The 288,358-nt window shown below is 41.8% G+C and overlaps 1 protein-coding gene across 2 annotated transcripts; it reads left to right on the top strand.

Annotated features, from left to right (window-relative positions):
* The first annotated feature begins 72,193 nt into the window (after window positions 1-72,193).
* Window positions 72,194-159,137, top strand: LOC126470951 (CD2-associated protein-like). 2 transcript variants are annotated; one of them, XM_050099011.1, is made up of 12 exons: window positions 72,194-72,331; window positions 72,470-72,544; window positions 73,102-73,156; window positions 73,232-73,368; window positions 76,154-76,337; window positions 91,509-91,625; window positions 114,135-114,322; window positions 123,788-123,947; window positions 138,974-139,278; window positions 140,310-140,619; window positions 156,656-157,050; window positions 157,138-159,137. In XM_050099011.1, exons 3-12 carry the CDS (start codon window positions 73,129-73,131, stop codon window positions 157,288-157,290), a joined length of 1,977 nt encoding a protein of 658 aa, XP_049954968.1. In that variant the 5' UTR covers window positions 72,194-72,331; window positions 72,470-72,544; window positions 73,102-73,128; the 3' UTR covers window positions 157,291-159,137. The 2 variants fall into 2 exon arrangements, with proteins under 2 accessions (XP_049954968.1, XP_049954961.1); XM_050099004.1 differs by having other exon boundaries at window positions 72,470-72,639.
* The last annotated feature ends 129,221 nt before the right edge of the window (window positions 159,138-288,358 follow it).

Genomic DNA, 288,358 nt, shown 5'->3' with positions numbered 1-288,358 from the left:
AGTATATTGCTCCTTCCTACATATATCTCGCGAAGAGACCATGAGGATAAAATCAGAGAGATTAGAGCCCACACAGAGGCATACCGACAATATTTCTTTCCACGAACAATACGATACTGGAACAGAAGGGAGAACCGATAGAGGTACTCAAAGTACCCTCCTGCAGACACCGTCAGGTGGCTTGGGGAGTAGGGGTGTAGATGTAAATGTAGATTATATCTGTACTTTTTGTATGTTGTATTACCTTTAACACCGTTGCTATTCAATACAAGTAATGTATCCTTGATGCCATATGAAATAAATAAAAAAAATACACACCAAACGAGTGCTGTGCCAGTACTTTTTGCAAGTGCCCGGCGCCAGAGAGATGCAAAGAGGCTCGGGACAGCGCCTGTCACCGCCGGGGCTACGGTATTAGCGCGAAGCGGCCAGCTTTCACCTGAGCGGTGATTAACGGTGACGGGAGCGGGCGATTAGCACTGCGTCGCCAAAGCGTCGCTCGCAGATAACCGCGCAAGGTCGCGTGCCGGACTGGGCCGCTACGGCCGCAGCCATCCCTGTCGAGCGGCGATGGAGTCAGCGGTGCTGCGAGCGGTGAGTAACTCCCACTTACTCACGGCCCGGTCTGACGTGTGTCTTCCTCGTTATCCACGCCCACCGTCACCTGCATCTGTACTGCGTGGAACTTGCCTGGGGGCAACGAGGTTGCTGCATCCGTCGATGCGATGTACCAGTGCGTTACCCAGGAGTAAATGTTTAAGCCGTAGGCACACGGGCCGTGCTTTCGGACTTCAACGTTGAGCTCGCAGAGTTCATTGTGCTGCTGAACGCTCAGAAACTATGCGAGTTGTGCGTATGGTATATGTGCCTCAATGTGGTATACGCGACGCAGCATACGGACATCGGACTGTAAAGGTTCCTTCACAAGTAGTGCGATGAAATTTACGAGTACATTAGTTCTTCATATGAAACGAAAATTATTTCATTGTTCTCACTTCTTAGCACAAGGGGGCTAACGTCATTCTTACTTGATCACTGTTCGTATTCTTTAGAACATGTAAAACACAAAACTTGAAACATGGAAGTGCAAAATATCTTATTGCAACTGGAATAAACTGTCTTGTAGATAAAGCCAGTCGAAAAAACTCACTCCTCAGACAGACCGCAGTTGTTTTTACATAACATTATAAAATGACTTTTTTAAATAATAATAATAATATGAATATGAATATTTATATATGTGTTTGGAGAGAGAGAGAAAGAGAGATATTGAATTTAGATTGAGATTTTTACTTTAAGTCGTAACTGGTACCTGAATTTTGGTTGCTGCCTTCTTGAATGATCAGATTCTGAATCAGTTGTTGAGTATTACAATTTGGAGGAAGTTATTGTTCTTTAAGGTTTGACTCTGTTAGGTACTTGGCCCTATTACAACAAATCGTACAATTAACGACGGCTTTTCGACAGGTCCTTAGTTTGCTGGTGCTTAGAAACTGGCTATATACATATGGGTTGCGACTGAAAGCCAAACTGGCGTCTCGCGGGTCTTTATTGAAAAGAGTGTGTGTCATATGATGCAGGTGGTTCAAACACACATCCAGAATATCTGGCATGCAAGATATTGCTCTGTACTTTCGGAAAGACTCCCCAATGTGCTTTTACCACGCTATGACGTCAGAAGCTCTTTCGCTCAATGCTTAATATTCGAATGCACGGTCCGTGTGTCGACAATTCTAAAGTCATTGAGCATGATGAATCCTGGGCATGCGAGGAACCAAACGGCTGTGGTGTTCTTTGCCAAGTTAATCACTTCTCCTCACGTTTACTAATGTTAATGTGTTTCTTTGTGTCTTCTTAATCTTTCTTTTAGTGTTTGCTTTTCTTTCATGACACGCTGTAGAGTTTGCACTGCTGCTGTTTCACACGGGAAACCAAAGATCCGAAAGCAAAAATGTATTTTAGGTTTGTGCATAAGATCGTAGCTTTTTTGTCTTGCATGTTGATATTCCGGTTGCCACGGGTTTATTTACCGTTGTCATTTATTACCTGTAGGTCACTGTTACTATTTGAATTTACATATTGTCATCTGGAGATAATGAGTGGAACTCTGGATGCTAGAAAATTGAGTGCTAAGTACAGAAATCGGAACATTTTCGACATATTCTTCTGTTTTAATTCATTAGAGAGGTCACACCAACGGAGGCAGCCAGAAACATTTGAGCCGTGCATGGGGATAATGCCATTGGATAGAGCGCGGGAAGAAAATAGTTTTCTCATTTTAAAGAGGTTCGTTTTGACATTAATGGATCTCCACGTTCAGGAAGTACTTCGGTGTTTTATTAAGATCGTTTAAACGCATTAATCGACATCGTTGCACGTCCATAGTACGACATTTGCATGCAATGGGGAACGATCCAAAATCGGGTGTATGAGTATCGATGCTCTAAGCCAAAATCGCAAAAATCAGTGACTGCTCATATGTGCATCTCTGCTTGTTCGTCATCGATCGGCTCGTGAACAACACCGAACATTGTTATCCTTGTATCGTTACTGTTGACGAGAAATAGCGTTCAAAAATGTGTGAAATCTTATGGGACTTAACTGCTAAGGTCATCAGTCCCTAAGCTTACACACTACTTAACCTAAATCGTCCTAAGGACAAAGACACACACCCATGCCCGAGGGAGGACTCGAACCTCCGTCGGGACCAGCCGCACAGTCCATGACTGCAGCGCCCCAGACCGCTCGGCTAATCCCAAGCGGTATGAGAAATAGTGGAAAATTGGAAGTTTGTGATAAGGTCTTATGGGACCAAAGTGCTGAGGTCATCGGTCCCTAAGCTTACACACTACCTAATCTAACTTAAGCTAAGGACGACACACACACCCATGCCCGAGGGAGAATTCGAACCTCCGACGGTGGAAGCCGTGCGGAAAAATAGTGTGTTTATGCTGACATAAGGAAAAGAAAGGGATCGTTGAACCCAAACAAAGCAGCAACTTCCCGTACAAAGACCTGCCCGCAACTACAAAAGGTAGTGTTATACGTCTGACATAGCAGCGACAGTGTAGTGTTCTACGAATTGCTTTCCCGAGGTATAACCATCACTGGTTACATTCACTGTAAACAACTGAGACGTCTTACAGCCGCAACACAAGAATAACGACCAGGAAGACTACGTGAAGTGATGCTACTCCATGATAATGCCCGCAAGTATTCTGCTAGGCTGACTAAAAACAATATACAGTCATTCTTCACCCACCCACCTAATTCACCTGACCTTGCGTAGTCATATTACAACTTTCCTGCTCCCTACCGAGCATCCTTTCCGGATGAAAATGCCCTCCGTAAATGGTTTGACGAGTTTTTCGTCTCAAAACCTCGTGATTTTTACAATCGTCGAATTGGAAAGTCACACCAGCGTTGCCAGACATCGTAAATCTGTTATGTGTACCTGTTGTGCTTATTATTATTTAAAAAACGCTACGAACGTATGCATCAATCCATTGTTTAGGTTTTGCAATACCTGGACAAAGAAAAATCCTACATGGCAATTAACAAGAACGTAAATAGATGAAAAAGGCCATCACCATACATCACTGTATCAAAAACAACCGGTTTTGGCATAACGACACACTATCTTCCGATATTAAAAAAAACAGACGTTAGTTTAGATATGAGAATAAGTTTTAATAAAGTGACGTACAGCTATCGAACCAAATCAAAATTTCCCAAAATTGTTTAGAAGCTGTATATCATCGCCTCTTTAAAATAAGATGAGAAATTGTTTTGATGAAACTTGTTTCAGCAGTGAAAAAGTCAGATCTGTAGAATGAGAAAAATAATTCTCGGAGGTATTTGGCACTTACTTGGAAAGAAAACAACACACAAATGATAATGTAAAAAGACGCTTATTTGCTGCCTTCTAAATATTGTTTGATGTGTTTGAATGTCAATATTTTCTCGAGCAAAAACATGTTGATGTTTTAAAATCTTTGGGCACACTTTTCCTATTCTTTTTGTTCTCAACGATGTGGAGGATTTACAACTCTACTTTTGTCAATTTTTCTTTGGTCATTAATAAACTCTATCATACTTGCTAGAACCTCAATTCTGTTATTGAATTTCCATTTTTAGGGAGAAGATTGGTTCCTAATAACTCCACTTTCACCACTGGCGCTCAGGAGACAGCTCTCGTAACACAAGCAATACTGGCGCCGACCTGTACACGAAAACGCCTTCTCGCGGCAGGCGAGTACTCAGTACAGAAATAATGCTCCAGTGGCGCTGTAATAGACTCACTTGCCAGCATATTCGATTAAGATAAGAAAGCCACTCGTGTAAAAGGGACTTAACGCGTAACAGCAAAATCGCATTTCGTTTATCAAAAACAATGTGCTACATTTAATCTGTTCTTCATGACGCCAGCAGAATGACAAGAGGTGGAAGAAATGTGCTGCAATGAGATATTTTTGCGTCAGTGAATAACCGTGTTGGAGGTCAGAGACAGAGCCATCCTTTGAGTGACTGTGATAAGTGGACAATTAATGAGCTTAAGGCGAGAAAATGTACTGTATCACTACTGTTATAGCTGCTATAAGGACGGCAAAAAGTATGGTATTGTGTGTAACGAAAGCTGCTTGCAGCTAAGGAAAAGCACAGTGCGTGCATCCTGCAGCTCGTGATAATAATACGAATTGTGTTCAAAAAGTAACAGGAATTTTTTTCAAATGAATTTTATTTACCATCTATAACAATTGTGCCTCTTCAAAATAGCCTTCATCACATATTACAGGGCATTTTCCAATCCCCGAGCCTTGGGATAGCTTTCAGTTCTCGCAGCTGTGTTTTTATTCGCATCTATGCTTGTAAAACAATGGCCTCTTAAGATTTTCTTTGTTTTTGGGAACAGGAAAAAGGTCATACGGGACATGTATGGCATATATAGAGGCTAGGGAATCATTACAGTATTGGTTTTGGCCAAAAATTCACGAATAAGCGACAAACAGCTATGAAATTGTTTCGCCACAAATGCGGGTGGCTTTTTCCTTCGGTATACTTCATGTATACGGAGTTGAAGTCTCAAGTAGTATTTATTGATTGTTAGATATTCTGCCAAGACCCTACGCTGTACTGTGATGTTAAAATCGAGGAACACATCTGACCCCATTGTCGAGTTTTTTTCGGTCTTAGCGACACAGAATTAACGGTTGATCCTCAGTTTGAACATCATAGACGGGAACGTATGTTTCATCGCCTCTTATGACACATTTCAGTCATTCTGAACCGCTGTTGACTTCGTCTAGCAAATCCTGAGCAGCTTGCTTCCGCCACTTCTTTTGTCCTAAATTCAAGTATTCTGGGATATACTTTACTGTAACACGTTTCATACCCAACACAACGGAAACGTTTGATGCCATGAGCCAATTGATGAGCAAAATCATCAACGAATTCTCTGTGATTCGGCTAACGTTCACATTTACTTCTTTCACTTTTTCCACGATTTCATCCGTTGATGTGCTAGGCCGTCCAGGACGCTCGTCGCCTTCAGTGTCTTGACAACCACTTTCAAACCGCTTATAAACGCAAGTAAGACGCTCCGTGTTTTACTCAAAGCAGTCTTACCAAAAATTATATTCTAATATTTCTAAAACATTGTTTCAACGTATTCCGTCCTTATAACAATATTTCATACAAATTCTGTGATATATTTTATAGCCGGCCTGTGTGAACGAGCGGTTCTAGGCGTTACAGTCTGGAATCGCGCGACCGCTACGGTCGCAGGTTCGAATCCTTCCTCGGGCATGGATGTGTGTGATGTCCTTAGGTTAGTTGAGTTTAAGTAGTTCTAAGTTCTAGGGGACTGATGACCTCAGAAGTTAAGTCCCATAATGCTCAGAGCCATTTGAACCATTTTATATTTTATACAAAACAAATAGTCACCGATACTACCAAAATACGTCAAGTTTTTGACAGCTGACAACAGACTAAATATTCGATACTGGTAAACTGTACAAATTTCAGAAAAGTTTACCAGCACGACAACCGAAAGATATAGCCAGTATGGCTAATACAACACAAAAGTTATAAAATTTTCGTTTATTTTCGAATACAGTACATACGATAGGCAAAAGCGGTCGCTATACAGCGGAACGCTACAGGTGTGCTATTACTACATAAATTATTTAGACATTAATGGTGCCTCAAAATGCCACGTTCTCACCACAACCATTTTAAAACTAGAACAGTGCCGGATTGTATCCGCAAAAACCTGTCTAACCGTGCTGATGACTACTAAAACCATCAATGACAGAGTTTAGTGTCATATCGAACATCGTGATTAGAAGCAATAAGTGTGTGCTCTCTTGTATGGTTCAGATTAAAAATATCTACCTATCTGCTGCTACCAGTCACTTAACGGCAATAAGTTTCGTGTTGTACTACTAGTTTAAGGTTGCATACATAGCCAGGTCTACACCGTATACGAATTTACTGAAATGGCAGCCATATGAAATCGAGACTGCCTGTGTAACGAACATGACGCAGACGTTGGTAACGCAGACAGGTGCCTGTACAGAAGTGTCCCCTATTGGGAATCAGGAAGGAACAGTTTGAAAGTTTCCCCTGTGCCATTTGTCTGTTAGACATGAGGTCAGAGAGACGAGGCGCTTGTGTGTGTCTGACTACGCTGTGGATGTCGGAAAGAGGAACAAGGAGATGTAATGCCATTCTTGTCTGCGGAAGGGGTGTCAGGAAGTTAAATTCATACCCAAATGTCTACTATGAATGGCGAATACAGTACGTCAAGTGAGTTTTTAAGTTTGCAGGGAATACCACGTGTGAGAAAATTAACGAGACAGATATCTGTCTAACAACATTTTTATTTTTATTTCAAACAATAGGATTGTCCCCTTCAGCGTAATTCCCTTCGGCAGTTACCAGATGTAGAAGTATGAAACCGGAATTTGGTTGCAATAATTACACGTCTGTTTTTGAAACTGATAAATAACATATTATTTAAAATAATGTCCATTATTCTTTATACATTTCTCCCGCCTCTCCGGCAGACTACGAATGCCACGTCAAATAACATTCTTTTTTTTTTTAAGCGAACCATATTCGTTCATTTTCATACGAACTGATGCGCTGTTCCGGAGAGCGTCCCCAGTGATGCAAATAGATGATAATGGAACGAAGACAAGTCTCGAGAATAAGCCGCATGCCCTAGTATTTCCCAACAGAACGCCTCGATCGTTTCCCTGGCAGATTTGCTGGGTGTGATGGGGGTAATGATGGAGAAATATGACTCTGTGTTGCCTTTTGCCACATTCCTGGCCGTTTTCCACGTAATGCTCGATTTAAATCTGTCATTTGCTGTTGGTAGCGATCAGCGTTAGCAGTTTCACCAAGTTTTAGCAGCTCTCAATAGATGTCACCCTTCTGATCCCACCGAACACATAGCATTGTCTTCTGTGCAAAGCAATTTGGTCTTGCAGTGGATGTCGATGGTTTGACTGGATTCACCCACGATTTACGACGCTTGGGATTCCCAGAATATATTCATTTTTAATCACCTGTCACTATTCACGGAGAAACGACTTTCTTTTGTATTTGGCGAGCAGCATTTCACAAGTGGTCTTTTTACTTGCTTGCTGTCTTTCATTCAGTTTATTCGGAAGCCATTTTCTCAATTTCTGCACCTTTTCCATAGATTTCAACCGAAGAGAAACGGCTTTCACATTCAGTTGCTCCACAAGTTCCTGTTGAGTTTGAGTATCATCTTCATCCAATAAGGCCTGCAATTCGTTGTCTTCGAACTTTTTCGTTGTTTTCCCGCGCTCGTCATTTCTCACGTCAAAATCATCACTTTTGAATTTTTTGAACCACTCTAAACACTGTTTTCCCAAGAGCATGTTCGCCGAAAGCTTCGACAAGCATTCGATGCGATTCTGCCGTAGTTTTGAAACGTCCCCTTTGAACAATTTATACATTACTGTGCTTAAAACTGACACACAATATTTTTTAGCGCAACGCAATCTGACTTTCAATAACCTCTACAAAAGAATGGCCCTGTCTAATATTAACTTATACCATTCACAAATCACTTACTTCACAAAAATCTTCGTTACTCGAACTACTGCAATACAGCGAGCGCCACTACTGCCAGCTAAATAAAAGATTCAAACTACGGAAGTCACTAACTACTGATAGGCATAGTTAGCAAATGAAAGATTTTAATAGAGAACAAACAATGTATTTACCTTAATAGTCATAATATATATAGCAGTTCATGACAAATTACAAAACTCCGCCATCTCTCTCCCCACATCCACCACTGCTGGCAGCTCACCTCCAACTGCGCAACGCTACGCGCTGTTCACATCCAGCCGCCGCTGCCCAACACTACAATGGCAGACAACAATGCAAACTAGCCACAGACTGCACACAGCACAGCCAGTGATTCTCACACAGAGCGCTACGTGGCGTTACCAATAAGAAAACCTAAACAGCCCACTTACAGTTTTTTTCAAATGATTACAGAAAAGCAATGCTGTCGGCAAATGGTAGTTCGTAGGCACAAAACACGACATGTTTACTGGTTTGAAACAGATAGCAATGTATGGAACTTGTGTTACTGTGTGTTAACATTAGTCGTCAAGCGTTAGAGGAAGCAGATGACGCTGCAGACGCGGTCTCACGGGCCTTGCACTGATGGCTAGCACCACGTATAGGGAAATTCAGGTTTGATACTTCTACGCCTGGTATACACCGGCGGAGTTGTTCTCAGTCTGTCAGCAGCGCTTAAAGGTTTCAAGTAGTAGGATCTTTAACATGTATTCACATTCTTTTGAATCTTCTCCAGAGTCCCAAAATGACGTCCGTTTAACACATTTTTCAATTTCGGGAAAAGAAAAACGTCACAAGCACTTACATTTGGTGCATGGGACGGCTGTGGAACTGCAGGAATCCCTTTTGAGGTCAAAGATTCCGTGATGGAAGTAGCTGTGTGACACGGGGCGCCGCCATGACGCAGCTTCCACTTGTCTGCAACGTCCGGTCTCACCCGATTCATCCTTTTCCTGAGCCTTTCAAGGACGTCTTCGTTAAACACTTGGTTGACAGTACGTCCTGGAGAAACAAATTCTTATGCACGATAACCCTACTGCCAAAAACGCAAATCAGCATTGTTTTGGTCTCCGATTCGCTCATTCGAGTTTTTTCCATGAAGAAGGTGTAATAGAATACTACTCCTCACATTACCGCTTTTTGTATCAGGATCGTACTCAAAAATACAGGATCCACCACTGCAAGAGGTCGCTTGTTTTAATCATAAATATAACAATCTTCAAATCGTGAGACACAACCCTAATTTTTATGTATGAAATTAGTGAATTTACTCATGGCACTTTTGTTGCCTAGCTGCGGTCACTTTCAGAGCTCAAATTAACCATCAAGTTAACCTATTGAATACGACTGCATTTAGAATTGCTGGTGTATCCATGTATCACCACAATAAAATAAAAACAGTGAATGATTGGAGAAGTATGAATGAGAACAGTGGCGTATTTAAGTTCACAATAATAATGACAAGTTTTATAACTACAACCGAGCTGGAAAATCTAAAGAAAAATGACAAACATAAACCAGAAAAGGGATGGTGCTTGATGACAAAGCATTCATTTGAACGGAACTACACAAATTCTCCCCTGAATTAATCCCTTTTACAGCGCAATCAGACTTTGTTTAAGTGAATCCACTGTGAGGCCGAATACTATTCAAATGGAATCAGCTACGCCAAGTACACCACAAACTATGGTTCACAGAGAACAGGTAGCTACGAATATCATTTAACAACTCTTCGCTGGTGCAGCCACACTTTACCCTTTCAATTTGATTCAGGCGGCAGCAGAAAGCGGAGCGCTGTGGGCGAGGAACTGAGTGCTCTGGCAGCTCTAATGTTCTGACACGTCCAAGAAAATTTGCAAACTACACGGACTGGCGTTCTGATTATTAGAACGCAGGAAACTTCATTGTCGGAGCCCTCAAATTCTGGCAGATTTCATTGTGGGATGCACCCGTTCGCTGGTCTGGCTTACCAATTTGGCCCACTGCCACGATGGAGCATGCTGGAATTGTCAAGTGTCAGACGGCCAACTCAGGACGAATAAGGTAACCCTCATGACACACGATACGTTCGAGATGATATGCAGTTAGAAACTACCACTGGCTTAGTCCACCACAAATTGCAGACCACAAGTCTTACCCACTAAGGAAAGAACTGATGTGCTCAACCAATAGAGGACCAGAAAATGAATTGAAGCAAAGTATCAAAATCACTTTCTACCAAGCCTCGGTACGGGAACCAAATTAAGAGAAAAAATCCGCCTCCACATTTTACAAACCAATCGAACTATTCTCTGCTCGTTGAATCTCCGTTCTTGGTTGTTCTGTGGGCCTGGTAACCAAACCAACCCAGACACATCACCAGGGTTCCTACACTGCGGGGGCAAGCCTATGCTTTGCGTATCTTGGGATACGCCAATCAGCGACTCAGAATCTGCAAAAAGAAGATTTTAGACTAGGGAGGCATCGTTCTCACGGTAAGTATGGCCATGTTTCGGCAAAAAAGTCTGCCTAGACGGGATCACAGTACTTAATTAACAGAGATATCTAGGCCGACCATTTCCGATTTCTGAAAGAAGGCTGTTAAGCTTCTCAGACAGTAGTGCCCATGAAATCCACGTTTTTGCCGCTTGCTAAAGGAACCTGGCGACCTCCTGGCATGAGGGGAGTTACATTCTTGCCTATACTAAATAAGTGCGCTAGCTGCTTTGTTCGTATTGTCCCAACTTCTAACATGAGAATGCTTGTAGTTTTATGTCTGTCCCACCGTATGGACAAAAGCTTAGATTGCAGCACTTAAATGGCTTCCTCCACCCACTATCCGCCAACTGGCCGCCTTCACGACAGACTGTTGACTGGCCTAAGTAAAATATTTTGCGAGCCAGCGACGTCCTGCTCCGACCCTAAGTGGGAAGAGTCGAGTGTCACAGCCCCAGGTCCCTCTGCAGGTACAATTTACAAAGCGCTGCTTCCTCAAATAACTCGCACATCCAGGTCACTGGACACAACATTTATGGCCCTCAATCCATCTTTCTCCCTGTTCTATGTTGCCTCCACTATGACCCTCGAGTACAAGTTTTCTACAGGCTACACATGCAGTTATATGAACATCCTGGCAACAATTTCCTCATGTAAAAAAGTCATAAACCACAAATATCAAATGTAGTACTGGGGAATATGGAGATCATGACCTAAAATATGAATGTTAATCTGACCGACAGTGTAGTTAAAGTGAGAGAGTGACGTGCCACCTGTGATCACAAGACTGAACCAATCGTGGTCATTGGCAATCCTCTGAAGAATATCAACACACACTTCTCTTCGATTGTCTTTCTGCTCAGTTATGAAGTTTTTCGGCACCATTTTGCACAAACCTTTTGCATGAAAAGAAACTTTGGTCAAAATCTGGCGTATGGTGGAAGTGATTAAGTTTATCAGCTCACTATTTATCCTTATTGTTGCACGTCCATCTGATCTCGCAAGAGTAAGCCCAAATTTGACATTTTCGTCGGTTTTTGAAACTGAAGGTCTTCTTGAGTGAGGTTCATCTTCAGCATGATCTTCCAAAAATGGTTTGTGCTGGCTAGAAGTATGTGGTCTTGATAAGAAATGTTTCCCAAAGGCCAGTCTCAACGATTCAGAGGGCACGCTCGTGGATTCCCCAAGTTTAACACAAAAATTCATGGTATAATGTGGCTGTAAATTCAGTTGTTCCATTTTCGTAACATACAGCAAAACACAATTTCACTAACGGCGCACTCAAAAATCACGTGATGGCTGTACGGAGCTGAAACTCGGACTGAGCATCTTTAAGGGACGAGAACATCTGACAAGTAGAACAACACAGCGTTGCCAGATCGCCCGCAGTGTTGTCAACCTCATTACTTCTCTCACACACTTCGTAAACTATTCTAGAAGGCTGAATGTCGTTGAAAGAAAGCAGGACAGGCTCATCGTGCCATTGCCCCTTCTGTGATTGCTGCTGTAGATGCTTCAGTCAGAAGTAACAGTCGGCAGACTGTGGACGGCTTTCAGCTCCTGTTGCGTGTGTAACCTCCCCACAAAATTAATATTAATTAAATGAATTTTAAATATTGTAACCTCTGAACAAAATTGGTTCCCATTTATAATCTCTGTGCAGAAATGCATTCACATTTGATGTACCCACAAAATTCTTTTCTCATTTAATGTTAAGTTCGAAACAGAAAAATTCCAAAAACCCCGAAATAAAAAAGAAAATTCAGTAACATGGTAAATCTTAGGACGACAGCAGCGCTGCGCCTCGGCCCTGTATTCTGAATAAAAAAAGCAAAAATTCTTACCTCAGTAAAAACTGCGAATATATCTGCTCTTACCTAAAAAATTTTCGGAACAGCTCCGTGCAATGCTGGCCTATGCTTTGTGACTCGTGAAAGGAATTATCATGCATTGAAAAAAATCTTTAAATTGAAATGAATGCTTTTTTCTTAAAAAAAAATACTTTATATTATAAAAATTATTATTGAGGCATTTTTTTAAAGAAATTGGATGACAGTTAACATACATTACTAGATATGCGCAAGGCTGCTTCTTTACCTTCTACAATAATACTCATCCTCCAGAATCTTGACCAGAGCAGTCCGCAGACACGCGCAGACTAACGCCGACTACAGCAGACTACTGCAGACTCACACAGACTACTGCCGACTCACGCAGACTACTGTCGACTAGCGACAAGCAACAACTAACTACATACTGCTCTCTGGTCAGAGACTCTCCTACGTCTTGCCTGTTGCAGGCAGCGCATATAGCGCATACCTCTTACAATGTGATTGTACAGTACAAATAATAGGTTTAGACATTGATATTTCCGACCAATAAGCTACTTGTATGGTAACGTAGTCTGCTGTTCGCTAAGGTGATGATTCTGGTGAGACCTCAAACCATCGGAATGCTTGATATCGTTGGCCGTTCTCAAACCCTGCCACCACAGTGACCGATTTCGGTGAGTGTTTCCATCCAGCCGCCGCAACCCTCGCGCTGGTTGCTACGCGGCTACTGTCGAAATACACCAATACAGCCATTGTAAAATGTCCATGAAGTGGCAGGTGCACTTTGCATGGGTACTCGCCGGAATCAAGCTTCCCAATGATGAGGAGCAAGGGGACTCACTGAAATCAAGCACCCCAATGGGAAGACACGCCGTTGTTCCTCGAGCACGCTGAACGTAGTTGCTAACCAGACATTGAAACAGCTAACTATATAGTAGTGTACAATCAAATTTGTAACACTAAAGGAACGTTTGCACATCAGTATCAGCCGTCAGAACACAAAGGTTTACAATTACGTCGTAAATAAAATGTAGAATCTAGTATGTCGATTCTTAATTGTCAAAACAAGTACATATGATATTTGTCGAGTACAGCACCATCTACCACAATGGAAAACAATGGTTGGAGTAAACCGTATGTACCTTTTGGCGTAGAATCAAAATATGCAATAACAGTGGGTGGTTGGCATTTGAAATTATAAAGTTGCCCCCTCCCACGCAGGAAGGCTGGTTAGAAGGTGGCGAGTTGTAGCACAGACAAAAGCACTCCGTCTTCAGGCCACAAGTGGCCCATCGGGACCGTCCGACCGCCGTGTCATCCTCAACTGAGGATGCGGTTAGGAGGAGCGTGTGGTCAGCACACCACTCTCCCGGTCGTTTGATGGTTTTCTTTGACCTGAGACGCTAATATTCGGTCGAGTAGCTCCTCTATTGGGATCACGAGGCTGAGTGCTCCCCGAAAAGTGGCAACAGCGTATGGCGGCCCAGCTGGTCACCCATCCAAGTGCCGGTCACACCCGACAGCACTTTACTTCGGTGACGTGACGCGAACCGGTGTATCCACTGCGGCAAGGCTGTTGCCGCAGCACAGACAGATGTTCCATTTATTAGTACTAACTTTTCACCTAGAACATTTTTTCGTAATTGCGTCTTTTCGATACATTTAGTTGTCTCAAGTTAAAACAAACTTTCAGTCATAGCCGACCACAATATTATTGCACCTGGGAGTGAAGGGGCTTGCGACGGGTTTCAGTGAGTTCTTGTAGTGGTGTTTAACGAGGACATACTGAACCACGTGATGGTCTATACACAGCTGTCTTGAAATCTCTCACAATGCGATGTGTTTTCCTTGGCGGCCACTGTACTTGGTTACCGTAACCTCACCGCGGGTTTCTGGCAATGGCCACAGGAGGCCAAGTGTAATAATATCGTAGTCGGATAATACACTGTTTAAAAGAGTAGGGGAACACATGTAACAACGTCCACTAGGTTAAATCTATTTTGATAAAACCGGTACCTGTTGTCTTATTGAATGGTTTGAAATCTTCGTTTTCAGTGTTGGCAGCTCGCCGTCTATTGGTTGTGTTATGCATTGCAGTGTCACGTGACCTCTCAGAAGGAAGTGAGTACCTGCGTCCCAGTGTTTTCTAGTGATCTACTGAGCTACACAAATGGCAGTTGTAGTTTGTGGGCATTGTACTCAACCATACACACGGATTGCGACATCTTAGTGTAGTGCAAGTTGCAAGGGTGGTCTGTTTGATCCAAGGATGATGGACTTTAGATCGTGTCACTGCAGATGCCAATGCCTCTCCATGGGCCATCCATAGGTTGTGGACACGCTACAGTGAGGCAGGTTCGCACACAAGGAGAGTTGGAAAAAGTCACCGACGCATTACAGTCCCACGTGAAGACCGATATCTGGCCGTCTCTGCGTTGCGGCGTCGTACGGCTAGCCCCAGAGCACTGCAATACGATCTCAGGAGGGCCACTGGAGCCGCTGTGTCCGATCGCAGTGTTGTTGACAGGTTAGAATAAAGAACTGTACGACCCAGACGTCCTGTTCGAGTACCCCGCTTGGCACGACAACATCCTGCAGTCTCCTTCGGTTTTGCCGTTCCCATGTCAACTGGCAACTTCATCACTAGCGAAACGTGTTATTCACAGAACAGTACAGATAACCCATAACGCAAGCTGATGGTCGTGTTCCTGTGCGGATTCCCGTGGTGAGCGGAATTTGATAAATGTTGTCCAGGAAATTGACGGATTCCCAAGGTTCTGTGTTGTAGAGAGGTTTCAGTGCTGACAACCCTATTGATCTTGTCGTTCTCCATGGAAGCTTTGCCGCCAGGCAGTACACCGAATAGACCATGTAGGACCATTTGGTGGCTGCTGCATATGGTGATGGACCTGGATTCCTTCTAATACCAGAGTCCATGGCAGGCATCACCATAGATGTCTTGTGAAGCCTGAACATTGACGTAATGGAATGGCCGAAGGCGAGTCCCGATCCAAAAATGGATCAAATGGCTCTGAGCACCATGGGACTTAACATCTGAGGTCATCAGTCCCCTAGAACTTAGAACTACTTAAACCTAACTAACCTAAGGACATCAAACACATCCATGCCCGAGGCAGGATTCGTACATGCGACCGTAGCAGCACCGTGGTTCCGGACTGAAGCGCCTAGAACCGCTCGACCACAGCGGCTGGCTGTCCCGATCTAAACCCCCTCGTGCGTATCTGAGACACCCTTGACAGATGTGTTTGTATTCGCCTTGTTCAACCATAGACTCTCCATGAATTCCCAGGGGCTCTCATTGTGGAATGGGAACGAATATCACAGTGTGACAACCGCAGACTTACACGGCAATATGTCACGTAAGTATCAGGCAGTGATAATCGCTCACAGAGGGCACAAGCATTATTGCAGCATTCAAAGTCCAATGGAAAGTACCCAGGATGAGGAACGAATGATTGTTTACACTTGGATTTCGACATCTGCCGGATATTTAAGTCCTTTTGCGTAAACGATCGACTATATAATGAAATTTTCTTGTGTACTTAATTTGTGAACAATGAGTGTATAATTTGGTAACATACCCAGTCCTCAATTAATGCTCAACGGAGTATGGTAGATGCTCAAAAGCATGTTCCCTTAATTCTTTTGAGCAGTGAATATACTAGCTGTCAGCCTCTGTTTTTTTCATTTCTTTTCTTTATTGTACTTTCATTCCCCTGACCCATACGGGGCAGGGGAGGGCTGCCAGCGGTGCAGTCTACCGCTCGTCAGCCAATTGGCTTTACAAAAATACAGAGGGGTGATTGCATAAAAAGGGGGGATAAAAAGGGGGACATAAAAGACACAGTAAATGGAGATGATTGGAGTTAAAATATACACTAAGTTGGGGACATGCAAAAAAAAAGAAACACTTGAAACGATAGAGCACTCATGAAGAATAAAAAACGCTGGTAGGGACCTGCCGAGGGACTGGAAGCTGGAGAGAAGGTAAAAATAGAGGAGGAACGTGCAGTGTGGGGGAAGGGGCTGGCAGGTGGGAGGAAGAGGAAAAAAGGAGGAGAGGAGGCGCACCAAGAGGCAGGAGACGGGCAGGGTGGGAGATGAAGAGGGAAGACAAGGCAGGAGAGAGTGTGGAGACCCTGAAGGGAAGCACAGGAGAGGAAGGGTGTGTAGGAGGGAGAAAGCCACTAAGGAGAAGGGAGGGAAGGAGGGAGCCCTGCGGAGGAGGCAGGAGGAAGGTGGAGTTAGTGTTGTTAGGAGGGGTAGATGTCAGGGCGAAGCTCATCATCCAGGAGGGGTAGGTGCTGAAAGTTGAATTGGGAAAGGAGGTTGAGAGTGTGGAGACAGGGTGGGACACAACAATAAAGGCATGGCAACAGGCTTGGGGGTGGAGAGGAAGGGGGACACCAGCAGGTGGGGGGATCGAGTCAGCAGACAATATACTGGGTGCGGATGTGTTCAAGGAAATGGAGAAGGTGCGGGAAGGGGATGAGGTCGTAGAGGATGCGCATGGGGGATGGAAGGCGGATACCGAAGGCGAGGTGGAGTGCATGGCATTCTACGATTTGGAGGGCCTTATGGAACCTGGGATGGGCAGAAAGCCAAGCAATGCTGGCATAACAAAGGATGGGGCGGATCAAGGATTTGTAGGTGTGAAGGATGGTGGAGGATACAGTCCCCATGTCTGGCTGCATGGGAGTTTCATGAGGCGGAGTCTGTTGTGGCCAGCCTCCATTTCGCGCAGGTAGCACTAAGTAGCTATGGTAATACGATCTGTCTGGTGTAGATGTAATTTTATTTATGAGCCACTGTGTAGTATTCTGGAAAACAAAGTTAGCCAACTGAATACCATCACTTTCATACAAGCAATTTGTTTTAAGCAGTGCACGCCATGAAAGATCTCAGGAGGCAATAACGTTATCTGTTCCATCTTAATCTACATTAGGAGTGACATCTCTCGGCGTTAACAGGAGCTGCGAGCAACCCCATATCCGGTATGCAAGCGCATTTGGGATGAGCTGCAGTCGTTTGCCGGCTGCCTGAATCCAGTGCAAGCTATATTTTCTGTGTGACATCCTGCATTTCCCATCACAGCCCTTAAATATTAACCCTATAACAAAAATATGTTGTAATCAGCTTAATATCTAATATGTGCTGCATCGAAGGTCATTTAGGAAGTTGGTGGCAGTTCTCACTGGTCTCCAGGTATCATTATCTGGTGCAAGCCTGGTACTGTAGTCGGGTGGCTTCACATGATTCCAAGGAGTTCTGCTACTCACTGCTAGATGGCACGGGCTTCATTTTCAGAGTGGCGAGGGACTTTGTCATGGTTCAGCTAATTTGTGAGCAATATTTATAAATTATATGCATAAACTTCCCTTGTTATTCAATATGCTTATTACTGAAACCGTATCAAAAATCTCTGTAGTAGATCCTGAGACAGAAACTGCAGCGGGAGACGTTTATTTATACGTGTAGCCATAAAGGAAAATGTATCCATTTTGAGAACAGTAATGGTACAGTAACATTCCAGTTGGATATGCGAGAAGCTACTTTTAAGTCTGAATATTTCTGTCCATTAAGAGTAGAGCAGTTCCCATTATAATGCAGGTCTGATATTCCTAGGCTCATTATGCAACACTTTGGAATTATATCGAACGCCTTTTGTAAGTCAAGGAGCAAAGCGTCAACCTACACATCTTTATCTCCTGGACGAACAAAAAAATGGCTCTGAGCACTATGGGACTCAACTGCTGAGGTCATTAGTCCCCTAGAACTTAGAACTAGTTAAACCTAACTAACCTAAGGACATCACAAACATCCATGCCCGAGGCAGGATTCGAACCTGCGACCGTAGCGGTCTTGCGATTCCAGACTGCAGCGCCTTTAACCGCACGGCCACTTCGGCCGGCCCTGGACGAACAGAACAATGTTAAGTCTAGCAAGAGCTGTGAATACTCCACGGTTCAATCTATTAAAGGAGATTTCATTTCTCCAGAAATGTCACGATACAAGAGCACAAAACATCTTCCACTAGTCTGCCACAAATTGAGGACAGTAATACCGGCGTGTAATTACGTGCAACTGTCCGACGAGTCGTTTTGAATTGCTCTAGAATTAATCACGTTTCAGTGTAACGACAAATTCTCTTCACCAGTATTTATGGAGTGAATTGAAAAATCCCACTATATCCGAAACACACGGTACCATTTCAGTTACACGTGGGGTTACGGTTTCGGCCAATCATTGGTTATCTTAGCAGCAGGGTCGATGACGGAACTAAGGGATTGTACTCTTGTGAGTAACGGTTCAGAATAGCGAGAGAATCTGGATATTAGCTGGCTTGATGAAAACGAAAAACGTGTTACCATGGTTAAAAGGTATTAGAAGTTGACCGTTACAACCGATGTGGAGTTATGATGTCGGCGTCTCAGGATGAGTACTATTATGTAAACGTACAGGTATTTAAGAATCCTCTAATTACAAAAACAACAAAGTTAAACTACACTATTCATTTGTACGACTTGTTACAAATGCGCCAAAAATGCGTACGACGAGAGGTACGGATATAAACAACGAAACCGCATTTGAAAGCAAAATTTTTCGAAAATTTATGCGACTGCCGGAGAGACGGAGGGTTGAAAAATAGGAAACAAACATGAAATACGAACAAAAGGTTGTATAAGTGATCGATATAGAAAAATTTATTAAATCTCAGACGAAGTGCTGCGTAGGACTTGTGGAGAGATTGGTAGATGGAAAACAAATAATGAAAGGCAGGTTATATTCCATCAGAAGTAAGGGCCGATCAAGAACAAGAGCAAGAAGAAGAAGAACGACTGAATGAATACATGGACGCCACTGCATGCACTGAGGGGAAAAAAGTCGCAGTACCAAAAAATGACTAATAAAGGGTAACGAAATTTTGTCTAGGTACCATATTTAAGTGATTAACATTGTAAGATCACAGGTTAATGTAACCGCGAGAAAAGCCATTGCAGATCTGAAATGGTGGTACATTAATAACTTGCATGACCTCTAGAACGTTGAATGCAAGCATGCAAATGTGCATGCATTGTGGTGTACAGGTACCAGATGTCAGTGTTACGCCCCCAGGGTTTTGTGCTGGCGATGCCCTGAACTCTGAGTTTACGGGACCTGCAAATTGTATTAATAGGGCAGTAAAATAGTTTATTCGCTGAAATTATGAGCAGTTCATAAAGTCTGATTGAGAGGAGTAGGAAGGGGAGTATCTGCTGGCAGTGAGTATACTCCTTTGTTGACAAACAAAAGCTGAATCAAACCAAAATGAGAGTAACGAGAGAAATGCGAGCAACATACACGGTATCCGGAAGTGAAATTTTTTCAGCTCGATATTTCGAATTATCGTTAGAAGTTCTGGTTTTGCATGAAGCCAGTAAACGAATCAAAATCATTTCAATCGTTCAGTGATCACACCGCTACCAAAATGGAAAGCCGAGATACTGAATTCGACCTTCCGAAATTACTTTAATTCTCTCAGTCATCGTACGAACGCCGAAAGGCCAGAATTTGTGAGAAGCGGTCGCAAAATCAACTGAAATTGCTCAACCGAGGAAAGACACCTGGACCTAATAAAACACACGTCCGATTCTGAAATTTATTCTCAGTTACAACTTAATCCAAAAGTTTACATTTCAAACCGATTTGTACTACATAGGGCAACAATATTCCATTCTGAAATCAGTGTCGACTCTTAACCATACATTCGCATTCGCAAATGGCTCATTTGAAGACCCGTGTTTACTGGAATGTTTTTTCTTCTGTTATCGTATACCTCCGCCGGAGTCGATTTTAGCATGGTCTAGGATATACACCTTACATCACAATAGCAGTAGAAACAATAATGTTGGAGATATACAGGGTGCTCAAAACAATCTGGAAAACTTGTAAGGGTGTTGCATGGTACATTGTACTGAGAAGTAACTGTTAAGAAAAAAATTTGAGTTAATTAGTATCGAAGTTAACCAAGCAGGGCGATGTGCGCGCAAAGTCAAGCGGCTTGCCAGAGACGGTGTTGCCAAACGTGTTCTTTGTTTGGTTTCCTAAAACAGAACAAGGGGGCGATACAAAAATTTCGTGTGGGACGGTAGTAAGAATCGAACCCCAGCCAAAGGCTGAGCAGTCTCGTGGGCTATTATCTACGCTGTGAGAACAACTGACGGTATCTGCCAGGCCCCTTGAATTCACGCTCGCAACGGCCTAACTAACTTCAATGCTGATTAATTCGGAAACGGCGAAACGCATCGAATTTTTTCTTAACAATTATTTCTCAGCACAACCGACCCTGAAACAGCTCTACAAGCTTTTCAGACTGTTTCTGACCACGCTGTATAGATGTAGTAGTAGTGGTGGTAGTAGTAATAGTGTTAGCAAGAACGGTAGGGACAGTATTATTTATTTTTAAGCGTAACATCGTTGTTAGTGAGAGATAATGTAGGAATACAATTTCAGACAGAAAATATGACCTGATATGGAGTACTAGGTGAAAGACTAATATGACCAGTAAATAAATAACTACATGATGTTCTAATTAAAACTATTCTCTTGTCTGAACGTGAAAATTGTGTGAGGTTCTGTTGCTCTGTTGTTCTTGGATGATGTTGTAGTATACAGAGAAGCCGCAATAATCTCAGTGTTTCCGTGTTTCAACTGTAATTTTTGTCGGCATGTGAAACTTCCAGAATTTAATGCCAATCGGAACTTTTGTCGGTGTGTGAACATTTCAGAATCTAAACCCTCTTTTGTGCGTTGAGCTCACTCAAGTCCGACAGCTGAAACCTTAAAGGACAAAAAAAAAAAAAAAAAAAAGGAAACGGTACGCACCAAAGAGACGTGTCCAGATAAAAACCCCTTCAAGTACAGCCATAAAAGCTAAGTGCACAACGCGTGAGCAAACTCCATCCAGACGGGGCGCTGTCTTATCTAAGGCTGGAATGCAGGACACCAGCGATAAAGAGGGCCGGCGAACGGCACCGGTGAGATGTCGTTAGAAGACCCTAAGAAAAGTTACTGTGAGGTCTATGAAACACGTGTGATATTTTTTTCCGATCTTTGAAATAAGTTTAGAGTGTCCAGTGTCTACAACACTCTTTTCCTTACCTAAGTTTTTCTTTCTACTGCAACTTCATCTCTACAGATTACAAGATGCAATGCCGAAAATGTAAATTGCATGGAACTTGCTAATTATTGTCAGTCACACTGTGTCGATGTATATCGCAACGAAAAATTATACTAAGCTCTGGTTTTTGTTATACAAAGGTTTTCATTCATAAAGGAAAACAGAAGCAGTTTATTGCCGGGGTACGCGTACACAACCGATCTATCAGCTATTTAACTGTCGAAATAAAGTATAAACGTCCGCCCGCATCTCGTGGTCGTGCGGTAGCGTTCTCGCTTCCCACGCCCGGGTTCCCGGGTTCGTGTGTTGTGTGATGTCCTTAGGTTAGTTAGGTTTAAATAGTTCTAAGTTCTAGGGGACTGATGACCATAGATGTTAAGTCCCATAGTGCTCAGAGACATTTGAACCATTTATAAACGTCCAATGGTGCACCATCCAATCCACCAAAAGAACAATACAAAATCTCAATTTTCAATGCATTTCCGGAAACAGATATCATAGTGTCTACAGTTTCTGCTATACATATTTATCGTTCGAACATTCCAGTCACCGCTCCACTTAATTTCTACTCAGTATTTCGTGTTATTCTTTACTTGCACTCTACGGCCAAGGCACTTGAATCAAGATTTATAGAAGACAATGATACGTCTTTCAAGAAAGTTTCCATTCATTCCATCGTTATGAATGTATAAATAAGGCTACTTTCATCACAGCTAAGAGGGAATTATCTATTTTCCATGGCAAAGATTGGAAAGGCAGCGACCTTTTCCAAGGAACTACCCCGGCATTCTTCTAAGTCGGTTTACAGAAAACATGGAAAATCAAACCAAGATGAGCAGACAGGATTTTAATTCCGCTTCTCTTCAGTGAATGCGAATTCAGTGAGCCACCCCCTGGGCCACTCCACTCGTCGGAAATGTTTAACGTAACCCTTCTTTTTTTTTCTTAACATTGTGAAACTAAACTTCTTTTGTCTGTCGCTTCCAGCAGAAGCGCTTTCGTATAATAACACTGTGCAATTTTCATTTAAAATTTGTAAATTACTTGTATTTAGGATTCTACATTTATTTGGACGTAATTTAACGAAAAAATATCATTAAAAGTAATACTTAGCTCAGCCTAAGATGATGCAAATATCTGCATGACAGTATAATCGCCAGATAACTGTGATGCGACACAGAACAATTTAGGCAGTATTTCCGTTCGAAATACTGAAAGCCAGCTTTCGTTTCATGTAAAGGAATGCAAAATACTGCAAGAAAACGGGAAAGAACTCGATGTTACAGCTTACGCTACCAATGGTGAACTTCTCAAACTTATCACATTATTTAAATACCCAGACCCAGCACTACAGGGAGACATGGCATGGAACGAAGACGTGAATTCAGTAACAGCGAAGATGAATCGAATACCAGCATTTTTGAAGAGTTTGAAACGTCCCCTTTGAACAATTCTTACATGACTGTGCTTAACCTGACACACAATATTTTTAGCGCAACGCAATCTGACTTTCAAAACTCCCTACTAAAGAATGGCCCTGACAAACATTAAACTATACCTTTCACAAATCACTTACCTCACAAAAATCTTCGCTGCTCAAGCTACTGCAATACAGCGAGCGCCACTACTGCCAGCTAAATAAAAGATTCAAACTACTGAAGGCACTAACTACTGATAGGGGTAGTTAGCAAATGAAAGATATTAATAGAGAACAAACAATGTATTTACCTTAATATCATCACAAGTCATAATATATATATCAGTTCATGACAAATTAGAAACCTCCGCCATCTCTCTCCCCACATCCACCACTGCTGGCGGCTCACCTCCAACTGCGCAACGCTACGCGCTGTTCACATCCAGCTGCCGCTGCCCAACACTACAATGGCAGACAACAATGCAAACTAGCGACAGACTGCACACAGCACAGCCAGTGATTTTCATATTGAGCGCTACGTAACGTTGCCAATAAGAAAACATAAACAGCCTACTTACATAGAGAAAAACTAGCGACAGACTGCACACAGCACAGCCAGTGATTTTCATATTGAGCGCTACGTAACGTTGCCAATAAGAAAACATAAACAGCCTACTTACATAGAGAAAACATAAACAGCCTACTTACATAGAGAAAACATAAACAGCCTACTTACATAGAGAAAACATAAACAGCCTACTTACATAGCCCCCATGCTCCCGACAAAAATTTTACAAATTTTTTTTTGGGCAGTGGCCAATAATGATTTGATAAAATTTTTCATAATTACAATAACAAAGAAATCAAATGCACACACTTATTGTTACAATGTTGGTCAAAAGCTAAAATTTCTCACAGTCCATAAAGACAGTCCACATTGTTCATTACGGTAATCACAGGTTTTTTTTTTTTTTTTTACAAAGTCTCATTAGTAAAAGAAATTGCACACAGAAGTAGTGGATTTCCATGCAGTCTTGAAGAAGTAGTGTTGTCCTTCCAACGGAAAGACAGTGCTGACTCGACATGCAGACAGGTAATGGGCCACAATGGAGCAAACCCACAGCAGAGTCATTCGAAGTTTTGATGAATATTGGTAGGTCATCACAGAGCAGACCCACTGTAGTCCTGGTAGGGATTACGATATTGGTGGGCCACCAGAGGCGCAGACCCACTGCAGTCCTTGTAGAAATAATGGTATTGATGGATCATCAAAGATGTAGACCCACTGTAGTCCTTGTAGAGATAATGGTATTGGTGGGCCACCAGAGGTGCAGACCCACTGTAGTCCTTGTAGAGATAATGGTATTGGTGGGCCACCAGAGGTGCAGACCCACTGTAGTCCTTGTAGAGATAATGGTATTGGTGGGCCACCAGAGGTGCAGACCCACTGTAGTCCTTGTAGAGATAATGGTATTGGTGGGCCACCAGAGGTGCAGACCCACTGTAGTCCTTGTAGAGATAGCCAGCAGCCATCTGTTGTGACTGTGCAGGTGCACAATCACCATTGAAGAGTCTTGCGGAGAATATAGCAAGTCCATAAACCACCACTTGTGCACTCACAAAGTTTCTGGAATTGTCCTTAGAACCAGCAATGCTGTTATCCAGTCCCTTGCTGAATTATTAACACACATGCAAACACTATCAGTCCCTACTTCTCACATATTGTCCATATACTATGACCAACAGAAACGTGTGCAGTGAAATGTAACTTACAAGTTAATAATAAGATGATCTGGTGTCAATTACAATTTTATAAATTTACAACATGAAAATACAATTACAAAGGTACAAAATACATCATTAAAGAACATAATAATACAGATAACATTTGTAGTACAGGCTTTACAAAAGAATAGAAATAGACATATACATCAGTGTTACAGGAATTATGACATAAGTACATAGATAAAAGATCAGAATAACTTTCGAAACATCAACTTCACACATGAGCATTAAACAGAACAGAATTAACAATATCTAACATCTTTACAAAGTAAATAACATATTATTAATGCCAATTATATTCGAGGATAACAGTATTCCTCATCATAGTGAATGTAGCTTAATATTAAAAGAAGAAAAATTCTATGAAACTACACAGAGACAGGAAGAAAACAAATACACAAGGGTACACAAACACATAGTGGGATAACACCAATAGGAAAGGACAGGGTTCGTTTTCAGTGTAACATTTGGTACTGCAGTCCAACCCAAAACTTCATATATCTTTCCTCTTATTTCATCCTTTGTTTCCACCAAAAAAATTCTATCTAAGCATGCTTTCTGTATTTATATGTTCACACATTTCTTACCTCAACATTTATTTCCAAGAAAATCCTACCTAAACCTGTTTTCTCAATGCATTTCTTTACCTATTCTCCATAGTCAGTTTCTTATATAGTCTACCCCCTCTTAAGCTAACTTAAATCTACTGAGCTCAGATGCTAAACTAAGGAACGAGGCAATGCAGCATCACAAAATAAGTAACACAAACAGCAGTGACCAAAAAATTGGAAAATTGCAAAGCAAGCTACAGTAAATCTAAATTAACAGATAAAATGCAAAATTACAACTAATATGAGCCAATGTGCAGCAACATGAAAAATCAATGAGTAGTAAAATTGGCTTAGCAGAGTAACACAAATTAAAGTTCAGTAGCACTATGCCTGGCAAACAGCAGCTTATATCTAAACATGACATAGCTCAAGCAAGGTATAGTTTAATGTTTGTCAGGGCCATTCTTTAGTAGGGAGTTTTGAAAGTCAGATTGCGTTGCGCTAAAAATATTGTGTTTTTATGTCATTACAGACTTTTTGACATTTCGATTCAATGTTATGTAACTCACTAGTTAAATCTTCACGTGTTTGTTCAAGTGTGGTGTCTAACTTTTGAAGATTTTGTCCCATTGCGTCTAACTGTTGCTGTGTTTGTCTCTGGTGTTGTTCCATTGTGTCTAACTTTTGAAGATTTTGTTCCACTGTGTCTAACTGTTGCTGTGTTTGTCTCTGATGTTGTTCCATTGTGTCTAACTTTTTAAGATTTTGTTCCACTGTGTCTAACTTTCGAAGATTTTGTTCCATTGTGTCTAACTTTTGAAGCTTTTGCTGTGTTTGTCCCATTTGCTGTATTAATTGTAATAACAATGCACTGGTGTCTGGAACATGTTCCTCAGTGCTTTCCGGCAGTGAATTTGCACCGGCAACATTCACATTTTGACAAGCAGAAAATGTGTCTTGACTTATTTGAGAAAACGGTGAGGAACCAAAACCTGAATCTACAGTATTTGCGAGATTGTTTCCTGTCATTTCGGATTCCTGAGGCGAGCTGTTCCCGACCGATCGTTCGATAATGCGTCCCTCTTCACTAATTGTTTCACTGTCCACGCCATTGTTTGCCGCCCGCTCCATTTCCCTATGCACAGTTACCAAATTACTACTTTGAATGTCTGTTAATTCATTACTCTGCGGCGCTAACACACTGCTTTCGTCTTCACTGTCATTTCTCAGTTTACTTTGGAGCCTAGTATTACGTTTTTCACACGCCATTATTGTCACAATATTTCACGATAACACAGAAAAGGACAATTTGAAGAGCAAAAATAAGAGAACACATTAACATAACACTGAAAATAATATCTAGTTAATTGCAGCTGCTAAATACTTGGTGCAAATCTACATGCATGCCACAACTGTTTTACTGTACAACAATGAAAGACTGCAACTACAAAGGAGATTCTCTCTACAGTTACGTGCTAGCAATAAACAAAATCTACACTAATTACACAAACTACAAGAAAAATCAGAAGATTCCAGTGAGGTATCCTAGGCGAAGGGTCGACATATGAAACGTCCCCTTTGAACAATTCTTACATGACTGTGCTTAACCTGACACACAATATTTTTAGCGCAACGCAATCTGACTTTCAAAACTCCCTACTAAAGAATGGCCCTGACAAACATTAAACTATACCTTTCACAAATCACTTACCTCACAAAAATCTTCGCTGCTCAAGCTACTGCAATACAGCGAGCGCCACTACTGCCAGCTAAATAAAAGATTCAAACTACTGAAGGCACTAACTACTGATAGGGGTAGTTAGCAAATGAAAGATATTAATAGAGAACAAACAATGTATTTACCTTAATATCATCACAAGTCATAATATATATATCAGTTCATGACAAATTAGAAACCTCCGCCATCTCTCTCCCCACATCCACCACTGCTGGCGGCTCACCTCCAACTGCGCAACGCTACGCGCTGTTCACATCCAGCTGCCGCTGCCCAACACTACAATGGCAGACAACAATGCAAACTAGCGACAGACTGCACACAGCACAGCCAGTGATTTTCATATTGAGCGCTACGTAACGTTGCCAATAAGAAAACATAAACAGCCTACTTACATAGAGAAAAACTAGCGACAGACTGCACACAGCACAGCCAGTGATTTTCATATTGAGCGCTACGTAACGTTGCCAATAAGAAAACATAAACAGCCTACTTACATAGAGAAAACATAAACAGCCTACTTACATAGAGAAAACATAAACAGCCTACTTACATAGAGAAAACATAAACAGCCTACTTACAAGTTCTAAGAATGTTACTATGCGTCTACTTTGCTCGTACGAAACAGCTTCCCCTTTTCCTCATATGATGTACTGTGAACCATGGATGAAGAGCAACAGGCAGATTCCATATTTCTAGATTTCCGGAAAGCATTTGGCACAGTGTCGCACTGTAGACTGTTAACGAAGGGACGAGCATACAGAAGAAACTCCCAGATATGTGAATGGTTGGAAGACTTCTTAAGTAATAGAACCAAATATGTTACCCTCGGCGGTGAGTGTTCATCAGGGACAAAGGTATCGCCAGGAGTGCCCCAGAGAAGTGCGATAGGACCGCTATTATTGTCCATATATATAAAAAGCTGGCGGCCAGGGTGGGCAACAATCTAGTGTTGCCGCGCGCAGTGGCCGCGTGGTTTGAGGCGCCATGTCACGGGTTGCGCGGCCCCTTCCGCCGAAGGTTCGAGTCCTCCATCGCGCATGGGTGTGCGTGTTCTTCGTAGCGTAAGTTAGTTTAAGTAGTGTGTAAGTCTAGGGACCGATGACCTCAGCAGTTTGGTCCCTTAGGGATTCACACACATTTGAACATTTGAACAATCTACAGTTGTTTACTGATGATGCTGTGTTGTACGCGAAGAGGTCGAAGTTGAGTGTCTGTATGAGGATGCAAGATGACTTAGATAAAACTCCTAGTTGGTATGATGAATGGCTGCTAGCTCTAAAAGTAGAAAAATGACAAAACTCCTAGTTGGTTTGATGAATGGCTGCTAGCTCTAAAAGTAGAAAAATGTGAGTAAATGTAGATGAGTGGGGAGAACAGGTCCCTGGTGTTCTGATTAAGCATTAGCAGTGTCGTGCTTTACACAATCAGGTCGTTTAAATATCTGAACGTAACGTTGGAAAGCGATATAAAATGGAACGAGCATACGAGGATTGTGGGAGTGATGGCGAATGGTCGACTTCGGTATATTGGGAGAATTTTGGGAAAGTGTGGTTCATCTGTAAAGGAGGCAACATACAGGACGCTAGTATGACCCATTCTCGAGTAGTGCTCAAGTGATTGTGATCCGCACCAGGTCGACTTAAAAGAAGACATGGGAGCAATGTAGAGGCGGGCTGCTAGATTCGTTACCGATAGGTACCACGTAAGTTTTAAAAAATGCGTAACACTGTGCTATTTGTAATAATGTTATTTTATTTTGTCACCGGTTTCGTTTCTGAATAATCATCAACGGCAGCTGTACAACATACAAAAGTGGACAATGTGACAATGCTAAACGAGAAAAGAAACACAGAAAAAGTGTAAGATATTGTAAACTGATTATCACATAATTATTTAATGGCAATGTATTTGGATCCGGTCAAGACTGCCATCTTTGTCCTTGAAGTTGTCTGACTTGTTTCGCTGTACATCATATGTTGTCCTTGTGTCAATGTGCCATCATATTTTTTGTCTTGTTACAATTTTCGATTTTACACTATCTTGGCAACTACGGTTTCCTGTGATTGCTTACTTTAAAGCATGTGCCACATTTGATACATCTGTGGTAATGTTCGTGATTATTTTGATCGATTTTACACTTTTTCTGTGTTTCTTATTTCGTTTGGCACAGTCAGATTCTCCACCTTTGTATGTTGTACAGCTGCCGTGGATGATAGTTCACCACCTAAACCGGTAGCAAAAAAAAAAGAATATTATTACAGACAGCACAGTGTTATGCATACTTTAAAATTTGTACATGCTGTTGACCATCGCCTAAGCAAGATAACATGTAAGTGTTATGGAGATGTTCTGAAAGCAACTGCGAATTCCTGGGAGGAAAACGACGTTCTTTTCGAAGAACATTACTGACAAGACAGAGACCCGACGCCTAAAGCTGACTGCAGAATGATTCTACTTCCGCCAACACACATCTCGCGTGAAGAACACAAAGATAAAATACGAGAAATCAGGGCTCATTCGAAGATACATAGATAGTTATTTCTCACTCGCTTTATTTGCGAATGGAACAGGGAAGATGATGTTTGGTTTGTGCGGCGCTCAAATGCGTGGTCATCAGTGCCCGTACAAATTTCCAATCTTTATACAGTCCAATACAGCCACTTTCCCGAATGATGATGAAAGGACGAGGACAAAACAAACACCCAGTCCCCGGACAGAGAAAATCCCCAACCCGGCCGGGAATCGAACCCGGGACCCCGTGATCCAGAGGCAGCAACCTAAGGCACTAGACCACGAACTGCGGACGAACAGGAAAGAAATTGACTGGTAGTGAGACGAGGTACCCTCCGCCAAGCACCATACGGTGACTTGCGGAGTATGTATGTAGATGTAGAAACACCACACAAGACTATACTGTGATCTGTTATTCACTACTACGCCAGCTACGCGTGCCCTTATATCAAGTCGACCTAATGGAAGGTATTAAAGAAATTCAGAGACTCGAAACCGGAATCGTAACAGGTCAGTAACCTCCTCTACATAAATGTAACAGACATTGGCGAACCAAAACATTATGACCACCTTCTTAATAGCGTGTTGCTCCACCTTTGGAACTTAACAGCAGCGATTGCGCGGGTTGTGGAACTGACAAGTCCTTGGTAGGTTTCCGGATGTATGTGGCATCAGATGTCTGTAAATAACGGGCCGGTGGTTTGTGTGCGTGGGTTCAAACGGTTCAAATGGCTCTGAGCTCTATGGGACTTAACATCGGAGGTCATCAGTCCCCTAGCAGAACGACTTAAACCTAACAAACTTACGGACATCACACACATCCATGCCCGAGGTGGGATTCGAACCTGCGACCGTAGCGGTTGCGCGGTTCCAGACTGAAGCGCCTAGAACCGCTCGGCCACTCTGGGCGGCTGTGCGTGGGACTGGCGCCTGATAAAATCCTGTATGTGTTCCATCAAGCTCAGACACGGCGAATTCCGAGCCCAAGACATCAACAACAGTTCCTTATCACGCTCCGCAGTATTGTTGAAGTAGTCCACAGCTGCCATATTGTCTTCAATTACTACCACAGGTCCAGTAGAAGTCCAGTGTTTGTACCCCATAGCACAACACCGCCTCTACCTTCCTGCGTCCGTCGCACAGTGTGTATTTCCCAGCAGCCCTTCGCCTGTCCGACGTCGTATCCGGGCAGGACAATGTCTCTGGAGTAACAAGAAGAGTGATTCGTCTCACCATGTGTCACATGTCCACTGACCTACATTCCAGTCTCGACGATTCCCCAATAATAATTTTAATATTTACATTTTAAGATTTCCAAAGCCTTCAGAAGATTAAATCGCCATTCACAACCGATGACAGCCATCACCGAAAAATACTAAATCCCAGCACAAGCAAAGCGACTAAGTAAGTTGCGAGTCTTGAACATTCAGGGTTCTAGTACCCATCAGAGTCGGCGTTAGTTGGTGGGACTTCATTCTGGCAACGATACTGACCGCAAATGAGGATTCCACTGATACAAGTGACTTTGACAAAGGGCAGATCGTCATGACCGTGATCTCAGAACGAGAGTATCGGAAACGACGAAGCTGGTAGGCTGTTCATGTGCTTGTGTCGTAAGCATCTAAGGAAAGTGGTTGAACTACGACTAGGCGACAGGGTGATGGACTTCCACGCGCCATCACAGAACGTGGCGGTCGGAGGTTTGCCCCATCTGAAAAGCAGCATAGGAGGTGATATGTGAGAGATCGGACGACAGAGTGCAATGCTAGCGAAAGCACAAGTGTTTCAGAGCACACTGTTCAGCATACATTGTTCAACTTGGGCCTCCACTGCTGACGAATCTACGAGTTCTCATGTCGACACAGTGGCTTCGCCAATTACTATTGCAGTGGTCACATGATCATCGATTTTGGACCGTGGATCAAGGAAAACGTGTCACCTGATTGGGTGTATCACGTTACTTGTTACACCAAGTAAATGGTCGTGCCCAGATACGCCGTCATACAGGCGAACGGCTGCTCAAAGAGTGAGCCACGCCACGGACACAGGCTAGTGGGGGCAGTATTATGCCACGGGGAACTTTCAGCTGGGTTTCCATCGGACTTGTGGCAGTAATCGAAGACACGGCGGCGACTGTGGGCAACGTGAATATTATTGAGGATCTCTTGCAGCCTTTCAAGCTTGATGTCTTATCCGAAGACGACGACACCTTCCAGCGAGATTACTGTCCGTGCCACAAGGCCAGAATCGTGCTACACAGATTTGAGGAGCGTGACAGTGAACTCACGTTGATGTCTTCTTCGCCAAATTCGCCTGATCTGAACCCGATGGAAGACATCTGTGACGCTATAGGACGCCATCTCTGCAATCGCAGATCACCGGCTCGTAATGTAGGCTACTGGCGACCGCCCTGTAGATACCTGGTGCCACATGCCTATGGACGCCTAACAAAGACTTGTCAAATCTATACTAAGCTCTTAAGCATTATGTTTTAACTCACCAGTAAATCAAATTTGATGGGTAACTTTAGTACCTTGAAACACGTATGTAACATAGCAGCGATGGCGAGGCATTGTAGCATCTGTGACCAGAGAGTTTGCGCTTGACCGCGCGAGTGTTGCGAGCGGTTCTCTGTTGCGTCTAGCAGTCGTTGCGAGTCTGTAGCTCTGTGTAGTCGTGCAGAGCAGTACGCTAATAGTCGTCATGCAGAGCGGTCGGTCAGTAGTAGCAGCCCAGTGCGGTTGTGTGATGTAGGCGGTCGGCAACACTGGTCAAGATGGTGAATGAGGTATAGTGTTAATTAATATAATCATTAGACAATGTAAAACTTATTTATTGTAATCAATCTCTAACAAGTTCCCCAATAATAATTTTGATTTCAAAAGCATTTTTCAAAAATTTTATTTTTTATTGAACTAAAGATTTCGTTGCACTTCCCATTTCATTCCACTTCTTTTGAAGAAAAATTTCAGTAAAATCACAGAAAAAAGGAATATTATTATATGCAATGCAGTTCCTGCAAGCCGTGCGCAAAGATAAGAGCAGAAATTTGACATCCAGTTATACTGAGGTAAGACTTTAATTCCGATTGTTTTACACAGGGCCAAAGACCGATATTTCGGTTTAATTGAATTTTCTTATCACTGAATGGACTTTAATTTTTGTGAAGAATTTATATTTGAGTCAGATTGCGAATTTCACATTTTTGTTGCCATTGTCAGTACATTTCATTGTGGGCAGGTTACGCATAGAGCAATGTCCATTGGCATTCTTAAATAATATTGTCATTCATGTAAATTTTTGTGGGAAGGTTACACTCGGCTCCCATTTCTATTAAGTATTGTCATTCTTTTTTCTTTTAAAATTTTTGTGGGGAGGTTACACTTGGCGACACCCAGTCCAGGATCGTATTTCGTTGAGAGTCTTTTGAGCAACAGTCAGATATCTGCTCTTATTTGCTTAGATATAATTAGGATTTGGCGCAACGCTTTTACTAATCTTGTGACTTTCCTTCTACAGGTCAACGGCAATTTGTTGCTTTGTTGTATTTGTGTGTTGCTTTTGCATTTGTGCTTATTTATTTTGTGAATAATTTTGACTATTGTTAAAATGCCGCGAAAGACTGTGAATAGTGTATCGCGAGGGATTATGAATGAAATTACCGACCCAAACAACTTTGCCGATAGGACATGCGACACGCAGTGTAATGATGACAATCCTGCGTTCACTGACAATCAATGCATTCCAACCACTAGTGATGACTTTTACCCTGATAATGAACAAACAAACTCAATTGTCTCGTCTGTTAATTTGACGACAATTGATGACGCAGAACGCTCTATTGTAATGAGCGCTGCCGAGCTTAACACACCCGATTCGGAAAACTCAAGTAATGTACAGACAAATTTGTCTAATGAAAATGAACAGGATACTCAAAGTACGATGGATCTATTTAATTCCGAAACAATGACTGATAGTATACATTTGACTGACAAACCTTTTTGTAAATTTCAAAATGACCAAATGGTTACAGAAAGTGAAACAATTCCAGATCCACTATTGAACAGTACAGATAATAGAAATGGTAATTTTGGCTCGGATCCAATTATGGCAATACTGCTACAACTTAGGAAAGATAACAAACAACAGAACAAAAAACTTGACAATAATGCCGAAGATCTCAAACAACTTAGGGAACAGAACAAACAAGATAATGAAAATCTCAAACAACACTTAAATGAAAAATTAGACGACAATTTCAAACAACTTAGCGAAGCAATTGATAAAAGTTTCGAACTCACAAACGAAAAACAAGACGATCTTAAAGAACAGAACAAACAAGTTAGTGAGCAGATTACAGCTGTTACCGTGCAATGTCGGGACAATAAAGTACATTTACGTGAGGATACTAAGACTTGTGCTAATACCAGTAATGAAAAGGTTGGCACTGTTGCACAAGAATTAAATAGTACACGTGTAAGCACAACAGAATTACATAAAGACGAAGTTAATGCAGTCACTGAACAATGTTCAGCAAACGAAACACAGATACACGGAATTAATGCAATCACTGAACAATGCCCTAAAAACGCAGTACAGATTTGCGACGAAGTTAATTTAGAGTCAGTGGAAGTTTCACACACTGCGAATACGGAAGTCAATTATAAGAGTGAACGACAGAACAACCAAAATATCGAAAGTGTTACAGTAACAGAGTTGAAAACTATTTCAGTCACCAATACGTCACAGAATCCGCCACGTTTCGAGCATTTGCCTGACTCACGCAGCGCGTATAATGTGAGCAATTTACAGAGACTACGAGACGTAAAATCCGAAAAGCCACGCGACTTAAAATCTGAAAAGCTATGCAACTGGAAATCCGGAATGACACAGACGAACAGATTCACACACAAACCCGAACGTGTTTTCAAATTCAATGACGAGAACGTAGATTACGAGCAATTTTTATCCGCCAGAAAATGTAAAGAATTTAATAATGACAGAACACAGGTACACGCTTTGAGCTGTATACGACAATTTGTTTTTATGCTTTCACCGCTATTGCCTATAATGCAGAAACTGGAATTAACTTGGATACAACTATTTGTTTTTGAATTTATACCGCAATTGCCTGTAACGCAAAAGCCAAAATTTATTTGCAGTGCGTAATTGACCTCAGGGGATTCATTACGCTTTAATGAATATGTGCCGTAGCGAGCATAGGGCCCCGAGCTGTAGTAGTGCTGTTTCATCTTTAGTTTTCTGCACTGCTGCCTTCTCTTCTACTATCCTTTATATCTATCCAAACAGCTCTTTAACTATTGCTCTTTGTAGAATTAAGAAACGTATGTAATGAAACCGGATATGAGAAATATTTTACCGAATGTGACAATTTTCAGTAGGCACTCCAGAACCAGCGTAATTTTAATAACAGATAAAATCGTAATCATCAGTATGTATAAAATTAACAGCAAGCGCATTTTTGGTAACAATAGACCTTTACACCACAATAGCATGAAAGTCAGCCGCTTGGCGTACCTAACCAACAATGCAGTCTACAAGGTCAACCAGGCTTTAATGTTTCGCCGCGTGCACGTGTAGTACCAGATCCAACAAATAGTAACGCGCAGCAGCAAGGAAACAATTACGTACAGAGAAGACAGTATTTGAATTCCTATCGCAATGCGCCGTATAAAAATTACTATCAGGACAGACGTAAAAAAAAATAACGAGCACAATTTTCAGCGTACACTTAATAACAGTCGATCTTATGAGCAGCAACAACATCAGCAACAACAAATAATCATGAATGAAACAGACAATAGGTGTCATCCATAGCGTAACACGTCAGTACGAAATAACAGAACAGTTCATATAGTGGATATGCCACAACATTCTCCCGTAAATAATAACACGTACGATAAATTTTAACCAGATAGAGCACAGATTGCATATTACAGTAACGCAAACATTACTTTTGACACGCAGAATTTTGTTCACGGGAATGTTATTTGAAACATGCTTTGTTGAATGCTCCACTGTTATCGCATCCAGATCTTACTAGAAATTTTTCCATTGCCACTGACAGTTCCAACACCACTTTAGGCGTACACATTTTCCAGGAAATTGAAGAAGACGGTTCTACAGTAATTAAAAACATCGCATTTGCAAGTCGCATTCTGTCACCTGCTGAACGAAATTATTCCGTTACAGAATTGGAAACATTATGTGTTGTATGGGCTTTTACGAGATTTAGGCACTTTCTTTATGGCAGACATACCACCGTTTACACAGACCACAGAGCGATACAATTTTTACTTTCGGCTAAACTCACTCACGACAGGTTAAGCAGATGGAAACTATATTTACAAGAATTTAATTTTACGATTGTCCACATTCCCGGCACACAAAATGTTATAGCAGACGCACTATCGCGTTCTCTCGGCAACAATCAGCAAGACGTAGCAACCAACTTCTGCAAAACAAATTTCAGTGTCATGTACATTCAGCAAGTTGCATTTGAAAACTTTATTTCATCGTCATTACAGGACATAGCAAAGGAGCAAAATAAAGACAATGTGTGGAAAGAAATTAAACACCTTTGGCAAGATAAAAAAAATGTTACGATTAGAAACCACTACACTGTACGCAATGACATTCTGTTTCGCCGCTCTCATCCTGACAGCAACAATTGGTTATTATGCATTCCTGACGAACTGGTCAACAAATTAATTTGGTACACTCATTTAAGCTATGCACATTACGGAGCACGAAAATGTTTTCTTATACTGAGACAGAACTGTTATTTTACTAACATGGAAAAACGTATACGACGAGTTTTAGCGTCTTGTAAAATTTGCCAGAAAGCTAAATCAGACACCACTTCACATATTCCTCCTTTATATCCCATTATACCTGTTAAATTAAGACATATGGCCGCAGTAGATATTTTTGGTCCGATTCCGAGAACTAACAGAGGTTTTTGCTACATCTTTGTCGCTGTTGAGCTCACTTCAAAATTTGTTACTTTCACTCCGTTACGCAAAGCTACTGCTAAAACTGTTTCAAATACATTTGTAAAACATTTTCTATCTCATGTAGGGCATGTAATGAAAGTAATTTCTGATAATGGATCACAATTTCGTAGTAGCGTATGGACACGCATGTTACGAGCCAGAAACATTTCTCCGATCTATATATCCAAGTACCACGCTTCTTCAAACCCTTGTGAAAGATTAATGAAAGAAATTGGTAAACTGTGTAGAATATACTGCCACAAAAGACATATTGATTGGGACACACACATATTCTCATTCCAAGATGTAATTAATTCCATTCCAAATGAATCCACTATGCTATCTCCGTCTGTTATACTGAAAAATGCTGAACCACCTAACAAAATTAAAGAATTAATAACATTTCCTACATCTCGTCGATTACGACACCACGAAATAATTGACATTGCGCTGAACAACATCAAACGTGCCGCAGAGCGCCGGAGAAGACAGCAAAAACAGGTTTGTACACGCCGCGTCTTTCACGTTGGACAGAAGATACTAGTACGTACACACTATTTATCCAGCAAATTAAAAGGTAAGTGCAGTAAATTTGAACTTCTATACGCAGGTCCGTATCGGATTCGCAGCATCCCTCACCCCAATGTTGTACACGTCGAAACTTTGAGAACTAGAAAATCGAAAGGCAATCACCATATCTCAAACATTAAACCGTTTATTGAGTGAAACCACTGTATGATTCAACACACTATGATGCCATTTACTAATGCAATTATTTCACGTGACTAATTACTGATGATTATCGTATTTTTTCTTGGCAAGTGCCCGGCAAGGTAAGGTTAGCAGGTCGCTTTTCTTGTCGTTACACATCAGACCGTGCACATTTTCCACTTTTTTGTGTATATGATTGTACTCCAGTTTTGTTTGTATGTATTGTGGAATGGTTAAGATATAACACACACCAGTCGACTTTGACATTTTTTTTGCCTTATGACATCTCAACATCGTGACTGTTTCACATTTTTTTTTGCTGCTGCATTGTATTATTCTGTATATTTTGCATTTGAACACTGTCAATGTTTTTGACATATTACGTTTTCTGTCATGTTATGCTGTATGCTTAAGTATGTTACCATAAACCAGTCATTATTTAGTGGGTATATGATTTAAATGCAAGACATTAATCTCTGTTCATCAATTTCAGAAAGAAATGATGTATGTAAGAAATAAATCCAACAGAAATGGGAATTTCACCTACGGGATAAACGAAAGAAGATGCAATAACTTTATGAGGAAGAGTAAATGGATCAGGATTAACAAACATTAACAAGAATATACTATACTCATCGTAGAATAGCAGTCTTAACTAATTTTTTCTTTCAGAATACGAGGTGATTGATGCAGGCTGTCAGACTGAACTACACATCTTAGTTTTAGTGATGAAATATGCTAGAGATAAGGAATAGTTGTATAATGAGTAATGAAGTGATTTTTTGCAGATGATAATGAATACTGATGAATAATGATGAAGGATATGATGTTATGAATAATGAAGTTTTTCTTTATAGGTGATGATAATAATGAAATTATGATAATGTGGATAATGAAGTGATTGATAATGAAGTTTTTTCTTTACAGATGAGGATAATGCTGAAGTTTTATATTTATGCTATGTAGTTATTTAAGTATTTGTTGCAGTTTGTTTTGACAGCAGGTGTTATATTGCATAGTAGGATGACAGAAAGTTTTGGAAAGGACAGCTATGAAACACATTTTATACACATTTCACTACCTGTTAATTCGAAGTTCACTACTTTTCAGCATAGTGTGCGTTTCTTCTTTCATGTCAATAATCCGTTTTTGTATTTTTTCCAGGAGAAGCTTTTCATGATACTTGCTAAACCTGTTACTTATTATACCTGTTCTAGTACTTGCATTTTTTTTGTATTTTTACCCATTTGTGTTTATCATTTATAAATGTGATAACACATACTGCCTTGTTACATAATCTTGCTACAGCTGACTCATGACGAATGACGTTACCTATCCTCATTTGCAGCAATAGGTCAAAAGCAAATAGTGTTATGCCTCACCAATTAATTATCGATCCCAACGCAATGCATTGCTACCAAAAAAAATGTATTACCAGTCCCACATAATGTCACTAGTTTATGATAATTCTGAATAATACTGATTAGCTCTGAATAGTACGTCACTTGAGTAATGACTTCTTAATGAGACAAAAAAAAAGGTATATATTTAAGATAATGCTTTGTCACTAGCTAATAACTGCCACTGTTTATTGTAATGAGACTACCTATAATGCCCATGATTATTAATGCTTTGATTGTAACTAGCTGATTTTTAATAATGACTTTGTAATGATCGGAATATTACTGAATGAGGAACACTGTTTATTGTAATGAGACTACTTATAGTGCCTGTGATTATTAATGCTTTGATTGTAATTAACTGATTTTAATAATGACTTTGTAATGATCTGAATACTACTGAATGAGGAACACTGTTTATTGTAATGAGTACTTGTAATGCCCATGATTATTAATTCTATGACTGTAATTAACTGATTTTTAATAATGACTTCGTAATAATCTGAATAATACTTGCTGGCCACTGAGTGCCAATAATTAATGTCACTCCACGAATTGTTATTAATTATGCCATTGATTAGCTCTTGTTTCCAATGTTGATACTTTGTAACCAGAAAGGAATGTGACTGTTTAATAATGCTTTGTAATTAGGAGAAGACTAATGATTATTATTGGAATGACAAATGATTAATTAACTGTAATTAGGAGAAGGTCAATAATTCTTAATTATACTCTGTAACTGCAAAGAATGCGATTATTTCATAATACTTTGTAACCAGGAAAAGAAGGCTACTGATTCTATGTAAAACCATTAATGAACATTTTTCTGTAATACTGCATACTTGGTACAGAAATGTTCAATAACTGGGCTATGAATGCCACAAACTACTAATTAAGTCTGTAATTGTCAATATTATGTGACATAATGTCCTTCACCTCATGAGCTAACTACCCTGAAGTATTGCAATGTCCATTTGTCCTGTTTATCCTAGTGATCATGGAGCACTATATTTGGTTTTGCACTAATTCTACGTTGGTGTGCCTTGTAAGAGCGTGGTGTTGACACGACACGCTGTCCACCACCATGAGCGATGAAGAGATTATTATGGTCCCACTGTTTGGTGTACGTAAGGTACTGCCAAAATGAAAACATGGAACATTACTACGACAGTTCAGTGTCTTGGCTACACTGATAAATTCTGATGGGAAAAGAACTTCAAGTTGTGTCACTTGGTGTTGTATTTCTGTGGAAAGATATGGACTTTCAGAACAGCTGTGTGCAATCTAAAGTGCTACAACCATGATGCAATCCTTCCCTTTCCTATCCTGATTCTTGTCACATAAAGAAAAAAATTTTTTTGCTAACATCATTTATGTTCATAGGTTATACATTTTTCGATTCGCTGAACTCCAATGCGAGTATACTTATGTCACTTGTCATCATCATATTTTTTCTTACCAGTCTGTTTATTTGTTCTGAATATGCTAAAGAATTTTTTCAGTGCCTGTGCACTTTGTTATCTGTCAAATAATTTGTATATGCATTTTTTCTGATTTGCTACTATGTTTTGTACTCACATTTTGTCTTTGTCTGATATATTTTGTACTTAGTGCGTGTGCACAACATTTAAATATTCAGTAAGTTGTAGAATTTTGTTAATTAAAGAAAAATTTTGCCGCGCTTGGCAAGTCCAAATGACTCACCATCGCTGCCAAATTTTTGCCCCCCCAGTGGAGGGTTATGAAACACGTATGTAACATAGCAGCGATGGCGAGGCATTGTAGCATCTGTGACCAGAGAGTTTGCGCTTGACCGCGCGAGTGTTGCGAGCGGTTCTCTGTTGCGTCTAGCAGTCGTTGCGAGTCTGTAGCTCTGTGTAGTCGTGCAGAGCAGTACGCTAATAGTCGTCATGCAGAGCGGTCGGTCAGTAGTAGCAGCCCAGTGCGGTTGTGTGATGTAGGCGGTCGGCAACACTGGTCAAGATGGTGAATGAGGTATAGTGTTAATTAATATAATCATTAGACAATGTAAAACTTATTTATTGTAATCAATCTCTAACAAGTTCCCCAATAATAATTTTGATTTCAAAAGCATTTTTCAAAAATTTTATTTTTTATTGAACTAAAGATTTCGTTGCACTTCCCATTTCATTCCACTTCTTTTGAAGAAAAATTTCAGTAAAATCACAGAAAAAAGGAATATTATTATATGCAATGCAGTTCCTGCAAGCCGTGCGCAAAGATAAGAGCAGAAATTTGACATCCAGTTATACTGAGGTAAGACTTTAATTCCGATTGTTTTACACAGGGCCAAAGACCGATATTTCGGTTTAATTGAATTTTCTTATCACTGAATGGACTTTAATTTTTGTGAAGAATTTATATTTGAGTCAGATTGCGAATTTCACATTTTTGTTGCCATTGTCAGTACATTTCATTGTGGGCAGGTTACGCATAGAGCAATGTCCATTGGCATTCTTAAATAATATTGTCATTCATGTAAATTTTTGTGGGAAGGTTACACTCGGCTCCCATTTCTATTAAGTATTGTCATTCTTTTTTCTTTTAAAATTTTTGTGGGGAGGTTACAACCTTCACTAACATCTGTTTTCTTAGTCAGACAATGCCACCAAATCACATTGCATAGCATCTGTTAGTGCTTAGATTAGTGAAAATTTCGACATTATCTTTACATAGTGCATAAAGTAAAGTAATACGTTTAAAAAATATGAGTATATTATTTCTGAAAAGCAGATTCGCAGCTTAACAATAAGTTACTGTGGGCTCGCGTGATCTTATTAAATCGGTCATATACCACGCTGTGGGCCTAGTAAAGCACCTCCTCCTTCTTCAAGCCTTCAACTGCAAATTACCGATTTTTGAAATGAGTTACAAGCTCTGAACTGAAATGAATGGTCAATAGGGATGAACTCAATCAAAGTGTAAGGCCTGATTAAAATTTCCATTTAATCAGTTTTCCTGGAACTGTGTTCAGGTAAAGTATTAGTTAAGGTGATTGACCACAATAGTCAGGAAGTCTAAGTTCGAGTCTCAGTCTGTCTCAAATTTTCAGTTGTCGCTTCTCAATCAATGTAACCTAATACTCATTTGTGGATTCGCGCCGACGTGTGTTACAGAACTTGTAGTGGGGAGTCGACATTGCTTTATTTAGCACCAAGACCAACAACTTGTATAATTTCCAGCCTTCTTCTTTTTCGTTAAAGTTTTTTTTTTTTTTGTCATTCGAATTTCTGCGACCTATCTGTATACCCAACCATAGCAACGATTGGAAACTGGTAAAACCATAGTATCTGAGAAATGAATTTTGTGGTTTCCTGGACCCAGTGCCTGATCTACTACTGCTGGTTTATCAGTGTTTCGGAAACAAGGATTGCTCGTATGTCCCCTGTGGGCCTTTGTGCTAAACAAAGCAAACAGCGACAGCTCTTCCCCACTACAAGCCTCATAACGAACGTTAGCGCGAATCCGCGATGTTAGACAGTGGTCTGATGACGTCACGATCTGATCTAATACTCCTATAACCAGAGCTGATCTGTCCGCATTTCCCCAAAGTATAGGATATTCATACTTTTTTTTACGTATGAGTGACAATGTGAGTGGAAATTTTTTATTTTATCCATTGAAGAATTCGTCGTAAATATAGGTGGCTCCTTAGCTGCTTATTATACTACCCGTTGCAAAAATGGTTTTCACGTTTAGATTCCCAAGTGACACAGAAGCAAGAAAAAGATGGACCGTAAATTGCTGTATAGACAACTAGGACCCAGGAGCAGGCGCTCAATTGTGTATTGCAAGAATATGTTCATGAAAGTTGTAACAATAACAGAGAAGGAAAGTTGCTGCTCACCATATAGCGGAGATGCTGAGTCGCGATAGGCACAACAAAAAGATTCACACAATTATAGCTTTCGGCCATTAAGGCCTTTGTCAGCAGTAGTCACACATACACACACGCACACACACACTCACGCAAACGCAACTTGTATGCCTTAATGGCCGAAAGCTGTAATTGTGTGAATCTTTCTGTTGTGCCTATAGCGACTCAGCATCTCCGCTATATGGTGTGAGCAGCAACTTTCCTTCTCTGGTATTGTTACATTCCACCCTGGATCTTCCATTGTTTAATAAAAGTTGTTATAAACATGAAACCAGTTGTATGCAAATGCGCTTCTTTCCCCAGTCCAAAATTATAATGAAGCTGTTCGTCTCAAAATTTTTCGATTCGTAAGATATTTTCCCCGTTGGCAGACTGAAGAGGAATATTTATTGTGATATATTTATACTTCGTTTTCATATACATACACAAACTGAATAATACTTAGCCCCATTTCTCATATCGGTACGGCAGGACAAGTGATAATTAAGATAGGGAACCTTCACAAGTAACACAGTCTTCAAAGAGAAAAGTTTTGACCACAATACAAGCAACAAATTACTGCATAACACCCCCATTTGAAGAAACTTATCGGCGCGTAATATTGCATTTCAATTTTTCTGTTATATGAAAAGAGCATTCCAAATATTTCTCTCTGTACACAATAATTATTGTTCGGTACACTTCATACATGCAATGTCAAACATTTTATAAGAAACATTGTAAAATGTTGCGTGAACAGATTAACCACCCACAAGGTAAACATTGCCGAATCCTCAGAGTTGAGGAAAATATGGTGGACGATTCAGCCTATTACACAGGACCTCTAATCTGACCGTTGCGTGGATGCGTAGAAACGGTTCAGTTTGCTCAACTTGTTTAAGTCTAAAACGTCTACTTCAATCTTTACAGCCTCTGATGGTGCCTCCAGCACTAGGGGACGAAACGTCAGATACAGAAATACGCCTTGGACCATGGCTTAATGCCCATAAAACAAAATTCAGCAAGGCCACAAATTCCGACGTGAAGGCGTGCATTGTATGGTATAATTTACATTTATATTACACTTCTACTTGGCGTCACGAGAAAATGGTGATCTAGCCGTAATTGTAGGAGTATAGCCAGGTAGCTCTTTAGCGCTCCGACGCAATCAGCTGTACCGGCAGTTGAGCGCCCCCTGACGTGAGCAGGCCGAGCTGACGGGGCAGCCTTGATGCGACACTGATTTCATTTCCAGAAGCGCGTTCCCGCCAAGCTCAACAACGCGTGACTTTCATAGCCCTTCTGAAGGTCACTCTATTTCAAAGCAGCTCTCCGCATGCTTGTTGGATTACGTTTTGAAAACATGGTTGCCCTCATTTTTTTACTGTTATTAAAACACAAGGAGTCTTCGTTGCAGCTAGTCACTCGATACGTCAAGACAGAACAAGTCGGTTCTTCAGCTTTATGGAAACGAGGTATGCCATATTTCAGACGGCTGAAGCCCTGACCTTTCCGTTCCCCTCCTTCACTGAGTTCACTTTATCGCAGTAGGCTTGAGCCAAGGTTATCTCCTTGTAGCGAAAAGTATCGCAGCTGGCGAAGAAGGAGGGTTACTGGTATGCTGATCCTGACAAGAGCACGGTGTCCAAATGTTTCGCAGCACGTTCAATACATCTTACTGGCGTGCTTCAGAGTGACGACGTAAAACGCTGTTGGTGGTCAATTGTTAGTCAGATGGGGCACCGTGCTTCTCTTAATTAGTTATGAGAAAATACAATTAATTTAGTTATTTCTGGGGTTCCGTATCTCAGTCGATAGGAACGGAACTCTTATAGCAGTGGTTCCCCACCTTTCCTACCTGGTGCCCCTCTTGCAACCCCAGAATACCTTGTGTCCCCTACGTTTATTTATTTCATTTATTTATGTTTTTGCTTCTTTCGAAAAACTTCATTTGACACTAATCTGCAACCCACACTGTAGCAAAAGATGGTTAGCAAATGTAGAGTAATACAAAACTACAGTGTTTCAAAGGACTTCGTAGCCGAAATAGAAATGTCTTTATGTTTCAGTTAAATATCTACAGATATTGCTCCCACCTGAACAACACTTTTCACAGATAACTTTTCTTGTGCTGAAAATCACAAGAAAAATTCATAACATCAATGAGATGGTTGAAATCAACCACCAATGATGTAGTTTTTCTTTAAGCAGCTCCTGAATGCTTGCATCTAACGTCACTCTCCGCGTTCAGGCGACCGCGGTGTTTTATTTTCATGATGGTTAGTGTCCAGGATCCGGTATCATTTAGGTATATAGGTCGGAATTGTACGAGGACTTCTAAGGCCTGCTTTTCCACTCCTGAATAAATTGGAAGGAAACTGTCCCAAAATTCTTCCAACCCCATTTGTTTAAACTGTTCTTTAGCATATCAATTATATTTCAGTTCAGTTGCGTCCTCCTATATTTCATCGGGTGGTGCATGCACATCAGTTGTGGAGGGTGATCGTGCTAATTTGTATTGTCAGTCTTCTGAAGGCAAATGAGGAAACTAAAGTTTGAACTCTTCTTGAAGGAGTTCCAGGTATTCACGGATGATGACTCTCCCCTCGTTGACATCGCACTATTGCCTGTCTAGAATTTCACTGAGTTGAGAGATTGGCGAACTGGTAATAAAGGTGGCATCCAGGCGACACTTCCATAGTTGTCTTTTCCAAGAATGCTCTTACGGTACATTGGCATCCATTATTGAGATCTTTCCACCTCATATTCTTCTGGGCTTCAGAGAAGTCCGCAAGCTATCCTAGAGATAATACAAAACTGTCATCAGTGAATGAAGTAATGACGCTCTGCTTTCCCTAGACTCAAAAGAAATACTCCTACCTCTCATTTCAATTCATTCAACCTGCTAAACATTAGTCCTTCGAAAGACACCGCTCTTGTGCATAAGAGATTGCTGTTCAGTACTAAGTTATTACATAGGACACGGGGCAAACGAGTACCACAGCACTTGACCTAATTTTATTAACTGCACTGATAGTCACTTGCAGTATAGTGTTCAGTTTCACAGGTAAGGTTTCAGAAGCTAGAGATTCTCTGAGGATCATACTGTAAGAGTCAATAGGAAGACAACTTTTTCTTTGGCAATACTTAGGAAGCCAGAACATGAACCTAACATGGCTTGGTGCTCCGTCATTACAATTCCCATAACTCTGTTCCAAGACAAACCATTTTCACACAAAAACTCATTAACGGTAGAAAATGATTCAGAACCTTTTCGTGTTGTTTCCAAGTTCTTAGAAAACAATAGTTATTTTATTATTTTTTTCTCGACCACAAATCAGCAGTATACTATTAGCGACATTGTTGAGCTACTGTATATCAGAACAATCGTCACGCTACAAGGCCAAATGTGGAGACATTTCCAGTCTTTTAACTAGCTGTTCTGTTCACATTTAGGACCATTTCTTAGGTCCTACGTTGCACACTGTAGTTTGAAAGAGGCATCTCGTTATTTGTCGCTGAATATCTTCTCCTAAAACAATTCTGGTTGCTTTGAAAAAGGAAGGTTTGATTAACTCTTCTGATTAACTCTCACCCGTAGTATTAGGTGTTTTTTCCGTTTTTTCCTATTAAGAGAGAAATTTCGTATGATGTTTATCATTTTCCCGATGAAAGATCCCAGTAGAGTACAGTTTCATGTGATTTAAAGGATTTCTTTCTCCAACACAATAACTTTTTTGGGTTATTTTCCAATGCCAAGTGAGCTGACAGGCCTCATTGAGTCTTTACAGAGAACATTACGTCACACAACACACTGTCACAGTTGGACATTGTCTTTTTCAATAAACGTGAATCCATAGTTAATATATTTTTCATTGTAAAATCTTCTTTTAGCAGACATTTCCCCCAACCTAAAAAATCAATCAAAATACTATTTACTTCTACAGAGCAGGACAGGCGTAATACTGAGTTAAGAACGCAGAGCACAAACTGAAGAAAAATATCAGTACCCCCCCCCTCCGCCCCCCAAAGAGGGGATCACTTTGTTTTCCGACCAACTGTTAGACCCCTTCTTCTCAAGATCGAATAAAGGTATAAAATTGAAATTTATATCACATACATAGGTCTGTGGCCCGTTGGTGCTGTACAAACTGGATACTTGTAACCCAAGGATACTGCCATTTATGTCACATACTCTGATACTCGAAAACACGCGTCAAAAATCATAGGGTACTTCCCATTGATCAAGAATCATGAAATTTAGCAGGAAGGAAGGTTTCACAATACAAGTAAAGAAAAAAATCCTAAAATTATTAATATGTAATTATATTATACAAATAATATTTCTTTTGTCATTTGTTATCTGACTTTAAACTTAAAATTAAAACATTCTCGACTGTCTTGGAGGTCCCGGGCCCAATATCTTGCCAGTATCATTGCCGATAATACGCAAAAATCGTCGAGATTCTCAATTCCTGGTATGGATGAATCGTCTATATACGCAATTAGGTTTCCATCAAAAATACAATAGCACTTGAGTCGAGCTTTTTCATTCCTTCGCTATCGGTAACCTTTCCATAGCAGAAAGATAACTTTTAACTGTGGACAATAATAGGGACTCACCACAATGAAGCCCCTATGGAACAGAGAACTACAGTACCACACAAACAGCTTATTTGACAGAAATGTCAATGACTCGCCATGTATTGTGTACTGTACACTCACATTTACAACACTCAAGTAACATTTGAACATTAACATCAATAGCTGGAAAGCGAATATTTACATTTACACAGTAAATGAAATGCAGAATCAAATGCGTCGGTTCTTAATTGGAAAATCTGGCACACTTGGTATTTGTCGATTATACCGCCATCTACCACGAATAGGGAAGAATGGTTTGGCAAAACCATATGAATATTTTGGAGTAAAATCCGAATATGCACTAAAATGGAGGAAGGAGGGGGGCAGTTTGAAAATAAAAAGTTGGCCCCGCCCACGCAGGAGGGGTGATCGGAAGGTGGCCAGTTGTCACACAGACAGATGTCACCTTTACTGATGTTGACTTTTTACCTAGAACATTTTTTTCGTACGATGCGTCATGTTCGAGATATTTATTTGTCTCAAGTTAAAAGAGGCACCCTGTATAGTGTGCCCTTTTAGCCATTTCGCTGCTTTTCTCTTCATTTTGGGAAAAGGGACTTTGTCTGGAGTGAGGAAGTGTGTTGTGGCATGAGATGCAGTCTTCTTGAAACTCTCCAGCATCATTCTGGTAGTGGTCCATGTTGCTCACGCGATTATATATGTCAGTCTGTGTTCTGCGTTGTAGATAAGAGTGCATGTGGAGCACAAGGATGCGTCAGTGGGATGTACTGTGTATAGTTTGTAATTCTTTAGAATTGTCCAACTGACCGCGGTTCACCACCTGGACTCAAACATGCGCAGATAAATGACGGTTATGAATGTTGTTACATATCACTTGCTATTTTGTGCTCTTGCATTTCTCTTCCGTAATGATCCCAGCTTTGTGTCGACCACCTGGACCCTGATAAAAGTCGGTTACGAATGTTGTTCCATATCGCTTCGTACTCTTGTATTTCTCTACTGTTATGTTCGCAGCTTTGCGTTCCATTAATTTACAATATAATTCCTTTGGGTTTATCAGTTTGTTATCAGGTGTTGTCAGTAACATGTAAGAGTATTCGACGAGAAAGTGCTTTAAGCGGTAGAGTCCGTATGAAATGTTGTTGATGTTGATAGATTCGGTCTATTTCGTTTAATAAATGTACCATGAGGCAGGGCAGACATGTTTCTTCGTAGCTGGATGTACAAGGCCAGGAGACGCTGGTGAGGTTGAAACAACTGGACCACGAACTGTGGAGTGCAGAGGCGCACAGTGAAAACTTATGTACAAGATACTTTCTTGACTTCTAGTCTATCAGGGCTAACAGAACTTCCAATGGACACATATAGAAGGTAGGAAAGCTAAACGTAATGCTCATTCACTACACTTCACTTATAACACAAGTAAATAATAACATTTAAGTGCTGGCATTGAGCACTACCACTACTACTACTACTACTACTACTACAAGCCCTACCTACTACTACTATTACTATTACATATCTAAACTAAAAGATTTAAAATACACTCCTGGAAATGGAAAAAAGAACACATTGACACCGGTGTGTCAGACCCACCATACTTGCTCCGGACACTGCGAGAGGGCTGTACAAGCAATGATCACACGCACGGCACAGCGGACACACCAGGAACCGCGGTGTTGGCCGTCGAATGGCGCTAGCTGCGCAGCATTTGTGCACCGCCGCCGTCAGTGTCAGCCAGTTTGCCGTAGCATACGGAGCTCCATCGCAGTCTTTAACACTGGTAGCATGCCGCGACAGCGTGGACGTGAACCGTATGTGCAGTTGACGGACTTTGAGCGAGGGCGTATAGTGGGCATGCGGGAGGCCGGGTGGACGTACCGCCGAATTGCTCAACACGTGGGGCGTGAGGTCTCCACAGTACATCGATGTTGTCGCCAGTGGTCGGCGGAAGGTGCACGTGCCCGTCGACCTGGGACCGGACCGCAGCGACGCACGGATGCACGCCAAGACCGTAGGATCCTACGCAGTGCCGTAGGGGACCGCACCGCCACTTCCCAGCAAATTAGGGACACTGTTGCTCCTGGGGTATCGGCGAGGACCATTCGCAACCGTCTCCATGAAGCTGGGCTACGGTTCCGCACACCGTTAGGCCGTCTTCCGCTCACGCCCCAACATCGTGCAGCCCGCCTCCAGTGGTGCCGCGACAGGCGTGAATGGAGGGACGAATGGAGACGTGTCGTCTTCAGCGATGAGAGTCGCTTCTGCCTTGGTGCCAATGATGGTCGTATGCGTGTTTGGCGCCGTGCAGGTGAGCGCCACAATCAGGACTGCATACGACCGAGGCACACAGGGCCAACACCCGGCATCATGGTGTGGGGAGCGATCTCTTACACTGGCCGTACACTACTGGTGATCGTCGAGGGGACACTGAATAGTGCACGGTACATCCAAACCGTCATCGAACCCATCGTTCTACCATTCCTAGACCGGCAAGGGAACTTGCTGTTCCAACAGGACAATGCACGTCCGCATGTATCCCGTGCCACCCAACGTGCTCTAGAAGGTGTAAGTCAACTACCCTGGCCAGCAAGATCTCCGGATCTGTCCCCCATTGAGCATGTTTGGGACTGGATGAAGCGTCGTCTCACGCGGTCTGCACGTCCAGCACGAACGCTGGTCCAACTGAGGCGCCAGGTGGAAATGGCATGGCAAGCCGTTCCACAGGACTACATCCAGCATCTCTACGATCGTCTCCATGGGAGAATAGCAGCCTGCATTGCTGCGAAAGATGGATATACACTGTACTAGTGCCGACATTGTGCATGCTCTGTTGCCTGTGTCTATGTGCCTGTGGTTCTGTCAGTGTGATCATGTGATGTATCTGACCCCAGGAATGTGTCAATAAAGTTTCCCCTTCCTGGGACAATGAATTCACGGTGTTCTTATTTCAATTTCCAGGAGTGTATATTACTTGAAATGACAAAATTTTCACTGTTTGACAGAAACTGTGTTTACCACGTCCACCACGGCAATTTGTATTCTCGTTACTTTCAAGTGCATCTGAAAAGCGTCAAAAGTATAAATAGTAAAACGTATGGCATCACGGGATCATATGTACAAAGCACAGGTTGCATACAGCGTTATTTACTCGTTATCAAACATAATCCATGTGATATACGTCTGTCACGTCCTCCAGTAACATTGACACACCGAAGTGCCGTAGTCCGCATGAACATACCCAGACAAGAAACGACAGCCTGACTGGCCTAAAACAGATGAGAGCAAAAATATACATAATTAAAGGCAAGTGGCGAAGAAGTTGACATTTAGAAACTTTTGGATGACTGTTGTCCCCAATACATAAAGATAATCGAGCTGTTTGCCGTAAAGAAATAATTATAATATTAATTTTTGTTGTAAATCGCTGAAGACGTGTAATGTAATCAGACGAAACATGCTGTTGAAAAAACGACGTCAAATTCAGTCGTGAAACATTAATATTGGTGATCCCTTGACCAACTACCTCTCAGCTCAGCAACGCACCTATACATGGAGCAAACAGTAAAGGAAACTAAGGAGAGATTTGGTAGAGAATTCAAGTTCAGAGAGAAGAAATAAAAATCTAAAGCTTGCCGATGAGAGTGTAAATCCGTCAGAAAAGTTATAGGACATGGAAAGCAGCTGAAGGAAATGGACAGTGTCTTGATAGGAGGTTATAAGATGACGATCAACAAAAGTAAAACAAATCTAATAGGATAAAATCGAATTAAATCGGAGTATGTTAATGTAGTTAGAATAGAAAATGAGGCACTAAGATGTCGATACGTTGTGCTGTTTAGCTAGCAAAGTAACGGACGATGGGTGAAGAAGAGATGATATAAAATATAAATTGACAGCATTAAGAAAATCGTTTATGAAAAAAGAAGTGTGTTAACATCAGCTGTAGCCTTAAGTCTTGGCAGCTTCTTCTGAAGGTTGGCAGCTTCTTCTGAAGGTATTTGTACGTCGTGTAGCTTTGTACAAAAGCGAAATGTGAACGATAAACAGTTCAGAAAAGAAGAGTAGAAGCTTTTGTAATGTGGTGCTACTGAAGAATGCAGTAAATAAAATGGGTAGATCGAATAAACTAACGAGGAGGTAATGATCTAAATAGGAAAAAAAGAAGTTTGTGGCACCACCAGACTAAAAGTAGGGATCGGTTTACAGGAGACATCCTGAGGCTCAAGCAGTTGTCAGTATGGTAACAGGAAAAAGTGTGGGGGTAAAAATTATAGAGGGAGAGCAAGGATTCACTACAGTGAGTAGGCTGAAACAGATGGATAAGGTTTACACAGGATAGACTAGCATGGAGAGCTGCATCAAACCAGTCTCTGGATTGGAGGCCACAACATCACCACCAGCAACGACAACCCATTTGCGACGAAAAATTCCGTATAACAAATGTCGCTATTCGTGAGCAATATGCTCACATGTAAAAACAAAAGTAACTCTGGAACGCCTGATACAGTAACAACCAAACTTGGTACTCATATGAGCTACCATCCAGAAAAAATAGTTCACTTATGAAACAGACATGGCACCAATCGGAGTGAAGATTGGGACGAGAATATGCCATATTTAAGAGTAAGCCAAATTCTGGAATCCTTGGAGATGTAGATGTAGATGTAACTCATTGGGCGCCGGCCTCATATGAGTTACCATAAAGAAAAAATAGTTCACTTATGAAACAGCCATGGCATCAATAGGAGTGAAGATGGGGACAGGAATATGCCATATTTAAGAATAAGCCTAATTCTGGAATCCTTGGAGCAACTCATTGGGCGGCGGCCGTTGTGGCCAAGCGGTTCTAGGCGCTTCAGTTCGGAACCTCGCTGCTGCTACGGTCGCAGGTTCGAATCCTGCCTCGGGCATGGATGTGTGTGATGTCCTTAGGTTAGTTATGTTTAAGTAGTTATAAGTCTAGGAGACTGATGACCTCAGATGTTAAGTCCCATAGTGCTCAGAGCCGTCTGAACCATTTGAGCAACTCAGTGCGTGCTGTTCAAGGACTTCGCTCTACCCACTGAATGTTGTCTTGCACATCATCCGTACTCTGTCTAGTTGCAAGTTCAGGAGAGATATCACCGCTGAACCCTGCATCAGGCAGTGTAGTAATAATATGAGTAAATATTTCTGAATTCCGTATTCTGCTGTCAAAAAATCGTCTATCTTATTGTCTTCATACAGTAGCAGCGTTTCCATTTAAAAACCCATACGCTGCGGATGTAAATATATTGGAAGTTCCTAGCGGTTTTTTTAATATATGAGTTTAATAAACACAACACCTACACATAACAGAAACTTTAGTCGTCAATGAAATATTCTCCTTCACTATTTACAACAGTCTGATGCTGCGGTATCTTTTCGATTTCGCAACTGTAGAGACGACGTGATTTTGAAGCGAACTCATCGAGCCATGTTCGGAGGGCATTTTCATCCGGAAAGAAAGGTCCTTGAAGGTTTTTCGATAGAGAGCGGAAAAGATTTAATCTGATTACTCAAGGTCAGGTGAGTAGAGTGGGTGGGTGTTGACTTCCCAACCCAGCTCCTATATACTGTTCTTTGTCAGTCTAGCAGAATGCGGGCGAGCGTTACCGTGGAGTAACATCACTTCACAAAATCTTACTGTTCGTTGTCGTTGGGTTCCGTCTGCAATAAACGTCAGCAGTGATGCTTGTACCTCGAGGAAGCAATTCACAGTACACCACACTGTCGCTGTTCCATCAGATGCATATCATTACCTTTCGTGGATGTGTGTAGGTCTCTGTTCGGGGAAATGCTGTTTTGTTTGGGCTCAACCATTCCTTTACTTTTCTTATGTTAGCATAAAGACACCATCTTCTCGTCACTAGTAACGATGCAGGATAAGAATGTTCGGTGTTTTCAAGAGCCAATTGATGATGAACAAGCAAAGATGCACCTAAGGTCACCCGTGATTTTTGTGATTTTGGCTTAGAACATCCGGTGCATATACACCGGACAGTTCATCACAAATATGGTTCAAATGGCTCTGAGCACTATGGGACTTAACATCTGAGGTCATCAGTCCCCTAGACAGAACTACTCAAACCTAACTAACCTAAGGACATCACACACATCCATGCCCGAGGCAGGATTCGAACCTGCGACCGTAGCAGCAGCGCGGTTACGGACTGAAGCGCCTAGAACCGCTCGGCCACAGCGGCCCGCTGTTCATCACATTTGCCAGTTCTCGAGTACACCGATGTGCGTCATTGTGCATTAATGTGTATAAACCGTCAAACCACGAAGGTTATCCTGAACGTGGGGACTCACTGATGTCAAATCAATCCTCCTAGAAAACCATTTTCTTGCTGCGCTCTGTCCAGTGGCGTTATCCCAATGCACAGCACAAATTTTTCTGCCTGCCTCCGTTGCTGCCACCCTTCTACTGAACTCAAACAGAAGGACATGTCGGGAATGTTCCAATTTCTCCACCTGGCACTCCATTTTGTAGCGTCCCCAGCACCGACCACTATCTCCAAATGGCAAAATGACAATATGCAACTCAAATAGCAGCACTGAACTACAAATAAAAAATAACAATCGATAAATAAACCCATAGCAACCGGAATACCAACATGTATCTCATCTATATAAACGATTTGGGAGACAATCTGAGCAGCCGACTTAGGTTGTTTGCAGATGACGCTGTCGTCGTTTATTGACTAATAAAGTCATCAGAAGATCAAAACAAAATTCAAAACGATTTAGAAAAAATATCTGAATGGTGCGAAAAGTGGCAGTTTGTCCCTAAATGACGAAAAGTGTGAGGATATCCACATGAGTTCTAAAAGGAACTCGTTAAACTTCGCTTACACGATAAATCAGTCTAATCTAAAAGCCGTAAATTCAACTAAATACCTAGGTATTACAATTACGAAAAACTTAAATTGGGAAGAACACATAGAAAATGTTGTGGGGAAGGCTAACCAAAGGCTGCGTTTTATTGGCAGGACACTTAGAAAATGTAACTGACATACTAAGGAGACTGCCTACACTACGCTTGTCCGTCCTCTTTTAGAATATTGCTGCGCGATGTGGGATCGTTATCAGATAGGACTGACGGAGTACATCGAAAAAGTTCAAAGAAGGGCAGCACGTTTTGTATTACCGCGAAATATGGGAGAGAGTGTCACAGAAATGCTACAGGATTTGGGCTGGACATCATTAAAAGAAAGGCGTTTTTCGTTGCAACGCAATCTTCTCACGAAATTCCAATCACCAACTTTCTCCTCCGAATGCGAAAATATTTTGTTGACACCTACCTACATAGGGAGGAACGATCACCAAGATAAAATAAGGGAAATCGGCGCTCGTACGGAAAGATACAATTGTTCATTCTTTCCGCGCGCTGTACGAGATTGGAATAATAGAGAATGGTGAAGGTGGTTCGATGAACCCTCCGCCAGGCACTTAAATGTGATTTGCAGAGTAGCCATGTAGATGTAGATGTAAAACAAAAATGCTACGAACTTACGCGCCAGCCTAATACTATCTGATCAAAAGTATCCGGACATGCCTATGTAATACGGAACTGACGAGTACATGTCGAGAGACGGAACCGCCAGTACAAAAGGAGGCGGGGAGTATTGTATTGTCGCTAGCGAAACACAAACAGCAGAACGTATCGGTCACTAGAACTCAGTGACCTCGAATGTGGACTAGCCGTTGGATGTTAACTGAGTAATAAATTCACCATTATATTTCAATCCTTCTAATGGTACCCAGTTCGACTGTTGGTGACGTGACTCTGAAGTGGAAACGCAAAGGAACAACCGCAGTTAAACCGAGACCACTCTGACCTCATGTACTGACGAACAGAGATCGTCGAGGACCGTGCAGGGTGGTTCTAAAAAATTGGGTGAAGCCAGTGGCAGGAATCACTTGTGAGTTCAAAACTGCTTACCAGTCCAGCTATTACAATTATTGTGGGTGTGAAGTTAAGAAGAGTAGGGTACAATGGCCTAGCAGCTTCTCATAAGCCACTCATTTCTGCAGTCAATGCTAAGCGACGCTTGAGGTGGTGTAAAGAGCAACACCACTGAACAGTGGATGGCTGTAAATAAATGATTTGGAATGGTGAACCTTAGGGCAATCTGTTGGAAGCACTTGGCTTTGGCATAAACCGGAGAACGTTACTTGTCATCATGACCAGCTGCTGAGAATTCTTCCAAATTGTATGGCCGTGGTCCATGGAACTCTTCTATCCCTGACATTTCGTGCAAGGCTGCGTTGGACATCTTCGGAGGTGCTCCTGGTTGTGCTGAGTCTTGCCGACTGACGAGTCGGAGTCAAAGAGCGGCCTAAATACCGTGGAAAGTGGGCGTGGTCTGGATTTCACGTGATAGCAGAGATAAACCTTCTCAAACCTAAAATATAACTATCGATCATAGCATCTCAAAGATGAAAACTATTCATCGATTCTGTAGCCCCACTGTCCATATATCGCTGACTTTCATGGTTTCTTCTTTTCTGTTAAAATTATCCCCATGTTTATGTATTTCGATGGCTTCTCTATTTAGCCGTGTATAATAGTTCGTCATAGTACATAAAACTTCAGTTTCCGAAAATTTCACTACGTGATCACCTGACTGAAGAGCATGTTCCGCCACAACTGACTTGTCTGTTTCCCCTAGTCGGCAAAAACTTTTATATTCCTTCAACCGTGTATTCACACAGCTCTTTGTAGTTGCAATGTAGACCTTACCATACGTACACGGAATCTTGTATACACCACTAGCAGACAGAGGGGGATGTTTATCCTTAACAGAACGAAGGGCTTGGCCTATTTTCTTAGTTAGTCTGAAAATCGGTCGAACGTTATGTTTCCTTAAAATCTTGCCGATTTGATCCGTTACTTTTTTGATGAAGGGTAGAGAAACCGTGTTCTTCCATCGCTGTGTCCTATCGTTGTCCTCAGGCCTCCTGTTATTCGGTCGCAAAACTCTATTTATTTCCCTACTAGAGTACCCATTCTTGTCAAAAGGCTGCTTTAGATGTTTTAACTCGGCGTCCAGGTATCCAGACCACGCCCACTTTCCACAGTATTTAGGTCGTTCTTCGACGTCCGACTCGTCAGTTGACAAGACTCACCACAACCAGGAGCACCTCCGAAGATGTCCAACGCAGCCTAGCACGAAACGTCAGGGATAGAAGAGTTCCATGGACCACGGCCATACAACCCGGAAGAATTCTCAGCAGCTGAAACATCCGGTCGTGAAAGCCTTCATTGTACGATCATAGCTAGTGCCAGCAACAAAGTATAGAATAGGTTGTGTTTTGGTATTGGGGTGTTTTTCATGAGTTGGCTGTGTTCGCCTTATTGCACTTACGAAAATGGTAAATGTGGGAGGATACTAACACATTGTAGAGTATTGTGTGCTGCGTAAAATGGAGGAACAGTTCGGAAACGGTGACTGTGTCAAGATGATAATGCTCTTTGTCATAAAGCAGCACTTGTAAGGTTTGTGGACAGTAACATTCCTCAAATGGATTGGTGCGCCCAGAGTCCCGAAACAAATAGAACCCCTTTGGGACGAGGTATAAACGTCTTCCCTCCAGACCCCAGTGCACAACATAACTACTTTCCCTGGTTTCTGCTATTTAGCATCAATGGTGTGCCATTCCTCCAGAGACATTCCTGACATCTCATTGAAAGTGTTCCCAGTAGAGTTTAAGGCGCCATAAAGGCGAAGGGGTGGACACGCCAAATATTAATGCCTACTACTAGGTGCCGCCTGATCAGCTAACGTATGTGCGCCACACTTGAACGGTGCAGTATAACTGGTTAACAAATCACAAGCACACTCACGATTGAAAACTTCAACAACGTAAATTCAAGTACAGCTTCGGATCATAAACTTAAAAACAAAACTGACAGTCGATAAACAAACTCGTACCAGCTGAAATGCCAATCTACATCTACATGGTTACTCTGCAGTTGACACTTAAGTGCCTGGCAGAGGGTTCATCGAACCATTTTCATACTAGTTCTCTACCATTCCACTCTCGAATGGCACGTGGGAAAAAGGAACATCTAAATCTTTCCGTTCGAGCTCTGATTTCTTTTATTTTATTATGATGATCATTTCTCCCTACGTAGGTGGGTGTCAACAAAATATTTACGCATTCGGAAGAGTAAGTTGGTGTCCGCAGCTCGTGGTCGTGCGGTAGCGTTCTCGCTTCCCACGCCCGGATTCCCGGCGGGGTCAGGGATTTTTTCTGCCTCGTAATGACTGGGTGTTGTGTGATGTCCTTAGGTTAGTTAGGTTTAAGTAGTTCTAAGTTCTAGGGGACTGATGACAATAGATGTTAAGTCCCATAGTGCTCAGAGACATTTGAACCATTTTTAGAGAAAGTTGGTAATCGAAATTTCGTAAATAGATCTCGCCGCAAAGAAAACCGCCTTTGACTCAGTGACTGCCACCCCAACTCGCGTATCATATCAGTGACACTCTCACCCCTATTGCTTGATTACACGAAACGGGCTGCCTTTCTTTGCCCTTTTTCGACGTCTTCCGTCAATCCTACTTAGTAAGGATCCCACACCGCGCAGCAATATTCCGGCAGAGGACGGACAAGTGTAATGTAGGCTGTCTCTTTAGTGGGTTTGACGCATCTTCGAAGTGTTCTGCCAACAAAGCGCAGTCTTTGTTTCGCCTTCCCCACAATATTATCTGTGTGGTCTTTCCAATTTAAATTGCTCATAATTGTAATTCCTAGGTATTTAGTCGAACTGACAGCCCTTAGATTTGTACGATCTATCGTATACCCAAATTTAACGGATTTATTTTAGTACCCATGTGGATGATCTCGCACTTTTCTTTGTTTAATGCCATCATGCAAAATGAAAACTTGCCTCTGAAACCAATAAAAATTGTTTTCAATGATGTATGGTACGTATTATGCGAATTAGTCTGTCCTACAACCTTCTCAAATATTTTGTATTCTTCCTAAAACATTCTGCATACTAGGTACTCCAAGGAATAACAATAAAAGTATATATGTTTTTGTTCAACTTCTTTCAAAATATACTGTGAAAAAACTGCCCATTTAATTAGTCAGCTGGTGAACCATCAGTAAAGATAAATTAATGCAACTAAGTTAACTGTTAAGTTCTATCCTGGTGACGGGCCGTTCCCGACGTCCCTTCTACACTGGTATTCCAGCATGCCCGCTTTTGACTGTCTGTGAGAAGACAGAAGCTATTTCATCCAAGGAGCCTAATTTCACCTCATTACGCACTGCCTCGTAGACGAGAATGTTTGAAACTGCTCTTTGCCCTCTACCATCAAATTGTCTAATTTGAAATAGGACGCTAACTTCGTTGTACGCGGGTGGGGAAGGATTCATTCCAGTATTCGCCAGAGATGACTGAATAAAACCCTCGAAACATAACTTTAGAATTTCTGGTCTGAGATTAGGAGCAGGCTTATCCTGAATACGACTACACTCTCTTATCACTTCGACACATCACTCAGTTAACAAGCGTTACGTTCCCGCTGCTTGTGTAAACTTTGACAGATATAGTTTTGACGGCGAGTGGAATTATCTGGCACGCTTCTCTGACAGTACGGTTGGCTGCGACCACCATGTTTAGTGGAGGGGAGACGCCAGCTGGTGCACGAGTAACGCCCAAGAGGGCTTCTCAGCAGACCGGTTCTCTTTCTACTTTGGACAATGGCGTTTCGGAGCGCCTTTCAGAATGAACGTAGTCACATCCTCTTCTTTGCGGAATGTTCTCACGTTAGCGTAGGTGGTGCGAACACGTGTCCCTGCGTACTCAGCGACCGAGCACTACAATGTCTGCGTTATGCAGGTTCGTTATAATGCTTTAAAATCAGCCATAATCGCTCTCATCTTGCCTACGATGTACGAAACAGACTTTCTTACCAAAGTGTCCGATATTGCGCTGCGTCTGCAAACGGAATTTTGGAACGTTACGTCCGCTTCGGCACTATCGCACTCTTGGTCGCGATCGAAGACAGCAAGATTAGACTTTAATGAACTGTCGACGGCCAGCTCATTAGAGACGGAGGACAAGCACATGTTGCCATCGATAGGGGAGGGAAATGACTATGACTTGCCTTAGAAAGCCACCCCAGCATTCAGATGAAGAGGTGTAGGAAATAATGGAAAGCGTTAATCATGACAGCAGTACAGGGAGGCGTACCTCGCGCCGCAACAACACGATTCCAGTATCCCAACCAGATCCTACCAAAACAACGGGAAAAAAATCGCAACATCAAAAAATAATTAATCCAAAGTAAAGAAATTTCTGGACTATATATTTCTGGCTAACATACGATTATTGGAGCTTAAATAGTGGCAACTATTTATTCACCACCGATACAAATGAGTGACATGTTTGCACCTGTTACTGTACCTCAAAGTAGTCACTAGCGTTGTGTAGAACCCGTTGCCAGCGATGTGGAAGGCGTAGTATACCGTTAGCAGAGCCTTTTCTGTTGATGGTGCGAATGGGGCGGTCTACTGCCTGTCGAATCTCTGGAACAGTTCAGAAGCGAATGCCACGAAGTAGTTTCTTCACCTTCGGAATCAAATCAAAGTCACAAGGACTTAAGTCCTGGGAGTATGGTGGATGGTACAGTAAGTACTTCCCAGACCCATCGACAGCTTGCGCTGTATGTGCCCGCGCATTGTCGTGCAAAACGATGGTTGGGTTGCACAGAAAGTGTCGCCGCTTCTTTCGCAAAGCTGGTCGCAGGTGACTTAAGTCCTTGTGACTTTGATTTGATTCCGAAGATGAAGAAACCACTTCGTGGCATTCGCTTCAGAACTGTTCCAAAGATTCAACAGGCTGTAGATCGCTCCATCGCACCATCAACAGAATAGGTCTGCTAACGGTATACTACGCCTTCCAAATCGCTGGCAACGGGTTCTACACAACGCTGGTGACTACTTTGAGGCACAAAAAAATGGCTCTAAGCACTATGGGACTTAACATCTGAGGTCATCAGTCCCCTAGACTTAGAACTACCTAAACCTAACTAACCTAAGGACATCACACACATCCTTGCCCGAGGCAGGATTCGAACCTGCGATCGTAGCAGCAGCGCGGTTCCGGACTGAAGCGCCTAGAACCGCTCGGCCACACCGGCAGGCTTTGAAGCACAATAAGAGGTGCAAACATGTAACTCTTTTGTATCTGTTGTGAATAAATAGTTGCCACTGTTTAAGTTCCAACCCTCGTATTTAAATGATTAACAGTGCAAGATCACATGTTAATGTAAGCGCGAGATAAGCCATTGCAAATGTGAAACGCTGGTACAATATCAACAGGTGTAACTGCCAGAATGTTGAATACAAGCATGCAAACGTGCCCGCCTTTTGCTGTACAAGTGCAGGATGTTAGTTTGAGGGACGAGGTTTCATGCCCATTGCACTCGGTCAGTCAGTGGAGGGACAGATTATGGTGTTTGTGGATGACGTCAGAGTTGTCGTACAAAGATGTCCCATGTTCGCTTGGAGACAGGTCTGTTAATTGACCAGGCCGAGGGACATGTAGAGCATGATAGGTTACAACAGTGACATATGGGCGAGCGGTATCCTGTTGGAAAACATCCCCTCGAATGCTGTTCATGAATGGCTGTACAACAGGTCGAATCACGAGACTGACGCACAGATTTGCAGTCAGGGTAGGTGGGATCAACAAGAGTGCTCCTAATATCGTACGAAGCCGCATCCCAGTCCATAAAACCGCGCGGGGAAGCCGTGCGGTCTAAGGTGGCCTGTCACGGTTCGCGCGGCTCCCCCCGTCTGAGGTTCGAGTCCTCCCTCGGGCATGGGTGTGTGTGTTGTCCTTAGCGTAAGTTAGATTAAGTAGTGCGTAAGCCTAGGGACCGATGACCTCAACAGTTTGGTCCCACAGTCCTTACCACAAATTTCCAATTTTCCAGTCATAGCTCCACGTGTAGGTCCAGTGTTTCTAGCATGCGGACGGGTTATTTGCGGGCCCTCAACTGGCCCCCTTCTAACCAACACACGGCCATCACGGCACCGAGGCAGAACCAGCTTTCATCAGAAAACACAACTGGCCTTCACCCTGTCTTCCAATGACTACTCGCTTGAAACCAATGAAGTCGCAAATGGCGATGGTTTGGAGACAGTTGAATGCACGCTACAGGGCGTCTAGCTCAGAGCTGACCTTGAAGTAACCGATCTGTAAGAGTTCCCCGTGTCTCTGTGGTGCCAACTACTGCTCAAATTGCCGCTGCAGATGCAGTACGACTCGCCAGAGACGAACACGATGGTCTTCCCTATTGGTAGTGCCACGTAGCCGTCCGGAACCCGATCTTCTTGTGACCGTACACTCTCATAACCACCGCTGCCAGCAATCGCGTACAGTGGCTACAGTCCCGCCAAGTTTATCTGCAATATCGCAGGAGGAACATCCAGCTTCTCGTACACCTATTACATGACCTCGCTTAAACTCAGTGAGGAGTTGACAATGGCGATTTTGTCGTCTTAAAGGCGTTCTTGACTAACATCAATTCTCCTCGTCCAGTCTCAAAGGTAACAAACGCTCACAGCCGTTAAAGCGTATATTTACAGCAAACCTGATTTGCATCGTCATAGTGGCACTAGTAGCACCACTCTTATGCGACTGGTGTGAAATTCGAGTAGTCATCATCTTTCAGAGTAGAAACATGCCTATGAACTTTCGTTATGTTGCACAACTCCTTTTGGTGTTGCAACTTTTTTTCCGTCAGTCTATTATTCAGGTTAGCGTGTAGAATGTATGAGGCGTGCCATAAGATTTTGGGAAGAACGTCATCCACACAATCTTGCACATAACAATGGCAGATGAATACTAAAGTTTCTGATAACAGCGATACACAGAAGAACGGAAAAGAAAACTGAAGTTCTGTTAGACGAAGATCAGTATAGTGGTAGGGAAGGTAAATGCGAGAGAGGGGCAATTCTGATGTTGCACTTGATAATGGATACAAGACTTAAGAAAAATCATGATAACATCACAGGATCTGTGGATCTAGAAAAACCGTTCGACGACATAAAATCGTGAAAGATGTATAACATTGTCAGAAAGGTAGGAATAAGATATGGGGAAGGTCGGGTTAGATACAGTACGCACAAGAGAATGATAAGAACGGAGGATTAAGAATGCCTTCTCTCTCTGTTCTTCTATTACATTTGTACATGGAAGGAACAGTGTCGGGAGATAAAATAAAGATTCGCCGATTACATTACAATCTTCGGTGAAACTGAGGAAGAACAACAGGGCAAGAATATGGATTGATAGTAAACCAAAGGAAGACTAATGTATTGAGGAGTAACAAAACTGAGATCAGTCAAGAACTTGACACGGTCAAACACGTAGTGGACGAGGTGAAGGTTTTCCGCTACCCGCGCTAAAAGAAGTTCGCTGGTATCAAACATAGGACATCTACATCTACATCTACATGGCTACTCTGCAAATCACATTTAAGTGCCTGGCAGAGGGCTCATCGAACCACCTTCACAATTGTCTGTTATTCCAAGCTCGTACAGCGCGTGGAAAGAATGAACACCTATATCTATCCGTACGAGCTCTGATTTTTCTTATTTTATCGTGGTGGTCGTTCCTCCCTATGTAGATCGGTGTCAACAAAATATTTTCGCATTCGGAGGAGAAAGATGGTGATTGGAATTTTGTGAGAAGATTCCGTCGCAACGAAAAACGCATTTCTTTTAATGATTTCCAGCCCAAGTCCTGCATCATTTCTGTGACACTCTCTCCGATATTTCCCGATAATACAAAACATGCTGCCCTTCTTTGAACTTTTTCGATGTACTCCGTCAGTCCTGTCTGGTAAGGATCCCACATCGCGCAGCAATATTCTAAAAGAGGACGGACAAGCGTAGTGTAGGCAGTCTCCTTAGTATGTCAGTTACATTTTCTAAGTGTCCTGCCAATAAAACGCAGCCTTTGGTTAGCCTTCCCCACAACATTTTCTATGTGTTCTTCCCAATTTAAGTTTTTCGTAATTGTAATACCTAGGTATTTAGTTGAATTTACGGCTTTTAGATTAGACTGATTTATCGTGTAACCGAAGTTCAACGAACTCCGTTTACCACTCATGTAGATGACCCGAACCTTTTTGTAATTGATGTTCGACCTCCAATTTTCGTACCATTCAGATATTTTTCCTAAATAGTTTTGCAGTTTGTTTTGATCTTCTGATGACTTTATTAGTCGATAAAAGACAGCGTCATCTTCAAACAACCGAAGACAGCTGCTCAGATTGTCTCCCAAATCGTTTATATACATAAGAAACAGCAAAGGGCCTATAACACTACCTTGGGGAACGCCTGAAATCATTTCTGCTTTACTCGATGACTTTCCGTCAATTACTACGAACTGTGACCTCTCTGACAGGAAATCTCAAATCCACTCACATAACTGAGACGATATTCCATAAGCACGCAATTTCACTACGAGCCGCTTGTGTGGTACAGTGTCAAAAGCCTTCTGGAAATCCAGGAATACGGAATCGATCTGAAATCCCTTGTCAATAGCACTCAGCACTTCTTGTGAATAAAGAGCTGGTTGTGTTTCACAGGAACGATGTTAACTCATGTTGACTGTATGTCAATATACCGTTTCAAATGGCTCTGAGCACTATGCGACTTAACTTCTGAGGTCATCAGTCGCCTAGAACTTAGAACTAATTAAACCTAACTAACCTAAGGACATCACACACATCCATGCCCGAGGCAGGATGCGAACCTGCGACCGTAGCGGCCGCTCGGCTCCAGACTGTAGCGCCTAAAGCCGCACGGCCACTCCGGCCGTCTAGACCGTTTCCTTCGAAATAATTCATAACGTTCGAACACAATATATGTTCTAAAAACCTGCTGTATATCGACGTTAACTTTATGGGCCTGTAATTTAATGGATTACTCCTACTACCTTTTTTTAATATTGGTGTGACCTGCGCAACTTTCCAGTCTTTGGGTACGGATCTTTCGTCGAGCGAACAGTTGTATATGATTGTTAAGTATGGAGCTAATGCATCAGCATACTCCGAAAGGAACCTAATTCGAATACAGTCTGGACCAAAAGACTTGCTTTTATTAAGTGATCTGAGTTGCTTCATTACTCCGAGGATATTTACTTCTACGTTACTCATGATGACAGCTGTTCTCGATTCGAATTCTGGAATATTTACTTCGTCTTCTTTTGTGAAGGCATTTCGGAAGGCTGTGATTAGTAACTCTGCTTTGGCAGCACTGTCTTCGTTAGTATCACCATTGTTATCGCGCAGAGAAGGCACTGACTGTTTCTTGCCGCTAACATATTTCACATACGACGAGAATCTCTTTGGATTTTATGCCAGGTTTCGAGACAATGTTTCGTTGTAGAAACTGTTATAGGCGTCTCGCATTGAAGTCCGCGCTAAATTTCGAGCCTCTGTACAGGATCGTCAATCTTGATTTAAGAAAGAAATTTCTAAGAATGTACGTCTGGAGTATTACAAACTGTGGGAAAATCGGAAAAGAAGAGAATCGAAGCGCTTGAGATGAGACGTTACAGATGGATGATCAAAATTAGGCGGACTGATAAGATAAGAAACAGGACTCTCCGCAAAACCGCCGATGAAAGGAATGGTTGGTTGATTTGGAGGAGGAGACCAAACAATGAGGTCATCGGTGTCATCGGAGGAGGCAAGGACGTGGAGGTAAATCGGCCGTGCCTTTTCAAAGGAACCATCCAGGAGTTTGCCTGAAGCGACTTGGGGAAATCTCGGAATACTTAAATCAGGATGGCCGAACGCGGGTTTGAGCTGTCGTCCCCCCGAACGCGAGTCCACTGCGCCACCTCGCTCGGTGAAAGGAATATCATTACGGAGAACACTGACTAGAACAAGGGACAGGATAATAGAAGTTGTGTTAAGACGTCAGGGACTAATCTACGTGATACTAGAGGGAGCAACAGATAGCCAAAACAGTAGGGGAAGGAACAGATTGGTTTGTATCCAAGAAGTACTCGAGGACGTTGGGTTTCAGTGCTACTCTGTGATGAAGAGGAAAGCGATGGAGGGGAAGTCGTGTTTGGCCGCATCAAACCAGTCGGAAGACGGAAGAACAAATAAAAAATATGAACATCTTATAAATAAGTATACTAATGTCCAGCGGTCAAAAGTAATGGGAAAAAGAGGAAAATGGGTAGATACAAAGTGAATCAGCACTTTAACAGAGCCGGCCGAGGGGCCGAGCGGTTCCAAGCGCTAGTCTGGAACCGCGCGACCGCTACGGTCGCAGGTTCGAATGCTGCCTCGGGCATGGATGTGTGTAATATCCTTAGGTTGGTTAGATTTAAGTAGTTCTAAGTTCTAGGGGACTGATGACCTGAGCAGTTAAGTCCCATAGTGCTTATAGCCATTTGAACCATTTGAACTTTAACAAACCGTCAGAATTTCTCTACAAATCGAAATTATGCTAAATATTGCACGGAATGAATAAGCTGTGGTTCGAACACATTTCCTGATTCAAAGATAACGAGAAGGAGGGTTGGACTGCCGTTGTGAGCAGAGTGTAACCTCTCGCTTTAAGTTTACGATATCGTTTGCACCCTGTTTTTTCTGGAAAGAAACCTTGGACGCCTTGATCCAGATCAGACAGATAACATAGTTTTCAGCAACCATAAATACTAATGTTGTTGTCGCAAGGCTCTGAAGACGATTCCAAGGCACAGTAAATGTGTGTCTAAGGCCAATGCAAGGTCTTACCAAATCTAAGCATTTCAGAATAGGACTGAAATTTAGCTTCGAGTGCGCGACAACGTAATGCCAGAACAAGCTTAACCAGCGCTGTAGTAGAATCACTGGCAATCATTTCTACAAATGAACGAAATCTGTAATTGAGCCTAATGTTATAAAAAAATTGGCCAGGTGCGAGTAGAATTGGCGCACTGGGTGTTCCGCACAAACTTGTGTGTAGGCAGACATGGTCCCCTACAACCTCCCAAAGTTTGTCGGTTTAAATACTTTTCACCCTGTAGAAATGATTAGTATTTGAACCATGACGGCCCGCGAATTCAAGGTCAACATCGATATCGCGGCGTAACACCACCTATCGGCAAAATGTGCCTGCGGCTATCGTTGTCGCTCTAAACCGAAGGTAAAGGATCAGTGTGACTTGAGCAGACGTGCACGATGCCTCGCAGGCGTATGAGCGAACCGTACCGTCAAATCAGTAAGTCTGAAAGAGGGCGCATTATCAACATGAGAGAATGTGATGCATCCATCAGAGATACTGCTGCTCTGTGAGACGAAATGTTTCGGAAGTACAACGGGCGTGTGCAGAATGATTCGTGGAAGGCCCTAAAACACGACGAGATGGGTCAGGTCGCATCATCCACACCACCCTCCGAGAAAATCGACACCTCAGCCGAAAGGCACTGCAGAACAGACCTGCGTCCTCCTCGGCTCTTGCGCAACAGTGTAACACGCTGTAATGGGTTGTGACAGTCCGCCGCCCTTTATTACAGCACGTGCGCGTCGCCCACTTCACCGCCGCTTACCTTTGACGAATGTGCACAAACACACTAGACGGCAATGATGTATGGAACGACATCGGTGGGACAGGAATGGCAACAGATAGTGTTTTCGGACGAATCCAGGTTCTGTTTGTTTGAAAATGGTGGCGGCAATTTGTTTCACCACAGACAGGGGGAGGGGCATCACAGTGACTGCACTCGTACAAGACATACGGCGCAAATTCAAGGTCTTGTGATATGGGTTGCTATTGGGTACAAGTGCTAATCACAGTTTGTGCGTGTCCACGGCACTCTGACCAGGGAGGTCTCCCTGAATGAAACCGAGCGAGGTGGCGCAGTGGTTAGCACACTGGACTCGCATTCGGGAGGACGACGATTCAATCCCGTCTCCAGCCATCCGTGATTTCCCTAAATCGTTTCAGGCAAATGCCGGGATGGTGCCTTTCAAAGGGCACGGCCGATTTCCTTCCCAATCCTTCCCTAACCCGAGCTTGCGCTCCGTCTCTAATCACCTCGTTGTCGACGGGACGTTAAACACTAACCACCACCACCATCCCTGAATGACACCATGCGACCCGTAGCCATAGCCTTTTTGCACAGCACCTCAGACACCATTTTTCAGCAAGACAATGCACAGCCACATGCTGCATGAACACGTGCCTTCTTAGTGACACAGAATGTCAGCCTTTTGCCCTGACCCGTTAGATCGCCAGATTGTTGCCAAAACATGTCGGATATGGGGAAACGATGGGTCCAGCGCTGTGACACAGTACTAATCGCTACAAATGAACTTTGGAACCAGGTGAAAGCAGCATGGACGGCTGCACCACAGGACGCCATTCGCGCCTAATACGCGTCGATGCCATCATGCATGGAACAAGTTATCAGAGTCCATGGCGGACCCTGTGCCTACTAGCCAACAGGGCATATGCTCAAACGAGGTGACTGAAATGCTAATCATTTCTGCAGAACGTAGTAATGAGCTTTCCCCGTGAATATGAACGTCTTATCTCTAGTCGTTCAAGTTGTTCTATTTTTTCTGTACATGAGTGTACTAAAATTGGAGACTTCTATGATTAGAGGCAATGTAACACATGGCGCGCAAATTACCCAGACTATAGTGCTCCAGTGTTTGAGAATAAGCGCACTTAACGACTTCCAATGAGCTTTACATATTATTTCACACCTTTTAGAAAAATTTTCTCGCTAACACAACCCACAAAACAATGAAAGGAAAAAATCATTTACTACATTTCGCTGTTCATGCAATAGGTCTTCTACATCAGACATGACAGTCTAATTTATTGTTTCTTTACTACTGACTCTATTTGCAACAAATTTTGCTGACATTATCTATATACAGCACTTAATCCGACGTCCTACTTGGATCATTCCAGTGACGGGCAAATAAGGTTGAGAAAACCAGCCTTGCCCATAGTGTTTCAACAAAGCTCGAAGTTAGCAGCAGTCTCCCCAGAACTGATCGTGGACCTTCGGTTCTAAATCGAGTGAAAGAAGTGAACCAGAGACTTCGAAGGTTCTGTGACAAATTAGGCTGCGACTTCCTGGACTTGCATCATAGGGCTGAGAATAGTAGAGTCCCCCTAACTGGGTCAGGTGTGCACTACACATGAGAGGCTGCTACTCATGTAACTCATTGTGTGTATGGGTGCACACGAAGTTTTTTTTTAGATTAGGCGACTCTCCGCCCAATCGAGATAACGATAGGTGTAGCAAGTATCAGTGTAAGGTCGAAAGAAACGCTTCCCACAGATGAGAATATTAAAATCCTAATGGTAAACTGCCGAAGCATTCGCAACAAAGTACCAGAGTTTGAGCGCTCATGAAACGCAGTGAAGCCCGCATAATACTAGGTAGAGAAAGCTGTTTGAAACGTGAAATTGTTAGCAGTGAGATTATTGGGGAAATTTTAAGCTATATCGACAGAATAGACAAATGGGAAATTGAGGTGGTGCATTTGTCGCAGTAGACAAGAAACTCAAATCCACCGAGATAGAAATTGAGGCTGCCTGGTCTGGAACCGCGAGACCGCTACGGTCGCAGGTTCGAATCCTGCCTCGGGCGTGGATGTGTGTGATGTACTTAGGTTAGTTAGGTTTAACTAGTTCTAAGTTCTAGGGGACTAATGACCTCAGCAGTTGAGTCCCATAGTGCTCAGAGCCATTTGAACCATTTGAGGCTGCCTGTGCTATTGTTAGGGCAAGATTCAGTATCAGAAGTGGGCCATAAAATGATAACTGGATCCTTCTATCGCCCTTCACAATCATCTCCCGATGTAACTGAAAACTTTAGAGAAAACGTCAGTTCAGTAGTATTTAAGTTCTCCAATCAAACTGTAACATTGGGGGAGACTTTAATCATCCAACAATTAATTGGGAAAATTACAATTTTGTTAGTGGTGAGCGTGATAAGACATCCTGTGAAACCTTACTAAATGCCTTCTCTGAAAACTACCTAGAAAAGATAGTTAGGAAACCCACTCACGATGGAAATGTATTGGATCCAATAACAACAGACTGACCTGACCTCTTTGAGGATGTCCACGTCGAAACTGGTATCAGTGACCATAATGCGGTTGTGGCAACAATGATTACCAAAGTACAAACACCAACTAAAACAAGCATAAATATATATATGTCCAGTAAACTAGATAAAAAGTCAGTTAGTGTCACATCTAAATGAGGAACTTGAAACTTGCAGCACAGGGCAGGAGCATGTAGAGGAACTATAGCTCAAGTTTAAACGAATAGTTGACCATGCACTGGATAGATATGTACTCAGTAGAACAGTTCGTAATGGGAGGGAAACTCAGTGGTATGCAGTCACTGTAAAGCAACTTCTAAAGAAACAGAGATTACTGCATAATAAGTGTAAAACAAAGCCTAGGGCTGTAGACCGAGAGACGCTGAAGGAAACGCGTTTGATTTTCAAGAGAGCAGTGCAAGGTAACTACCGTAGCAGAATATTGTCAAATGATCTTTTCGCAGAACGTAAAAAAATTGTGGTCATATGTAAAAGCTGTTAGTGGCACCAAAGTTAGCGTCCAGTCCTTATCGAATTAGACAGGAACTGTAATTGAAGGTAGCAAAGCAAAAGCTTACATGCTTAACCACGTTCTCAGATGTCTCTTTACAAAGAAAAACCCAGCAAAATTTCGCCTATTTAATCATTGTACCACTTAAAAGATGAATGAAATTATTAGTGTCAGTGGTGTTGAGAAACAGCTGAAATCGTTCTTGGAAAAAAGCATAGGTCCGCCCAGACATCGATATGTCGTAGAATCTTAGAACATTTTCTGAGCTCAGACATATTGAGGTATTTTGAACAGAATGGCCTCCTCAATGCCATCCAGCATGGATTCTGAAAGCGTCGATGATGTAAAACCCAACTCGTACTTTTCTCTCATGACATACTAAAAGCTCTGGATCAAGCAGTCAGGTAGAGATGCATTATTTCTTGATTTCCGAGAAGTATTTGGCTCAGTACCGCACCTACGCTTATTGTCAAAAGCACTATTATATGGAGTACGAAGTGAAATTTATGACAGGGTTGAGAACGTTTTGGTAGGGAGGACACAGCATCTTATCTTGGATGGAGAGCTATCATCAGATGTAGAAATAATTTCCGGTGTTTCCCAGGGAAGAGTGTTGGAACCCTTGCTTTCCATGTTGTATTTTAATGACCTTGCAGGCAATATGAAGAGTAAAATCAGGCTTTTTGCAGATGATGCAGTTATCTATAATGAACTACTGTCTGAGAGAAGGTGCGAAATATTCAGTCAGATCTTGATAAGATTTCAAAGTGGTGCAAAGATTGGCAACTTGCTTTAAATGTTCAGAAATGTAAAACTGTGTACTTCACAAAATGAAAGAAAACGTAGTATCCTATGAGCCACTGTTTATCGATGAGCCACTGTGGGAATCGGTCAAGTCATACATATGCCTGGGTGTAGCGCTTTATAGGGATATGAAATGGAATCATCACATAGGCTCAGTCGTGGGTAAAGCAGGTCTATTGGTAGAATACTGGGAAAATACAATCAGTCTACAAAGGAGATTGGTTACAAATCACTCATGCGACCGGTTCTAGATATTGTTCCAATGTGTGGGACCCACATCAGATAGGACTAACAGGTGATATTGAACGTATACCACGGTAGAAATCTCACGAACTGTTTATCTGTGATAATGGTATCTTCAACGATATTATTCGGCATTGCTGTACAGAGAATGGCAGCACGAATGGTTACAGATTTGTTTACTCCCTGGGAGAGTGTAATATAAATACTGAAGGAACTGAACTGGCAGACTCTTGAAGATAGACATAAATTAACCCAAGAAAGTTTATTAACAAAGCTTCAAGAACCGGCTTTAATGATGGTTCTCGGAATATACTAGAGTCTCCTACGTATTGCTCACATAGGGGTCGTGAGGATAAGATTAGAATAATTACTGCATGCACAGAGGCATTGAAACAATCATTCTTACCGCGCTCCATACGTGAATGGAACGGGAAAAAACCCTAATAACTGGTAGAATAATTACTGCAAGCTCAGAGGCATTGAAACAATCATTCGTACCGTACTCCATACGCGAATGGAATGGCATAAACCCTAATAACTGGTACAATGGGACGACCCTCTGCCATGCACCTCATGGTGGTTTGCAGAGTACAGATGTAGACGTAGATGAATGAACCTGCAAAATTCTATCATTATACGACTCATAGTTCCTGAGAGATGACGACATAAACATCGAGGTTGGTGTTAAACTAGCTGTTCTTAAAACGAAGCCCAAATTACCCAGACGTTACTTATCATGTGTTGATAATGAGAGCACTTAAAAGTTTCGCGACTTGAAGTCAAATATTTAACTAAAACATTTGTAGCCTAAAGTAATCAGACGTCTGAACCAGTTTTGTACATGGGAGTTCGATTCTTTAAAGTATGATTAATGAAGTAAGTAACTTTCATCAAACTGTATCAGTTCTTCTCCAACTGGCAATGAGTTGTGATAAATGACTGACGACAATATGTCTTTCGATAGCGTAGCGCTAAAGAATCTCTGATACATTTTTTTTTTATTTTTGTCTTAATTAAATCGAGGTCGTACCCGGAAAAATAATTGCATTTTCAATCTTTTACTGTGCAATGGATCTGCGGTGCAGTGATCTGCACGAGAGAAGCAGTTCCCATGAACCCAATGAGTACCTCTTCCAGTGTCGCTGCAATGTAATCGTTACCATGACAACGGGATCCGCGACTCAGCGCAGGAAAGTCAAAACACATCATTTCACAGAGCCTCCAGTGAGGGCAACTTCACTCGGTAGTCTTCATGCTATATTCTTTGGTGGACACTGTGTGTTGTGAATATGGCACACTTGTTTACGTATGATATCATTTGGGCAGGGCCGTCGTGTCAGGTGTGATGTAGTCTTGTCGCACCTACATGGAACGTTTAAAGAGGATTTCCCGCCAGTAATTTATATGCGTCAAAATGGGTTAGTACAATCGATAGATAAGTTACACATCACTGATATATATGTTGCTGTTATCTTAAGCGATAAGGATGGCATCAGAGAGTGGATGCTAAACTAAACGCAATGAAGAGTAGAAGATACTGTTTTAACTTTTTTTAGGAACATCAAGAATAGAAGCAGTCGTCGAATTTGACTACGTGGCTCAGGAGCCCGATGAACTGACGCTGAGGAAAGGTGATGTTATTACCAACATCAAAACACAACCAGGAGGATGGTGGGAGGGCACTTTAGGAAACAAGAGAGGAATGTTTCCTGACAATTTCGTCAAGGTTGGGAAGCATGTACAAAATAATTTATTTATGACAATCACTGTTCTGTTTTACTGACTGTGCGCTGTCCAGTGGAACTTAAAGCAGCAAGTGATAGTCTTCAGCAAAAGTGTGACTTTAAAACGAATTAGCTCAGCTTATAACTGTGAAATTATGGGAGATGTATTTCCTGATACTAACATGTAGTGTTTTGTGGACAAAGTATATTTAAATATCTGCTGTGAGAAACAGGTTATGTTGTTGTAAACAAACATACAGTGTACGCATCAACCAACTAACAAGAAGTAGCACACTTCACACTTTTGATAGCATTTGAGACATACTGCACTATGCTTAACATGGGTGCCAATGATACACAGTGACAGTTATTATTAGTCTCTTTCTGTTACTGAAATACTACCATAAACTGCAGAATAAGAACTGTATGTGTTTAACAACATTTACATGAAATATTTATTTCAGGTTGTTTCAGAGCCACCTGACAGCAGAATGTCAAATGACGTCGCTTTGAGGCCAGGTAAGATTTAGTGTAAGACAAAAATTCCACTATTTCCTGGATAGGCAAGGTATAATATTTTTCAATTTGTTCCAGTTAGGGGAAGAAAGTGCAAGGTCCTTTTCAGCTATGCTCCTGTCAACGAAGATGAGTTGGAATTACAGGTTGATGATATTATCCATGTCATTACAGAAGTTGAAGAAGGCTGGTGGAAAGGAAGACTTCGAGATAGGGTGAGTAGATTGTGTATACTGATTACAAAGCATGAATCTGTTTTCTTTGTTGCTTCAGACCTTACCAACTTGTTTATAAGAGGAAGCACTGAACTGTAGGTAAATCTAAAAACAAGATGATGAGCATTATAGCATTATTATTCTGAGCATATTTTTTTAGGTGGGATGAATATTACACTCTGATCATTATCATATAGGTATAATAGTTTTCTCAACAGACTGATCTGCCTATAACCAGTGCCAAATCCACATTGTCCTAGAGTTGTTGAGAGAGTTAAGAGGGTTGCAAGTAGTGGAGTGTTTGGAATTGAAACAACAGTAATATCACTTTTGGAAATCACCACAAAGAATGGGAATTATTGTATGTACCAAGAAAGTGAAGACCGTTGTTCAAATGTTGACCAACTCTTCCTGGGAACAAACAGGAAAGCTCTTAACAAGAAGCAGCTACGCTATGAAACAAGATCCTGGATTTTAGAATTTTTGGTAAAAATCCTCAAAAATACGGATTTTTAAAGATGTACAATGGAGAACTCATATTTTGTGTTTACACTGTCTGTATTTGTAAAATGTATTCTTCAGATGGGAAAAACACACTGAAAACGACTGCAATAATAATCCAAAATTGGAACACACAGTTAATAGAACAAAATAGACCCAACACAAATACTGTAGACTAAATATGAAATAATTACATTAATGCAGAAATTAAATGCATGATTGAATGTGTACCAATCACCCCCCCCCCCCCTGGCAGTGTAGATTAACATGGGGCTAACAGAGAAGAAATGTTCACACGCAGTTAACTGTGATAGAGTGGATTTGGGAAGAGGGAAGATGACAAAAACCTTCATTCTACAGTTTTATTTTTGAAATATAAATACGGAAACCTATTTCATATTTGTCTCTTCTATTGTTTGGCAGTATGCTTAAGCTATTTGTATTTTATTGGGAGCCCTGTTGCACTCAAAAGTGCTTTGCGGCTTGAGTACAAAAAGCAAAATACTGTGACTAATTTCTATGTAAGAAAGCAACAGGGGTCACAGAAAAGAAATGTTCTGTTTGTTGAATAGGCCATAAATGTTACTATTGAGACATGTATTGCTGTTGACCTATTAAACAGTTGAATAAGAGGGGCAGACAAGAAGAATGGTAAGCTAATTCGAAGGTACACTAAAAAGGAATGAGGCAGTTAAAACATACAGTTAAGGCAGTCATAAAAATTTGAATTTCCGTACTGGTGCCGGGAAAAGGAGTATGTCCTACTTTGACACTATATTCAAGTCTGACAGTTATACAGTTGCTTACTTGTTTCCATTATTTTGTTGTTACTGAAACAATGTAGCTGTATTATCAGTGGTTCTGTTCAGCTTGCTTATCAAACAAATGCACTTTTGATTAATATACTTGAATTAAAACGTAGAACTTAAAAGTTCTATACACATTCACTGTTACAGCTCTGAACTTGTTCTGGTGGGGTGTGATTTTAATTTTTAACAACACAAGTAAATTTTTAGTCAGGTATGTTCTTCAGAGACAGTGTAACTTACTTGCTAAAACTCCAGACATTTTACTTGAATTAAATTTTTTGCCAAACTGATTGCAACATGCTTGAAATGTCTTAAACTGTTGTACAGATTCTTGTTCGGGGTCAGAAAGCTTAGTCAGGGTATTTTAAAAACTTCGTATTTATTTGATTCTCAGAAGTAAAAACATAGATACCACATCTGGAAAATGGTGTGACCTTGCAGTGGCCCAACTTTACCTATCCACCAACATGAAAGTGTGTACATGAGCAAATTGTAGATTTTTTTAGGGTAATGTGACAGTGTCCCATTCTTGACCTTCCTTGTCAGTTTGTGTTATAAAAAATATTTTACATCTTAGGATATACTAATCTGCAGAAAGTGGAAAGATCTGTAAACTGAACTGTTGCCTAAGGATTTTTTTCTTTTTTCTCACTGTAGCACATATGGTTTAAAAACAGATGAAGTTATTCATTGCTACAGTCCAGTGGTGGTGAAACATTCAAGTGGAAAGTTGACTCATCATTTAGGATAAAATCCTTGTTTCTACCTAAGGTGTGTTTATAATTTCTTGTGGAATTGTGAATCTGCATGCTGTAAGACGCAAACATTTTCTGAGTAAACACTAAAAAGTTGCCTGGAAAATGCCCAGTTCGAGAGATGCGAATTGCCTCACTTTGTAGGATAGTATACGAAGTTCTCTCTCTCTCTCTCTCTCTCTCTCTCTCTCTCTCTCTCTCTCTCTCTCTCTCTCTCTGTCCCCATCTTCTGGGCATGAACCACCTGACAATTTCCTGTGTCATGTGTACCCGTGGCTCTCAAATATACATTTGTGCCACTCATAAATTGTGTGTTCATGAGAAGGGTTTCTACTATATGTTATATAACATTTCAGTTTTATGATAATCATGGTCCTTGTCTTCCAGTGAAAATAGATAACTACTATGTAATTACCTGGGGCAATAACTAGTTGTGAGCATTGGTTTTTAGTGCATGATAAAGTGTAGAACTCATTTTCAGCTCATTTATGTAACTGTCATTAACTTCTACAAATATTAGTGGATATGCATAAGAAAAAGTCCTGATTTTTATTGGAGTACTTTGTTCTTACTTGTTACATTTTAATTGTGGTCTATTGAGTAGTGCACAATGCAGAGTGGGCTTTGTAGAGGAAAAAAGAGAGAAAACAACGTATGTATCAAATGACTTTCATTTCAGTAGCAGTTAGTTTTTAATTATATATAACTTCAATATTTCAGGTAGGAGTATTCCCATCAAATTTTGTAGCTGAAATAGAGGAAAAGACTGTTAGCAGCAGCCCATATATTAGTGCGAGCACTGCATCACCACCAACAGCTACAACAGCAAGTGGGTCTACGACGACAGCAACAACTACAGCTTCATTGCCGCACGAGATGAAACCTGCTCATAGAGAAGAAGCGAGTATGTATTTGCATATTGTTTCAAAAGGTTAGATAATTGTTGTCAAGTTTGGATAGGAAAAAAGCTTCATCACACAAATGTAAACAGAAAATCAGATACAGATTAGCTTTTGAAATTAGAGTGAGGTTTCTTCATCTGAAAAAGACAGTAAGCTTTTGCAGGATGTGATGCTAATTGGGAATTTAGCAATTTTGTCACTCTCTGCTAAAGGCTAAAGCAGGCACAACAGGATAGCACCTATCCCGCACCTTCTACCTCAAAAAAAACTGCAATGCAATGTTAGCAACACCCAACTTTTGAAAATCTAAAGAATTAAAAAGGATAGAGGGTAATCCAGAAGTACAAAATTCAGAGTGCTACTGAATTAACTCCCACATTTGGTGGATCCCTGATCCAGAGGGCAGGTTTTTTTTATTTTTTTATTTAAAAATACAGCTGTGGTGTTGGGTGTCTGCTAGGTAATTAGCTTCTTTCTACTGATAATGGTTTCAGGTGGACAAGCAGGGTTGAAATGTTGAACAATAACCATCTTTGTTGGGTCACACAGAATATTCCATATATAGACCTACTTGACTTAGTCAGCCTCCTCAGGAAAAGTCATTGCAGAAAACTCAAGAAATCGAAAACATTGAATTACATTCTGCAAATGGAAACCACTGAATTAACATTAAAACAAAAACAGTCTTGCTGACTACAGACCATTTGAACACCAAATAATAGTGAGGAAGTCAAATACACAACATTCAGAATACAGCATTTTCAACTTCTCGCGGCGTAATGAATAGTCCATTAAATTTCGGGAGTGTAGCCACGCAAATAACATTTCCTCCACTGATATTTTGGCTGCTTATCATCTGGCCATCCTCAGAGTGAGTAACAAGACTGATGACAAGATGCCAAGCATGGCCTTATACGCTCCACCGCTACTGCACGTGCCGGTCACCGACGCTGGTCAGCGGCAAAGAAATACGCTTACACATGTGCTGCCTGTGGCGAAGGCTTACAGGCATTAGATTCACTATTGATGTATGATTGGTGGCAGTGACACTATGACTTCTCTGCAGTTTAATTACCCCAAGAGCCGGATTCCATACTTTGTCCAAATTAAAACTGTTATCTCTATTTATTAAATTATTAGCTAATCTAATCTCTATAGCTTCCTTGAAGACAGATTCCCAAAACAGAGGTGGATGTTAAAATATTCACATCACTGTCATTCATGGAATGACCTGTATCCACACATTGTTCGGCCACAGCTGACTTGTCTGGCTGTGTTAAGCGTGTGTATCTTCGATGCTCCACACATCTCATGAACGGTGCATGTTGTTTGGCCTACGTACAACTTCTCAGAATTTCCACAAGGAATCTGATACACAGCCGCTTTATGAAGCAGTAAATCATCCTTCACAGATCAGAGTAAAGCCGCAATCTTTGGGGGGGGGGGGGGATAGGGGGTCGGAAGATCACCTCAACACAGTGTTTCTCAAGAATACGACCTATCTTTGAGGAAAGAGCATCTATATAGGTTCACAAACGTGTTTTTCTTCCAAATATTTAGCTTCCTTATTAAAACCACTGATAGGAAAATGTAGTCACCGCATTCATAATTCTATGGATTTTATTCAGAGACTTAGCAATGACAGGCTAAATAATACGAATGTGCTTGTTAGTTTTGACGTTGTATCATTATACACCAAGCTACCTTTAAAGCAGCTACAATCACTTAGTAGTGGAAAGGCTTCAGGTCTAGATGAGATACCTGCAAGATTCTATAATTATGCGAAAGAACTTGCTCCACTTCAAGTAGGAATTTGTCGTAGATCGTTTGAGCAACAAAAGGTACCTAAAGACTGGAAAAAAAGTGCAGGTCATTCCTGTTTTAAGGAAGGCTGTAAGACAGATACACACAATTATAGACATATAGTGTTGGTGTCAATGTCTTGTAGAATTATGGAACATGTTTTATGCTCAAGAATTATGACGTTCTTGGAAAATGCTGGGTAGATAGAAAAAGTAATGAACAGGTCTTAAGAGAAGCGAATGAGAACAAAACGCTGCTAAATTATATAGGAAGAAGAAAATCAAAAATGATAAGGCACGTAACAAGACACAACCAGTTCCTAAAGAATGTATTTGAAGGAAAAGTTTTAGGGGAAAAAACCAGGAAAAAACCAAGAGGCAGGCCAAGAGCAATTTATTTTAATAACATCAAAGAGGGTATGGGGATAAAATCGTAAGAAGAATTGAAGAGGATGACAATGGAGAGAGGATCGTGGCTAAATCGACAAGGCAAAGCCTTTAGTTTATGATGCTGGTGGAAAATGAACAGCTCCTCCATAAAAATCAACATGGATTCCACAGACAGAGATCTTGCCGAACTCAGCTCCCTCTGTTCCTCCATGAGATCCACAGCGCAGTGCAAAATAGCGCTCAGGCTGGTGCCATGTTCCTTGATTTCAGTAAGGCATTTGATATTGTCCCACATTGCCGTTTAATGAAAAAAATATGAGCTTATGGAGTATTGGAGCAGACCTGTGATTCGATTCAAAACTTTCTTGGTCTTAAAGGAACTAAATCCACAGATGTAAAGGTAATATCTGGAGTACCACAGGGAAGTGTGATAGGACTGTTGCTGTCCACAATATATATAAATGATCTAGTAGAAAGTGTTGGATGCTCTTTAAGGCTATTCACAGATGATGCAGTTGTTTATATCAATGTAGCAACGCCAGAAGATGGGTAGAATTTGAAGAGTGACATGCAGAGAATTGATGAATGGTGCAGACTATGGCAGTTGACCCTGAACGTAAATAAATGTAACATATTGTGCATTCATAGGAAAAGAAATCCACTACTGTACAGCTACACTTTTGATGACAAACAGCTGGAGACAACATCTGCCGTAAAATATCTAGGCGTTCTTAAATGGAATGACCAAATAAAACATAGTTGGAAAAGCAGACAACAGATTCAGATTCATCGGAAGAATCTTAAGGAAATGAACTCATCCACGAAATAAGTGGCTTATTAGGCACTTGTTTTCCCGATTCTTGAGTATTGGTCATCTATCTGGGATCCCTATCAGGTATAACCGATAGAGAAGATCCAATGAAGAGCGGTGCGTTTCATCACAGGATCATTTAGCTGGCGAGAGAGCGTTACAGAGATGCTGAACAAACTCCACTGGCAGACGTTAAAAGATCCTCATTGTGCATCACGGAGAGATTTACTACTGAAATTTTGGGACAGCACTTCTCGGAAGGAGTCAGACAACATATTACTTCCCCCCACATACATCTCGCATATTGACCACTAGGAGAAAATTTGAGAAATTGGAGCCAATACAGAGGCTTACCAACAATAATTCTTCTCATACACTAGTCGCGAGTGGAACAGGGTTGGAGGGATCAGATAGTGGTACTGAAAGTACCCTCCACCACACACCATTAGGTGGCTTGTGGAGTATGATGTAGATGTAGAGATGTAAAGGACTTTTTATCTCTTATCAGCCAACATTTTGATAAGAACATTATGGCCTCATTTGAACACGTGCTTTTATCATCTTATTTTCAGTTTAATTGTGAATTTTATCAGCAGGTTGATGGCTTTGCTATGGGAAGCCCCCGCTCCCCTCTGGTAGCTAATTTATTCATGGAAGACTTGGAGGACAAGGCACTGGACTCGGCAAGATTTAAACCAATGGTCTTCTGAAGGTATGTGAATGACACATTTGTGGTATGGCCAAACAGGATGGATGAATTACATCGATTTCTTGAGCATTTGAATTCTATCCATGCTGGCATCAAATTTACTATGGAAATAGAAAAAGGGTGCCTCCCCATTTTGGATGTTGTTGTTGGCTGTAAAGGTGATGACACATTAGGACATGCCTTATGTCTGAAACCAACACACACAAATCTATATCATCATGCCAGTGCCTGCCATCACCCTTCACAGAACATAGGTGTCCTTGAGACTTTAGTGCATAGTGTGCACTGTATATCCAATAAAGATAATTTGCAAGAAGACCTCACATTTCTCAAGAGCATTTTTAAAGCAAATGGATTTTCTCTGCAACAAATTCATAGAGCATTCCATGCAAAACCTAGAATACAGGTATTTGATGGGGAAGAAGATAGTAACTCCTTCAGATCAAGTGTGTTTTTGCCCTATATGGGTGCTCTTTCCTCGAAGATAGGCTGTATTCTTGAGAAACACTGTTAAGATTATCTTTGGCCCCCCACGAAGATTGCAGCTTTACTCGACTCTGTAAAGGATGACTTACTGCTTCGTAAAGCAGGTGTGTATCAGGTTCCTTGCAGAAATTGTGAGAAGTTGTACATAGGTCAAACAACACGCACCATTCATAAGAGATGTTTGGAGCATCGAAGATACACATGCTTATCACAGCTAGACAAGTCAGCTGTGGCTGAACATTGTGTTGATACAAGGTGTTCCATGAACCATAGTGATGTGAAGATTTTAACATCCACCTCTTCATTTTGGGAATTTGTCTTCAAGGAAGCTACAGAGATTAGATTGGCTAATAATACCTGTGGATGAAATTTTATCTGCGTGGCTGCACACCCAAAAGTTAATGGACTATTCAGAATGCTCTTCATGGAAACATGCAAGTTTTTATTGGAATTTCTTGTCAAAGAATGGGAAAATTGGTGCACCAGAAATTTTAGATTCTCCCATACAAAATAATCTGATCCAAAGGACAAAATGAGCAAATGTAGGAAACCAATAAATTATTTTGTTCAAAAATCTCCATGCGCCTAACATATTGTTCACAGGCAAGGCACATTTTGCTCTCTGTACATGATGATACAGTTCAATAATGATTTTTTGTTGACAATTCTCATGAACTCCACAGTTGTTTGTACCATTGATTACTGAGCAAAATGGTGCAGTGCTTCATATTCTGGGCACATATTTGATTGAAGCATATTCAGATCAACCTTCTGCCATTATGAAATGAAACAACTATAAGTGAGGAAGAAAATGATTAATGTAAAGAGATAGGAAATTGTAGATGGCATTAAAGGGAGCTCTGGTTCGGGAAATGCTCCAGATGACACACAGTAAATGTTGGTGTAAGTGCTGGTTTTGTTTCAGGAATCTTAAACTTTCCTACAGTCAGTAGATTACCAGTTGCTTGTAGTGTTCCAGTACACTGGTATTATTTTCATCAATTTGAACTTAATAGTATATCTGATATACAAGACATGTTAAGAAAGTAAATGTACTAGATTCTCATACTTTTTTAGAAAAAGTGTACTTGAAAAAATTACAAGAATTTGCTGATACGGTTGTTGATTATTTTTCCACATAATTACCATCTAGTTCAGTGGATATGGTGGGCCATGGCACAAGCTTCTCTGTGTCCTCCTTCAAGAACTCTGCTGACAGCTCCCCCCCCCCCTTCCCCCCCCCCTCCACCTACCTTCAGAATTTTTCTGTGCCTGCTTGTTAGTTGAAAATTTAATTCCGCTCATGTGTACCTTCAGGAAGGTGAAAAGATGATAAACTGAACCTACCAAGTCAGGAGAGTACATGGGTGGGGAGAAACTGGGTTCAAACGTCCCAACCAAATGAGTAAACAGAGTGCCTTTGTGGTCATGGCAGTATAAGGAGGCGTTTTTGTGTAAGAAGCATATGCCTGTCATCAGCATTCCCCTTGGTTTGTTTTGCATGCTCCTGTAGAATTTTTTTTAAGGGTCTCACAATATTGTTTTGTATTGAGAACACTTGAGACCATGATTTCTTTGCCAGAATTTGTGGTTTTGAATTTTTCGGCAGATTGGAATTGGTGTGACAACTGTCTTCTAACTTCGGCGTATAACGAGCCACCAATGTCTCATCTCCAGTGACAATAGGGCTCAGAAACTCCTTGCCTTCAAATTCAAGTCGCTTAAGAAACCTGCAGGTACTATTGACCTGATTTTTCATGTGCTGCACTGTCAGCTATTTTGGGACCCATCTTGTGCATAGTTTTCAGTATCTCTGCTTTTCTATGAGCATCTTCTATAATAGAGTTCTGGATAACTGGAAACATCACAGGAATTTCAAGCACTGTCAGTCAACAGTCTTCATGATCCAATTCCTCAATTTCTTGCACCAACTTGTAAGTCAAAGTGAAAGGTCATCCATTCATCTGTTAGTCTTAAAAGTTGTTCTGCTTTCAGAAAATTCCCTACACCACTTATGCACTCTTTCTGGTGATAACACCTTTACCATAAACTACTTCAATTCACAAAAAAATTTGCTAGGTATTATTCCTTCTGCAAATAAAGAGTGAATCACAGCAAATGGCTCTCACTTTCTGGAATTTCTTACCGACAGCTTTCACACAGCTGGACACCACAAAACGAGTTTACATTCTACTGTGTTCTTGCGATGCTCACCCTGGCCTGGGGATCCCCCACTACCTACCAGTTTGTTAAACCTCAAAGAAAACCTCAGCCTCTTATGGTTACAGTACACATGATTTTCTGAACATGTGTTGTATCTAACAGTTTTCTAAATCTCTTCCCAACTTCACAGATATTCACCTACTTTCTAATGCCTTCTGCTGCCCTTCTATTTAAAACAGTGGTTCCTAACCTTTCCAGACAGTTACCCCTGGATGCAGTCGCATATTAGCTAGAGATCAAATATGAGCTCTCTGTGCACGCTTTACTCACCAGTGGGTCCTATGACATCATCTCTGACCTCTGTATCTCCATACGCTGGAGACTCAACTTCAGTCTCCACTGCTGCCTGTTTAACTGAAAACTTGTCACTTGCGTCTGTTGCCAGGTGCAAGTGGGTTGTACCATCATAAAAAGGAGAATGGGGTAAACTAAAGTTTGGGGTACCATCCCCATCAGCATGGCTCCATGACACAGCTATGCAATAAACTTAAAGCATGCTGTAGGTGAAAAATAGGTCCACAATGTGTCTTACAATTGAAATAAATGGTTGTAGCTCTATCATAAGTTGCATTGGGAAGTATCTTTTTTATTTCTTGATGATGACTAGTTTCGGACGCAAGTGCCCATCTTTAAACCATCCTCAAGTGTGACAGATACGGGCAATAGCTGACGTGCAAAAACTGCTGCTGCAGTAATCAAAGCTGCGCTATGGCCAACTCAAGAACAGTAAAACACACCACATGGGATGGACATTGGAGAGCTACAGTTACGTTATGATTATTATATACCATTATAGTGACTGGTCAGTTGGCAGTGAATACTGTTCTGTTTATACAAACATTTATGTAAGTGTGGTGATAGATAAATAAAACACTTACTGCAGTCTTCAAAAAGTTAGATAAATAAGTGAGAAGCCACACAACTCACTATCAGCCCATAAATGCAAGTGGTCATGGCCAAAAGAAAACATACATAGTGCATTTTTTGGTCGCTAAGACATAAGTGACGTTGCTGTGTGTCCAGTTTCATATGACAGAGCACATGTTTTCTCATGGTGGTGGTGATGGTGGAATAAACAATAATACAACCGATTTCTCTCTGTTGGATGATACCTATAGATTTTTTGTCTGAAGCAGGGACTATAGCAGCTGACACTCTCCAGACAATCTCTCATTTTCATGAGATATTGAATATTTGTTAGGTATGTCACACTTCCACTGCCATAGATGCTCAGTACAAAGCATGAAGAACATGTGTAGTGGATGGACTATGTGGGGATCTATAACCTCCAGTACATCGTGTCACACATTTATGATAACTTTTGAAAAAAAATTACAATGATTTAAAAGTATTTTAGTTTTATGATTGAAACTCAGTAGAACCCTTATTGTTCCTACCCTGTCAGAATATTTCATTTTACCTCTCAGAGGGTAGTTACCTGAAGTTGGGAGCCATTGTTTTGAAACAGCCTCCTACCCTTCAACCTGTCACATGTGAGGACCATATCTCTTTAGATACATAGATAGTGAGATGACATAGTAGGAAGACAGTGGAAATGCATTTGGGAGGTCAGTTGTTCAAATCCTCATCCAGCCATCCAGCTTTGCATATTCTTAGATAACTTGCTTAAAAATTTAAATGAGAAACAAGGGGATTTAGATAAGTTAGTAGTATAAAATATATTGTATCCTAAAAACTACAGAAATGACAAATGTTGCAGTTAGCAAATCACAGAAATATATGCACTTATTAATTCACCGACAGCTGTAAATTTAAATGAACTGTTGTTGGAATGGGCATTGTTTAAGATGGCATTGAACATCAGACAGAATGGCATGAATATCAAAGAGCTGGTAGAACCATTAGTGTTCGTGAGATGAGTGAAGAAAGTCCTCTTACGGATTTAATCATAGAATACGCCACTGGTATTCTCCTGTACACATTTGACTGCGAGCGAGGGTTTTGTTGCTTGAACGATATAAGAAAAGAAATCAGATATTGTCTTTCTTTGGAAAGAGCAAACTTCTGATGATTACTATTGAAAGACCATCTCACAATGACTTCGATTTTGAAAAGGCATTCACTGTGTGTAGTTTCCATAAAAACAGATATATTCTGTTGTGATATGATATAATGTAATGCAAAATACACAAATCAGTACTGGCAGTATCATTTATAAAATTTTCTGCTGGCAGTATTTTGCACAAATGTAAATTTATTGTGCCTTTTTGCGATGTTATTTCATGTTCTAGCTTAAACCAGGCTTCCAACCTACATTATCCCCGGCAATCAGTTTCAAGATAGGTAACTCTTGGCACAAAAAAAATTTCCTAACCTTGTTTCCATCGAGCAACTTCTTCTGCATCAGAGGGATCACAATGTTCACTTTTCTTACTACATGACAAGTTACTGTCACCCAACTATCTACACAAATCATTTGTCCCTTTTCAACTTATTTCAGGGCCTTGTTTGTTTGTGTCCTTGTGTATACAGCTACTGATGAACCTCGCACATTCACACGTCTCCCATGACTTACTCCACGTGACATAAAACTAATTTTATAGACATAACAGTTGTTATGCAACAACTGTTCAGCTTTGTGTGTTACTGTTAGAGGGGGTGAGCATGTGCATGTGACTCGCTCATTAATTGTGACCTTGGCAGCTGCTCAGGAGTGGAATGGCGAGTAACTCATGGCGTGAATACAAGAGCTTGTGAGCAAGGCAACTCGGGCATGTTCATAGGGAATGGGAAGTAGGTAAGGTGTGATAAGTACACATTTAATGAATACATTTCACTGTCATACATGTTTAATGAATATGTCCACTGTCGTACATGTTTAATTAATACACTCCACTGTCATAATACTTTGACCTTTGATATGGTAAGTAAAGTTCCAGTAGAAAGTAAATAATTCAGGCGTAAATGAGACCACTTGCCGAATAGTAGAAGTGTTGAGACATCGACAGGAACACAGAAAAGACTGGAAACTATCTAGTTCTCAGAGAAATCCTTTAATGAGAGCATACACACATGTGCATGCGCGCGTGTACACACACACACACACACACACACACACACACACACACACACACTCTCTCTCTCTCTCTCTCTCTCTCTCTCTCTCTCTCTCTCTCTCTTATATGTGCTAGTCGATGACTCAATACTTCTGCTATTTGGTGAATAGTTTCCTGTATGCCTAAGTTCTTTTGATCTTTGCATTTTCTTCCCCTTTTGCTTACAAACAGTACAGTATCAGAAAAAGCCATACTTCTCATGCATGCCTAGAAGCAAAATTTTTGCATGCTAAAATCATAGTCAATGTTACTAAGTTACTTCATGAAGGCTTACCGAACATTTTTTAAGTTGTTGCATACAAATAATGCTTGGCATCACTCTCTTTGCCACAGAATGTAGCCCACTGGTTTTCTTTTGTAGTTCATTCCAGTCATTTCGTAATTTGAATTGCAGACCTTCCGTCAACAGCTTTGGTTTTCCACGGAATCATTTATCCATTGCTTTGGTTTCCTGAGGGTTTATAAATTTGACTTCTGTAACTTTGTAACTTCGGAGCAACACTTCGCAAAATTCTTTGCACTTTCATCTAGGTTGATCCAGAGCACACTGAAGGTGCCATGGATTTTCCTTAGATAGGCTACCTTGCCTTATTCTAGGTCTGCTAACTTTCAGAGAGTTCCACACAACTAAAAGCATCACTTTGTCACGATCTGAATCAGCATTTACAAGTATTAGCTCTGTCAAATACAGTTCACTGTGTTTTTCTCTTACTTACCACTTCAGAATAATGCAACAAATTTTTCAAAACTAGAGCGCAAGGAAAAAGCAGTGATGAAAATGTTACACTGATTATTCCCCAAGTGGTCCCAGGCTGAAACTTGGTGGTCAATTGCTTTGGTAAATAAGAAATAGTATTCATATTTTTGGATGAAATGAAAGAAAACCTTTTTAAAAATCCAATATCAAAATTTACTTTCAGCTCCTCCCCCACCCCCCTCCAAAAAAAAAAATTTGCAACATCTGGTCATATCCCCAAGCCTTCCCAATTTAGTTTTCTCTGTTTGTATTAAACCAGGATATACCTAAAAGACAATAAGTGTAAACTCATCAATTTTCATAATTTTAGCGTGTTTCTTTTCAGAAACTTTATGAAGTAACTAGATACCTTGACATTCTCATTTCAGATGGCTGTTAAAGTGAACAAGGAAATCTTCAGAAATGTCTGACAACATTGACTTCAGCACATAATTCATTTGCCATTTAATGACACAAATTTGTATTACAATTAAACAACTAGTATCTTGAAATCATCCCAATTGGAACTATCCCACCTTATTCTAGACCTGTCCAGTAGAATGTAAGTTTGTTGACTTTAACAGAATATCCTCTTTCATCATTGTAGCACTGTGATAAACGGCACTCAATTGTCAGTGTGTTTCATGGGCTCAGTGGGACCTATAGGTATCAATGTGCCTGGTGTCTATCACCAGCTGCTTTCTTACTGCAACTTGTGGCTTAATGCATAGGACGCTACAGTGACGAGCTTACAGGCTAGCCTCAGGGATGAGATACCCACTTCTAGCTGCTATATGGGTCACTTAGTTGACAGTGAGAATGAATGAACATTTCCATATACTGGTAAAGTATAGTAGCTAGGATGTTTGTGCCTAGTTTACCTCCAAACATAACTAAACAAGAAGAATGCAGATAAGAATTTGTTCTGTAACATTTGCTCATTTTATTCCATCCACATGCTGTATATTTGTGATACTCTCCTGTCATCGTCCATTTCTCTTAGCTTCTCTCACCCTGTCTGCCCATGTTTCGTTGTGCAACACACAACTTTTTATTTTTACCTTTTACTTTTACCTTAAAATGTATAGCTTTCATTGTTATTTTCCTCCAACATTTATGTATTAATGTCTTTTGTTTTCTGTTTTTCTTTCCTCTGTCTCTCTATCCTTACCTTTTCTTTATGGTAGAAAATTCTTTGGTGGAATATAAATAATGGGAAGAATAAAGGCAACATCACACCATATACACTATGTGATCAAAAGTATCTGGACACCTGGCTGAAAATGACTTAAGTTTGTGGCGCCCTCCGTCGGTAATGCTACAATTCAGTATGGTGTTTGCCCACCCTTAGCCTTGATGATAGCTCCCACTCTCACAGGCATATGTTCAATCAGGTGCTGGAAGGTTTCTAGGGCAGTGGCAGCCCATTCTTCACGGAGTGCTGCACTGAGGAGAGGTATCAATGACTGTCTGTGAGGCCAGGCATGAAGTTGGCGTTACAAAACATCCCAAAGGTGCTATATAGGATCCAGGTCAGGACTCGGTGCAGAGCAGTCCATTACAGGGATAATATTGTCGTGTAACCACTGTGCCACAGGCCGTGCATCATGAACAGGTGCTCAATTGTGTTGAAAGATGCCATTTCCATCCCCGAATTGCTCTTAAACAATGGGAAGCAAGAAGGTGCTTAAAATATCAATGTGGGCCTGCGCTGTGATACTGCCATGCAAAACAACGGGTGCAAGCCCCCTCCATGAAAAATACGACCACACCATAACACCACTACCTCAGACTTTTGCTGTTGGCATTACACACTGGCAGATGACGTTCACTGGGCATTCGCCATACCCACACCCTGCCATTGGATCGCCATATTGTGTACCATGATTCATCACTCCACACAATGTTTTTCCACTTTTCAGTCATCGAATGTTCACGCTTCTTACACCAAGCGAGACTTCATTCGGCATTTACCGGCATGTATGTGGCTTATGAGCAGCTGCTAGACCATGAAATCCAAGTTTTCTCACCTCCTGCCTAACTGTCATAGTAATTGCAGTGGATTCTGATGAAGTTTGGAATTCCTGTGTGATGGTTTGGATAGATGTCTGCCTATTACACATTACAACCCTCTTCAACTGCTGGCGGTCTCCATCACTCAACAGATGAGGTCGGCCTGTACACTTTTGTGCTGTACATATCCCTTCATGTTTCCACTTCACTATCACATTGGAAGCAGTGGACCTAAGAATGTTTAGGTGTGTGAAAATCTTGGGTACAGACGTATGACACGAGTGACACCCAGTCACCTGACCACGTTCAAAGTCCGCGAGTTCTGCGGAGCACCCCATTCTGCTCTCTCACAATGTCTAATGACTACTAAGGTCACTGATATGGAGTACCTGGCAGCAGGTGGCCCCACAATGCACCTGATACGAGAAAGGTATGTTTTTGGCAGTGTCCAGATACTTTTGATCACATAGTGTAGTTCAGACGTTGGTTCATCCATAGGCTCATAAGAGACTGAAAACATTGCTAAGATTTCAGATGATACCTTTAACTACTGAAATGCATGCATGCATGCACGCGTGCTTGCTGCTGCAGCTGCAGTTGAACCATAGTGAAGATGTCTGTGTCAGGTGGAGTGGGCAGTGGGGGGGAAAAGAAATGGCAGTGTTGGAGGGATGACTGACTTACATCTGTTAAGAGCGGCAGCAAGACAGGGATGTACACTGGTGTACTCAGTCTGCGGTATTGGAAATGAGAAAGGTTGGAGGTTGGTGTGAGACAGACACTATGGAGAATGAGGCACGGCTTTACAGAAGTTACAGCAGAGCTGTTACATGACATTACTGCTTTCACAGGTGACCCAGCCTGCGATAGGATGGTACAGGATATTCCTATGAAGAGTCTGGAACAGTGTGTAGGTTAGGTCTTGCACTTGGGTTCTCCATTGGTGGATGGTCCTGTGGCAAGGGGTTGGGTGTAGGTGTGGTGTCAGGATGGACCAGGAAATTTCTTAGACTGAGTGTGCGGAAGAATACCGCTTTGCAAGATGTGGGTTACCTGTTCCTTATTTCCAGGCAAAGAAATAAATGGAATTTCTGGTTTAGGACGTATCTAAGTTGTTCCAATTCATCTGATAATGGGTAATGAAGGGGATGCTGCTTTGCCTGTAGTCTACAGACAGCATATGCTCCAAATCCTCTGACCACCCCCATGAACCAGCTGCAGAACAAACCCCTCTTCATTTTCCAATATTCCTCTTAGACTGCAACTACTTCATTGTTGGTATTTGCTGTTTTCTTGTTGATATATTGGCTAAACATTGTTTACTCTTACAGTTTATGGATCTGAAATCTTATTTCTTAGATGCTGAGAATAATTTTGAAAATACAGAATCAATCACAAATGTTCCAGTGTTCAGTACAACATAGAAGTTGATTATATTCTTCAGTATACTAATAGATGTTCGATCAGGTTATGTTTGTCAGTGGCTGTTAATACAAATTTCGTTGAAACAGAGTTGGAAGCCTTCTAAAAATCTACAATGCCAATAAGAATGGTAATTCATAGTCACAGTTCTGAGTACAATCATTTCTTCTTATTTCTGTAAATTAACTGTGTAATAAATCTTACTCACAAGCAAAGTGTACCTAAGTTTTTCCCCACTGTCACTTGTGCATCATGAGTCACTACTGGGAATCGTGTTTGTTCTGACTACATATACATACTCCATGGTAGCATACATTTTATGTTCATAATGGAATTCACTCCAGTAGGTAAACAAGCACCATGTATTTACAAAACGTACAACGGCTTTCAACAGCTTTTCCTCCAACACTGTTAACAGGTGGTGTCTTAAATAAACCATAAGGACACTGTATCTTATAATTATGTACAGTTCTTTTCTTCGTGATTTTTAGATAGTCATTACTTTTTCTATCACCACATGGTAGCTGTAAGTAATCAAATTGTGAAAGATCATTGTATTGAGAAATGAGATGTTACATGAAATCAGTTGAAAATTTTACTATACAGGATGGGGCAATTTACACTGATATCACATATATGTAACATCCCTTTATCTAGAGAATTATTAGGACATACCTTTCTCCTTTTTACTGTGTGAATGACAGTAACAATATGCAATGGAAAACGTAAGGAGCATAATGAGGATTTCTGATGTTCTAAATGAATTTTGAATTCCTCTTTACATTTCATCTTCTGTTGATGACACAGACATGAAGACACTTTAAGAGAGAAGTTGAAATTGGAAATCGGAAATTAACACGATTAATCACAGAACCACCAGATCTGAAAACTTGTTTCAGACTGTGATTTTTGGGAGCTACAATCTACTGTTACGACTGATGCTTTGTATATAAGCGGACTGTGGAGTTTAGGAAGGAGGCAAATCAACATCTCTTTAAGTGTTAGATAAAATATTTTGTGACTGTAATAATGATGGTTCTAAGTTTATAGCAAGAATATTCAGATGAGTCAAAAACTAACAGCATTCTCATAAACAACATATATTCTCAAAATGTAATTCTTCATAATTCTAATGTTTTTAAGTCAAATTTCTTTATTGAAGTGTACATAAGATATACATTTCTGCATACAGTGTTTCTCTTTGTGAACTAATGTAGCACCTGTTTTCTGCCTCTTTATTTCTCCATACAAAGAGCTTTACTCTGCTAAAAAAATTCTTTACTTTCTGTGCTTCTTGTTGTCCTCCACTCCATTCTTCACCACAGTATCATCCTCTTGTACTCAACACCACAGTCTACTATTGTTTAACCTTCCTTGCACTTTTATATGTCCAAATTGTTTGTTTATAATGATTTGAAATCTGATCAATCTTGAAGTAAACATAATACAGGTTTGTGGAATGAGATTGTGACTCTACAAAGGAATTTATTTTTGCTAAACATAGGTGAAAGTGAAGGGGAACTATCAACATCTGTATCTAGTCCGGATTCCAGCCAGCTGCTTGATTCTACTGGGAGATCAGATCAGGACACAGACTCACCTCTTCTGCCACCAAAACCAGGTAATTTCTGATTTATCATTCTTCTTTGTCTTCTTTTAGAGAATAACTTCAGTGATCAAATGAAATACTTCAAAAAGGCAGTTCGCAATACATTTTGCTGTATCTATGAATGAAATTGGTAGAAAAGTGACACGGCAAATAAGTTTTGATTTTATCCACAGTGGATGTGAAATTTCAAAGTGAAAATGTATTCTTAACCATTCATGACAAAAAAGCACAATTTTTAATGTATTATGAAAATACATTCCTTCAGTGCCAGAATAATTTGTGACACAGAAGTCTGTACTTCAAGAAAAGCTTGCCCATGAGTAGTGAACATCAATAGAATAAGTCAGTACATATGCTGACAGCGAGTGTTGTTAGTATTTCAGCAATAGCAGTTCATATGTACTTCCTCCTCTGGAAAATGGCATCCAGACATAACACATCACAACGTAATTAAGCACCTCATGTGTTTAATCAAGGAATCACACACTTCCACCAAGGATCGAAGATGACGTACATACTCCCCCCGGCCGTAGAAATTACCAGGAATTTGAATCAGAGCACATACAGTAGATCCTAAAGGCACCCACATCAAAAATGTGGTTGATATTTAAGGTAGCTGAACAGATGACTTCAAAACTAGAACAATTCCTCAAAATTTTTGAGCATGTTGTTGCAATTCTTGTAACCTGTTCATTAAGTATACATCCATTTTTCACATATGCTATGTAATCTTCAATTGTTCCAACATATAGATCTGATCTAATTTCCTACCCTCATTTTGCATGTGCAAGAGAGATTTTCTTCAGTTTGCAACAAAGGATGCCCAGTTTCATAAATGAGTGTAAAAGTCCTCTTTTAGTAAAACTTTATAAATACACCCAAGGCATTGTTACATCTACAGTGAGTTCTTGTGGTTGCCAGTTTTGGTAACTACAGACCTAAGGTTTTCATTTCAAAAGTTGTTTGCAGCTCGTGGTCTAGTGACTAGCGTTGCTGCTCTGGAGCATGGGGTCCTGCATTAGATTCTCCACTGGGTTGGGGATTTTCTCTGCCCAGGGACTGGATGTGTGTGCTGTCATCATCATCATCATCATCATCATCATCATTCATGACAGTGGCTAGATAGGATTGTGTAAAAATTGGACTGCATAAACATTGGGACTTTGTATGGGTGCTGATGGCCGTGCAGTTGAGCACCCCACAAACCAAACATCTCATTACAAAAGTAATTCTCTTCATGGTGCTTGGTTTTCATTTTCAGTATTGGGACCCTAAATCTGCAGATCTTTTGTCATGATATCTGGCATTGGTCTCACCAGGTCTACTGCTACTGTCACAGCAGTTCCCTTAGGGGTTAATTGGTGCATATATCCTTGGTATTTTATAGCACTCTCTTAGTCGCTTGACACAGTTCACAAGTACTTATTCTCATACTCACATAGGATGCCAGACTGTAGAAAGGGTAGTCCCTCTTAAGACGATAAAGACACTTTTGTACTGCAAAATGGCCATTATTTAGTTGCATGAGCCCTATTAGTCTCTCCACCTTACTGGTCAGGAATGCATGATGTCCAGTCTTCTTCCTCTATATTAATCCACCTTAAGGGGAAAAAAACTGTACACTAGTTAGTAAGTATTCAGCTTCTTTTCACATGCACTTCTGTGCTTACTCTTCATTAACGAGATTTTGGTGTGTGTTTTGTTTATCAGTTTCATACCTTCCATCCATCTTGTTTTTAACATACATACATGGTATCCTAGATAGAGCATCAGGTACTGTGATTTCAGTTACTGCTATGTACTTAATTTCAAAGTCAAATACTATGTTTGTTAGCTCACATCTTGTTAGCCTGCTCTATTACAACTTCATAGTCATTATAAATGATAATGACCATTTGTCTGTTCCTACTTCTGGTTTTCCACCAGCCAGATAAGAGCCAATCTTTCCGAATCCAAATCATATTGCCGAACCTTTCTTTTCAGTCATGAAATATTTTCTTTACCACAACAATAAGATTGCAAAAGCAATTTTTTAGACTTTCTTTGTCGTGTGATTTCTTATAACGGTTATGAAAGCGGTCCAAACTGTCACAGCTTAAGTAGTATTATGGGTACACAACAGTGTGATTCAAATATAACACTGATTTATTTCTTCCGAAAGGAATGTACATCATGGAGTATACAGCACATATCAAGTTATAGATATCAATATCATCAGAGTATCAACCCACAACATGCTCCCCACCCTGGTCAGCTTCTAGATTGATCATCATTTGAAAGATACCTGAGATTATGGACCCTTCGTGGTTTGTAAGGCTACAGTTAATACCTTAATGTCTTCTCATATGCAGGATATTGTGTCCACACCTTCCTCCACATGTGGCATGGACGAACATCATCCTGGAGAAGGTTTTAATGGTAAGACTCACTCAGCTGGTAACAAAGCCTTTGTATGTTGAGGGAAGTGAGCCTTCAGTGTCTTGCAAGCTATGCAGTAGTGTAGACATGTATCGTACCCTGTCAAGCTCTAAGAATCCAGAATTCTGTTCTCAGTTCAGATAATACTGTTTACTAAAAGGTGGTGCAGGCAAATCGGAGTCCGGCGGTAGGCATCCACCAAGACGAATAAGACCCAAAAAAGTGTTGAAGAGAGCTATCTTAAAATTTTGTGGTACAGTGAAGTTGTTGCACAGAGGGTGCAACTTGGTTCGTGCAAGTCTGATGCTGTCAGTTCTTCTAATGTCTCACAGCCTTTCATTAATTGCCGTTCGAAGTGACGTATCCATCCTGTGATTTGCAACAGTTTGTAGCTGTTACAGTACCATGTAAATGTTAAAATCAAGAGGTGAGAGCTCATCCCATTCAGTTCCTCTTCACCAAATTTCCTGAAAAATTATTTTTTCAATGAGGGACAAAGGTAACAAAAGATCCAGTGGGTCTTAGAATCTAGCAGTGCTTTGAAGTACTTTGTACTGAGTGGCAGGTTCAGTGAAATTGTTGATGACATTGCAATGAACAACACTGAACGTGTTAGGCAGTGTGTTCCATTAGACTGCTAGTACCTCTGTGTATGTATTGTTTACAACACTTACTGACTGCTGTCCTTCAGTTTGTGGCCCACTTCAGCGTCCCTGTAAGCTTGTAATTCAAATGTATCACTGCATTGTCATCTTCAGCACCTGCTGCAAAATCATCTCTACACACTTTCTGTTCGACAAGTAAAACATTTCAAGGAAAATTCATTTTGTGAATTGTAGCAAGGTCTTTGTGTCGTTTCAAGAAGACACAGGCTGCAGGTAAGTTCAGATCCACCAGGAGACTTTAAACTCTTCAGTGAGTACTTCCTTGGCACACACAAGGCCCCTGCACTTGCAGTACTCTTTCCTTTTCCGTGCTGCGTGTCTATCCTTGTACTATTCTTTCTCCCCTCCCTTTGGGACCATGTCCTGCGTACAGTTGGGAATCTGAAACTTGAGAAAGTATTGGAAGACTTGGGTGGATTTCATTTTGGCCTTCCTCTCTCTTCTTGTTCTGACTTATCCTGTCCTTCACCTGCTTCAACATTTGAGGGCTCTCCTTTCGTCTTTATTCCAGCCTGTGCATACCTGAAGGCCGGCTCATGTATTTCACATATTACAGGCAACTGGGTAATGTGTAACTCTCAGCACCCTGGTTGACAGGTAGGAGGCACGCATATGCCCCAGTGAAGGCCAGGCCCAGGGAGGGGTGATTGCCTGACCTGTTACCTTCACAACTGCCGATTTACCCCTGTATTGGAGTATGGGAGGTGTGACCAGAGGTGTGAACACTCACCTAAGGTGGGTGTTCCCCCTCCGTGGTGCCCCAGAAGGAAGGAGTGTGCCATTGGAGATGCTGGCAATCTCGGGGAATTAACCCATGATGAGTACATCAACACTGTTAACGCAACCTTTGCCTAATAAATATAAATGGAATAGGCCAAAGACACGATAGATCTTCTAGTTACACCCACTACCTCGTGGCATCGTGCACAGGTGGTCAGAACTTTCCTACAGTGAACCCATTTGTCATTTAGAAAAGAGTGGATACAGTTGCAGACGCACTTAAAGTCTTGCACTTGTTGACGCAATGGTGCTTCTTCAGAAAGACATTGGTTTTCAAGCCCAAAAACTGCTTAAAGCTATGATCCTCCACGGTTACCCAGTTTGTGAAGAGGCTAATCCAACACTGAATTCTTCACATGATGTCATATACTCCCAGCTTCTTGATGGTATGACTGAGGTAGATAATGTCTTTGTGATCAGTGCATTCCACCAGGTTATGAAGAGGGTTTATGCAGAATTAGCACCTATCCGCATCCTTTTCTTAATGTTTGATCAAGTAGAACTCCCATCAAAGATAAAGGCCGGCTCTGTAGCTACTATCAGGTCCTACATGCCAAAGCTAATTCGTTGCTACCAATGCCAGTATTATAACAGTACTCACATGTTCTGTAGAAACAAAGCCAAATGTGGCAAGAAAGTTTATGAGGGCGATTGCCCATCTACTTCTCCCCGCTGATCAACTGCACTGGCAGCCGTGCCACTGTATTCCTTGATTGCCCTGTGTACCTTGGTGAATGAGCCAATCAGGAGATCCAGGTGAAGGAAAAGGTGCCCTTCAATGATGCTCAAAAAAGTTAGTTAGTAGAAAGCCTTGGATATCACTATCCAACAGTTACAGTATCGTTGTTGCTGCCTCTTGACTCACAGACCAACCGTAGGTTACTGGCATTTCTGAAGAAACAGTGGAATAGGATCCTCCAGCCTCACAAACCTGTAATTGAATACAGCTGAAATCTGGCACTGGCAGCCCCTATCCTCTAATATGGCTGTCTTCCAAAGAACATTTGTTGCATCAACCACCCAGGGCAGACATAGAGCCACTATTGCAATCACAGTCACCAGTTGTTTTATGCCTCCAAGAATCAAAATTATGCCCTCAAGACTGCTTTGACTTATTGCACTTCACTCCAGTACATTTCAGCCTTCCATCAGAGGAATGAACTCCAGCTCATGGGTAGTCGTGGCACTCATTCAGGATGAGATCCATAGCCAAACCATTTCATTGACAACTCAGCTACAAGCTGTTGCTGTCCATCTTTATCTCCCCAATTGTACCTTTTCTTTTTGTAATATCTACATACCCCATCATCTGATCTCACCAGGGCAGACATACTGCAGCTTACCTCTCAGCTCCCTCAACCCTTTTTGCTACTTGGCGACTTCAGTGCCCACTATCCCATTTTGAGCTCTCTGAGAACCTGTCTGAGAGGCTCTCTCCAGGCAGATATTCTCAACCAACTTGATGTCATTTGTGTCAACACTAGTGAACCCACATTTCTTTCAGATTCTACACACACTTTCTCTCACCAGGACCTTTTGTTCTGCAGTGCACAGCTTGCCAACTTAGAGTGGTCCGTCCACTTGGGCACATACTCAAGTGACCATTTCCCATGTGTCATTTGTCTGGTAACTCGTGTCCCATCTCTGCAAAAGACCATCTGGCAGCTTTTTAAACATAACTGGAGGCTCTACTCTTCACTGGCAACCTTCAACGAGCAATATTTCCACAGCTGTGATGACCCGGTAGAGCACCTTACAAATGTTACTCTTACCGCCAGGGAAGTTCCATTCCCTGAACCTCTTTCGTACCGCGTCAAGTCCCAGTTTCCTCATGGGCAGAGGAATGCCACAATGTGGTTCACACTTGAAGATGTGTTCCATGTCTTTGAAGCCTATATCATAAAGAAGAACTGTATTCCTTATAAACAGTTTAAAGTAAAGAGTCATCAAATTATCAGAGATAGCAAAAAAGCTAGATGGATCTTTAACTAATTTTTGTAACCCTTTTACTCCCTGTTCTGTTTGGTGTACCCTTCATCAGCTTTCTGGAAACAAGGTACAGCTCCTGATTCATGGCCTGGCTATAGTTAACTATGTCATTGTGGACCCTATTGAGATTCCAGCACCATGGGTCAGTACTTTAGAGATCTCAAACTGTGCCTTCCTACCTCAGAAACAATATCTTTTTTACTATGAGGGAGCACGAACGTGGTCTCAGATCATCATCATCTTCATCTTCCTCCTCTCCGGACAATATTCACATTCAGATGTTGCAGCACCTCTCTCTTGACAGCAATCACTTCCTTCTTTGTACATGTAATCATATCTAGAGGGATGATGAACTTCCCAGACACTGGCACAAAGCCACTGTAATTCCCATACCCAAGCCTGGAAGGACATCTTCTAGCCAGCTACTGCATGATTTCCCTCACAAGCGGTGTCTGAAAGGTGATGGAATGCATGAACAGTGGTTAGTTGGTATGGTGGCTTGAGTCTCAGAATTTTCTAACAAACGTGCAATGTAGATTTTGTAAGCACTGCTCTGCAAGTGATCATCTCACTGCCCTGTCAATCCATATTATGAACAATTTTCTGCGGAAATGCCAGACTGTAGCTGTGTTTTTTGATTTGGGGAAGAATTAAAATAGCTGCCGGAGGATGGGCATTCTCTGTACAGAGTACACGTGGGGCTTCTGAGGCTGCCTGCCCCATTTTATTCAGAAGTTTTTAAAGACCAGATTTTAAGGGTACTTGTGGGTTCAGCTTTGTTGAACACTTTTATTCAGGAGAAAATGAGATGCTTCAGAACTCTGTGTTGAGAGTAGCCCTGTTTGCCATAGCAGCTGATCCTATCGTGGACCGTCTCCTGCCAGGCATCTCAGGCACTCTTTTCACTGAAGACTTAGAGATCTATTGCAGCTCTCAACGGAACTGTTTACTTGAGTAACGACTTCAACAGTGTCTCATGGAGCATCACCAACGGATTCCACTTTTCCACTGAGAAAACTCTTTATTTGAACTTCTGGCGGCATAAGGAGTCCCTTCTACCATCCTTACATCTCAGTCCTGTTGCTTTTTCGGTGTAAAAACCACAAAATTCTTGGGGCTCATGCTTGATAGGAAACACTATTGGTCATCCTGTACCTGATCTCTAAATATCCTTTGCATTTTAAATGGTACTTCATGGGTGATGCCAGTCTCTTGTCAGATCAAAACTGGACTGCATGCCTTGTTTACTCATCTGCATGACCATCTGTTTTACACCATCTCAACAAAATCAACCATAGACCCATACATTGGGCTGTTGGGTCTTTCTACACTAGCCCAGTTATGAGTCTCTATGCTGATGCTGCTGAACTACTGCTGTCAACTGATGTGATGCTCTTCTCAGCAGATACACATGCTGTCTGTCCTCTACACCCAACCATATGTCATATGTATCCTTTTTTGATGACTTCCTTGACTGCCAATAAGGGATAATTGCAGCTTTTTTGTTGCCTCCTAAAGTTTGCCTTCGTATACTGCTTTGGAAGCTTAATCTTACGTTACCAGCCATGTTCCTGATGAGTGAGAGCTCTTCACTGCCTTCGATTCATGCAGAGGTCTATGTTCATCTGGGACTTACTTCAGTTCCTAAGGACAGTACCCTAGATACGACGTATTGCAGTAAGTTTCTCAAACTTTGCTCACAACTTGGCGGCAGCACCTTCATCTACACTCGTGGCTGTAAGACTGACCATGGTGTTGGATGTGCCTTTGTCATTAGCAACAATCATTTTAGATACTGACCTCTAGAACAGTGCTCAGTTTTTCCTGCAAAGCTTTTGGCCCCCTATCAGGCCACCCAGTACATACAATGACACACTTCTCAATTGTGTATTATGTTCAGATCAATTTAGTGCCCTCCAGAGCCTCTGTGGGCTATACTCATACCACCCCTTAATACAAAAAACCCAAGAATGCCTCCACCCACCTGCTGATGATGGAGCCATTATGATGTTCATGTGGGTCCCTGGTCATGTCGAGGCATCAGGGAATGAAGCTGCCAATGCTGCTGCTGCTGCTGCTGCTGCTAAGGCTGTAGTCCAGTTACCTAGACGTGTTAGCCATTCTGTCCCTTCAGATGATCTCTGTGTTGCCACAGAGATGAACACTGATCTCTATATGGGAATGAACTCTGGGAAATTAAATCCTCCCAATGGCTTGGACAACTTCATCTCACCCCTCTAATCGCGAGGAGATACTTTTAGCTAGGTGGCATTATTGGACACTGTAATTTCAGTCACAGTAATTTGTGAAGTGGGGAACCCGCATCACTCTGTACTTACTGCAACCAACTATTGAAAGTGTGCCATTTTCTGACCCCATGTCAATTTTATAGCAGTTTACATTTTCATGTATGTTTACCACCTGAATTATCAGATATTTTAGCAGATACAGCATGAGCCTTAGATCACATTTGACTTTTTATTCGTCATAGTAATGTGGCAAAGGAAATTTAATTTTCAACTGTTTGAGCTACCTCCTGAAAGGGGAAGTGATTGTTCCCAGCTATATCCGTTCTCCAATCGATCAGGCTCTGAGTATTATTTACTTCAAATTCATTCAGTAATTGACCATTTTAAGTTAAGACATGGGCACTTAGGACCACAATAGTTTTGCACCTTAAAGCAGCAACAAACAAATGAACAAATGTAAGTCTGTAAGGTGACCAGGTGATGCGGTATGTAACCCTTTCACCAGTCATAACACAATTTCCTTGTTGATCTATGACTATTTTTTTATTTTTTATTTTTAAGAAAAGAAGCAGCTTATGAGACCTGTCTTTCTTGTGAGGAAGTAACTAGAGAAATTTTTGCTTCATATTGGCAATTAAGGATACCCCAGATATAAACAGAATCTCAGTAATACTGAATGTCGGGAAGTAAATTAGGACCCATATCTAAAGAGCCATTCAGTGAATGTGTATCCTTCTTCTCACGTGAAGAAACCATCAAATACATGCTCCATTTGATAAGCATTAATTTTGTTTTTCTTTTTTTTCCTTTTCTTTCTTTCTTTATTGCATGATGGGGCAGATAAAATGTCACTCAGTGTCTTGGCTAGTAGACATGACCTCCACAAGTCCTTTTTTTATGTCAAAAATTTGCAGATCGTGATTGTGTTTCAGGTTGCTGTCCTTCGTAAATTTTTTCTCCTGTGAAATAAATCTCTTCGCTATTTGCTGAAGAGTATAAGGCACCATAACATTGGGTATTCCTTCTTTTATCTTTGATGCAGTAGGATGTTGAGAAATAGTACAATGAGGCCAGTCACTTTGGATTCGGAGTTCCTGTTCCGTCCTCTGTGATCATCATCGTCATTTCTAAATTCCAGAAACATTATAGAATATCAACTGTTGGCATCACCGTCTCTAAACTGATGAAATTTGCCATCACATGATTTGCTGTGGTGCTTGACTAAGTCAAACTTAGTCGAAGGTACCATTACAATGGATGAGGTTAGTCAAATAGGAGGAGGATAACTCCAGTGATTTTCGAGGATCTATCTTCTCCATTAAGGATCTCCGTGCAAAGATCTTCTGCAGCATCCTGCACGTTTGCTAACTGAAATCTCTGGGTGCACACTCATTTTCTTACATAGAGAGGTTCAGTTGCATGTGCGGCAAATGTGTGTGTGCTTTCAAATATAGTTACAGATGATGTGGAATTTGTCCAGATATCCTTTAGAGTGAAATCTACATTGAAGTTGTAGATGGCATTTCAAAAGCACTGACAGATAGGTTGCTATGTTCTATAGTTTCTAAACCCATGTTACCAATAACGAAGTTGGAAATGAAGCTTTAGTGACTGCTGCTATCCACAAAGTGACACGTAAGTCTGTTTAATCCTCCAGTTACCTGAAAATAAGTAAAATATGGTGAACTTACTTGTGATAACTTCTTGAAGATGAAAGTAAAGATAAGTCTCAGTACAGCTAGCTTTGTGATGATGGTTTTGTACTTGGAATGCAATACCTTGCCCTTCTTACTTGTGTTTGTAGCATTGTGACCTTGGTTTAAATATGTAAGACAACAATTAGATTGCTTTAACTTACATCTTGTTGGGTGTCTGTCACTGTTCCAATGAGTGCAATCTTCACAAAAAAAACCAATACACTTGTAATTTTCAGAAGTTTTTAGCTTGCTTTGAATTAATATGAAGTGTTGCTGCAGTGAGAGTGAAGTTAAGTAGATTACAGATGTGCAGTAAGAGCACTTCGAACTACTTCTTCAAAAAAGTTCAGTAGGTTCAATGCATCTCCTTCTAATATTTCGGTTCCTCTAGCATTTGACACATTTCAGCAGGAAATACTCACTGAATTTTCAGAGTGAGAACTTAAATGTGTGCTATGACATCCTCTCCTAGGGTGTGCAGTGCTTAAATATGGTGGTTTTACTCCAGTAATGTTCACTTCAGCATTTCAGTTGTCACTTATTGTACAGGTCCGGTGTATGGAAATCAGCAAGGCACACCTGTATAATGTGGTTGCTATCTCCGTACCAATTCAATAAAATTTTCTTTCTTTCCTTGTATGTGTTATCTGCCAACAACTTCAGTTTTCCTGACAGATACCCTTGAACAGAAACATATTTGTTTACTGTAGAAAGTGATGGGTCCTCATCAGTGGCCAATTACAATTGTTCTCCAAAGTGGAATCACATTTTAACATATCTATAAATTGACTCGAGCTTATGGCTGGAAGCTTGACACTGGGATAGCATGGGGCGTGTGGACACTGTAGGTGACGCGATATTCATCTGCAGTATTCAGGCTGAAATCCTGTAATCAGTTTCTTCTGTAAATTTTTGTATAGAGCATTTAATTTTGTCTATATATCCTTCACAGTTTGGCACATTTGCACCATATTTGTTGTCACAGAGAAACTTGAGAATAGCATCATCCAACAAAATAAGTTTCTCTGAAGTGTCTTAAAGATGTTCCTGTTAGGTGTTCAAAATCATCAAATGGGCTTTCTATAGTAAATCTACAAAATCGCGTAGCATTAGACCTCTCCTTAGTTTGCTTTCTTTTGAAGTTTGCTAGCTGGTTTTGTAAGTAGCCTGGCACTATGTCTTATTAAAGACTGCTATCACAATATTTTTACAGGTCTGCTTGTGACTGACTAAGACTTCTGACAGAACATAAATGTAAAATGAATTGTACTTTCCTTAACAAAATAAGTGCTAGGGCCAAATGTTTCCAAATTTGCAATACAGAGCAAAGGTCTTGAATCATTCTGTAGACATCATCATCTCTTGTTTCCAGCAACATAAAGTGAGCTGTTAATCACTGAAATCTTGCAGGAAATAATAATATTATCTACGTGAAGTTTTGGCACTTTTCTTCAGTGTGTGTGTGTGTGTGTGTGTGTGTGTGTGTGTGTGTGTGTGTGTTCTTCCATAAGGCATATATATAATGGAGCATACAGTGTAGACCAAGTCATAGGTAATAAGTCTCATCAGTGTGTCTGTAATTAGTACAAATATCAACACGCAACAAATACAGTACTTTTGAGAGATTAGGCCAGTACAATATTTCAGCAGTTACATGCTGCCTTTTAATTTAATGTCTATAAAACCCACTCAACATTTGTCTGACAACTACCATCAACTGCTTCTCTTCAGTAAGCACTTCAAAGAATTGCTCTTAAATTTTTGTTCTCCAACAAATCTTCTGTGTAAGTTGCACAATCCTAAGAATGCACACAATTGTTTTTGACAGCTCAGCCTCAGAAAATCATTAACTGCTTGTTATTTCTCGGGATCTAGCTTTATTTTTTGAGATGTGATTTCATGTTCAAAAGTATTTTGAAGCAAACATTCTAGCAAGTTAAAATCTTTATCCATGCTACATAGCCGTCAATGTATCATCTATGTACCTTCTGTAACAACTGTAACGGCTTCTGGCATCAAATGTAACAGTTGTGTTACTAAATGTGACACTTCTGTCACTCAATGTAACTGGGTTTTCTCTTTTGATGCTGTCAATTGTCAGGATGAGCATTCTAAAGCATTCTGTCAGGGTGAAAATATTAAATAAATTAACTTTTCTCTCTTAACAACATGTGGGCAGGGTGGGTTCTTCCTTGGCTCGGGTATGAGGTCGAATGAAACATCATTTTTACATAAGATAACTTTTATTGAAGATTTGTACAACTGTATCTTACGCGATGTTCTGGTTCGGAGAGCGGCAGCCGTGTCGTTTGCGTAGCCTTCTGCTGCGACAGCGGCGGCGTCTGATTACGCGTAGCGGTGTGTATCTCGTGTCGCCGTCTCGCCCAGCTGACCGGAGACGCGCAGCGCGAGGTGGCCGGTTTTAACTATTGCGAGCGAAGTCGTGCATCGGATGATACCTTGGGTGTGGCGTCCCAGTGTTTCTCTTCTCTAAGCGGCCGCGTGTGTTGTGCGTCGACCAGCGGAGCGGTGCGGCGGGGCAAGGCCAGTGTCCCGAACTCGAACCACGGACTCCCGCTTGCCAGTCTTCGGCTGTCAGGTCTTTATCCCAGCTCACAGGTGACTGCTGATGTGAGGCCGTCTCCTTCCCGTCCTCCCGAGTCACCCGGGTATGTAAAAACCAGACTTCAAATACCTTTTAACTTCTGTCTTCTGGCGCCGCGGCTGCTGCTGGCTATTCCATTACAGCGGCGGACTTGGTGCGTCTGTGCATGATGCAGTCTCTTCTTGCATGACGGTCTTCAGCACCGAAACTGACTGAAAACTACTGCTACTCTTCTTTTCTTCCTTCGTCTCTCGTCTTCGTCTCCGTCTGTCTTCATCTGTCTTCAACTGTCTTCATCTGTCTTCAACTGTCGGGCCCACCGCGTCTCGCGTATTTATACACTTCAGTTTACTGGAGGTGAACGACTTCACGGCCATTGCCTCTTCTGTCACGTTGAAAAGCTTCTCGAAGAATCTTCTTGACCGGGGTCATTGGCTCTTGGAATGTAGGCGGGGCCCTCTGATCGCATGTGACGACTGAGAAACACGTGAGCCGGTCATTGCCTCTTCCGTCACGTTGAAAAGCTTCTCGAAGAATCTTCTTAACGTCGGTCATTGGCTCTTGGAATGTAGGCGAGGGCCTTTGCTCACATGCGACAACTGAGAAACACGTGAGCCGGTCGGGCGATGCCCTGACGGCTGAATCGACAGCGCCCGCTTATGTGGAACTGCTGACTTCACGGTCATTGTTTCTTCTGTTCTGCTTTTCTGCCCACTGAATGCGAGTATGTAACTCTCTAAACTAAAAGTTTTCCATTTATATTCTAATTTCTAGTTCACTTTGATTTCACTAATTTATTTACTTAAGTACCACTCAACACTTCTAATCTCATTCCTTAGTTCATCACCCAGCACTGCATCAAGCATTTTTATAAAAATGGTGACTCAAATGTTTAACCCAAATGGCTACACTTGGTATTGTCAACAGTTCCCCTCATACAAAAATATGTTGTATATTGCCTTGACTCTTCTGCCAACTAAATCTCTAATAATACCCTGTTATTGTGTCCAAGCTACTACAGCTTTTAGCCCCATCGAATTTCTACAATAACTTGTCTAAGGTTTCTGGCTGATCCCTGTGTGGCTCAAAGATTTGATTTGATTTGCTTTACATCATCAGTAACTAGCCTGGTTCTGCTGATTTTTCTTCTCTGTCGGAGAAAAAGTGATCATTGTACTGACTGGATCATCGTTCAGTTATTTCTTCTAATTATATGCACTGTAATCCATTCTCCATGGTGGACTTCTTAGCCTGTAACATTGGATACTACTTTGTGTAGAATGGCTTATTAGGTTTAATCTCAAGTCTTACTGAGAAACCTTTTGTCAAAATGGTTTCATTGAAAGGGCATTTGTATGTTTCATGACTGACTCATGTATCTTACCTGCTGTTCCTGATTCTATTTGTGTTGCTGTTCCAATTTTCTTCGTGCTTTCTTTGCCTTCATCTAATGGTAATTCTCTCTACTAATGTTTGTTTCAATCATCTACAGCTTTATAACATTGTTTTATTTGTGGTGTGCTATTTGAAACACTCCCTATTAATATGACAGCATTTGTTAGTAATCAAAATTGCAGTCTAGCTTTAATTTTGATGTGATGGAGACCTAACAGATAAGTGCTAATTCGGATGTAGCTGCTTTAGGAGTTGTTTCTAATCTGGATGTGGCTGCTCTATAGTGTTCACACGATGGTAAAGGGTTCCACAATAATCAAAGCAAATATATTTTCCACTGTTTGACTTGTGACCAGTATATCTGATGCAAAATGTGAATATATGGCACACTGTAAACCTTTACAAAACACTGATCAGGAATATCATTTGTCATATATTGGTAATGTTTTGCTGAGGTTGGACCCATGGGGGTGGTGACTCATTTAACCGGTATGACACAACACGTAGCTCAAAGCTCCATTGGATTCAATGGACTTCACGCTCACACTCTCTGAGACTTCCACTCTTATGGCTAGCTGCAACTAACAATCCATTTGTCTACCATCAATGTGTGCAAGTTCAAAATGCATTATCATTGAGTAAGGGATTGTGAACTCCTTACATGTTCCCTTCTCATCATGCAATGTCAGCTAATTTCTTCTGGTAATTTGCTTCAGTTGTCAGATTAAATTGTGTGGTACAACATTCCCCATCTACACATATTTGTGTTGAGCTCAACTTGAATTTCCACAAACCATTCCACCAACCATTGGAGGTACACCAAGCCCCAGTATCAGAACAAGTACCTCATATTTCTTCTAGCCTTTTTTCAACATCTAAATGCATGTGACATCTAATAGATTTGCTGATTCCTTCAAAATTGCTACTCACTCTAATAAACACATGGGTAGACTAGGTATTTTTCCATTTTCCTTCAAAAGTAGTTAGTGTTGAAGATTTAAGGCTATACACACAGCTTCTTGAGTCTAGAAATGCGTGTGCAACATGAATGCAAATTTTAAAATCTTATTATTGGTGGGTTAACATTGGTTTCCACCTTCATTTCTTTATCCAACAACTCCTCTTACGCATTCCTACGCGTTTTCTTCTTCTTTAGATATATTTCATTCTCAGCAATACCACTGAGGTTCCAGAACAGGGCTCATCTGGAAGACATCTGGTATTCTGGACCATGCATCATTTTGTTACTCTGATCATGGTTCAGTCTTCCTCATATCGGTTGCTGTCATCAAAACTTCTAATTTTTTTCGTGGTGTCCTTAATCATTTCCAGATATGTTTGGCATATATCTGTTGTTGCTCCTGCATCATTCATGCCAGTGATTTGCAGGCACTATTCCATTGTTATTCAGCCCATAATATTCCCTTCTGTGTACTCTTCTTTGATGGTTTACTCCTTCCTTCTGGAGCATAAAGAATTACTTCAGTCACAATTTGGTCAAGAACCTTTCTTGTTTTGTTAAAAGTTTTGATAATGACTCTTACTACCCTTTATGTTGTGTGTAATACTAATGTATTTATCACCCAGCATATTACAGTATATTCCAAGTGTCAAGATTTTTATTTCATTTGCACTTCCTCTCCAGGAATAACATTTTGCAATTGGTTATAAGGCTGGTTGCTAATGGAATTTAATGTGATTACTACTTTCCTATTCAACCAATGTTTGGCTAGAAATGTGGCTTCAAAATTGGTCTACATGAACTAACCCCCACCCCACCCCTCACCTGCCCCCCACCAAACCACCCAATCTCTCTCTCTCTCTCTCTCTCTCTCTCTCTCTCCTCCCCCCCCCCCCTTTTCATCAAATCAAAGTTATATATTCCAAGAATTAGCCATATACTTAGTTATGTACTATTCTGGCCACCTATCTGGCACCACACCTTCAAAGCTGCATAGAAACTCTGTTGCATGAAATGACACTTCCTTTATTGAGAAACACAACACGAACATTCTTCCATTTGACTGAATGCTTCAATATTCATGGATTTCAAACTATCATGATTTGAGCTTTATAGCCATTGTCAAGGGCAAAGGTAAATGGACCACATAGTTTCAGATATGTCTGGATATTGAGAGTGCATGTCACAGCTCTGTTCTGGCCATCATAAACACAGCACAGTGTGATACAACATTTCTCATGTACACAATGTCAGCTGTACTATCTATTTCTAGTTTGTAGTCACTTCCTGTAATATGAGAACTGGTGTATGTGACCAGATATATGTTACAGTAATTCGGTGATGATATGTCCTTCACACTTTATAATGATTAAAAAGCTGAAATCACAATAGTGTGAAATAAATGAATTAAGACATACAATCAAATGGCAGAAACTTAATTCAAAAAGTGCAACTGTATGTACTTTACATTTTGCATTAAATTTATTCAGAATTATTTTGCTAAGAAAATACTCTTGTCGATCTGGCCATGTTACTTTGGTTACTGTGGTGGCAGTTTTCCAAGCCTTTTGTTCCAGTTTGTGGATGCTAATTACTAGTTACTCTTGTTGTTATTTAAAATACTTTTTAGTGAAACTTTCATTTTTAATCTGCATCTGAACCAGTTTGAACTTCATGCTCGATTTTACTTGCTCCTCATTATAGATTATGACTTCAGATTAGAGTTTTGAGAATTTGACGGCACAACAAACACTGTCTTCTGATTCATATTGCTTCCTATCTTGTTCTTTCTTCGAATTTTTGACAGGATCTTCCTGCTTCCTCTGCAGTTTCAGCATAGCTTTACTTCAGTTACTGGATGTTTTGCTTCTTGTTGCATGTCAATTCCTGAAACCTCTGGAATTTACTTTACGTGTGCCGCTATGAGCACAGCAATGATTTTCCAGTCAAATGTCACCTGTCTTTCTTCTCTGCTGTCATTTTGTATTTTGGTATTTCTTTCCTCCCCCTTCCTGCCATGATATGCTATCTGTTCACATCTGGCATGTTAAATGTCCCACCTCACAAGTATTGTCCATCAGTCTGTTATCAGTTTTACTGCATCAAAAACAACAGTCTGCCTCTTCTGAATTAATTTCTATGTCAAATTTATGCAATGGAATCTAAACTTTATTTGTTACTTTGTCCTTTTATGACATAATTACTTTTGCAGTGATGCGATGCTGTACTAACAATAATCTTATGTCACACAGTTCATACAAAAGTTAAACAATGAAAATCCAGGATGGAATGTAAGTTGCTACTCACCATATAGCGGAGATGCTGAGTTGCAGATAGCCACGATAAAAAGACTCTCACAATTGTAGCTTTTGCCCCCCCCCCCCACACACACACACACGCACACGCACACGTACGTACACACGTCTGCAGTCCCAGGCAACTGAAACCACACTGCATCTGTTCGGAAAGAACATATACCGTTACGGCTAACTGACCATTGACCTCCTCCTTCTGTGCGAATGCACACATATTGCCCGAACTCTTACGGGATTCAGTAAGATTGTCTGCCACGAGTAATGAGTGTAATGGGCAGGGGCACTATGAATGTGGTGTGTGGACATAAAATTTGGAATGTGGGTCTCATGGGGAGCGTGCAAGGGTTAAATCCCTGCAGTCGCACTATCCTCTGCACCCTCGATGGCTCAGATGGATAGAGCATCTGCCGTGTACGCAGGAGATCCCAGGTTAGATTCCCGGTCGGGGCAAATGTTTTCAACTGTCTCCATTGATGTATATCAATGCCTATTGACAGCATAGAGTCTTGATTTAATTATCATTTCATTGAAGCATATGTTTGGCAGCGTGTTCAGCAACAGGGTGGTCCACTTGTTTCTTGGCCACAGTTTGTCGGTGACCATTCATGTGGACAGACAGCTTCTTGGTTGTCATGCCTACATAGAATGCAGCACAATGGTTGCAGGTTAGCTTGTAGACCTCATGAGTGGTTTCACAGGTAGCTGTGCCTCTGATGGGATAGGTGACGTCAGTGACCGGACTGGAGTAGGTGGTGGTGGTGGTGGTGGTGGTGGTGGTGGTGGTGGTGGATGTATGGGATAGGTCTTGGATCTAGGTCTATTACAAGGGTATGAGTCATGAGGTAAGAGATTGGGAGCAGGGGTTGTTTATGAATGGACGTGTATATTGTGTAGGTTGGGTGGACAGTGGAATACCACTGTGAGAGGGGTGGGAGGGATAGTGCGCTGGACATTTCTCATTTCAGGGTACAATGAGAGGTAATTGAAATCCTGGCGGAGAATGTAAATCAGTTGCTCCAGTATGGGTGGTATTGAGTTAAGAGGGGAATGCTTCTCTGTGGCCGGACGGTGAGATGTTGGAAGGTGGTGGGAGACTGGAAAGATAAGGCACCCTCCCCACTGCAGCCTCCTCCTTATCCCCAGCCAGTCGCCACTCCCATCATGCACTGGTGCTGCTGCCACTCCCATCATGCACTGGTGCTGCTGCTCACAGTGTGGTTTCAGTTGGCCAATACTGCAGTCACGTTCCAGCATCTCCTCTATACCGGGTGTTACACAAAGGTACGGCCAAACTTTCAGGAAACGTTCCTCACACACAAATAAAGAAAGATGTTGTGTGGAAATGTGTCCAGAAACACTTAATTTCCACGTTAGAGCTCATTTTAGTTTCGTCAGTATGTACTTCCTCGATTCACCGCCAGTTGGCCCAATTGAAGGAACGTAATGTTGACTTCGGTGTTTGTGTTGCCATGCAACTCGTTGCTCTACAGTAGTAGCATCAAGCACATCAGTATGTAGCATCATCATGCTAGTGTTCATCACGAATGTGGTTTTGCAGTCAGTACAATGTTTACAAATACGGAGTTGGCAGATGCCCATTTGATGTATGGATTAGCATGGGGCAATAGGCGTGGCGCGGTACGTTTGTATCGAGACAGATTTCCAGAACGAAGGTGTCCCGACAGGAAGACGTTCCAAACAATTGATCGGTGTCTTAGGGAGCACGGAACATTCCAGCCTATGACTCGCGACTGGGGAAGACGTAGAACGACGAGGACACCTGCAATGGACGAGGCAGTTCTTCGTGTAGTTGTCGATAACCCTAATGTCAGCACCAGAGAAGTTGCTGCTGTACAAGGTAACGTTGACCACGTCACTGTATGGAGAGTGCTTCGGGAGAACCAGTTGTTTCTGTACCATGTACAGCGTGTGCAGGCACTATCAGCAGCTGATTGGGCTCCGCGGGTACACTTCTGCAAATGGTTCATCTAACAATGTGTCAATCCTCATTTCAGTGCAAATTTTCTCTTTACGGATGAGGCTTCATTCCAACGTGATCAAATTGTAAATTTTCACAATCAACATGTGTGGGCTGACGAGAATCCGCACGCAATTGTGCAATCACGTCATCAACACAGATTTTCTGTGAACGTTTGGGCAGGTATTGTTGGTGATGTCTTGATTGGGCCCCATGTTCTTCCACCTACGCTCAACGGAGCACGTTATCATGATTTCATACGGGATACTCTACCTGTGCTGCTAGAACAAGTGCCTTTACAAGTACGACACAACATGTGGTTCATGCACGATGGAGCTCCTGCACATTTCAATCAAAGTGTTCGTACGCTTCTCAACAACAGATTTGGTGATCGATGGATTGGTAGAGGCGGACCAATTTGAAGAGAAGTAATAAAATGAGCTCTAACATGGAAAGTTAGCGTTCCCGGACACATGTCCACATAACATATTCTCTTTCTTTGTGTGTGAGGAATGTTTCCTGAAAGTTTGGCCGTACCTTTTTGTAACACCCTGTTTACTGAGTAGCAGTTTTCCATCTCATATTCATAAAAGAAGTTATCACACATGTACCACTGATCTAGACAATATCCCAAACACTTTAGAGTTCCCTTCCAAAAACACCTGATGCTGCAAAGGAAAGTAATGCTAACTATTTTGATGTTTTGAAAGCATTTTCGATTCCTCAGCTGCTGTTATTGCAGCTTTGTCAACATAATGTGTTGTAGTGTTTAAATGTTTTGAAAACAGCTTATTCTGGTTGCTGGATTGGTTCAAGTAGACAGAAGAATCAGTGTACTGCCGGTCACTGTTCAGTTCCTGCCACTATTGTTGATAAAGTCAAAGTTTTTTAGCTGTCATTAGCACACACTCCACTGAAAACTTACGTGATGGCAAAGTAAGCTGGATGTAAGCTACCTATTTCTTAAGAATTCATCATAATTTAGAATCGATCTGTTCACTGTTAGAGGATCACACATCAGTTACTGATATTTAAAAGTAAGTGTCCCAAGCCCCATGAACAAATAAGATTGTGGATAAAATTCCAGAATAAAATAATTAGCCTACTACGTCACTAAGAGATTAGAAATTGGAAAAGTACATATGTTAAATTTTACTGTTTTGAGTTTATTCTTTGTACACAAGCTGAATATTTCTAACAGGCCAAAGTAACATACACACTATTAGCGAATCACAGGTGTTACTCACACATAATTAAGTCCAGTACTAGAGACACAGGCCGAGAGTCATGCTTGGATAGCTCAGTCGGTAGAGCACTTGCAAGCGAAAGTCAAAAGTCCTGGGTACGAGTCCCGGTGTGGCACCAGTCGTAATTGGCCAGGAAGTTTAATGAATATAGCTGTTTGTCTGGAACAATAACACACAAAATTTGGTGTCCTAAATTCCAATAATGGCTGTCTCTCCTTAGTAACTGATGATACTTCACCCTTGATGATACAAACCACATTAACAGAAAACTTTGTTGATATTCATCCCATTATAAATCTTTACATAAAATGTGCTGTTCTCATTATGTGCATGAACCATATGCTGAACCTATAATACTAACATACATCACTCTCTTCCACTGAGTGAGGTGGTGCAGTGACTTCTGCCAATTTCTTTGCATTGCTGTAAGTCAAAACTTTTATAAGACATTCTTATTTACTTATGCAGGAACCCATAATACCTCACTGTGCAGTGACCATTGGAGTTTCAGGGAGGAGGAACAGAAATCAGTTGCGAATAATCTGAATTTTATTGTTGATAAATTTTAACTAAAGAAAAGTCATCATTGACAAAAGGCAAAAAAAGCACTAAAGTAACAGTGCTTAACAACCAATGTCATACAGCCATACAAGGTAAATGTAAAACACACTGTGCTATAAAAAACTGTAGAAATTATTGCAAAAGATACAGTCAGCGAAACCAAAGTGGTCAAAGTCTAATACAAAACTGAACCTGCTGTTCAAGAAAGAATGCAGTGGTCTCACTGGGTCATATCTGAAAATTTACACCCTATATATGAGAATGCCATTAATTATATCAGACAAAACAATTTTATTGTAAACATATTGGGCAAATCAGTTGGCATTTATTCCATGAGAGTATGCATGTAATATTGAAAAATTTCCATTGAGTTTTAACTGTAAAATAGGTGAATAATTAAAACTCATGTATTTTCAATTTAACCCATTTTATGGTTAAAATTCAATAAAAATATCACCATATCCTTTGTTGTAGTAAGTGGCCACTAATTTGTGTAATTTATTTCCAATGAAAAGGTCTGATTTTGACGTAATGCCCTTATAGAGAGCATGAATGAATGTTCGGATATGACAAATTAGAGGCTGTTGCAGTCTTTTTTAAGCAACAGCTTCAGTTCTGTACTAGACTTCAACCACTTTGGTCCACTGTCTGCTACTTTTGTGATGACTGCTATAGGTTTTTCCGTATTCAAATTGTGATCTTCAGCACCTGAAATTCATTTCAATGTGACCACATTATGTGTTTCATGGTATGTTGTCTTCTACATACCCCTTGTACAGCTGTGTGACACTGGTTGTAAGCACTGCTGCTTCACTGATTTTTTTGTCTTTTGTACTGTTTTCAGCACTTAAGATGACTGTTCTGTACTTAACAATCAATCTGCAATAACATTCAGATTGTTCACGACTGGTCACTGTTATGCCTGTTTACTTTTGTATCAATATTCTGAGAAGGAAAGATGCTACTCACCATATAGCAGAGGTGGTGAGTCACAGATTGGTACAACAAAACGATTTTCACACTTGAAGCTCTCGGTCAATGGCCTTTGTCAACAAACACACACACAAACACACACACACACACACACACACACACACACACACCACACACACACACACACACACACACACACACACACACTCTCTCTCTCCCTCTCTCTCTCTCTCTCTCTCTCTCTCTCTCTCTCTCTCTCTCTCTCTCTCTCTGTGTGTGTGTGTGTGTGTGTGTGTGTGTGTGTGTGTGTGTGTGTGTCAGTAAGTCTTTTTCATTTATATTTTCATGATTATGGTTTTACTGCCTTCTGTTTGCTAACTCCCTTTGGATTGTCCTTGCGATATAGTAATGTTTCATTATATTGTTTTTAAATGCTTTTCTTCACTTACTGAATGCAAGATCTAGCTTGTAAGAAGTAAAGTATATAAATTTTGGTGAAAAAAGTGAAGATTACTATTCACCACATTGTTAATGGATTTGGCAGTTGGCGTTCACTTAAACAAGTCAGAAATGTGCCATCAACCACTCAACACTTCCCTTCTTATTCCTTTATGTGAATTCTGGAAGAGGACTTTCTACTATCATATAAATACCTTGCTGGCATTAGTGCTTACTGCCACAGATTGGAAATGTTCTGAAACATTGTATACATCTTCCTTATGTTTCAGTTAAAGAAATCTGTCGAGTACTTTTTCCTTATGAAGCAGCAAATGATGATGAACTCACTCTGAAGGAAGGTGATTTAATCACACTCTTGAGCCGTGAAGTGCAAGACAAGGGATGGTGGAAAGGAGAGCTTAGAGGTCAGATCGGTGTGTTCCCAGATAATTTTGTTGAAGTCATTCAGCAGGAGGAGGTAACTATTTTTCTGCTTGTTATATTTGGTATAATTTTAAGATCACACAGAGTTTTTATTAAATTTGGTGAAAATGGTATGTATTAACTTTTACTGGTCACAGATAGGAAGGCAACATTTTAATTTCAAGATCTTAATATCTCATTTTATTTCTCAAAAAATTATTTAGTAGATGTCCTAAGCTCTCCTTTTTAAAACTACTTCATTTTGTCCAAAAAAAGCGGTGTGTGCTTACTGCAAACAAATCAGACCATGCACTTGGATCATTAATGCTTTAATACTAAATTATGATGATAGGTTCTCCAAACTTGTAATTCCCAGGACAGTTGATAGAAGAAACACTCTCAGCTGTTGAAAATGATGAATCCTTTCACAGGTAGGAGAAGGGAAATTGTTAAGTTAAATTTACATGTTTATGTATATATATTTAGTTGAATGTGGAGGGAGGGTGCAGGTCAGTCAAATTTCAGGCTAAGAGAGACTCATATTTTTTCATGATTTATTTTCTATAGCAGTGATTTTTATTTTGTTTAGTAAATGTCCCTTGTTGCTTTGTTTTGTGATGATATTACTTTGTTCCACTATCCCGTTCCTTTGCTTCACAGTTGTGCTGTTTGGCTACTGTTCTTCATTGGATTGGCTTGGTTTTCAGCTGATTCTCCCTGTGCCCCCACCCCTCCCCCTTCCTCCCTCCCCCCTCCCCAGTGGAAATTGTTTCATGATGCTTTGGTTGTCACTCTCATTTACTTTGTTTGAAGATTCCTTTCTTTGAGTATCTTCCTTCTGTTTATAATGACCTATTTTCTTTATTCACTGATATTTCCATTTTCCAGTTGTATTACGAATGTTGCTTATTGGGGCAGAACTTCTTTGTTCACCATTCCTTCTTGCTGACAATGTTACTGTTTAGCAGTTTTCATTCTTTTTTGTCACCACTGTTTTTGTTGAATCTTCAATTTCATCATGCACCATAATTCTCCATCTGTTTCATACTGGGCACCTTCATTTTTTTAATCCTGTACTTCAATACAGGACTCCTGTTACTGAAGATTGATATGGTGTGTGCACCGTAGCCCTTCTGACAACTTGAATTCTGGGAGACTTACTATTGGGGAATCTGAACATTTGTAGAGGAATGGCAGCCCATTCTTCCCCAAAGATCAAAACCAGAAAAGATATTATGTTGATCAATGGGGTCAGGAACGAAGTCGATAGTCTAACTCATCCCTAAGGTGTCCCACTGGGTTTGGGTAGGGACTCTGGGCAGGTCAAATAATTTCAGAAATGTTACTGTCAACAAGCCATTGCCTCACAGATTCTGCTTTATGATAGGGTGTATTCTCAGGCTGATACAGTCGATCACTATGCCCAAACTGTTCCTCTGCGGTATGCCCCAGAAAATGCTGTAAGACCTGTTAATATCCTTCATTTTTCGTTTCCTTAAGTGCAATACGGGGACCAGATCATAATAAAAAAACTCTCCCATATTGCATCACCACCTCCTTCAAACATGGCACTACACATGATGGCAGGTAACATTTGCCAGACTTCATCATATCCAAATCTTTCTGTTGGATTGCGACAGGGTATTGCGTGATCCATCAGTCAGAATCACTTGCACGGTGGCATCACTCTTCACACCGTCTCGCTTACGAAGAGCTGCACAACCGTTGTTCCTCACTGTTGATAACTCTGTCATTGTGCTAGCTGGTTTAGTGGCACTGTTTTGGAGCTCAAGTGTGAGTCCTTCTACTAAGTTAAACATTTTACAACCACCCTTCTCAATTAAACTTCCTGGCAGATTAAAACTGTGTGCCCGACCGAGACTCGAACTCAGGACCTTTGCCTTTCATGGGCAAGTGCTCTACCATCTGAGCTACCGCAGCACGACTCGCGCCCGGTACTCACAGCTTTACTTCTGCCAGTATCTCGTCTCCTACCTTCCAAACTTTACAGAATCTCTCCTGCGAACCTGCAGGTTTTAATCTGCCAGGAAGTTTCATATCAGCGCACACTCCGCTGCAGAGTGAAAATCTCATTCTGGAAACCCTTCTCAATGTTTGACGGTCACTGTCTTTTAGTATGCAAGGTCTACTTCATCTTGGTTTAGCTGTGGTTCTTGCTTTGCATTTTCTCTTCACTATTACATGACCAACAGCCAGCTTGGGCAGCTTTATAGTGGTTGATAGTCCTAATGGAATTGTTACTCAGGTGAAATCGAATGGCCTGTCCAAGTTCAGCCAGTGAGCTCTCCTGAGTGACCCATTCTGTTGTTACTGCTTATCTACTGATAACACAGTATTCCCTGCCTCATTTTGTACTGGCAGGTCCACCTCTCAGGACATCTAGTGGTCACTTGGCATTACACAGGGATGCCCAGATACTTTTGATCAGATAGTGTATTTTGCAAATGTGCTGTCACCATAGAAGAGCTACAGTCTCACATACTTTTATTCCTTTAGTATCAGCTCTCTGTAAAAGTATAATATCCAGCTGGCATAGTCCATATCAACTCAGGCAGGCTAGAATGAAATCTTACCTTCATAGTCTCGGATGTTACTAAATTTGGCATATGTTAAAATGAAGGTCTAAGTAAAGAATATGTTTTTTTTTTTTTGTTTTCTCCAAATAAATTTCTGCTCCAAGATACAGCCCTCCAAAGATGACACTGTGCATACCGTTTTGAAGATGCGAATTTTGGAAAAATTTTTAAAATGCAGGACCTCTGGAACAGTTCTAGATATTTTTGGAGGGTTTTCTTATTTGAAAGATAATTGCTTTATGATTACAAAGAAATGCTCCATTTGGACTTACCTGTCAAAGTTCTTTTATTATAGCATTCTGAACTTTTTAATAATTTATGGAAAAACTTTTTCAAAAGTGCCAATCCATAATTTTGTTCTGTTGGTTAGTGCCATATAGTTCTGCATTCCCTGAAAAGGAGAGCTTCCACTGCTAGATTGAAAACTTATATAAACAATATAAATTTTTTGCCATTATCACATAACAGCCTCATAAAAATCAAAACCTAGCCTTAGTTAACATAGAGTTTTGAAAGATATGTAAGAGAAGCATTTTTTCAAGCATTTTAAATGGTTCCAAACCTGTATGTGCACTCTGTTATGTGCTAAAATTAGTCGGTTAGTGAACTAAAAATGTGTTGCACTGCTTCAGTATCTTCCTTTGATATAGTGTGATGCCTTCCTGTTGAACCAGTAGGACTGGAGCACTTAGTCTTCGAAACATTGTGAACAGGAAGGGAGGACTGATGGTGGTGCTGCTGTTCTTCATCTAGAAACCTATATCCAGCAGCTGGTCCATGTGGTAGCATGAAGTTCACTACAATTTCGTTTAACTCATAACTGGTATCTACAATCTCTGCAGTCCACCAGTTAGTCATACACACACGCCACAAACATCCCCCTTCTCAGGTTGTGAATCTTAATATTATCTTGCTGTTTTTGAGGTGTTGGCTGAATGAACAAAATTTCTTCTTTCTTGCTCTTTAAAGCGTGTGCAATATGAGTTCGCCCATCATTTTGAATCCAAAAAGTCTTCTAAATTCCTTTCACAGGAGTAATTTGTTTGGACCATTCTTTTTTCTGCTCATGGAATTCTTAGATTTCCTCTTTGTGCAAAAGAATGAGGGCTATAAATGTGTACGATTTCACGACTCTCGTAAAATACTCAGAATTCTAAATTGCAGCTGTACTTAGCCTGGAAAGATTGTTTTGTGGCATGGTGCTTCAGCAGGCCTCCTACACAATCACAAGGCCCCTTCCTGTGACCAGTAGCACTCGTATACCCAGTCAGTTGGCACAAGCTACTCGCTTCAAAGAACTGGTAACGATCTTTAAAGTGACTAGGAGCACCATCAGAAATTATGATGATCTTCTCTGCCTTTGTTTGCAGTTGAAGAATTTTGTGCATTGCTAGCAAAGCAGTGCAGAGTCATATCCTGTGTCATCACTTATAATTCCAACACTTGTGGTCATGTGTTGAAAAATGTCACTCCTGCAAAAATTGAAACTTGGTGATTACTCTAATGCTATCCGTGTACTTCTTGTGGGAGAATTACAGACCAGTTCTCAGCAAAATCACAGTGAATCACTAAACATTGATCTTCAGCCTGCACACACTCTTTCACTTCTGCAATGTGTTGTTGTTGCAATTTCTTCAGATGCTGGTGTGTTACTGCTTTCACTGACCATTTACCAAGCTCATCAATAAAACTGTCAAAGGCAACAGTTCTCATAATTAGTTTATTTTCCTCCCATGTTGCATATGTAATTTGTGCAGAGTTATCTGCTATGTCTTCCAGGCCAAGTATCTGTAAAGACAGTCTTCCCTTTCCAGGGCAATCTCCACATTCTTGAAACAAACAAGTATCTCACTTTAGATCACATACTACTAATGACTACACACGCCCAACCAAGGTGTCATATGTTACATGCTCCAGTAAGTTCTTCATAACTGTCACACAAAGTTCAAAATCCATGAAGTACACATATAAACAGAGATCTCTACGTGGGTGTGGAACTACCCTCTTAGGTTGTAGTGCTTACAGTTTCGATCTTCCAGTATGTGAAGCTGTATAGTTGCTCTTATAAATTGCAAAAGTTTCATTAATACTGCAAGTCATGTACCTCTTCACTTTCACAACTTTTTGACCCTCAACTGTTTCAGTTATAGTGTCTTTTTTGTTGGCACTCTGGTGAGAACAGTCCCATTTATCTTCCATATAAAATGACTGCACTATTTGAACTTGAGCTGCTTCTGCAGGATGACCATAATAGGGATCTGGCCTTCCAAAGACTCCTTTTACAGATCTCACATTTCTTGATTTGTCTACCATGTACTTTGATACTGATGGAACATGGTTCAAAACTGTTTTCTTTGAAAATGTCTCTGGAATAATAGTTAAAACTTGCTCCTTTGCACTGTAGGAAGCACAATATTCAACAGCTGAATTGATATTTGTGAAAATTCCTTGCAAAAGTGCTTTGGTTCATTTCCTTCTGAAGATTGAATTTCTACTTCGAAGAGTGTGGTCAGTTTTCCTGGAGTGTATTCATCCATAGCTTCAGAAATTTCTCTGTGGTTTCTTGATGCACAAATCTTATGACTCGACTTCATTGACCACGGTTTCTTAACAGGCCTAAGACCTACCTCTGTAGTTAACTGGCTCAGGGTATTTAATTCTTCCTCTGTTGATGCAAAATCTTCATCTGCACCACGGGAGGCTTCACCTCGTTCAGATACTATCGTTGTTGTTATTCTATCAAAACATTTAGAACACAAAAACTCATCACTGGAAATGTCTTCATTTTGAAACAGTCTGCAAATGAGAACACTTATTCCCAACCTGAACAAAGTCTGCTTTTTGGTTGGTCTTATACATCACTCTTTTATGGACATGCAAAAAGTCAACACACTGTGGCCCCAGTCAGAAAGCATTTCAAACAGTCTTTTTTGCAAAACACTCTGCAACTGTGTCAACTGGCAAATTCCTCACAAAAACACAGAACTCACTGGATGGGCTCAGATTTCTTAAAGCCTCTTCACTAAACAAATTAGCACTGAACAACTACAATACAGAAACCTGCAATGAAAAACAAGAACAAAGAAACTGACAAACTACTACATACTACATACAACAAAGTGTAAGAAATATCTGCAATGATGAAAGTGAAAAGAAATATCTGCAATGATGAAAGTGAAAAGAAATATCTGCAATGATGAAAGTGAAAAGAAATATCTGCAATGATGAAAGTGAAAAGAAATATCTGCAATGATGAAAGTGAAAAGAAATATCTGCAATGATGAAAGTGAAAAGAAATAACTGTAAGAAAGACAATAAAAATAAACATTGTAACAAAGAAATTAGTAAGAAACAACTTCAATGAAGACATACATTACACTTGAAAGATAAAAAAAAAATCATTTTTCAAAATAAAACCTGTCCAATTTAAAAGTAAAAGCTCTCCATTACAGAGAATATAGTACTACATGGTACCAATCAACAGGAAAAAAAACTCTAACTTTACTGGATTGGCATTTTTGAAAAAAAAAATTCTGTAAATTATAAAAAAATTCAAAAGGCAACAGTAAAAGAACTTTGACAGACATGTCCAAATGGAGGACACCTTTGTAATCAAAAGCAGTTATCTTTAAAATAAAGAAAAATCGAACAAAATATCTAAAACTGTTACAGAGATACAACATTTTTAAAAAATTTCTGAAATTCACATCTTCAAAATGGTGTTTGCAGTGTCATCTTTGGAGGCCTGTATCTAGGGGCAGGAATTTTTTGGGTAAAACAAAAAAATGTGTTTCTTACTTACTCCTGAGTTTTAACATATGCTAAGTTCAATAACATCAGTTACTATGAGGGTAACCCCCCTGCCTGATGTGATATTGATTATACCAGCTTCAACCTATCTTTGACTTTATTACTACCTACGTAACAGGTACTCCCTTACCCACCTTATCATTCACCCATAAACTGCCTCCGCAAATCTCCCCTTCTTCCATTAGTTTCAAAGGCTCTTATCTCTGTTTAAAATCTTTCATAGTGCAATGCCTGGATTTGTGTACTTGCTCAGAACCTTCATACTTGAAGCCAGTCGTAAAGTCTAACAAAGTGCCACCCACTGTCAAACGGTGCTATCCAACTCAAATCCTCAAAAGTGGTGTCTCTTCTCCCATGACAATAATCCACAACACTGCCCTCAACACACAACCATACCTTATCATAGCTAACAAATCCACACTGTCCCCTTACTTAACCTATTGTACTGAGCACACCTTCAAACCAGGACCATTGAAAGGTACAATCACATCATGTCACCTTACAATACTAACCACAATTTGTTCCTAATTCTCACATCTATTTCTCCTGTAGTTCTGAAAACATTTGTTTTATTGAAATGCTTAACCTTCAGTCTCACATCTAAATTTAACTTTGATGCCTTTATTAAAAATCTCCTTTCATTCACGTAGATTAGGCTGTTCAGACTTCAGTGCCCATCCACAGGCAGCCAGCTTCCTACAGGCATAGTTTGGCAAAAAGCTGACACGTCTGCAGTTGGAGACCCTGTGCGTAGTGTATGCAGACATGCTGCCCCATCATTGTGTGAATAGACAGTGGTGGCAAAGTGACTCCCACATACACCGAACGCATACAGTAGTGCTGCCTGACAAGTAGGCTGTACTAACTACACTTGCCCATGGATGATCTGAAGAGTGCCTGGAGGCACCCGTGCCACATGGGACAGTGCTGGAACAGGCTGACTTAGAGAACAATCTTAAAATACCATGACACCACAGTCTTGAATGAAAAACAATAATGTGACAATGGAATCTTGTCTGGAAAGTACTGACCACAACACCCAAAAAATCATCCCCCAAAATAATCGTTTGCAGGCATTCAAAGAATTCCACACTTCCAGTGTTGCCTTCTGATCCTTTCCAAAAACATCTCTAGCATTACCCTAGAGCAGTTCAGTGCCATATAGGGTCTGCAGTTTTTCAAATTTAAGGAGGTAGTTCACTCTTAGCCTTGGTTTGTGTGACTGGAGGTGCCCCACCCAGTATTTCCAAACTCACCTAAGGATTTCCTCAGCCCTTCCAGGAGGAGGACCCTATAGTTCTGAAAATTAACTTACTTTTATATTGTGCTGTAAGCTGCACCTCCCGATACTGACCAGTTTATCTGTTTCTTTGTGATTTTAAACATTTTGTACACTGACTTCAATTTTTACACAGTGCAAAGTTGGGGTATTTTTCATATTCGATAATGAAGGCCAATCCATCTCTAACTTTCACCTTTCGAAAGCATGTACATCGCTCCAAATGTTAGTGAAATGAATTTTTTTTTTTTTTAATTCTTATTTGCGTTAGTAGGATTTCATGTTTTCATGGTGTGTAAATTTTTGCAGCTCAGTGCAGACAGGCAGTCTCCAGTTAGCACAACATGTAAACTTGTCATTCTTTTAGCATGATGTGTCTTTAAATAATTTTACTTCAGTTTTTATTTTTGTTTTATATGTGTAGCTCACGGCCAGGTTCATCCTTTTCTAATCAGTTCCATTTTGGCAGCTTGGGTGTCAGGTGTCTCACGTGTAACTGCCTTGGTGAAGGCTGATTAATGTGTGTGTATGTAGTGTGTCATGTCATGCTTCTGTTATTTATGGTGATAAGAGTGTGTAAGAATGAAACCCAGCACTGTTGTATTACAAAACATAAAGAGGTGTGGCTATAAAATGAGGGGGCTGCTGCTATCACAGAGTAAGTACACATGTGCTGAAGATGAAACACCAATAGCTGCAAAGCCTTCTCAGTCGAATGTAGTACATCTGGTGTCTTCAGACAGATCAGTGTGGCCATGGCCTTCATTTGTATAAGAGCTGTTATTTCGTTTTGCCAGAAAAATTGTAAGTGTACTAATAGAGCAACAAATTGTCGTGCAACTGCTACTGAAATAGGTCTTTCACTAAAAACAGTGTATGGTGAAGACTGTTCATCACGTACATGAGTTTGAGTGGTTCAGGCATTTCCAATATGGCTGAGAATACATTGAATATGACTCACAGGACACCTTTAAACATCAAAAACAAATGAAAGTATCAAAAAAGTATGTAATATGATTTGATCTGACTTTATTCGATCAATTGCTAAACTGTAGGAATTGTCAAAGAATACAGACGGCAAAAATAACATGACAAGTCTTAACATCAGAAAAATGAGTGAAAAAGTGCCAAAAATTCTCACCATCTGAAAAAAAGCAGCTAGTACTGATATTTTGAATAACATGCAAAAAAGCTTGAATGGGCAAATCGGGATTCAAAGTGATTCCCCACTTCTACCCCCCCCCCCCCCCCCCTCAAACATTCATGGAATTGTATATCTTCCCTTGGTTCCTAAAAGTTAAACTATTGGTTGACATTTCTAAGTGAAGGCTCTTGCTCACCATTGTGAGAAAATTAATAGAAAAAAATTGCCCAAATTGTGGAAGAACAAGTTATGGGTTATGTAGTAACATATTGCACCAGCTCATATCATCTGTTAAGAGGTCCCTAGACAAGTACAGCATCCCAGTGTTAAACCACCCAGCTTATCTGCCTGACCTAGCACCATGTGACTTTTATCTATTCCCCAACATCAAATCTGCATTAAAAAGGAGAGATTAAGTCCATTGAATCAGTGAAAGAAAAAGTGGCATGGATAATAAAGGAACTCACAGAGAAAAACTTCCGCACTGTTTTCATCAATGGAAAAGTTGCATTAAGTGTTTTAGGGATAGGGGAGGGCAATATATTAAGTGTGACAGTAACTAAATAGGTATGTTTTCGAAGTAACATGTTTTACATCAGTAGTCCCATTATTTTATTGTCACACCTCATATTTACCTAGTAATTTAAAGCAAATTATCTAATTGTAGTTTATGACATTATCTGTATGCAGCAACCAAAGAAAAGTGAACGCCCGCCAGCAAAGACTCAAACAACAACAAACCGAGTTAGAGACAGTATTACAAAACCTGTCATCCCTTCTGGTATAAGCAAGCTGGACTCAACAGAAGCACCACAGAAGAAGCCCCCAGAGGTAGCTGCAGCTCGATCAGGTAAAAAAAAAAAGTATTTATATGGTAATGGCAAAGTCTACACAAATACAAATGACTGAAGGAGAAAAGATGCTCACTTGCTGTAAAGTTTGAGGCATTGAGTTGTCAATAGATACTTAAATGTGACTGGAAACATGGCTGACATTTTTCAGAAAATGTCCTTCAGTGTGAACTAAAACTCAGATTCACACACTCTCTCATGTTCTAACATTCCCCCTCACTTCCCCTCCCCCTCATGTCAATTATTTTGTTTGGTGTGCCCAGAGAGGCCATAAGGCCCATTGTGTAGAGTGTAGACACTGGCACTTGCATCGTGGCATTTGAGGGGGATGCCCTGCCTGTGAAGGTCAAGGTAATGGTGTGACATGAAACCGTATGTTCCACCTCCCACTCGTTGCTTCCATTGTCTCAAGTTTGGCCGCATGTCCTCGCAATGCAATGCCACTCCCATCTATGGTGACAAGTGGCCGCCCTCTTCATGTGGGGAGCCCTTGCACCCCACTGTCTGTGTAAACTGTTCTGGTCTCTCTTCTCCAAGCTCATTGGAGTGTCCAGTGTCCAGTGTACATGTAGGAAAAAAGAATTCAGGAAATAAAGAATTCAGGAAATAAAGATCTTAGACTGTCTCATCTATTTTGAGGCCTGGAAGAAGTTTGACAGTCTTCATCCTGTGCATCTCTTCTCTACCTTTGCCTCCATTACATCTTCCCCTCCTCTTCAACCCAGTCTTGCCCCCCCTTCCCTTTTCTCATCCTTAGTGTCTCAGCTCCCTTCCCCTCAAGGAAACATTCCTACTCCTCCCCCTACTCTTGCTCCCCCTCCCCTTCCTTCTCCTCATCCAGGGAAGAAATCCTTTTCTCTGGCTCCTGCTAAAGATGGGGCTCCCTCTCAAAACTACCCTCCCCAGCGTTCTCGAGGTAGAAGGCCTACAACCTTGGGTCAGATGAGGGACCCATGCTCTGATGGCCCCAAAGCCGCTCCCTCTCTGTCCAATCAAACATTGCTGCCCTTACTGATAACACCATTTCCCTCCCTCAGAGGTGGGGGGGGGGGGGGGGGGGGGGGGGAGGAGCAGCAGCAGCAGCAGCAGCAGCAGCAACAGCAACACCAACACAGGTCACCAGGTCACAGGACAAGGCTTCCTCGGGTTCCCGGGAGGCTTCGCCCCCTCCTCCTCATCCCAAATCAGAACCAGTTTTTATGGATGTCATGCCATCCTCATTGGTGGCAACCACTGACCAGGTGACATGACCGGCCCCCTCAGCTTCTATATGTCTACCCTGGACTGTATCCACAAGGTAATCCAATGAAAATGCAACAGATATTATCATCACCTACTGGAAATTCAATAACTCGTTTCCTCTTTCTCCACACTCTGTCTTGCACCTCAGGAAATTCACTTCCGTGATGACCACTGTCCAACTTTTCGTGGTTATCGAGTGTTCTGTTGGAACTCTGCCAGCCCCGGGATAGCATCTGTAGGGGTCTGCTCAATGGTTCGCACTGATGTCATTAGTGACTGGATCCCCCTTCATACCAGCTTGGAAGCAATAGCAGTAAGACTGCAAACAAGTCCAGCAATCACCATTTGCAATGTCTACCTCCCTCCTGGATGGCCACTTCTTTATGTTGACCTGCCTGCTATAATACTGCTATTCCACCACTGTACCTCCTGCTCAAGCAATTCAGTGCCCACCACCATCTGTGTGAGCATGCCACTTCGATGGGTAGGGGCCTTCTAAATGACCAACTTATTACAGACTTCGGTTTGTGTCTCCTCAATGACAGTTCCCCTACCCGCTTCACTGCTTCTCACAGCACCTTTTCTGCTATTGATCTCATGATCTCCTCACCTGCTCTCGCAACTTCCCTGCACTGGTCATCCCATTATGATCTTCGTGACAGTGACCACTTTCTGGTGATTCTCTCATTCCCCTGCCACTGATAGGCTCCCACGTTGGGCATTCCGCAGAGCCAGTTGGCTTTTATGTACATCTGCTGTATGCTTTGACATCTCTCTCTCAGATTGCATTGATGCATCTTGCAAGACATCTCTGCCATCTTCTTCATGCTGCCGGCACTGCTATCCCACTATCCACCAGTACCCATTGTCATCAACCGGCATTGTGGTGGGCCAAGGATGTAGCAGTTGCTATCTAGGACCAGTGATGTGTGTTGCAATGATTTAAATGATACCCTTCAAAGACCAGCCTTCTTGCTTTTAAGCATCTCTTTGCTAAGGCTCTCTACGTTATTCATCAGAGTAAGAAGGAATGCTGGGAGTGCTATTTTTCTGTCCTGGGGATGTATGCCTCTTTATCACAGATTTAATCCAAGCTTCATAGCCTTCTGGGCTGCCAGCAATAGTCACCTGTCCAGGGTCTTACCCTCCAAGGCTCTCTGTGTACTGATCCATTAATCCTTGCAGAACACATCACGACACTGTGCGACAGCATTGATGTCCTCCTCCATCCCTGTTACCTTTCTCTAGCAGAAATGCCGAGTTGGACAGACCCGTATCTGTATCAACCCCCACCAAGCTGAACTTTATAATGAACTCTTCACAGGATGAGAATTTTTGCAGGCTCTTACCTCTTCACATGATATGACCCCATCTCCAACAGACCATTTTTTCAGATTGGAAACAGCACTCCGACAGACTTTCAGTAACTGTCGGCACCTTGTCGTGGTCTTCCTTCACCTACATTAGGTATATGACATGACTTGGCACCGTCACACATTATTTACCCTCCACAACTGGGGCTTTTGTGGCCCCCTTCCAAATTTTATTCGAGAGTTTTTATCCCAACCGCTCTTCACTCAGCACCACATGGATTCAGGAGAACTGTATCCTATAGGGTTCTGTGTGAAGTGCCACACTCTTCCTCTTAGCCATCAGTGGGCTTATAACCTCTGTTGGGCCTGTGGTTACCTCAGTGTTCTTTGTCTATGATGTTTGCCTCAGGAGCATCTGCTGAGTGCCGGGTCCAAGGTGCTACCTGATGGGCCTGTGTGTGGAGCGTCTTCCATGGCTTCCAGTTTTCTCCCTGCAAAACGCATTTATGCATTTTTGTTGTCGACCCACAGTACTCCATAACCAGAACTTTATTTAGGTGACCAGCTCCTTGATGTTGTAGCACAGTCTCGTTTGTTGGCCCTTATTTTTGGTAAAAAGCTGCCCATATAAGCCACCTGAAGACTACATACGTGCAGAAACTTAATGTTCTCCATCTCCTGGTCCACACATCATGGGGTGCAGACCGTACTACTCTTCACCATCTTTACCATGCTCTGGTCTTGTACAGACTAGATTGTGGTAATCAGGTTTATGACTCAGCGGCTCCTTCAGCTCTGAAAAGACTTGATGCTGTTCACCATTGAGGGATGCATCTGGCTGTTGGTGCTTCTTGCACTAGTACCGTTGACAATCTCCTCGCAGAAGCGTTGATTCCCCCTCTACAAATGCAATGGAGCCAATTCCTGGTTTCTTATGCAATCGCCGTTCGCCAATTCCCTGACCATCCCATGTACCCTGTCCTATTTGGAAATGGGGGATTTCTCCCTCCTGATAATGGCTCACTGGCGGGATTGCCAGTTATCTCTATTGGGATTTCCATCTCCACTTACTGGAATGCACCCCATGTATTCCACCCCCCCCCCCCCCCCTTGGGTTGTGCCTACACCACGGATTAGGACTAACCTATTCCAGGGCCCTAAGATCTTCATCGCCCATATGATTTTCTGGTTTCTTGCACATTCCATTCTTGCGGAGTTCCAGGGTACCACCATCTTCTATATTGATGGTTCTAAGATGATAGACAAGGCAGGATATGCTTTCATGTCTCCTGGGTTAGAAAACCATATATTGTGGGGATCATGTACTATGTCCATAGCAGAGCTCCTAGCCATCAACAGGACCCTCCAATTTGTTTCTTAGTCCTCCCTCCAGAGTGTTTTAATATGTACCGACTCAGTGAGCAGCGTGCAGGCTATTGACCACCCTTTGGCCTCTGCTATCCATGACCTTCTCTCTGCCTTTGGCTGTGCCACCCACCTGGTTGTCTTTCGCTGGGTCACAAGTCATGTGAATATCCCAGGGAATGAACTGACTGGCTGTTCCTTTCATGATTCCAGCTGCCGATATGCAGATCTACATCAAATCTCTCTGCCCAAAAATGGAATGACATTTGATGTGCTGCTTCTCTCAGTAATAAGCTCTACGTAATCAGAGAGTCTACTGTGGTTTGGCACTCTTCCTGCCACTCCTCTCGGAAACAGTCCACAGTCTTATGCCGTCTAAAAGTTGGTCATACCAGGCTAACTCATTGTTTCTTCTTTCATAATAAACCACCCACACAATGTGGTTGTGGAGCCAGACTGATGGTATCCCATATATTGGTGGAATGTCCCCTTCTTATGGCCTTTCATACTCAGTTTCCTACATGAAAGTGGTTTTTATTTTTAGATATAAGGTTTTGCTTTACTCCTGGAACACAAGCAGGGTGGTGTGGTTGGGGCCTCCCTTCATGTTATCTCAGTCTGTCACCCACGACCACTGCCCGTTGCTAAGACCACTCTTTTTATCCATCTGTTTTCCCAGTTTTTAGATTTTGGATATCCTTTCATACCTTCTACAATGTGTGTTTTAAGTTCCTCGGTTCATAGTTTGAGTCCTCGACTGCATCCAGCCACTTTTAGCGGACCCTCTCTCTTCCATGCTAACTTTATAATCACTGGACTGATGACCTCGCCTTTTAGTCCGATAATCTCTCCTGCTTTCAATTAATTAACTAATCAATCAATCAATCAATCAGTTGGAATCCTCAAGTAGTGGATCACTGAACAACAAACAGAAGATAGGCCAATCACTCATAAACAAAACTTCATCATTGGTGTAAAAATGAATGTATAATTTGTTCACTTGTGCTGTTGCAAACCCACACCAATATTCATTTCACTGGCTATTTATTACACAGATAAAATTATATTATTTTGTTAAAAAACCTATAGGTACCTGTATATTGCAGTAGATAAGAAAGTTTTGCATGTTAGCATTTGCCAAAAACTTGTTTCAATATTTTGAATCATATGAGATGCAAAAGATGTTACCAATAGTTCACTGTTGCTGTAATCCTTCCACGTGGACAGAAGTGGAGACAGAGATACTACTCAGGTTTAAAGAAAATTTTAACAATGTTAGCTGCACATCTTCATACATTGCAGTGTATGACCTAAAAATACACCATTCATAAACTCGTACCAACTCTCATTTTTCATTGCAAACTATTCGAATTTCAGGCTATTGGTTTCTTAATTTTGTAATATCTCAATAACTATGACCATTAACGAAAGGACAGGCAGTTCGCCATGTAGGTATGAATGATGCTATATGATGCAAAAGAATCAACTTTCTTCACTAGACGGCATTTTTAAAATTATATAAGAAGGATTGTAGAGCACCTGGTGTGCCTAGACATTCTTCTCCTACTGGTACTGCTGCTCTTTGACTATTCAGCTAACCAGCAATTTCAGTGTGCACCTACAATTGCATGTAACTGGATTCAGCCACTCATGGAATGAGCACAGTAGCTACCATGCCATCAGAATGAGTGTCCACCCCTCTTATTTTTCCTTTGATTGTTAGTCAGCCACTTAAAACTGAGAAACAGTTTAACATGGTATTATAATTCTGTTGGATTATTCTATCTTTTTCCTGTTACTTCCATTTTAACATATTGCTAGAAAAATAAACTTCATAATAGTGTGTCATATTGTTAGAAAAATATACCCTATTTACTCGAATCTAAGCCGCACTCGAATCTAAGCCGCACCTGAAAAATGAGACTCGAAATCAAGGAAAAAAATTTTCCCGATTCTAAGCCGCACCTGAAATTTGAGACTCGAAATTCCAAGGGAGAGAAAAGTTTTAGGTCGCACATCCAAATCGAAACAAAGTTGGTCCACTGTAATATGAAACACAATTTAGGTCGAATGAATGACTATACAGCTACAGTAGTTTGGTTCGAGTCTTAAGCTTAGGAGTTAAGCTTTACCATGTAGCCATTGCTATGCGTCAGGTGCTCCGTACCTATTTGTACGGCTAGCATTTCTTTTTCACGTGCTTCGTCTGGTTTGAATTGATTGCTTATTTTTCTTTGATCTGGTAAGTGTCGTTCTATTTGTTATAGATGTTTACGTCACTCTAAGCTGAAAATGCATAACTGTACTGTGTCATGCATTGTTTGTCGCATTCTGATAGTGAATGTTTACGACCTGTCGCCGCTCGCGGCATGGCTTGCTTTTGTGCGCGCTACCGCCAAATTTTTTTTTTTTTTTTTTTTTTTTTTTTTTTTTTTTTTTTTTTTTTTTTTTTAAAAAAAAAAAATATTGCGTATGATAGAAGATGTTCTGAACGAGAGTTTAGCGAAAATTTTTCTCCGGTTGAAAATCTTTGCAGACGCCTCTATAGTACATTACATTCTGCACGGAAATTAGTCATCTTAGATTTAAAAATCTTGTCAATTGTCGTGCTTCATTTCTGACTGTATCACTATTAGGCATAAGAACAATACGAATATAAACATGGCATGATATGTATATTATTCCGCGTTTGCTGTTGTCTTACCCTAGTTTCGTAGTTTATTAGGCAGACAGGATTTAAATGAGATAGCAGCAAACACGAAAGAATACATGGCAACATGTTTATATTCGTACAGTATTATTCTTATGATGAAAAGAATACTGCATGCGATTCACAATTCATAAAAGTTCTTATTAGCAATGATCTCTTGTCACAGGTACGAAAAAATTCAGAACGTAGATTTGGCCATATTGACAAACATCCCAAACAATCTTGCCAGTCGGATTTTCATAGTATGTTGAAATGCTGCTACATTCGAAGATGAACAATACGGAATTTGTATTTACTTCGTTGGATAATGTATGAAAATGCAGTGGTCGAAACTCGACGCGGTGAAAAAAAGCTCGTCTTACACCTTTTTTTTTTTCTTTTTTTTAATTTACTGATGCAGAGGTTTTGTCGCCAGTATCTTTGTGCCTGCAAAGCATGCCTGTGTGGTGCTACATAATTCGACGGCAGAAGTTAGTTGTGGCGGCACCTACCAACATTTTTCAGAACTTCCGCTTACTTTGCACTCGATTCTAAGCCGCAGGCGGGTTTTTGGATTACAAAAACCGGAAAAAAAGTGCGGCTTGGATTCGAGTAAATACGGTAGTTTGTAAGAATACAGAAAAACCTGTATTTTCTTGCCAAAAAGAAAAGATATAATCTGGAACCTGAAGGACTTGTTTTTCCTGATAAAGGCTGTGGCAGAAATGAAGACATGAATTTCAGTGATCAGATAATAAATAGCCATCTACAGATGTATTTGATTTACCATTGAGACACTGTTCATACCAAAGACAGGTATTACTTTCAAAAATACCTCCAAAAAGTTGATCAGTCATTACACCAGTGTACGATTTTTACAAGTCAGTCATGGAATGTAAAAGTGTAAATTCTCTGGGTTAGTGGTATAAGTGAATAACTAGTGACACTTAAGATGCAAAATTATCAGTAGCGTGACATGTAACCCAGAAATAAACACAGTGATAGCTATTACAAAAGTAAGGTTCTGCATGGGAGAGTGTTATTTTCAATGTCCATTAAATAAACAAAAAGGAAAAGAGTATTGAAGTGTTTTGTGTGGAGTATTTCCTTAAATAGTGCTGAAGCATGGACACAAGAGAGGAGAAATGATTAGGAGCTTCTGAAATGAGGATCTGGAAAAGAATGGAAGATGTGAAATGGACAGATACAGTAAGGAATGAGGTTATGTTACAAAGGATAAACAAGAAAAGGCAAATAGTTAAACAATTACAAGGGCAAAAATAAAGTGTGGGACAGAGAATGGGAAGAAAATGCCGAATGGATCACGCTGTAGGAGGCACAGTGACTGAAGAGAGAACAAGAGCTAGACAAAGAGGAACTTTTGACATCAAGATTAGGGCAGCATACGCAGCCACAAAAAGGATGGCAGAAACCAGGACACCTTGGAGAATGCTGAAGTTGCAGTGATGGACTTGCCAAATGGGCAGAACACATCATCGTATATCCCTCAGATGCAATAATTCCTAAGGGTATTAAAATCCTGTGCTGACTGATAGAACCCCATTCAACTATATTTGTGATGGTTCAATGGTTCAGAGTATTTTTTTATGTCAATGAGTCAGAGTATTTTCTGACAAGTTTAGATATCTAGTATATATTCACCTATGAAAGGATAGCTGCAGATCCACTTTTTTAATTGTCTCTCATTGTCTTCATTGTCTAGCCTGGTGGTAAAGTGTGCACGTGAAAACTAAAAGGTTGCAGGATGAAATCCCAGTTGATCCATGGATGTTTTCAGTCTGCCTTTAACTTAGCTTTCACCTGTCAGTGACGTAAACATCTACCAGGAATGGCAAATGGTAAGATTCCCTGTTAAACTGCAGAGCCCCTTACCGTGATAGAATTGTTGGATTAGGTTAGGAACACTCGAATCACCGAAGTGGTGTCCAATTAAGACTTGGCATCGGGCTGTTGAGACATTTGAAATTAATATATTGTTATTGTCTTGACTTAATCTAGGTTGCTGGCTTGTTTGATATATTTTAATCCCTATTGCCCTACAGAATTATTTGGTTGGGCAGTACCAAATGAGATAGTGCTGTGGTTTAGGTACTGAACACACACTTCCGAGAAGTAGGATTCAAATCCACATCCAGTCATTCAGGTTTATATTTTCTGTTGTTTATGTTAGTCAATAAAAGATGAATAATATGATGGTTCTTTTGCGAAGACGCAGCACAATTCATTTCCTAGCCTTGCCTTATTGGAACTTCCGGTCTGTATCTATTGACCATGCCATAAGTGAGACATTTATCCCTAACTATGCATCCTTCCTTCAAACATTTCACACTGACAGGGGAGTAAACCTTGAAAATGATGTGGGACCAGGAGAAGAGACAACTTTGAAAGGTAGAGTACCTAAAATGCTGTTAAAAGAATGGGCAAGTGAGTAGGACTTGCACTATGGTACTGCTGTGCAAACATAGTTACGTACAAAGGTGGTGGTGGTGGTGGTGGTGGTGGTGGTGATGATGATTTTGTGCGGCTCTATGGCCTGGTTCAAACCTTTGTTGGACCTCACTTCTGCAACTTGTGTGTCTTATCCTACCCCAGTTGTCCAACCACGGAAAGTGGGCCTTCAGTTAAATGTGGAATCTGACCCGCATATTTCTGACAACTCCTCGCATCATTGAGAGGTGAAGGCTAGTTCGAAACAAAGATTGAAAAATTCGTGGTCGACAGAGACTCGATCCTGAGACTTCTTAGTTTCCAGGCACACGCTATACCACTAGTCCACCAGGCCTGACATGTACATAGCTTGTTCATTTATAGCTTTTGATGAGTGAGTGTGCGAGTATCAAAATATGTGACATTTATGGCCATATCTTTTGATTGCATTGACTTTTAAGCTTAACAAAGGGACCATAGACCTCAGTATTTGATATAAATTTCAACTTGATTCTTCTACCTGTTCCTAAGGAAAAGAGGGTAACAATCTGACAAACAGGCAGACATACAGATAACAAAGTGACTATACAGATTCTGTTTTTACTGACAGAGGTACAGAACTCTAAGAAAGTAGTAAAATACATATGGTACAGATCCATTAAGTGAGGTCAATTGGGAGAGTGAAAACTGATCATATAAACAGTGCAAGAGACAAGAACAGTAGTCCACCTTGCCCACAGGTGCAGAATTACACCTTTTGTTTGTGATACATGCTACTAACCCACTTATTTTGCCAGTCATGACATAAGTGGCTTCTGTTGCTATAGAAGTTAATTATGTCCAAGGTAGACCAAACCTCATCTTAACTAATTAAAGGACATCAAACTTACATTTACGTGTTGTGTTCTTCAGTGCAATGGGATCTAACAGCTACTTACAAACTTCCAGTATTTCATTCACTGTTCTCATAAAAATAACAGACTGAGCTGTACCTGTCAAGTTCAAAGACTCATCCAGATACAGAGAAAGGAACTTCTATATAAATTGATACTTTCTCCTACATATCTTTCACTAAGTCTTCAGTTTGCCACAGAGAAAGGGACACTGGCTGTGGTTGTTGTCATAGTTATTGTCCCACTATTAAAATGTAGACTTCAATGAAGACAACTTCAGAAAATGATTCAAATTGCCAGCTATCTTATGAGAAATTTTGAAGTTAACTTTTACAGCAGAATCTCTTCCTGAATGATATGCATACTGGAATAGTGCAACACCTTTTATCAAAACATATCAGTTACAAAAGTTCACCAGACTGAAGTCTGAAGCTAATTTTTGTCGTTTTTGTTGTTTTTGTTGTTGTTGTTGTTGTTGTTGTTGTTGTTGCTGCTGTTGTTGTTCTGTTGCAAAATTTAAATGAAGTGGCCACTCAAACTTCATTTGAATGTCTGGGTTTCAGGTTAGAGATTACTCTCTCGTGCTTGCAGTCAATGTATTCATCTGACTCTCCTTCGTGATTTACTGTGTAATTTTACTGCAAATCTAATTTCTTGGTTTGGTTTACTATCTTACGTCATATCAAACTTTTGCATAAGCATCAATATCAGCGAAAAGGTACATTAAAAGCAGTTGGCATTGAAAGACTACTGTTAGAGCTGTTCTCCTGCCATTTTGCAATTCAGCAATAACTGGGGCCTGCAGCAAGGTGGACTACTGTGAGACCTGAGTTTCTCCCAACATATTCTGTGTTCAAATAACTGACAGGAATACAGCTGTGTGACATTGCAGACAACTGCCAATAATTAGATAGATGCACAACTTGTCATTTTCAAGGCAAAATTGTAGCAAGTAAGCTCTGTGCTGCAAGGGATTTTGAAACCTAGGTTTGCAGGGCAGTTATGGAAAGATCAGTCATGAAAATTAATGATTAAAGTATCATGAACTCTGTCAGTGGTTGTCAATTATGTCACCCAGCTGCATCCATGTAAGTTACTTGAACATAGTGTATGCAGGGAGAAACTCGGGTCTCACATTGTTTACCTCTATGTGGAGCAAATGTATCATTGCTTGTCGACATTGGATAAACGGTGCCAAAGTAGAGCAAGATCGCAGCGTGCTTCCTCATTTTTGATTTTTCCTGATGAAAATATTTTTTAAACATCTGTAAACGTCGTACATCATTTTAATTTCCCTTCCACCAGTCACATCAAGCATTGCGCTGACCCAGCTCTTGAGTGTGAAAAGATCCGTTACACTTGTTAAAAGCTCGATTTAGTTTCCAAGGAATTGTTTGAGTTCATTTAATGATTGAATTAAAAATATCAGCTCTCTTGGAATATGGTGGACAGTCCATCTTGTCTGCAATCTGGCTGGGAATTTCATTCTGTAACTGCCGGGCATTTGGTGAAGCTTGAACAATTATATGATTCAAGAGTCTAATACTATATCTTGACGTACTGCGACAAATATTAGGGAGAAAGATTTTGGCAATGCAGCTATATCTATGCTAGGAAAAGGTTTAAATTTTGCACTGATGACAAGTTTTTGTCAGCGGTTGATTTAATTAGTTTTGTTGAACAGGCTCTTTTTGAACTACCTCATAAAGCTGTAAAGAGGACTACAAGAGAGTCATGTCATGTGTAGGCTGGTGCACATTCACCCAAGCCTAATACAACAGTAGCAAAAAGGGGTGCTTTATGTTTACATCGAGATGATCTGGATATTGTTGTTTTAAGTGAGGGCAAAAGCAATGCTACTATTGTTCTGTTGTTCATGTCAAACAGGATTATCTTGAAAAGGTGCAGTGCTCACTGTCTGATTCAGCATATCGCAGCATTGCTGCTGACCCCCACAAGAAGTGGAAGAGGGGGGGGGGGGGGGGGGGGGAGAGAGAGAGAGAGAGAGAGAGAGAGAGAGAGAGAGAGAGAGAGAGAGAGAGAGAGACACTAACAGCCTTATTAAGACAAGTTCCTTCTCACAGGACACTATTAGGAGTCTTAATTATCATTGTACTGTGCACCCTATGTTATATTGTCTTCCAAAGATCGACCAGGAAGGGGTTTCTCTTAGGCCAATTGTGAGTAACATTGGTACTTTAGCATTTCATGTAGCAAAACATGTCGCTACTCTGGTCTGAATGAATGATATTCTAGTAAGTTGTTACGTGGCGAAAGACAGATGAAATGCACACTGTGCTATCGACCAACCACGGACAATGCGAATGATGATAATCCAAGGTGTTGCCAAAGTCTATCACCTTTTTACCATACACAGGTAGTATTTCCACTATGATGGGAATTCCCCCCACCCTTCGCCCTACCTTTGGGTTCAGTAAAGGATTATTTTCGTCTGCTTAAGGCAGGTGTCCGTCATATTCCTCACAGTTGCAGCATGTCCTATGTTGGTCAGACTATCAGGCTTACAGAGGACTGGTGTACTGAGCATAAATGCCGCATACATTCAACACAGCTGAGCAAATCTGCTATTGCAGATCGTTGTCTTGGCACTAGTCATCCTAAGGAATACATCATAAAGATTCTGACATGCACTTTACATCATAGAGATTCTGACATGCACTTCCAGCTATTAGGATAGAATTGTTCAGGAGTCAGTTCAAACTAAATTAGCAAGTACCTTATAAATAGAGATGGCAGTTTTTGCTTAACCTAAGTATTTAATCCTGCTCTATCCCTTGCTGAAAAATAGTGACAGAGTTAATGTAACATCACCCTTCTATTACGTACCTTTCAGAGTAGTCCTTTCTTCTGAGTGTGTGTCATTTTATGCATTTACTCCCTTGTTGGAGTGAAATATTTGAAGGGAGGAAGGAAGAATAGTTAGGGTTAAATGTCTTTCTTATGACAAGGTCACTAGAGACATAACTGAAAATAGGACAAGCATAGAGAAAGAATCATGTAGTGTCTTTCCAAAGGAACCATTGTAATGTTCATCTTTAATAGAATTAGGTAAACGTAACACTGGATAGGGGTGTGAATTCCATTCCTCTTCAGTGTGACTTTAGTACCTTAACCACAGCACAACCTCATTTGGTGCTGCCAAGAAAAAAATTCTGGAGGGCAACAATGAGTATGCGAAATAAGTCAGCATCCTAGTTTTAAAGTCAAGACAATTATGATACAATAATTTTGTGTGGCTCAATGGCCTGATGCAAGTCAACAATTTAAATTGCAGCAGCTGACTTTCGCTTAAAGACTCAGCTATTGTCGAAAGAATTAGCTCTGACCCATTGTGTGTTACTTGATGTTTCTGATGAGATACGTGTGGCTGTTCATGGGTATTACTGCTCCCAGGGCCTACACTCTTCTCTCTCTCTCTCTCTCTCTCTCTCTCTCTCTCTCTCTCTCTCTCTCTGTCTTTTACATAGTAAAAACATCATGTTCCGTACTTGATAACTGTGTGATTATGACTGCCACCCTACCATTATCTGCCAGTAGTGTCATTAGGATGCAGTGTGGAGGTGATGTGGTGAGCATGCAACTTACCAGTTTTCCATACCTTGGAGCAAGTACTTCTTATTCTAGTAGCTCCTCAGTTAGTATCACATTGCAGAGTGAAATCCAATTCTCCTCCAAGGAAAAATCCCTTGTGATAAAAGAAATTGAACCCAGATGATCCTCTGTGTAGCAGTTGGACACGATTACCACTAATTTAAGAGATCAGATGGTGTTTGCAATAACACCTAAATTTTAACTAGCACTGGTACACAAACAAACAAATGAATACTATAATGGGAAAGGCAGTTCTTGACATTCATGTAATGGTTACTATAATTAATATGTTACTTTACTGCATTTTCTAAGTATAGAATATAAATTAAGTATTATTAATTGTTGGTTAGGGTATGTACTCGGCTTTTGACTGATAGTATACATCTTGAATCATTCTGTGTTTCATCCATGTTAATTAGTTTTCCTAGTTTTATCTAGCCAACAAGGCCATGCACAGCATGTCCATTGAAAACCACCATTGTTTGAAAACCACCATTGTGGAATGGTGCACCAAGTTCCACACTGGTCAAAATTTGACGCAAGATTCCCCGTAAGTGATTATCACATCTTTGGTTCCTTAAAAGAGGCCTCGAAGGTTTGATTATTCCTATCGACCGAGGATGTGCAGCAGGCAGTTAAGATTTTTTCACACAGCAGGACATAATATTTTACCAAATATGTATCTTCGACCTGGTGTGTCGGTGAATTGCTTCATTGCTCACAGTGATTTTGCCTGATTGCCTGGACTGTACAGCTTTGAATGGAAACTTTATAGCCTGGTATATATTGGAATGGGGGGGGGGGGTTGGGGGGGGGGGGGTGCACAGAGAGATTTAAGCCTATTAAGGATTTTGTATTTGATTCATTTAGGAACCCCTGTAAGAACTGTTGTAAACCCTTATGTTACCAACACATATCCTGCTCATTGATTAATCACATTTTAATACTGCAGTTCAGGAGGTTAGGAAGAGACATAAATTACAGACCCATATTTGATATGGATGTGTGTTCTGTGGATGATTGAATACATCATTTGAAAGAGAAAGGCTGAATCTAAAATAAGTTTTTGAGTAAACTACAATTCCTACCTATGTGGAACTAGAAAAAGTCTGGTAAGAAACTAAATCCAGGTGATACGGGGAAATATTAGTGTGCTAATGAAGTGTGCTATATGCTGCTTCAGTATATTGAGACACATTAATTGCATAATGTTGCAGCTAGTCTAGATGGTTTACACATTAAACAAATTGATTATTCACTTTGAAAAGGCTGAGAACTATATGTCGTTCCCTTCAGAAAAATTCGGTAAACTTACATGTTTCACTAAATCATTGAAGACTTCTTACTTGATTAAGTTCACAATTTTTACTTTGGGAATAATTCAGAAGATTGAAATTGCAATTTTATTTTGAGAAGTATATGTCCTTATGTTGCATTGTGCTGTATAAAAACTTTTTCCACAGAAGGCAAGATCAGTCCTGTCCCACCAATTCCTGGAAAGAAGCCACAACTCCCGCCACCCATCAAGAAGCCTCAAAGGTTAGGCTCCTTATTTCAGTCCTCACTAAGACAGGAGTCTATTGAACAAAGAACTGTAGACAGAGTTGATGGAGGAAGCTCAAGCAAACCATCTCGTTCAGCGCACACTGTCAAAGACGGTGTTCCAGAATTTGACAGCATTGAGCGTAGTGCAATGCTGGTTCATCCAACTGCTTCAAGAGCAAAGGCTCCTCGCCGCAGACTACCCACGTCTTTTGGTAAACAGTCGGTAAGTAGTCTATGCTGTATAAGTTGATGGATGACTAGTTTCATTCCTCCAAATTTTAATACTCTTGATTTGCAATATAGTTGAGTATTATCTAGATAATCAGTTTTGGTTCACCAACAACCTTGTTAAGATCATACCTTCACTGTACTGTTTCAACCACAACAAAACTGTTAGAATGAAAAACTTGCCAGTGTATCAAAAATCTGACAGAATATGTTTGTTGACATATAGAACCAGAAGAAGACTATGGCTATATTTGTTTGCTGATCATATTTAGGATATTTTGAAAAGTAATACTCAATGGAACAGTTTTGTTGTGGTTAAAACTGTTAGATGTCACCAATTACAAAGAAAGTAAGATCTCGAGATGGTTGTTTGTCAATAGAAACAGGTTGTCTAGTAATATTAGATCGTACTGCATTCAAGACTATTAAAAATTTAATAAGTAATATGGGTCACTGTGTCTTCTTTGCCTGACAGTATCCAGTTTTGTAAAACTTTGTATTCAATTTACCAAGTTTATTGCAATGCCTGCACTAACAGTTATTATTACTTACATAATCTGCAGGGTTGCCACAGGTCCTGGAAATCGGGGAATATCAAAAACATCAGGGAAATTTGAAAAAACACTGTAAAAATCTCATTTTTGTCTCGGTAAATGAAATGGTTCGTTTACTGAGGTGTCGTGCATTGTTGCTAGCTGGGTGCAGCTGAGTACGTGTGCCATTTCCCTACTCCCTCATCACTACTGCTTCTCCCCTCCCTACCACACCCCTCAGCTTGCAGCCAGTGTTGCCACATCTTGTCGCTAGCCTAGCAGCTGCCGAGAAGAGGCATGAGGAGTGGTTTTTGTGGATCTGATTCTCAGACACTGTAGATGCAGCAGCCTTAGACAGTGGCCATGTGTGCATGAGTTATCTGAGTGACTGTGTGTGTGTGTGTGTTTGTGTGTGTGTGTCGGGGAGAGAGAAAGGAGGGAAGAAGGGTAATGCTACTGGCAAGTTTCTTCATAAATGTCCGTCACATTTCAGGAACAAGCTCCTGTTGGAATGATGAATGGAAATGCTGACATTGGACACAATGAAATTGAGAACAGCTATGAAGACAGTGATGACAAAGAGGACAGTGGGTCAAAGAGTTGGGCAAGTGAGAAGAACAAAGTACCTTGGTTAGAAGAACTTATGCAGAATCAAGCAAGAAAGAATGTCCCAGGGCCCAGAAATTTCCTTAGTCCCCGGAGCCCTACCCCAAGCCAGACGAGTCCCAAGGCACTCTCTCACAGTCCTGATCAGATGGAGAAGAAAGTAACGCCACCATCTACAAAAGCTAAGGCTGAACAAGGTAATCATCTGAAGATAGGAATAAGATTCTTTATTAAAACCAAGTGCACACACCCAATGAAACCGTTCTAGGTACTCAGAAACATCAAAATTGGTATCAGATCTGGAACTGTTTCAGTCTGTGTGTTCCTTACTTCATAGCAAATAGGATACAACCGTAGTAGTTAAATGACAGTTATGTAAGTAACATATTTTGTAAACTAGCGTCTAATAAAGGACCAAGGCTAGGTTGTTAGAAGTACAGTCTCAGTTATACATAAGTACCATTCTTGACTATTTGTATTGTACTAAATTTCTTGGAATGATTTTTTTCACACAACCTCTAAAAACGGGAGTCTTTCACTCTCCAAACATTAAATGTTCATTGTATAATATTGTATGATACTGTTGTATTTGAGATTGCATGTGGCAGTGTTGCAGATCTATCTAAATGCATTTATAGAAATTTTAATTTTTCACTCTTAAGTTTGATTTATTAATTACTTAGAGAGAATCAGTTGCATCATACTCAATTTTTTTACATTATTTGCCTGCATGTTAATTTTCCACATTAAGAAAATACACTGTATGGTAAAGATAAACTTTACTTTTTGGCAAGGCCAGGCTGCCAGGAAGCTGGACAAATGAAGGTTTGAAGCCAAAATGTTTGTGGTAATTCTTATGGAACACAATGATGTCCACGTACGATACAATCACATTTCCAAGTTGTTGATGTCTGAGGTAAACCTGTACAAATTGGCAACCACATTTTTCACCCAATTTACTAACTCCCAGTTTACTCCTACTGATGCACAGGACCAGTAGTTCCACTTTAGTGTGCTGCATGTTTGCCACCTAATAAGAAAGGGCCCACTATCAGTATTTATTTGCTTTCTTCGGGCCATGCACTATCCCCACACCACCAATAATTGTTTGTTTCATTTAAAGGGAGAAGTGTGTACTTTCTGCTCATACACACTATGGCTGCTATACTATTGATGATTGTATATCCAGCTTTTCTTCTTTCTCATTCTTCTTCTTCTTCTTCTTCTGCTTCATCATTTAGTGAGCTGCTTGGAAAGTCTTTCTTTCTACTGGGTCATCCAAAACAAAATCTTAAAACTACCTAAAATGGTGTAACTAAGAACTTAAAAAATTTGTTTATTTTGCCTGTCACACATTTACAGATTAAAAAAATCCCTGCAATTGTTTCTTAAAATTCTCTTCCCTCACAGTTCATGAATAGGACTGAGTGAGATAATGTTGAAATGAAATGGTGTAGGTCATATTCAAGAGGGTAATCTTGAATAAAAGCTCCATGCTCTCTCTTAATCACTCGAGAAAAGTGCACAGCGATTACTCCAATAATGTTCTGAGCAAGGTAAGACAATGGTTAACACAGTGGGCTCTTATGCAGAAGTCACATTTAAAATCCCTGTACAGCCATCCAGATTTAGATTTTTGTTGTTTCATAAAATAATTAGAAGCAGGTGGTACTTGAAGGAGGGCATTACCAGTTTTCATCTCCAATCTGAGCTTGTTCCCTGTTTCTGATGACCTTACTGCTGATCGGACATTAACAATAATCTTCCTTCCTTGTCCAGTACAGCATACACAAGATCTATACCTGAAGTATGTTCCACCCCCTTTGATCAGTTGTGAATGGGTGAATGGATAAATGGGTGGATGGGGAGCAATGCACAAATAAAAGAAAAAAAAATGTTGTGAAGCACAATAAACTTTAAGTAGCAGGATCTCTTTAGAAAGCTTAGCTCAGAATCTGGATATTGTTTTCAGATCCTGGTCACTAAAACTTAATTTCGTATTGTGTTAAAATGCAACCACCATATATTTTTCAGTCTATGCAGCTTGGTAAGAAGAGTGATTGTTCTTACATAGAGATTCTTTTGTAGACACACACAGCTATTACTACTTAGAAATCTGTAATTATTTCATCACCTGTGTCTGTGGTGCAATTCAAAATTATTGTTGAATAGTGCCACTTCAGAGCTGTGTGAAATATAGCAAACAAAGCCAATTTTTTCACACAGCATTGCAATATTCTGGGATTTGTGCAAGTTTATTGAAACTGAAGTTTAAATGACTTCGGAATCAGATTGTCAATGGTTCCATTCTGCAAATCATTTTATACATCATGGGCAGAGGGTGCTCTTCACACCTCACATCAGGACTACTTCCAACTCTGTGCATGCTGTTAGTAGCTTAATTTTATTACCACAACTGCTGTGGAATAACCACATTGGGCCTGAGGAATACTTGCAAGTTCAAAAAATCACTTCTCAGAATTCTCTAATTAGATTTTTGTAACATATCATATACAGCAGCAAGAGAAATTGACAGTCACATTTATTAAATTTTATTGTGTTAAAAGTTTTTCTGCTTCAGCTATAAATGTAGGTGCACTGTTGATTGGGAAACACACAGATGAAATTTTCGACCACCTCATTGGAAAATTTTTCTTTGTCTGTACATTGCCACCTTTCCTTCATTATGTTAGAGTTTGCCTTAATTGTAGTCGTAAAATGTGTCATTTTGTCTGTGGAGAGGAGTGACACTTATTTTGCAAGACTTTATTTTAGACAAAATCGCATACCGTGATAGGACTCACAACAGTTTGACCATACACTGATGAGCCAAAACATTACGACCATCTACTTCAGAGCTTGCTTGTCCATCTTTGGAACAAAATACATCACCGATTCTGTATATTGGGGATCTGATAGTTTGCTGGTAGGTTTGAGGGGGTCTGTGGCATTAGATGTCTATACACAAGTCATGTAATTCGCATAAATAACATGCCGCTGATAGGCGTATGCGGTGATGGTGCCTGATAGCAACCCGAATGGATTCAAAAGGATTTACATCAGGTAAATTTGGCCACTATAATACTCCTTAAACCACTGTCGCCCGGTTCTGGCTCTGAAACATTACATTGCCATTGGGGAAGACATCAAGCATGAAGGGATGCAAGTGGGCCACAGCTGTCAGTGTATCTTAGATTACTACCAGAGGTCCCTTGCAAGTGCAGGAGAACGTCTTCCATAGCATAATACTGCTCCCACCAGCCTGTGTCAATGATATACTGCACTTTTCAAGTTGCCATTAATCTCAGTCATAGCATTCCTAGTGTATCAAAAATGTGATTTACTCAAAGAGCCGACGTTTTTCCATTGATCGACAGTCAAATCCCGATGGTCCTGTGCTCACTGCAATTGTAATTGACTGTATCATTGGGTCAACATGTGAGCAAGTGGGATGTCTGCTGTGTAGTTCCATGTTCAACAGTATAAAACGCACAATGTGGTCCCAAACACTTGTGCTTGCACCACCATTGTGCTCTTTCAGCAGTGATGCCACAGGCTCTGTGAAATCTTGTACAGCAAACCATTTAGCACCTAGTGGTAGTTTCACTGTCCTTTTACCTCTTTCTGTATATACTCACGACAGTAGCATGTGAACATTTGACCAACTTTGCCATTTTTAAGATTCTTGTCACAGATTCTGCGGATTAATAATCTATTCATTATCAAAGTCGCTTATCTCAATGGATTTCCCCTTCTGAAGCCCATACCTTCACTAGCGTCATCCCTCGTCCATATCTGCTCTGCTTAAATCATATGCCTGCAAAGCCACCAGGTGGCATCCAGCCTCATGGTGGGCAGTGGTGGTCATGTTTGGCTTACCACTGTATGTTGGTTAACCTTTGTATGTTGTAGGCAGCATTTTACAATCAATGTGTTCATGACATGCATAGTAATTTGTATACTGCCTGATGTGCTAATAATTAAGATCGCCAATAAATACAGTCAAACGTCTACAAAAAGATAACACAGTTCACTTGTAAAATGTACCATTAATAATTAAGAAAAACTTAACTTTAAAATGCTGTAGATTATTCCATGGCACTTAGTTGTACACAGGGTGGCTCAGAAGTCCTTTAACATTTGAAAATGCACATTATTCATGGAATAATGTAGGTAGAAAGGTAAAAATTGACAAAGCTGGAAATGACATGCAGTTTTATTCCAACAAAAAAGAGTAAAAAAAAACTGGCCAACAGGTCGCGCTAGACAGCAACATGTCAGTGATTACGCATGAGAATTAGGTATAAAATGAGCTGTTTGGAGAGAGGGAGTCAGATCTAGCTTAGCCTGGCTGATACACATGCTGGAAGGTAAAACTTTCATGTAGGATGGTACTCCGCCACCCCATTGCTACACATGCGAAACATACCTTGTGCACATCGTTTGGCAAGGATCACATCATGAGCTGCCACATCTTGGCCTCCCTGGTCCCCAGACTTCAGTCCATGTGATAATTGGTTGTGTGGTTATGTGAAGTCGTAAGTCTACTGCGACCGTCTGCTCTCATTAGGGACGCCAGAAAGCAACATCCAATGGCAATTGCCTACCATCTCTACTGGTAAGCTGTATAGTACTGTTTAAATCATCATCCCTTGACTACAGGTATTGTTGATGGATGATGACTGACATGTTCAGCAATTGTTATAAAGATCATCATCTTTCCTAAAAATCAGTTTTTCACCATTTATTACTTTTGTATCAGATTAAGTGCCATCTGTTGGTCATTTTGTTCACTTTTTTTTGGTTTCAGTGAAACGCACCACCATGTTATTTCAAGCAGGTGCCAGTTTTTACCTCTGTACCTACATTATTCTGTGAAGCAATGAATTTTCAAATGTTAGCGTTAGAAACAAACAGTCTTGAGTGCTGATTCTCAGAAACAAAATCAAAGCATTTTTCCCTCGAGTGCAAAGTGGGCAGTTTGGATATCCGAGTCGTCAAAGTGTGAATGAAATGTTCGGCTTCACTGTTCAATTTTGGATAGAATGGTTCCATTCAGATGTTTTGAATTCTGGCAAAATTGTTGATACTATGACAAAAAAATTGTGGACCGTTGTCCAAAATAGTTGGTGGCAAACCTGCGAAGCGAAAAACAGGATGGAGTGCTTTCATAGCACACTAGTAACCAAGTGCACTGTAAATAGAAAAGGATATTTGCTGTATACAGTGATAATGAGCTGTAGTGTGTTCCAGAAAGGACTAGAAAAATCAGTATGAATAAGGTGACAGTTTCGTATTGATAATTGGAAAAAGTATTGATTACTGTTGGAATTTCTGTGCTGTATAATCAGGTACATCTTTCGCCAGATAAAAAACAGCAGCCAATGGCTATGATCAGTCACGAGAAAAAATTTTCTACCCCACAGAAATTGATAAAATTTTGTGACACTGTAAATTAGGACTATAGCTTCATTTTCAAGCTGACCCTAGCTGACTTCAGACTTCGTTCAACATCTGAGACATGACTTCTGCAGGGCGTTCTGTGTTGCTAACCTTATGAAAAGAAACTATTTCTATTCCATGTGATGTTGCATCAGTTGCAAGCACTACTGGTTTTCGTAGATCAAAATGCCTGAGGCATAGGTGACTAAACAATACTGCTTTCAGTTTCCGAAAGACTGTTCTCATTCTCCAGTCCTTGTAAAAGGAACACTAAAACGCTGGACATAAATTTGGAGGAGAATGTAATCTCTGTATGACTTATGAACGTTTAGTCAAGTGATGAGCTCCATGGGAGTAAATGGCATGTCACGAACATTGGCTTTCAGTATTGAAAAATGAATATTGCTGTAAATTACAGTTGAGTACTGCATCAGTTAAAACTCAAAAAAGATACTCTCTATTTGTGGGATGCTGTTCCATTGTTGATGTAAATTCAGGCAGATTGTAGCACAGTCGTTAGGCATTTGTACAGGTTAGTTCATACATTCTTTGCGTGTTTCCCTTGCGTCATCTAGGCACTGAGTCGTGTTTCAGTAACTGTTGTTCAACATCGATTAGAATGGACAGGGACTGTGATTGCTGTGTTTGGATGAGGGCTGAGTTGGCATCCCTTCGCTCACAGCTGCAATCGGCGCTGACTTCGGTCGCGCAGCTTGAGGCTGTTGCCATTGGGCACCACTGTGGGGAGCCGGACTTGGGTATCACGGGGATGTCAACCTCGTCCCCAGATCGGTCTGCTGCTGTGGTTGCCCCGGTTGCTGCCCGCAGTGGGGCTGAGCCCAAGCCTGTGGTTGATTGGGAGGTCGTTCCAAGGCGTGGCAGGCAGTGAAAGACGTCCCCGGAGGCTGATCAGAGAGCCTCCCCGGTGCGTCTGACAAACAGGTTTCAGGCACTTTCTCTGGCTGAGCCAGATGCGGCTGCCTGCCCTGTTTCAGAGGATGATTCTCAGTCTTCAAGGTCCGGGCAATCACAGAGGGTGGGCTTATTGCTAGTTGGGAGCTCCAATGTTAGGCGCGTAATGGGGCCCCTTAGGGATATGGCGGATAAGGAGGGGAAGAAATCCAGTGTGCACTCCGTGTGCATTCCGGGAGGAGTCATTCCTGATGTGGAAAGGGTCCTTCCGGATGCCATGAAGAGCACAGGGTGCAGCCAGCTGCAGGTAGTGGCACATGTCGGCACTAATGACGTGTGTCGCTTTGGATCTGAGGAAACTCTCTCTGGATTCCAGCGGCTATCTGATTTGGTGAAGGCTGCTGGTCTTGCTTACGAGATGAAGGTAGAGCTCACCATCTGCAGAATCATTGACAGAACCGACTGTGGACCTTTGGTGCAGAGCCGGGTGGAGGGTCTGAATCAGGGGCTCAGACGGTTTTGCGACTGTGTTGGTTGCAGATTCCTTGACTTGCGCCATAGGGTGGTGGGGTTTCGGGTTCCGCTGAATAGGTCAGGAGTTCACTACACTCAGCGGGCGGCTACACGGGTAGCGGAGGCTGTGTGTCGTGGACTGGGCGGTTTTTTAGGTTAGAAGGCCTCGGGAAAGTACAGAGTGGGCTGCAATCTCAAAGGGTGCATGGCAAATACAGGATGTGCTTGGATCAAGGAACAGTCGGAATTGTTGTTGTAAATTGTTGTAGTTGTGCTGAGAAAGTCTCTGAGCTTCAAGCGCTAATAGAAAGCATAGAAGCTGAAATCGTTATAGGTACAGAAAGTTGGCTAAAGCCTGAAATAAGTTCTGCAGAATTTTTTACGAAGCCTCAGACGGTGTTCAGGAAAGATAGATGAGGCAGAATTGGTGGTGGAGTGTTTGTGTGTGTCAGTAGTGGTTTATCTTGTAGTGAAGTCGAAGTAGATACTCCGTGCAAATTGGTATGGGTGGAGGTTATACTTAACAGCTGAACTAAGTTAACAATTGGCTCCTTCTACCGACCCCCGGAGTCCGATGATATAGCTGCCGAACAGTTCAGAGAAAATTTGAGTCTCGTAACAAATAAATACCCCAATCGTACGGTTATAGTTGGTTGGGACTTCAACCTTCCCTCGATATGTTGGCAAAAATACTTGTTCAAAACCGGTGGTGGGCAGAAAACATCTTCCGAGATTGTCCTAAATGCTTTCTCCGAAAATTATTTCGAGCAGTTAGTCCACGGACCCACGCGAATTGTAAATGGTTGTGAAAACACACTTGACCTCTTAGCCACAAACAATCCAGAGCTGATAGAGAGCATCATGACTGATACAGGGATTAGTGATCACAAGGTCGTTGTAGCTAGGCTCAATACCGTTTCTTCCAAATCCACCAGAAACAAACGCAAAATAATTTTATTTAAAAAAGCGGATAAAGTGTCACTAGAAGCCTTCCTAAGAGACAATCTCCATTCCTTCCGAACTGACGATGCAAATGTAGACGAGATGTGGCTCAAATTCAAAGATATAGTAGCAACAGCAATTGAGAGATTCGTACCTCATAAATTGGTAAGAGATGGAACTGATCCCCCGTGGTACACAAAACAGGTCCAAACTCTGTTGCAGAGGCAACGGAAAAAGTATGCGAAGTTCAGAAGAACGCGAAATCCCGAAGATTGGCTAAAATTTACAGACGCGCGAAATTTGGCACTGACTTCAATGCGAGATGCCTTTAATAGGTTCCATAATGAAACATTGTCTCGAAATTTGGTAGAAAATCCGAAGAAATTCTGGTCCTACGTAAAGTACACAAGCGGCAAGACGCAGTCAATACCTTCGCTGTGCAGTGCCGATGGTACTGTTACCGACGACTGTGCCACTAAAGCAGAGTTATTGAACGCAGTTTTCCGAAATTCCTTCACCAGGGAAGATGAATGGAATATTCCAGAATTTGAAACACGAACAGCTGCTAGCATGAGTTTCTTAGAAGTAGATACCTTAGGGGTTGTGAAGCAACTCAAATCGCTTGATACGGGCAAGTCTGCAGGTCCAGATTGTATACCGATTAGGTTCCTTTCAGATTACGCTGATACAGTAGCTCCCTACTTAGCACTCATATACAACCGCTCGCTCACTGATAGATCTGTACCTACAGATTTGAAAATTGCACAGGTCACACCAGTGTTTAAGAAGGGTAGTAGGAGTAATCCATCGAACTACAGACCTATATCATTGACGTCAGTTTGCAGTAGGGTTTTGGAGCATATACTGTATTCAAACATTATGAATCACCTCAAAGGGAACAATCTATTGATACGTAATCAGCATGGTTTCAGAAAACATCATTCTTGTGCAACGCAGCTAGCTCTTTATTCGCACGAAGTAATGGCTGCTATCGACAGGGGATCTCAAGTTGATTCCGTATTTCTAGATTTCCGGAAAGCTTTTGACACCAGTCCTCACAAGTGATTTCTAATCAAGCTGCGGGCCTATGGGGTATCGTCTCAGTTGTGCGACTGGATTCGTGATTTCCTGTCAGGAAGGTCACAGTTTGTAGTAATAGACGGCAAATCGTCGAGTAAAACTGAAGTGATATCAGGTGTTCCCCAGGGAAGCATCCTGGGACCTCTGCTGTTCCTGATCTATATAAATGACCTGGGTGACAATCTGAGCAGTTTTCTTAGGTTGTTCGCAGATGATGCTGTAATTTACCGTCTAGTAAGGTCATGCGAAGACCAGTATCAGTTGCAAAGCGATTTAGAAAAGATTGCTGTATGGTGTGGCAGGTGGCTGTTGACGCTAAATAACGAAAAGTGTGAGGTGATCCACATGAGTTCCAAAAGAAATCCGTTGGAATTCGATTACTCGATAAATAGTAAAATTGTCAAGACTGTCAATTCAACTAAGTACCTGGGTGTTAAAATTACGAACAATTTCAGTTGGAAAGACCACATAGATAATATTGTGGGGAAGGCGAGCCAAAGGTTGCGTTTCATTGGCAGGACACTTAGAAGATGCAACAAGACCACTAAAGAGACAGCTTACAATACACTCGTTCGTCCTCTGTTAGAATATTGCTGCGCGGTGTGGGATCCTTACCAGGTGGGATTGACGGAGGACATCGAAAAGGTGCAAAAAAGGGCAGCTCGTTTTGTATTATCACGTAGTAGGGGAGAGAGTGTGGCAGATATGATACGCGAATTGGGATGGAAGTCATTACAGCAAAGATGTTTTTCGTCACCAACTTTCTCTTCCGAATGCGAAAATATTTTGTTGAGCCCAACCTACATGAATGATCATCAAAATAAAATAAGAGAAATCAGAGCTCGAACAGAAAGTTTTAGGTGTTCGTTTTTCCCGCGCGCTGTGGAATGGTAGAGAGATAGTATGATTGTGGTTCAACGAACCCTCTGCCAAGCACTTAAATGTGAATTGCAGAGTAGTTATGTAGATGTAGATGTTCTGGTGTTTGTCTGGATACAGTATTGTCACCCAAATAATTTGAACAGGGTAGAACTTTTATTGTCACTTGTTCAAGAAAGCTTCAAAACAATGGAGGAACAAAGGCTTTTTAAAGGGAAGATGCTGGTATTGATACAAGCTGATGTGTTCATCACCATAAACTTCCCCATTTCCTCATCCATAGAAGTTGAAAGTAAGCATTGTACGAATCAGTTTTTGAGAAGAATCGCCCACCTGCTAGGCGATCCATAAGCTCACCACTAAGTGGAAGCTGGAAGCAATCGATCACTGTTTGAATAGTAACTGTAGCTTTAAAGTTGGCACAAAATTTAATCTTCCCATTTGCTTTTCTTGTGGTCACAAGGGAAGTGGCCCACTGACTGGCAGAAACGGATTTCAAACCTCCAATTTGTTCTGATCTGTTGGGTTCAGATGCAGCTCCACTGAGAACAGTATGAGATAGTGGATGAGTGCGATAGTACTTAGGTTTTGCATTGTCCATGAGAATAATGTTTACATGAAAATTCTTATGTCCCAGTGTGGTGTTGGACAAATACCCATATTATTCACACATCTGATGAATACTGGCATGGGAAAGTTGCAGATCAATGGGAAGCACATTGTCCTGAATATCTAAATCAGATGCATCTATGCTAAAAATATTGGGATAGAACATGACTGAATTATGGTGAATGGAGCTGATGTAGTCATATTCCTTTATCTTGCTCACAAAATGCGTGTTTCAAAAACAGAGATACGTCTGCCATTGTAGGCCGCATGGTGCAAGCAAGATTTTTATGGCTGGAGGTGTCCCAATTGCTTATGAGTATTTTGATTAACAAGTGTGACTGAAGCACAAGTATCTTAATTGAAATGATACAAGCCAATAGCAAATCTGCAGAAAGATGAACAGTTTGCCGTTTGTCCTGTTACTGTGACTATCTGTTCTGACTTTCGAAAGACTGTCTCTTTCTGAATTGTAATTGACAAAGCGTTCAGCTGTACTCGTATTAGAGGAGTACTGGTTAAAGTAAGGCAAGTTTTATGCTGTGTGATTTCCGTCACTTCAGTCCACAGTTCCTGTGTGGATTTCTAGGAGACGTGGTTACAGATTCAGTATGAGAGATCATACATATTTCCATTTCCTCGAGTTGAGATTTCAGGGGGACAGAATTTACATTTTGCTTCATTTGCATGCAGACTTGCTGTTTGTGTCTTGATTTATGGCAGGGTTGGCATTCCGCATGGTGAAGAAAAAATGGTCATGCATTACATAACATTTCACATTAGACTTCACAAGGTTTATTTGTTTGTTTTGAACCAACCAAGGAAGTGGCTGAGCACCTTGTGCTATGTTTTTGCTGTTGCTTGTGTTGGTGAACCCGAGCCATCCAAAACTTGGGCTGTTGCACGGTATCCACTGTTAGTATTACAACAACGTCCATGTTAAAGTAGAGTTCAGTGATGTCTTTCAATTTTTGGGTTTAGACTACTTCAAGCATGTCTTTGAGACCAGGACTGTCATGCTTTAGAATCTCTGCCCACATTTTATGAGCAGCAAAATTTTGAATACCGGCATCACGAAGCATTTGATCTTGAAATGAGGCTCCACATCAGCAATAAAAGTTATGGTTCTTAGTAATGACCTCCAGTTCATTGATCATTCCTTTTGAGAGTGATGATTATTATGAAGCCACTCATGAAAAAATTTGAAATGAGGAGCGGCTACAAGAGTCTTGAGTTTCTAAGAGCACGACCAGTTTGCTAACAGTGTCTCCATACAGTAGGTTTTGGGACTCCAACTGAGAGAACAACTTCCCACACTACTTAAAAATATATACTCCTACCAACAGCAAAAAAGTGTGTCGTGTTAACCTGATACACAATGTGATCAAAAGTATCAGGACACTTGGCTGAAAATCTTTTAAAAGTTCATGGCATCCTCCATCAGTAATGCTGGAATTCAGTATGGTGTTGGCCCACCCTTAGCCTTGATGACACTTTCCACTCTCGCAGTCATACATTCAATCAGGTGCTGGCAGGTTTCTTGGAGATTGGCAACCCATTCTCCACAAAAAGCTCCACTGGGGAGTGGTATCAATGTCGGTCGGTAATGTCTGGCATGAAGTCATCGTTCCAAAACATCCCAAAGGTGTTCTATAGGATTCAGTTCAGGATTCTGTGTAGGCCAGTCCATGACATGTATGATATTGCCATGTAACCACTCCGCCACAGGCCGTGCATTGTGAACAGGTGCTTGATCATGTTGAAAGATGCAATCACCATCCCCGAATTGCCCTTCAACAGTGGGAAGCAAGAAGGTGCTTAAAACATCTATGTAGGCCTGTGCTGTGATAATGACATGCAAAACAACAAGGGGTGCAAGCCCCCTCCATGAAAAACACCACCACACCATAACACCACCGTCTCCGAATTTTACTGTTGCTACTACATACGCTGGTAGATAATGTTCACCGGGCATTCGCCATACCCGTGCCCTACCATTGGATCGCCGCATTGTGTACAGTGATCCGTCACTCCACATAACATTATTCCATTGTTCAATCGTCCAATGTTTACGCTCCTTACACCAAGTGAGACGTCGTGTGTCGATTACCGGTGTGATGTGTGGATTATGACTAGCCACTCGACCATGAAATCCAAGTTTTCTCACCTCCCGCCTATCTGTCGTAGTACTTGCAGTGGATCCTGATGCAGTTTGGAATTCCTGTGTGATGGTCTGGATAGATATCTGCCTATTACACATTGTGACCCTCTTCAACTGTCGAAGGTCTCTTAAGTCAACAGTCGAGGTCAGCATGTACGCTTTTGTGCTGTATGTGTCGCTTCAAGTTTCCATTTCACTATCACGTTGGAAACAGTAGACCTAGGGATGCTCAGAAGTATGGAAATCTCACGTACAGACATATGACACAAGTGACTACGTTCGAAGTCCTTGAGTTCCTCAGATCACCCCATTCTGCTTTCACGATGTCTAACGACTACTGAGGTCGCTGATATGGAGTACTTAGCAGTATGTGGCAGCATAATGTACCTAATATGAAAAACTTATTTTTTTGGGGGTGTCCGGATACTTTCGATCTCATAGTGTATGTTCTATGGGCCTGTACAGTGAAATGTTGTTGGAGCTGCATGTGGTACTTGATCCATTGAAACTATCACCACAGACTAGTACATTATTGTGTTGGGACTCCAGGGTTGAGTTTAAACTGTTCACCATCAGACACCTTTTCATATCTGTGCACAACCAGAGCATGGGATGAGACTTAAATTTTATAGTCACACAGGATGGGACAGTACTGCTGCTGTTACCCTTATAAGTCTGCCATCTCTCTTCAGCCTTAATCACTTATTGCTGGTGCACAGTTCTATGCATCTTCTAATTTAGGGTTCACTTTGGCTATTCTTCATTTATGTTGCAATTCTCACAGACACTGGTGCAGTAATCCAGATTACCCCTCAATAGTGTTCATTATAGAGGCGAGAGAGTACTGATTGCAATGGAACTAACTAGGAAGTCTTGTATGTGCTGATTGTTGTATTGATTTCATCACTGATTTGGTTTGTTCCCTTTGTCACATTCCCAACAAGAACAGGATGACACAGCCCAACAGCTGTTGATAAGTTATTTCTGAATCCAACTGCCTTCCAGGAAATAGATGGGAGCACGTAATAAATCAAATGACAGTAGTGAAGTATCCATACCAGTCAACTTTAACCATGAAGTGAAAACTGCAGCTTTAAGGAATAATAAATAATATTCAGGCAGAATTTATTGGATGGACAATGGCACAATGTTTGCCAAGACCACACAGTAGACAGTAAAATTCTTAAAACACTGTGATTCCAGTTTTCCCTTCTAATTGTAGAGGCAATTACAGCAGAAGCCGAGAGAAAAGATCACTTACGTCTGGGATCAAAGTATCTTATGTTGGAAACTGAAAGTTTTCTATTAATACAGAGGGCTAGTTCTAATTAAGACATAAATCTGCACTGCCAACAGTACTGCAAAATTCCTCAGCACATAATGGGCTGTGCGCAAATAATACGAAATTCCAAAAACAAAGCAATGACTGTTTGGTGCATGATTAGGTATGAAATGCATAGACTCAGTAAAGCAAGTGATAAATAACTTCATTGCTGATAACAGCTGCACGATGGATCATGTTAAATTAAAATCATTAGGCATCAATGTCAATGAATACTTCCTAACGCTAACAAAAACACAGGGACCATCAAGATTAAATATTGTGTCCCCACGAAGGACTCTCATTTTCTGATGATACAAGTGCACCAATGAATGGCTCGAAAGTCTATGAGAGACACGGAGTGGAGAGTAGGAGAACATAATTACAAGTAGTTCCCAGAGTTAGCACCAGGCTGGGATGAGTTAACCAAAAATCTGTTATGCTTGCTTTGCACAGAAAGTGTCTCCATATGTTGCCATGCAGATATGATTGTTAGGATAATTTCATTCAATACAGCTCTATGGTAGAGTGTTATGGGCAATTTCAGCTGAAATTTAGAAAAATGTGTGTTTCATATGGAAGTGTACAGCAAGAAATTATTCAAAGTTCTTCTGTTACCAACTTGTAGAGGCTTTTTAAAAGACCTTGGAATTTGTACTCATGGACAATACATTTGCTCTCTAATAGTATTTATGACTGTTACCAAGAATGATTTTAGGATAACCTGTGAACTAGACAAAAAATTTCTATAACACTGGCCTAGGGTTCAGATCGCAGTTTTATAGTCTGCCAGCAAACTGTGAAATATATTTGCTTTAGACAGCTTGCAGAAAATTGGAACTACCCAGATATTCAGAAGCAGATAAAAGAATACCATATTAGCTGCTCCTGTTATAATTAACCAACATATTAGGATTCTAGAATGTGAATTACTATTAAGATTTATGTTCAGAGTGAGTGAGAGTAAGTGTATGTGTGAGTGAAAGGAGGAGGGTATTCGGATAGAAAACTAACCATTTCTATTCATTTGTGCGTCTTTATTGGTATATTAGTGATGATGTATAGCAGTGTGTACATTCTCTAATAAGTAAGTAAAAATGATAAAATTTTCAAATATCACTAAAAACAAGAAGCCATAAATGGGCTTCATATAATAATGTGGTGTGAAAGCCGATAATGAACCATTAGAAGGAGCTCGCCTCAGTGGAGTCAGAGGTTGATAAATAGAATTACTGCAAAATATCATAGTTATGAGAAGATGGACCCGTAGGCTCATTAAAGGAGTGTTGTTGAATGAGAGAAACAATAAACAACTGGATTTTCCAGATAATAATGTCTGTCCTCTGATGCTGGGGTATCCCATTTTCAACTAATGCTTAAAATAAGTGACAGAGCCTTCCACCAAAACTATTTTTGTAAATTTTGTTACCCACCCCCTTCCCCACCTTTCTGAACTTCAAAGAAAAAAAACATGGTTTCAAAACTTGGTCTAATACTGTCCACTGCATATATCTACAGCAAATTCCCAAAGCATAGAACTTTTTATTTTCCCATCCAATAGCAGTGAAGTTGCTCCTACTGAAACCAGTTTCATTTTTCAGAAAAAATTGCAAGCTGTTGATCACATTTGTTTTACTACAAAAAATCCTTCTCAGTTAGGCACTGTAAATTTCTTCTGACTTCATGGCTGTAACTATAAAAAATTGTCTTATAGAGAATTAGTTCCGCCATTCTTGGCAATTTTTTAACTTAATCAGATGGGGAAAAAGTGTAATGCTAACTCCGTCATTCGTAAAACGGTGTTTGCGGTAGTAAGTACATTAGCAGTACCTTTCAACAACTAACATTATGGTTTGCTCTGTCCATAAATTAATGCATCAGTTTCACTAGAGGTGAGAGTTTTGCGTGGTCCATGCATATATTGGTACAGCAAACCATACAGGAAGGCACAATACATTGTCATAGTTGGTAACTGTAAGTTCAAAGTTATTTATGGTGATACTAATGGAGAATAGTGAACTGTGGTAAAAATTAAGTACAAGAGAAAATTTATAATTAGAAAAGTGCAAGAGTTCTGGTGTTGATTTTTATGTCAATAATGGAAAATATGAAGAAAGAAACCTCCCAGTTTCAGGGTTACCTATTTTATTTCGTTATGCCTGAAAACAAGCGCTACTGAACTATACAAATGGGTATATACTTCACATGTTCTCAGCTTTTACAATTGTTCTAGATTAAATCATATATATTGATGATTTATTGTGATAGCTGCTATAAAACGTATATACAGCTGCCAATGAATGTTCATTTAAAAGACGACTCAGTTACATGAAAACTTATAACATAATTATTACATTTTGCTTGTTATGACTTGCAGCTGCCATGAAGAATATCACCACTCAAGAAAAACAAGTGTCAAAATCAAAGAAGCCTTCAACAGAGAATGTAGTTCCAGTGATAATGAGGCACTCATCAACTACTCGCACAGGTTCTTCAATAGGTGGTTCCTCTGTACAACAGAGGCCCTTCTCAATGAGTGCAGCAAGTTCTGAACTACATTGGTTCACTTCTGAAAGTGCATCTCTAACAAGTTCAAAGTCAACATCATTAAGTCAGAGTATTTCTGGCAGTACTGCATTGCTCTCTGCACAAACAAAAGCTCCTGAACCTAGTAATGTGTTATCGCATGATGTAGAGCAGAGAATAGAGCCCCCTACTACAAGCTCAGATGGCACAATATCTACAAAACAGCTATTTGAACTCAAGGAGAGGGTAAGCAAAAACATTCTATTGTATACCTATGGTTTCTAAAGAACGATTTTTGAAAACAGAATAATCAAACATTTTCTAAACTTCCAGGTAGGAAAGTTGGAGCAGAGTCTAGCAGAGCAGAAGGAATTGTTCACAAAAACAGTAAAAGAGTTTATGGACAAGCTAAATGAAGAAGTAGCACGGAGAAAACAAATTGAACAGGAACTTGATAAACTAATTAATCTGGTAACACAGGTTTAACTATTAGGAATGGTTCTAGGCACACTACTTCCGGTAACGCAGTATTTCTTGAGTCAGAATGCAGTTGTTAGTTTTGTGTAGAAAGATATGGTGCCAACAATATTTGTCGTTCACAGAAAGACAAGACTTATTCATATAAGTATGCATTCCACACACCTGTGAGACCAATGTGGCATTTCATTCCATTCCAAGAAATAAATTCCTTTTTCCATTTAAATTTTTAGAATGTTTCCTGTGCTATTTTGTAAGAAAAGTTATTACCTGAAGTAAGTCCTCATAAATCACATTGTGCAAGTCTTTGTGCAAGATATACATTTTAGAGGCATAGGTTTTCTTTTAAAAAGACAAAACAACTTTAGAGCACAAACATCCTGCCATAAATTTTTCCCAATATCCCTTTTGAAATGGTGCTAATATATACCTGTATGTGTGTGTATGTGTGATGCAGCATTTAAATGCTGCTGGATGGTGTGAAGACAATTAGTTTTTAATTTATTTTGAAGAAAAGTGATAATTTACTTCTATGGCCATGATCACATACAGAGAATTGTTCCGAAGTAGGCTAGTTTTTCACTGTTGTTGTTACCATGTGGAAAATTCTTTCATGTATTTATCTTGGAAAATTTTTGCTGGTGTTGGGACAGCTTTCCACTATCTTTATTTAAGCTGTTTTCAAACAAAAAGAATGTCTTCTCTAGTCCTTTTACAGACATAACATTCCAACTCTTTCTTTTTTTCCAACTTTCATTTACAGTTGGTCTATAGAAGCTGTTTCATTGCAGAAACAGTTACACTATAGTTTTAAGTCCTAACCATAACCTGGATCACTGGTGATAGATTTAGTTAGACGTTGTTGCATAAGAACTACTGTGTTGTACAATATATTGTTATAACTGTATAAAAAGTGTAAATATTGAAATGCAATGATGTAAATGGCTTAAATTTTCAAGGTGTCTGTTTTTATTGTTGAAATGTGATGCAGATGTACTACTGGTGCTTATAACGAGCAATGACCTGAAGCACAAATTCATTGTCAATAAAACTCATGTATTTCATTTTTTTTAAAGATGACATTGGCACATTCCTTGGCCAATTTCGAGAGCCATTTGTTCATTTCATGTGGAGAACATATTCCACTACAAATATTAGTTTAATATAAGAGCACAGGATGCAGTATGTGAAATTAAGTTTTATTCTCTTTTGCTAGATTAAAAATAATTTGTGTAAAGCCATGTAGTCCATGCTAGTTCAAAGGCCTGGAAAATGGCTATCAATACTGTGTATTGACTGACTGTGTTTATTAGTAGAATGGTTGTCATGAAATTGTGGTGCGAGCACCATTGTCTGTCCGTGGAAAGGTTCCAGAAAACCTAATTTTAATTCTACGAAGGTGAATGCTTCTATGAGGTGCTGAACAGGAAAGCCTGCTTTTGAATTCATGGAAGTTCACGCCGGATTCTGTGACATGTCTTACTGTTATTATTTACTTTTGCATTTTTGGTCTGTATGTGTTTTCAGTATTGTTTCCAATGTTATATCAAAATTATTTTTGAGAATGCTTTCAATGTAATTTTAACAAATCTAACTATAGACTATAAAGGCTGTTATTTTGTATGCCCAGTTATTTATAGCTTACTGCCCATGTAATCTTTTAAAAGACACTCATTGAAGCATGAAGAATATTTAGAATATCATCTAACAAAAGACTACTTCTTCAGAGTAAATAAATGAGAACTATTTACTTAATATCTGTGTAATGCTATGTTACAGCATACTACGTTCCATTATTTTCAGAAATCTTTTGTAAAGGGCTCTTTAGTTCATTAAGTTATTCTTTTTATTGGAAATTTTTGCATTAAATACTCCTGAAAGCAATTTCAGAATTTTGTGTTCATTTGTCCTTTCATTATAGTTCCTATTCCCACTGACCTTTTAACATTTTTTCAGTTATCTGTGTCTGTAGGCAGGAAACAGTATCCGATACGTTCAAGGTTCCCTGTTGCTCAAACCCTACTTTTTTCCCTCTTCCTCCACATTATAGTTGAGTGGTGCATGTCACAATTAGGAAGTTACATAATGGCAAATTGTAAGCTATTATCATTGATCAGTTACAAAAAGTAAATACTATCTACAAAACTGTTGGATTATAGTTCAGTAAAAGTGACAGTTACCATTGGGGTGTCTATTGTACTTCACCACTTGTGCCCAATTGTACAGTTATGTATCATATATTTGTAAAATTGTCTTTCAGGATGATTAAATTCAAAATTTTGCACCACTATAGTTTGTAGTACAAACAAGGTTAAGAACTGATGCATAAAAGTCTTAATTCTGTATTCCTTGAATTTTGTTTGTGTAGCAAGTACATATATGAAATGTTGTTGTTAAACATTACTAGCTACATCTGTACTCTACAAATCACATGATGAACCGTAACAGAGGATACTTCCGGTACCACTATCTAATACCGTCTTCCCTGTTCCATTCACAAGTCAGATGTGGGAAGAATGATGGTTGGTAAATCTTAGAAGTTCTAATTCCTTGAATTTTCTCAATGTGGTCATTTCGTGAGACATGGGAAGAAGTAACACATTATCCAACTCTTCCGAGAATGCACTCTCTCTGAATTTCAATAGTAAACTACTTCTTGATGCACCGAAGCCTCTATTGTAATGGTTGCACTGTAGTTCATTGAAAATCTTAGTGCTCTCTCATCAACTAGATGATACTGTGACAAAATGCACCACTCTTCCTTAAACCTTCTCTATCCCTTCTGTCATTCCTACCTGGTAAGGGTCCCAGATTGATGAATAATACTCAAGAATCAATCAAACAAGTGAATCAGTTACCTCTCAATATTCTTCCTATTGTACCTATGAATTTCTCTGGCAACAGTATTTCCTACCAATTGTTTTGCATGGCCACTCCACTTAAGGTGACTCGGGATTGTTACTTCTAGATATTTTTTGGTAGATACGGTTTCCAGGAATCTGTCCCCAATAGTGTAATTATCAGTATTGAGTTTCTTTCATATTTATGTGCAGTAAGTGACATTTATTTACATTCAGGATGAACTGCCAGTCCAGACCATTTATCAGTTTGTGTGCAGTTCACAACTGTCTTCTTATGTGATCTGCTGGATCATTTATATACTGTATATTGCAAACAGTAATGGTCCTATTACGCTTTCTTGGGGTTCTCCTAAAAATTCTAGAAGCATAGACTGAGCAGAGTTTTGCAATGTCACTGTTCTTAGAATCCATAGTGATTTTTACAGAAGAGATTTTCATCCTCCAAAAATTTCACAATATATGAGCACAAAACGTGTTTGTGATTCTACAACTGATTGACATAAGCAACATTGCCCAATAGTTATATGCATCTGCTACAACCATTCTTAAAAACAGGAATATGTGAATTTTTTTCCATTCAGTGTGTACCTTTTGTTGCTCCAATGATCTAAAATAAATTGGTGCTAGAAGAGGAACAAGTTCCTTTGCATAATCCAGAAAAATCTTGCAGATCTCTCATCTGGTCCAGATGCTTTTCCCCTATTAAACAATAATAGTTGCTTTTTTTATTCGGCAATCTCTTACATCTGCCATTTCGGTGTTCGTGTGATTATTGAAAGGGTGTACTATATTAAGATAAGCGGTGAAACAATTTTAAAGGGCAAAATTCATATTTTGGCCTTCTCTCTCATGTTTTGATGTCAATATGGTCACTGAGTGACTGCATAGATGATTTTGAACTGCTTACTGATTTTACGTAAGACCAAAACTTCTTGGGGTTTGTATTGAGATTGTTTAGCAAATTCTCACTTTCAAAGTCACTGAATGCTTTTCTCATTGCTCTTTGAATGCACAACTTCACTGTGTTAAGCTTTCATTCGCCATCTATTTCACTTTTAAATCTGTGATGAAGCTCTCTTTGCTTATGTAGCAGCTTTGTAACATGGTTCTTAAACCACAATGGGTCTTTCCCATCCCTTAAGACATAGCTCAGAACTAACTTGTCTGAGGCATATTGAACGATGCTTTTTCATGCTCCATATCTTCGTCCTCAGAACAGAATGTTAGATGTTGACCACTGGGATATTCTGCAGTTTGTATTCTGTCCTACTTTCCTCAGCATTAATTACTACCTGTATTGTAAGGACTGCTATCACAGACTTGCGATTATTGATGCCCTTCTTTACATTAACTGATTCTAAAAGTTCAGAACTGTTTATTGGTAGGTCTAAGATGTTACCCTCATGTGTGTTTCTCTAATTATGTGCTAGAAGTAATTTTTGGACAAGATTTTCACAATTACATCACATGAATTTCCATCCCTGGCACCAGTTTTAATGACATGATTCCCATTCTACACCTGGAAGTTGAAGTAATCCACATGTCACCACAGGATGACCGGGAATATATATATATATATATCTCTCTCTCTCTCTCTCTCTCTCTCTCTCTCTCTCTCTCTCTCTCTCTCTCTCTCTCTCTCTCTCTCCACCTCTACACTCACACTCACACACACTCACACTCACACTCACTCACACACACACTCAGACTCACTCTGGCTCCTACCCTTGTAACCACCCCCAGTGTAAAACCTGTCCCATGCACCCTCCCATCACCACCTACTCCAGCCCTGTAACCCGGAAGGTGTACACAATCAAAGGCAGAGCCATGTGTGAAAGCACCCACGTGATTTACCAACTGACCTGCCTACACTGTGAAGACTTCTATGTGGGAATGACCAGCAACAAACTGCCCATTCGCATGAACGGACATAGGCAGACAGTGTTTGTTGGTAATGAGGATCACCCTGTGGCTAAACGTGGCTTTGTGCACGGCCAGCACATCTTGGCACAGTGTTACACCGTCTGGGTTATCTGGATACTTCCCACTGACACCAACCTATCAGAACTCCGGAGTTGGGAACTTGCCCTTCAGTATATTTTCTCTTCCCGTTACCCACCAGGCCTCAACCTCCGCTAATTTCAAGCTGCCGCCCCTCGTACATCTCTTGTCATTCAACATCATCTTTGCCTCTGTACTTCTGCTTCGACTGACATCTCTGCCCAATCTCTTTGCGTTTACATATGTCTGCCTGTGTCTGTATATGTGTGTGTGTGTGTGTGTGTGTGTGTGTGTGTGTGTGTGTGTGCGGGCGGGAGAGTGTATACCTGTCCTTTTTTTCCCCCCCATAAGGTAAGTCTTTCTGCTCCCGGGATTGGAATGACACCTTACCCTCTCCCTTAAAACCCACATCCTTTCGTCTTTCCGTCTTCTTCCCTCTTTCCTGATGAAGCAACCTTGGGTTGCAAAAGCTTGAAATTTGTGTGTGTGTGTTTTTTATTGTGTCTGTCTACCAATGCTTTCTTGTTTCGTAAGTCACAGCATCTTTGTGTGTGTGTGTGTGTGTGTGTGTGTGTGTGTGTGTGTGTGTGTCTATATAATATATATATATATATATATATATATAAATCTGGTTTGGACCAGTAGTTGATATTAATTTTAGGACCTTACTGTGGACGATGCTCCAGAATACAAGTATTCTGACCTTTTCTATCTTCTATTGCAAGGAAAGACTTTCTCTGGCTCATCTAGTTTACAGTTCGGCAGGCAATCCATCACTGATCCCAAGGAGGGACTTCTCTAACCTTACAGATACCCTTGTGCATGCATTGTGTACTTATCTGCCTTAGTAGCTGCTTCCTGCATATAGTGCACGCCTGACCAATGGCTAAGGGGGTCCTACAGTTCTCCGCCCAATAGCGTAAGTTGAGAAATTTGTATCGGGTTTTACAGCAGAATCATTTCAGCCTCTGATTTCAACTTTTTACTCTGCTGAAGACCAAAGGACCCAATTAATTCTGGGTACAGTGATACAAATAGTGAGCTACTGCACCCCACATTAAATGCTATCTGCATTCAGCAAACCAGCCAACCACTGGAAAAAACTAATGATGCCATCAGAACCCGTATATCATTTGCACTGACATGAGTCATGATTTTCAGGAAATTGCACCCAGTCTGTTACACAGCCGCCAGCAGAGCCGTCTCCTTACCTCGAGTGAGACCTCCCGGCAAGCATACAGAGTATACATTGGCATTAATTAATTTCTGACCTGCCTGCTTTTTTGTTATGTCCATTATCTGGCTATGTAGGAGCTCTCAACATCTGTATCGTACTTGACCTCTGCACTTCTCTAGACTGGGCAGAAAAATCAGCTACTGGCCCAGCAGGAGAGGTCATGCTGCCTCAAATGTGTTCTTAACACTTAAGGAGCCAGACAAGCAGCCAGTCCCCCCTTTTGCCCTCTAACCAGCAATATGTGAACCCACCACTGTCAGTCACTCAACTGAAGACAGAATAGTCAGATGTTGCCTATCACAAAACAGTGAGTGTCAGTGGGGTTAAGAGGGGACTCCAAAGATGCCAATTTTGAGCCAAGCCTGAAGCCTGTCAGCTGTGGCCAATGCAGCTTCCAGCTCTTTCCCCGATGGTGGCCAATTCTTCTTGTGCCTGTACACATCAGTCCTTATCCATCTTGTACTTTGTAACAAACTGTATAGAATCTCAAAAAATGTGAAGCCGTCAGGACTACGTGAGGAAGAACAAATAAGCCTAAACAACAGATAAAATTATCTTACGGTGGCACTATTGAAGCCAGGATGCGCACAAAATATAAATGATAAGAAGAAACAAGCATTAAAATCTGCTCTGCAAAGTTGTCACTATACATCAAGGTCCCAAAATCTTCAAGCACTTAAACAAAAACAAAAGTTATACTACTGAAAACAGGTGTATCAGCAATTACCTTTTCCTTGAACATCAGCTTACACACAAAAGCTAATGCCTGAAAAATGTAAGCAAGCTTTTAGAAAATGTTAAACACTGATCATCCCAGATAAAAACACAGATAATATTCAGTTATTGACAGAAGCTTTTGGGAAAAGTGCTCAACCAAATTCTGTGTACAAAACTGCTACTGCTGTAACAATCTCATGACTACATTTTGAAGCTATCTATGTGAACACATGCTGGCTTGCTTTTGGGAAACAGTTGAGAGTACAACAGGAAAGTCTTCAGTGTGTACTTATCTCAGTATTATACAAAATTAGATTATTAGCCTTGAACAATCAACAGATCCTTACAGCATCATAACATCTGAAACCTCGGTCGTTTCACAAACTTTTTTCACACAAGTGACATATCATTCCCCCTCTCCACTTCTTATACATCCACTTGTGTGAGTTTTCACTACCAATTATCATACACCTGTAAACACATTTTGCACTTGGACATCTCTGCAGCCCCTCGTAGTATGGCATCTTATGCAGCCATATGTGTCGCTTGTTCTTTAAATCTTGACATGTTTGTACTTGATACATTACCAACAAGCTGACTGCTGAGAATCAGACTGATTTTTGTGGTTTCCTATAGTATCCATTCGTATAGGTTCAAATCAGCCTCATAATTGTGCATCTGTCAAACATTAATAATATTTTTGTCAACCAAAAGTTTTTTAGTTTTGCTTCCTGGGCTCTGGGAATTGATTGCTTTCATGATAGTTGCCATCACCAGATTGGTTCATCACAATGAAGTGTCAGTATAAGACATCTAAGTGATGGCACATCAGAAAGCCTGTACAAAAAATCCAAAGTTAGATAACATCTTCATTAACTTCCCTGTGTTAATGAATGTCTAGGACTCTGATTTTCTTACTATAGTGTAGCTTTTATTCCCAAATATGGTGGTGCAAGCAAAGATGATGTCACAGGGTACATTATAAGAAAGGAAGGGGCTAGCCAACAAAAAAACTTGTAATTGCATATGAGCAACATGTGAAAAATAAATCTGCCTTCATTAGGTACATAGTACAGCAGTGTATGAACATTGGTGGAAAAACTGTCACTGAGGACCATGGCTCATATTATTTGTTGCATTTTCTTATTCTATCACATAAGTTTGTTTTCTGTTATTTTATTCTGAAATTACTTTCGTGCTTTGCATTTCACTTCAGAGAAGTAGCATTTTCTCTCAAGCCAATGCATTATTCACTGACAACTAACGATCAGTTGAGAGAGAGAGAGAGAGACTCTACTCAGTTTTATTGTACCAAGTGAAAATGCCGCATACTAATAGAAGTTACAGACTTACTTGACATCTGAGAACAGCTGTAAAATGTGTTGCTTATTTCAAACAGTAGCGAATTTATCCAAACAGGAATTCGTGACGATACCTCGATCTATCATTCTGTATTTTAGATGTAGCTACACGCATTTCATACTTAAATAATTATAAATTTGGGCAAAGTAGTTCAGAATTATGTGCATCTGTATGAGAACGTTTTGAACTTCCGCCTTGAGTCATTATACCAACATTGCATCACATACAGGAACATCGCTTGGACATACGTGAACAATCTGTAAACTGTTTACTTTAAAACATTATTTTTATAGCTTTATCTGCTTTTCCTCCTGAAAACGTATTTCCGGAGGCATTTCAGACACCTTAGGAGATTGTATTTGAAAAACCCGTGTCAGTGGAAGAAAATGTAATCATGTATCAGCGGATAACGTTTTATGTTGGTACTACTGCTACGCAGCTTCTCGCCGCTAGCAGACGACTCAATGCTCAGTCGAATGTATGGCGCCAGGGGGTTCGCAAGCAGGCTGATACAAACACGCGAAGTAAACGGTGTGTGCGGGCGCGTCGTGTTATGACAGCATATAACTTGCGTTTATAACCGTGTGGGAATAGTCAGTTTATATTTTTCAAGGTAAGTATATGGCAGTATTCGACATATCGTGCAGTAGTACGGAATACTGAATACCATAAAAATTGTGACCCTTGAAAACTTGCCTGTTGAGTCGTCAGACGTATATTTCGCTTTTGATGCTCTCTCATTTACTGCATAAAGCATGTGATCCATTGCATAAATAAACGTTATTATTTTGATTCAAGTTATGTGCGTCGTTTCCAAATATTTTGGATTTTAATAAAGCAGTAGAAAACTAAATGTCATGACAAATACAAAATGCAGGAAATACATTTGCTCTGAACATCGAAAGAAAAAAATCTTGGTACGTGTTTCTACATACTGTTTGGATTTCCTAGAATTCACTATAAAAAAACCTTAATTTTAATATTGTTTTCGACTGTCGTGTTAATGTTTCAGCTTGCGTAAAATAATAAATTTTTCTCTTATTTTAACGAGAATTGGACGCACATTATATTGACGGGAGAGGCGTGAAACACAGAAAACTTAGAAATATAGCGGAAGATTACGTCCATATAGAAAAGGCTTTTAAACACTCATGAAGACAGGGATGAACTGGATGACAACCTGTATATGCACTGTGACGTAGGCATATTTCTGCATCTAACGCTGTCAGCTGATTGTTAGTGGCCTGGCGTCTCAATGTTCCTCATAGAAGGGACAGATCGGGGATAGGATAGATCGTACGGAATTTCTTGCGATAGACTTCAGTTGAGACCGTCACCAACCCCGCGCAATGATTTAAGAACGTGAGACTTGTACGCTGTTGTCAGAATTTATTTAGTATCTACTAAGAAGTTGATATTTTGAGATTACGCGCTATAATGAAACCTGGAACATTAAATTGCCTTTGACGTGCACTGTTCAACAATGTGACTCCGGGTTTGTTTCCGGGTACAGGAATCTGTCAGGATGCCAAAACGATGTTTATTCACTTTTTTTATGAAAACAGGGGATACTGCGTAGAATTGACGGTGGTTTGTACCAGATTTTAACAAATTTTGCATCTGTGTTAGGTGAGAAACCTATGCCTTCCACAGCTACCTTCAGAATTTAGCAGATAATGATTCAAAGCAATATTTCGCCATATGACTCCATTCCACCAAGAGAGGAAAAGTGCGCTAAGTAAAGTTGTCTAAGGAATCTAAATGATGTCATCAGGCAGATATCAAATAGGTCAGTATCACACGAGCCATGTACACTGAGTAAACATAGTCAGCCAAACGATTATTGTATCGGAATCAACATTCTCTAGAACCAGTGTCCAGTCTCGACTTCGTAAGGTTCTAGGTTTTTGTGATTTGTCTAAAACAAGCAAGCCAATACTGGACCTGTTCTTGTAGTAAGACTGTGGTAACATCTAAAATGTTCTCAGTATAAACAGAAATTGTGCTTAACTGCTAGATCTGGAGCACTAGATCTAAATTCGCATTTGCGACCAGCAGCAGTAGTCAGTTTGTTACTAAATCTGATGACAAAATTCGTAGATCATGTGTGAAAAATTAAAACTGTGTGCCGGATCAAGGTTGGTATCCAGGTCCCTGCCTGGAGAGCGCTAACAATAACGTCATCCAGGCACATGTCACGGGACAGTTCATACATTCTGCTTGTCATGAGCTCCGTCTGTTTTCCTTCAAACTTCCCGCTACATCATTTCTCTCCGAAATGCTAGTCTCACATCATCGAGAGAAAGCCTCTTTGGAGTTTGGGAGCGAAGGGAAGGAGCCCGTAACAAATTGGAGCTTTGAGTAGGTCCATGCGGCGTGCTCGCAACTGATCACGGAAGGCAGGGATTCGTCGTCGAGTAGCTATTCAATCGAATCTCAGTCCAGCACACAATTTTATCTTCTCAAATATAATCTGCATAGAGGAAGGAAATTCATTCCCACAATTCATACACTACTGTGCGGCAAGGCACTACTAAATTTCTTTCTCCAGGTGAAACAGAAACTAATAGTGACGACGTAGCAAAGATAATAGCGGTTTTTGACATCGCGACAATGGTGTTAACTAAATGACTTTCTCAATTACGTTCGCTAAATGTGTCTAGCCGCTATTGAATAAGCGGCGCAGAATTCTCTTCGGCGTAATTATGAGTCGTAGCAATCCAGAACCCATGGTGGCCGTGCAGATAAAGTACATCCGTTCGGCCCGTGATTTACTTTAGTCCCGTGTTGGTGCATTAACCGCTTCCGTTTAATATGAAGCGAGACTGTACAGAGTTTTATTTCTGTTCTTCCTTCATAAAACTAATATTAGTCTAACAGGTCGTGTGTGAATAGAGGAGAGCGGGAAATGCTTTTGAAAAGAATAACTGGATTTCTGCAAGCCCAGTTTCTATCTCACTCCTGATTTTTCATAGCTTTCTTCAAGTAATCACTATCCCAATATTCCTTCAGTAATTTAGGGAAACCACAGAAAAGTACATTAGGATGACCATACCGCTGTATGAACCCTGCGCTCCTTCTGATTGCGCTGTCTCGTTTTACGTACAGTCGCTGCCTACATTACTTTTACTGTCATGCTTATTCTAGAGATCCTCCGGAAGCTAAGAATTTTACTGAAAAACGCGTATACTACGTCTTTTTAGCAGCGTGATTGTGCTTTGACATAAAGTACAAAGAAACAAAAACACACAATGCATTAAATAGAGAAAAAACATTCAAAAAAGTCCTGCAAGTAAAAGGTCATGCACACCTACGGTAAGTTGTCGGTCAATTGGATTATACCTGCTTTCAGGATTGTCTGAGGATAAATTGCTGAACCAGAGTAAACGAAATTCATTTAGGTTGGTATGAACTACATTCTGACAAACAATATTTTGGTGTTTGCAAACAGTCTGAAAAGCTGACACAGAAGCATAGAAGATGATAAATATATCGGATTCTGTAAGTACGAAGTAAAAGAAAGAAATATACTAGGTCAATTGTTATTATTATTATTATTATTATTATTATTATTATATTATCATCATCATGTGGAAACGAAGCTTGTCCAACGTGCCCCTGGCAGTACTACACTCATCACAATTTCCCCAATAATCGCATTGCTTCATATTTCTTATATCTCGTTTCGTTTTCGTACCATTTCAATTGGAATGAAGTGCGATGTACAGGGTGAGTCACTAACTACTGCCACCTAGAATAAGTGATATTAGCTGAAAAGTCTATGGGACAAATGTTGCATGAGACAATGGGGGTCATAATATGGCGTTGGTTTTTGTGTTGCTAGGTGGCATCGCGTCAGAGATGTGAAGGCCAACTTCGTTTTTTTTAAATGTGATGCTACAGTTTGGTTCTCATCTTATGATAGCGGCTATCGAGACGAATCCAATGATGTGTAACAGTAAGGTCTTTGAAGATCAAAAAGGCCAAAAAGGTGGCATGAACGTCCCTTTACAGGTGTTAGAAGTGATGACCATTGATATCAATGCAGTGCTGCAATCTTCTTATCATGGATTGAATGGTATTCCTTATCTCTTCGGCACTTATCGAAGCACATGCTCTGACAATTCGTATATCGTGCAAATAGTAAATATTCGACGAATACGGCGTATCCATCCAACTTGCTACTGACATGTAAACACCATTAGACGGTTTCGCAATACAACACTAATAGCAACGGTAAGACTAGTATCGTCGAATCGATCGAATGTGAATGATGTATTTCTTCGAAGAGCAAGTCGATATGCGTCTCATTTACGGAGAGTGCCAACGTAATTCAGTTAGAGCTAGAGACTTATACGCTGAAAGATACTCTCAATGTACTCACCCTACACGTCGTACAATTAAATATGTGTATGATAAATTGAGAACAACTGGATCTTTAACGAATCGGAAACATACCTGGCAAAGGAAAGTTACTAACGAGGAAACGTAAATTGGTACTCTTGCCACTGTGGCTCGAGATCCTTGTGTTAGTTCGCGTCAAATCGCAAGCGAATTTGGCATGAGCCAGAGTAGTAGTTTTCGTGTTCTGCATCGCCATAAATATCATCCTTATCATATCAGTCTCCACCAAGAACTAACTGGCACGGATTGTATGTGTCGCACTGAATTCTGACAATCGGCTCAACTTCATATTCAGAGGGGTGACACATTTGTTAATTTGATTTTTTTTACTAACGAGGCTACATTCACGAACCACGGAAATGTTAATTTGTATAACATGCATTAATGGGCAACTTAAAATCCGTGTTGGCTGTGGCAAGTTGCACACCAAAAGCCGTGGTCGATAAATGTGTAGTGTGGGATCCTGGAGGAAAGAATTATAGGCCCTCATTTCATCGAAGGAAATCTTAATGGTAGGAAGTACCACATTCCTGCAAGACACATTAGGTCTGTTATTGGAAGAAATACCTTTAGGAACAAGAAACAGAATGTGGTATCAAGACGATGGGTGTCTGGCACATTTTTCGCTGATGGCTAGAAATGATTGCAGAGACAATTCCAAAATCGTTGGATTGGACGCGGAGGAGATGGCTCGTTCGCCAGACTTGACGCCTTTGGATTTTTTCTTGTGGAGATTCGTAAAAGACATTGTTTGTAAAGACGTTCCAACTGCACCTGAATATATGCGAGAGGGAACTGTCAGAGCATGTGCTTCAGTAAGTGCCGAGGTGATAAGGAATACCACTCAATCCATGGTAAGAAGATTGCAGCACTGCATTGATACCAATCGTCATCACTTACAACAACTACTGTAAATGGACGTTCATGCCACCTTTGTGACCTTCAAAGACCTTACTGTTACACATCATTGGATTCGTCTCGATAGCCGCTATCAGAAAATAAGTACCAAACTATAGTATCCCATTTAAAAAACAAAGTTGAACTTCGTGTCTCTGAAGCGACCCCACCTAGCAACAAAAAACCAACGTCATATTGTGGCCCCCGTTGTCCCATGCAACTTTTGTCCCACAAACTTTTCAGCTCCTATCATACTTTCAGAGTTATTCTTGGTGTAAATAGTTAGTGACTCACCCTGTAGGGTTGGTGTCGTTTTTGTAATGTCTGATCTGTAGCAGGGGCGGTGCAACGTGACATTTTGCGTGAAAGTGAGAGAAACATTTACGGAAACGTTTCAAATTTTGAAGAATAACCGATGTGATGCTCTACGCTGAACGCAGAGTTACGGATGGCGCTCTTGAGTCGCATGTTGTCACCAATCAGTTGAAGATATCCCTGGACGATCAAGACTTCAGACTTTATTTGGTAACGTTCTCATTCTTAAAAGCAGTGGTCTAGAGCTTCCCGGTCGTCGTTTAACTGTCACAGAATTTGTCCTCGAGTTCGGTATCTCAAGTGGTTTGTCTCTTGAAATTTAAACTGAGAAACTGAACATAAATCAAGCTGTATCAAAAATTGCTTCTGATTTATTGACCCAAGAGTGAACTGTCTTTGGGTGATTCACCGAAGAAGGTGATAATGATGAAACATCTGTGGAATGACTGTTCCTCCTTTGATGACCCAAGAGTGACTTGTCTCCAAGAAATTCACAAAGCTAGCTGATATTGACGAAACAATCAGTGTAAAATATATTCACAGCAGATTGTTGTGTTTACAGCTATGACATTCAGAAGAAAGTTTAGGCATCCCTGTGGGTTGGCAAAGCAACTCCATGCCCAAAGAAAGCACGAGAGAATCGGTGTAAGGGATGCTTTGGTTGCATATTTTTTCTTTCCTTTTTTTTTTAATGTGCTAATGTAATTCTGCATTTCGAATATTTGTCCCTCGGTCTTAACAACCAGTTGTCACGAATATGCCTTTCGAGAAGGTTGTACGGAAAAATTCGCGAAAGGAGATTACAGTTGTAGCCAGACATTTCTTGGTTTTTCACCAGGACAATGCGCCTGTCTAGCTTTGTTAATTTTGTGCCAACCATCAGATGACTGTCTTTTATTATTTATTGTGGTTTTTGGCCTCTAACAACCCAGCTATATAGTCAGCTAGGTCCTATATCGTTATTTAATATATTCACAGTTCGTATTCATTTGTTACGTTAACAGTGAATTTACCATACATCTCACAGTATCTTAATTGTGTATGATAACTTCAAATAACACACACAAAATTTTTATTGTTATGCCGAGTATATTAATAACTGACAAGATTATTTTACTCGAGTAAGCTTTATTGGAATCGTCACTGAAAATAAATAACTAATCGGGCAAGAGATTAACACTGCGCACAAATAACCAAACGCGAAAATGCGTGCTGATGGTTTCTTCTTCTGTCACCGGTTGCTGGTGTGCACCTGTGGAGTCAGTCAAGTAATGCGGCTGATGTGGCTAGGTATCTTCACATCCTGGAATTCAGAGATGAATGCCCGTCTCTTGAAAGTGTCATGCGATGTAGAAATTGATTTTTCGCTGTCGTACAAGGTTGACGCTTGCGAGTACGCAAATTCCCAGTTAGCTCAATGGCGCAACGGGAACAGCTGAGTAGCAGATATTTACACAGGGTGTCCCAGGAAGAATGTTCAATATTCAGGGAAGTGACTGGAACGGTCATTCGAAGCAAAAAAAAATCTAGTAAACATGGGGCTCTAAAACGCATACCTTAAGAACGATGAGCACTTCATCTTTGAAACACTTACACAAACCTCTTCTATTGTAACCTTTCGCTTTCCATGTTCTGGGAGGACAGAAACAAGAAAAAATTGTCTATTGAACATGGAATTTAAAACACATTAAGAGCTCTGATTCCTTGTTCAGTAGACGAAATATACCACGGTAGCGAAAATAAACAAGTTCCGTTGCTATTAAGTTATGAGTTTCAGAGTCCATGTTGATTAGAGTTTTTTTGCTTCAAATGATCGGTCTTGTCATATCCTCGAATACTGACAATTCCTCCTGCGATACTTGTATATGTCAGTTCTGAGGGCTGATCTTCGCAATAGGGAGAAGTTAAAATTTATTCTGTAGAGATTTGCAATACAATGCTCATCTTACTTTCACTTTCTTGTGATTGCTGTATTTCGTTGAGGAAGTTTTAACTCTAAATATCAGCAGGGGCGTAATTAAGGTCTTGGAGGGCACTCGGAAAAGTACCTAATTAGAGCCCCCTTCATCCTCCCGCATGCTTGCCTCATATCCAACTGAACAAAAAGTCGCCCGCCTATCGTTTATCCCAAATGTAGCACGCTGAGACCAAAGAATTTATATGAGTCCACTTGAGTAGTAAACGGTTGTGAAAACAACTTGACCTCGTAGCTAGAAATAATCCTGTGCTAATAACGAACATCAAAATGGATATAGCTGTTAGTGAGTACAGGGTGGTTGTAACAAGACTGAATACCGTAACCCCCAAATCCTCCAAAAGCAAACGAAAATATTTCTATTCAAAAAAGCAGATAAAAATTCGCTACACGCCTTTCTGAGAGACAATCTTCACTCCTTCCAAGTTAACAGTGTAAGTGTAGACCAGATATGGCTTGAATTCAAGGAAATAGTATCGACAGCAATTGAGAAATCAATACCATATAATTAACAAACTACGGACATGGTCCCCAATGGTACACAGAACAGGCCAGAACATTGTTGTAGCAACAATGAAAACAAGCATGCCAAATTTAAACGAATGCAAAACCTCCAAGATTGGCAATCTTTTACAGAAGCTCGAAATTTAGCGCGGATTTCAATGAGAGATGCTTATAATGGTCTCCACAACGAAACTTTGTCTTGCAGGCTGTCAGAAAATCCAAAGAGATTGTGATCGAATGTAAGAGTATTCCAGCGGCAAGAATCAATGCCTTCTCTGTGCGATAGCAATGGGAATACTATCGATGATAGTGCTGCTAAAGCATAGTTTCTAAACACAGCATTCTATAATTCCTTCACCAAAGAAGACGAAGTAAATATTCCAAAACTCGAATCAAGAACAGCTGCCACTAGAAACTTAGAAGTAGATATCCTCGGAGGAGTAAAGCAACTCAAATCACTTAACAAAAGCATATCTTCCGGTCTAGATTATATACGAATTAGGCTCTTCCCAGAGTATGTTGAAGCAATAGCTCCATACTTAACAATCATATACAACTGCTCGCTCGATGAAAGATTCATTGCCAAAGACTGGAATGTTCCACATGTCACACCAATATTCAGATAGGCAATTGGAGTAACCCGTTAATGCTGATATGCAGCAGGATTTTGTAACATATATTGTGTTCGAGCATTACGAATTACCTCGAAGGGAACGGTCTATTGACACACAGTCAACATGGATTTAGAAATATCATTCTTACGAAGCACAACTAGCTCTTTATTCGCACGAGGTGTTGACTTCCATTGACAAGGGATTTCAAACTGATTGCGTATTTCTAGATTTCCAGAAGGCTTTTGACACCGTACCTCACAAGTGGCTTGTAATCAAACTGGGTGCTTATGGAACATCGTCTCAGTTATTTAACTGGATTCGTGATTTCCTGTCAGAGAGGTTCAAATGGCTCTGAGCACTATGGGACTCAACTGCTGTGGTCATCAGTCCCCTGTCAGAGAGGTCACAGTTCGTAGTAATTGAAGAAACCCATCCAGTAAAACAAGTGATTTCTGGCGCTTCCCAAGGAAGTCTGTTGTTCCTTATCTATGTAAACAATTTAGGAGACGATATGCGCAGCCGTCTTAGGTTGTTTGCAGATGATGCTGTCGTTTATAGTCTAGTAATGTCACCAGAAGTCCAAAACCAATTGTAAAACTAATTATATAAGATATCTATGTGGTGTGAAAATTGGCAATTGACCCTAAATAACGAAAAGTGCGAGGTCACACAGCTGAGTACTAAAAGGACTCCGTTAAACTTCGGTTACACGACAAATCAATCAAATCTAAAGGCTGTAAATTGAAATAGATACCTAGGATTTACATTTACGAACAACTTAAACTGGAAAGAACACACAGAAAATGTGGGGAAAGCGGACCAGAGACTGCGTTTTATTGGCAGAACACATAGAAGATGCAACAGATGTAGAAAAGAGACTCTACACTATGCTTGTTCGTCCTCTTTTTGTAGTATTGCTGCACAGTGTGGGATCCTTACCAGATACAATTAACGGAGTAAATCGAGGAAGTTCACAGAAGGACAGCACGTTTTGTGTTATAGAGAAATAGAGAGAGTGTCACGAACATCATAGAGGATTTGGGGTGGACATCATTAAAACAAAGCCGTTTCTCGTTGCGGCAGGATCTTCTCATGAAACTTCAATCAGCAGCTTTTTCCTCCTAATGTGAAGTACGCTGTTGACGCCAACCTTCAAAAGGAGAATCGATCGTCATAATAAAATAAGGGAAATCTAAGCTCGCACAGAAATGTATAAGTGTTCGTTTTTTCCGCGCACTGTGCGGGAGTGGAATAACAGAGAATTATTGTGAAGGTAATTCGATGAACCCTACGCCAGGCACTTAAGTGTTATTTGCAGAGTAACGGTATAGATGTAAATGTTCTCATATATTTCGAAATATACGGCAGATTTTTGATTATCCTCTTAAGACTAGGCTCCAATTGTGACTCGATTCTATTTTGAACGCCTTTGTGCACTGGGGTGACGATAGTCATGGGCTACCACCTAATATCGTGTCAGGCCTCCTTTTGCCTGGCGAAGTGTAGCAACCCGACATGGCACGAACACAACAAGTAGTTGGAAGTCCCCTGCTGATATAATGAGCCAAGTTGACTCTAAAACCGCCCATTCATTCGCTCGAATTGCCCAAAATGTACTTGAAACCAATCACGAAGAATTGTGGCCCGTGATACGGCTCTCGATTGTATCCCATAAATATTCGATGGGGTTCATGTCGGGCGATCTGGGTGATCAAATTATTCACTCTAATTGTCCAGAATGTACTTCAAACCAATCGCGAAGAACTGTGGCCCGTGATACTGCTCATTGTCATCCATAAAAATTCCTTCGTCGTTTGGGAACATGAAGTCCATCAATGGCTGCAAATGGTCTCCAATTATCCGAACATAACCATTTCCAATCAATGATCGGTTCCACTACATGTAAACACAGCCCACACCATTATGGAGCCACCACTAGCTTGCACAGTGCCTTGTTGACAACCTGCGTCCATGGCTTCGTGGCGTCTGTGCCACACTTGTATCCTGCCATCAGCTCTTACCAACTGAAATCGGGACTCATCTGATCAGGCCACAGTTTTCCAGTTTCTAGGGTCTAATCGATGTGGTCACGAGCCCAGTATGGCCGCTGCAGGCGATGTCGTGCTGTTAGCAAAGGCACTCGCGAGGTCGTCTGTTGCCACAGTCCATTAACGCCAAATTTCGCCACCCTGTCCTAAAGTATACGTTCTTCGTACGTCCCACATTGATTTCTGCAGTCATTTCACACAGTGTTGCTTGTCTGTTATCACTGACAACTCTACGCAAACGTTGCTGCTTTCGGCCGTGAAGTAAAGGCTGTCATTCGAGAGGTAATGCCTGAAATTTGGTATTGTCGCCACACTCTTGACACTGTGATTCACAAAATACTGAATTCCCTAACAGTTTCCGAAACTGAATGTCCCGTACGTCTAGCTATCGCGTTCAGTGACTATTAATTCCCGTCGTGCGGCCATAATCGCGTCGGAAACCGTTTCACACGAATCACATGACAAGCGAAATCTCTCGGCTCGAACAGGAATTCGGTGTTCAAATTGTATTTAGAAGCTGTACATACCACTGTGATTAGGATGGTGAAAGCATTCAGTTGTGTTACTCTTAATCAACCCGGTATCGGACCTTAAAAATGTACATGAAGTTCCACAACAAAACGCATGAAACAATATACGGAATCACAATAGGCACATCTGGAGAAATCAGTATGTGGCCAGTCCTCAGAATCCCATTCTTGGGCTGCAAAATCAAATGCTATTTGAAGCACATGCTTGAATTCAGCTACATCTGCCAGGAATATTGAAGCATAGGTTGATATACTGGAGCAGACATTCGTTATAAATAATACAATGTTTTTCCATACCTAATTTAGTGTTGACTGCAGTGAGTCCTTAGAGAGTATGTTATTCTTCTTGCATATATCTTATATTGGCCGAAGAAATATACGTCCAGACTTTTTTCCTGAAGACAAATTGTGTCGCGCGAGAAATAAGTTCATAATTTAATCGAGTTTGTTCAGTGTTCCAACCGCAGTCTGGCTGTATACGGAAACTAGCAGCTTCCTAGTTTTCTTCTTCGACAAAATAGGCCCTACACTAGCGAATATCTAGGTTTCCTGTAAATCTTTAGCTGTCATGAAGGCAGTGATGTATCTACGGCACATTCTGTATTATTTCTGTGAAAGCTGTAGAACTTAAACTTTGTGAGCCCAGTTTCTTTTTGCAGTGCCCAAAATTTCTGATCGCAGTAAAAGTCACATTTTCCTTCATTCTTTTTTATGTCAAATAGAGATATAATGCGTTGTTTTATCCCCAGTTCTTTGATGCCTTGTTTCCTCGAAATGGATGTTCATGACGTATTGTTTTTTCCCACACAATCAAGTATTATTTTGATGTTAGATGTGCTTTTTATAGATGCAGGTCGCCTCAATAACGAGCTGTAGGTCGCAACTTTACATGGAGATGCATGATGATCATCATTATTACCTTCAATTCATTCTTCCGGAAATTTTGTTAAAATACTAGCTAATGGATTTCTTTCCTGTTGAAGTGTCATGGTCGCCAGAACTCTTCGCTCCTCTTTGAGGAGTACTGTTTCCGTCACTGCCACTAGCACAATCTTGAACACTATTAATCGCGTTATCGTCCACAAAGTCGTTTTTTTATCCACTCTCCTTTCCATTGTAACTTCAGTATGGCAGTCAAATGTATATTTACGTTTCTGAATAATCAGAGCCCCCAAAAACAACTGCGAAAGTGCCATCGTCCCGTCACACACCGTCTTCCGTTGGATAATGCCTTCTTAACTTGGATGCCTCAATATTTAAAACGTTCCAAACATTAACAGTTTCGTTCATTTTTGCTGCATATATATGATAACACTTACACGCGTATGTTAAACACGTCAACTATAGGGTGGCGCACGAAATATGTTACCATTTTGTTTTTGAATTTAAACTTTATTGTCAATACAATCTGAAAGGAACATATACTACAATGAAGAGCCGTCCATGGAGATTTGTTCTAACTCAGCACATGCTCAAAATGTCCACCATTTCGTTTCCTAACTTCCTTCAAACGAACGCTGAAGTTAGTGATTACCCTACGCCACGTCTTCCGTAATTTCACTGCAAGCTTGAAGACTAAGTCTTCTGAGCTCCATTAAATCACGTATACGTTCCGGGAATTTTTTTTAGGTACCCCCTAAGAAAAAAAGTCACATGGAAAAGGTGTGGACTATTGGGGGGCCAATTTTGTCCGTCATTGAAGCGACCTGGAAACCTGAGTGAAATGATCCACAGTATGTGGCCTTGCTCCATCTTGCATGAACCACTGCGTGTTGAAGGGCAAGGCAGTAGCATGAAGCTGTGGAATGAAGCTATTGCCTGTTCGCAGTTTCTTCAAAGAAAAAGGGTCCAATAAGTCCGTGACTGGAAATTGCTGCCCACACTGTAATCCTCAGAGCATTATGTTGTCGTTCATGAAGCACTTGTGGGTTTTCAGTGGCCCAAAAGCGTACATTTTGTTTGTTAACCACACTGTATAAATGAAAATGCGCCTCGTCTGAAAACCAAACATTGTTGAGAGTTTCTTCCCTATCCTCCGCCCACTGAGCAAACAGTAGTTTCTGCTGCTTGTGTTCTTCATTGAGCTTCTGTGCTCAGGTCATCTTGTATGGGTACACATGGAGATCACTTTTAAGAATGCGTTGAACGGAGCGTCTGGATATTCCCAGTTGCACTGCTGCCTTTCTACACGATTTCCCGGGACTTCTCTGTACAGCAACTCGTACCGCTTTAATACTCTCCGGGGAACAAACAGGCTTAGGCCGAGGTCGCTTCGCTTCCAATACTGTTCCTTCCTGTGCAAATTTATCGTACAACCTGTGGATGGTCTTCTCGCAAGGGACCCATCGTGTGTTAAACTGTTGTCGAAAACGTCTCTGAGTCACAACAAGGCTTTTCGTTTCATGAAAAAGTAACACAATTGCCGATCGTTGCTGTGTCGTCAGTCTTCCATTGTCAGCCATTGCTGCTTACTAGTCTCCTAGCGGCAGTAATGTGAATTACACGTCATTTCGTAACTCATTTGTCTTTCCAAGCTCTGCTGGTACTGCTGTAGAGATCCCAGGGGGTTTTCTAATGTGCGTCGTAAATTGTGAAAGAAACAATTGGTAACACATTTCGTGCGCCACCCTGTATTTGCTGAGGTGACTGATTGACTGGCGCGTTAATTCCCCGCTCTTCCAATATTGCAAGGGGTGCTGTGTGCGAATCACGAGCAATACTATGACACGCCTGCGCGGACGTAGTTAGAAATGTGAGATGAGATGAGTCCGCGTACAAATGTTTAAATATTAATTCCTGTTCGAGCCGAGAGGACTCCGTTGTGAGTACCAACGACAGCTCCGCCAATGCATTGTCCTTTTATACCTTGTGCACGCTATGCTACCGCCATCTGTACATGTGCTTATCGCTATCCTATGACTTTCGTCACCTCAGTGTATATACCACTTACGATAATGCACCGTCATAGCCTTAGCTGAAACACGTGCTCACATAATGTGCTTTTCGTTCAGTAGATTCAATTGACCGTCGGAGTCTGATATTAGATCTAGAGGAGGAAAACTCTTCTCGTACCATAACCTCATAATGATTTTTAAACATTTCTGAAAGACTTGTCTTCACTGATCGAACTTACTAATTTTTCCATTTTTCCTCATTTCAGTTTTTCCTTATTCCTTTCCCTTCGGGCGCCATGAGCAACCTTACCCTCTGGGGCATTGTCGCGGAAGCCACAGACCAGCTACGCCCCTGCTGTTAGCCCTGGATAGTTTCTTTAGTTGTACGGTGATTAATTTCTGCGTATCCTCTTAGAACAAAAAAAAAAAAAACCGCGACGTGAAACAGTTCTCAACAATACAGGGCTCTCTGCAACAACTCACGCCGTTGCTTAGCATCAGTTTGAGGCGAGTCGAATGGCGAGGAACATGTATTTTTCTGTCCTCATTCATCGAAATCTCAAGAAAACCAAGAAACGCAGTAATAATAGGCAGCAACAATTGCGGTCAGAAGGTATGTCCTCATTCTCTGCCAATTCTTGGCGCTCAAAGTACAAGCAACAGATCGATTATATCCTTCTGCGGGCGCATAATATAACTTCCCACAAGCATGTATGATTAATGAATAAGGAAATTCTGGACAAAGCAGTTATATTCAAGGTAATCTTATTTTGCAAACCAGCCATCCAGATTATTTATCACGGCTTGTATGTGCAGATTGTGTTAGAGAAACACGCATTTTATAAATTTATCGAAAAATATGCAAATTATAAATGCCCCTAGAAGTTTCCATAACAAGTTCTTCCTGTATTCGCTCATGTATATCACCATGGTGTACTGAAGCACGTTTTCCATGCACATATCGTCAGATGTAATACATTTTTACAAAAATTTCTAACGCTTTAAGAACAAAAAGAAAAGGTTCAAATGGTTCAAAGCACTATGGGACTTAACATCTGAGGTCATCAGTCCCCTAGACTCAGAACTTAACTAACCTACGGACATCACACATATCCATGCCCGAGACAGGTTTCGAACCTGCGACCGTAGCAGCTGCGCGGTTCCGGATTGAAGCGCCTAGAACAGCTCGGCCACAGCGGCCGGCCGTTATGAACAGATTTCGTGCATTGCACTGCATTTTTATCAGAAAACTAATTTGTCTTTTAAATCATAGGTGTTTTATTAATAGAGTGGAATGCGATTTGAAAGTGTACTTTCTGCATAGGAGAGAGCTGAATAATTGTATCACTTTCGAAATTTTCTAATTATAGCCCAAACAGGAAGCTCCAAAATTATTTCAACAACAGCATCCTCAACTCCTGGGTGTTGCTCGGTATCTGATTTAATGACTGGAAATTATGAGAAAAACAAACACACCACCGCTAATTTTCGAAATATCTGCAAGTAGTGCAAATTAGGAATTTGTGGTCCCAATTTGTACTAGTGAATTACCACCCTTATCAACTACGTCCCTGAGATTGGAGATGTGTTATAGACTAAGTTTTCTTTACGGACCGCTCGTCAGCATACAGGCTCCATTGCTAGGCCTTGAAGTTTTGCTTGGAGCTTTGATCCCTTCCCTCTGATTCAGCAATATTTCCTAGATGGACAGCTTCGGTCCACTCTTTGCCTGTCATAGCTTCTACTGCACTGAAATTATAGCGCAATCCGTTTCGTTCTGCGAGGTCGAAATTACATCCCCGAATCGCTTCTTCAAATTTAGGAAAATGTTCTTAAGATTCAATTTCAAGTTCTTTGAAAATCACTTTACTACGACCAGAAGTTTTTGTACTTGAGTTTGCGTTTTCGTTTTTATTTTCAGCATGCATCTTAAACGTTGGCTTAGGTACTATATTCGTGCAGATTTATTTAATTACTGACCCCCATTTAGATATAATGTTATAGTCAAATGCTATTCAGCTGTGCTCCACTTTGCATAGAGCTTTTCCGTTGCCATACAATAATACAAAATAATTACATCATTAATAACTTAGGCATTAGAAAATTCACCATATTATTTCTAAACATCATGTTTTGCATTGATAATACTAAGAGCATTCTTTAAAGGTCACTATACGAGTCAGTTTCTCAGATCGTATCGATGCAATGTCGGAAATACAGTATACAGCGATACATTGTAGGCAACGTCACCATTTTCTGTCAATCAGTTTTCTACACGCACACCTCTGCGAATACAAATTCGTGACTGTGCGAAACTAATGTTATTCCATGCATATTCATCCATTAATAAAATATTTTGTTGCCGCTTGCCGTATAACAGTGATTTTCTTCGCCACGTACGCAAAAAGTTAGATGACAACTGCAGCAAAATCAACGCTGTCTTCAGATGATCTGTCCCTCATCTAACAATATGGCTCGAAGAAGCACTTTCGTTAACGCTTATCTCACTAAACAAATGGCTCAAATGGCTCTGAGAACTATGGGACTTAACATCTGAGGTCATCAGTCCCGTAGAACTTAGAACTACTTAAACGTAACTAACCTAATGAAATCATACACATCCATGCGCGAGGCAGGATTTGAACTTGCGACCGTAGCGGTCGCACGGTTCCAGACTGAAGCGCCTAGAACCGCTCGTCCACAACGGCCGGCTATCTCACTAAACGCCGAATAGTACAAGAGGTACAAATTTTATGGTACCGATACAAATTAGGAGCCGGTACAATACATGTAACTCCCCGCTACGTATCATTAAGTAAGTTCGATCAGCTTTATTGTCTTTGTGAGAGTTCAGTTCGTATCCTCAGTGTAGGTACTGTGCGCCCTCATTTTCTTGGACTTTCTTCTCCGTATAGCTGTCTAGAATTCAAGCTGATAATATGCCGATTCCTCACACTGCCAATTTCGGCGAACAAGTCATACTGTACGCCACTGGCATAACTCTTTAGTCATTGAAACTTCCTGGCAGATTAAAGCTGTGTGCCGGACCGAGACTCGAACTCGGGACCTTTGCCTTCCGTGAGCAAGTGCTCTGCCAGGAAGTTTCTTATCAGCGCACACTACGCTGCAGAGCGAAAATCTAATTCTGGAAACATCTCCCCAGGCTCTCGCTAAGCCATGTCTTCGTAATATCTCTTCTTCCAGGAGTGCTAGTTCTGCAAGGTTCGCAGAAGAGTTTCTGTGAAGTTCGGAAAGTAGGAAACGAGGTACTGGCAGAACTAAGCTGTGAGGACGGGTTGTGAGTAGTGCTGGGGTAGCTCAGATGGTAGAGCACTTGCCCGCGAAAGGCAAAGGTCCCATGTTCGAGTCTCGGTCCGGCACAGATTTTTAATCTGCCAGGAAGTTTCATATCAACGCGCACTCCACTGCAAAGTGAAAATCTCATTCTGGATTGTAGCCATTGCTCATTGCTTACGCTGTGTTTCGTTTCAGTTGTATCTAAGTTACAGCATTATCATTAGTACGTGATCCCCTACGCCATTGTGTATCCCCTGATCCGACGTAAGCAGTTTCATTGACGAGGAGCTCACTAAGCGCTCGACACTCGAACGATGAATCGCTAACGGTACCATATGCTTTCCAACCGCGGACTTTGCGATCCATGACGTCAGCATGGTGTTCCCGGCCACAGAAATTTTAGCCGTGGGTTTTCCAAGGGTCAAATTAAGCCCTAACTGTAGGGATCAAATGAGGTGGCCCAGTGGTTAGCATACTCGACTCGCATTCGGGAGGACGATGGTTCAATCTCGCGTCCGGCCATCCTGATTTAGGTTTCCCGTCATTTCCCTAGAACACTTCAGGCAAATGCCGGGATGGTCCGCCGGCTGGAGTGGCCGAGCGGTTCTAGGCGCTTCAGTCTGGAACCGCGCGACCGCTACGGTCGCAGGTTCGAATCCTGCCTCGGGCATGGATGTGTGTGATGTCCTTAGGTTAGTTAGGTTTAAGTAGTTCTAAGTTCTAGGGGACTAGAATTACGTTATCAGATTTGTGCGGTTGAAGTTTTCGTGTCTGGTTTGTCGTTTATGTATGATCTTCAGCTTTAGTAATATGTACTGGAAATCGGAGAAACCTGTTATTAGCAGTGACGTATTAGGTTCCGGGGTGTATTGCTTCTGCCAAGTAATTCTGCCATATGTAAGACGAGAGTACTGCTCATCTTAATTTTTACACTTTGTTTTAGAAAGGCCTATCGAAGTAATTCATGTATTTCAGTCGCAGCAAGAGGTAAAAATACCTAGATTCTGATAAATAGTTTTATTTAAAAAACGATATTTTCTTTGCTGTTAATGAATCAATACGATCGATAAAGATACATCGGTAATATTCGTAATACTTTGCATAGACAAAATGCAATTTCAATTTCGTAATTCTCTGACCAAACTGAATCGTTTCCTATGTATCACAATACTAGTTTCTTTGATTTCTATTTTGCCGCCGGCTGGAGTGGCCGAGCAGTTCTAGGCGCTACAGTCTGGAACCGCGCGACCGCTACGGTCGCAGGCTCGAGCCCTGCCTCGGGCATGGATGTGTGTGATGTCCTTGGGTTAGTTAGGTTTAAGTAGTTCTAAGTTATAGGGGACTCATGACCTCAGCAGTTAAGTCCCATAGTGCTTAGAGCCATTTGAACCATTTATTTTATGCATTTTCGTTTCTCACTCAATTTTTTGCAACGAAGCCAGAGATTTTAAACATCTTAAATCCCACTTAAAGACATAAGTTTTTAGACTTACCCCGGGAGTAGAACGACATTGCGTCATACCCATGACAAAACTTTTCCATCTGGTATGCAAGAAATATGAGACAGGTGATATGCCCTCAGACTTCAAGAAGACTATAACAATCTCAGTTCCAAAGAAAGCAGGTGCTGACAAGTGTGATTACCGAACTATCCGTTTAGTAAGTCATGGTTGCAAGATAGTAACACGAGAATGGAAAAACTGGTAGAAGCTGATCTCGGGGAAGATAAGTTACGATTCCATATGAATGTAGGAAGACGCGAGGCACTACTGACGTTCGACTTCTCTTAGAAGATAGGTTTAGGAAAGGAAAACCTACGTTTATAGTATTTCTAAACTAAGAGAAAGCTTTTGACAGTGTTGACTGGAGTACTCTCTTTGAAATTTTGAAGAGTAAAATACAGAGAGAGTTGTACAGGGACCAGACGGCAGTTACAAGAGTCGAGGGACATGAAACGGAAGGAGTGGTTGAGAAGTGAGTGAGACAGGGCTGTAACTTATCCCCGATGTTATTCAACATGTTCACACTGAACAAGCAGGCAGAGAAACCGAAGAAAAATTTAGAATAGGAATTAAAGCCCAGGAAGAAGAAATAGAAGCTTAGATGTTTGCCGAAGACATTGTAATTTTGTCAGAGACAGCAAAAGACTTGGAAGAGCAGTTGAAAGGAAAGACAGTGTCTTCAAAGGAACATATAAGATGAACAACAACAAAAGAAAAACAATAATAATAGAATGTAGTCGAATTAATTCAAGTGATGCTGACGGAATTAAGTTAGGAATTCAGAGGCTTAAAGTAGTAGATGAGTTTTGCCATTTGGGCAGCAAAATTGCCGAAGGTGGCAGAAGTAGAGAGGATATTAAATGTAGACTGGCAATGGCAAGAAAAGCGCTTCTGAAGAAGGGAAATTTGTTAGTAATGAATACAGATTAAAGTGTAGGAAGTGTTTTTCTGAAAGTATTTGTGTGGAGTGTAGCCATGTATGGAAGTGAAACATGTCCGACAAACCGTTTAGACAGGAAGAGAACAGAAGCTTTCAAAATGTGGAGTTACAGAAGAATGCTGAACATCAGATGGATAGATCGCATAAATAATAATGAAGAGGAGAAAAAAATGTGGCACAACCTGACTAGAAGAAGGGATCTGTTGACAGGACACATTCTGAGGTATCAAGGGATCACCAATTTAGTATTGGAGGAAAGTACGCGGAATAAAAATCGTAGAGGTAGACGAAGAGATCAAACTAGTAAGCAGATTCAGAAGGATGTAGGTTGCAGCAGTTATTTGGAGATGTAGAGAGACTGGAAGAGCGGCATGGAGAGCTGCAACAAATCAGTCTTCGGACTGAATACCACAACAAGAAAAAATCGGGCTAGTCATACTCGTATATTCTTATAATGTCTTTTAACCTTTTGTGTGGATCTCTGTATCATTTTCCTCTTTTCTGACGCGTCAGGCCAATCGATTATTTTCTTATTTCAAATATGCCAGGTTTCTGGATTGCCATAATAGCGTCCATTCTTGCTTTACACAATGTAACCTTGAGAGTTGTTATAATTTGGCATATTTGCGACGAAATGTAAACTTTTATCTCTCGAATCTTCAAATTCCTCTTTAAAAATTCGGAAAGCAGCCACTGTCTTTTCGTCGTGGACTCTTTTCCTGCGTCTATGCATTCGTTTCTCAATCTACACATCTGTTCAGTCGGGTGGGCAAGAATGTGTGATTGGCATAGGCACGAAGTCCGTTCGGAATTCACGTGTAAGTAGCTCGCATACTCATCATATTTTCGGTGCAGGTTTTCTGTTAAAACCAAGCGCGAGAAAAAAATGCTGTGCTGTCAAAATGTGTGGCTTCGCTTTCTTTCTCGCAGGCGGATTCAACTACGATAGTAGCACATTCAAACAATTATACAAATTACACAATTTTTTCGTAACGTCAGTTGTATGTTGCCCTTTCACAAACTGGTAGTTGAGAAAAACAATTCATACTCTTACCATACAGTATTCATAAAATGAAAGATGATGTTGGCTATATTCTGAACTGTCGTTATTATATCGTGTGCAAAAAAATAAAAACAACTGAAGCAATAAAAACCAAAAACGAAAACAAAAGAATCTCTTGTATTTGTATATTATATGATTTATTACTAGTTCCATATCTTGAAAGTGGGCAACGACCCAATGCGGAGCATCGTGACACAGTTCCCAGGGATTTCTCAGATTAGCACGCATATCCAGTTCCCATACATACTTATCAGTTTCAAAGCATTGCCGTGTTCGCTAGTGTACTGTATTTTTCATTCGCGTGTGGGCCCTTCCAGTCTGAGTTTCTCAAATACAGTGAAATCCTCAGTTCGCTCATATCCTTGCCTGCAATGTCTGCTCACATCTATTCCCTTTTGTTCAATAGATCTAATTCATTTATGTGCGATCGTAAAGCAGGCTGATTTTCGATCTGGGTACAGGAGGTAAATGATTCGTGTATTTCTACCTCTGAAGGGTTTACGGAACCAGCTCTTTTTATTTTAACAAAGATAAATACCTGACGTGACTGATGGACATCACTTATTTTCCATTTATAGTTGTTCACAGTCTTTATGGTTTCTTTCTTTCATGCGCCGGGGACCGTAAATTGTCAGGCGGCCCAGAGCAATGCCCCGGTTGACTCAGTATAGTTACGGCTCTGGATACCATCTTCTGTTAGGCATGAATGGTTGACTCCTCGCAAAGAAAAGTGTGTTACAGAGCCACTACTGTTCTCGGTATGTGAGTTGTTGCCTTCAGTGAATTTTATCCATAATGGATGCAGTTCAAGTCCGAGACTGTTTCTGTGTATGATTCTTAATACACTACTGGCCATTAAAATTGCTACACCAAGAAGAAATGCAGATGATAAACGGGTATTCATTGGACAAATATATTATACTAGAACTGACATATGATTACATTTTCACACAATTTGGGTGCATAGATCCTGAGAAATCAGTACCCAGAACAACCACCTCTGGCCGTAGTAACGGCCTTGATACGCCTGGGCGTTGAGTCAAACAGAACTTGAATGGTGTGTACAGGTACAGCTGCCCATGCAGCTTCAACACGATACCACAGTTCATCAAGAGCAGTGACTGGCGTATTGTGACGAGCCAGTTGCTCGGCCACCATTGACCAGACGTTTTCAATTGGTGAGAGATCTGGAGAATGTGTTGGCCAGGGCAGCAGTCGAACATTTTCTGTATCGAGAAAGGCCCGTACAGGACCTGCAACATGCGGTCGTGCATTATCCTGCTGAAATGTAGGGTTTCGCAGAGATCGAATGAAGGGTAGAGCCACTGCTCGTAACACATCTGAAATGTAACGTCCACTGTTCAAAGTGCCGACAGTGCGAACAAGAGGTGACCAAGACGTGTAACCAATGGCACCCCATACCATCACGCCGGGTGATACGCCAGTATGGCGATGACGAATACACTCTTACAATGTGCGTTCACCGCGATGTCGCCAAACACGGATGCGACAGTCATGATGCTGTAAACAGAACCTGGATTCATCCGAAAAAAATGACGTTTTGCCATTCGTGCACCCAGGTTCGTCGTTGAGTACACCATCGCAGGCGCTCCTGTCTGTGATGCAGCGTCAAGGGTAACCGCAGCCATGGTCTCCGAGCTGATAGTCCATGCTGCTGCAAACGTCGTCGAACTGTTCGTGCAGATGGTTGTTGCCTTGCAGACGTCCCCATCTGTTGACTCAGGGATCGAGACGTGGCTGCACGATCCGTTACAGCCATGCGGATTAGATACCTGTCATCTCGACTGCTAGTGATACGAGGCAGTTGGGATCCAGCACGGCGTTCCGTATTACCCTCCTGAACCCGTCGATTCCATATTCTGCTAACAGTCATTGGATCTCGACAAACGCGAGCAGCAATGTCGCCATACGATATACCGCAATCGCGATATGCTACAATCCGACCTTTATCAAAAGTCGGAAACGTGATGGTACGCATTTCTCCTCCTTACACGAGGCATCACAACAACATTTCACCAGGCAACGCCGGTCAACTGCTGTTTGTGTATGAGAAATCGGTTGGAAACTTTCCTTATATCAGCACGTTGTAGGTGTCGCCACCGGCGTCAAACTAGTGTGAATGCTCCGAAAAGCTAACCATTTGCATATCACAGCATCTTCTTCCTGTCGGTTAAATTTTGCGTCTGTAGCACGTCATCTTCGTGGTGTAGCAATTTTAATGACCAGTAGTGTAATAAACGCTACCAGTCACAATAGAAGTTGACTTTATTTAACGCGCGGCCTGTTTCGGGCTTGTGCCGATCTTCAGGTGGTTTACATTCAATGTTTCAAGGCTGAATGTTGGAGACAACTGTTTCAATAAAAATCAAATAATGTGTGAAGTTAACTAAATAGACCCAACTGAAACAATCGGAATTTCCTGAGCGACATGTGTTGTAAATTCTAACATTCTGCGTGGTGTCTGTTAGTTCTAAGTCGTGTCTCCCTACCACTTTCGCGGAACGACGCTATCAGTGTGTTTTTTAGGGAATTGACTAGTTTGAACCTGGGACCTGTTGCTGGTAAGGAGACGCCAGACCACACGACATGTAGAGTTCAGAAGAGTTCAGTGAGACTAGCGATGATATAATCAAATACTTAATGATTTCAGCGTCAGCTCCACTACATTCCCTGTAAAAGAATCTTAATACTAACTAGATTAAGTGGAAGGGGTTACAGGCTTTCCTATTTTTAGGTAGCTGGTAAAATAACGTCGAAAAAGCAGTTAAGTTTACCATTGGAATTTTTATTCTACTCAAAAAACATTGTTTATAAATTGCACTATTGATAAAAGGAAATATTTTAATACAGGATGATAAAAACCAACTGCGTTCAACAGAAATGTGAACGAATATTCCCTGAATGGGTTTCCAAGTTCTACAATGGATCAAAGGATGACCTATGCCATATCACATCTATAATCTAGGTTTAAATTAAGTTTCATAAAAGAGAAAACTATCAAAAATGGTCTACAGAGACTCTCAATTATCTTTAATTACTTATTTAACTTGTCGTAAATTACAGTGGCTGATGTGGCTTCTCAATAATTATATAACAGAAAAATCATCGCGTTTCAGATTTTAACTTCCACTAGCAAATGTGAATACCATGAGCTTTAATTGACGATCGACATTAGTATTATGCAAAAAGGGGGTGTAACAGATGAGACTTCTGCAGTTCTGAGTGAAGCCTTATGCGGCATCGCGTGCGTTCATTACCTTGTCGTTGGTCGGGCAGCGTCAGGGGGTGGCGGGCGGCGCAGCTCCACACACCTCGCCGTCTCAGAAGCAACTCTTCTCTAACCTCTCCTTACTACAATTCACCGAAGCTGGTTTAAGAAAAAGGTATCTGGCTGTGTTTTCAACTGACCAATCAGGGTCTCAATGTTAACCTTAAGCTCCGCCTACAAAAATTCTGTCTATCCAATGAGAAACGTTATACTTTTCGTGGTGGGGCAATGTTTTTAACGTTTGCAACGTAACAGAGACGCGTATAGTCTCACGCTAAAACTTGCAGCTGGTGTGGCCCTTTTAGTGTTATCGTAAGATCTATAATGTTCTTCTGGAGGGCTCTATCTTTTAAAATGGGCTGGGGGGTGGTCTTGGCGGTCGGCGGGCGATGAGGGCGTCCGTCCCTTATCGTAGGGACCTCTAGCTTAACACGGTTCTGCTCTCGGCTTCTGTTCTCGTTTCTCCCCTCGGAACTGCGTCCGTTTCACGGTGGGAAGATATGACATGCATTTAGGCGTTCTTGGGTTAGTCTGTGGCATTCCATTTGCTCACTCGTTGATCGTATTACTTTGGTTAATTTAATGTCAGGATTTATTCGGAGCTATGTGACATACTGCCATATTTGCTATCATGTCAGGGTTTTCATGGAAGGTGTTGGATTTGCTTGACACCTTATAAAATTATTACAGTACTTACACACAGCTGGAGTATCCATGTCGTTTCCACAATAGATTCATCATATTTTTTACTAAATATCTGATTTTTTGCTGCCTCCAGTCAGGAGATTCATTCGATGCAGCTCTCCATGCTAATTTATCCTGTGTTAGTTTTTTCATCTCTGCATAACTACTGTAACTTACGTCTACTTTCCTTTGCCTTCCCTTTTCATGTTTTTTTTAATGAAAATATTAATAAACTGTGGGAAACCAGAACAGGAGAGGAATCGAAGCATTTTAGATGTGGTGCTACAGACGTACGTCGAAAATTAGGTAGGCTGATAAAGTAAAGAATGAGAAGGTTCTGCGGAGAATCGGAGATGAAAGAAATATGTGAAAAACACTGACAAGGAGAAGGGACAGGATGATAGGACATCTGTTAAGACATCAGAGAATGACTTTCATGGTACTAGAGGGAGCTGTAGGGGGCAAAAACTTCAGAGGAAGACAGAACAAAAATGTTCAAATGTGTGTGAAATCTTATGGGACTTAACTGCTAAGGTCATCAGTCCCTAAGCTTACACACTACTTAACCTAAATTATCCTAAGGACTAACACACATACCCATGCCCGAGGGAGGACTCGAACCTCCGCCGGGACCAGCCGCACAGTCCATGACTGCAGCGCCTTAGATCGCTCGGCTAATCCCGAGCGGCAGAGGAAGACAGAGATTGAAATACATCTAGCTAATAATTAAGGACGTAGGTTTGCAAGTGCGTCTCTGATATGAAGAGTCTGGCACACGAAAGGCAATCGTGGCAGGCCGCATCAAATTAGCCAGCGGATATGCGAAAGGGTGCCACAGTGTTCGTGAAACCAGAAACGCAGACGTGCAGCATTGTGAAGACGGCTGTTGTCACCTTGTGTGGCAAGAGTGCCAACAGTACGATCATCACGGAACTGTAGGAGAAAGGGCATCATATTAGTGTGAAAGACGTGGAGGATAATACACGGTTCAGTCACATTAATGTAAGCATTGTATATTTCCTAAGTCAACGTGGAACAACGACTTACAGATTTGCTGGGACCCGCACGCTGACTAGGCAAGGTCCTAGTGGAGGTGGTTTGCCATTGCCTTCCTCCGACCGTAATGGGGATTAATGATGATGAACACGACGCAACACCCAGTCATCTCGAGGCAGGGATAATCCTGACTCCGCCGGGAATCGACCCTAGACCCCGTGCGCGGGAAATGAGAACCTACTGCAAGACCATAAGCTGCGGACTGCCCAGATGAACCAAGGGGCTACCAATAGTATTTCCCCAACGAGCGTTCAGTGAACGTTGCGGTACGGGCCTCCACAGCAGGCGTCTGGTTCACGCACCAACGCTGATTGCTGTTAACTGGCGACGCAGGTTGGAATTTGCACTCGAATATCGCAAATGGACGTCCACTGGGTGGTGACAGGAGGCCTTTCCAGATGAATCACGTTTACGCTCCATCGGACAGATGGTCGTTGGCGTGCAATCCTCGTAAGGATCAAGGCCAGAGGAGGGAGTGTTACGATTTGGGGATGTTTTCATGGCATTCACTGGGTGATCTAGTCATTCTGGAAGGTACAGTCGATCAACACACGTATGTATCTATCCTTGGGGACCATACACACCCCGAAATGCAATTTGATTTTTTCCTCTGCACGATGGCATCTACCAGCATGACAATGCAACATGTCACATAGCTCACAGTGTCTGTCTAGTTCTAAGAGCACCAGGATTTATTTACTATAATCCCCTGACTACCAAATTCCCCGAATTTAAATCCAGTCGAGAATCTGTGGGACCATCCCAATCAGGCTGTTCGCGCCATTAGTCGTCAATCCAGGAACGTGGCGTAGCTGTCCACGGCCACGGCACTGTTGTCTGGATGGCTCCGCATCGCTGTCGGTACTTTCCAGAACATCACCGACACTCTTCCTGCGTGTCTCACAGCGCCCTACGGTGCAAAAGGTGCCTATTCAGGCTTTTCACAGTGTACAAAGAATGTGGCTAATATGGTAATGAGATGCATCAGCACGTGGCTTTCAGAGAACCGATTAAGCCTAACTGCAGCAAAACGCAATGCATGCAGTTTCTAACATGGAACTCTTGTAGGAGTGGCGGGGTCAGGTATTTTCACCTGCCTCGAGAGGACTGAGTGTTCGTGTTGTCCTCATCATTTCATCATCATTCATGAAACTGGCGAGATTGGACTGAGCAAAGGTTAGGAATTTGTACGGGCGCTGATTACCGCGGAGTTGAGCGCCCCACAAACCAATAATAATAATAATAATAATAATAATAATAATAATAATAAAGCTATAAATACTTATGCTATACCAATACCAATATTGACCTACTCATTTGGAGTAGTGAAATGGAGTAACACAGACCTAGAAGCACTCAATACACTTACACGATCACAATGCCACAAATATAGAATACATCACATACATTCAGCAACTGAAAGATTCACATTAAGCAGAAAGGAAGGAGGAAGGGGATTTATCGACATAAAAAAACCTTCATTATGGACAGGTAGACAATTTAAGAAAATTCTTTATAGAACGAGCAGAAACTAGCAAAATACCCAAAGCAATCACTCATATAAATACATCGGCTACACCACTGCAATTTCATAACCACTTCTACAACCCTTTAGATCACATAACATCAACAGATACAAAGAAAGTAAATTGGAAAAAGAAAACACTAAATGGCAAGCACCCGTATCATCTAACACAGCCACACATCGATCAAGACGCATCCAACACATGGCTAAGAAAAGGCAATATATACAGTGAGACGGAAGGATTCATGATTGCAATACAGGATCAAACAATAAACACCAGATATTACAGCAAGCATATTATTAAAGATCCCAATACCACGACAGATAAACGCAGACTTTGCAAACAACAAATAGAAACAGTAGATCACATCACAAGCGGATGTACAATACTAGCAAATACAGAATACCCCACAAGACATGACAATGTAGCAAAAATAATACATCAACAGCTTGCCTTACAACATAAACTTATAAAACAACATGTTCCCACATACAAGTATGCACCACAAAATGTACTGGAGAACGCTGAATACAAATTACACTGGAACAGAACCATTACAACAGATAAAACAACACCACATAACAAACCTGACATCATACCAATAAAAAGAAGAAATTAACACAACTAATCGAAATATCCATACCCAATACAACAAATATACAAAAGAAAACAGGAGAAAAAATTGAAAAATACATCCAACTGGCTGAGGAAGTCAAGGACATGTGGCATCAGGATAAAGTTGACATTATACCAATTATACTATCAACTACACGAGTCATACCACACAATATCCACCAATACATCAATGCAATACAGCTACATCCAAACTTATATATACAACTACAGAAATCTGTAATTATTGACACTTGTTCAGTTACCCGAAAGTTCCTAAATGCAATGTAACATATACCGTACAGTTAAAAGGAAGTCACGCTTGATCAAGGTCCGCGTCACCTTCCATTTTTAACCAGATATAACGTCTGAGACAAGAAAGAAATAATAATAATAATAATAATAATCTTGTAGGAGCCCAATTTTATTGTCCCAATGTGGGCAAACTGCCAGTGAAGTCCACCATTTTATATTCTGAGAACCGATGAGGAATGGAAGACTTTCTTGCAAGCATCACGTTCAAGGCACCTCGCAGAACCTGACTGCTGCTACCTGTATTATAAGAATGACCTCAATTGTCTGCTTGTTTAGTTTACTTAATTTAGTTTTATTATTTCGTATGGTGTTATATTTTGGGACAGTACTGTGCACTCAACAAGAACATCCTCGGTCTACAAATGGACGGTCAGACTGATCTGTGGTATAAGAGCGCAAATTCTTGTAGTCCGTTGTTCGGGGAGTTTGTGACACTTCCACGGTGAGACACTAGTACGTAGAGGAAATGTGTTAACATTTGCACGGAGCCCAAGACAGTGCAGGTAGTGGACAGTGTTTTCAGAAGTACGGTACAGTGCTACCTGCGATGTTTATCTGGGAAAGGCCGAAACGCATTGCCTGCGCAAAGTTCACTGTCTCCACACTACTTCGTATTGTGCGTAGCTTTCTCCCGGAGTCCAGTACTGCAGCTGATCTCTGGTAAGTGGTGTTCCGTGTTTTAGTGCTGAGATAATGCAGTTCACCGAGACCACCAAAGGGAAGCCTTTACTGAATTGCAACGGGCATCCGTATACAGTGGACTATACAAACAAACAAGAAGTGACTTACTGGCGTTGTGTGAAATTTAAAAAGAATAAATGCAAAGGAAGACTATCCACAAAAGTAACACAGTTGTAGGAGAAAGCACCCATGTTCGTATTCCAGACGAAGCAGCAAATGAAATTCGAAAACATTTTGCCAACTCAGATAAGGGGGGCAAAAGAAACACACTACAGTTTCATCGCTTTACGTTGAAAAAGTAGGGCAGGTCTTCAATCGAGGCTACGACTTAATAACATCGTTACTGTCACAAAATGGTTCAAATGGCTCTGAGCACTATGGGACTTAACATCTGAGGTCATCAGTCCCCTAGAACTTAGAACTACTTAAACCTAACTAACCTAAGGACATCACACACATCCATGCCCGAGGCAGGATTCGAACCTGCGACCGTAGCGGTCGAGCGGTTCCAGACTGAAGCGCCTAGAACCGCTGGACCACCGCGGGCAGCTACTATCACACAGAAGTACGAAACAATCGTTACGTCCTATCAGGCGAAAATATATGGGCACTACGTAAGATCCCATCGATTCTGGAGGAATATTCTTCCAAGAAAATAATTTGCTGATGAATGACGGTGGCAATTTTGTACTTGCAGATAACAGGGCACCGAATGACGGAATACTGGTGTATGGCAGCGAAAAGGGAAAAGCATGTTTATCAAACTACGAATAATTCTTTGTGGATGGAACGTACAGGAGATCGAGGAAGCAGTTTGGATAGTTGTTCTAGCAGTCTGGAAGTTGTTTATATTCTGTGCCGACGTTAGTAGTTATTGGGAGCACACAAACACTATCAAGCTGCTTACGCCTTGTTGCCAAATAAAAAGCGAGAAACATTTGAACGTTTCGTTAAAGCTATTAAAACTAACGTGTCGGGATGGAATCCCGCATTGCTGATGATAGATTTCGAAATTACCATCGTCCAAACGACTAACAGTTTGTTTCTTGTAACAGGAATTACTGGTTGCAATTATAATTTGAATCCATGTTTGTGGAAACAAGCTCAGTATAGTGGCCTCGTTCCAGCATATAAGGTAAACGAGGAAATACGCTGCCTCATAAGAATGTGTTCTGCTCTGGCACATCTTTCCTTGGAAATGCTGGATGATGGTTGGCTGGGTATTCAGGAGAGCACACCTGGAAGCCAGAAGCTTCAGGACTTTTATGAATATTTCGTGGGCCAGTGGCTCGATAACGAACACATGAAAAGAAAGATGTTAACTGCAGTGGAGGGCGCCGTCGCATTCATAACGTCTCAGAAGGATGGAACCCAAGACAAAACACATCAGTATCAGAAGTTCATCCGAATGTTTACTCTTCAGTGAAAAATCTTGTAGAAGATGCGGAGCACCACAGCCACCGCTTTGAGAGACTAATTTTAAAACTTGATAGGAACAGAAGAAAAAAGCAATGAAGACCGACGAAACGATTGCGAAGGCTTTAAAAAAACTCCAAACGAATGGGAACTTAAAATCATTTCTGACTTGTGTGAACTAGTCACTGAAATTAAAATGACGAAGAAAACGTCGGAATCACTGAATCATTTGTAAATATTGGAAAGTAGTTTAATGTAATTATTGGAAATCTTTTAAATATTGTAAATAAATGGGCACGAAAAGCTATTACCTCCTCGTGGTGTCCCCTGGGAACGACAAAAAGTCGTTTACATATCTATTTAAATTTATAAAACATTCCCTAATGAAGACTGACAAGACTATCTCAGAAACCAAGCTTTTTCATCGAGACTACTTCCTGCAAAAATTTCATGCAGAGTGGTTAATTTTTATGATTAAAAAAGTCGGCCCTGGTTTAAAAGAAAAACTTGTCGTAAAACGGATTTTAACATTTTATCAAAAAATTGTTACTACACGACACATACCCATTAAGTTCATCGGCAGCAGGACGTGTTCTCTTCTTGCTCATATGAGGTTGCTATATGCAATTTCAGGATCAAGGTATCCTTTTTTTAATTTTCTGAATAAAAATCTACTGACAGTCTTCTTGAGGAGATACGGCGGTAGGCATTACTGATCGTAAGCAAATTCCTATTTCCTTGGAGCTTGTTGACTGTACTTAACAGGGTTTCATTGTGTACCCTAAATTTACAGGTACACAGTCAACAGTCAAAAGAATTAATTTCCAACGACTGACTGTCAACTGTTTCTCTTCAGTTTTCCTGGAAATCTTGCAGCTTGTTTTTCCCAGTTTGAGTTTATGCGAAGTTCGGTGTGAAGTTGGTTCTCTTTTGATGGTGATATAAATCAAAAATTAGCTTTGGCATCTTTTAGTGTGCCACAAGCATTATGCAGTCCGTATTTCAAACATTTCTTAGACGTACTTGTAATTTGAATACAGCCAAATCGTTTCGGGATCTAAAAGTAAACACTATAAAGATGTGGAATACACATTAAATTTCTTTTGAAAAAAATTGAAGTTATTGAGTGGAGTCTCCTCTTAAAATATAGAGTAACTGTTTTTAAAGGCATGAATATTAACATATCCAAATATGATACTTAAAAAACTGTATCACCACCATTTTTCACATTTTACAGTCAAATTTACTAAATCAAGAGAGTTTTTAAAGAATTTAACAGCTTTTATATAGTTAAAATAACATAAAAAGGAGGTGTAATGAATGTACATGACGTTGGTAGCACTGCTGAAAAACATTTGCTGGCAAAAAAGGTCAATTCTATTTTTGTGTTAACAGATGGTGTTTTGTTTACTGTCCCGTTTCCTGTACATGTGCTCAGTACAATGTCTAATCGTGGTTGTAAAAATTCTGCTGACAGTTTTCGTTATATTTGTAGTGAATTTGTGATTAAAAACACCAAAGAAACGTTACAGACTTTGTGAAAAAGGTTTATCTCTCATATTTTGGATCTAAACTTGGTGATGAAGATAAATCTTGGGCGCCACATAAGGTATGTTATGTATGTGTTTAAGATCTGAGAAAATGGTCGAAAAGGGAGGAAAAAACCTTTAGATTTGCTGTTCCTGTGATATGGAGGGAGCCAAGAAATCATTACGATGATTGCTACTTTTGCAGTGTTGATATTACTGGTCATAGTTCGAAAAACAAGAAGGTAATAAGCTACCCTATCCGTCCGTCCGCCATCCGACCAATAGGGCATGGTGTAGATTTGCCGGTTGCTGAACCATCAGATGATTTAAATTCTATTTCAACAGAAGTATTTTCTGATGTACAATCTGATTTACATGAACCAGATGATGATGAATTCCATTATAAGCCAGAAAGTCTAGAAGCCAAATTTTTTACTCAGACCGAGCTTAAAGATTTGGTTAGGGATCTGGGCTTAACGAAAGAAAAAGCTGAATTGCTTGGATCTAGATTAAATGTATAGAACTTATTGGCAGTTGGAACCAGCACATACATGTATAGAAAGAGAGAGCAACAATTTTCCAAGTTTTTTCAACAAGAAGGTGATTTAGTGTACTGTTCAGACATTCCTGGTCTGATGAATGACCAGAGTATTGAATACAAAAAGGAAGACTGGAAGCTGTTTATTGATTCATCCAAAACTATTTTAAAGGCCGTTTTATTACACAATGGTAACATGTATGCATCTATACCTGTTGGACATTCTGTACATATGAAAGAAAGCTATGAAAACCTAGAAATAGTGCTAAATAAAATAGGCATTTCTGCTCATGGTTGGATGATATGTGGCGATCTAAAAGTAACATGCATGCTCCTTGGTCAGCACGGTGGCTTTATAAAATTTCCATGTTTCTTGTGTGAATGGGACAGTAGGACTAGGGATCAACACTGGTACAGAAAGAACTGGCCTGTGAGGGAGTCTTTAAAACCTGGTGAGAACAACATTCTACGCAAAAACCTTATAGATTCAAAAAAGTTCTCCTACCACCTCTACATATAAAGTTAGGCCTAATGAAACAGTTTGTAAAGGCTTTGCCTAAAGATGGACCATGTTTTAAGTATCTCTGCCAAAAGTTTCCACACCTTTCAGAAGCTAAACTAAAAGAAAGCGACTTTGTCGGACCTGACAGAAAATTGATGTTTGATTTTAACTTTGAATCCACAATGACCTTAAATGAGAAAGAAACGTGGGTATCATTCAAGCAAGTCATTACTAAGTTCTTAGGACATGAAAAAGACCCAGAATATGTTTCTATTACAGGTACAGTGTTAAAGAAATTTAAAACTTTCGGATGTTTAATGAACCTGACAGTTCATTTTTGAAGTCACCTTGATTATTTCCCGGACAATTTGGGAGATGTTAGTGAGGAGCAAGGAGAGCGTTTTCACCAAGACATTAAAGTGATGGGAAAACACTACCAAGGACTCTGGAACACCAACGTGATGGGGGACTACTGTTGGTCACTTCACCGAGAAGTTCAGCAAACGACTCATCGTAGAAAAAGCTACACAAGGAGCTTCAAAGAAAATAGAGGAAGAAAATACAAACCAATTCTAGCTGACAAGTGAAACCTCTATTAACACGTATATCATTGTTTTAAGTAGCTTACTGTAAATACAAATCATGCTTATAATGAAAAGCATATTGCTCGAAAACTATGGGTGATACAAAAAAAAAAAACAAAAAAAAACTAAGGCTAGATTTGGATTCAGCTCATAAAAATCTATAAAGATCAGTTATCAAAGTAAAAAAGGTCTTTAAAGAAATTTTTTCGTTAGCCTGTGTTACGGACACTTGGAAGGCGAATAGCGAGATGTTGATGTGAAAAAAAGGAGGAAAAAAACGCTTTTAAGCGAGATGACTGAAGAAAGTATTCAGCATATGGGAGTAGAGAAATAAAGACCTCAATAATTTTCCCAACATTTTCACTACGAAAATACACCGTGCGCCCTGTCCACACCACGTACCTGATAATCCCGCGGCGGTCGTACTATTCTGCTCCACAGCTGGCTGCTGGCTTGCCTGAAATTATGTATCTAAATATGCAACCGTGTTTAGTGGAGCCACTCAACGTCAAGCACAACACTGTACTACGTCTGGTATGAACATCTGTATTCTGAGATGGTAAGAAATCACAGGTTGCACTGCTTACAGTCTAAGTCATAAGTTTCGATGTCAACTTCTAGGTGATTGTCTGTCCACCAAATCACTTGGACGAACGTACGCGTAACCGAACGCGGCGCGGACGATTGTTGATGATGCGAAAGCCGAGTAATCGAACGAAAGTTCTTAAGCTCGCCACGGATACACAGATGTTGGGTACCAGTCCTCCTTGACACTAGTAATAAATTTTAACACTGTTCACAAAGTCAAATTTATAGTTTACAGTTCTCAATTGTACGAGCGTGCGCGTAACAGTCGCGGCGCGGTTGACTGTTGATGATGCGGAACGCGATGATCGAACGCACGTCCACACGCTCGCTACAAGACACTGGCAGTTTACTGCACTCTTTTTATGGTAACTAATTTCGACTGATTTACATCGGTTCATTCTGGGAGACCGAACACGGCGCGGATGATTGATCAGTACGGTACGACACGCAACAACAGGATACACAAATACGTTATCAGCAGCACTGCTCATTTTTAAATTACTTCTTGACGCACTTTCCTCTGACTCATGTACGTATTTTATCACTTTACTGTAATAGCACTTGTAGCAACACTTCAACTTCCATACTAACAATGCTTCTTACATGCAGAGCTACCCACAACACAACAGTTCCGTGTCCCATGCTCGACTCTCTACAGACGGGGCTGCCCGCAAAGATACTCCACAACTAAGCCAGCGATATGACAATACGGTTACACTGTGTTTTTATGTTTAGTGTTTAAAAAAAATGATAACGAAAAATAAATTTGTCGGTTTAAATTTCATCCTAAAACGGCAGTCTTAAAAAGGCTGCAACAGTCGTAAGAAGTACCACGTTTCTTACTTAGCTGCTTCCTGTTCTTTGCATCATCAAAATATTAGAAGAGATTTGAAATACCTTGCTATTTCCCATTATGTTGAATTTCATTGCGAGTCCTCATTAACACAACAGTCTTCAAAATAAATTTACCACGAAAGGCGTTAATGAGCCACCTTGAAGCGATACATGGTTGCTCACTGCTGTGGTGTAAGCGCGAGCCAGCTCGGACGAATAGCTGTACTGAGCTGCTACACTTCTTCGTTTGCCTGTGCCTGTGAAAAGCCGGTTAGCCCGGCAAGAGCCCCAGGTTTCGTGCGAGTATTACTCCGTGCAAGTTGAGGTATGTCTGCGTTCTAATTCGATCGTCACTGTACATACACTGAAGCGCCAGAGAAACTGCTATAGGCATGTGCATTCAAATGTAAACAGGCAGAATACGGCGCTGCGATCGAAAACGCCTACATAAGACAAGTGTCTGGCGCAGTTGTTATATAGGTTACTGCAGGTTATCAAGAGTTAAGTGAGTTTGAACGTGGTGTTACAGTTGGCGCAAGAGCGATGATACACAGCATCTCCGAAGTAGCAGTGAATTGGGGATTTTCCCGTACGACCATTTCACGAGTGCACCGTGAATGCGAGGTGTGGCTAGAAAAAAACCGGACTAGTACTGGTGAAACAATAAAACGAATGCAATAAGGCTGAAAGTCGCGTGGCCTGTCACGTGACTCTCGCTTCGCCTACTGCTCGAGTTTCATCTGCCTTCTGCACTCAGTCTGCCCGTGGCGTCTGTTTTAAGTAGTTGACGTTTTGTCTGTGCGTCGGAAAATGTTGAGTGTACAGAAAGAACAGCGTGTTAACATCAAATTTTGTTTCAAACTAGGAAAATCTGCAAGTGAAACGTTTGTAATGTTACAACAAGTGTACGGCGATGATTGTTTATCGCGAACACAAGTGTTTGAGTGGTTTAAACTATTTAAAGATGGCCGCGAAGACACCAGTGATGACACTCGCACTGGCAGACCATTGTCAGCAAAAACTGATGCAAACATTGAAAAAATCGGTAAACTTGTTCGACAAGATCGCCGTTTAACAATCAGAGCAGTGTCTGAGTTAACAGGGGTTGACAAGGAAAGTGTTAGGCAGATTCTTCATGAAAGTTTCAACATGAACAAAGTGTGTTCAAAAATGGTTCCAAAGTGTCTCACAATTGAACAGAAGGAACGCCGAAGAATGATTTGTTCTGACATCCTGGAAAACATTGAAAGTGATCCCACCTTCTTACAAAATCGATGCATTGGAAAACTCCTCGTTCTCCACGATAAAAAAAAGCACGAATGTCAAAATCGAAATTCAAGGCAATGATGATCGTTTTTTTTTTGACATCAAAGGGATTGTGCACATTGATTGGGTACCAGAGGGACAAACAGTGAATCAGCATTACTACATTAGCGTCCTGGCTACCCTACGTGAGCGAGTACGGAGAAAACGGAACGATTTGTGGAGAAAAAAGTCATGGATCCTTCACCAAGACAATGCCCCAGCTCACAGTGCGTTGTCAGTGAAGACGTTTTTGGCAAAACACAACATTCTCATCTTAGATCATCCACCCTACTCACCTGATTTGGCCCCCTGTGACTTTTTTCTTTTCCCTAAAGTCAAGTCAGCTTTGAAAGGAACTAGATTTGAGACTGTTGAAGCAGTAAAAGAAAAAGCGACGGAAGTAATGTATGGACTTACCGAAAATGATCTGCAGCATTGCTATGAACAGTGGAAAATTCGTATGGAGCGGTGTAGAGACCGAGGAGGAGAGTACATTGAAGGAGATAACATGAAATTGTAAATAATTGTAAATAAATGTTTTTTCCAGCATCAGTCCGGTTTTTTTTCTAGCCGCACCTCGTATCAGGAATCCGGAGTTGCGCTTGAGCAGTGGAGGCGTGCGCCATCACTGGTGCAACGCGCTACCTGTGCTCGGCCAGAAGAGAAGCTGCGAAGCCGTGCACGGACTGTGGCGCGACCCAAAGCGAATTGTGGTCCGTCGTTATTACGAAACAACAAAACTGTCGTGTTTCTGCGCGACAGAATGGGCAGAAACGGCCAGAAGAAGGAGGCAGACACAGAGAAGATGATTTCGACTCCGCATCCCACTAGGAATGCGGAACGGAAGCGCGACGAACGTCATGCACCTGTCCCCCCTCTGTACATTCAGTCGTGGGCTGAGATGTATGATATCATAGCCAACTGCTGCGAGGAAGAAGTAGACGTAGAATCCCTTGACTCAGACGCAATTGTCCAGCTGAAGGCAGCGCACTGAAGAGCGCTGTGGCCGCCCACATACAGGGTGTCCGAAAAGTCTTTCCCAGATTACATAAATTGATAACTCAGGCTAGAAGTAAGATACAAATATGAAACTGGTGTATAATTGTTTACAAACTATCAAAGATTTTTTCACACATCAGTAAACTTCCACATGAGCACCCTTGGTAGCACGTAGCACATCTAGGCGATATTCAATTTCCGTCCACACATTAGCCAACATCTCTGGAGGGATCGATTCAACGACTGTGGTTATCCGTTGCCGCAGTGTTTCGAGATCTGGTACACGCGTTCGGTAGACCTCGTCCTTGACATAACCCCATAAAAAGAAGTTATGTCAGGAGAGCGCGGAGGCCAAACCGTTGGCCCACCACGACCAATCCATCGCCCAGGAAAGGTCATATCGAGGTAGGCACGGGCGTCCAAACCCCAACGAGGCGGTGCACCGTCTTGCTGAAACAAGACATCGGGGTGATACTGAAGCAGCTGAGGAACAGCATACAGTTGCAACATGTCCAGATACACTGCAGATGTGATGGTAGCCTCAGCGAAGAAGAATAGCTCGATAATTCGATCGTGCAACAGCGCGCACCAAACATTCACCTCTGGCACTCCATGACCTCGCCAGGGGCTTGTGAACCCCATCTGGACATTATGGCGATTCACTACTACTGACAAAAAAGGTCGCTTCGTCGGAAAAGGCCATTCGTCTGAGATAACCATCATCGTCCTCAATACATGATAGAATTTCGACCGCAAAGTCATATCGACGTGTACTGTCATTGGGCAACAATGGAAGTGATGTGTGAAAAAAAAACTTTGATAGTTTGTAAACAATTAGACACCACTTTCGTATTTGTATCTTACATCTAGCCTGAGTTATCAATTTATGTAATCAGGGAAAGACTTTTCGGACACCCTGTAGTTGATCCACCTACAGTGGAAAAGACGACCGCGCCGAAACAGCACAAGAAATTATCCAAGGCTCTGATCAGGGATTGTCTTGGATCTGTGATGGGAAGACTGTCGAAGAGGGGCTGTTACGTGCCGGATTCCGGGGTGCAGCTACTAAGCTGCACGATCGGAAAAATAAGAAGAAACCGCTGCTGTACATTGTCGTAGTGGAAACTGCGGCAAATGGCAGCGACATCTTTGGGATAACGAAGCTCTTAGGCTTCCCCGTGATCGTCGAAGCTCTCCCACTGTGCATGGACCCTAAGCGTCAGTGCTTCAGGTGCCAAGCTGAAGGACATGTGGCTAAATCCTGCCGCAACTCGCCGCGATGCGTCAAGTGCACCAGCGTGCACGACACCCGCGCCTGTGACAGGCGACGAGGCCGGCCAGAATGGCCGAGCGGTTCTAGGCGCTTCAGTCTGGAACCGCGCGACCGCTACGGTCGCAGGTTCGAATCCTGCCTCGGGAATGGATGTGTGTGATGTCCTTAGGTTAGTTAGGTTTAAGTAGTTCTAAGTTCTAGCGGACTGATGACCTCAGGTGCTAAGTCCCAAAGTGCTCAGAGCCATTACAACCATTTGAACAGGCGACGAGAAGAGGCGCCAACTTGTGCTAGCTGTGGCGGGCCACACGTGGCAAACAGGCGCGCCTGTCTGGCTTTTGCCAGCGACGGCTGCGCTGGAGACAACGCGCATACCGAGAAGACACGATGAAGGCGCCGTAAGCGCCGCCGAACAAGACGCGACCGGGAGGTGGGAAGACAGCTCCCTCTTCTGCCCACGGGCGGCCGGAATACCGCGCCAGTAAGAGTGGCTTGGGGGACCGGCCGCCGGCTGTAGCACAGCAGGCGCCCCAAGAGCAGAGGAGATAACGCACTATGCTGGCGGCCGCGACGGAGGAGGCGATTGTGGCGCCATGGACGCAGATAGGGCAGCTTTTAAGGCCACCCTGTCTGCAGAGACGGAGGAGGCATGCAGCCAACTGCGGCAGTTGCGCCCGCAGCTGGCGCACGACATCTGTGCGGACGCCACAGGTGAAGGGACGACACCTGCCGCCCCTCCCCTTTATGGAGCAGCCGGCGGAAAAAACAGCGCGAAGGACACGCCGAGGAGGAAAACGAGTGGCGTCGCAAAAACGCCGAAGCCCATCGGTTCCGAGCAGCTCTGCTCCGACGAGTGGGCTACCACAGCGATCAGGACGCTACGTCGTCCGCTACACATAGGAGACTCAACCGCGACCCTGTCTGAGCCTGTCAGCGCATCCAATGAGTGAGGAGAGCTGCCGCTATGCGACCACACATCTACGAGCGCTTGGCTTCGACGCTCGCCCACCAGACACCGATGGGCGACCTGGGCCATCCCCCGCGCCAGTCACCAGTGACGCAGCGCGATAGGGGGCTCTCACAACCTAAACTGCAGCACACCGTGCTGTACCACCGTAACGGACTGATCTGTTACGACGAACATGACAAGGTATCCGCTTGCATGATACCCACTTCTAACTTAATCCTTGCATGAGCTGTCGCAGTCAGCAAGGTCCTGCTACTGCTCTTACCACCCGACCAAACTATCTCATAGGTTTTTTTTTTCCCCTTGGCTCTTGCCTTGGCACTTTCTTCCCTCCGCCCTTCAAACCGCTACCCTTCGTTCGACTTTCGGCCCAATCTATCTCCAGATCAGCGCGTGTTAATGGTTAACCTTAACCAGACGTACGCAAACATCCCAGTACCCACATCCTGCGGCCCCTCACTTTAGTGAAAACTAACCCCAGAGATGGCAGTAGACCTTTTGTGTTGTCCATCATGCCGGTGTGGGCGTGGAGGGGCTCCACCGTATCATGAATCCAGTGACACATTAAATCTCAGACATCTATGGGGCCGGAAAAAGATCCTGCAAGAACGAGACCAACGACGACTGAAGAGAATCGTTCAACATGACAGAAGTGAAACCCCTCCGGAAATTGCTGCAGATTTCAATGCCGGGCCATCATCAAGTGTCAGCGTGTGAACTATTCAACGCAACATCAGCGATATGGGCTTTCGGAGCCGAAAGTTCACTCGTGAACCATTGATGACTTCACGACATAAAGCTTTATGCCTCGCCTGGGCCCGTCAACACCGGCATTCGACTGTTGATGACTGGAAACATGTTGTCTTGTCGGTTGAGTCTCGTTTGAAATTGTATCGAGCGGATGGACGTTTACGGGTATGGGGACAACCTCATGTATCCATGGACTCTGCATGTCAGCAGGGGACTGTTCAAGCTGGTGGAGGCTGTGTAATGGTGTGGGGCGTGTGCAGTTGGAGTGATGTGGGACTCCTGATACGTCTAGATACGACTCCGACAGGTGACACGTACGTAAGCATCCTGTCTGATCGCCTGCATCCATTCATGTCCATTGTGCATTCCGACGGACTTGGGCAATTCTAGCAGGACAGTGCGGCACTCCAAACGTCCAGAATTGCTACAGAGTGGCTCCAGAAACACTCTTATGTATTTAAATACTTCCGCTGGCCACCAAACTCCTCAGACATGAACATTATTGAGCGTATCTAGGATACCTTGCAACGTGCTGTTCAGAAGAGATCTCCACCCCCTCGTACTCTTACAGATTTATGGACAACCCTGCAGGATTCATGGTGTCAATTCCCTCCAGCACTACTTCAGACATTACTTGAGTCCATACCAAGTCGTTTCGTGGCACTTCTGCGTGATCGGGGTACACGATATTAGGCATGTGTATCAGTTTCTTTCGCTTTTCAATGTGTATTCTGTCCTGGGATTTTTTTTTCTTCGCAATATTGACTCATTCAGAAGGAGCTCCAACATTTAACCAGCAACAGTTAGACGGAAAAAAATGCACTTCAGTAAAACTTCGTTTAGCATTATAGAAAAAGTTTGCACTATTCAGCGGGTTTCATATTCATGAGATTTCCAGCATAATAGAATCGTGCTGAGTGGTAAACTCCAAGTATTCAGTCTAAGTTGAAAGATTTCCTTGAGTAACATTCCTTCCATTCTATACGAGAGTTCGTCGCAGTGGTTTAAATCTTTTGTCTGTAATACGCTACTTATTCGCAAACAGCCTTAACTTTTTTCATATTTCATTCTTTTGTTTATAAATTTCCTAATCAGTAGTCTGTAAACGATCTAATGAACATTCTGTAAATGATGTGCTGGCCCGTTCCATGATCAAATAGCTTTGCATCGTACGGGGAACCTGATAAATAAATACCGACAAATAAATGCATACTTATATACTGAACACTGGGCGAGGTAGCGCGGCCATGGCGTCGCAGCCATATTAAAAAAAATCCTCCTTTATTCAGATGAATATTTATGCAATGACAGCGTTAAGTACGCGTTACTGAAATAATGTTTAATTTATTGCTAATTCATAGTCTGTGAAACGCAGCGATATGTGAACTTTGTGACCATTAACATTATCACTTGCGAAAAACAATTTTGGAGTTAATTATTAAATTATAAATATGACACGTATTTTGGATTGGTTGATCGATGCCTATTGTCGCTGAGTTGTATCATTTAATGTTAGTCTTATTTTGCAGTGTAGATTGAATACGCATAAAAAGTGCAGAAATATTTATTGCATTACAACTGCATCATATAAAAGACCTTTTCATTTCAGATCAGAATAAAAGTTAACTATTTGCAGCAAAAGTGAAGTAATTAAATACGGAAGCTTTTCGTTTGGTTCACGAGCCATTAAAACTCTATTTTGAGCATAATTATCATTTACTTATTACATTCATTAGAACCTGTAGTCATTTATTTTCACGAAGTCCCATAACATTTCTTAATACAATTCTTCCGAAAGGAAACTTCATTTCTTTTTACGGCCATTAAAAATACCAACAAGCTAACTGAAGGCCGTAGCTATATTTTTCAGTTTTAAACAAAATGGAAGTAAACAACTTTCTTAGTCATTCTTGTTTTTTTTTTACGAAAGCAATGAAGAAAAAAAAACAAATCTATTTTCTTATAACGTTACCGCCAAAGACAGAGTTTTAATTGATAATTTTACAACATAGTCAGTGCTTTTGATTTTGAATTTGAAGTCAGTTTCACGAGTATTAAAGGCGGTAATGCTATAGACTTGAATTAGGGGAAATCGTAGTCCATATCCCCGTCAGGCTATCCTCATTTGGGGTTTCCGTTATTTGCTAAATAAACTGAGACCAACGTCGGACAGTTCTTTTGAAAAGAACGCGGCAGATTTCGATCCCCATGATTGCTCTGCCCGTGCTTGTGCTCGGTCTCTCATGACCGCGTCGTCGACGGGACGTCAATGCTTAATCATCTTGCTACGACGAAGTGGTGTGGACATCCTTCTGTCGTCTGGTTATTACTTGTGTCTTGCACACATTACCACCGCCCTCTCTCGACGTGACATCAGTATGGGGTGAATACCGCAATTCCCATATCTAGAGAAGTACACACGTCAGATTCAAACTCATGCAATTTAACGCCAGCAGAAACAAGTAAACTCATACAGGCAACCGCATTATAACGGTCTTAAAATAAGCCATTATTTTATTAAGAAGTCCACGGCAGCGTGCAGCTTTAAACTGCACAGGTATCAGCGTGCTGATGCATTTCTCCGACGGTAATTCTGTTTACTATCTGTACAGGAGCAGAAGTTATTGCGTGCGAGGAACCCCGAACACGCGACCAGACGTACGCTCTACAGGCATATTTAGGCCATCTTTTGTCACAGTCTCAATACGTTGTGTGTGGACTTACGTAATAGTTGCGGCAACTTTGTTGCGGATGGCACGCAAGGATAAGTTATCTCTATTGATATACTGCTGGAACAGACAAAATGCATGACAGTACATCTCAGAAAATTAAGGAGCAGGCAAACGCAATACAAGATACAGTAAAAAACAAAACTGCGCCAGCAGTTTCTTCACTAAGCTTTCAACAGTGACAGAAGTTACCTGGTGCACTCGCAGGACTTAAAACGTCGACAGGGCAAACGCAGGCCAATCATGGACTAAGCATAACTAATATTCAAATACGCTTCACGCGTTGTTTTTCTGCGTTTCTTGCGAATCTAAAAAGGTCATGGCAACAGCGCAGGCGTAGTTACTGCAGCACCTCAGTTGAAGAATCCTCAAAATCTACTTACCCAAAAGAGTACCTGACCTTAAAATTTTTCCTCATTAACTTCCGGTGATCAGATCCCGGAAACAGAACAGCATAAACAATTTTCAAGCAAATACGTAACGCTCTTATTATCTCTTAGGTTCCTCAGTTGCAGCAATAGCCTACAGTGTGATGATGAAACCTAAGAGTATGTGCTGTGTTCTTATTTTCTATATGACAACGGCACGTTTCCAACATCAGTTCTTCGGTAAGTTGTGTGCGAAACGACAGGGCGTACTTACTTAAAAAACCATTCGGAAACTTCGACAATCTGTCGACAGGTATGTGGAACCATTACGCAAATTAAACTGTGGTACTTATTTGCTTAACCAATGACTTAAACTGAAAGCGATCCATAACGCCGCACTTCAGATTCTTCTACTTTTCTCTGTTATGTGCCATGTCTTACTCCACTTGTCGTTCATCATTCGGTCTTCCGACCGAGGATGGGTTTTCCTAGTGGTCTGCAGTCTTCATCTTCTAATTATGTGTAACAGCGACTGTACCGTCCTAGCCTTAATTACTGCAACTAGAAGTGTTTCATTTCGTAACTGCTGCAACTCTTCGTTCCTTAGCCGCGCGGTCTAAGGCACCTTCCTACGGTTCGCGCGGCTACCGCCATCGGAGATTCGAGTCCTCCCTCGGACATGGGTGTGTGTGCTGTCCTTAGCGTACGTTAGTTTAAGTTAGATTAAGTAGTGTGTAAGGCTAGGGACTGATGACCTCAGCAGTTTGGTCCCATAGGAATTAACAACAAATTTCCAAATTTTCTTTATTACCCCCGTACTTCCCATCTACCACCGTTCCAAGCATATTCCTGCTGTCAGGGGTGTAACTACAGTCTCGGGGCACCTGTGCCGAAGACCTAACGTGAACGCCCCCCCCCCCCCAACCCAAAACCATCCGATTCCCAAAGCAACAAATGTCGCCCACATATCATATTTCTCACCAGGAACCAAACAATCTGTAGAGCGTCTCAGCTATTTCGAAATACAAAGCAGATTTTTTTCATTAGTCTCTTAGCCACTGCGCCGCTTTTAACCACTACATACAAATTGTGACTCGGTTCATTTTGTACATCATTGTATATGACACTCATGACAAACGCTTCGCTGAAGTCATGACCGAAACACGTCTTCTTCCTTCCGTTCTAAATATTCAGTTAACTGATGTTCGAGAATGAACGCTGACCTGGGTAAGGGAGGTAAATGATTCTCATATCTTAATCTCAGAATGATTCCCAGAACAATCTCTGATTAACATAGTGAAAGACTTGTCTTGAATGATCGATGTAACTATTTTCTAGTTTTTCCTTTCCATTTCAATTTTTCCTTTGCGTAACTGGTCTGTGGCGTCGGCGGCCATGCTATGGAGGATAAAGTTGCTCCTTGCGCCCAAAGAGAAAGAACTAAGGGAGAATTGAACTGGAAAGGAAAAATGACAAAAATAGTGACATCGATCGGTCAAGACAAGTCTTTCGCTATGCTATTCAACTGACCGCTGGATCGTTTCTTTAATTGCACGATGATTATTTTCTGCATTTTCTCTTGGAGTAAACATCACACACCAATCGCGACATGATCTAGTTCTCAATAATACGGGGGTCTCTGCAACGACCCATGCCGTTGCTTAGCATTAGTTTGAGACGAATCGAATGACGAGCAAGACGAAAGTTTCTCTCCCCGCTCAGCAGCAGTGAAATGAATAGCAGCAGAACACGGATCAACGATACGTCAGCAGGTAAGCCGTCCACCAAAATATTATCACAACTAGACCTAATTGTCCGCGATCGTTACTTGTGTAAAACTGTCACATTCAGTCTCTAGGTCGCTTTCCTTTATTTCCGCATGACCCTAAATGCCAGCAGCCCATCTTCAGATCATGTAGGTGTTCGTTCTTTCCGCGCGCTATACGATATTGCAATAATTGAGAATTGCGAAGGTGGTTCGATGATCCCTCTGCCAGGCACTTAAAAGTGATTTGCAGAGTATCCATGTAGATGCAGATGTAGATCTGTTACAGTTAGAGTAACCAGTAGGATACGGAGCTGAAAGTTCAAAGTTGTAACGGCGACACTGATGTAACAGTGAACTTACAGTTTCGTATTCAACGGCTTACTCTGTAACTGTAACACGTGACCTCAAGTCGGGCAAGTGGCCCGCAACCGGTCATACGGAAATGAAGGAAAGCGACCCGGAGATTGAATTTGGATTTTCTTTTTTTTTACAAAGTGTGATTTTTGCCAATACTCGCCACTCAAAACACAAGCTATCGACCTCATCCTTCGGCGGACGCATGAAATAAATTCTCACAAGCTTGTATGTTTAATGAATATGGAAATCTTCAACACAGAAAGTTATATTCGGGACAATTTAATCTTGCAAACCAATCATCCAGACTGTTCATCGTGTTTTGTATGGCGCATTTTGTGTTGGAGAAACATGCATTTTATAAATCCTGTAATTAGAGCAGAACCAGAATACTATAAATTATGCATCCTCGTACCAGATTGCCATTTCAAATTCTTTCTGTATTTCCTCATGTAGATAAAGTTCGTCAAGTTATCCTCATGGTGCCTTAAAAGACAAGTTTTCCATGCACATATCATAAGAAATAATACCTTCTTATAAAATTTTCTAAGGCATTAAAGACAGATTCAATAGATTAAAAAATATTTTTACCAGAAAACTAATTTACCTTTTAAAACATATATGTGCTATTAATGGAACGAAGTGCGACTTGAAATTGTCTTTTCTGCTTAAGCATCATTAAATAAAGTGGGTCAGCTTTATAGTCTTTGTGTCGGTGCAGTTCGTATCGTTAATACCAGTATAGTGTGCTCGTATTTTCTTGGCAAGACTACTTCGTAGCAGCATTTATAATATGTAGTATTCCTATTTTCCGGTAGTTACAAGATTTATACAGGTCATGATTTCCAACGCTAATTACTTCAGACAAACGGTGATAAACAATCTACATGACTGCAACCTAAGTTTGTTTATTGTGCTTGAAAAGCGTTTCGTCTTAAACATTAACGCATTTTCAGCCGGTTTTATTTGGAATAATACCTCTTTGTTTTATAAGCAATACTTAAAAAAAACGTAAGTATCGCTCATAAAAATAAAACAGTATTATTTCGGATTAAATCTACTGAGTCCTAATGTAAAGAGCGATACGAATGTGGAACTTAAATAATTATAGGCTGCAGCAAGAAAAAGGCGTTTCAGTTTATAAAACGAATATTTATATACTTGCAACCGAAAATGGCCACTCCAACAATATTAGTCGCTATCGTTTTATTTCTGTCCACACCGTCAGATACTCAATGGTGTTGGTCCGGAGCGTTGTCGGGGACGAGCGAATGGTTCGTTCGGTACAGTGCAGGTCGTTTCTTACATAATGCCTCATGAAGTTTTTAATTATCCACGGTAGTAATTCTGGGAACAAATTCATAGTGAACTATCCCCTTCAATAAGTACCTTTCACGATGATTAGCACTTATTTTGCTTTCTCAAGTCGGGATATAGGTAATGAGCTAATTTTTCGTCGTCTGAGCACAGAAAGGTAGGAGGTGTAAGCAGGAAACGAACCGAGGTCTTCACTGCGGCGGTCAGAGTCATTGATCGCTCACCCACACAAGTAGACACCAAATGATAAACATGTTACAAATGACGCACTGCAAGGGTTCTTGAATAAAAAGAGAAATGCTTAATTTCTTATACCTACTGAAATAATAAATAACTTCAACTAATTCCTTTCTATGTTGCAAACTTTACATCTCAGTAATTAGGCGGACTTACTTAAATTAATGTATAGATTGGTTGTTTGCACGATTTTCTCAGCAGCCTGTGACGCTGTATGGGAAACAGAAAGTGAAAGCGAAGTCGTTGTAATATAAGAAAACATGATTGTTTCCCTTACATAGGCAAATACACTACTGGCCATTAAAATTGCTACACCAAGAAGAAATGCAGATGATAAACGGGTATTCATTGGACAAATTTATTACACTAGAACTGACATGTGTTTAAATTTTCACGCAATTTTGGTGCATAGATCCTGAGAAATCAGTACCCAGAACAACCACCTCTGGCCGTAATAACGGCCTTGATACGCCTAGGCATTGAGTCAAACAGAGCTTGGATGGCGTGTACAGGTACAGCTCCCCATGCAGCTTCAACACGATACCACAGTTCATCAAGAGTAGTGACAGGCGTATTGTGACGAGCCAGTTGCTCGGCCACCATTGACCAGACTTTTTCAATTGGTGTCAATTGGTGAGACATCTGGAGAATGTGCTGACCAGGGCAGCAGTCGAACATTTTCTGTATCCATTTTCTGTATCCCATCTTGGCTCTGAGCACGATGCGACTTAACTTCTGAGGTCATCAGTCGCCTAGAACTTATAACTAATTAAACCTAACTAACCTAAGGACATCACACACATCCATGCCCGAGGCAGGATTGCAACCTGCGACCGTAGCGGTCGCCCGGCTCCAGACTGTAGCGCCTAAAACCGCAAGTCGCAAGTTGACTCAGGGATCGAGACGTGGCTGCATGATCCGTTACAGCCATACGGATAAGATGCCTGTCATCTCGATTGCTAGTGATACGAGGCCGTTGGGATCCAGCACGGCTTTCCATATTACCCTCCTGAACCCACCTATTCCATATTTTGGTAACAGTCATTGGATCTCGACAAACGCGAGCAGAAATGTCGCGATACGATAAACCGCAATCGCGATAGGCTGCAATCCGACCTTTATCAAAGTCGGAAACGTGATGGTACGCATTGCTCCTCCTTACACGAAGCATCACAACAACATTTCACCAGGCAACGCCGGTCAACCGCTGTTTGTGTATGAGAATTCGGTTGGAAACTTTCCTCCTGTCAGCACGTTGTAGTGTCGCCACCGGCCCCAACCTTGTGTGAATGCTAAAAAATGGTTCAAATGGCTCTGAGCACTATGGGACTTAACATCTATGGTCATCAGTCCCCTAGAACTTAGAACTACTTAAACCTAACTAACCTAAGGACATCACACACATCCATGCCCGAGGCAGGATTCGAACCTGCGACCGTAGCAGTCGCGCGGCTCCGGGCTGAGCGCCTAGAACCACTAGACCACCGCGGCCGGCGTGTGAATGCTCTGAAAACTAATCATTTGCATATCACAGCATCTTCTTCCTGTCGGTTAAATTTCGCGTCTGTAGCACGTCATCGTCGTGGTGTAGCAATTTTAATGGCCAGTAGTGTAGCAGTAGATAAATATTTAATTGATCAATGGTTGGTTTGCGATTCGTACCCTGTCAACGTCAAATGGAAAACGCAAAGAACGCGTTCTGTAGCCACCTCATTCTTGGACGTGACAAGACGTCCTGTGAAGAAATATCACATGCTTTCCCTGAAAACTACTTAGGACATGTAATTCTAACTTCTAGGGCGCTCTCGTGATGTAGATATATTGTATATAAAGGTATCAAATCGATCTTAAATATTTCAGATTGTTCACTTTGAAACGTGGTCACAGTGACCATAACATGGTTGCAGCAACAGTAATTGTCAAAGGAAAAACTACAGCTACTAGAGGTAGAAAGATTTACTGTACATGTTCAGCAAAATAGGTCACAACTCAATGAGGACTTGATACGTTTAGCTTTGGAAAGAGCCATTTACAGGAAGTGTGCCTAAAGTTTAGAAGAATAGTTTACCCACCACTGGATGGATACGTATGGAGCATGGACATACGACACGAGGCCTTCCTCAGTTAAAGAACACCTTCGACGTGTAAACTACCCTACCCCAAGTTTTTCAAATCGACAGTACCTGGCCACTTCTACAGATATTCTACATCCATAGTGTTCCAGTCTTATTAATGTTATAAGAACTCTGTTATTGGTTCATCTTTTGCAATTAACTACCTGAGAACAAACCAAAAAATTATTCACTAAGATAACAAAAAGGATGAGAAATATTACACATCGGCCGATTGTGAGACTTTTTGAACACAATACCAAATAAAAGATAAACTAGAAAAAATTACATTGCGTCTGGATTTGATGGTTAAAATTGGTTTGAAAGAAACCAGTCTCACATCTGTCTACAGAAGCGCAAAAGATGTGATGCACAAAACTGTCATTAAATATTCTTGACAACCATCTACTGCACTGATAGAACATAGAACTCAAACATAATGAGGTCTATTCAACCAAACGATCTTCTCCATGCCAAGCTGCGTGGATTCCGAAAATATCGGTCATGCGAAAGCCAGTTCGGACACTTCTCACAAGACATCCTGAAAGCCGATGGATCAAGGCGGTCAGGCAGGTGCAATCTTTCTTGGCTTCAGTAAGCATTTCAATCAGTACCACACTTACGCTTACTATCGGAAACTTTCTCGTGTGGGGTACCGTGCTAAATTTTTGGCTGCACTGAGGATTTATTTTTATGGATGACGCAACAGTAACTTCGGGCGTGCCCTAGGTAAGTAGGCCTACTTTAGGACCCTTGCTATTAGATTAGGGTTTAATGTCCCGTTGATAGCGACGTCTTTAGACCTTGCTATTCAAGTTGTACGTGGCGGTCGATATTAATAGTGACATACGACTTTTTGCAGATGATACAAAAGATAAAAAAATGGCTCTGAGCACTAATGGACTTACCATCTGAGGTCGTCAGTCCCATAGAACTTAGAACTACTTAACTCTAACTAACATAAGGACATCACACACATCCACGCCCGAGGCAGGATTGGAACCTGCGGTCGTAGCGGTCGTGCGCTTGCAGACTGAAGCGTCTAGAACCGCTCGGCCATTGTGGCCGGCTACATAAGGTACCAGCTCAAAAACTCTACGCCAATATAGTCAGGTTATGATAACGTTACCAGCTTACTTTTACTTTAAATGCAGTGAAATGTTAAATTGTACATTTCACAAAACACAGGAACTTCGTATCACTGCAATATCACTGAGTTTCATTTGGACTCAACCATCTCATAAAACGGCCTGGGTGCAACAATTTGTACGAAGATTAAGCATAATAATACTCAGACTCAATCATACTAAAAACAGACGGCATACTTCAGTTCATTGGCAGGATACTGGGAAAAAGGCAGTCAATCTACAAAAGAGACTTCTTACAAAACACTTCTGCGTCACATCATAGAATAATGTCGACGTGTGTGGAATTCATAGCAGCTAGGTCCGTCAGGGGATGCTGAAGATGTACAAGGAAGAAACCAATGGTCACAAGTTTGTCTGACTCAAGGGAAACACTATCGTAATACTGAAGTACTTGACGTGGCAGTCCGTTAAAGGATAGAAGCCAACTCTCCCGCGAAAGCCTACTTATCATGTTTCAATAACTAGTATTGAGGAATCTAGTAATATACTCCATCATGCTACATATCGCTCACACAGGGAACTTAAAGGCAGGATTTGACTAATTACAGCGTGTACAGACATATTTAAGCAGTCTTTCTTCCCTTGCTTCATACGCTAAAACAACGCAAAGAAATCTAGTATATGGCACAATCGGACATACCCTCTGCCATGCACTTACCCTGGTTTGCAGATCAGGAATATATATGAACGAGGGATGGAACTCTAATAGTGGCAACTACTTATTTACAGCTCGTACAAAATAGATACGTGTTTCAAAGTTTTACTGACCTTCAAAGTAGTCACCAGCATTGTGTATAGTCCGTAGCCAGCTATGTGGAAGTCGTAGGATACTCTTAGCAGTGCCAGTCTAACTGCTAGAGTATCCTACGACTTCCACATAGCTGGCTACGGACTATACACAATGCTGGTGACTACTTTGAAGGTCAGTAAAACTTTGAAACACGTATCTATTTTGTACGAGCTGTAAATAAGTAGTTGCCACTATTAGAGTTCCAACCCTCGTAGATACAAATGTCGAACGCTTGCAGTGAGTTACACACATCAATAAAAGTTTTGCATCACCCCAATTCCCAGAACTCCTAAAGATAGACGTTGCCTGTGGATATTGTATCACAGACGCAGTCCCTTTGACTGTTCAGACATGTCACTAAACCCGCCCAAAGATGTAAATAAGCATACATGAGCAGCGCCTGTTAGACGGAGGGGGTCAGACAGCCGGTCAATTCCAGGCATTCCACTAGGAAGGAGATACATGGCTGTCTGTAGTTCAACCATGCCTAGACGGTCAATAACGCGGTTAGATAGCGTCCGCATCGTTACTTTGTGTTAGGAAGGGCTCTCAGCAAGGGAAGTATCCAGGCGTCTCGGAGTGAACCAAAGCGATGTTGATCGGACATGGAGGAGATACAGGGAGACACGAACTGTCGATGACGTACCTCGCTCAGGCAGCCCAAGGGCTACTATTGCAGTGGATAACCGCTACCTACGGATTATGGCTCGGATGTACCGTCACAGCAACGCCACTATGTTGAATAATGATTTTCGTGCAGCCACAGGACGTCGTATTGCGACTCAAACTGTGTGCAGTGGGCTGCATTATGCTCAACTTCACTCCCGACATCCATGGCGAGGTCCATCTTTGCAACCGCGACACCATGCAGCGCCGTACAGATGGGTCCAACAACATACCGAATGGACCACTCAGGATTGGCATCATTTTCTCTTCACCGATGAGTGTCGAATATGCCTTCAACCGGACAATAGTCGGAGACGTGTTTGGAGGCAACCCTGTCAGGCTGATCGCCTTAGACACGCTGTCCAGCGTATGCAGCAAGGTGGAGGTTCCCTGCTGTTTTGGGATGGCATTATGTGGGGCCGACGTACGCCGCTGGTGATCATGGAAGGCGCCGTAACGGCTGTGCGATACGTGAATTCCATCCTCCGAGCGATAGTGCAACCATATCGGCAGCATATTGGCGAGGCATTCGTCTTCATGGACGACAATTCGCGCCCCCAATGTGCATATCTTGTGATCTTGTGAATGACTTTCTTGAGGGTAACGACATCGCTGAATAGTGGCCAGCATGTTCTCCAGACATGAATGCTATCAAACATGCCTGGGATGGATTGAAAAGGGCTGTTTATGGACGACGTGACTCACCAACCACACTGAGGTATCTATGCCGAATCGCCGCTGAGGAGTGGGATAATCTGGACGAACAGTGCCTTGATGAACTTGTGGATAGTATGCCACGACGAGTACAGGCATGCATCAATGCAAGAGGACGTGCTACTGGGTATTAGAAGTATCGGTGTGTACAGCAATTTGGACCACAGCCTCTGAAAGTCTAGCTTCATGGTGGTACAACATGAAACGTGTGGTTTTCATGAGCAATAAAAAGAGCGGAAATGATGTTTATGTTGATCTCTATTCCAAATTTCTGTACAGGTTCCGGAACTATCGGAAACGAGTTGATGCAAAAACTTTTTTTGATGTGTGTAGTATTGTAATCAACTGTCACCAGAGGCGAATTATTTTACTTCAGAGATTCGTAAAGTGACGTGGCCATGACGTCTGGCTGTTGAGACGAGAAGCCCACGAATAATCGAGGCGGCCTCAAGGAGAATTTTTCATGAAGGAAGTCGTTCTGGAAGCGAAATGAGCATTTGTGTGATGAGGCTCCGTACTCTGCAAAATCATTACGTTGTTGCCAGCTATGAGCGAATGTGTTTTGTGATCGTTTGCAGCAGTAAATTTACTTATGTCGCCAGACCTTAGGGGGGAACTTAATGCGACTAAAGTGTTTCTAATTGGCATGTTTGCAACCTTGGGACTTTTTACTTCTGAGTGCTTTCTCAATTATCATGATGCCAGGATGCCAGGAAGTATAGACGCTGTGATGTCTTAAGAGTAAGACTTTAAACCAGCTCCTCAACTGAACTGCTTACGGTGGCATAGGCAGAAGAACATGGATACAGAGCAGCTGAGCGGCACTTCGGCACTTCACCCAACAGAAAAAACCATTCACGATTGGCGGGCTAGTAAAGAAGAACTGAAAAAATGAGGAAGACTAAATGCGCAAATAGAGGACTGAATGCAAAATGGCCAAAACTAGAAGACGGCGTATTGAAATGGATTAAAGGACACCGTCAAAGTGGTACCGGAATTAACACAAAAATGATTCAAAGACTCGATCGTAAGCTATCGCTACAGTGGAACTCAACAAGCTTTGAGGGTGGAGCTAGTTGGTGGTACAGGTTTATGAAGTGTCATGGACTTAGCATGCGAACTAAAACGAAAATATCACAGAAAAGGCCACAAGAGTATGAAGAGAAAATATTATCTTTCCAGGCCGGCCGAAGTGGCCGTGCGGTTAAAGGCGCTGCAGTCTGGAATCGCAAGACCGCTACGGTCGCAGGTTCGAATCCTGCCTCGGGCATGGATGTTTGTGATGTCCTTAGGTTAGTTAGGTTTAACTAGTTCTAAGTTCTAGGGGACTAATGACCTCAGCAGTTGAGTCCCATAGTGCCTAGAGCCATTTGAACCATTATCTTTCCATCGCTTTATTACTGAACATAGAATAAATACCATTGCGGAATTAAGGCAAACAGCGAATATGGACGAAACTCCTCCGACGTTTGACGTGTCGAGTAACAGTACTGTTGCCATGAAAGGTGCTAAATTTGTAACTATAAAAACAAGTGGAAAAATGCGCTACACTGTTGTCCTTTCATGTTGTGATGACGCTACTAAATTTAATCCAATGATAATTTTCAAGAGCAAAACCTTCTGAAATACCGCCAGGTGCTGATGTTCACGTACATGACAAGCGTTGGATGGACGAGGCTGGTATGAAATTCTGGGTTAACAGATGGTGGTAGAGAAGGAAAGGTGCTATTGTGAAGGAGATTTCTCTTCTTGTGCCTGGTCAGTTTAGTAGTCGTCTGAAAAATTCCGTGAAAGAGAAATTGAGACAGGAAAATACAGAGTTTGCTGTTATTCCGAGAGGACTTATTTCACAATTGCAACCTCTTGATATCTCGATAAATAAACCATTAAAGAGTATGCGAGAGAGGAATGGAGCAAATGGATGATGGATGAAACCCAACACGAATTCACGCCGAAGGTAGCTTTAAAACGACCTGCAATCAAACAAGTGTGTCGGTGAATAAAACAGTCGTGATCTAGAGTGGGAGAAGACATTGTTAAATCTTTCAAGAAATGTGGCACAAGTAACGCTCTGAATGGCAGTGAAGACCATCTTATATATGGAGAGGACAACAACGACCACGATGAAGAGGAAGAAGAAGAAGAAGAAGAAGAAGAAAGTTCAGATGGCGATTTTCAGGGGTTCTAATGGCGAGTTCGATTTTATAAACTAGGAATTTGCTTTGAAATCTAATAATGGAAAGGGCAGAGATGTTAAAAATTAAGATTCGTCTTACAGTCCGTAATATACGCTATTCATTATCTGAATCATCTGTCTCCTCTAGAAGGCTGCAGCAATCAACTGTACACTCTGAGGAAAACGACGTGGATTGCAACAACTTTGAAGAACATCAAACTCCATTCTAGTCTGATGCCGTCTCTAATGAACTACAAATCAACGACGACGAGATACTACAATCTACAGTTAGTTCCTTCTTATTCGATATGTCCTTACAGCAGCTTAGTGTATCTTTACGCGCAAAACAGGTTTTTTTTAAGTACTATATTACTCTGTAATTTAAGGGAGTCAGATTGAGAAGAAAAACAGGATATCGCGGTCAGGCGAAATTATGGCGCCATCTGTTCGCGGTCTCGACCTGACTTGAGTGTGGCAGGAAGCTAGATAAAGACCGAAGAGCAACTCGCATTGCTTTGTTCCGCTCCGGGCAACGACGTTATCAAGGAACTGCTGAAGATAAAGGACGACGAAACAGACAAACAGAAGAAGAAAAAAGTGGGTAAAAGATCGATTCGCATGCACAACGTGATGCTCGACGCTTCTCTTGTAACGTCTGCCACTGTATAAGCATTCCATGTCGCTTTCGTGCATACTAACGAAACTGTGACGAAACGCGCTGCCGTTCTTTTCTGTTTGCTCTATAAATCCAAAGTTGACCACGTACACACTGGCGACTCTGTAGAACAGAAATCAGCTCTGTTGTTAGAGTAGTTGTGAGCGTGAAATTTCTTTCACGTTTGAAAATAAAGTCTCATAAAGCTATCCTACATCCTTCTTCGTTTAGCAAGTCCTCTGTGTATGTGTACGGGCCTTACACTCCGCCATATAAAAAGATAATTTTGCTATGATACTGCGAATGTCTTATTTTATATAAATGAGTTAGTCAAGAAGAATATAATAACTCCAATTCCAAAGAAAGCAGGTGTTGACAGATGTGAAAATTACCGAACAATCAGTTTAATAAGCCAAAGCTGCAAAATACTAAGGCGAATTCTTTACAGACGAATGGAAAAACTGGTAGAAACCGACCTCGGGGAAGATCAGTTTGGATTCCGTAGAAATATTGGAACAAGTGAGGCAATATTGACCCTACGAGTTATCTTACAAGCTAGATTAAAGAAAGGCAAACCTACGTTTCTAGCATTTGTAGACTTAGAGAAAGCTTTTGACAATGTTGACTGGAATACTCCCTTTCAAATTCTGAAGGTGGCAGGGGTAAAATTCAGGGAGCGAAGGCTATTTACATTTTGTACAGGAACCAGCTGGCAGTTATAAGAGTTGAGGGTTCATGAAAGGGAAGGAGTGGTTGGGAAGGGAGTGAGACAGGGTTGTAGCCTCTCCCCGATGTTGTTCTATCTGTATATTGAGCAAGCAGTAAAGGAAACAAGAGAAATTCGGAGTAGATACTAAAATTCATGGAGAAGAAATAAAAACTTTGAGGTTTGCCGATGACATTGTAATTCTGTCAGAGACAGCAAAGGACTTGGAAGAGCAGTTGAACGGAATGGACAGTGTCTTGAAATGAGGATGAAAGATGAATATCAACAAAAGAAAAACGAGCATAATGGAATGTAGTCGAATTAAGTGGAGTGATGCCGAGGGAATTAGATTAGGAAATGAGACACTTGAAGTAGTAAATGAGTTTTGCTATTTGGGGAGCAAAATAACTGATGATGGTCGAAGTAGAGAGGACGTAAAATGTAGACTGGCAATGGCAAGGGATGTGTTTCTGAAGAAGAGAAATTTGTTAACATCGAGTATAGATTTAAGTATCAGTAAGTCATTTCTGAAAGTATTTGTATGGAGAGTAGCCATGTATGGAAGTGAAACGTGGACGATAAATAGTTTGGACAAGAAGAGAATAGAAGCTTTCAAAATGTGGTGCTACAGAAGAATCCTGAAGATTAGATGGGTAGATCACATAACTAATGAGGAGGTATTGAATAGGATTGGGGAGAAGAGAAGTTTGTGGCACAACTTGACCAGAAGAAGGGATCGGTTGGTAGGACATGTTCTGAGACATCAAGGGATCACCAATCTAGTATTGGAGGGCAGCGTGGAGGGTAAACATCGTAGAGGGAGGCCAAGAGATGAATACACAAAGCAGATTCAGATGGATGTAGGTTGCAGTAGGTACTAGGAGATTAAGAGATGAAGAAGCTTGCACAGGATAGAGTAGCGTGTAGTATCAAACCAATCTCAGGACTGAAGACCACAACAACAACAGCAGTCACTTTCGAGACGTGTCATGATGTAAAAACTAAATTTTATAGATGACACTAAAAATTTATTATATCCCAGAGAATTGATGGTTATCCACTCAATATATGAATAAAAAACTCCATACTCCAGGTACTACGTAGAGGGACAGGGCGGGGAGTGCCCCTCGTGCCCCCCTCCCCCCCCCTCTCAACCCCTCACTTCGCGGCCACGTCCCCTTGTGGATGCGTACAGTGGATAGTCTCAGTTTTCGTCAGCGTTTAATTTGGGTAATGGAACGAGATGCCCGTAGTACTGTACGCGATGGGCGTATCTGATTTGTACAGGTTTCCAACATGATTGTCTTTGAAGCTGATTGATGATCTATTTTATCAGCAGTAATATAGGACTGTGTGCATTTTTAAACGGTATTATTCATTTCGAAACCGGTCTTGCTTTAATAAAACAGTAAATAAAATAGCTGTTGTAAATGAAGCAATTTCTAACAAGGGAACCTCCCCATCGCACTCCCCTCAGATTTAGTTATAAGTTGGCACAGTGGATAGGCCTCGAAAAACTGAACAGAGATCAATTGGGAAAACAGAAAGAAGTTGTGTGGAACTGTGAAAAAATAAGCAAAATATACAAACTGAGTAGTTTATGGGAAGATATGCAACATCAAGGAGACTGGTAACGCAGGAGCGCCGTGGTCTCGTGGTAACGTTAGCAGCTGCCGAACGAAAGGTCCTTGGTTCAAATCTTCCGTCGAGTGAAAAAGTTTAATTTTTTATTTTCAGTGTATGTGACGAAACTCTTATGTTTTCATCACTTTTTTGTGAGTGATTATCACATCCACAAGAAAACCTAAATCGGGCAAGGTAGAAGAATCTTTTTACCCATTCGCCAAGTGTACAAGTTAGGTGGGTCGACAACATATTCCTGTCATGTGACGCACATGCCGTCACTAGTGTCGTATAGAATGTATCAGACGTGTTTTCCTGTGGAGGAATCGGTTGACCTATGACCTTGCGATCAAATGTTTTCGGTTCCCATTGGAGAGGCACGTCCTTTCGTCTACTAATCGCACGGTTTTGCGATGCGGTCGCAAAACACACACACTAAACTTATTACAGTGAACAGAGACGTCAATGAACGAACGGACAGATAATAACTATGCAAAAATAAAGAAAGTAAAATTTTCCCTCGAGGGAAGACTTGAACCAAGGACTTCTCGTTCTGCAGCTGCTCACGCTACCACGGGACCACGGCGCTCCTGAGCTCACTTTGTTCTTGATGTTGCTTATGTGGTCAATGGACTACTCAGTTTGTATATTTTGCTTATTTTTTCACAGTTCCACACAACTTCTTCCTGTTTTCTCAATTGATCTGTGTTCAGTTTATCAAGGCCTATCCACTGTGCCAACTTATAACTAAATCTGAGGGGGGTGCGATGGGGAGGTTCCCTTGTAAGTATAAAATTCGAAAACCGAATGGATACGGTTCACACACTGGTGATGCATTCGATTTTTCTCTCTTTTGTCAACCGCCATTTGTGATAACAGGAAGGGCATCCCGAGAAAGAAAAATAAACATTAAAATAATTCGAAAATCATTTACGAGTGACTGCCCATCATTAGCTGTCCCTGCCGCAGTCGAACCAATGACACATGAAGATAATGATGATGAACGAGAACAAAATCACTCGAAGCTGTACGTATGGCGGATGTGTAACGTCCTGAGTAGCCTAAATAAAATCTTTAAGTTCTAAGTTGACAACAAAGTGTAATATGTTTCCACTGTTAAGAAAGTATCGTACGATCATGCCCTATTCCAATTGTTAAGAAGTATCGTACGATCATGGTATATTCCAATTGTCCAAGTTCGAATCCTTCGATGTGATGTAACAAAGAAAAAATAGAATTAAAAAAAATTTTTCTAGACTGGATATTAATTCTAACTGTGTAAACATGCTATTTCCCACCATTTTTGTAAAAGAGGGCAATTCTTGTGATATTTATCGACGAGAAGAAAGAATAATTTTGGGTCAGAGGTCCTTCAAGTTTTAAAGTTCTAGTTTCCTGTTGTATCGGAACACGCACGATTTAAAAATCCACCATCTCAAGTAATCTTCTTCGAAACAGCTCTACGCATTTTCCGTGTTAATTCCTGAATAGTTACAGAATAAAGCAACAGGAAGAAGAACTGTATAGCAACCTTTAAATGTGGCATAATCCTAGACGAACGTCACTTGGAGTGTAAGAATTTTTTTAACGGAAAATCAAATCATGATACAGAGATATATAATTGAAACACTCTGATGTATGTGCTCTGCCGCGTGGGATTAGCCGAGCGGTCTGAGGCGCTACAGTCATGGACTGTGCGGCTGGTCCCGGCGGAGGTTCGAGTCCTCCCTCGGGCATAGGTGTGTGTGTTTGTCCTTAGTATAATTTAAGTTAAGTAGTCTGTAAGCTTAGGGACTGATGGCCTTAGCAGCTAAGTCCCATAAGATCTCACACACATTTGAACATTTTTTTGTATGTGCTCTAATTGCTTCCATAAACAGCTACGGGTGACCTCATTATGGGAAGTGCCACCTTTTCGTGCAGTGAAAACATTTATTAATAAACACTTACTTCGAGCCATACCCGCTACACTAATTCTGGAGCGGAAAAATGATACATCAGAAACTTTCTCCGTTGTGTCTCCCATAGCCAAAAAATTTCACGGGCTTCTTCGTGATTCTGTATTCAAGTATTACCACAAGTACAACAGCCTCACCTGTGAGAGACAACACTACAGTGATGCTGTTCGCTAGTGCACCGTCATTCAATGGCGGTATGGCGGTCTCGGTGGAACCGATTTTTATAAACAAATACATTCGCAGTATCATAGCAAAATTATCTCACTATATGGGGGTGTATGAGGTTCATATGCATACAGGGTGAGTCAGGAGGAAAGAAACATACTTTGACGGATGATACTACTGGTGATTCTGAACAAAAAACTTCTAATAAACATATGCCCTTTTCTTACCCGTCTCCAGGTAAGCCAATGAAAACAGCTAGGAACGGGAAAGGTGCAGGTTACAGTAAATTAAGATACTGTTATGTTATGGTTTGTTTAATTGTTTACGTTTCCTCGCAGAAGATGTTCAAACAGTCCACCGTCAACTTCAATGCATGTTACTGCTCTTGTAGACAGGTGTTGCGTCTGCGATCGGAGCTCAGTTTTGCATTCCTTTGCCTTGGCACAAGCATGTAAAATATGAGCGAGAAGTTCCTCTCTTGTGTCCACCTTGCGCTTGTAGACGTCGCTCTTCAGCCACCCCCACAAACAGTAATCCAATGAGGTAAGATCGGGTGACTTCGGTGGCCAAGCAATGACTCCACGATGACCGTTCCAACGACCAGGATACGTTGTGTTGAGATACTGTCCCGCGCGGGGTTAGCCGAGCTGTCTTAGGCGCTGCAGTCATGGACTGTGCGTTGGTCCCGGCGGAGGTTCGAGTCCTCCCTCGGACATGTGTGTGTGTGTGTGTGTGTGTGTGTGTGTGTGTGTGTGTGTGTGTGTGTGTTTGTCTTAGGATAAGTTAAGTAGTGTGTAAGCTTACGGACTGATGACCTTAGCAGTTAAGTCCCATAAGATTTCACACACATTTGAACATTTTTTTGAGATACTGTGTCACTGGCTGTACGGAATGCTGAAAGTACATACAAGCTCGTGTTGCAGCAATTCTTCTAGAGCTAGAAGAATGTTCTCAACTTCATTAAGAGTTTGTTGTAAGGGACGTTCTGAGGCAACATTTACGCTTGGAAGCGTACCACGCTCACGCAATCCGTGAAACACCTGCTATCTAGCACTCTGCGATTCTGAAATTGTTGTTGGTATTCTCGCACAGCAGCTCTGGGATTCCCATTGGACAAACCATAGACAAACGCCATGTCGGCATACTCTGCATGTGTGAAGTTGTGGCATTTACTACACAAAACTGTATTGCTTGTTCACGAGACAACACTGCAATACCGTGTAATACGTCAAGCACTGTCGGACTGAGACTAGAGGTAAACAACTGCACCATGCACAAGTGAACTGCATGCTGACACGGTTAGTAAGGACGACGCTACACGTTCCCCGTTCCTAGTTGTTTTCAGTGTTTTATCCGGAAACGGTTAAGAAGAGGGAATATGTTTGTTAGGAGTTTTTTTGTTTAGAATCACCACTAGTATCACCCCTCAAAGCATGTACCTTTCCTTCTGACTCACCCTGTATATCGAGGCCTCGGTAAATGAAGAATGATGCAGAAGCGCTTTATGGAGATATTATTGACAAACGTAAAAGAAATTTCGTGCTGACATTTGTTCTATTAGCACAGCTGACTTCTACTAGGTGTCCCACTGCAGTGTTACAAGCCGTTCAGGAAGACGACGTATGGCCGCGCGCGGTAGCTGTGCGGTCTAGGGCGTCTTGTCACGGCTCGCGCGGCTCCTCCGTCGGAGGTTCGAGTCCTCCCTCGGGCATAGGTGTGTGTGTTGTCCTTAGCGTAAGTTAGTTTAAGATAGATTAAGTAGTGCGTAAGCCTAGGAACTGTTAACCTAAGCAGTTTGGTCACATAGTCCTTACCACAAATTTACATTTCCATTTGCAAACGACATTTCGCACTCCTTGTGCAGTACAAGGCAAGATGATCGTGACAGAATAATATCAAGTAGGGAGTAAATCGCTGAATATATACTGTGCGCGGTTGTTTGTTTTCGTACGTGCAGACGTTAAGCGGGACGTGTAGAATACGAGAAAACGGCAAGGTGTGACGACAAGTAAACGGTTTCACCTGATGTGGGCGGGGCCTTTTACCTTTTAACGTCGCAGTTTGGCGGTGGCTTAACCGTCAAGGAGCAACCACGCTATCCAAGAATGGAATCAAGAGACAAGATGGTTTTGTGAAAAATAAAATATATAAATTTTCGGGATTAATCTTGAGTCTTCGAGGCGTATGTCGTATAAAAATTTGTGTTCCACTTTAATTCACGAGTTACTCTAATAATCTGCAAACCCATTCAAGGAAATAAATTCTTGTAAAAGGAAAGCAGTGGACGTGTATTTTCGTGATACGAGTAGAAGATTCTTCTTTTGCTCCTATAACAGCTGCAGAACGTGAAGAAGTAAAGCTTTTCCTCGGCTATACACGGGATTTCAGAGTCGCTGATTAGCAGGACCTCTACATCAAGACACTCAACTGTGGCGACAAGATTCTTTTAAAAAAATGTAAATAGGTGAGATATAACGTCGAGTGACGGATCTCATGAAGTGCTCTGACCAAGGAGCGAGCCAGCAGCTACATAAAACACCCTAAACCAACAAGAAAAATACTTAATCTGGCTCCCAGTACACAGCACGCGGAGCATTGGAGCAAAACGAAGAAAATGAAGAACTATAAATTTATAAAGGCTTGAAATTCACCAAGCGAGGTGGTGCAGTGGGTAGCACACTGGACTCGCATTCGGGAGGACAACGGTTCAATCCCGCGTCCGGCCATCCTGATTTAGATTTTCATGATTTCCCTAAATCGCTCCAGGCAAATGCCGGGATGGTTCCTTTGAAAGGGTACGGCCGGCTTCCTTCCCCTTCCTTCCCTAATCCAATGAGACCGATGACCTCGCTGTTTGATCTGTTCTCCCAAACAATCAAGCAATCCTGAAAATCAACGAATTATGAAGTACGGTGTTGCTAAGACAAACAAGGATTATAGAGAAATTATAAGTGAAAGGACATAACTATAGTATATGCTCTAAACTCAGTAACGATCTGTTAAGAAGAAATCGAAAGGCTCTGAGCACTATGGGACTTAACATCTATGGTCATCAGTCCCCTAGAACTTAGAACTACTTAAACCTAACTAACCTAAGGACATCACACAACACCCAGTCATCACGAGGCAGAGAAAATCCCTGACCCCGCCGGCAAAGCGAAAGGAAATATCGGAGTAATTCATGGAATCTGAAGACAAACCATACTTCTACAATTGCGATACAAGTCTTGTGGCAACTTCGATTAAATTTACGTCTCAAGTGAACAAGGTCGACATGTGAATAAAAGAATGGTTGATCCTCGACGGAGTAATTTCTCGTCGGGTTTGCAGAAGAGCTTTTCGTTGGGGTCGGAAAATAATATTTCGAATCCTGACGTCGGCGGGGACGCAGCAGTAGCTGAGCAACGCTGCGCGGGTGCAGACATACGATACAGCGCAGTCCACCTATCGCTGTGTTGGAGACATCGGCTGCGCCGGGCGCTGGAGGTCATCGCGTTACATCGCCACGTATACGCGGTTGCATCGACTACACAACGAGATAGTGCAGAAAGAGTGAGCTGTTCAGAAAGTACAGAAATCCGCTTTGAAAACTTTTTTTCGTCTAGACAGTGACACAGTGTTTCAGTGTTATCACATTTAAGAAAACTGCAGTAACCATTGCGGGCTTTCAAAAAAAAGAATATTTTGGTGGGGTATTGTGCCCTCAACTACGTGCCCTCGGGCTCAGGAGTTGAAATATTAAACGTTTTGGCTTGTTTTGTTATCTAGGGGCTGGGATACGTAATTGCCGCATGACAGGCCAAATACTGCTGAGTCTACAGTATACAATATGAATATACCCATGGATCGAATGGTCGAAGGTTCCTGTCACTCGGCAATTGCGAATGTAATGTAGAAATTTATACATGAAAGATTTAAATTAAATAAAATCTGCAGGTACTGTCTTAACGACTTTAAATGATGAGTACGATAGTAGAAGTACTTCTGAGAATGTGGTATATTTCTGCAAAACACTTATTGGTGTCGATGGTCCAGCAATTAAATAAAATATAAGTTGAATAACAGGAAAACAATAGATTCCTACTGCAGGTAATTACTTACGAACAACAATATAACTCGTGAGATATTCACTTCCAAACGTGTACTACGTCTCCACTGGAGAAGCCACGTAAATCTCACAAGAGCACAAGTCGGCAATCCGAAGTATTTTTATCTGCTGCAACTACGCAGCGAATACATAGAAAGAAGGATCCTTTACTGTATGATTATACGATAGCGGAACAAACACTGGTAGCAGTTACTACTGTAAAATATCTGGGAGTATGCGTGCGGAACGATTTGAAGTGGAATGATCATATAAAATTGATTGTTGGTAAGGCGGGTACCAGGTTGAGATTCATTGGGAGAGTGCTTAGAAAATGTAGTCCATCAACAAAGGAGGTGGCTTACAAAACACTCGTTCGACCTATACTTGAGTATTGCTCATCAGTGTGGGATCCGTACCAGATCGGTTTGACGGAGGAGATAGAGAAGATCCAAAGAAGAGCGGCGCGTTTCGTCACAGGGTTATTTGGTAACCGTGATAGCGTTACGGAGATGTTTAATAAACTCAAGTGGCAGACTCTGCAAGAGAGGCGCTCTGCATCGCGGTGTAGATTGCTCGCCAGGTTTCGAGAGGGTGCGTTTCTGGATGAGGTATCGAATATATCGCTTCCCCCTACTTATACCTCCCGAGGAGATCACGAATGTAAAATTAGAGAGATTAGAGCGCGCACGGAGTCTTTCAGACAGTCGTTCTTCCCGCGAACCATACGCGACTGGAACAGGAAAGGGAGGTAATGACAGTGGCACGTAAAATGCCCTCCGCCACACACCGTTGGGTGGCTTGCGGAGTATAAATGTAGATGTAGATGTAGATGTAGATGTAGATGTAGATGTACGCGCAAACCGCTCCGCACTCTCTTCCGGGACCGTGCGTCCGTAGCGCCATCGTGTCCAGCACTTTCGTGTCCTGCGCCGTACCCTCCCACCGCACTGTTCAGAACTGTGTCCACTCTCGAAACGATGCTCTTTTCCCACTTCCATCCAGTCTCCCCATTCACGAGCGCTGTGATTGGCTAGAGCGCTCTCTCCATGTCTCCACGCCAATGCATACTCACAAATGTATTGAAACACACACGAAATGCTGGATTTACATTTAAATAACTTGAAAGTAAATAAATATCCCTATGGCTGGACCATAACCACGTTCTAACACACATTACTAAATACATAAACAAATTAAATAGACATATATCAAAGGAATAGCAAGCAAAAGTAGGCCAGTAGCCTAACGTAAACACAGTAAATAATTGACCAATTTCTTCATGTATAGCTTATATCGGATGTAAACAAAGACATCGACGAATAAATATATTTATAAGCAAGCTGCTACCGTTTTTCGTGTAATTGTGGAGTACTTATGGCCTGACGCGATTGGTAGTAATCGGCCACTTTGACCTCCAATAATTCATGTACAGGTCAAGTTACATGCCTGTAATTCATACCAATTTAGGTTTACTCTAATAGCTTTCTAAAGACACGTCGATCGACGAAATCGGATGAAGCGTTTAAATTTTGGAAATTCGTTGCTGGGTGTTACTTGTATAACTTACGATCAGATACTAAACTTTAAACTAATAAAGATATTGAGAATCTGATTACACCATCAGAATCGTCGTGCAAATAATGGTAATGTACATGTTTCTTTTTAAGGTGTCATGGTTTCTCTGGCTACTATTAATTTCTATACGAACTGTGAAATGTCTGCCACGATGGTTTCACAAAGTCCGCCTCCTTTGGCAATTTTGGCATACAAGTCTCTTTCATCGATACAGTGTCACCAAGGAATTCCCAGCCACGTGCTCGGCCTGGACCACGCGCTGGGGCTGCCCTCTTGTACGGCTAACGTCCGTCACCACGTGCTTGCTGCCGGGTCCCGGCTTGCCGAGCGGCCAGTGCTGCCACGCCAACTCAGAACTTAGAATATTTCCAGGGTGCCACAGCTCGCCCGTTACCTCACACCATTTATTGCAGTAATAGAGGGTAAATAACAAAGAATATTTGAGTTATGTGCCTGTCATTACTAGAAAAACGGCCGCAGAGGCTCCAGAATGATTTATAGGTTACAACAAATGTCTGACGAAATGAATTCAAATTTTTAGAAATTATCTGACAAAGTTGATTCTAATCTCGTGGAACTATCTGACAAAGTAGAGTCTAAAAGTAATGAACTGTCTGTCGAGGTACAAAATACGAAAGAAGAACTAAAATTAGAGATAACAGAACACGTCAGAGAGGAAATAGAACATAATTAACTTACACTTCAAGTACTTTGACCCAGTTGCCTAAGGAGTTGATAGATGGGATCAGTAACCAATTCGATTTACTTCGTAAGGAAGTAAAAGAGGAATACAAAGAATTAGATGGTAAAATTAACAAAGCAGGACAGTTTGCCATTAGAGAGTCCAACCAGGTTAAAGGGCAAATCTCAGAGGCAAACCAGGGTGTAACTAGAATGAGATTTTCACTCTGCAGCGGAGTGTGCGCTGATATGAAACTTCCTGGCAGATTAAAACTGTGTGCCCGACCGAGACTCGAACTCGGGACCTTTGCCTTTCGCGGGCAAGTGCTCTACCATCTGAGCTACCGAAGCACGACTCACGCCCCGTACTCACAGTTTTAATCTGCCAGTAAGTTTCATATCAGCGCACACTCCGCTGCAGAGTGAAAATCTCATTCTGGAAACATCCCCCAGGCTGTGGCTAAGCCATGTCTCCGCAATATCCTTTCTTTCAGGAGTGCTAGTTCTGCAAGGTTCGCAGGAGAGCTTCTGTAAAGTTTGGAAGGTAGGAGACGAGGTACTGGCGGAAGTAAAGCTGTGAGTACCGGGCGTGAGTCGTGCTTCGGTAGCTCAGATGGTAGAGCACTTGCCCGCGAAAGGCAAAGGTCCCGAGTTCGAGTCTCGGTCGAGCACACAGTTTTAATCTGCCAGGAAGTTTCAGGGTGTAACTGTTTCCGAACAATGTAAAAAATTTAGAGAAATAGTTAACACACCTGAAACGCTACATAATGTGGAGGAATGATTGCACGAATTTGCGAATACTACCGTACAAGAGAAAGAGACTCGCTTAATACTAACACGCCTTCTAAGGAAGGTGCTGAAGAACACAAAAAAGAATTAACAAGACTATGGGAGGCTATTGAGAGTAATAAGCAGGAAATCCGTAAGAAGGCAGGGGTAAATAACAGTGGGTTATCGAGTATTTTATTAGAGGAGCTACAATTGAGAAGTAATATGAATTTGTCAGAGCAATTTGCGAAATTCAAACCTGATGGAGAAGTTCACCCCCCTATTTTTGAGAATTTTTCTAGGTCTTTACCAAGAATCTGGAATGATATCAATAGATAGATTTTTGCCTTGAGTTATTTCATATGTGATGCAGCAGAATGAGGTACTGCTCATTCTTAGGATTTTTCATCTTAGGAGGATTTTAAGGAGAAACTTAGGAGAAAATATTGTTTCTCGAATTGAAAGAAGGAAACGGACAACTTTTTTCAGCGATACATCGTACCTCTTAAAGTTCAGAACATGCCGCATCCAAATGCAGTATATCTAATAGATCCTGATACATGGCAATATAAAGGATTATATAGTACAGATCTAATTTAAGGCCCAGGAGAATTTGTGCCCTTTGCAAATTCGGTAGACTGACAACCATCGGCCGTCCAAATTAAATTGTTTCCGAATTTTTATCTTAGTTTTCAATCTTCTTTGCCTATTCTATTATCTTTTATTATTACTGTTCCTTCTACTGCCACTTTTTTTCAGAAATAGAACTACAAAAAAAAAACAACGCCAACACCTGCATGCGTAGCGTTTAGTGTTTATTCAATAATAATTGCATCGGTACGTTTACAAAGATAGCCATGAGCTTAGTTAATAAATTTAACTATAAATTAACATTTCAAGGAAAATTTTGAAGATGTACGATGTATATCTACTACACGAAAAGCCAGGAATAAGAAAGATTTTAGCTCTGTTATCATATGATAGTGATAGAAAGTGGAGGAAGTTACAACACTGACACTCGCAGAGAAATGCTATGACTCACAAGGTCTTTGCATAAGCTACGAATATAGAAACCTAAATATTCTGCAATTTATAAGAAGAAGTTATTGGTTTTGTACATTTTTTAAACATAAAGAAAGAAGAATAGGACGGTTGGGTTTGAATTTTTTTAGGAGAGTTTGATCGTGGGTAGTGATATCACACCTATCGAGAGTTTACCTACGAGTAGACCGACTACAGAAGTGATCGTTGACGATGACTTATGTGAATATATTTGCCTATGTCACTGCGTTACATAGAAGTTTGTTAGGATCAATTTTCGGAGTGTCTGCTATGGTGAAGCCGTGGCAAGTCCATTCTGCAGGGAAAGCCGAACAACTTCTTCTTCCTGCGCCAGGATGAAATACCTTAGCAAATGGGTCCCTGGGGGAGGGGGTGGTAAGGGAATCTGTCTTTGGGGTACTGTCATCTTTTCTTCTTCGACCATAACATATCTGTCTCTGTATTTCCTTTTCTTACTTCTCCATGATGGCGTGCTAACATGCGTAGCCGAATAAGAAGCAAGATCTTAAGAGTTAACAAGAGAACGAAAAGGTTTAGTAACTAGTATTCAGCAAGGAGTGAGTAAATGAGGAATAAATTTTTAATAACAGGAGATGAAGTGCTAACTTTATCATAGTGTATCACAACAAACACCTGGAATAAAATTTTTTGTATTATCTAAATCTAGTAATTATAAGAAAGTAAAGCATGAACTATATGTATTAGTAGGGTAGAAGCAAGATACACAAGCGTGAGAAGTATGTGTAAACAGTGATGTTACATGGATTATAAAAAAGACTAAAGAAAAAAAAGTTATAAGAGAGGAGTTGAGATATGTAGATGAAGAGCACTCAGGTAATCTCGGCAGAAAGCATTTATGGGAAAACTTATCGTTTAGAGTGAGAAAAGGTTGTGAAGGAGGTTAGTAACTGTATTTACTGATGTTAAGGTAGGGCATCGGTTGAGTTATACGAGAGGAAAAGGGTAGGCGAATCCGTAGTACGAAAGGCCTATATCTTAGTCAGGTGAATCCATTGAGGGAATGATCTGTACCACTTTTTTAGGGAAATAATAGTAGATCCACATGTATAATGATATAGAGGTTTGACACAGTTACTGTCCTTAGGCGGAGTGTAAGTGGAGTGAATACAGAAGTATGAAACTGTACAATGACTGGTGGTCGCGATATGACAGTGTTCTCCAAGCTAGTTCTGTAAGGAGTAGACTTACCTGATAGTAGAGACGAAAATAGTTGGGGCACGAAAGTTCCACGCCTGTTGACTAGAGTCTGAACTGAGATTTGACTCTAGAGACCGAATAATAGGCACATACCCACCAAGCAATTCCTCAGGCAATAATAATGTGAGAAAGAGTAAAAGGTATCTAACTACGCACACATAAAAGAAGTAAACAAGAAACTGTCGAGTACATTGGCTTGAAGGCAATGCATTGTTAAATAAATAAATTAAAAATCCATAAGTAAGGTGAAGAAGTTTATTTAAATTGGATCACGATACACACGCGCACACACACGATATATATATATATATATATATATATATATATATATATATATATATATATATATATATATATACTCCTGGAAATTGAAATAAGAACACCGTGAATTCATTGTCCCAGGAAGGGGAAACTTTATTGACACATTCCTGGGGTCAGATACATCACATGATCACACTGACAGAACCACAGGCACATAGACACAGGCAACAGATCATGCACAATGTCGGCACTAGTACAGTGTACATCCACCTTTCGCAGCAATGCAGGCTGCTATTCTCCCATGGAGACGATCGTAGAGATGCTGGATGTAGTCCTGTGGAACGGCTTGCCATGCCATTTCCACCTGGCGCCTCAGTTGGACCAGCGTTCGTGCTGGACGTGCAGACCGCGTGAGACGACGCTTCATCCAGTCCCAAACATGCTCAATGGGGGACAGATCCGGAGATCTTGCTGGCCAGGGTAGTTGACATACACCTTCTAAAGCACGTTGGGTGGCACAGGATACATGCGGACGTGCAATGTCCTGTTGGAACAGCAAGTTCCCTTGCCGGTCTAGGAATGGTAGAACGATGGGTTCGATGACGGTTTGGATGTACCGTACACTATTCAGTGTCCCCTCGACGATCACCAGTGGTGTACGGCCAGTGTAGGAGATCGCTCCCCACACCATGATGCCTGGTGTTGGCCCTGTGTGCCTCGGTCGTATGCAGTCCTGATTGTGGCGCTCACCTGCACGGCGCCAAACACGCATACGACCATCATTGGCACCAAGGCAGAAGCGACTCTCATCGCTGAAGACGACACGTCTCCATTCGTCCCTCCATTCACGCCTGTTGCGACACCACTGGAGGCGGGCTGCACGATGTTGGGGCGTGAGCGGAAGACGGCCTAACGGTGTGCGGGACCGTAGCCCAGCTTCATGGAGACGGTTGCGAATGGTCCTCGCCGATACCCCAGGAGCAACAGTGTCCCTAATTTGCTGGGAAGTGGCGGTGCGGTCCCCTACGGCACTGCGTATGATCCTACGGTCTTGGCGTGCATCCGTGCGTCGCTGCGGTCCGGTCCCAGGTCGACGGGCACGTGCACCTTCCGCCGACCACTGGCGACAACATCGATGTACTGTGGAGACCTCACGCCCCACGTGTTGAGCAATTCGGCGGTACGTCCACCCGGCCTCCAGCATGCCCACTATACGCCCTCGCTCAAAGTCCGTCCACTGCACATACGGTTCACGTCCACGCTGTCGCGGCATGCTACCAGTGTTAAAGACTGCGATGGAGCTCCGTATGCCACTGCAAACTGGCTGACACTGACGGCGGCGGTGCACAAATGCTGCGCAGCTAGCGCCATTCGACGGCCAACACCGCGGTTCCTGGTGTGTCCGCTGTGCCGTGCGTGTGATCATTGCTTGTACAGCCCTCTCGGAGTGTCCGGAGCAAGTATGGTGGGTCTGACACACCGGTGTCAATGTGTTCTTTTTTCCAGTTCCAGGATTATATATATATATATATATATATATGTATATATATATGAATTTGGCCAGCTATGGACCGCATACAACTTAAGACTTATGGTGTTTCTTTTTCTTCCGTTCTTCCCAGTACTTCTTCATTTTCTCGCCAACTGCTCGTCTCTGCTCATCTGTCCACACTCTCTTGGGTCGAGTTTTTGGCACATCTTCTTCATAGTTTGCGTTTTCTATAAGTAGCCTAAAATTATTCCTGTCATGTATTATTTCTTCTGTAACACCTATTTTGTTGGCGTCTTTCTTTACTGCTTGTATCCATCCTACAGTGTTTTTCAGCTTACTAACGTAATTAAAAATTTTCTTTGTAATCCGTGTTTCTTCCATTCCTTTTAAATGTCCATAAAATTTTAGCCGTTTCTTCCTGATTGCATCTGTGATCTTTTCTGTATTTTTGTATAGGTCTTCATTTCTCCTTTTAATCCACCTGTTTTCCTTGTTTTTCTCAGGACCTAGAATTTTTCTTAATATTTTTCTCTCTCTTTTTTTCTAGTTCTCTTAATTCGCCTTTCTTATTCAATGTTAGGCACTTTGATCCATATGTTGCTTGTGTCCTAATAACTGAATTATAATGTTTAATCTTTGCTTGTATGGACATTGATTTCTTATCGTAGTAGTTTTTTGTTAATTTATATGCAAATTCCAACTTTTTTATTCTTTCTTTATTTGTTGTGTTATCCAGTCTATTGGCTTGGGTCCACTCCCCCAGTTATTTGAATCTATCAACTCTTTTAATTTTTCCATACTTTGTTTTCATAAACTTTTCTGTATTAAATGGTTCAAATGGCTCTGAGCACTATGGGACTCAACTGCTGAGGTCATTAGTCCCCTAGAACTTAGAACTAGTTAAACCTAACTAACCTAAGGACATCACAAACATCCACGCCCGAGGCAGGATTCGAACCTGCGACCGTAGCGGTCTTGCGGTTCCAGACTGCAGCGCCTTTAACCGCACGGCTACTTCGGCCGGCTTTCTGTATTATGTTGGTGTTCTATATATTCGGTTTTTTCGTAGGATATTTTTAGCCCAGTCTTTTCAGCAATCTCGTGTAACATATCAAGCATAACTGTTGCGTCTGTTCGGTTTTCAGTTATCAATGCCATATCATCCGCAAAGGCTAAACATTTTACTTCAAATTTGTTCTTTCCTGGGCCCATGCTTATACCCTTTGTGCCTCTGTTTTTTAATGTGTTTTCCCATGTTTTTACTACTTTATCTAAAACCAAGTTAAAGAGAATTGGGGACAGTTCGTCACCTTGTCGAACTCCTGTTTTGACTTTGAATGGTTCAGAAAGTTCACCTTGAAACTTAATTCTTGATGTTGTATCTGTGAGCGTTTGTTCAACAAGTCTTCTGGTGTTTTCATCTATCCCTGATTCATAAAGTATCTGGAATAGTGTTTGTCTGTCAACTGAGTCGTAGGCCTTCTTGAAGTCTACGTAAGTAACTACTGTATTTTTATTTTGTATAGCTCTCACTCTCAAAATTGTTTTTAAATTAAGAATCTGTTCTGCACATGATCTACCTTTTCTAAATCCTGCTTGATAATCTCCTATATTAGGTCCTGCTTGTTCCTCTATTCTATTTAAAAGTGCTTTAGAAAGTATTTTGTATGTCACTGGTAACAAGGATATGCCCCTGTAGTTGTTGGTGTCTGTTTTATCTCCTTTTTTATGGAGAGGGTGGATCAATGCTTGTTTCCAGTCACTGGATATGATTCATTTTGTCCAAATGTCTTTAATTACTTTGTGAATTTTCTGACATGCGGATAAACCCCCTAGTTTCCACATTTCTGCCACTATCCCATCCTCACCTGGTGCTTTGTTATTCTTCAATGCTTTGATAATCTTTTCTATTTCTTCTACTGTAGGTGGTTCCGACGGTGGATTTTCATGTTGTGGTTTTTGAAATTGTAACCTGTCATTAGGCCCCTTACAATTTAATAGATTTTCAAAGTATTCAGCTAAGATTTGGCAGTTCTCTTTATTGCTTAAAACCATTTTTCCATTTTTATCTTTAAAATGTAAACTTGGTGACTGGAATCCTGTTAAAACTTCTCTGAAAGTCTTATAGAAGTCTCTAGTGTTGTTCCTTTTGAAATCAGAATCCATTTCTTCTAATCTGTCTTTGTCATATTTTCTTTTCACTGATCTGATGATTTTTGCTGTCTTTTTCCTTTCTTCTTTAAACTCTTCCCAGTATTCGTGTTTCTTATTACTGTTCCATTTTTTCCATGCCTTTAGTCGATTGTCAATTGCTTCATCACACAGCTCATTCCACCATCTGTGTTTTGGTATTCTTCGTGGATGTCCCATTTCTTTAACTGACTCTATCATTGTTTCTTTAATTTCTTCCCAATTATCCATTTTTCTTGTGTTTAGTATATGACAGAATTTGTCCTGCTTTTGCAGGAGAAATTTAGTGTTTGCTCTTGGAAATCTTCTTGGTTTTGGTTTAGGTTTGTTTGGTTGGAACATGGTCTTTATTTCTGTCAGATAATGATCTGAGTCTATGTTTAGGCCCTTCCTCACTCTGACATCCAAGATTTCCTTGTAGTTGCGAGTCGTTATTGCCACATGGTCCAACTGATATTCACCTTGATTTGGATTAGGTGATATCCACGTTTTTTTCTTTCTTGCAAGTTTCCTGAAACATGTCGACATTAATTTTAGATTAAACTGTCTACAAAAATCTATAAGTCTTTCCCCATTTCTGTTGGTTCTTGCATGTGCTGGATAATCTCCAACTACTGATTTAAATTTTATTTCTTTGCCAACTTGTGCATTAAAGTCTCCCACTAAAATTGTATATGTTCTTTTGGTAATATGGATGTTTCGTGTTCAAGCATTTCCCAAAAATCTTCCACTTTGTCAACATTTGTTCTGTTATGTTGGTTAATAGGTGCATGTGCATTTATAATAGTGTAGCGTTTATTGCCTGACTTGAACGTCAGAAATGAAATTCGTTCTGATGGGGAGCTAAAATTAGTTATCGATTCCGTAAGTTGCTGTTTGACCATAAATGCGGTCCCTAATATAGTCGTATTATTGGAATTTTTAATGGCTGGTTTTCCTTTGTAGATCCTGTATCCACCTGATTCAAATGCATTTACCTTGTTTCTTGAAGAGCTAATATAAGTATGTTGCGTTGATTGAGAGCGTCCGTTAGGTGTTTTAGTTTTCCAACTTTCATAAGTGTGTTAATATTCAGAGTGCCCAGTAGATGTTTTTTCTTGGGTCTTATCTTTGAAGAAGCACTAGGAAGCTCCGACTCTTCCTTACATGATGTTCTAGGCTCTCCAGTATCCAAAGGCCTAGTTGCACCGCCATGAATAGCGATGGAAGATTGGTTACTTCCTGGAGTAGTTTCGATTTTGAAATTTACCATCATGTCTTAGGTTAAAGTTTGGTTTGGGGAAAGGTAGTTGAACCTTTCGATGATAAAAATTCAAGTATTTAGCTTAGAATTATAAGTGAGGCCGCCACTAACATGTGGGACAGACGCCTTTTGCAGCCGCCCACTGTGGGAACAGACGCTACAGTCTGGTGCTTTTATATAAAAGCCTGCCTCTTCCGCCAGTTGCGCCGTTCTGATGATCTTCATCGCCGCCTTCACTGCCGTTGAGGTCTTCACCGTTTCCCTGGCTAGGGGCCCTCACGAGGTACTATCACCTGGGCCAGGTGAACCAAGGTTTTTTAACGAGGTGTTACTCCTCCCCCTCCTCCTTTTTCAACCGGGCTTGGGACCGGCTTTGGCGGAGTTGATATATATTTTGTGTGTGTGTGTGTGTGTGTGTGTGTGTGTGTGTGTGTGTGTGTGTGTGTGTGTGTGTGTGTGTACGAGTGTATCGTGATCCAACTTAAATAAACTTCTTCACGTTACTTATGGATATCTTGCTATGTGGAAAGACTGGACGTTACAGGTCTATTTCTTGCATCACACAGGATGTAAAGTAAATAAGATGGAGATTCAAAAAGTAGACTAACACTGTTTAGCAGTATTTACCTGAAATCAAACAACAAAACTGAAAATACTTTTTATTAAAATGAAGTTTTATTCCTTTTTAAAGAAGGAAAACATATCAAGTGTTCTTAAGCAATTAGTTCGTTTCTAGTTGAATGTTGATGAGAAACAATTATTTTTATTTTATGAGATTCCCTTGAGTGGGGGAATATGAAGTGTTGCATGCCGTTTAAGCAAACAACATTTCATACTCCTTGTATAGCACAAGGAAAGATGATCGTTACAGAATAATATTAAGTAGGTAGTAAGACGCGGAACATATACTGTGCGCAGATATTTGTTTTCGTACGTGCAGACATTAAACGGGATGTGTGGAATACAAGAGAACGGTCTAACATTCTGCGTGGTGTCTGTTCTAAGTCGTGTCTCCCTACAACTTTCGCGCAACGACGCTCTGAGCATGTCTTTTAGGTAATTAACTAGTTTGAACCTGGGACCTGTTGCTGGTAAGGAGACGCCAAACCATACATGACATGTAGAGTTCAGAAGAGTTCAGTGAAATTAGCGATGATATAATCAAATACTTAATGATTTCAGCATCAGCTCCACTGCACTCCCTGTAAAAGAATCTTAATACCAACTAAATTTATTGGAAGGGGTTCAAGGCTTTCCTATTTTTAGCTAGCTGGTAAAATAACGTCGAAAAAGCAGTTAAGTTTACCATTGGAATTTTTATTCTATTCGTAAAACATTGTTTATAAATTGCACTATTGATAAAAGGAAATACTTTAATACAGGATGATAAAAACCAACTGAGTTCAACAAAAATGTGAACGAATATTCCCTAAATGGGTTTCCAAGTTCTACAATGGATCGATGGATGATCTATGCCATATCACATCTATAATCTAGGTTTAAATTAAATTTCATAAAAGAGAAAAGTATCAAAATGGTCTACAGTGACCATCAATTATCTTTAATTACTTATTTAACTTGTTGTAAATTACCGTGGCTGATGTGGCTTCTCAATAATTATATAACAGAAAAATCATCGCGTTTCAGATTTTAACTTACGTAGCAAATGTGAATACCATGAGCTTTAATTGACGATCGACACTATGGATGTAACAGATGAGACTTCTGCAGTTCTGAGCGACGCCTTATGCGCTCTTATGTGGCATCGGGTGCATTTATTACCTTGTCGATGGTTAGTCAGCGTCAGGGGGCGACGGGCGGCGCAGCTCCACACATCTCGCCGTCTCGGTAGCAACCTTCACGAACTTCTCTTTTCTACAATTTACTGAAGTGGGTTTAAGAAAAAGGTATCTGGCTGTGTTTTCAACTGACCAATCAGGGTCTCAATGTTAGCCTTAAACTCCGCCTACAAAAATTCTGTCTATCGAATGAGAAACGTTATACTTTTCGTGGTGGGGCAATGTTTTTAATGTTTGTTACGTAACAGAGACGCGTATAGTCTCACGCTAAAACATGCAGCTGGTGTGGCCCTTTTTGTGTTATCACAAGATCTATATTGTTCTTCTGGAGGACTCTATCTTTTAACATGGGCTGGAGGCTGCTCTTGGCGATCGGCTAGCGATGTGGGTGTCCGTCCCTTATCGTAGGACCTCCTAGCGAACACGGCTCTGCTCTCGGCTTCTGTTCTCGTTTCTCCCCTTGGAACTGCGTCTGTTTCACGGTGGGAAGGTATGACATGCATTTAGGCGTTCTTGTGTTAGTCTGTGGTATTCCATTTGCACACTCGTTGATCGTATTACTTAGGTTAATTTAATGTCAGAATTTATTCGGAGCTATGTGACATACTGCCGGATTTACTATCTTGTCAGGGTTTTCATGGAAGGTTTTGGATTTGCCTGATACCTTACAACGGCAAGGTGTGACGGCAAGTAAACGGCTTGACCTGCTGTGGGCGGGGCTTTTACGTTTTGGTGTCGCAGCTTGGCGATAGCTTATCCCTCAAGGAGCAACCACTCTATCCAAAAATGAAGACAAAAACATGATTTTGTGACAAAAAAATATATTGTAATTTTCGGTATATCATGTCGATCTTTCGAGGTGTAAATCGTATAAAAATTGGTGTTCCACTCCAATTCACGACTTACTCTTACAATATGTACACCCATTCAAGGCAATATATGTTCGTAAAAGGAAAGTAGTGAACGTGCCTTTTCGTGATGTGGCTAGAAGTTCCTTCTTCAGCTCCAATAACAGATACAGAACGTGAAGTGAAGAAGTCAAGTCTCTCCTCGGCTACACACGGGATTTCAGAGTCGTTGATTACCAGGATCTCTGCGTCTAGATCGGGTGACAGATCTCATGAAGTGTTCTGACTCAGCTTCAACTACCAGGAGAGATCAGCAGATAAATAAACCCCTATATCAACAAGAAAACCCTTCACTACGCGCGTGTGGACGAGTAGCAATATCGAACAACGTGTAATGCAAATTGAGGATGGAGAGGGGAGAAAGAAGAGGAAGGAGAAGGAACTAATGATGCATTGGGGCCTTATGCGGAATCAGCTGTGACGAGTGGAAATTGCTGCCGGACCGGAGTTGGAACCCGGAGCTCCTGCTTAGCAGGCAACTGCGGTAAACACTGAGCGTCTCGGACATAGTGTTCGTCGCAAATGGGCGGACTACTTCGGCACGCTCCCCAGATGACCCTAATTCCCATCTAGCGCCACCTATCTGCAGTCCCCGTACATGTCCTCCATCCTCGCTAATTTTAGTTCACACTGAAGGTCTAACTTTGTCCGAAAAAACAGACACCATCGCCTCGGTGGGCAATGAATTCACTCCTTTCATTGCGAATGCAAATTACGTTAGACCTCCAGACTTACTTTGACTTAATTCCTTTGGCCTCTGTGGGGACAGGTCATCCTGGAGAAGTCGCCATCCATCTCTGTCTTTGGCTATTTCCTTCAATTCTGCCGAGGTCTGGCCAACTTTGTTTGCGTCCCCTCCCATCGCTCTACTCCACGTACGTAGGTTGGAACTTAAATAGTGGCAACACTCCTATGGAGACACTACGCAATGGAATCTACTATTGCCGCCGATAGCACACGTTGTTGACATACCTACCTTACCTCCGAGCAAATGGACTCGCCCGTCCCATGTCACCGGCGTGCGCACAATCGAGGGAAACACGAGCGAGCGGTCTAACGTAACGGTGTCACTATGTTTTCGAAACAGGAATAACCGAGTTGGATCAAGATTGAATGTGCCATAGGTCGTACAGCACGACAGTGTCATCAAGTTCTTCAAGAGGCGTGCGGGGAGTCGGCATTGCAGTACAGAACAGTGGCACGTTGCATGGGGGCTTAATTAAATATGATGCAAATATTTTTTAGTTTTTAGTAGCTGTCTGTCCGATTACGCTATTCTCGTAAACGGTTGGCCCTGACTAGAATTATTACGCAATCTGACTGCAACAAACAATGAAAGAAAATTTTCGTAAACACAGTTAATTAATTAAGTCCCCAGCAACTATAAAACCTACAAAACCAATAAGCACAAGAGTAACTGTTCTGTATGTGGGAGTGTGACTCAACGTACACATCTGGCACGGTTCTTCTCCAACAAGACAAGAATTTTTAAATACCAATTATACTGAGGTGATAAAAGAAAATTAGACAAACTATAATTACGCAAGAAAACCAGAATTCACTCTAATATAAGAACACAAGCCAGATGCTTTGTTGACTGAACCTGTAATGACGCATTATTTCAGACACACAAATAATAAAAGAACATTGTGGTTTTTACCTTCATATATATTGACGAAATGCACTCTGATCATTACAATAACATCTGCTATCTGTCCCATCAAATAACTGGATAAAACATGGAACAAACACTCCTTACTACAACATCTCGACAAGCCTTGCCCACTAGCACATCTCAACACGAACTGTCTTCTACGAGCTCTGCCCACGCACTGACTTCTACGAGCTCTCGACAAGCACTGTCTTCTACGAGTTCTCTCCTAGCACTGACTTCTACGAGCTCTCGACAAGCACTGTGGAGACGGCTTAATAGTACTCTTTGGCGCAATCTCTGGCGCAGTGGCTCAGTGTAGCCACCTTTCATATGCCCCTCCTCCACAGGCCAGAATTTGATGGTATTTTTGCCAGCATTGGTGGTGAAAATACCACCAAATTCGTCCACAAAAATACAGACAAAAATAAAAGATAATATTAATACCTAAATATCACATAATTAGTTAAAATTTTGGCTTTGCACTGACCTTTCAATAACCTAATATATGAAATACAGTAAGCAATACAAATTTTTTCATACATGTGGCTTTACATAATAGTTTACACAATACACAAAAAATCAGTGTATACAAATGTTCACATAAAATGCTTTCAATGATTAGTTTATACAAAAAAGACACCAACATGTGACATTATTTCAGTAGAAGCAGTCCATCAGTGGCACCCAGTAAAGTTTAGCAGGTACACCCAGCAACAAGTCACATTAGTTCAGTAGAAGCAATCCATCAGAGGCACCCAGCAATGTTGGGTAGGTGCAGACAGCAACAAGTGACATCATTTCAGTAGAAACAGTTCATCAGTTGCACCCAGCAATGTTGAGCAGGTGCAGACACCAACAAGTGACATCATTTCAACAGAAACAGTCCATCAGTTGCACCCAGCAATGTTGAGCAGGTGCAGACACCAACAAGTGACATCATTTCAGCAGAAACAGTCCATCAGTTGCACCCAGCAATGTTGAGAGCAGGTGCAGACACCAACAAGTGACCATCATTTCAGTAGAAGCAGTCCATCAGTTGCACCCAGCAATGTTGAGCAGGTGCAGAGAGCAGTCCATGAGTTGCACCCAGCAATGTTGAGTAGGTGCAGACACCGACAAGTGACATCATTTCAGTAGAAGCAGTTCCATCTGGGGCACCCAGTAAAGTTGAAGAGGTACACACAGCAACAAGTCACATTAGTTCAGTAGAAGCAGTTCATCAGTGGCACCCAGCAATGTTGAGTAGGTGCAGACAGCAACAAGTGACATCATTTCAGTAGAAGCAGTCCATCAAACATGTCCTAGTGACACCAATCATGTAGATAAAGTACAAGTAACAGTCCATAATATTCACTATCACTGATCACTCAGTTCATCAGCAGAAATTAATCATTCCTAAGTGTCACACATTACATTGAAAAGTGCAGGTAACAGTTCATAATATTTACCATCACTAATCAGACAGTTCAGGCATGAACAATAGTTTGAATACACATACAAATGCTTTTACACTAAACATATAAATTCTAATAAACACACAAATGATTTCAGATAATTGTCATATTAACTATCACAAATACTCAAATATCAGTAAACCTATAATATTTATGGGTGTCAGTGCAAGCCACTACAAACAAGTACAATAATATTCAGGAGATAGGTGGGTACGATTAGGAAAGGAAAACACACAAAACACACTCACTCATCTTTCATCCACATTAAGTACTACTGTGTAATTGAATAGTGTTAACTGTGTAAATGCAATTCTGTCAAAATCTGATGTGCATCATGTGTATCAAGTAGTAATGGCAGCAATGTATCACAGTCAATAATAGTTAAGTCAACGTCATAGTCATCATGTCAAGATGTCCGCCCCAGTAGCTGAGTGGTCAGCGTGACGGATTGCCGTCCTCTGGGCCCGGGTTCGATTCCTGGCTGGGTCGGAGATTTTCTCCGCTCAGGGACTGGGTGTTGTGTTGTGTTCATCATCATTTCATCCCCATCCGGCGTGCAGGTCGCCCAATGTGGCGCCGAATGTAATAAGACCTGCGATATGGCGGCCGGACCTGCCCCGCGAGGGGCCTCCCGGCCAATGACGCCAAACGCTCATTTCCATTTTTCCATCATGTCAAGATCAATGTTTGCCAAGCCAGATCAAATGTACTGTTGTTGAACAACTGTCAGTGAGCCAAGATATGCAAATACTTCCTCTCTTCAAAAAAAAAAAAAAAAAAAAAAAAATATACTGCTTAGTGATTTAACGAAGTGTGTGTATAGACTATCTTCCTTCTACTTTAGTGTTCTAGTCTGCTATCTTCATCCTCCTTGTTCCATAAGACCAACAAAAAAATATGCATCTCACTTACTTTACCTCTTATCCACCAAAACTCCAATAATCATCAACTTCACACAATCTCAATAATACCTCTTCAATACGTCGATACATATAAACCTTATTATTAATAGCATTTACCTTACCTCTTGTCCACCAAAACTCCAATAATCATCAACTTCACACAATCTCAATAATACCTCAATAATACCTCTTCAATGCGTCGATACATATAAACCTTATTACCAATCTCATTTCACTTCCATAACAACTCTTTCCTCTAGTCAGTCTCCTCGAACAAGTACAGATAAAATCCTAATGCAAACCTCATCATCCCATACAATCCGAAGACACACTGTCAACACACAACCTCTGTGTAATCCATCTGACCAAAATCTTCTGCTCATTATGAATTATAAACAAAGAAATGCATACATGACCTCTAACAGACTTAGTTCGAATAACTCTCAGTAATTAAGTACGATTACGGAGTGTGAATAATCATAATATTTCACAGTGTGTACACCACTTCAAGAATTATGGCAGAAGCAAACATGTGGAGTATTTCTTGTATCAAGTGTCACTTCCTATTTCAATTGCTCACGAAAAATGCAGTGTAATAACTGTCAATGGTCGGTATGTCATGTCGTTAGCTTCCTTCCTATTAGCATAAATTTATACAGCTTCCATAAAACCTCCAGCTCATGTGACCTCAACGAAGTTCTTTGTACCAATGTCGTTCGTCGGATTATAGCAGTTCATTTTCTTATCTTAAAATATAAGGCACTGAGCGTAAGCAAAACAAGCAATAGCGAGTAAATATACCAGTAGTGAACAGAATGTCAAAAGTGGATGCAGCACAAATCCTACAACGAGGCTCTGCCAAGCGAACAATCTATAATTAATACAATAGTGTGACCTAAACTCTATGTTTGTACACAGTATATCAGCATTTCTATACACCAACTTAAAGAGTAGTTATGACAACAACAGATATATATAAATATGCAATCCATACGTAAAGCAGTAAACATGTCATTAGCATCATACCAGCATAAGCAAATAAATGTTCATATGTAATCTTAATAAGTAAACATGAAGGCGCAAGCAGATAAATCACAAAGTATAACTTACATACCTAACCACATCAGCACAATAAATCAGGTGACAATTATAATTTAAATAAATAAGCACAGCAGGCACATAATTAAAAAATATGACATCAGTGAAAAAGCAGTGCGGCCAAGCGATGCATAATATATACAAATAACAATCCTGTTCATTAATAAAACATTGACAAAAATCAGAAAATGTACGCAAGCACGTCGCTTCATACGTAAATTCATAGAACATGAAATTAGCACAAAGTATGAATCACGTAATCGCGAGCAGCAAATTACGTCTAAAGTACGTACCTAAGTGGAAATATGTTACCTGAAAAATAAACTCAATTAATAGTTACCCTTTTTAGTTTATTAGTTTCTTCTTCGAAATTACATTCTTCCTGAAAATTTCTCGATAGCAAGTCGTCTTAACGTCGGACACGCACATAATTTACCTGAAGTTCTTAAATATTTTATAGAACCGTATCCTGAAAAATACTGAATGTTAATAACAGAATTCATCAAGTCACTATAGCTTTATACTGAATTTAATCGGAGAAATTAAACTGTGTATTTGTTTACGGCTGTCAGTGCATTCGCACTGAGCGCTCGATCAGCTGTAGGCGCGTGACGTAGGAAGCAATTGTTCGCGGTCAACGACTGCCTTGTGCGGCTCGCAGACTTGACTGTTGCTTTGAGTATGTGCCGCCGCCAAAACACAGCGCGGTATCCTTGTACTCTCCGCATGTTTACAGCTAGCTGTATGTTTCTCAAAAGTATGTCATTCCACAAAAATTTTTACGTTAGATATATGATGTATTCCCTTAGAGCGTCGAGATTTAAGAGTTTCTACTTCGACAGTGTTATCATGGATAATTTTACGAATTCTATATGGACCGTTATAAAGCAGAAAAAATTTGCGACGCAAGCCTTTTCCTTTGTGAGATAAACGATGAGACTTAATTAACACTTTTTGACCAACTGACAAGATTTTTGAACGACCAGGACGCTTAGCTGATTTCTCTCTTCTAGCAGCCGCAGATGCAATATTTTGCAGAGCCAGGTTCACAACTTCAGAATGCCGCAGTTTCCGTGAAGGCGGAAAAGGAACGATTTCAGATATGCGATTTGTTGGTGCTTTATTTTTTAATGTCAATATAGGCGGTAAAGAAGTTGAATCATTAGGAAGTTCATTCAGAATGTTTTGAAAAATATGAAGATACTGATCCCACGTGCTGTGATTCTGATGACAATAAAGACGACACAATTTATTGATTTCCTTCATCCATCTCTCTGAAGCGTTAGATTGAGGGTGAAAAAGTGAAATGAAGATTGGTTTAATTTTACGACGCTGTAGAGTACGAAGACAAATTTTAGAACGAAACTGTGATCCATTATCTGATATAACCTTATCAACATGACCAACTTCTTTAAGAAAATGTTTGATAAAAGCGTTAGATACTGAACGAGCTGTTGCTTTGCGTAAAGGTGTAAAACACACATATTTTGACGTCAGTTCCACTGCTACGAAAATGTACGCAAAACCATTAGTAGAACGAACCACTGGACCGAACAAATCGACTGCAGCCATCTCCTTTAATTTCGCTGGAATGATAGGAAACAACGGTGCTCTGTGAGAAACTGTTGGCGGCTTAGCCTTTTGACATAATTTGCATTTGGCCAGAACAGATCGAATACGTTTTTCCATATTACTGAAATAACAATTTTCTCGTAATTTGTGAAAGCATTTTCTGGGCCCAAAGTGTACATAACTGAAATGCGTATACCAAATCAATTTATTGACCCACTCATCAGGAATACAAACTAACCAAACGGAGTTGTCGACAGATTTTCGTTTAAAAAGAATGTCATTGCGAACTGAATAGCATCTAGTTTCTCTGGATCAGGAAGAATACCTTCTGTACAAATAATGTGACCGAGAAATTTCACCTGAGAACGACCAAATTCAGATGTTTCTAAGTTCACAGTAATGCCAACTCTTGCAAAGATACGTAATAATGAATCCGAAATTTTGTTGTGCTCACTCCAAGAATGTTTAGCAATAAGAATATCTTCAACATATGAAGTAATGTTGTCACGAAGATAAACAGGTAAAATTTCATTTAAACTACGAATGAATGCTGCTGAAAATATAGTAAGTCCAAACGATAAATTCCAAAGTCACTTTTGGGTAAAACAGTCATATCCGGTTATTGTTTATCTACTGTCTAGATAGATTGATAGTCGAAGAGCTGGTTTGACAGATGCAAAGAATAGTAAAAGAGTGGGCAGCGGTACAGAAAACTAAAAGAGAAATAGCACCACTACAGTTCGGGGCCCTATGCTCGCTACGGCACATATTCACTTAGAGTAGTGAATCCCCTGAGGACCTTAATAGCTGCACATAATTTCTAGTTTGTGACTTAGTGGCAAATTTGGCGGGAGTGCGTACATAAATTGATCTAGCCATGGACATGGATGTATGTCATTCTTAGAATTGCGGAAGATCTTAAATTTCCGGACAGTCAAAAAGTGTTTCTAGTCAAAGTTTTCGCCTCGTGGCGACAAAGACCTACCGCGTCTGTCCCAGTCCGAATGTCGCCTGGCGCTCTCTTGCTGCATCCCGTAAATGAAACAAATTATTTTCTTCAAACCCCTCTGCTACCTGTGATTCTAAATTTCTTCTGCTATCCTTTCCTACGATTTCGCCTTCAATTTGCTTGACTTGCTTTCGTAATGCCTCAACTTCCCTTTTAATGCGTTCATTAAATTTTCCCTGATTTTCAACATGTTTATTTATGTTCTGGTACTCTTCGGTTTCTGCGAATGGTAATGGAGCTGTATCATCCGAATCTCTGTCCCCATGTAAACTAAGATTTGTCAATTTATCTGAAATTTCCTCAACTCTTTCCGATAAGTCACCTAAAATTGTTCTTTCTGTTTATTTACGTCTTCCGTAAGTGTCGTGACTCGGGTTTCAGTATTGACACATTTGGTAGTTAACTGCTCATATTGTTGTGTTAGATTATTTAATCTGTCATTTGGTACGGATCCTTCGATTCTCTCAAATATTTCTTCCTTATCCTTTGCACGTTGTAAATTTAACTCTGAAAAATTCTGTACTATCACGCGATCTCTTTCTTCCTGTTCTCTATCCTGTTCCCTTTGTCTGATTTCTACTGCAATTAATCTATTATTGTGAGAATTCAGAATCGGTTGTACTTCCTCTTTGATTTCTTTCTTTAATTCATCTTTCATATCTTTGAAACATGTCCCTATTCGTGAATCTAACCTTGTTTCCATTGTTCCCATCTCAGTTCTAATTGTTCCTATCTGTGATCCCACTGAGTCTAACCGTGTTTCCATTGTTCCCATACCAGTTTTAATTGTTCCTATCTCTGTTTTTAATTCAGATCGTAAATTTAATATTGCACTCATTAACTGCTCCATATTAACTTGTTCTAAATTCTTTTCGCCCCTAACATTTCCCGCAAAACCAGTTTCCTTCGTCATAGCTGTAAAGCTATCTGTGTTCGATACTATTCCAGAATCTTCTATCGTTAATCTCGGATTCTGTGAATTATCTGATTGCGAAAAATTTTGAAATAGTTCCGGACTATTTTCCCCACTTATTACATTGTTTTCCACCTCATTATCCACCATACTGTTTTCCTCTGTTGGCGAGTTCGCCATGTCAACAATTTCGTCATTCTCACTATTCATCATTTTTGCCTTTTTCATTGATCGCGTAATCATTTACAAAACATAAAAAATTCGTCACTGTTCGAAAATCACACACAATGACTCCTTATCTCCAACAATACTATTCACACGAGATGTTTCCCTCAAACACGATTAACGAACAATTGAAATAATTGCACAAAATTGTCAAACGCGTATACAAGGCAATAAAAATTTAATTTTGAAAAATACCATTAGAAGAATGCCAATTACCAAATCTACACATGCAAAATAGACTACAATTACTAAACTACAAATTACTACAACAATACTACCGTCTACTATTTTCACAATCAGAAGAATTCCAAGGGACGATCCGAAGCAGCGGTCGCCACGTGCATGGGGGCTTAATTAAATATGATGCAAATATTTTTTAGTTTTTAGTAGCTGTCTGTCCGATTACGCTATTCTCGTAAACGGTTGGCCCTGACTAGAATTATTACGCAATCTGACTGCAACAAACAATGAAAGAAAATTTTCGTAAACACAGTTAATTAATTAAGTCCCCAGCAACTATAAAACCTACAAAACCAATAAGCACAAGAGTAACTGTTCTGCATGTGGGAGTGTGACTCAACGTACACATCTGGCACGGTTCTTCTCCAACAAGACAAGAATTTTTAAATACCAATTATACTGAGGTGATAAAAGAAAATTAGACAAACTATAATTACGCAAGAAAACCAGAATTCACTCTAATACAAGAACACAAGCCAGATGCTTTGTTGACTGAACCTGTAATGACGCATTATTTCAGACACACAAATAATAAAAGAACATTGTGGTTTTTACCTTCATATATATTGACGAAATGCACTCTGATCATTATAATAACATCTGCTATCTGTCCCATCAAATAACTGGATAAAACATGGAACAAACACTCCTTACTACAACATCTCGACAAGCCTTGCCCACTAGCACATCTCAACACGAACTGTCTTCTACGAGCTCTGCCCACGCACTGACTTCTACGAGCTCTCGACAAGCACTGTCTTCTACGAGTTCTCTCCTAGCACTGACTTCTACGAGCTCTCGACAAGCACTGTGGAGGCGGCTTAATAGTACTCTTTGGCGCAATCTCTGGCGCAGTGGCTCAGTGTAGCCACCTTTCAACGTTGGGTAAAATTCTTCAACGAAGGTCGGCAAACTGTGACCGACATGCATCGAACAGGTCGTCCTAGCGTCTCTGAAGAAGAAGTGCATGTAGTTGCCGCGTTAGTGGACAGTGATCGACGTCATACGATTCGTGAGCTCGCCCACGAAACAGGACCAGCGCATACGACGGTGCTTCGCATCCTGAAGCAACGCACCACGATGGGTTCCCCATGAACGGACGGAAATGCAGAAATGGATGCATTACGACGCTGTTCAGACGCACTTGGAGCGCTATGAACGCTAAGGAGAGGCTTTCTTACGCCGTATCGTAACACTGGATGGGACATGGGCCACATCGTACGAGCCAAAACTGAAACGCCAGTCCAACGAATGGCGTCATTATGGGTCGCCGCGAAAGTCTAAAGTGCCTCAGAACCCCAGTATGGTGAAAGTTATGGTGATTCTCGTGTATGACTGTGATGGTGTTATCCTAACGCATTACGTTCCTCCACAACATACAGTCAATGCACAGTATTATTGTTCGTTTTTGGAGCATCACCTGCGACCAGCTTTGCGAAAGAAGCGGCGACACTTTCTGCGCAACCTACTCATCATTTTGCACGACAATTCGCGGGCGCATACAGTGCAAGCTGTGGCTGCTCTGTTCGGTCGATGGGACTGAGAAGTACTGTATCATTCACCATACTCCCCGGACTTAACTCCTTGTGACTTTGATTTGATTCCGAAGATGAAGGAACCACTTCGTGGCATTCGCTTCAGAACTGTTCCAGAGATTCCACAGGCAGTAGACCGCTACATTCGCACCATCAACAGAACAGGCTCTGCTAACGGTATACTACGCCTTCCACATCGCTGGCAACGGGTTTTACACACATGTACCTCTTTTGTGTAGGTTGTGAATAAATAGTTGCCACTAATTAAGTTCCAACCCCCGTACCTCTAGGCCTGCCTGTCTTCCTTGTTCGACGGGGTTTCCATTCCAACGCCTTCTTTTCTATTGCTCCATCTGGCGTTGTCAATGTGTGCCCCAGGCATCTCCACTTTCTCTCACAAAGTGTTCTTCTGTAGGTGTGTGGTTTCTTTTTCTCCGGAGAGGCCGCCTTCTTAGCTGAGTGGTAACGTGTTTGCAAGGGACCCGGGTTCGATTCCCACTCGTGGAGTGAGTGTTATGTTGTCATGAGGGGCGGACCGGCCCATATAAAATGTGGCGGAGAGTATTCTGTTGTCAGGAGAGAAGCAGCTGCAGCAGCAGCAGGTTGGGTCGATCACGAGAGCTCAGTGACTTCGAACGTGGATTAGTCATTGAATGTCACCTGAGTAACAAGGCCATAAGGATATTTCAATTCTTCTAAAGCTGCATAAGTCGGCTGTTCGTGATGTGACTGCGAAGTGCAAACGCAAAGAAACAACCACAGTTAAAACATGACCATGGAAACCTCACGTACTGACGGGCAGATATTGTCGAGCATGGCGGAGGCTGGTTGTAAAAAATCACATAAAATCTGCGGAATGAATCACTCGACAGTTGTAAAGTGCTACCAGAAGTCCAGCTAACCCAATGAGTGTGCGTATGGAGTTAAAAATGAAGGGGTACAATGATCGAGCGATTTGCGACACATCTCTGCAGTTAGTGCTAACCGAAACTTGAAGTACTGGACAGGGCTACGCAACTGGACAGTCGACGACTGGAAACGAGTCATTTAGAGTGATGAATCACGCAATACCCAGTGGCAACCCAATGGAAGGTTTCGGGTTCGACTAATGCATGGAGATCTGATATCGTGAGTACCGCCAACAGTGAAGCACTGTTGAAGTAATGCTACGTATGATGATGATTTTCGTGGTCAGGTTGCGGTCCCCTTATTGCGCTTAAGGCTACTAAATGCGAGACAATATGAACATACAGAGTGTACCACCAGTCTTTCCCTGATTACAGACATTCATAAGGCATCAAATGTGTCACATAGTCAAATACGTTTTTACCTTGAGTTGCATCTGACTTATTCAGTTTTTTGTGGTCATACATATTTTTTGTAACTTTGTTTGTCCCAGGACCCATAGACGTAACAACAGCGGAATCGGAATCTTTTGCAAACAGTACTTACTCAAACCAATAGAAAGCCCAGTGTGTACCCTGGTATCACGAGACAACCAACGGAAACAGTCCAGAGAAAATTCCAGACGGCTTACCATGAAAGCATCAACATATGGTATGCGAAGTGAAAGGAAACAGGGAGCGTCTGTGATCTCCCTAGTGAGAGACACCTTCTTTAGAAATCCCAAGAAGTCAGTCTGGAATTTACTCTGGGCTGTTTTTGGTGACTGTGTCTCGTGATGGCAGGGGACACATTGGGCTTTGTCCTTGTTTGAGTGCATTTTGTTTGCAAATGGTGTCCGATTCCGCTGATGTTACGTCAATCGGCCCTGTAACAAACAAAGTGAAAGTAAGTATATACAGGGTGTTACAAAAAGGTACGGCCAAACTTTCAGGAAACATTCCTCACACACAAATAAAGAAAAGATGTTATGTGGACATGTGTCCGGAAACGCTTAATTTCCATGTTAGAGCTCATTTTAGTTTGGGCCCATGTTCTTCCACCTACCCTCAATGGAGCACGTTATCATGATTTCATACGGGATACTCTACCTGTGTTGCTAGAACATGTGCCTTTACAAGTACGACACAACATGTGGTTCATGCACGGTGGAGCTCCTGCACATTTCAGTCGAAGTGTTCGTACTCTTCTCAACAACGGATTCGGTGACCGATGGATTGGTAGAGCCGGACCAATTCCATAGCCTCCACGCTCTCCTGACCTCAACCCTCTTGACTTTCATTTTTGGGGGTATTTGAAAGCTCTTGTCTGCGCAACCCCGGTACCAAATGTAGAGACTCTTCGTGCTCGTATTGTGGACGGCTGTGATACAATACGCCATTCTCCAGGGCTGCATCAGCGCATCAGGGATTCCATCCGACGGAGGGTGGATGCATCTATCCTCGCTAACGAAGGACATTTTTAACATTTCCTGTAACAAAGTGTTTGAAGTCACGATGGTACGTTCTGTTGCTGTGTGTTTCCATTCCATGATTAATGTGATTTGAAGAGAAGTAGTAAAATGAGCTCTGACATGGAAAGTAAGCGTTTCCGGACACATGTCCACATAACATATTTTCTTTCTTTGTGTGTGAGGAATGTTTCCTGAAAGTTTGGCCGTACCTTTTTGTAACACCCTGTATGCGCACAGAAACTTGAGTATATCACATGCAATTCAAGATGAGAATTATTTGGCCATATGTCATATTTTATGCGTTATGAATATTTGTAATCAAGGAAAGACTTGTGGGACACTCGTTATTTTAGAACATTGTGTACTACGCCTATTATAGGGGCAATTTGGTGATGATGATTGGCTGTATCAGCCTGACAATACATCTGTGAGGTAATAGTTTACAGAAAATAACATTCCTGAAATGAATTGGACTAGCCTGTCCAGAGTCCCGATTTGAACTCAGTGGAACACCTTTCGGATAAGTTATAACCTTGACTTTGCTCCAGACTACAGCACGTATCTTACGGGTGTCCGTGAATTAAGGATGAATTTGAATTTTGCGCCAGTTTGTCATATGACGGTTGGCAGCCGTGGTTTTTTCACGTTTGTGATCTGCAATCCTACCCATTAGAAGCCTGGTACCATTTGTGTGGTGAGTATTGTTGTTTGATGTTTATTTTCGCCATGGAGCAGATGAAAACTGAGCAACGTATCCAAGTGACGAAAAGTTATTACACAAACAGGAAGCCCCACGGCAACAGTTCGTTAATTTCGTGTGACACTCGGACGAAATGCTGCTCCAACCGAATCATCAGTTCGGAAGTTGATCGGGAAGTTTGAGACCACGGGTTCTGTTTCGGACGTTAAGAAAAACAGGATGACCGCTTTTTGTACCAACACAAAAAGACATTGCTGTCGTGCGTGACAATGTAACCGTAAGCCCCAGAAAATCAGTTCGCCGACGAATTCATCAACTGAAATTTATCACGAAGTTCACTGTATGAAATCGTTTCAAAAAATCTGAAAATGCGTGCGTACAAGATTCATCTTGCACAAGAGGTGAAGCCCGCAGATCACGGAAAGAGACATCGATCTGGTCAAGGGGTCTTGGCTCGACTAGCGGAGGACGAGAACTTCATGAAAAGAATAGTTTTGTTAGCTGAGGCGCAGTTCCACATCAGTAGGTACCTTAGTAAGCAGAACTGCAGAATTCGGGGTAACGAAAATCAGCGAGTGACCGTGGAAGATGAGATGCATCCGCAACGCACGACTGTGTGGTGTGGATTCCAGTTCAAAAAATGATCAAATGTGTGTGAATTCCTAAGGGACCAAACTGCTCAGGCCATCGGTCCCTAGAATTACACACTACTTAAACTAACTTATGCTAAGAACAACACACACACACCCATACCCGAGGGCGGATTGGAAACTCTAGCGGGAGGGGCCGCGCAGTCCGTGACATGACACCTCAAACCGCGCGGCCACTCCGCGGGGCGTGGGTTCCGGGCAGGAGGAGTGGTCGGCTCGTACTTTTTCGAAAATGATGAGAGAGGTGCCGTCACTGTGAATGGCGACCGTTACCGATACATGCTATCTGATTGGTCTTTCCCTCTTATTGATGAAAATGACGATTTTTGATTTCAACAAGATGGTGCGACATGTCATATATCGCGTGAACGATTGCTCTGCTGAGTGAAAAGTTTCCTCAAAAAATTCTCTCTTTCCATGGCAACCAGGAATGACCTGCCGTATCATGCGGTCTTACGCCTTTTTTTTGTGGGGATTTGTGAAGTCAAAAGTGTACATTAACCAGCCACAAACAATACACCAACTGAAGGATGAAATTAAAAGGGTTATTAACAGGGGCGATTCTAGGAGTCGGTCTAGGGGGGTGGGGGCTAATGGGGGGGGGGGGGGAGGGGGTTTTGGGGAATGGAATATGGTTTAACTAAAGGAGATTTGGGGTCCTCTACCGACAAATTGGTAAAATTTGGTGTTGCTTAAAGTAGTTTTTGGTACCTGTTTTGAAGTTCAGGGTAAAAAATGTGTATTAATAAATAATAGGACGCCTATTTTAAGTTAAATGATAGTTATTGGTTTAGTTAGTAAGCTATTTGCCGGTCTTGTTCTTTGTTAAAATGTGTTTGGGATACATTGCAAACACTACATAATTATTAAAAAAATGATTGAATCTGTTGGAGTAATATATTCGCTGATTTCTAAAGTCATTTTATCCAGTGTAATATGATACTCCATTGAGGGGGGGGGGGGGGCGGGGCTATAGACCCCCCCCCCCCTCCTTGCCATCGCCCCTGGTTATTAACGGCATCCCACCAGGTGTTTGTCAACGCGTCATCGAGAACTTCAGTGAACGCATTGCTCGTTGCCGCGCAGCCTTGGGTGTTCATATGGAGGATCTAATTTTTCATACATAAATGGGAGAAGTTACATAATGTGTTTGTAAAAAAAATTACATTTTCAATAGATTCTGTATGTTCTATAGCACTTTAATATTCGTCCCTACTTCCCGGACACCCTCTAGTTTCGGCTCTAGAAAAACAATGGGCTGCCATTCCTCCGCAGACATGCAGACCGCTCATTGGAAGAGTCCCCAGCAGAGCTCAAGCAGTCATGTAGGCAAAGGGTGTATGCACCCCACGTTAATATCCTCTAATAGGTGTCAAAATATTTTTGATCACGAGTGTATTTCTTCACTGGACTGTTCAAAATATTGGCCGCGAAATGGTGGTACGTGACTGAATTGGCCTTGAAAACGCTTACCATGTACGCAGTTGCCGCTTCGTAGTGTTGGCTCACGCACAAGGATATCTTCTGCCGTGATCATTGTTTACGACTGATGGCGTGGCTTATAAAGAGACGCTGCAAATGGAGTACTTGCTAATAAACCTGAAATAGACGGTTAATTACAGAATATTGCTTACAATATATCTCTCCCGTTCCTGTCAAAGTTTGATCGTATTTTGCGTCGTGACATGTTAATCTGGCAGCAACGCCTACGTCAGTTTTATAGTGTCAGTTCGTTTTTGCATTTTATGTAAGGATTCTCGTAATTGTATTAATTAAGAATGTTTTTCCGCAGCTTAATACCTTACAGATCAATGTCTGGCAGCGCTCTATAGATAACGCAATGAAAACGCATTTGAAAGAGACGATATCGAAATTACCGTTCGCCATCCAAACATTGGCTTTCTGCGGTTTACGTGTATCACTTACGTCGAATACGGCATGGTACATTTGTAAAGACTACTGCCTGCGCCTTGTCACTTTTCCCACCACTCCGAAGCACTTGTAACACCATGACTCTAGTGCTCTACTGATTTATTTTGCTTTTGTTTCATTTAATATTACATCGTTAAGCTTCTGTAAATGTGTTTGGTTGAATAGATGACACAAAATTGTATACTCCTTTCTTTGTACAAACTTTGATGTCATAATTTGATTCTATGCAATGTAGTATATCTGTCATTTAAATTCTTTGTCTCATTTGGAGGGAACAAAACTACTATACATAATTGTAATTTCTGTGTGAATAAATTTTTGTAGAAATGTCAATATGTGCAAATGTTCTGTTTTATATAATGTGTTCGTTTGCTGTTATGTAAACTGCTGATCCTCACTTAGGGTTCTTAGTCATTTTGTATGTAAAACGTCTTGTGGTTCCCCTCGAGAACGGAACTGTGTAGCGCGCGCAAAATGTGGTTGGGCTAGGTAGAAAAGGTGGAACCAAGAGTCAGTTGGGGCGAGCTACCAAACTGTGCACTGCCATATAAATGTTGCATTTTGTGCTGGTTCCGAGAGAGGCTTTTTCTGCTACTTTCAAATGCCTCGGATGGATGGATAAATAGCTGGAACGATTCTGGAATTGGTATTCATCATCGCCACCAAGAAGGGCCAGAGTCCAGCAATTCTGTCTGCAAATCCGCCTACCAACATGCAGTTGCCACCACATTGCGCAATCACTGTAAACAAGTACTATAATAATGTACAGTGAAGGATCAGCTTATTGGGCGATTTAGTGTGCACAAATATAAGGTAACTTATAACTGAATTTATGTACCTACCTTAATTTTTTCCTTATCATAACACCTCTCAGGTTCCTCTCCGTTTGAACTAAAGTAATTACCGAGTGTCCCTACTGAAATAACATTAAAGACCAGTGTTTTGCTAATTAATGCCTCTTGTACATAGTAAAAAGAAAGTTAAAGTTAATGTGGCAAGAGAGTGAGTTAAAGTAAATGATGCTTACTGAAAATAATTTTCCTATTAAAACTGCTTATTAAAGTGTTGTTGCCAACTTCAAAATTAAAAGTTCTTAAGACTGAGGCTTATAAAGGTTTGCTTAGTAAATGATCACATTGCTGCCTGTTGTAAATCGCAGAAGGTGAGTCAGTATCTTGCAAATTTGTCAACATTGTGTCTCACTGTAGTAAAAGTCGTGAATTGCATTTATGGAAGGTTATATACTCGTTTGCTAAGTGTTTGTCTCTCTTGTGTATTGGAAGTGCATATTAATAGTATAACAGGATCCACAGTTTGTCTAATGTGTTAATGCTAGGTAACAAGTAATGGGAAGACCACTATCTTTGAAAACATTAATTTCTTTATTCAAAAGACAGTGAGAAGTAACCTGTTGATGAATTCCATATAACCTTCATTCTTAATAGAAAAGTATTTAGTTGAGAGAGACTTACCCTGTGATCAGTTCATAATTTTGCAGTGAACTACATTTATAATTTTATGTCAGCTAGGAAAATGTTTGAACAATAATACTGAACCTATGTCCAATTAATGATTCTGCAGTGAATATTAATAATAACGTTATAAAGACCATTCAGTTTGAACAAGCCCTGAAAGTAATAGTGTGTTTCGGTATCTGTTATATTTTGGCCAATAGTTTGTGCTGCTCTAGCTGTTAGTTTCAATCTTACCGTAAACATATGTATGTGTCAGAGTTCATTGCACTCGCGTGTGACAAAGTATAGGTGGTGTTTATCCGTTAAAGTTACTAATTACTATTTTCTTGAACAATAATGTTAATCATTCTCTTGCCTAATTAGGCTGGCGACCGTTTCTTTATCCGTTAAACAGTGCAGACAGGCAAAAAATTTTGTTTGTTACTGTTCAAATATTTACGCAATTCTGACTTTCATTTCCGATAAGCCACACCCGTTAGGGACCACTCGGTCAACACAACAAAATTCCTCTCAGAGGGTAACACTGCTCTGTTGCTTTATACCATAATTGTTTTAACTAGATAGTTATATTTCACAACCTGCCTCCTACTTTAGGGTTATGGTATAGCAGTAGCGGACAGGAGTGTTATACACTGCCGCGTTAATAACAACCCTGTCTTCGTCTGTCTGCTGATTCCTAATGTTGCTTGTATTGCTCATCTCTACGAAGCCCAAAATTTGAGGAATATTTTACGTGTACTGTATTCGAACCATATCTGACGTTATGAAGTTCTGTTTACATTTTGACACAATAACTTATTATGACACAATCGTAATCAGTTTCGGCCCGAAATAGCCATCTGCAGATGCTACAATAAGAAAATTAAAAGCTTGTATTAAGACCTTAATCAAAGAAAAACGTTTTTATTAGATCTGATTGTGAGATAAGTAATGATCAACTGAAATACCATGAGGAGGCATTTGGGGGACAAACTTTCAGCTGGCCGGAATGGCCGAGCGGTTCTAGGTGCTACAGTCTGGAACCGCGCGACCGATACTGTAGCAGGTTCGAATCCTGCCTCGGGCATGGATGTGTGTGATGTCCTTAGGTTACTTAGGTTTAAGTAGTTCTAAGTTCTAGGGGACTGATGACCTCAGAAGTTAAGGCCCATAGTCCTCAGAGCCATTTGAACCATGTGAAAAAACTTTCACGTGTCGTCAATATGAATACAATATCAAATATCAGGGCATTGCTTGGATACGGTTAAATGTAATTTTTTTTCCTACTCTTCTCGCTACATGTGCGCATCCTCTAGGACAAATCTTTAATTGGAAAGACTATACAAAAATAAGTTCAATCACTTATTCGTAAAACATAAAAAGAGGACGGAACCGCACTGGTTCGGGGCACTCTCTTGCCCTTAAGGCGGAAAACAGTCCCTAAAGGCGAAAGAATCAGCAATGATCAACGGCATGAGAATCCAGAAGACAATGGAAAACCACTGCATTACCTGTCCGGATATCCGTGCGTGGTAAAGCGCCGCTTCCGGGACGGTGAAGTGCGCCGGTCCCCGCTCGAATAGCTGATGGATATTCCTTCCGGGAAGGAGGGGGAGGGGGGAAGGTGACAAGAAGTACATCCAGGCGTCTTAAACTAACCAAATGCCAGATCCGTTTATAACCATGTCGACCATGCGCCGATGCAGGATAACGGCAAAATAGAAAGAACAAGACTGGAAACCTCCGCATTAAAGAAAAGTAAAGTGTAGCCTGTAATTTAAAAACGTGTTATAATGTTCTCTCCACTGGCAAAAGAACGACTCTTGAGTTCTGCCTGCAGGCAACTCTGAAAGTATTGAGTCCAGTGATAAATCTCGTCCTATTCTGCGTAAACTAGTATTTTGTTTACTAAACGATCCGCCGTATCTGAGCGTTGACTAGCTAAACGAACATATCGCAGTTTTAGAGCCCCGTTCTGGTGAAAGAGTAATAAAAAGAACATTGCTGACGAGAGGGACCTTGTAACATCCACATGTTAACCATAAAACATAACAATATGTGGAAGAGACTTGCAAAAAAAAGGGGGGGAGAGGGTGCATAAAAGCCGGCCGCTGTGGCCGAGCGCTTCTAGACCCTTCAGTCCGGAACCACTCTGCTTCTACGGTCACAGGTTCGAATCCTGCCTCGGGCATGGATGTGTGTGATGTCCTTAGGTTAGTTAGATTTAAGTAGTTCTAAATTCTAGGGGACTGATGACCTCCGATGTTAAGTGCCATAGTGCTCAGAGCGATTTCAATTTGAACCATTTAGCGCATAAAATAGAATGTTGACAATCGATTAACTAGCACTGAAATCAACTGATCCCTGCTGATGCCTGTTCCACATCTTAACGATTGTTACTGATAATACGTTCGGTATCATGAAGTTATTCTCGTAACAACTGTTACTGCAGTGCCCTATAACATATACTCTTCCGCACTTGTTCACTTGTTCTTCCAGTTATATTTACGTCGACCAGGTGATGACCGGTGAAAATTAAAACTAGATGTCTTATATTCACTTAGCAACTTGTGTTCTTTAAATGAAATTCCTTAAAGAATCGATTAAAATTCTGTACATCATGCGTAAATGCATACATGGCTGACAGGCCAAATCGAATAATCTGGCTGTATGGCTTCAGTGCGAAGTGGTAATCAAAAAATTGAAAACGTGTACGTACATATCGATGTTCCATATTGCCGAGCTCTGCCGATCTAGCTGATACTTTGACCTTTGGATGGCATGCGTTTACTGCATATAAACTGCTCCTTGGAGTCTGTAACAGATAGTAAAAGGCTTTCCGTGAGCAAAATATCAGTATCAGAAGTGCAGAGCACCCCACGCTGCTGCTGGGAGAAACACCAAATAAGAAAAAGCTCTTCTTGTGTACAAAAACAGCTGAAACCGCTACTCAGGCAGCCATCGATGGCGGACAGAATTGCCGTTAGGCGCAATGCAGAATTTGCAAGTCAATTAGCTCCGCTCTTATTAAGCACCATGTATCGCATGTATTTCTTGCATAAAAATCTCTCTTTGTACATGCCGCGTCAATTCAGGATAAAACTCCAAGCTTTCGGCCACTACCTCCATGGTCGTCGTCAGATTGCTCAGCAACTGAGACCGTTTCAGGCACAGCTTCTCCAGGTCACGAACGCTATCTGGCTTTTTTACAACGCTGTCGTGACAAGGAGATAGTTCCAAAGTTTGCAGTCGTCAAACACCACATCAGAACCACTGCAGGAGAATCAGAAGCCATCCTTTGCATATAAAAGTGGGAGCCTCGCTAGTTTACGACAGTCAGTTTTAGCCCTGACGACGACCATGGAGGTAGTGGTCGAAAGCTTAGAGATTTATCCTGAACTGACGCGGCATGTACACCGAGAGATTTTTATTCATGTATCGCATATCTTTTGAGCAGAAAAGTATACTCAGCGAGAATAGGTCACACAGATTTTAGTATAAAAAGCTCAGTAATTTCTGATACTTTGAATAACTCACTGCTCAACGCTGCTCCCGAGTAAAATAGCATAATTTTCAAACACCTAATGAGGTGCAACAATCCAGCGGTCATTTTCCCAGATCAAAATGGCAGCGTTCCACATGACTTCTAGCATAGCTTACGAAAATCATGAACAAGTGGGATTTTGCTCGCACTTTTCTCATATGACTTCCTAATTAGTTCAGTGTTACAATGCGTGTGGATTTTATCATGAGTGATCATAAATTCGTTTTGCGGACTATTGCATAAAATTAGTATGTGTAAAAAAGAGATAATCTGGAACGACCTTTTGCAACTTATAATGGAACATTCAAATCAGTTCAACTGAAGGAGGACATCATCCATATATTAACAAGTGGAGACCACGACGTTGGGATCACGGATTTACTTCAAATTTTGTACACTTTTAGTAGGCAATTAAAACAACATAATAGGCAAGTAATGAGGTACACTACTATGGCAGTTCCGAGAAAATCGTAAGGGAAGTTTTACACGTCCATTATGTTCCTAATGTATCTGTGTGTAGGTGCCGGACGTAAAAGTTCATCGTGGTCATCAGTGTGCTTTAGGCGGTGGCGCGGCAGTGACCTTTCGTCCCGGCCGCGGGCGCACGTGTACGAGGAATTGCATACACCGCTGGTACTCGCGCGTGTTGTTGTCTGACTAGATCGCAGTGGCACGCAATTTTGGAAAGGCTACCCTCCAATTTACATTTGACAACGAATGTGCCAGACCCAAGGCGTTCGAAATAGAGCGTTTACCTGCTACAGGCCGAACTGGAATACACCTATCCATTGTAAGCAGTCAATGTGCGTCAAGAAGACAGATGAAGCTGTGTGTGAAAGAACTATCTTCGCTGCTCAAGGACTATTTAAATTTTGACACTCTGATGGCCATATCAGTGACGTGACAGTAGCTCCTTCAGGCTTGGGCATGAGGGCCATTCGGATCTTTGAATTGCCGTTTGAGGTACCAGAATCGACGGTTACTTAATCGCTACGACCTTATGGAACGGTACTCAAGTCGTACGCCTGAACGCTGGGCGAGTTTTAGCACTTATCCCGTGCTAAACGGCGTGCGACAGGTGCGGATCGTCCTTAACAAAATATATCCCTTCATACTTACACAGGGTGGTCCATTGATAGTGACCGGGCCAAATATCTCACGAAATAAGCATCAAACGAAAAAATTATAAAGAACGAAACTCGTCTAGCTTGAAGAGGGAAACCAGATGGCGCTATGGTTGGCCCGCTAGATGGCGTAGCCATAGGCCAGACGGATATCAACTGCGTTTTTTTAAATAGGAACCCCCATTTTATTACATATTCGTGTAGTACGTAAAGAAATGTGAATGTTTTAGTTTGGACCACTTTTTTCGCTTTGTGATAGATGGCGCTGTAATAGTCACTAACGTATAAGTACATGGTATCACGTAACATTCCGTCTGTGTGAACGGTATTTGCTTCGTGATACATTACTCGTGTTAAAATGGACCGTTTACCAATTGCAGGAAAGGTCGATATCTTGTTTATGTTGGGCGTGTGATATGAACGCTGCTCGGTATCCTGGAAGACATCATCCAAGTGTCCGGACCGATCGCCGGATAGTTAGTTATTTAAGGAAACAGGAAGTTGTTCAACCACATGTGAAACGTCAACCACGACCTGCAACAAATGATGATGCCCAAGTAGGTGTTTTAGCTGCTGTCGAGGCTAATCCGCACATCAGTAGCAGACAAATTGGGCGAAAATCGGGAATCACAAAAACGTCGGTGTTGAGAATGCTACTTCAACATCGATTGCACCCGTAGGCCTACCATATTTCTATGCACCAGGAATTTCATGGCGACGACTTTGAATGTCGTGTACACTGTACAGTTCTGTCGCTGGGTACAAGAGAAATTACGGGACGATGACAGATTACTGCGCGCGTTCTATTTAGCGACGAAGCGTCATTCACCAACATCGGTAACGTAAACCGGCATAATATGTACTATTGGGCAACGGGAAATCCACGATGGCTGCGACAAGTGGAACATCAGCGACTTTCGCGGGTTAATGTGTGGTGTGGCATTATGGGAGGAAAGATAATTGGCCCCCATTTCATCGATGGCAATGTAAATGGTGCAATGTTTGCTGATTTCCTACGTAATGTTCTACCGATGTTACTACAAGATGCTTCACTGCATGACTGAATGGCGATGTACTTCCAACATGATGGATGTCCGGCACATAGCTCGCGTGCGGTTGAAGCGGTATTGCATAGCATATTTTATGCTATGAAAGCTATGCTATGAAAGTTAAAGGATATTTCCTATCGTGATCCACCGACAATGCCTGACAACATGCGTCAGCGCTTTGTCAATGCATGTGCGAACATTACGGAAGGCGAACTACTCGCTGTTGAGAGGAATGTCGTTACACGTATTGTCAAATGCATTGAGGTTGACGGACATCATTTTGAGCATTTTTTTTTTTTTTCAGACGGTCCCTCTTCATTAACACCGACTGACTCGGTATTGCCGACAGAGGAGTCAGGGACAATGTCCCGGCAGCCACATCGACTTGCATCAGAGGATGTTTGAGCGTTAATGTGGTATTTACAGGTAATCACGCTGTAACAGCATGCGTTCTCAGAAATGATAAGTTCACAAAGGTGCATGTATCACATTGGAACAACCGAAATAAGATGTTCAAATGTACCTACGTTCTGTATTTTAATTTAAAAAACTTACCTGTTACCAATTATTCCTCTAAAATTGTGAGCCATATGTTTGTGACTATTACAGCGCTATCTATTACAAAGTGAAAAAAGCGGTCCAACTGAAACATTCTTATTCCTTTATGTACTGCGATAATAAAAATTGGGGTTCCTATTTAAAAAAACCTCAGTTGATATTCGTTTGACCCATGGCAGCGCCATCTAGCGGGCCAACCATAGCGCCATCTGGTTTCCCCCTTCAAGCTAGACAAGTTTCGTTCTTTGTAGTTTTTTCGTTTGACGCTTATTTCGTGAGATGTTTGGCCCGGTCACGATCAATGGACCACCCTGTTATATTGGAGGATGTCGAGCTATTGTGATTTATGATGGTCAGCCACGCAGATGTTCTGGCTGTGGTGGAGAAGGACATATCCGCTCGAAGCGCATACAACGCCGCGTCATGCAACTACTACATGGAGAGGCGTCGCAGTGAGAAGTTCCCAACTGCCGATGACGTAAGTGTCGGTGGTCCGCCAGGAGGTGTTGCCGAGTTCGGAGCGTGACAAGGACGTGTTGATGCAAGAGCAGTGACGAGAAATGCCCCTAGACCCACTTCACGTCAGACGAGGGAGGAACCTTCCGCACCCTCACATCTAGCACGCGGCGTGGAAGTGGAAGTCTAGACTGGCTGCAGAAACGGACCAACGAGTGCCCGTGAACAAAGTGAGGCCTTGCCTACGACGGGAGAGGGTAGGGCGCGAACAACGATCGCCGACACCTCGCAAAAAGCGTCGCCATAGCTCGGGTGACATGTCCTCCCGTAGCCTAGGGGACACGGGAGTTATTCGAACCGAAGAAATGTCTGACACGGAAGATGTGCCTTTAGAGGACGCTGACAGGATTCCTTCAGATGGTGACGGGATGTCCTGCCTTTCAGACGGTCCCTCTTCATTAACACCGACTGACTCGATACTGCCGACGGAGGAGTCAGGGACAATGTCCCGGCAGCCACATCGACTTGCATCAGAGGATGTTTCTGGGATTGATGGCCAATGCGACTGGGCAGAACCAGTCGAAGAGACTGATGACGACTCACTTGTAGGAGGCACAACACAGAACGAAAACAACAGAGGACAGCCCGTTGGCAGATATCCTCCTGAGCACGAATAGTGGAATAAAGCCCTTGGAGTTCACAGTGAAATGACACAAGAATGACAACGGACCAAGTATATAAGGTAGAACAGTGAACATTAACACTGCAAGACCGCTTGCAAAGATTCAACTTTTCCGGGACACGATTTACGCCAAAGACGTGGATATTCTGCTAGTGCAGGAAACCTGCAATGCTGCCTTTCCCGACGTGCGTGGTTACGATACTTACATAGTGCCAACTCCAGACGGAGGAGGTGGCACGGTAATATTAGTCCGGGTTGGGGTTTGACGATGACCGTGAACGGCATTCGTATTGTCAACATCTATGCACCCTCTGGATCTGACTATCGACGGGCGCGTGGGTAATTCTACTCGGAGGAGATGGCGCCCCTATTTCATGGGAAATGTGACCACATCTCGGTAGGAGGGGATTTTAACTGCGTTCTCACACCGAAGGATCAAATCCCTAATTTCAGCTCCTGCTACGCATTGCACACGATCTTCCGGGACATGGCACTGATGGACACTTGGGAAAAAAACCATGGGCAGCGAGAGGGCAATACATATTTTACAAGCCACTCAGCGAGCAGGCTGGATCGGAAGTATTTCTGAAGGCTGTGGCTGCTGAACATTGGCCCACAGCTTCTACGGTGTGTCCGAGCGGTTCTAGGTGCTTCAGTCTGGAACCGCGCGACCGCTATGGCGCAGGTTCGAATCCTGCCTCGGGCATGGATGTGTGTGATGTCCTTAGGTTAGTTAGGCTTAAGTAGTTCTAAGTTATAGGGGACTGATGACCTCAGATGTTAAGTCCCATAGTGCTCAGAGCCATTTGAACCATTTGAACCCTCCCAGGACAGCGTGTCTGGCGGAGCCGCAGTTCGTGGAAACTTAATTCATCCTTATTGGTGGACCCCGATTGTAGCCAGTGGATCGAAGAAAGGTGGCAGACGTGCACTCGCCGTCTATCGATGCACCGTACGGTTGTTTCATGGTGGCTGTGATGTGCAAAACCGGCGATACGAAGAGCTCTCATAAAGTAAGGTCCAAATGGTTCAAATGGCTCTGAGCACTATGGGACTTAACTGCTGAGGTCATCAGTCCCCTAGAACTTAGAACTACTTAAACCTAACCAACCTAAGGACATCACACACATCCATGCCCGAGGCAGGATTCGAACCTGCGAACGCAGCGGTCGCGCGGTTCCAGACTGTAGCGCCTAGAACCGCTCAGCCACTCCGACCGGCCGTCTCATAAAGTATGGCAAGGAAAACGCGAAATGGCTCCGAGATGTACTTGATTCTTACTACATGGTGCTCCGTGACCTGTACTCCAGGGCCCCCATCCCCCGAGCGACAAGCGGAAATTCATCGCATTCATGCGTGCATTTTATCGATCACGAGACGTCGATTGGAGGGACTTTCGATCCGTGCTCGGTGCTTGGACAACGTCGATGGAGAATGTATTAGCATGCATCATGTGTCCGAGGGACATGCACGTAATCGCCTATCCTTCACCACAGTGCTCCATGAAGAAGGGAGAAGACATTTTGCGACAGATGCAAATGGAGGTGGATGGTCCGGATGCAGAGGGGTTATTGGAACCTCTAACGGAAGACGACATTCGGAGGGCACTCAGGAAGAGTGCGGTTCATAAATCCCCTGGGCCAGATGGATCGAAACTCGAATTTTATCGCGAATTTGCGTATTTAATGATGTCCCAATTGGTGTTGATGTATAATGAGTTACTGAACCCTGACTCGGACGTTCCTTCGCAATTCATGGCCGGACTGCTTATACCAAAAGCGAAATCGACAGGGAGTGTCAGCGCCCATCAATTTCGATCGCTCACAATGCTCAATACTTAGTGTAAGATATTTGCGCAAATTTTTTCGTCAAGGCTCAAGACTGGAATATCCAAGACATTACCACAAGATCAGGATAATTCACGGGTTCGGAGCAACATCGATTCTATCCTAGGCGAATACTGTGACATCATTTCCCTGACGGAAGCTTGTCGCATGCGAGCGGCGTACGTATCAGTGGATTTTGAGCGTGTCTTTGACAGGATCAACCATGATTTACTTGACTCTATCATGCGACGCATGGCGATACCATCCTCATGCGGCTCCTTCGCGGCGCTCCTTCGACGGTGAGAGTCAATGGCAGGTAGGTAGGAACGATTCCTGTTTGCGGCTCAGTTAGGCAAGGATGTCCCTTATCGATGATGCTGTTTGCAATAGCGTTCCAACCATTGATGCAGACTCTTGACGAGGGCTGGACGCTCTGGACAGCCCGTTTACGACTGTGGACATCTTGCGATGCTTAGGGGTATTGTTCACCCTATCGCTACGGCAATCAGCAGCGGCGAGCTACCAACGTCTGCTCCAGTACGTCCGACTGCACGTACGCAACAGTTCACTCCGAACCCGCGACCGCCTCCAAAGGCTGGAATACACTAATGTTCATCGGGCCTCGCGACTGCCGCACCTGGCACAGGTACTACCAATGCCACGTAGTATTACTGACAGGTTAATGGCGGCCTCTGGATAGCATGTCAAACAAGGGATGTTGTTTAAGGTCAACTATGAAACTTTAACTCTCCCACACCATCCTGAAGGACTTAATCTCAGGAATGTGCGGAACAACGCTCTAGCTCTATACCTGCGAGCGACGCTACGGACTTGGAACCAACGGCAACACGCCATCACGTCGGCGTTCCCGGACGTGCTTCTTTTCCCGTCTTTTGTATCACCGGTGGTGGCAGGCACAATATCACCTTCTTTTTCTCACGTCGCACGATTCTTTGTTGATTTTCGTTATTTTCATTTACATATAGCTTCTATAAGGATCCCCACTACCCGTGAGATATATTGATACTTGAGACGTCATCATGGCAGCAATGTTGCCGAACGAGAGACTGTCGACAGATTTTGGCGAGCTGTCCATATGACTCTCCTCACCATGGCAGCGAGATTGTCTTGGTATATATTAATCAACCCCAAGACAGCCTACCGCCAAAGATTGTACGACATTCACATGGTAGATTCCCCGCTGTGCCTTATATGTGGCATGCAGGACACTGACTAACATTCTCTGCAGTGCAGTGAGGCAAAGGATGTTTGACGGCTGATGCTACGCATCATGCATGGCACTGCTCTGACGCACCGACGATTCCACGATCACAACGGACGCTTTATTTTTCCCAGATGCTGTCTTTTCCCCCTCACAGAAAACATTGGCAATCCACTGGATTGGAGGACACGCATCGGTCCACAAGTATTCTTGGGATCATGAGGACAATGCAGTCAGTCGGTGCCAACAGTCTTCGTTCTGGGCGCGCCGGAGCGGTAAACACATAAACTGCGGCGACACTCGGGCGTCTTGCATGTCGTTTCACCCTGCACACAATAGGCGAAACTCGACCGACGTCAGTCGTTCAGCCACGTGCTTAAGCCCATTGATGTACAACCCTCTCTCAGAATCTGCGGAAATGTGGCCTCCAATCAGAAACGCAGTGTGCCGCGTCCTCCGGTGCTCGCCTTGCACAGCCCACCCAGGGAAGTAACCCAGAATGCACAGCAATCAAGTGAAAAGTATTTTGACTCTCCATACAAATATTCTCATTAGAATAACCTTATTTGGCCTGTTACCACTGTGCAATGACGTAAAACATTAATAAAATTGATGAAAATGAGAGGCGACAAGGAAAAGAGGGCATGGAACCTCTCATCCATATATAAGTTATTTCGCAAATCACGACAGGCGTACATATTCAGGAAAACTATAAACGTTTCTTCATTTACTTGTCTATAGCTATAAATGTCCCCCCCCCCCCTCCTCATGAACCATGGATGATGGCGTTGGTGGGGAGGCTTGCTTGCCACAGCGATACAGATGGACGTACCGCAGGTGCAACCACAACGGAGGGGTATCTGTTGAGAGGACACACAAACGTGTGGTTCCTGAAGAGGGGCAGCAGCCTTTTCAGTAGTTGCAGGGGCAACAGTCTGGATGATTGACTGATCTGGGGCCGGCCGTCGTGGCCGTGCGGTTAAAGGCGCTGCAGTCTGGAACCGCAAGACCGCTACGGTCGCAGGTTCGAATCCTGCCTCGGGCATGGATGTTTGTGATGTCCTTAGGTTAGTTAGGTTTAACTAGTTCTAAGTTCTAGGGGACTAATGACCTCAGCAGTTGAGTCCCATAGTGCTCAGAGCCATTTGAACCATTTGACTGATCTGGCCTTGTAACACTAACCAAAACGGCCTTGCTGTGCTGGTACTGCGAACGGTTGAAAGCAAGGGGAAACTACAGCCGTAATTTTTCCCGAGGGCATTTTAAGAGGTCTGTAGGCCCTTACTATAACTTTGCACTCGGCACAGGTCGATAGGGCGAACAATCGATTGTGGCGTGCGGTTCCAGACTGAAGCGCCTAGAACCGCTAGCCACAACGACCGGCGTTGTTATTGAATCTGTATATTAAGCAAGCAGTAAAAGAAACAAAAGAAAAATTCGGAGTAGGAATTAAAATCCATGGAGAAGAAATAAAAACTCTGAGGTTCACCGATGACATTGTAATTCTGTCAGAGACAGCAAAGGACTTCCAAGAGCAGTTGAACGGAATGGACAGTGTCCTGAAAGAATGATATAAGATGAACATCAACAAAAGCAAAACGATGATAATGGAATGTAGTCGAGTAAACTCGGGTGATGCTGAGGGCATTAGATTAGGAAATGAGACAATTAAAGTAGTAAAGGAGTTTTGCTATTTAGAGAGCGACATAACTGATGATGGTCGAAGTAGAGAAGATATAAAATGTAGACTGGCAATGGCAAGGAAAGAGTTCCTGAAGAAGAGAAATTTGTTAATATCGAGTATAGATTTAAGTATCAGGAAGTCGTTTCTGAAAGTATTTGTATGGAGTGTGGCCATGTATGGTAGTGAAACATGGACGATAAATAATTTGGACAAGAAGAGGATAGAAGCTTTCGAAATGTGTTGCTACAGAAGAATGCTGAAGATTAGATGGGTAGATCACATAAGTAATGAGGAGCCGCTGAATAGAATTGGGTAGAAGAGAAATTTGTGGCATAACTTGACTAGAAGAAGGGATCGGTTGGTAGGACAAGTTCTGAGGCATCAAGGGATCACCAATTTAGTATTGGAAGGCAGCAGCGTGGAGGGTAAAAATTTTAGAGGGAGACCAAGAGATGATTACACTAAGGAGATTCAGAAGGATGTAGGTTGCAGTAAGTACTGGGAGATGAAGGAGTTCGCACAGGATAGAGTAGCGTGGAGAGCTGCATCAAACGAGTCTCTGGACTGAAGACCACAACAATAACAACAACAACACTCAGTCCTCAATTATTGATCTATGGAGAATGACAGACGCCCAAAGTGATGAGCAGTATACAGGGTGAATCACCTAAAACTTGCGGAATTGGGAAGTGTTATTGATGTGTGGTTCTCACGGAATGGATTGGTATTCGAGGGCTCATCTTTTTAGTCAATAAACAGGCTGTAATAATGCTTAGAAAGTACATTTTTTGTGCAAACAAACACTATTTTAAATGCAACAATGCCTATTGACATTAACAAACTAAAAATCGCATAAATTAGAATCTCAGTTTTGTTTGTTGCAGGATTCTAGTGCTAGTATTTTGAAAAGTTTCCACACCGAGTCCTGTTTGTGCCATTCAACCTGCGTAATTGCTAGGTATTATGTTATGATTATTTACAGTGTGCTTGACTGCTTTGGGACTGGGTAGGCAGTTAATGTGTTACAGTCCATGCAGGAGGTCATGAGTGGACGATGGGATTTACCAATACAGAAAATGTCGACAAGCTCGTGTTGTACTGAGAATGTAGGAAGAATGCAGTTCGTTCTTGTACAGGGCATGCGGCGAGATATTCTAGTAGACGTCAACCTTTCGGCAGTCAACCTCAGCAACCAGTTACGTGAAAGCGGTGGTGTAACATCTAAGACAACCTAACAGAAGGAAACTAGTAACAACAGAAGAGGGGGAAATTGCTGCTGTTGCAGTTTATCCTCACCTTAGCTCCAGCGCAATCGCAAGAGGAAGTGGTATGAGTCAGGCAAATATGTACGTATTCGCCGTCGACATAGGTTCCACGCCTACCACGTGTCTCTCCGTCAAGAGCTGCATGCAAACGATTATGAGAATCGTGTTAACTTACGTACATCGGCATTAGGACAAGATACTCCACATGTACCATATCTCTTGCTTAGTGACGCAGCCACATTTACCAACCATGGCCAGGTAAAACGGAGTACTAATGCGTGTCTTCACGAGCTGATTCTAAATCGTTGGTTTGGTCACACAGGACCTGTACCTTGGCCAGGTCGTTACCCCGGATTTGACGCCTATAGACTTTTTTCCGTGGCGAAAGCTGAAACACTCTGTCTATAAGAAAATAGCAGCTACATCCGATGATACGCAACGACGTACTACAGCAGCCTGCTCCGGCATCTCCAATGAAATCCTAGGACGTTTGTAGCAGTCGTTCCATACCAGACAGGAAGCTTGTATTTCCGCTACCAGTAGTCATTTTGAACACAACCTGTGATAGTCAGTTGTCTCGTTACTCGTCAGAATCCACACAACTAGTATGTGCACTTGTATTGTTCTTCAGCGTGTGCTACCATAGGTATTGTCCAAGTATCAGTGTGGAAACTTCTCAAAATACCATATCTCGTAAACTACTCGCATTAGAATCCTGTGACAAACGCCACTGACATTCTGATTTACCCTAGTTTTAGTTTGTTAATGACAATAGGCATTGCTCCATTTAAAAAAGTGTATTTTTGCACAACAAATACACTTTCTATGTATTATTACAATCGGTTTATTAGCTAACAGCCGACCGGAGTGGCCGAGCGGTTCTAGGTGCTACAGTCTGGAACGGCGCGACCGCTACGGTCGCAGGTTCGAATCCTGCCTGGGGCATGGATGTGTGTGATGTCCTTAGGTTAGTTCAGTTTAAGTAGTTCTAAGATGTAGGGGACTGACGACCACAGAAGTTAAGTCCCATAGTGCTCAGAGTCATTTGAACCACTTTTTTTGGCTAACAATAAGAGCCCCTAACTATCAGGCCATTCTGTGAAAACTACATATCAATAGCATTTTCCATTTTCACAATATTTTCAGTGCAAGTTTTAGATGATTCACCCTGTACGTTCGTATGTATGTATATATACTATGTGATCAAAAGTACCCAGACACCTCCAGAAACATACGTTCTTCATATTAGGTGCATTGTGCTGCCACCTATTGCCAGGTATTCCATATCAGCGACCTCAGTAGTCATTAGACATCGTGAGAGAGCAGAATGCGGCGCTCCGCGGAACTCACTGACTTCGAACGTGGTCAGGTGACTGGGTGTCACTTGTGTCATACGTCTGTATGCGAGATTTCCACACTCCTAAACATCTCTAGGTACTCCGTTTACGATGTGATAGCGAAGTGGAAACATGAAAGGACACGTACAGCACAAAGTCGTACAGGCCGACCTCGTCTGTTGACTGACAGAAAGTTCAAAAGGTTCAAATGGCTCTGAGCACTATGCGACTTAACTTCTGAGGTCATCAGTCGCCTAGAACTTAGAACTAATTAATTCTAACTAACCTAAGGACGTCACACACATCCATGCCCGAGGCAGAATTCGAACCTGCGACCGTAGCGGTCGCTCGGCTCCAGACCGTAGCGCCTAGAACCGCACGGCCACTCCGGCCGGCTGACTGACAGAGACCGCCGACAGTTGAAGAGGGTCGTAACGTGCAATAGGCAGATATCTATCCAGACCATCACACATGAATTCCAAACTACATCAGGATCCACTGCAAGTTCTATGACAGTTAGGCGGGGGGCGAGAAAACTTGGATTTTGTGGTCGAGCGGCTGCTCACAAGCCACACATCTCGCCGGTAAATGCCAAACAACGCCTCGCTTGGTGTAAGGAGCGCGAACATTGCACGATTGAACAGTGGAAACACGTTGTATGGAGTGACGAATCACGGTACACAATGTGGCGATCCGATGGCAGGGTGAGGGTATGGCGAATGCCCGGTGAACGTCATGTGCACCGTGTGTAGTGCCAACAGCAAAATTCGGAGGCGGTGATGTTATAGTGTGGTCGTGATTTTCATGGAAGAGGCTTGCATCCCTTGTTGTTTTACATGGCACTATCACAGCACAGGCCTACATTGATATTTTAAGCACCTTCTTGCTTCCCACTGTTGAAGAGCAATTCGGGGATGTCTATTGCATCTCTGAATACAATCGAGCACCTGTTCATAAGGAAAGGCCGGTGACGGAGTGGTTACACGACAATAACGTCCCTGTAATGGTCTTGCCTGCACAGAGTCCTTATCTGAATTCTATAGAGCACTTTTGGGATGTTTTGGAACGCCTACTTCGTGCCAGGCCTCACCGACCGACATCGATGCCTCTCCTCAGTGCAGCACTCCGTGAAGAAAGGGCTGCGATTCCCCAAGAAATCTTCAAGTACCTGATTGAACGTATGCCTGCGAGAGTGGAAGCTGTCATCAAGCGTAATGGTGGGCCAACACCATATTGAATTCCTGTATTACCGATTACCCAAAAAATTCTCAAGAAACGAATTACTCAAACACACACACACACACACACACACACACACACACACACACACACACACACACACACACGATACACCACAGCAGTTGACCGACGTTGCCTGGTGAAACGTTGTTGTGATGCCTCGTGTAAGGAGGCCTCGTGTAGGGAGGAGAAATGCGTACCATCACGTTTCCGACTTTGATAAAGGTCGGGTTGTAGCCTATCGCAATTGCGGTTTATCGTATCGCAACATTGCTGCTCGCATTGGTCGAGATCCAACGACTGTTAGCAGAATATGGAATCGATGGGTTCAAAAGGGTAATACGGAACGCCGCGCTGGATCCCAACGGCCTCGTATCACTAGCAGTCGAGATGACAGGCACCTTATCCGCATGGCTGTAACGGATCGTGCAACCACGTCTCAATCCCTGAGTCAACAGACGGGGACGTTTGCAAGACAACAGCTATCTGCACGAACAGTTCGACGACGTTTGCAGCAGCACGGACTATCAGCTCGGAGACCACGGCTGCTGTTAACCTTGACGCTGCATCACAGACAGGAGCGCCTGCGATGGTGTACTCAACGACGAACCTGGGTGCATGAATGGCAAAACGTCATTTTTTCGGATGAATCCAGGTTCTGTTTACAGCAACATGGTGGTCGCATCTGTGTTTGGCGACATCGCGGTGAATGCACATTGCAAGCGTGTATTCGTCATCGCCAAACTGGCGTATCACCCAGCGTGATGGCATGGGGTGCCATTGGATACACGTCTCGGTCACCTCTTGTTCGCATTAATGGCACTTTGAACAGTGGACGTTACATTTCAGACGTGTTACGACCCGTGGCTCTACCCTTCATTCGATCCCTGCGGAAGCCTATATTTCAGCAGGATAATGCACGACCGCATGTTGCAGGTCCTGTACGGGCCTTTCTCGACACAGAAAATGTTCGACTGCTGCGCTGGCCAGCACATTCTCTAAATCTCTCACCAATTGAAAACGTCTGGTCAATGGTGGCCGAGCAGCTGGCTCGTCACAATACGCCAGTTACTACTCTTGATGAACTGTGGTATCGAGTTGAAGCTGCATGTGCAGCTGTACCTGTACACGCCATCCCAGCTCTGTTTGACTCAATGCCCAGGCGTATCAAGGCCGTTATTACTGCCAGAGGTGGTTGTTCTGGGTACTGATTTCTCAGGATCTATGCACCCAGATTGCGTGAAAATGTAATCTCATGTCAGTTCTAGTATAATGTATTTGTCCAATGAATACCCGTTTATCATCTGCATTTCTTCTTGGTGCAGCAATTTTAATAGTGTATATCACGCCCAGTAGTATGTGTGTGTGTGTGTGTGTGTTTGTATTTGTGTAATTCGTTTCTTGAGAATTTTTTGGGTGGCGTATTTGGGAGGTCGCCACCTGGGAAAGACTGTTTCTAACCTCGTTCTGACAAACAATTCTAACGGAAGTATTCCATCATGCATTTTGATGAGTATTTTGTGTGTCTATATCACAGGGCGACATTATAATGTTTCAGAACATTATTGTTCAAAAAGTTGTACAACGAAAAACCTCCCAATAGTCTCGCGGTGTGCCAGTAGTATGCGCACGTAGAAATTAATAAATAGTAAATTACGTGGAGGTGATCCTCATCGACACGTCACGGAATACTGAATGTAGAGAGCAGATCGGCAGAGTGTGAGAAAATATCGCGTCAGCTTCATGCTGTACTTTGTTTTTTAGGTGTGCAGTAGACGCCATTCGTATCTTCGCCCCTGACAGTGTTCACTGGTTTGCTTCGCAGATGCTGGCCAGATCTGCGCCCGACCTGCCACACCTGACGGACCGGGAGCGCCAGACCATCATGCAGGTCCTGAAGAGGGACGAGGAGCTGCGGCGCCGCGACCAGATGCGCGTCATGTGAGTAGCCGACTACTGGCCAGCACGACGGGCAGCGCCACTCATACTTGCTGATGGACACTGGCATCACGGTAGCCGCAGCGGCAGCGCCTGTGCGTGAAGAGGCGCCGGGAGAACATACTGCAGAATTAAAGCACGAAAGTTGAGCGAGCTACGGGAGTTTACTGGACCGCGGAAGCAAAGATAGCTATGAAACCTTTGGGCTGAACTATTACGGCCAAAATTTGAGTCCATCACTGCGAGCTCTAAGATTCAATCACCAGAGTCCAGAGCAAGAACGGGCTGGATCATTAACAGAGAAGGAACTTACATTTTTGTTTTCTGATTTCAGCCTGATGTCACTGAAGAGGCATTATTACGAGTATCGACTTATTACCAAGTCATGATCAGATGATATCTTTAGAAAGAAAGAGAACTGAGATAGTAAAGCATTAGAAAATTTAACTAGAAATCAAAGTAACTTGTGTACACAATTATGTTTTGTTGTTGTGGTCTTCAGTCCTGAGACTGGTTTGATGCAGCTCTCCGTGCTACCCTACCCTGTGCAAGCTTCTTCATTTCCCAGTACCTACTGCAACCTACATCCTTCTGAATCTGTTTAGTGTATTCATCTCTTGGTCTCCCTTCAGGATTTTACCCTCCACGCTGCCCTCCTATACTAAATTGGCGATCCCTTGATGCCTCAGAATATGTCCTACCAAGCGATCCCTTCTCCTAGTCAAGTTGTGCCACAAAGTTCTCTTCTCCCCAATTCTATTCAATATCTCCTCATTAGTTATGTGATCTTACCCATCTTATCTTCAGCATTCTTCTGTAGCACCACATTACGAAAGCTTCTATTCTCTTCTTGTCTAAACTATTTATCGTCCATGTTTCACTTCCATAAATGGCTACACTCCATACAAATACTTTCAGAAAAGACTTCCTGATACTTAAATCTATACTCGATGTTAACAAATTTCTCTTCTTCAGAAACGCTTTCCTTGCCACTGCCAGTCTACATTTTATATCCCCTCTACTTCGACCATCATCAGTTATTTTGCTCCCCAAATAGCAAAACTCCTTTACTACTTTAAGTGTCTCATTTCCTAATCTAATTCCCTCAGCATCGCCCGACTTCATTCGACTACATTCCATTATCCTCGTTTTGCTTTTGTTGATGTTCATCTTATATCCTCCTTTCAAGACACTGTCCATTCCTTTCAACTGCTCTTCCAAGTCCTTTGCTGTCTCTGACAGAATTACAATGTCATCGGCGAACCTCAAAGTTTTTATTTCTTCTCCATGGATTTTAATACCTACTCCGAATTTTTCTTTTGTTTCCTTTACTGCTTGCTCAGTATACAGAGTGAATAACATCGGGGATAGGCTACAACTCTGTCTCACTCCCTTCCCAACCACTGCTTCGCTTTCATGCCCCACACAACTATACGTACTTTAATATGCTACATAATAACTCGCTAACTGATCAAGTCCAGAGAAGCTCTCATACTGTTAGATTGTCTGATGACGACTTGGTAATAAGTTTAGATCAGTAATGAGACCATATGGTAGACAGTTCCTGTCAAAAAAAGGATGCACCTGGAAGGGGAGGAAAGAACGAAATGAAACTTCATGGGTAGAGAGGGTATGTGGTTTTATTCCAGCAGTTACAATATCGAATCAAACTCACAAAGAACTTTACAATATGAGACCACTTACCGGTATGATACTGCGCCCCCTCTGTTGAGTCCGTGCCACATCGAATTGCCCCCCCAGGGGATCCACAACTCTTATGTGGCTACATGAGTAGCGAGCACGGGACCCCGAGCTAATGTGGCCTTCCTTCCTTTCCGGGATGCATACCTTCCCTTTCCGCATCCTTCCCCATCCCCCATCTTGGCCCCCCCCCCTCACCTCTGGCTCTTTCCTTCCCTTTCTCCCCCTCAGGGAGTATGGTTTGTGCCTACATCCGGAGACGGACGCTTGTAAATGTACCGCATTCTTCGCCTTCCTTGCTTGTATGTCTTCATCCTTCCTTTGTCCTTCTCTTTTCCTTACCTCTTCTCTTTACCCTTTTCTCCGCTGCGGCGTTTGAGATCTCTCTTCTTTCGTTTCCCTTTCTCTTTCTTCCTCCCTGTGCGTGTCTGAAGGCCGACCCACGCACTTCCATGCGTAGCCGGTGACGGGGTAACGCGTAATTCCCCGCCCCGGGTAGACAGTTAGGACACGTACGTACACCCTGGTAACGGCCAGGCCCAGGGAGGGGTGATTACCCGAGGTGATACCTTCCGAAAGTGCCGATTGGTCCCTCTGTCCGTTTGTCGGGAGGTGTGACCTGAGGTGTGAACAATCACCTAAGGTGGGAGTTCCCTCAGAGAGGGCCCCCACAAGGGAAGAGCGCGCCATCGGAGACGCCGGTAATCATGGGGGATTCTTCCGCAATGGTTTCCTCACCTTCCACTATGTCTGCTCACAAACGTAAGTTCACTGAGTCTCAGCTACAGTCAGTTCTTCCATCATTGCCACAGTTCCTTGTTGTTTCTCGGTCTGACGAAGGTCACGACTTCTCCACGGTCAACCCTTTCATTATTCAGAAAGGTGTCGACGCAATTGCAGGTCCTGTAAAGTCTTGTTCCAGATTACGGAATGGCACCCTGTTGTTAGAAACAGTCAGTGCCCTCCAGGCACAAAAATTGCTGCGTACCTCACTACTACACACCTTCCCTGTCCGGGTGGAACCGCACCGTACTTTAAATTCCTCACGCGGAGTCGTTTATACACGCTCCCTCGATGGATTGTCTGACGAAGAAATTCAGCACTACCTGTCTGACCAGGGCGTAACGGCTGTTCATAGGGTTATGAAAAGGGTTGACACGAACATCATTCCAACCCGCACTGTCTTCTTGACATCTGACAAAGTTCAACTCCCATCGAAAATCAAAGCAGGCTATGAGATAATTTCCGTTCGCCCTTACGTCCCAAACCCTACGCGTTGCTATCGGTGTCAGCGGTTCAATCACACCAGCCAGTCCTGTTCCAATCCGGCCAAATGTGTTACGTGTGGCAAGGATGCCCATGAGGGTGCTTGTCCACCTCCATCCCCTCGCTGCATCAACTGTATTGGTGACCACGCTGCTTCCTCTCGAGATTGTCCCGTTTTTAAGGACGAAAAGCTCATCCAGGAAATTAGAGTAAAGGAAAAGGTGTCGACCTTTGCTGCTCGAAAATTATTCGCCAGTCGACAGCCCACCGTGCCTCAGAAAGGAAAATACAGCACTGTCCTTGCTTCTACTCGGCCAACAAAGGAGGTGGCCACGCAGACTTGCGACCTCTCCTTTAGTGCCACGGTCGTCAGATCGGCCAGCGCAAAGATCGCCCGTTCAACCTCACCACTTTCGCCTGCCCACTCTCTGGCTCACCCCTCGTCGAGTTCTGCTAAATCTCGAGCCCAAAAGTCAGGCACCAAGACTTCGAAAAAAGAGCATACTCGTGAAGAGTTTTTACGTACGGCAACTTCCCAACCATCGGTTCCTCCTTCCTCTAAACATCATACTTCCAAGAAGGCTACAAAGAAACCCAGTTCCTCTCCTTCTCCGCCAAGGCGAGTCCCATCTACAGCACCACCTGGCGGAAATCGCCCTCGGCCGTCTTCTGTGTCGCCGAGGCGCACTGCTGGCGGCCGATCAACCGGCCGATCGCTGGTGGCAGGAGCTGCTCCTGACCAACCTATGGATCAGGATCTTCTGCCTTCGGCTGAATGCCATTCCATGCTGTCGGTCGCAAGCTCAGAGCAGTCGTTGAGTTGACAGCGACCTTGGTCACATTCCTCCATTTTCTGTTCACCCTATGTCCATTATCCACTGGAATATCCGCGGTATTCGAGCCAATCGGGATGAATTGTCGATCCTCTTACGATCCTACTCGCCGGTCATCTTCTGTCTTCAGGAAACAAAGCTGCGTCCCCATGACCGCTTTGTTCTCCCTCATTTTCAGTCCGTCTGATATGATCTCCCCTCTGTTGAAGGCACTCCAGCGCATGGAGGACTCATGATTCTTCTCCATGAAACTCTCCATTATCACCCAATCCATTTAAACACTTCCTTCCAAGCTGTCGCCGTCCGTCTTTCCCTTTCCGGATACACGTTCTCTCTTTGTGCTGTATACATTCCATCGTCCGCACCAATGGCACGAGCTGATCTCCTTCATCTTCTTGGTCAGCTTCCACCCCCATATTTGCTGGTTGGGGACTTCAATGCCCACCACCCACTTTGGGGATGTCCACATCCTTGTCCACGTGGCTCACTATTGCTAGACGTCTTCCACCAAGCAGATCTAGTTTGCCTCAACACTGGGGTCCCTACATTTTTGTCTGCCTCCACAACAAATTTATCTCATTTGGACCTTGCGGTCGGTACCGTTCCGCTAGCTCGGCGCTTCGAATGGTTCGCCCTTGATGATACACACTCGAGTGACCACTTTCCATGTGTCCTTAGACTGCAGCCTCAACTGCCCTACATGCGCCCGCGACGCTGGAAGTTTGCCCAAGCCGATTGGACACTTTTTTCGTCTCTAGCGACATTCGATGACCGTCAATTTCCCAGCGTCGACGATGAGGTCACACATACTACCGACGTTATTCTTACAGCTGCGGAACATTCAATACCACGCACCTCCGAATTGCCCCGGCGCCCCCCAGTTCCTTGGTGGAACGAGGCATGCCGTGATGCAATACGTGAGCGGCGACGTGCTCTCCGCGTTTTCCGCCACCATCGTACTTTGCCCAACTGTATCCGCTATAAGCAGTTCCGAGCGCGATGCCGTCGTGTCATCCGCCATAGCAAGAAGGCAAGCTGGAAATTCTTTATTAGCTCATTTAACACCTTCACTCCCTCCTCGGAAGTTTGGAGACGGCTTCGACGGTTCTCAGGCGCGCCTAGCTTCTCCCCGGTCTCTGGGCTCACTGTCGCGCATGTCACATTAGTGGACCCCGTCGCAATTTCTAACTCGTTGGGTCAGCACTTTGCTGAGATTTCGAGCTCTTCAAATTACCCGCCAGCGTTTCTCCCGAAGAAACGTGCAGCGGAAGTGCGACCTCTTGCTTTCTCCTCTCAAAATCGCGGAAGCTACAATACTGTTTTCTCCTTGCTGGAACTCCAACATGCACTCTCTTCTTCTCGCTCCTCCGCCCCAGGACCGGATGGTATCCACCTCCAAATGTTGCTGCATTTATCAACCCATAGTCTGCGTTACCTCCTTCGCCTTTATAATCGAATTTGGACCGACAGTACTTTTCCCAGACGATGGCGGGAAGCTATCGTCGTTCCTGTTCCGAAACCTGGAAAGGACAAACATCTCCCCTCTAGCTATCGCCCCATTTCTCTCACGAGTAGTGTCTGTAAGGTTTTGGAGCGTATGGTGAATTACCGTTTAGCGTGGTGGCTGGAATCCCGCAGTCTTTTAACACCTGCCCAATGCGGATTCCGAAAGCATCGTTCTGCAGTTGACCATCTTGTTGCTCTCTCCACTTATATCATGAACAATTTTCTCCGGAAACGCCAAACAGTAGCAATATTTTTTGATCTGGAGAGAGCATACGATACCTGTTGGAGGACAGGCATCCTCCGCACACTGTTCTCTTGGGGCTTTCGAGGTCGGCTGCCCCTTTTTCTTCGCGAATTTATGGCAGAGCGCACATTTAGGGTGCGGGTGAACACTACTCTCTCCCGTACTTTCTCCCAAGAAAACGGGGTACCCCAGGGCTCCGTGCTGAGTGTTGTACTGTTTGCCATTGCCATCAATCCAATTATGGATTGTCTCCTTCCTGATGTCTCGGGCTCCCTCTTTGTGGACGATTTTGCGATCTACTACAGCTCTCAACGGACCAGCCTTCTTGAACGACGTCTTCAAGGATGTCTCGATCGCCTCCACTCTTGGAGCATCGAAACCGGCTTCCGTTTTTCTCCCAGTAAGACCGTTTGTGTTAATTTTTGGCGACGTAAGGAGTTTCTTCCGCCCTCCTTACATCTAGGTCCTGTCAACCTTCCGTTTTCAGACGTCGCTAAATTCTTGGGTCTTATGTTTGACAGAAAACTGTGCTGGTCCTCCCACGTTTCCTATCTTTCGGCTCGCAGTCTGCGATCCCTCAACACCCTCCGTGTCCTGAATGGTACCTCCTGGGGAGCGGACCGAGTGGTCCTTCTCCGCCTCTATCGCGCCTTAGTGCGCTCGAAATTGGACTATGGAAGCATAGTCTACTCCTCTGCTCGGCCGTCTCGACTCTATCCACCACCGTGGATTACGTTTAGTGTCTGGAGCTTTTTACACCAGCCCTGTGGAAAGCCTTTATGCTGAGACTGCTGAACCTCCGCTGTCCAATCGGCGAGCAGTCCTTCTGAGTCGTTATGCTAGCCATCTGTCTTCCATGCCTGCTAATCCAGCCCATGACATTTTTTTCGACGCCTCCTTTGATGTAGGGTATGCAGGCCGCCCCTCCTCCCTACTACCACCGGGAGTCCGCTTCCGTCAACTGCTCCATTCTCTTTCCTTCCGCTTTCCTAAAACCTTCTTGACAACTTGGGGTACAGCACCGCCTTGGCTTCGTCCCCGGATCTGCCTGCTCCGAGACCTTTGTCGATTTCCCAAGGATGGTACCCCTTCACTTGTTTATCGTCGGGCATTTGCTGCTCTATGTGCACAAATGACGGACGCCACATTTATTTACACCGACGGCTCGAAAACATCGTTAGGTGTAGGGATTGCGTATATTGTTGGCGACACCCCAAATCACTTTCGGCTTCCCGACCAGTGTTCGGTTTATACTGCGGAGCTTTACGCAGTTCTCCAGGCTGTCCACTACATCCGCCGCCATCAGCGGATACAGTACGTTATCTGCTCAGATTCTCTCAGCTCTCTCCTCAGTCTCCAAGCTCTTTATCCTGTGCATCCTCTGGTCCACCGGATTCAGGACTGTCTGCGCTTGCTCCACCTGGGGGGCGTCTCGGTGGCGTTCCTCTGGCTCCCGGGACACGTTGGTATTTGTGGAAATGAGGCGGCCGATATTGCAGCCAAGGCTGCAGTCTCTCTTCCTCGGCCAGCTATTCAATCGATTCCCTTCGTCGATCTACGGAGCGTTCTATGTCGACGTGTTGTACATTTATGGCACACGCATTGGTCGACACGTACCCGTAATACATTGCGGGACATGAAAGCTCTTCCTGGTGCTTGGACCTCTTCCTCCCGAACGCGTCGTCGGGAGGAGGTAATTTTAACTAGACTCCGAATAGGGCACTGTCTTTTTAGCCATCGACATCTTTTAAGCGGCGATCCTCCCCCACTCTGTCCCCTCTGCTCTCAGCTGTGGACGGTAAGACACCTTTTAATTGAGTGCCCCTATTTTAATCCGTTACGCTCCCGTCTACAGCTATCGCCTGATATATCGTCGATTTTAGCAGATGACACGCGTTCAGCCGACCGCGTTCTCAAGTTTATTAGTGCCAGTGAAATGACGTCAGTCATTTGAAGCTTTTTTTGGGGACAACCAACCCCTTTCTGTAGTGGATTTTTAAGCCTTCCTTCTGCTTTTAGTTTCTCCAATTTTATGACTTTCGTTCCCATTGCTGCTGGTTTCCATTTTCGGTTTTTTACTGTTTCCTAAGTCACGGACCGGGCGCTAATGACCATAGCAGTTTTGCGCCCTAAAACCAAAACAAAAAAAACATCGAATTGCTACACTACGAGCGGCAAAAGGAGGTCCGACATTATACTAGGAGGTATCCCATGGTTGTTGTCACCTCGGTGTATTTAGCCGTCTGGTCTGCCTTGACACGGCTGTTCGTTTTCCATACACAACTCCACTACCACTGCTGCCTCTGATGTTTCTTCACACATTTTGTCAAATTGGTAATGAACCTCTCTGATTGTGTTTGGCAGTTCAGAAGTAGATACCGTCAGAAAGCATGGTAAACAGTTTCATTTAAAAACTTCTGCGTGCACTGAAGCGTAATAACATTAAATATTTAAAGTACTATAATGATCGACGTTTCTGCTTCAGCATTCTCCAGGGCGTGTGTCTAGGAAGACATTTATGAAATTGTCACTGGCCGCGGCAGTATAAGTCTTTACATCACATAAAGACCACATTTGGCTTCTGAAATTACTAACTACGTAGTAATGAAATTTTTTCCTAAAATCACCTTTTACGTGCAGTATTCATGCAATTTCGATGTTAACTCGCTTGCACCAGAACACACCGACAGCTGACTTTTAAAAAAGAAAGAAAAAGAACCAGCCCGAAGTTATTCAATTAATTTTGAATTCTGAGTCGTATGGAATCACCCAAGATGAAAATTGCTTTCTGCCTGGCAAAAAACATTCCAAAGATTCCTGCGTCGCTTGTCTACCCCAAAGCATCAACAGTGCCGTCTCTACTGGAGTGATGCGTTTCTGCGTTGCCGATGTTACCAGTCGATGACACCAGCCCACCGTCGGGTGAAAGTACAGATATGACTGCGACCACACGGAACCCGCTGAGCTCGTTAACACTGCAATAGCTCGTTAGGTCCAGCAGCAGCGGCAGATATCTGCACACGGTCATTTGCTATACACTGCCAAGCCAAGCAGCGTCAGTGAACTTTGGCTGCCAAGGCAAGCAGACGAAGCTGGAGTGTAGCTCTTCGATTCATGTGATAAGTGCAGACAGAATGTTAACAGAATGCCCATTTGTAGAACAGATTTTTCGCAATTCGTCGGAGTCTATGCTATAATGGAACTTCCCGGCGGATTAAATTTGTGTGACGAACAGAAGAAACGCTGTTGGTGACAGCTTCCATAACAGCCGAAGGGTCCAAATCTTTTTTCCTGCTTCAATTCTGTTAATCCGCGTGAGCGACCTATTGGTAGCCGGGAACTACGCTGTTACCCGCACGGTTCCATCATGCCGTGCAGTTGGGGCACAATTTTATTACGGCAGTAATAGCAGTCCTTGGCAATAATCACAAAACGTCCAGTGCATAACCGGTAAATTTTCTTTACTTTAAGATCGCCGTATCGTATACACTGCGTTTAGACATTGGCGCTCTACTACATTTTTTCGGAGAATCACTGTTTCAAGAACGAAAGTCAGCATCCCACAAAATACGTTGTTCCAGGTGCTCAGAACGGCAATACCGGACTTTCAAATGGCTCTGAGCACTATGGGACTTAACTTCTAAGGTGATCAGTCCCCTAGAACTTAGAACTACTTAAACCTAACTATCCTAAGGACATCACACACATCCATGCCCGAGGCAGGATTCGAACCTGCGACCGTAGCGTTCACGCGGTTCCAGACTGTAGCGCCTATAACCGCTCGGCCACCCCGGCCGGCAGTGCCGGACTTTGATGAAGCTACAAAACTGTAGGATGTTTCAGAAAAATTGATCCGATTTCACTAGACTATATCTCCTACACGAATGAGGATAGGAACTTGCAGTCAGTTTTAATTTAGGCTTCGAAACATAAGAGTTTAGTTTGGCGTCGTTTGTAAGTTTCCTGTTCATGTAGTGCTAGCATTTCGCTAGCTCGCTGTTCATAATCCAGTCTGCGCCGATTCGACAAGGCAGTAACACAGCAACAACGTTTTGCGTTCTCGGTTTCAACAGGTGAAATTCAGTTACAACTCTGCGGCCTGAATTTTCGTCGAGAATACGGCGCTGAACGTCCTACAGGACAATGCATTCGACAGTGGCAACAGAAGTTTCAAGTCGCTGTTTGCTAATGTTAAAGAAAATCATCAGGTCGCCCCACTGTGTCCACTGAAGACAGAGAGAGAGAGAGAGAGAGAGAGAGAGAGAGTGAGAGAGAGATAGGGTGGGGGCGGGAGGAGCAGGGAGGGAGGGTGAGCGCGTTTAACAGAGACTACGGAAGCCTACTCGTCCTGCCGATCAAGAATAAGCCACGGTGACGTTTGTGTTTGAAACTATAGAGGATTCAGTTGCTTCAGGCCTTTGACAAACATCGTGTACAGTTTTTTGAATTAACGTTGGCCGTGGAGATAAAATGTCCTTTCACTTTTAGTGTTCAGTGATTAGGCTACGTTCCATTCAGATCGAAATGTGAA

Source organism: Schistocerca serialis, chromosome 1 (genome assembly GCF_023864345.2).
Source record: "Schistocerca serialis cubense isolate TAMUIC-IGC-003099 chromosome 1, iqSchSeri2.2, whole genome shotgun sequence".
NCBI classification, from domain to species: domain Eukaryota; kingdom Metazoa; phylum Arthropoda; class Insecta; order Orthoptera; family Acrididae; genus Schistocerca; species Schistocerca serialis.
This window is presented reverse-complemented; position numbering and strand designations above follow the sequence as displayed.

Bases quoted from the DNA above. Each gene is read 5' to 3' on its own strand.
- LOC126470951 (XM_050099004.1), top strand. The intron at 73,157-73,231 runs GTAAGATTTAGT...AATTTGTTCCAG, and splicing joins TGACGTCGCTTTGAGGCCAG to TTAGGGGAAGAAAGTGCAAG. The intron at 114,323-123,787 runs GTAACTATTTTT...ATCTGTATGCAG, and splicing joins AAGTCATTCAGCAGGAGGAG to CAACCAAAGAAAAGTGAACG.